This window comes from Apus apus, chromosome 1 (genome assembly GCF_020740795.1).
Source record: "Apus apus isolate bApuApu2 chromosome 1, bApuApu2.pri.cur, whole genome shotgun sequence".
NCBI lineage: Eukaryota > Metazoa > Chordata > Aves > Apodiformes > Apodidae > Apus > Apus apus.
The window spans coordinates 189,282,770-189,571,127 of NC_067282.1; the positions used below are offsets into that span (position 1 = coordinate 189,282,770).

The 288,358-nt window shown below is 37.0% G+C and overlaps 2 protein-coding genes across 6 annotated transcripts; one reads left to right on the forward strand and one right to left on the reverse strand.

The window, feature by feature from the left end:
• Positions 1-30,127: 30,127 nt before the first annotated feature.
• On the reverse strand, positions 30,128-195,394 carry TBC1D22A (TBC1 domain family member 22A). Of its 2 annotated transcripts, XM_051642042.1 has the most exons (13): positions 195,206-195,394; positions 192,932-192,988; positions 190,121-190,461; positions 189,224-189,400; positions 171,186-171,256; positions 167,019-167,147; positions 165,997-166,059; positions 159,855-159,969; positions 137,434-137,543; positions 121,140-121,215; positions 108,797-108,924; positions 65,865-65,960; positions 30,128-33,375 (listed from the first exon to the last, which is right to left on the reverse strand). In XM_051642042.1, the coding sequence occupies exons 1-13, from the start codon at positions 195,265-195,267 to the stop codon at positions 33,247-33,249; spliced, it is 1,554 nt and encodes a 517-aa protein (XP_051498002.1). In that variant the 5' UTR covers positions 195,268-195,394; the 3' UTR covers positions 30,128-33,246. The 2 variants fall into 2 exon arrangements, with proteins under 2 accessions (XP_051498002.1, XP_051498011.1); XM_051642051.1 differs by lacking the exon at positions 65,865-65,960 and having other exon boundaries at positions 195,206-195,375.
• A 33,687-nt stretch (positions 195,395-229,081) lies between these two features.
• CERK (ceramide kinase) lies at positions 229,082-269,432 on the forward strand. 4 transcript variants are annotated; one of them, XM_051642017.1, is made up of 14 exons: positions 229,291-229,373; positions 233,648-233,770; positions 238,545-238,658; positions 240,532-240,654; positions 243,361-243,486; positions 244,010-244,073; positions 247,690-247,835; positions 254,992-255,066; positions 256,762-256,914; positions 257,894-257,999; positions 259,338-259,408; positions 263,612-263,817; positions 265,698-265,906; positions 266,787-269,432. In XM_051642017.1, exons 2-14 carry the CDS (start codon positions 233,734-233,736, stop codon positions 266,884-266,886), a joined length of 1,530 nt encoding a protein of 509 aa, XP_051497977.1. In that variant the 5' UTR covers positions 229,291-229,373; positions 233,648-233,733; the 3' UTR covers positions 266,887-269,432. The 4 variants fall into 4 exon arrangements, with proteins under 4 accessions (XP_051497958.1, XP_051497977.1, XP_051497967.1 ...); XM_051642007.1 differs by lacking the exon at positions 229,291-229,373 and adding an exon at positions 229,722-230,053; XM_051641998.1 differs by lacking the exon at positions 233,648-233,770 and having other exon boundaries at positions 229,082-229,373.
• Positions 269,433-288,358: the final 18,926 nt, after the last annotated feature.

Genomic DNA, 288,358 nt, shown 5'->3' on the forward strand with positions numbered 1-288,358 from the left:
TTTGAAAAACAGCAGACTATCCATTCGAGCCTTGGAAATCCCCTTTCTGATCATACTGTTTCTGTCAGAATACCACCACTTTTATGCTGCACTTGAAAATAAAAGTCCTGCCTTCTTTCCTCACCTCTTCACATCTTCCATGACCTATTTCCTGCCAGAACTTTATTCTCTTCAGAATGATAACTAAGAAAAATTTGCAATTTTCCTTAATTTCCTTCTTTTTTCTTTCCCTTTTGATGCCATTGTGGTGACACTCTGAACTTAGGACTCAGTTCTTCGCGCTCCCTTCTTCCCTCCAGCTCGGTTCGTATCACCTCTCCCAACCTTCCTGCATTACCTCTTCTTTATGCTATTTGGTTTATGATATCAATGAATATAACTGTTCTGTTTAGGAAAAAAAAGATCACTTTTTCTTTTGATCCACTTTCAGTGCTCATTGTACTACCTGTTATTTCGTTCCTTCTACAAAATTCATTTTTAAGCCCTTTTTTTCCAAAGCATATGCTTTTTTTTTTATTCAAAAATCACTACTTCAGTGCTTTTTCTTGAGATTTCTTTTATCAGTGCTGGTACTTTTTGTCAACTCCCACTGCATTTTCAATCTCCGTTACCCTCAGTATGATCCCTGAAGAGGTATGTTTTATTTTTCTTACCTCTCTTCTCCTCGGTGCTCATTTCAACCCCATTCCCATGTTACAAAAAGTACAGTCACTGTAAACCTTCATATTTTTCGACAAACTACACATATTGCTTTCTGCCTTCGAATTAATACATTGTAATTTGCTTCATGTCTGCCATTCCATTTCATAAATGTCATTATTTTTCAGTCTACAGAAACAAGTGATCATGCAAGCAGCTCCATTCACTCTCCACTACTCTTTGGATGCAGTTTACAGTTTTCCCCTTTTAAAAAATGTCCATGTTGTGATTTTCCTCATATTTTCAAGGCATTTTTTCTCCATACTGAAGGTTCAGCATCTTTCTGACCCATAACTTATTTTTTTACCATTGAGCCAAATCCTTTAGAGCTCAGCTTTGCAGGATCCTAAACATAATGTTGCATCAGTCTTACCGACTTACTGTTCAGCACACGTGCAGTCCACTCCAGCTGTAAGCATCTGGTCACATATTTAATCTAACTGTGAAATTAAGTTCTCAGGTGAACCAGGGTTCATGGGCTCAGTTGCAGAGCTCAGCCTTATGTTTTCTGTAGCATTCAGAGGTGCTGCTTGGTGCAGAGCAGCGTCCACGTGGCATCAAGCTCTCCAGAGCCAAATCTGAATCACAATATTTTATGTAACATCAGTGTGTTGGGACTGCATGCCCTGACATTTAATTTCAGTAAAACTGAAGATAATACTGGCAGAAACACCCACGTGTCAGCACATTAAAAAGTAGCTGTCTGTAGATGTATGAAACCACGTTACTAGTCTTATGTTGAGTAATTCCCCCGTGCTATTCAACTACTAACCCAGATACTCCTCAAATTAAAGCAGATTTCTTACACTACTGTTGCAATAATTTTTCACCCAAATCCTAGATTGCTTTTCAGTACAATGGTCTGTTCCTTGTAACACAAGAGGAAATACAGTCTGAAATATAATTTTGGAAATGAATAGTCCAAGTAATTATAAAACCTGATATCAGAATATATTGTAGTTATGAAAAGCATACCAGAGAAATTGGAATAAATTGAAAACTGGAAGGAAAGAGGATATTAAAAGGACATAGAAAAGTACAGTACAGGGATCAAAGTTACTAATGTGAACATCAGAACAAACTCAAAAGCAATATTGCTATACATACTAAACGGTTAAGAGAATTTGATGAGGAAATAAAAATAACTGTGTATCTCCTACAAAACTCATTCATTTTCTGTCTATAAAAGTAGATGATTAGTGTACTTTGAATATCAACTTTTTTACTTACTAACTTGACAAGGAGTGATTGAGTTTGAGTAAGTTATGCCTAAACTAGGCTTTCTTGCACGTTTATCTAATTGCATTTGCTCTCTGGACTACTTCTACAAACTTCGTAACTTTATATTTTTACCCTGGGTCAAGATATTAATTTAAGCTTTCATATGTATGTTCCCTCACTGAAAATGTAAAATTAAAAAAAACCCACACAAATTCTAAAACCATTCATTCTATTTTTTAAATAACCCACTGTCTTGCAAACACTAAGTACCAAAAGTTAAATCTAATCTTCAGAAATATATGCCCAGTTTTACAACACTTCCAAAACACCAAAGCAACTGAAGAGTAAATAATATATTTAAATGAAGATTATATTCTGGTAGCTGATGGCTTAAGAGCAGGTTTTTCCTAGCATTATTTTTAATCCTTTACAAATTTCTAAAAGGAATGGAAGATGAAGCACGTATTGCATGTTTAAAGAATTAAGACACAGATAGACTAAGGGATAGGATCACTATCCTATTCAACCACTGATGGTTGAAATACCCAAGTTAAAAAGCAACCCCCACAGCCATGTACTGTTATGCCTGACACTGAAGTTACTGAAGTTCCCCCTAGTAAAATGTCCCAAATTCTTCGTGGTTTTGTACATCAGGAGTTTAGATGTCCAACATAAGCATCTGACTCCAGGAAAATAGGGAGGGGTTTTAGTATTGCAAAATTCTGCATTGGCTCCCTCCAGAGTCAGGTCCCAAGCAGCAGAAAAAGTGGCTGTGGCTGTGAGCTTCTTTAAAGTTTTCTTAAAATTATATTTAGAGTTTGGGCACAGAGCTCACAGCTGACTTAGAAGTGAAGAGCCTGAAAGTCTCCTTTGTAGATGTTTTGGACATGCTCCAAATGCACGTGGCTTCAGTAAGTTTCACGAATTTAAAGCTAAACAAATGATGAGAAATTCGTGGGCCCAGACCCTGCAACAATCTTTTGGAAAGAGCTGTGGATGTTCAATCAAATAGCAACAGTGGCCCAGCCCGCCCACTCGGCTGCAGAGATTGCGAGGCAAGCTGAAGAAGCTTGTTAAGAAATGCTTCAAGCAAAACTAAACAGAGAAAATCATTGTAAGGAGAAAAGGGGAAAACTTCAAACACAACCTAAAATGATTATTCTGCAAATAAGAGCTGCCTTCAATCTTAGTAAAAATACCTGTTTGCATAAAGCCAGATGCCGAAAAGAGCAGTGCATCTTTAACGTGTAAAGCAAGAAGAGAGACAACTTTGGAGTCTCGGGCCAGAGAAGCACCACCTGTGAGGAAACCGCTTCCCTGCTCCATTTCCCATGCGCTGTCCTTCCTCTGCAGCTTCAGGCAACAGCTCAGCCTCACCAGAATTAGTTTTGGAGAGAAGGGTGCCCAGCCTGCCCAGGGGGCTTTCCTTTGTCCTCAGCCCCAGGCTGCTGCCGGGGCTTGGAGCAGAACTGCTGGCTGGGCCTGCTGAGGTGGCCACCACCTCAGCCCCGGCAGCGTGTGGGCTGTGGGTGCACCAGCTCCTACCTCACTTTCCTCACTGCCACAGCTCCCGTCATCAGCCCCCAGCTTCAGCAGCAAAAAATGGGAACTCATTTGTTGACAATACAGATCAGTTTAGGGAATATTTTGCCAAGTTTCTTCAAAAACAAAACTTAGCTGAAACAAACATAGGGTAGCCAACCTGTATGACGGATTCCTTCTTCCCATATAGCCACTTGCATTCCTCAGTTTGGGCTGCAGCAGGGCTTGAAAACAGCAAGAGGTCCTCTGGAGGGACCAAAGCTTTGGGGTCTGCAGCATCTGTGAATACAGTGTTCTGTCCATCTCCTCCCTGCTTTCTGTTCTGGAAACCCAGGAGTGGAGGAGAAAGTGGTCCTTCCCTGGCATGTAGGCAATGCTACTTTGGACTGTGGGGCTGGAACCCCCCCAACCTTGACTCCATCACCCTGTCTAGTCCTGGGCAGCTGAAGGGGGCTCAGGCTTGACAGCCCTTTCCCAGGGGCTGTGGTTCTTCACCCCTGCCATCACAAAGCAGCTCTTTTTTTGAGTGTTGTCTAATACAGGAAGAGCTTTATCACATACTTACCGGCCTTTTAAGAGGCTGTAATTGCATTTATGTTGTATTTCCTCTCCTTAGATGGTTTCATTTGTGAAACTGCCAGGAATGGAGTCCCTAAACGATTAGGGACATAGTTTAGCTGTGGACTTGGCAGTGTGCTAGGTTAACAGTTGGACTTAATGATCTTAAAGGTTTTTTTCCAACCCAAATGTTTCTATGGTTCTATGAATCCTGTAGCCTGGTAGATGTGAGGCTGCCACCACTCCCTTTCTGAGGGCCACCCTAAAGGAACCAGGAAGTCCATGTTTCCTACTGGGAACTCATGGGGCTCCAGGGCACATTCACACCTGACCTCCTGGTCTCTCCAGTAGCCAGCTCTGAGACCCTCTGGCATCTGCAGTGCCCATCCCAGGCTGGAGAGGGGCTGTTTCGCTTACCAGGCTACTAGGTCTCTCCCTTCTGCCCCCGTGTTCTTAGATGCATGTGTAGAGATTCTCATAATTTAAAATCTCAATTTATCATCTGCATTTTATGCTGAAATTCTAATGTTGACAATGGAAACTGTAATGTTGGTGGGTATTTAAATTTTACTGATATTCATGTTATTGGAATGTCTTAATATTTTCACACCATAGTCATAACTTGATTCAGATGGGCTGAGATTTATCAGAAAGGATTAAGGAAAAGACTATGCTGTTTCTACAGCTGTTGCCTTATGTCTCTGTTTGCTTCTATGCATGACCATGTATCCCTCAAATTAGAAAGAGCTTCTCTTTTAGAGCAATTGAAAATCTTGGCAGTAAGATACATAAAGGCATTGTGTACCTAGTTTTATATTTGAGACATTTCCAGCTGGTTCTTCTATTTCCATTTAGTAGGTCATTTACAAATAAAAGAACATAAATTATTAATGGAAGACAACAGGTTTTCTGATAGATTTTTTTTTTAATCATTCCTACTGGGCTCTGATCAGTGGACTTACACCAGAGATGAACTGTACAGCCAACAGGTTTTTTACAGTCTACTTTGTACTAATCAAAATGTATAAGTAAAATGCTAACCAAATTATTTCAGAAGATGCATCCAAATATTCAATGGTTCCTCTAGCTCATTACTGAAAAGCCAGAATCAACTTTCAGGCTCTTGTCTTTCTTGCCAGTCTGAAAGTATATGTAATTCTATAATACAGAGGAAAAGAAAATGTTAATGTCTTCACTGTAGAGATTTTTTGTCATCAAATGTTATCTGTTCATGCTGCCATATGCTATTGTTCTTAGATAATCATACCTTCAACTTGTATCAGTAAAAGCTTTACCATGATTATTGGGGAAACATTTTTGGAGCTAAAAATCCACTCTGAAATACTGAACTATCTACTGTAGCTCCCAACTTACTGAACTCAATACCATTGAACATAGTTCCAGTAAAGCCAGCATCAAAATTTCTGGCAAAGGGGAAAGGGATCTGTTCCTTTGATACGACACACCTACTTTTCTTTCTCATCTATATAGCTGAAAATACTAAGGTTTTTTTCCAATTATATCTTATTAAGCTTATATAATAAATCCAGCTTTTTAATTACTGAAATAGAAATATGAAAAGCAATTTGAAGCACAGAATGATTCATTCTACCAACAGAGGTGGAAGATAATTGCTACTAGAGTAAAGTATTATCTGTAAAAGACACCAGGAGAGAAAGAGCTTTTCAGAAGCACAAGTGGCAATTACACACTAACCTCTCCAGGAACCTCCATGGCCACTGAACTCTATCAGTGCTTGTGTGAAAATCCCCTCATTAAGGTATTTCAACATCTCTTGTTAGCACTAAGATAGGTTATAAACTATTTTGCAAAATAAAACACTAGAACAACATTGGCAATCTTGCATATGCAAAGCTGGCATCTCTACATTTGTGAAAGTCTAATGGCTATAAAAATCCACCACTGTTGTTGCCAGGTGAGCAGTGAAGGAAGCATGGCTGTAAAAAGGTTTTGATTGAATGTTACGTGACCTTTTCAGTAGACTGTTGTGTGCAGAAGCAGATAACTGTACTTAATAATATTGTGTACTTGGAGCCATGTCTTACACTATTGCCTTTGATGGAAAAAGATGATACTGGTGATGGGAAGGATCAGTAAAAAAGACTCTTCTCTAGACACAAACTTAGATGTTACTCAGTGGGAAGCCATGTGTGGTTCAAAAGTGCACTGCTATATTAGATTGCAAGAATTAGTGGAGGCTAAGTAATGAAAAACATGCAGAAGCACATTCTGCAGTTATTAATCATTTTTCTATCAGAACAGTTATTTTTATTAGTTACAATACTAATGGAGTTTCTTTGCAGTTATTTCAGTTCACCTCATTATTAGCAGAAAATACATTAAATTTTAAATTAAAGCCTGTGGTGATCTCATGGAGGTAGGTTCATAAGGAAGGACTAAATGTGCCCATTTCTGCACCTATCTTTCATGGAGCTGCAAAAAGAATTAACTGGAGTCTTGATAGAGATCTTCAGCTACAGGTAAATATTTACATGCCACAGGAAAGTTGGTAAGGGTGAGAAGAAATATGATGTATAGGAACGAGTGATGGTTCCCATACTGCCATGAGCTTTTTAGACACTTCTTAGGTGTCAGCTACGGGACCTCAGGCAGGAGCAGTACCACAGCCAGCTCAGCTGCCTTTGGTGACTTTAGGCTGGTTGCATCCTCTGCCTCAGGGCTTAAGAGTAGAGCTGCATGCAAACCAGACACTACCCGAAAAAGATAGCTCAGATCCAGAGCTGAGTGAGTGTAACAGATCAGCAGTAGTTTTTCTTTTCCATGTAGCACAGGGAAATAGCTGTGCATGAATTCTGAGCAAAACTGTCTCCAAATTATTTTTTTTTCCACATGAAAACCAGGTGGGCAATGTGTCTTGTCCTATGTCACACAGCAAATTTATCAGCTTGCAAATCAATGTTTGCAAAGAACAACAAATCAGTTGCATCAAAATTCTGTAACAATGACTAGAATCTTTTTATTTTTACTGTAAAATATTTTGCATGTATTTGTATGTATTTGGTTATTATATTTCTAATTTTAAAAGTATATTAGGAAGTGCTGTTCATAACTGACTTTGGACCTAGAAAGTGGGGGGACATGTGAAATGTTAATAGTGGAATATCCTTTGCTATTTGAGACCCCACCTGGAATACTGTGTACAGTTCTGGGGCACTCGCACAAGATATAGACCTGTTGGAAAGGGTCCAGAGAAGGGCCACCAAGATGATCAAAGGCCTGGAGCACCTCTGCTATGAAGACAGGCTGAGAGAATTGAGAATGTTCAGCCTAGAGAAGAGAAGGCTCCAGGGAGACCTTATAGCACCTTCTAGTACTTGAAAAGGGCCTACAGAAAAGCTGGGGAGGGGCTTTTCATCAGAGAAGAGAGTGCTAGGACAAGAGGTAATAGTTTTGAACTGAGAGAGGGGAGATTTAGGTTAGATATTAGGAGGAAATTCTTCACTATAGGGGTGGAGAGAAACTGGAATGGGTTGCCCAAGGAGGTTGTTGATTCCCCATCCCTGGAGTTTTTTAAGGCCAGGTTGGATGAGGTTTTATATAACCTGATCTAGTGGTAAGGGTCCCTGCTCATGGCAGGGGGGTTGGAACTTGATGATCTTTGTGGTCCCTTCCAGCCTTAATGATTCTATGATTCTATGATCTGGAAGCACTCCACATGTAGGGAGATGCAGTCTTTGTCATGTCTGATCTCCAGCTTCAAGTTTGCCTTCTCTGAGGTCTGTTCTTGGTGGATACAGCCAGGGTGTTCATAAGCTTGGTTTTTGCAGGTGAGGAGAAGAAGGGATCATACTGGAACAGGCAGCCCAGGAAAATGGTCAAGTCACTATCCCTGTAGGTATTTAAAAGGTGCTCAGCGACATTCTTTAGTGGTGGACTTGGCAATATTAGGTTAACTGTTGGACTTGATGATTTTAAAGGTCTTTTCCAACCAAAACAATTCTATGATTCTATAGACTCCAGTAGCACAAAGTGGTGATGGGACCAAAAAAGGTGATTTAGAGCTGTCAGATGTCATTAGTGCCACCAGGTGGGCTAAACTACAGGGCTGCCAAGAGAGGCTTGGCACTAACAATTTTGTAAGCATCTGGTGAACAAGAGACTGGCAACAAGCTAGTTCAGGAACAGAATAGTCTGTACAGGTGAAGCAAACATCCAGAATCCATGGATCAAATATATTCAGAAGAGGAGGAGAAAGCCCATGTGGTCACCTGCAAGCCTTTGCTTTTTTTCTGTTTTTCTTCCTGCAGAGCCATATGTTCCATGTTTTGTCGTATATTCTTACACCTCCAATTTACAATAAATCTTACCTCTTTCAGTCTGTAAAATGTCACCTAGCAACCATTTCTGTGGAGCACAAACTGCTTCAGGCTAAAACTTTGTCTTCTAGGTAAGTATTAGGAGCTGAACCATTCAGCACCCTCTTTGATAGTTAGCTGTCAGAGGTCATCCCACTGTTGAAGATCCGACTTCTGTTTCTTGTCTGAACTACAGCTTTAGTTCAAGGCAGTGGTTGCTCACCATCTTCCTGTGCTACTTGAGAGAGCTCTTAGGTACCAAATATACTTTTACTGGGAGGTACTTATAAGCTGCGAGTGAGTCATCTCTCTGTCCTTTTTGATAAAACTAACCATAACAATCTCTTTAAACTTGATATTATTAGGCCTATTCTCCAGCCTTTAATAATATTAGAAGTTATTTTCAGCAGTCATCTCAATGTTTCACTGTTTGCTGTTTGTTCAGCATTTGCCCTAGGGCTATTCATGTGTATTTGATGAATTTACAGAAAGAAAACCCCTTCTCAGCCTCCTCTCTGCTAGGCTAAGGAAGCTGAGGTCCTGTCTTCTGGGGCACACTTTTCACTCCACCATCCTGCTAGCCTTTTCCAGCACACAGTCCACACCGAGATCTCCCTTCTTGAACAAGAGTGACTAGAAATACATACACACTTTTTATTCAGCATCTTTCCCTCCTGACAATCATTTTGCTCATGGCTGCCTCTTGTTTTTTTCAGGACCTGTTAAATACTAACAGTTGTACCATTATTTTCCCTAGCTTGAACTTTATAGTGCTCCCTTTCTCTTTGGCAGTAAATAAGTTATGGAATATTCAAGAAATGCCTTTTTCAGCCATTCCCCTGTTGTCCATATCTGCTACCTGGTATCAAGTGATAATCAGCTGTCCAAGCATGCTGCCTGTGCCAGCCAGCCCCACTGGCACATCAGACAGATGAGCTTGAGACTGAATGGAACAGAACAGGGTTCTGCAGGGACTTCAGAAACCCTCTTTCAACTGTCATTTGTAGTGAAATAGAAACATCCCTACTGCCGAAAAAAATACTTGATAGTCATATTTATTCTGTCTCTTAGAAACCATACACTAAATTCTTGCTGTTGAGCTTTGGTTATTCACTGAAAGAGGGATAATTTGCTGAAGGACTGAAAAACCTTGAGTGACCTCAGAATTCCAAAGGTCTGATGCTCATGCTCCTCAAAGACACAAAGAAAACTCTTTCTCAGGGATTCACAGCAGCACCTAATAGTCAAAAAGACTGAAAAACACACAGGAATTTTACTCCTTGCAGTAGCTTTTTTTCAGCCCTCTGCATTTGATGGTGCTCAACTTGGTATTCAAGGAATTAGTGCTGTGGGATGTGGCTGTCTGATAGTCAGGGTCATTTTGAAACGTGGGCACACTCAAGCATCTGTGGTGCAAAGTTGAAATCATTTAGCAACCTCCCAGAGCACACACACTAAAGAATCAATCTGGCTTTTGGCCTCCCTGTGTTTAACTGACTGGTAGCTACTTATGCAAACAACAAGAGCATTAGCAATCAAAAGGATTGCTGGGTTCAACTCTAGCAGTGCATTTCATTGGAGTGAAATTGAAACTCCTGCTAAAGAAAGGGGAGTGACAAGAAGATTTTGTTTTACCATTTTGGTCAGCTATCCTCTTCTAAACAAAGAGAATAAAATATAATTGATATAATAAATCCATTTTTCAAGTGAACAACTCTCTACGTATGAACAGTAAACTAACCTGTTCTAAAGGACTGTCAGATGAAAAAGATCTTATTAAAGAAGTAGAAAGATGAGATATTTTATGACTCCAAGTCTCAGACTCCTGTTGCAAATTAATGCCTAAAGTGTCATGCTCAGCACAGGTTCACTCTTGAGCTTGTATTTTCAAATATGCTAAAGTAAACTTTGAAAGAACCCCTGCTGTGTAACATCTAGACTCAGTGCAAGAGCAGGCACTGAGATCAATACAGACACTCAGAACCCTGCAATACTGATATGCCATTGCAGCAATTCTTAAGTCAATGGAGTGTTTAATTAAGGTGTTAATGTAACTCCATTGAGACAAAGATAGTGACCCTGTCCTGCATTACATGCTTATGACAGATTTTTTGCAGAAGTATTTTGAATTTCTGTGTAGTTTTGAAAAAACTAAGGTTGCTCCTAATAACTGATAGCAGTCTTCTTTGTGCATAGCATCCTAAATAATAAACCTCTCTCCCCCGCAGCCTGCCTCCACTATGCAGCTGGCATGGCAATAAACCAGAATCCAGCATTGCACTAGTGGTGTTGTTCTAGTATCAGCCCAACTGTCAAGGCAGCCCTGTCTACCAGCGGTTCAGCAAGGCAGTTCACTGTCTATCCCCAGAATCTAAAGCTGTTTTTCTAGTTCACTAACATCAGATGTACCATAGCTAAAGAAAGCAATGCTCAGAGCAATCTCTTCAGCCACAGCCAATTATCTAAACTCCTGTAGGCTGAGCTATATAGGATATTCCTTAAAGGTCACTTCTAATTTAATGTAGGCTAGTAGTACCCCCTCTTAAAATCCCATACACAGAGCAGATGCCACAGCAACAATATTGATGGAAAATTCTTTCTCCACATGGAAACACGTGACCTGAAACTGCTCCTTTTTGATCCCAAATTGGGAAAGGGGATAGAGGAACTCAAATGATGTTGCTGTAATCATCCATGGTCACCCAGGCTCAGGCAGCCACTAGATGCCAGTTCTCCATAACAAACACAGTATAGGAAGTTGACATCCCGTCCATCCTCCCCCACTGCAATTTCTTGCACCTGACAGTTGTGCAAGTATGTGGTGGGAAAATATTCTAAACTGGATCTGTAAAATGGCTGTGTTTTTAAAAACAAGAATTGGAACAACAAAAGCCCCACAACAATTAGCACTCAAAAGTTAATTATCTTGATCCTGTTGCATAGGTGGTTTAGGTCATGGTCAACAAGCAATTGCATTAGTGAGACTGAGGGGTCCTAAACTGCAGGCAGGGTGTGGAAAGTCTGGCACCCCAGGATAAGACCTTCATGGAAATATACCCAGGAAACACATGTGATGATCACTCTCTTGGCTTACAGAGCCCTCACTTCTGGATGGCTCAGTAATCTGTCCTTTCTTCCATCTGGGTGAGCTACATAAGAAGCTCTTGGAGGTTGTCACTACGGTACAAATTAAGATGAACTGGGGAAACCTTTGGCTGGCATGCAGGAAAAGCAGTATCTTTATTAAGTTGCCTAACCTATGGAAACCTGCTCCAAAGCGTTTCCATGATGTGGCATTTGTACACAGGAATTTAAGACTCCAGAGGGAAAGAGAGTTTATTTTTAAAAAAGCAAAATTAAGATGTTGCTCAAAAGGACAGAGGCAGCTTGCAGTAGTTACTTCATGCTTTTTATCTCAAAATCTGACAGTGAAGTATCCATGTAAAAGGATAAAGCACTTGAGCACCATATCCCCTTCCAATCAGCTGTGGAATTGCACACTATCCACTTATTCATCTTGCTTTCCTCCTTTCCTATCTCCCTGGTCCTAGTCACTTCTATCTCTGCAGTCTGCCAGCTTTCATTCCAGATGTTTAAAATACCCATATCCACTAATTTTTAAACTTTTTAGGGTTTAGTCTTTTCCCAGGCACGTCTAGTTGGATCACAGGGTGGTCTGATGGATCACAGGGTGGTCTGATGAATCACAGAATCACATATAATCACAGAATGTTAGGGGTTGGAAGGGACCTCTGGAGATTGTCTAGTCCAGCCCCGCTGCCAGAGCAGGTTCACCTGGAGTAGGTTGCACAGAATGTTGTCCAGGCAGGTTTTTTTTCCTTATGTTTAGGTTGAAGTTCTTGTGTTCCAACTTGTGCCCATTGCCCCTAGTCCTGTCACTGGACACCACTGAAAAGAGACTGGACCCATCATCCCAACACCCACCCTTTAGATATTTATAAGCATTTATGAGATCCTCCTTCAGTCCCCTATTTTTCAGGCTGAACAGACCCAGCTTTCAGCCTTTCCTCATACGGTAGATGCTCCAGTCCCCTAATCATCTTAGTGGCCCTGTGCTGGACTCTCTCCAGTAGTTCCTTGTCCTTCAAGAACTGGGGAGCACAGAATTGGACACAATATTCCAGATGGGATCTCACTAGGGCAAAGTAGAGGGGGAGGAAAACCTCCTAGATTCTATAAAAAGTACATGGTGCATGGCTCCAGGAACCACAGAAGACACAGTGGGAGATACCATCACAGGTATTTCTCATTCTTTGGCTCATGACACTGCATGAATCCATACACTGGGTACCTAAGCACATATTCTTTCTACTTGATGTCCTCAAGATTTTTTCAGTGGGATATGATGTTACAGGCTGTAGTCCTCCATTGAATGGTGGTCAGATTAATTTGTGTCTTTATTTCAAGAATCTGGACTTATCTACTGCCTGGCAATAATTAGAGACAGTCCTGAAAATCAAGTTTCTTTTGCTTGGCTGCTACTATTATAAAATATTATCATAGCCTTAAAGGTTGGCATAAAATATTTCTTTAAGACTGTTTTTAATAAAACATATCCATCTGCAATTACAAATCAAATAGCTTTATAATTAAAAGACATACTTGGCCTTTTTTATCCTGTGAAGGTTTGCATGAAATTGGAGGCTTGCTGGGTTGTTTTTTTTTACATAATTGAACTTTTCACAAATGACTTCTTCATAACTCTTAATTAAAATGTATAACAGCTTTTTATTTAAAGAGCACAAATTCATCAAAACAAGAAACAGTCAAAATTGTCACTGAATTATTGCATATGTTTTTTCTTGTCACTTAGTTAGGGATCGGGGAGGTAATGCTGAGGTGTGGATGGTATTTCATTCTTCTTCACTGGTGTCACAACAGACTCCCAGCACCCCAATTCTACTCCTGCAGGACAGCAGGAACAGCAATTCCTTTGGCACATTAGTACAGTTTTCAGCTCATTGACATTGGTTTTTACTAAACTATTGTTTTACCTGCTCTTCACCATTAAAATAATTCATGCCTACATTAATACATCCCTTCTCTTCCCCAGAGCCCTAAGAATCATCTGTCTAAGGAATTCTACTCAAATGGAAGTATACACAATCCTCTTCCTTGGACAATATGTTAGTTTGTTATCTTTATCTCTACTACCATAGTACTACTTAATTCCAAAGTAAATTAATATTTATTCTGTCTGTCATAGTCTCCAACCTTCTCATATTATTTCTGCATCATAGCATGGTACAGTAAGTCTATGACAAAACATGAATTAATTTTTTGTGGCTGCAGGAAAAATTGTGTGTTTTGTAGGCTGCAGTAATTGGGTGATCCTAGTGGGACACCCTCATTGTCACTGCTGGATTTGAAGTGGCAGGTGTTTAGCTGTGATGCAGATTCATCCTCTCATGCCTGCACTGCCTAACAGCATGAAGGCAAATCCAAAGCTTCCAAAAGCCTGTAAAACTCTGATAATCCTGCTAAGATTTACTGCAACCGTTCAAGAAAGAGATACAAGCAAGTCCTGAGATTAGATAAAAAGAAACTTTTTTTTCTTTTTAAATAAAGATAAGCAAGTCCACTCTGAAAGAAGAAAGTCTGTAATTCACCTTAAGTACTATCCAGGGAGAAACTAATTCCTTTCAGATGCAAGGTCGAGTTTTATGTGAAACCATCTTGACCTGTGATCAGTTTGGCTATTAATAAACATATGTGCTCTGAGGAGCATGGAGTGAAGGTAGAACACGGTCACAAACACATCCAGTCCAGCTCTCTTGGAAGTCTGTGGAAAGCCTACTGTTGATTTTGGTGGGATTTGGATGTAATTCTGTCGTGCAGCACAGGTGCTTTTATTCAGGACATTTCAGCTCTCTCTGTTAGAACAAATGCAGCCCACATTATCATCAGAAGAAACCAGCAAACTTCAGTACTTCTGAAAATTAAGCTGGCAAATTTCTTAGAAAGTTGATGTGCTACCTTCAATTAAGTCCTTCCCTGCTGGTGATGAACACCAGTTCAAGTGCCAGCTTAGAAGAGAAAAGGGTTTTCAGCACAGTTGGAAAAAGCAGGGAGAGATTTTGTGAAGCTGGAGGTTGCTACTTTTGTCCTTCCATGAGTGGCATTTCGTTTAACATAAAAAATTTGGTGGCACTCATTGATGACAGCCATCACTAACCCATGGATCTACTTTCCTAAAGTGAAGGGAATAAAAATATATAATTCTGATTTTCAATGGTCAGTGTGTTAAAAAAACAGTTCACTATTTCAGTGATTTCTGTAACTACCAACATAATATCACTAAGAGCTTTTTCTCTGACATATCAGCTGTAAAACTGAATTAATTTCACAGCGCTGGGATCCATGGGCTACGTTCTTCTCGGTGCGTAACAAACAGGGTAATAAAGAAGTTTAAATCATAATTCTGACTGCTATAGAACTGGAAAAGAGGAAAAGAAAAAAGACAAATACAATTTTCCATTACTTGAAGTATTTGAATTTCAACTTCTGGCTGGACCTTTGAGGCAAGGCTAGAAGCATCTATTTAAGGCAGATCAAGTAACACAGTCATACTGATCCACTCGAATAACATCCTTGGATGTTAGACCAACATCAACATCATTGAGCACAACTGTGGCACTCTGTATAGTCTGTTGATAATTTTGTGTTACAAAAAAAATCATCATGGAAACAAGTCAATATCAATGACTCAGGACAAGAAAAAATGGGCTCAAGTTGCACCAGGGGAGGTTTAGATTATATTTTAGAAGAAACTTCTTCACTGAAAGGGTAATTAAACACTGGATTAGGCTGCCCAGGGAGGTGATTGAATCATCATCCGTGGAGATGTTTAAAAGATATATAGATGTGGTGCTTAGGAGCATGGTTTAAGCAGTGGACTTAGTAGAGTTAGGTTAATGGTTGGTAGAATGAGGTTATGGTTAGACTCGATGATCTTAAAGGTCTTTTCCAACAAGAACAATTTTGTGATTCTTTTCACTGAGCGGAATCAAGGACCCTATAGACTCTTATCAGTCAGACTGGTTTCCACTGAAATACTCGTGGGTTTCAGCCAGCTTATCCTCAGTTTTCAGCAGGACAGAGTCCTTGGGGCTGTACTCCAGTCACCAGTCCCTACACACCATTTGAAATACATCACCTCAGTGGGTAGGAGTGATGGAGATCCCACTGCGAAGCATTCCGAGTATCAGGTTCCATCTGGGCCACCCAGGACAATCTGTAAGCACAGTGCAATGCCAATTCCTAGTGGAACCTACACTGTTCTTTCATCCTTCCCACTTTCCTTCTGCATGTCAGACCCTTTTTCTGACTAATGTAGGCTACCAAAGGACTCTTCTTTTTCTCAGACCACTGCACTTCACTGCTGGGAATAAGTGCAAGGGTTTAGGTCAGCTGAGGAGGAACCTGCTCTCTTCTCCTTAGGATCACCACCAAAAATGATGGAGTGCTGCAGTTTTGCAGTTTTGTCTGAAACTACTCTTAGCAAAGGGTAGGAAAAGCCAAAAGCAAATCCATATACCAAATTCAAGAAGAGGAATTCTGCTGTCTGCAGGAACAGTTGGACAGAAATGAAGGGAAACGAAGCATGCCTCACACGTGGCTGCTCCATCAGCGCAGTCCAGCTGAGAAGTTGCCAGCCACTCCCAGCCCTTCTGTTGAGGACACTTACATCCACTCTCATGTCCTCTGTATGTCCTCTTAGAAGAGGATGGGAATATAGGGAGTCCTGCTTTCTTTTACAGCACACCTTCACTTTTGACTGTAACTCAGATTCAGAATTCTCCCTCATTTATTGTTTATTGCCACAAGCAGAAATATCTCTGCCTTCCTTACACAAAATCATTGCTTGTTACAACAATTTGCAAAGGTAAAGCCTGGTGCAGCTGTCAACTGGCCACTGCTGATCAGAAACAATCATGACTGGCTAATCCTTAATAACACTTATTATTAAATGTTAACGTAAGGACTTTTCCAGAGGTGTTATGCAAAGGATGGAATAACTTTTTCTTATGTAAACTCCAAGCTTCATGGATGTGTTAATCATATTTCATAGGATGTCGCAACCAGACTAATACACGTAGCTTATTACCAACAGTCAGTTTAGATAGGATGGTAATCACCTGAACTGACCACGAATTTGAGGATCCTCATATTTTCTCTCCCACAACCGTGACTTTAAAGGCTGACTTTGAAAACAATCAAGTAAAGCTTTTGCAGGTGACTGGGAGTGCTCTGATTTAAAAGCCACATGCATTCACATTCCTGGAATGAAACACTGCAATATTGCAGTGGCAGATGTTTAGCCTTCTCACTTGAAGTTTTTGTCATAGTTTGGGGAACAATTTTTCAAAATACTAAAAATTATATCAGGATGGCAGTTAAATTTCCTGGACCCTGAAAGTAGACAGTCAAAGGTTGGATTTCCTAGGAAGTATCTTTCAAACCCCACAGGGATATAAGTGATGCAGCTAACTCAAGGCATGGAAGACAGCAAATCTGTAGCCAACCTGTCTGAAGTAGGAGAAAGAAGAAAAACTTTCAATCATCCTCACTGGGAAATTATAGTGCTTGATTTTCACAAGGTACAGAGATGCCTGCATTATCTGCTACTGAAAAATGGTACTTACAGTCTATTTACATTAAATTACGTACTTAAATTCATGAAATTTAGGAGAGCTGAAAGGTTACTTTTTCAATATCATTCTCTGTTGCCGGAAAGTTTTTACTGCAGAGCATAAGACACAGAAGTAAATGCAGTCTGTCTCCAGAGCCTGAAAGCTAAAGTGACAGTGCTGACATACAAAATAGTGAATAATACAATTAAAGTAGTCTGCTCTTCTTCTAATATGAGCTTGGAGATGTCAGTGTTGGTAGTCTTCAGAGTAATAACATTGTGCATTATTAAAAACAAGATCTCAACAGCTGCTTAATGTTAATATAAGACCCCTGAATATATTCTGAGAGGCTCCATGTTAGCCCAATACAGGCATTGCAATTTTATCCTACAGTAAAATTAACACCTTCTCTTATGCTTTGAGAATTCATTTCCTGTTTTGCCTATCATTAATCTCCTCTCTTTTTAAAAAAAAATAAAATTGGAATGTTCAGAAATTACTCCTGAAAGATACCCACAGTTCTCCATATCCTTATTGGAAGAAAAATAAATTATTTTAGAGTCAGTTGGATCTCTTTCCCTTTCCTAGAATGTTGGCATTCATGCCCCTTCTTCATTTTTTCTTCAGTAGAATTCCACTGCTCTTGTTTTCCAAGACTGAGCACTACTGACAGCAGCTGTGGGTAGCTTCATAAAGAAACTCATGGATCTGAGGATCTGAGCTTAAATTCTAGCTGTTCACACACTGTGTGCTAGCATACGCCATAAACAGCTATAAATTGTGTACAGATGTATGCTGGAATTCCAGTGTAGCCAAGCCAACAACATGAAGAACATCTTGTGTGTTTTGTAATTATATATAATGAATGTGCTGTCATATAACAGAATCCATGTTTGTGGCAGGATTTATCCACTGGCTTTGGATGCAAGGAGCAAGAATTATGGTGTCAATTTTTAAACAGGATTTTTAATACAACATACGCAAACGGAAGGGAGGAGACTGACTGCGGGGGAACATTTTATGGAAAAGGCTCAGTGTAATTGAGCATACAAGCCAGGACTTGAAAAAGATTTCTTTAGAGCAGGTTTTGAAAGTCTAAAGACAAAAACATTTACATATAAGTGAAAAGAGAACATATGCAAACACTGTCCTAGTTGGAAAAGTGAAGTGCCAACAAACAGCAAATAGAGGGAAGTACAGCGTAGGTGACGGGAGAAGCAGGCAGAGAAAAGTCACTCTGAAGACTAGGAAGAGCAAGGTAAGGAGAAACGAGCATCGCTGAAGTACCTTGGAAATAAACTGCTGTTCTTTTGTGTGAAATTGTTGATTTTCATCAAGTGAAGATTAGTATGTTGTTCTCTGTAAATTAGAATTTGAAGAATAAACCCTGGGAATATCGACCATCTTTGTTGTCTGCTGCATGGAGAGGGCAGACCCTCATTGCCCAGACATCAGCTGTGCCCTTTTCATGGGCCCAACAGAACAGCACCAGTGATTTTCTTCTCCTCTGACCAGCAGCAAACACTGAGCAGAGAAAGACAGTCTGCCTAAAAGAAACAACATGTTTCTTTAAGCTGTGTGAACAAAGCAGTAGAGGAAAAGCAAGCAAAGGCCTGAACACACTCTCAAAATGTGAGTATAGGTTAGCTAGTAGCTGGCAGAAGACCAGAGGTCTGTGGCCTATCCCAATCAGAGCCCTCAGGAGAGGGCTCTCAGCACGTGCTTAAGCTAATCTAAATCAAGGTTGCTCTGGTCCCACTATCCTGCCCCTTTCTAGCTTTTTACGCCCTTCTCCTCTGTGACTTCAGCAAAGCCACTCATTTGATTGTGTAGAGAAGTGGTTCAGGGAGCTGGAAAAACTGAAAACTTACCATGAAATAAAATAATTAGCTTTCAGCCAGGTCAGCTCCCTGAACAGGATCCGCATGAAGTCAAAGAGATTCCGGGGCTAATGTAGGAAAGGAGGTGGAGGTGTGCAGCCTTGGTCCACAGGGAAGGTACAGGTTACAGTCACCTGGTTGTAGATTGACTTAGCTGCCATGGAAGCACACCATGATGTCTCTCAGCAGGTTTCACAAGCTGTTTCTCAATCCCATAGATCCATGTTAGCCCCTTTGGGGCAAGAGAGAGAGACCTTTCCCTATAAGCTAAGATATTTTGTGTTTCCTCTTCCCCAGTTTGCCATCCTGACGAAAGAGGATTTGTAGATTTTATGAAAGTATCTTCAAATACAGAGTAGCAGCAAATCATTAGTGAACAGCATCAGCTCTGACAGAGCCACAGCTTTCATGATTTATCCTCCATTTGAAGGTGATTTGCCACATCAAAGATGAGAAAATATATTAATAAGAAAAAGAAAAAAAGTCCATTACAGATTTAATATATATTGCATTTTTGTTATTCAGCTTACCTTTTGGTATAGATCTTCTTTCTGCTTATATTACACACTCCAGTGCATTTCTCTATACACATAGTATTTGCATGATTTGGCAGAGAACATGAAAACCTAAATGATGATCAGACTCCCCAGACTGTGCTGGAAAGGGTCTGTTAACAGAAAACACATGCACTTAAATCACATCATATTAAATCAACAATATTCTAAACCCTGAGGAATAGCATCCTATTATTTATTGACTCTTTACTCTTGACTCTTTGGATGTCTCATATCTCATGAGCCTTATTTGCTACATATCTGATGGTTATGCATTCTCCTGTCTTAACTTCCTTGAATTAATCTGTGCAGGTCATTTTGCTTGACCCACTTTGTCCAAACTTGTGATACTGTTCAGTACCTCAAAGTCTACCTTACAACGTTGATACAGCCTGATGCTGGCTGGTCTCCAGCCTTTCTCTGCCTCAAACAAAAAGCTGAATACTCCCATCCCTTATCTGGGAGAGACAGCTGCAGCTGTACTTCCTAGCTCAATTTTAACTCTATATTCCTGAAAGATGAAGTGCTATATAGAAATTCAAAGTGAATCTTTTGAAAAAATATCTGTGGAAAACATGTAAAAGCACAGAATTAGCACTAGGAAAGGCTGTGGCTCAAAAAATCCCAGGCAGCATTATCTTGTCTGCCTGCAGCCTGTACCTGTCAGTGAGCAGCATATTTTTCTGATCATTTATTGTCCTACTGCATTTTTAAACATTGGATGCTATACTATTTCTTTGAGATTTCTCATAAGGCAGATTATACTTGACCACATTATGTAGCAATGTCTCCTGATTTTCTGGAAGAACTAGTCTGAATTGCATGACAATATGCTATATTATGATGGTAAGAGGTAGCAAACTCTGCTACCACTTAAGCAGTTTCTAGGTCAGGATAAACTGCAGCAAAAGAAGAGAGCTCAGTGACAAGATATGACTGGAGGAATTTTGTCTTTCATCTGAGTGTCTTAAATTTCATCTTGATAGAGTGTCGTGTTGGGCAGTTGACGAGTTCAATGACCATGTCCAGGAATTCACAAAAAGCTTGTAATCAGCTTTCAAACCAGCATCATTATGACAGAATGGGTATCAAGTACACAGTATGCAGGTAAGAAAGTATATTTGATAAGAAAGTACAATATGAAGGTAGTGTATCAGACATGCAGAATAATCCAAATCTTAGCAACAACAAAAACAACAACAAAAAAATAGCTATTGTTACTGGTTCTAGCCATTTTAATATTTTTAGAGGAAAACAACATAAGAGAAGTTGATCCATCCCAAAGGATGTGTGTTGGTACACCAAAGCATGACTAACTACATTTTTAAGAGATCAGCTGTAAGACTTAACATGCTCCACTGAGTTCCCAACCAGCATTCCCTACTTAAACGATAAGGAATGAGTTTGGTGATTAAATTATTTCCATCAAATGCTTTCCTCTTTCAGCTATGCTGGTTGTCCTTTTGTTGTTTTATTGACCTCCATTTTCCAGGCCATTGCATTTCCAAACAGCAGTCTTCAGAAGTATTATCCCATTAAAGAAACAATTAGTTTGCAGATTTTAACATATCTGGGGTCTTACTGGTATGTGGTTGCATTTCTTTGTCTGTTATTTTTTTTCAGGAGGTTTTGTGTACTTTTGCTGACATTTTAATTGACTGCTCTGGTTTATTAGGAGAAGCACTGCCACAGTTGCTAGGAGCAGTGCTCGACCACTAGGCCACAATGTACTGATAGGCAATAATGTAGCTCCAGAGCTCCCCTGATTTCAGAGGCTGAGAGAGAACTGCTTGCAAGTTTATGCTATGGGAGGTGAGTGTCTTGCCTAAGAACAAATGAGCTCAAACTCAAAAAGGTGACATAAGCACCTGAGTTGAACTTTCAGAGGTCAGTCTTGTCCTCTGTAAAGACTTCGACATGGTCTACTTACTGCAGTGGGGAGATAGTATTGCCTTGTGCAAAAAAGTGAGGCAGGAGCATGACTTTGCTTTTCTCCTTCCTGACACTATTGGTCAATAACTGTCTTTGTAACCAAGAAACCACAGAAACTTTAATTGGGATTTATCCCTACACTATGCATGTGCTCTTTGTGTCTCCTTCTATTTCAATATTGAATCCAGTTGCAGAGACGAAATCTGGCCCTGTGGGTATTACTCAAGGGGAACAGCTGAAGGATTCGGATAGTCACTCTCTGAATGAGCTTGCAGAGGCTAAGTAGCTGGATTAGGAGAGTAGAGGTGGGAAAGTGATAAATGCCACCATCAGAGGCATTTACAACAAGTGATGTGACTCTGCTTTGTGCTGGCTGTTGCTTTAGGCTGGAATTTTTAAATTGCAGTCTTTGTTGTTTTCCCAGCTTTGTTTGCTCAAGGCAAAGTGATTCTTGAACACCTCACACAGAGGCCCCTAATTCTGACTGGGACATCCATTAATATACAACTTAAATGAGATGCAGTACTAGCACACAGAATCATGTCATTCTGGTCTTACTGCTGCTGGGCTTTCACTAATTTTACCATCTGGTTGATATTTTCAGTATGCTGTTTTCCCATACAGAGTATCGGCTCATATACCAAAGCATAGCATGATGTACACTAAATGCCACATTCTGTCAGATTTGCTCCTCTGGACTTGTGTCCTTAAGATCTGACCAGTCCCCAAACAGCAACAGAAACGACATACTGGATTTTCCTGGTTCTGAGAACAGCATCATGGCAAGTTAAGCAAATTTGACTGACCCTGATACTGAAGGAAAGCGATTAATTTCTGAAGACTGGCTTGTAATTTAACTATTCCTGCACGGCATAAGCTTTTGGACTGTGGTTAGTTTTGCTACTCCCATGTTATACCTAGAAACTTGATTGCTAAAGTCTTCTTTTGTACGCTCAGAATGAAGGGTTACTGCTCAGGGGCTGATTGCTAAGACTGCGGCTTCTGGCTCTTCGCAATTGTAGGATAGATGCGCCCTCCCGTGTACACACTGAAGTATTTTTACAGCCGTAGCATTTGGGGAGCAGCGACACCCCTCTAGAAATTTGGAGGTTATTCTTTCTCCTTTTTTAACAGAATTTTGTTAAGCAGCAACTCTGCCAAAACTCTCTTTCAATCATCCAGAATTTACTGACAGATTTTTTATTTTGTAAGTAATGGAGAAGCTTAGGCTTGCAAAACACACAGCAATAGAAATAGTGGGGCTGGCTCCCCCCACCTGCCTTTTCTGCTTCTGCAGTGAACCCAGGTCTGAAGAAACAAATTAGTACATTCCCCTAGAGTTTTTGCTGCTCCCGAGGAAGGTCTGATATGATTTTGTACATCCACCTTTCAAAAAAGCAGTAAAATTCCTGTCAAATAGAGCAGGGTAAAGAGAGAAACATTTCAAGGTAACAGTCATTTTGCATAAACTTCTTTGAAGGAGTGTAGCACCAGATGTATATTTTAATTTCAGGAATCCCCTAGACTTTGGCTGGAACCACTGGAGTTTATCTAGAACCACTGTGAAATCTTTTTTAAATACTCTGATTGCGACACCATCATATCTGCATGAATTCATCACCAAATATTGAAACAATATAGTGGCCATCAGTACCAGGATGCAACATGGTGACTTAATGAATTTTTCAAGAGTATGTGTTTCTTTCTGAAACATTACTAGGAATATAATTATATAGTAATATCAGTAAATTGTAAGATACCTGCACTACAGAGCTATAATACAGGAATCTCTATTCAACCAAGACAGTGCCTTTGTTGACAAGGAAAAGCTCCTGGAGTTAATTCTCATTCAAATGGCTGAATAATGCCAGCTATTTCTTTATATTTTCCCACAGAAATGGCATGGAGGGGGAGACATTCCTGTTGCCATGTTCTTGTAGCTGACTAGTCCATCTCAGTTCTTCCCCAGAGTGACTGGGAGCAGGACACAGGTTAGAGGCTGTCAGCTGTCTCCATATTGTCTCTTCATATTTGTCTCTTCATAGTCTCTGGAAGCTGAGTAATGTAGGCAGCAAGCTAGCTGCTTAAAATTAGGTACTGTGAATAATACCTTTGTTGGGTGACAACATAGCTGCTTTAAAAAATGCTTTGCCTTCCCTCTTTCTTTAAACTGCTACCTGATGTGGTACGAATGATGTTGTCTTTACTTGGGTTAGACATGTATTGGACTGTTTTCCTGTCAATGGATTATCCAGTCAGACTAATTTTGGTCTTTTCTTCTTTTCTTTTTTATTTCTTCTTCAAAAAAAGGGTAGTATTTTTGTCTTTGGATGTTTTTTAGGCTATTTCTCTTCATCTCCTATTGTAGGTTAGGAAATTCCAGATACATTTTGCTTCCATTGATCTTTTTTGCCTAGTCACCATAAATTTCAATCTTCTGCTGCTGCATTTATTTCATCAGTTGTCTTAACTGGCAGTTTCTTTAATAGTCCTTGTTCACGTATGAGATTTTCATAGCTTTGAGCTACTTCATGTCTCTAGAGAGGAAATTAATTTGCACTTTAAACATAAGCAATACTAAGTCTCCATTCAGACACTGGCAGCTCCTGTGCTGTGGGCTGCCTCAGATCGATCAGTATTTTTTTTTTTACCCCAATTTGTTTTTTTCTTTTAATAAAAAAGAATCCCTGTACTGGAACCTGATTTCACATCCTGAAATGACACTTCCTTTCACTCAGACCAACCAAGAAAGAAATGTACCAATTACTTTTGACATTAAAATCACTTGCTTTTCAGTAAGACTGCTGTATCACTTCCTCATTCTGCATCTCCTGTTAGTATGCCTTAAAAGCCAGAAGGGAAAACAAAAAAAAGGTTCTGAAGAAAAGTCTATAAAAGTGGAGACTGTGCTATTACTAAGTACTCAAATATACTTACTGTATACAATATATAGTTACCACAAAATATTAAAGATGAGGAAGATGCTTTTACGGTTCTAAGACCTGAGTTCCAAAACTGAATTTGACAAAAACCCCAAAAGTACACAAAAAATACTTCCTATGAGTTTGTTGGGTTTTTTGGTTTGTTTATTCTTGTTTATTTGTTTTTTCTTGTTTGTTTGTTTGTTTTACCTGAGTTTAAAACATAGCTGTTAGTATTTCTTAGTCACTAAGTTATTGTCCAAGATGCATATTCTCATACATGGTGGGCTTCAGGATCCCAAAACTATGCTGTTTGAAACCAAACTTCTATTTATTGTAGCTGCGTTAATCCCTTGGATGAGTTCCATCCATGCCTGTCAGAAAGGAGTCTAAGAGGATCTACATAAAGGGCTCAGAGCAGCCTCATGGACTGAAAGCACTAATTCAGAATGAAAAGGTTGCATCTTCACAGTATTCCTGCTCAGTAAAACTTGTAGTTTCCCTTAGGTCTTCTTGAGAGTACAACTACTGTGTTACAGAAACTTTCTTCATCAATAGTTAGATTATTTGATACAGAGATAGGTCTAGCTGAAGAGAGAACAATGTGGAGACTTGGCTTTTCTGAAGCCAAAGCTTGCGTTTTCTCCTCTCATGGAAAAACAAGACCAACCCATTCATAAAGATGAATGCAAGGCTTAGAAAAGCTTTGAGAACTAGTCTAACATCTGACATGTAAGTTCTGTATTTCACCTTCTGTGGTATGCAAGTACTTTTCAGATAGCTGTTGGATTCATGCTAAACTTAAGGAAGAGCCTTCAATTTTTCAGTTGCTAATACTGTCTCTTGATATCGGTGTTCTTCAACAAAGAGTTTAGTTTCACAAAAAATATTTGGTTGATCCTGTGGATTGAAAATATATTACTGGAGGTTTACAAGTGGGTTTTTTTGGGGGGAGGGTGGTTCTTTTTTTTAAATGACACATTAGTTAAGGACACAGTCATTCAGGACACAGTCAAGCCATTTTTTTGCTGACACATTCCAGAGAAATATGGAGGCATAGGAGGCATAGAAGATCAACATGGTTTCATGCTAATTTGGGGTCTGGAAATCTGGTCAGCTACCAGGCTGTCACAGTTTGACTCAGGATTGGCAATTAAACCAGAAACAACAATGGTCTCGATTCCCTCCCTCCTCCCCCAGGTAGGGAAGGAGAGATAAAATTATGGTGAGACTTTTCCAGATTGAAAAATAAACTACACAGCTTTAATTAAACACTGATGATAAAATAAAATATGTACAATTATATACAAATGTGTTCGGGAGTGTGCAAAGCCCTACTGCCTCCTCCCACCCCCAGCAACTCCCGTGGCATCTCCTGAGCTGTGAACAGACTCAAAAAGCCCTGGAGCTGCTGGAGGGAGCGGCAGAACAGACAGGAGCTGAGGGGAGAGTCGTGAGGGTCAGCAACACACAGGCCTAGAGATCAATGGTGATGGATAGATGGACTCATTCCTGGGTGCCAGACATGGACAGAAGAGAAGGGAAGAAGAAGCAGGAAGGAAGCTGTTTTCTGTGATCTCTGACCTTCCTCTGAGCTTACGCAGATATATGAAATGGAATATTTTGGTCAATTTTGCTGCCTGTCTAGTCCAGCCTCCTGTGGGGGGGGTCATAGATACGACTCTCTTCCCGGTAGTGCCTGAGCCACCAGGGAAAAGATGTGACCTTGGAATCTTGGCAGTAACATAAACATTCCAGTGTTACCAGTCCACTAGCTGGAACACTTGCTGCTAGTTAAAAGAGAGCTTACTGAAGGAAAAAAAAACACATAAGTAAAAGGAAAATTGGCCTCATTCTGACTCAAATCAGGACACAGGCCTGGACACTGGACATTTCTCAAGTCCTCAAGCCCTGTCAGAGACCAGTGCCCCAGACAACACTTCTCTGTAGTGTTCAGCAGTTTTGCTCATGACACCAACCAATGCATGGTCCATTTTGTGAGGTAGGACCTTTACTTTCCTCACTGTCTGGAAAATAGATTATATAGTTTTGATGCTACTTAAAAAGGAAGAGTAAACCCTGCTGTTACTATTACTTTTGGTTAGGCAGAAAGGAAAATTGTGTCCTATACATTTTACTTAGCAGCCTATAATATTTATTTACATAACAAGTGATAGGAAGAAGATCCCAGCGCAAAGATCCAATTTTATAATGAAGTAATTTGTCAACATTTCTTTTCCCACTTATTTAAATTTGCATGCAAGGATACTAAGTCTTATCTCTGGCTGTGCTAGAGGGCTATAGTTTATTCACAGCAGGAAAGATAGCAAATATAAACAGCAAGCTAATGGCCTGAACCGCTATCTAGCTGGAGCTAAAGCATAGCTAAGTAAGGTTGATGTTACAGTACAGTAGCTGCAACAAACAAGTCACTGTGTACTTCAGATTATAGCTTATATGGGCCATGTGAACATAAAATTTGAACTTCAAGTGTGCATTTTAAAAATGTGTTTGAGAGAATTTATGAGTCTTTCTAATACACATACAGAAAAGCAGTTTAAAACAAAACTTCCAGCAGCCACTTCAAAATATGAAGATGACAACGCTGACATGTAGCTCCAGGCCTGTCCCCAGAGTCTTTCAGTGCCATTGGAGAGACAGAGAAACTCTTTGGGACTTTCTGAACTTGGCACAGTTCAGAAGTCTATTCAGAGGCAGGGTCGATGGCACCTGGAATGACCATCCCCATGGTTTCTCCCCATCGACTACAGAAGGAGTGCGTGCCAAGCTCAGACATAGATGTCTGCCTTTCTGGGGAGATAATAACTTGCATAAACGTAACAAAGCAGCTACGTAACCAACACTGACTCTTATGTTGTCCACAGACGTACATCCATCCCCCTCTCAGGGCAGCAATTCAGTGCTTAGTACTTTTCTTGGGGAGTGCTTGTTGGATTCAGGTATCCTTTGCTGACTACAATTGCTTTTAACTTGAATTGACCTGACAGCATATTCAGCATTATTTTTGGAGCATTTTAATAATGAATACAAGCTTCCACAAACAAACAGGTGCCCTTGGATGGGGAAAGATGGACTTTTTTCTTACTATGCCTTTGTGGATAACAGAAATAGTATTAGCCAGCATGATTTCAATTATCACAACTTTTACTGCACATTCAACTACAGGCTGGCTCTTACCATCAAAAGATTCACATCAAGTTTCTTGGGTAGCCTCTGTACTGAGAATGTAATGGATGCTTCACCTGAATGAGGAGATGTCTGCTGCCCATTGTAATGACAGAGATGAAGCAAAATATACTTCTTCAAACTTAAACAATTTTTTCCACTGATGCCATAATGGCAAAATATCTGGGGAAAAAAAAATTGTCAACAAAACCTTTTATTTACTGATATGTCAACTTTATTCACCCCTGCACTCATAAGCTGAATTATTTATTTGTGTGAGATAATATATTCTGTAAGGTTGCAGCAAATACCCATTGATGTCTTAGGATAGATTTGTACTTACTTGATCAGGTAGGACTAAATTTTTTTCTCCAGATATATCCTATTGTTAACTACAGTCCAAAAGTGTTTTTACAAGCACTGCTTTGAGCTGGAGTTACTGGCTTGTTTTTAGATCAGAAGCAATGAAAAATTGCCACGTCTGTTGAGTTGCCTTAGTTGTTAAAATGACATTTTATGAGTGAGATAGCCATCTAACTATTGATAAGCCTGGGCACCTTGTTACCTCCTGTGAGCTGTGATGACAGCTATGTATTTTGTATTTCTGCTGCTGCTAAAAGAGTGAACAGATCAAATGGGCTGGTAATAGGAACTGTTCATTGGAAATCTCAGTTCTTTCTGGAGAAAGACAGAAATACATGAAAATAACCTGAAGTTCAAAAAGCTCTGTGTCAGAGTCTGTGTCCTGAATTTGAGGATGAAGTTGCTTAAATACCCCAAGAGGTGTGTTTCCTCAACCTTCTTGGAAATCAGAAATTAATAATAAAAATCTTCTACTCTCCCAGTCTGGTTTTGGTTGGTTGGGGTTTTTTTGTGGCTTTTTTTTTTTTTTTTTTCCTTCTATTGCTGTGAAGTTCAGAATGGTTTTCTTCCCATGAGAGGGATCTCTGAGTAGTCATTGATTAATGATGGCTGGGTAAGAAATTTCTGGGGTAACGTGGATTTGGCCCCAAAATCCAGATCTCAAAGAAATGAAATCTCAGTTGTGAAGGATACATTACAGGAAAATCAAAGCAAATATGGACACTAAACCTCAGTTAATTTCATAGCAAAGGCAGCCCAACAGACACTGCAGTAGACTTCTGCTAGAAACTTTGGCCATTTCTGACTTACGTTTCTAGATAATTTTGTATTAGGAACAAAATTAATACAGGTATTGTAGATCAGACTTCCAAGCTTATGCTGTCTCTGAGAGGATTTCTGTAGTATCACAACTCTCTCAGCCTCTCATTTCTGGCATATGTCTTGACTCAAATGTAGGGTCTGTAGAGAAGACTTTGAAGTGTTGAAAGGTTCTTTGATCCAGAGCCATAGCAATTTAATTATTTACTCCAGTGCTGCTTCAGTTACACTAAGCTTAAGGAATTAGATGGGATGCAAGATTTTAGCTTTAACTTATAAAAATGCAAATGATCTGGAATTGAATTGCTCAGGAACTTCACTCTCCATCATACAGTGATTAGAAGCAGTTAAGCTGAGTTCTTCCCCATGGCACTGCATCCTGCCTGCCTGACTGCTGGACTGGGAGTTTTTCCACCTTGCCTCTTTTCCCCATCTCCAAAGAATTTAAAGCACTTACATTCTTCCCCACTCTGTTTTCAAGGAGGGAATGACCTGAAGTGCAGACCAGATTTCTGGAAAGCCCCTTCTCTTGCACTTCACATTTGTATCTGTGGGATACCTGCCCAGCACATAAGACAGATACTCAGGACTGCTTCTGTACCAGAAAACCAACATATAGGTATCAGCTATGTCTCCCAGCACATTCCTTGTGAGACCCCAGGACCTTTACTTCACCCTCTTGATCTCTTCTGCTTTTGAAAAAGCAATTTGAAAAATCTCCCCTTCCTGATTTTCTACAGGATCTTCAGAAGATTATTGCAGATGAAGAAACACAAATTTCATTCAACGTGAGAAACCAGCATGATTACAGTTCATCATCTCAAGCACATAATGGAAAGATTGCCCATTGCATCCCTGGGTCTCCTGTTCCCTGAATGCTGTGTGTTCTTCTAAACAGAGAAGTTATTAACTTTGCCTTCGATATAACCAGGACAGTGTATTTTCGCACCAGATTCATCTGGAGTATTGGAAGTCTCTCACTAGCTTCCTTGACATTAGGGACTTGAGCTTCCCATATGTACAGGACATCTCTCCTTGCTTCTTAGTCTACTTAAATCATCACTGACTTTCCAGATCTTATTGACTGTCCTTCCTTGCCTCCAGGGACATACAGAATTCCTGACCTCCTATGTTTGCTTTACCCTCATTTGCTCCATCTGCCCCCAGTTTAATTTTGCTGTGGTGTCAAATTTATCTTCTGATTTTTGCAGAAAATGCTCAGCCCATTCTACGTATATGCAGACACACCTTGGCAAGTTGTCTCTTCTATTAACTTGCAAAATCTACAAGAGACCAGAGCAGAGTTGCAAAAATGTAACTGAGAACAGGGGTTTTGCTACAAAACTTGCTCTTGTGATCCAGGGTTTTCAGACTTGTTGAACATAAGCACACCCAACCCATACTTTGATGCAGTATGCAATGCGCTCACTGAAAACAAGAAAAAAAGCTTTCCACTCTATATAGCACTTCATAAATATGCATTTATTTCCTCATCTTTCATCAGTTTTACAGGTTTAACCAGTGCCTCAGTGTTAATATTTGTCAGAAGCAGACAATGGAACTTCAGTTCTGAAGCTAAAAACAAACTAATGGGCCTTTCCATAAGGAACTGAGCCAAAAAAAAAAAAAATAATAAATGAAACTAACGTCTTGTAACATATTACAGACTTAGATAGGATTTCAATTTACATTTCTATCCTACTCTATGTACTGTATTTACACAGTTAACTAATTTGTTTATTTACATTTTTCAAATACTGTAGTAATAAATCTTTTTATAATGTACATTCTTGTTTAAATTTTTATTACAGAAATTCTTTAACACGCATTTTAGACATGACAATTTCAATATTTCACATAAGATCTAAGAAATTACTGCCTGGTCTCACTAGTGATGTGTCAAGATGCCTCATTCATAAGAAAATACATATTACAAAGGAATTTTATAGTATTCAGAAACTTGAATTTTGAAAAAAGGACATGGGATGCACTAATGATAACATTATTTCAGTTTCTATCTAATATTTTGTTTGGAGTGACATTTTACCTGAGATGTAGAACTGCTAAATGTAAGGTCTTTTATTTTTTTAATAAAATGGAATATTTTATGTAAATCTTAAAGTATTGAAAATTTAAAATTTTACATAAATGTTGGCCTTCTACTTACCGAAAACTATTCCTATTTGTATAGATCATATTTTCCAGAAAAGTCTATATCTACATAGTTAAGCATTGTTACTATATCAGGAAACTTCCCACTATCCTTAAAAAGCAATGTGCTCAAGTACAATATTCAACTTCTGACACAGACACAATAGTTAACGTGACCTCTAATGCTAATACTTTCTTCCAAGGGAAGTAAGAGGTACCTGTTGAATTTGGAAGACGTGGCAGACAACTGATGTGGACCCGAGGAAAGAAATTTTATATATCAAGTCCCATAAATGTTACACATTTGTTATGCATCTGACACAGCAGACAACTTTGGGTCAACTTTCCATGTTACATGTAACTACCTAAGTAACATCTTAATAGAAAAAAGGTTAACTATAGAAAACTCTTACAACATTGTACATTTAATGCTGTGTGTCTTCTCTCATTTCAATAATATGCATTTCTATTAACAAATGATTGCAGATGCTAAGTTTAAAGCAAATGGTCATAAACTTCAGGTTTCTTTAATCCATTATTGGTAGATATTCTGTTAGGCACAATATGACATTCTTTGTAAACATAAATTTCAATACATTAGACCACAAACTGAAGTTGCAGAAAACAGTACATGGACATTTAAGAAACACAAATCCACTACACACCTTAGGCACAAATGCAGCAATCAGGAGGCCTGAACTTGCATCCATTGGAACTGAAAACCCCAGCTGACACCAGTAGAATAGAAATGCATCCTATTTACCAAACACTCCTGCTTCTTAATTAATTTTTTGAATGAAATTTTTTCTCTCTTCTACCAAAGATTTAATATAATTTTAAAATACAGATCTCATAATCACATGTTGGTAAAAATGTATTTTATTCTATTTACCCTGAAACACCTAGTTACTATAAAGTCAGTGTCAAGAACTAAGGCCCCTAAACAAGTAATGTAACCAACACATCTAGAAAGCTCTCCTCAAAATATATATCTACTTATTTTTAAGAACTTGAAAATAATCTTCCAATAACAAGTCACAAGAAAAAGACCTCCTGAAGATCTTTTATTTCTCAAACTTAAAACTGCACTACACTTTTCATGCAACATTGTGCAATTTGAGAACTGAACAGAGAAATAACAATTTTGAGCTTCCAGTATATCTCTTATTGCAAATGTCACCCTTAATAACCTGTATATGTAGGGTAGGCACAAATTAATATCAGTTATTTACATCAAATAGAGCAACATCAGAATTCTTATCTGAAAAGATTTCTCAAAAATAAATAGTGCACTTAAATTATCTAAGTTTAAAAAATTAACCAGTATCCCATGATTACATAAGGAAACATTAATTTTATTCTATAAAGTCATGAGGATTTTTACTCTGCTAACGACACAAGACTGATCAGAGTATAATGTTACTGTTACTGGGAACTATCTTCTCACTTCCTCTGAATAATCAGGAAAAAAGTTATTAAATTATTTAACAAATAAGCTTTGGAAGGATACATTAATTTTCCTTTGCTAACATCCTAGAAATGGAGAATAAGGCAACAACTGAGATAAAAATATATCTTGCTTTGTAAACCAGGCTTCTTAATGCATTTCTTAAAAGTGAACTTTCATGCTGAGAAACTGAAAGGCCTCGAAAGAAAAGCTTTAATTACTTTTACAAAACCATGTCTTCAATTTCATTCAATATTTTATGAACAATTCAAAATATACAGAGAGGGATTTATTTTAGTCTTACAGATGAGTCTTTGGCTTTAAGTAATTCCTTTGTATGGCTAAAAAGCTTCTACAATACTCTGCAAGACTAAGTAATGTTCAGAAAATGCCACCAAATTTTATCACAACCCTCTATATTTGTATATTATTGAAGTATTCTCACCTAATTCCATGGAAAAACAACAGATGGTGTATGATTATCAGTGTCTTCTGAGGTACAACCAGACGTCAAAACACAGACCTTGCTGCCTCAAATGGTTCTTTTTCTTCCACTCAAAGTAAATAATATTTACTGACCAAAACCAGCAGATAAAATCATGGCAGATGACACTGAAGTAATGAAAAAATCATTTCATGAATAGGTTTAAGTCTTAGGTATATACAAAAATTGCTTGACATAAACTATTGCAATTTTAAATGACTGCAATTCTTATAACCAGAGAAAAGGAAAACTTCATTATAGACTTCTGAACTCATTTTTCATGCGGAGCAAAAAAGTTCACTTTTAAGTTCATTCAATTCTTGATATCCTGCTTTGTCCATTTCTTTGGTATTCTGTTCTCATTCTGCAAATTCTAACAGAATTTTAATGGTCATCTTATTTCAAATGAAAGAGTAATGAGCTGAAAGCACAATCAGAACAACAGATGCCATAATACTGCAGAAGATGTTGGTCTTAATGATTTGTGTCTCTTTTTATTCATTTCTTGTAATGATTGGGGGCATCTGCAAACGCAAACTTCAGTCTGTAGGCCTCTGCCAGGAGTACACTCATTTCTTCATTTCCCCAGTGTACAGTGGGCAAATTCTGTAAAAATATCAGCAATTCCTAGATGGAGAGAAAAAATAAGGAATAAATACACTTTTTTCAAATACCAGTGTAAGGGCAATGTTTTACTTACACAATGATTATTTTAGTTATTACTCATGTAGCACCTCATTATTCAAAACAATCCTAAGATCCCACAAGGTTTAGTAATTTTTATGTAACTTTTATAGAAATACTTGGTATTCAGTCTTTCATGGTTCAGAAACCAGCTATTAATTGTAGCTGAACTACAGTTATTTTCTAGTGTTGAGAAAATAAATTTTAAAAAGAAAAAAAAAAAGAAAAAAAAAAAAAAAAGGAGGGGATGTGAACTCAATTGCTCTGGAAATCCTGTGAGTGAAAGAAAGCAACACTGACACTGCCCAAGGGTGTAAATTCTATGTACCTGCATTGGCCCTTGTATGATGATACCACTACTGGTGCCCCTGATCATGGATGGAGACCCCTTGTCACTCTCCGACAGACAAGAACTCACACACAATGTATCAGAACCACTCCATCAGACTTCTAAGAGGTAATTAGCATGTGTATAGCCATTTTATAGCTAGTAATTGAGATACAATGCTCATGGGTATTGGAGTCACTAGAAACTACTAGAAATTTAATTCTGAGCTCTGTAAGACCAAAATGGTTTAACATGGGACCCAGTCTTCTTTTAGATTTGCCTATTTCCCACATTATTTTGGCATCTGACACATCAAACACTCTTGCCAATTCCAACCAAGCTCTAGAAGTTTTCACACATGGTTTTGCATATAGTTCTTTAAAAATCCCACCTGTATTTGTCACATTTTAGACCTTCAACATACTTTCGGTCTGTAACATCTGTTGCCCAGATCATGCCAATAACCCTCCGCTAGGTAATAACAAGAGGAACACCTACACTTCCTCATTAAGAACCTATAAAATATTAATTTAATTTTTAATACCTTAAATTATAACCTCTTTATCAGGTGGGTAACAGGCAGACAATTACAGCTAAACCAAAGTTGCTGATTACATTGCAGAAGTGCTAGAATTCTTTTCTCTAATTAGTCTTTCCACATTGAAACATGAAGAATATCTGACTTGTGGTGCTGCTGCTTTCTGGGTATACCTTGATTATAGTACAACAAACAACAGTTAAACTTCTTTCAACAATAATTACATAGCAATACGGATGAAATTAATAAAGAAAAGTAACTTCAAATGATAATTTGAATTTAATTTGAAAAGGTCCTGAAATGTGGTTTCCTGCTTTTGTAAAGCATATGTTTTATTGTAGCAACATGGCATCAGAAAATAAGCTAAATCTCCTGTTGAGTAACACCAGGTTCGTAGCTCTATCCTGAACTGTGACACACAGGATCAAATCCCACTGACTGCACTTGGAAGGATCCTTCCAAAGGGTTACTTGAAAAATCTTAGCTTCTTATCACAGAATCACAGAATGGTTAAGATTGGAAGGGATCTTAAAAGTCATCAGGTTCCAGCCTCCCTGCTGTAAGCAGGGACACCTCACACTAGACCAGGCTGCACAAGGCTTCAATCAACCTGGCCTTAAACACCTCCAGGGACGGGCTTCCATAACCTCCCTAGGCAACTATTACCAGCACCTTACTGCCCTCATGGCAAAGAATTTCTTCCTGATGTCTAACCTAAATCTCTCCTCTTTCAGTTTAAAACAATTACCGCTTGTCCTATCACTGCCCTCTCTGATGAAAAGCCCCTTCCCAGCTTTCCTGTAGCCCCTTCAGGTACTGCAAGGCTGCTATAAAGTGTCCCCAGAGCCTTCTCTTCTCCTGTCGTACCACTGAATGGTCAAGAGGGCATTACATCTGTATGTCTTGTTGCCTATCTAAAGTATTGTTTGGCTTCAGAGAATGGAGTTAAACAATTTCATAGAAAAACCTCCCAGATATTCTGGGGAGAAATCTCTGACACTAATGCAAACATAAGCTACCCAACACTCATCTCAATTCTTAGTCCCGGTTTCCCACTTTTTTTTAGCTTCTTGTCCCAGAATATTTTCCTACAGGTCAGTTTTTCCTCTTTTGTATTAGATTTAGGCAAAACTCACTTCCAAACTGCCAAAGAAGACAGGAAATTAGGAGCTCACTGGGACGATGCCTGTATGATCAGTTCTGATGATGGCACCAAAATCCACCATGACCTGCAGCAGCACAAAGCTTCAAATGCTCACCTGTCTGCTGAAACTTGCTAGCTGTGAGAGAAGGACTCTGGGCAATCAACTATTACAGATTCTCTCCTGAGTTCATGTAAATGACAACTTCACAAGGCTCGCAATTTGACAAAACAAGGCAAGTTAGTTTGTTTCTTTAAATAAATGGTGACCCAAAAGCTCACAAATCCTTCAACCTGATGCAAAGGTCTCCCTAGGCCACCTATTAAATTCCTGTTTCAAACTTCCAAACAAAAAATCACCTGGAGATCCCCTGTCTCATGCTTTTAATTGCTTTGACAAAAACGTTCCTTAAAATTTAAGCTGTAGCAAAACAGTAAAAGGGAAGGTTTTGGATGAGTTACATCACAACAAACAATATCAAATTTTATGATGGGAGTTATAAGGCAATCTTAGGAATAAATGCAGTTGTTAAGCCTGCTCTTATCTTCTAGGTGCTCTATTTTTGCAGAAAAAAGGCAGAGAATTTGTGCACATTTGTATATATGCCTATATTTGTGAGCATGCACAGATGTATACTTTCACATTAATATGTTTGTTATGATTTACTCTAAGGAACAGGAATAAGTACGTAGGAATGCAATTAAAAGCACAACCATTATCCTGCTTTAAATCAGGATCCCTCTTCTTCATAAGGGTCTTATTTTCTTTGCCCCCTCTTCTCCCTCCTCTGCACCTGCTTTCATGGAAGATGGCTGTAGGAGCCCTTAGCCAGGATTCTGTGATTTCAGGAAAAAGCAAGGAACAGAAGTTAACAGTAAGTGATTTTATTTTTTCTGTAAATAATTATTTTAGCTTCATCTGTTTCATGGTCTTGCTATATTGGTTCTTGTAATATGAAACAAAAAAAGACAGAAGTTGAGCAGTACTATATATTTAATTATGAATAGTAAGTAGTAATACAACAGAGTTAGCATGAGAATGTCTCTATTACACTTGAGAGAACACATTTTTAATAAAGTGTTATACAACTGCCAAAATCCCACTTTTTTTTTTCCTACTTATTTGACAGTTATGCTGATAACTGTAATTAATAAATTAGCAGTGCAGAGTAGGAAGGTTGTGTGGAGGGATGATAAATGTCTACTTCCATGAAAGTGGGTTTTTTTTCTTTTACAAAGTAACTTTCAACCAGCTCTAAGACACAGCAGTTAATACAATGAGCTTTGTGAAATTAGCTGTTTTACTGTTTGCAGTGCCAAGACTTCAGTGGGTCAGGCTTCTGGCACAAACAGGTACAGATTATTCACATTGCTTGAGCAGTTTTTGGTTTTCCTTTGGGCTGCTGTTCAAATACACACAGCCAGAAGTTAATTCCTCATCTTTGGAACAACTATGTTTAATTTAAAAACAAACAAACACAACAAATAAAAAAGCAGCCAATCAAAACACAAAACAAACAACACAGCAAATGCCCCCGACAAATTCTCTGTTTATTTTTACCATCACTTAAAATGTAAAGAAAAATAAGGGTATTTTCAAAATGGTAAAAATCTGAACATTGTAGGGAATGGAATGACAGATTCCTTTCTTTTTTCAGTCTTGACTGAGTCTGCTGGAGAAATCCCAAGTGCAGAAGCAACAGCTGGGAAAAGAGGTACTATCCATAGCAGAGGATCAAGGTACAGTTGATTTGCACTTTCCCTCCCTCCAAGCAAGAACAAGAAAAAGTGAAGAGATTTCAGCACAGGGCCACTAAATGGGTAAGGGGGCTACAACAGGGGTTCTACCAGGAGAGCGTGAGAGAACTGGGGATTTTTTAGTTATGAGAAGCGAAGGCTAAGGCAGGATCTAAGTGCTGTTTTCTACTACATACAGTGAGGGTTATGAAGAAGACAGGGGGGCCAAGAGGCAATAGTAACAAGTCAAAGCTAAGCTGTCATAAGAAGAAAGTCCTTCACAATGAGGGTGCTTGAGCAGCTTGCCAGGAATGCTGCAGGATCTGTCCACTTGGATTTTCACAACTCCCCTGGAGAAACCCCCGAAGAACCTGCCCTTGCTTGGACACTTAACCTGGCTTTCAGAAGTGGGTTGCACTACAGACCTGACTTCCACACTGACATCTTTCAGTATTTTAATATTTTAAAGGATATGGACTTAATCAGAAAAGAAATCCAAAAGCAGAACAAAAAGTTGCTTAACATTTACTCATTTGATCCACTTCAGGAAACAATAAAGGTGTGCTTCCTATAAGGTAGAAGGAGGATGTATTTTCTTTTATTTTTTATTTTGAATGAAAGGGGGCTGGTGTAGCAGTGTTGCTGGGTCATACTATGAGTAAATTAAAAATCTATATACCACACTAATTTCTTAGTATGCCAAAAGATTTAAGCATATTTAGCATTCTTTGTGTGAGATCTCTAGTTTATGTTCATGTATTTAAACCACATTTCTGAAATAATTCTTCAGCACATTTGAAATTCAACATATTTGCTACCAAACAAACAAAAAACCTCTTTTATACAATTTTACTCATTGTCTTTTCCACTACTTTGACTGCATTTGGATATACATGACAACCTACATAAGTGCTTTTGTAAGATATGCAAACATATGCTAAAACACTTTATATATCATGCTTAACTATATGACAATATATATAAAGTATATTAAAACACTTGCAAGCAGCCATATAGAATTAATTTTAAAGTACATATACTTTTATAATGTAATTTTCCTTAGATAAAGTAATACTTATTCCTATTCACCATATAATCAAGACAAGACAGTATTTAACTTGCTGCAAGTGTTGTGGTATAGAACTACCTTTAGAAGTAAGAAAAGTTAAAGTATGAGGTTAATGTTTTAAACATGACAGTAATAAAATCTGGGAGTGATATGCCCTGTTAAGCAATAGTAGTTGTCAGATATAAAATTATTCTTGAGGGAAAAAATCTTTATCATGCAATATCCAATACATGTATCTAGCAGAAAACACCAGACTTCAAGACAGACACCCCCAAAAGATTTCCAAAGCCCTTACTCCTCAGTTTTCTCTAAAAACAAAATGGTGAAGGCCTGATCCTCACAAACTAAATAAAATCTGAATACTAATACGGCTTCACAAAACACATTTTTAATAATTATTAGAAAGTCATTATTATATTTTTCTTAACTGAGATTGTAATCAAATGAAATCTCAACTCATTAAAACAATTAAAAAAAACCAAACCCAAACCCCAGAAGGCAAACAAACAAAATTTTACCATGTTCTGAAATCTGATTCATTAGTATATCCCCTTAGAGGGGGATCTTTTTAATCTTAAAGAACTTTTAATCTTTTTAATCCATACAATTTTTAGCATCAGATTTAGCAATAATACCGGTAATGGCTATCTATAGCTGGTGTGTTATTTATTGTAACCCCCACTCCATGTGTGAATCTTGAAGGAAGGAACATCAAAACCAAAGAACAAATAACATGTTGATAGTTAATAAAACAAAACAAAAATGTTATTCTAATGAGTAGAGCACAAAGGTTTCTTCTGTGATAATCAAAGGAATGTATTTACTATGAAAACTCCCTTCAGACTTTTTTGTCTGAGTTATTGACGGAGTTCAACTGTAGGTGTTTTTTAAAAGAAGGAACTTATCAGGACATAAAAACCACTAATAGAACAGTGTTTTTATTTCTAGCTAATAGAAAAATGGCAATAACTAAAGCTAAAATCAAACTTGAACATACTGAGGAAATTAATAGAGTTAGTTTTTAATGTCAAAATTGAGAACCGGTCTATTAATTTAACAACTAAAGGCAGCCCTAAAATACAGTATTTTTCTATGAGAGTTGTTAATCCTTCCTGCTGCTAACTGCAATGTAATTATGGTCTGAGTACTTCTGGTCTACCACAGCTCTATTTTGTACTGATAGACAGAACCTGCAATCTTATTATATTTTATGATCATGAACTTTTCAATATTATACTTTAGGACTGCATATAACTAAAGGAAAGGTAAATGAACTTTATATATAATCTTCCATTATTTAATAAGGAATTGCTAACAGCTATATTTTAGTATCTGTTACACATTATGAACACATAAAACACTGCAAAATTTATGCTGGCAATTTGATTAAACAGCCTCTTTGTCAGAGTTATTTGTACTTTCAGAAGTTGCACTTGAAATTTTAGAACACACCACTCACTTTTAAAGAACTAAGGCAATTCAGTACTACTAAAATTTATTTAGAGGAATTATTGAGACAAGCTAAGGAGGAAAACAATTATTGCCAGAAAAAAATACCCATCTATCTTTTCAGATAATATAACCAGAAATAAACCATACATGAAGATTCAGAGAATACTAAATGTTTCTATGATTTTATGGGAAATGGGTAAAACACAGTGTCAGAGACAGCCAGAACTGGAACACGATTCATTTTATTATTTTTTTCCAAGTAGATGTAACCATGATAAAGAAAAAAGAAATACTTAATATAGGAAAAATTTAATTTGTGTTTCCTTTACAGCATTATTTTTCACTTACTCGTATTTGGGATTGTTGAGTGTAAAGGAAAGGGTGGCATGGATGGCAAGTACCAAGTGGTCATCTGTGGAGTCGGTCCCTCCCCTGTGATGCAGTGAAGCAGACGGACAGATGTGCCAGAGCAACTGCCTGGCTAAGACCCTGTGATAGCTGCAATGGCCAGGCTGGTAATGAGCTGGGCAATGGTAACCTCTAATCCTATTCCCAGATAGTCAGGATGAAGGATACATGCTGCTTTGGGGCTCAGCCAACCTCAGTCCAAATCCTCCCCCTTCAGCCTGCTATCAAAGCAGTAACAAATGCCCTGGCTGGTAAGATGAAAGCACAGGTCCAGCGTGCACTGAAGACCCCAGCTGACCTTGTTCAGATGCCTTAGAGCTACTTTGCCTTTCTCTCTGCCCCTCGCTGTTGAGCCAAAGAAGTAAGGCTCTAGCTCCAAGACAGGTTATCTCTTCTGTCTTGAGTACTGTTTTTCCTCTTTCAATGCACTCAGCAATATTCCCTTTGCTGCTGTCACTTCTTATTTCTCCAGCTGTCCTAACCTGCTACATGGAGTTGCAAATAATGAGCTGTATTTCTGGAGTGCTGTGCATCTTATTAATTACCTATGTCTCAGAGTCAGAGAAAACATTTCTTTCCCATAGGGCACAGCTGGAATTGAGAAAACTAAGATTTCAAAATCTAATGTTAAAGAGACAGTAGGAATAGGTCATCAATTGCAGCTGAAGAAGTATTTGCTGCAAGATACCGGTTAACAGGAGTAAACGGACGTGGTTCCTTCAGTGGCACAGCTGACCTCCTGCTTTGCTTCCTGAGCATGGAAGGGTGCACACCATGTGCACACACACCGTGTAGGCAACAATGACTGAGTTGGTACAAAACAGTCCAGTTTGGATACTGGACGCAATAATGCCCTCCTTCTGATCTCCAAGCATATGTGTGAACCTAAACTTTGATAAGCAAAAGATGGGGAAACACTGGTTTATCTGTGCTAAGTGGCAGGAACATTTAAGCCTGCAATGGACAAAATCTGAAGGCTTTAGGAGAGTTATGTTCTTGGCAATTCATAAATCAGTGCTACTGAAGAACTCCCACCTTGAATGTGAAAATTCACATCCTGTCCTGACACAGGAGCAAAAAAACCTCAAACAAACAACCAAAACCAGTATTTCCCAAATAGTGAACATTCAACTTTGTAAATTGAATGCTACATTTGATTTTTTTTTTCCTGTACACTTCGTTATTGCTCATTACCTAATAATGCATCTAGGGTTTCTTGAAAGGGTTACAAATTCTTTCCAAAGCATTGCCTATTAAACAATAATTCTTACTTATATTTTGTCCTTACTTTCAAACACAATGACATCTTAACCAACAGAACACAGCATACAGAACTCAGAACAGTATGAAACTAACTACAGAAAAAAAAGGTTTCTCAGAGTTCTAGCTAGACTTGCTGCATCTTAAAATGGAAATGGACAAATTAAAAAAAAAATCTAAATAAGTTGAAGGTTAATTTTTCCAGCTATCAGCTTATGTTCAGCAACTCAAGTTCATAATGATTCTCAACAAGTATATAGTTTTTATTATTTGATTCAAATATATAACACATTATTTTATGCCAACATACATTTTTTTGTTCTTCACTTCAACTGAAGAATCTCCTGTTTAATCTTTTTAAAACACACATAAGTATGTTATTTTTATAATTTATTTCATATTCCTAATAAGAATTTCATAGAAACACACCTGAAGAATCTGAAAATGAAAGCTTATGAAAAGTTGATGGTCTTATCATTTCCCTTTCATGTTTTTCTTTTCATGACTACTGACAAAGATTCCTGGACTTGGCATATTAAAACCACTAAAAGAGCAATTAAAGTCCTGTTTCATCCGGTATGGATCTCTTATGCAAGTCATTAGCAACCTTAATTGCTAATCATAAAATATGTTGTTCTAAAGAACTATGCCAGAGAAGGTGCGCTCACTTAGCTGAAGAGAAGATTTACATCTTCATTTACATGGGTATGAAAATATATACATTAATACGTTGTCGGTAGCCTTATGTCCCTGCTCTCTGATGAAAACAAAACAAAAGACAAGTAATACCCATCCCTAAGTCTCAAAACAGGAAACATCTTCACATGTTACATCTTCTTAATGAAACTTACTATCTACAAGCTATTATCTATACATTTATAAGACAAGGCTAAGGACATAGACTTAAAGCAAGCATTGCCATAGAATCTGAAAGATGTTAAACTCCATCAAAAACCATCTTATTTATGTAATACCTTTTTATTCTGAACTATCTCAAAAGGCTCCAAAATTATATACACATGATTAAGAAGTAGTTAATGTAGTAATACAGAATATTCAATACTCAAGAAAGAAGAAGTTATCTTGTTTGAACACTGATGTAAATTCAGACTTAAATCCACCAGTCAAATAGAAACAGTCTTGGGTTCTTACTTACTTTTAAGCTAAGAAGACAGCTCTTCCATTTTAAAAATCCCGTATGAAAACTAAATATCACAGGAAATGCCCAGGAAAAATTCTCAGTACCCCAGTCGCTGGAGCAGAGCAGAATGGTCTTGAACCACTGTGATTATACTTTTTGCCATATTGTTTAATGAAATACTGCTATACTGCTAGTATTTTGAGATACTTCTGTGTACTTCTTAGCACTAAAATGTAAATCATAGCAAATAAATAATAATTTTTAAAAGCCCAACTCTTACCACTTTCACTAGCTCCAGACAAAAAAGCACTAAATAAAGGAAAACAGATGCAAATATTTAGAGTATACAAAGGCATGAAGACCAGAATTCATTCCATAAAAAAAAAAATCCAAACAAATCCCATCCAAATATAGGACCTGCTGTACCAATCAAGACTGCAGTAATTATAGCACAATTTCATTTCTGAAATTAATTGCCAATGAGTAAGTTACTACATTCTATCTTTATTTTTCTTTTTTTTTCTGCAGTCAAGCAAGATCAAAATATTTGTACAGCAAATTCCAACAGAAAATTTACAATTCTGCCTGTCCACAAAGTCCATATGCCACCCACTCTTCTTGGTTTGGTTTTCCTGACCATAATTAGGCAACGCATTTTAAGTACAACAGTTTCCACAGCTCCAAATTCATATTCCTTGTCTCTACAATGACTTTTAAATTTTAACACTGTAGTGTGAAATAGCTAAAAGCTCATCAAAAAAGAAGAAAGAAAATAATAAAATACCAATTGAATATAATGAACCATGGGGACTAGGGTGTATCAAAATTTTACATCTTTCTGATTTAAAGCAACTAGTATGTTTTGATGGAAAGGTATTTCACACTGTAAATTGTTCTGAGTAAAATCTCATCTTATTTTAAGAGAAAACATATATTAAGGATTGCTGATGCAAAATTGCCTGTACATACAACTGAGGTATTACTGTCTGAGATATCCAATTTTTACATCCAATAGACATGTCACAATGTATTTAACATATTTTTAGAACTAAAAAAATCCCTAAACATAGTTCAAATGGAATACTGTCAGTATCCTAGGAACACAAGTCTGAAAGATACCCTTTCTACTACCTTCTTCAATCACCCACACCACATGAAGCCATATACAGGGGCTTTGTTCTGCACAATAAATAATCATTCCCCACTTGCAAGTCAAAACCCACATAGCATTTGTGCACCTCCAGCAGACTTAAGGACATTAATACAGAGAACCAACTACTTGGCAGTGACACCACCTTCAGGAAAGTATCACCGTTAAAGGAAAGGATAAAGAACCTGCCCAAAGTTCTGTGTCTCTGCATTGGCAGGGAATCTGATAACTGAAAATCTCCAAAGGAACCTAAGAAGCTTCGTGGAATCAGTAACAACTAAACCAAAAGTGCCTTTAACTCTCAGAAGAACACCACTGTTCACGTAAAGAAATTGTTTTGGCTTTCTTGGTGAACAACGCATGCAGGCAGAGGAGGACATGACAAGGATCATCAAAGCTGCACAGGTTTTCTCTATGTACAACAACAAAACCCCCAAATCCCTGTCCATTCCTTGATGCTTTAAGAGACAAATACATGAAAATGCATTTCTGTCGTATCTCTTAGAAGAAACAATGCATCAGTTGGACAGAAGTTCCAAAAGGGCTTCCACCATCAGACTGAAGCATTAATTCCAATTAACACATTGTAATTCAATTGTACACTAGAAGTAAATTAATAAAAATATACTAAAACAGTATAAACACTATACAACAAACATGACTAACAACTGTGCTTAACACTTCTTTCAGTCTCTGTTTGGGGACAAGAAGGACAAGGGTTAATTCTACTATATCACTGTTCTTTACCTCCTGATATTTCACATAGAAGGTGCTTCACTTTATGTAATGGCTTATAAATCAAAGTGGAACAATTTATATCTTTTTGATCTTTCAGCAAAATTACATTATAATTTAAGCCTTTACCCCCATTACAAAGCAATCCAAATGCATTCTAGAAGGTAATCACACCCCCTCTCAAGCTTCATTTTATAAGGTTAAATAAGCCACATTCTTCTAATACAGGGCTAGTCCTGCATTTCCCAGTCTACTGATATTGTCAAGCAACATTCTGAGGAGATTCCATAAAAAACAAATGCAATTCCCAGAGACATGCAATTCTTCAAAAGCATACAAAGAATATATTACTGGGACCATGGAAAAATAATTTAAAATGGAGTACATGAAAGCACCACGTTAGTTACAAATATCCTAAGGCCGTAAGATTCTAAGACAATTAAAATATTAACACATTTATATAATAATTTGTTGCCTTTCTTATGTATCATTATATTAATAAAAACAGAAAAGTACAACTTCAGTTTTGGCCAACCAGAATTTGAATCAAATTTCTATATAAGATAATGAACGCCTCAACTTTCATGGAAAATACAAGTTTGCAAATGAACAGCTGAATGCAGGATTTTTTTCTTTGCTTATCTACAAAGGAACAGCCTCCAGACACAAACATGAGAAGAACTGAATGTTTTTCCAGTAGAGCGGGTGACAATGGCCTGGGTTAATCTTTTCCGACTGCTGGTTTTTAAGATTTCCAAGATTAAAGAAAGCGCTTAGGCCATGAGTACCTTTTCTTGGTAATTCTAGTCCATACATGTAAGGAAATAATCAAGTCTACAGTCTGAAACTTCACAAAAATGACACTGCTAAAAGTAGTGCCCCCTTGTCATGGTATCAATACCCAACTGAGTGGTTTGGCAAAGGAGCACCCTGACAATGGCAAAACAGCTTCAGACTGGTCATTGAATATCAAACAAGTCAAAATGCTTAATCTTCCACTATGTAAAGAAAAATCTTAGTAAAAACATGGAAAATCAACCCAGGTGTAAGGTTCTCATACTCACATGGCTAAAAACTTAAACTGCATTAAGAAAAGGTTTGTGGAATTGTAGCCTTCAGAGATTCAGAGAAAAGCCTCAAAAAATCTGAAGTGTTTATCGAAAGACTACAAAACTACATACAAACCAAACAGGGTTTAAGAAAAACATTATACCCAAATCTATTTTCTTTGGAGAACTGAGCTCTTGAAAAAAGAATTTATTTTATAAAACCGTATCTTGTGAACAAAATGCCATTTAGTTTAAATAAATGAACATGAGCAAAAGGTGTTTAAGGGTATGACCAAAACTGTAATAACATTTATAGTGGAAAAACACTTCAGCAGTGCATTACATGGTATAATTTAAGTGTTTGATGGGCTAGATTGCCCAGAGTGACCACATCTGTTCCTTAGCAGGCAAATAAGAGGAATTCCTGTATTTAGCATGATGATCTCCAAGAAAGGAAACTATAGCACAGCTTGGAAGATGTGGCCTTTTCTCACAGAAGAGACATCAGCTACAGGAAATATAACTTTCAGAGGTATATTACTGGCAGCAATATTTAATAGGCTTGCCTGTGAGCTGGCAATTCAGAGACAGTTCTGTGCTATTCTGTGCCATCTTTTCTTGGGGGTAGCAACTTTTAAGAAAGGATATGGCAGAGAACAGCAGCTATTAAGGATATCAGATGTCCCTGTTTGTCCTATGCAGATCAGCACCTGAAACTAAGCACACGTGTAAGAATTGTGATAAAAAAATCAATTAATGCAAAGCTTTGGTGAATCAGTTCCTGAGAATTGGATGCAACCACTGCTATTCACTCAGCTAACAGCAAGTAAATGCTACTGTGCAGAAAACAAATAAGGATGGGATAAACGGACACCCAGTTTATTTGCAAAGGGATGTCTAATGCAAAAAAAATACAGACTGCAAACAGGTTATCATGTGTAAAGATCTTGCTCTTTATGGCAGTTGAAAGAGCTAACTAGGACGTTATGATAGCAAGAGTAAATCTGCAATAATGGCACTTCTGGAAGAATTTTAAATCCAATTTGTTTACAAGTAGATGACAAAACAATAGGCATTTTAATTCTTGTTATTTTTACTGTCTTGCATTTGCAATGAGACAATTTTGTTGTAAGATAGCAAAATCTACATGCACCAGCGTTTAGGAAACCATAGGAGAGAAAAGAAGATTGAAAGAAAGAAAATTAATCCTCCTCCATCTGCTTGTCTCAAAGAAAGGCATATGTCACTTCATCCTATTATTCAGCTCATACTCCAAAAGCTTTTAGTTTCTCTTTGTTCTCTTATCAGTAGTTTTGATTGAGTTTGGTAGTCAAGTGTACAGGCTCCTGTGATTTTAGTCTTCTCCAGGGTTACACGCTGATAAGGCCAATAATTGATATTGTTATGCAGCAGTTTCTGCTGAAGAAATAAACATGGAAAGAAAACAGTTTTCTTTGTAGAGAGATGTCTCCAGTGACAGCTGTGAATTACTACCTAAATGGAAGCCCTGCCAGTGCATTTAGTTTAGCAGGTCACTTAAATTGCTCAGTAAGAACAACAGCTTTTTCTTTGTTCATGAAATTTCTTTTTATATTGAAATGGAGAAAACACAGAGATCCTTTTGTGGTATTTACTGAAAATAAATAAAAATACTGGCTGATGAGAGAAAAATACCTTATAGTAATCAGAAAGTGCTTTTTCTGGAAACATACAGGACAATAAAATAACTTTTTCATTGTGTGGAAGATTTGATTCAAACTTGAATAGCAACAGTGCCTCTGAAAAACGCAAGCAATAAAGCAAGGCTTAAAGGAAATCTCTCCAGATTATATACACCCTGCATCACATCCTTTACTTTAGCACGAGTCAGAACAGAAGGATCTCTTGACAACATGTGCAAACAAGAGGGGACCCCAATTTTGCAAGGTGTTCCTGCCAGACGCATTGCTGGACATGTGCGGAGTTTGGTCTCAGTATCCTTAGAGCTGTATGTTCTCTGTTACTTCACAAAGGCTTCCAAGATAAGGAAGGACACCACTTACTGGCAGAATAAAAAGAATTTGTTTCTGAAGTTCAAATATATTATTGGACATGATAACAAAAAAGAAATAATAATTTTTAAAAGGCAGCGATTACTCAACAGTTATTGAAGCCTTTTAAAACAAAATAGTGATTTTTCTCTGCAACTAGCCCTTAGAGAGATCCACATATTAAGACAGATTTTACAATGGCAATGTAGCCCTAACACTGTGTGCTTCTTAGTTGGTAAGAATAACTAAAAATTACTAGATATCATAATGTTTAAGAGGTCATTGTGTGAAGGTGAAAACATTATAAATGTTTTAGAAATGGCAACTGCCATGTTACAATTGTACTGCAAAGCCAAATAATTGTTGAATTGGTTCAACAGCTGTGAGAACTTCAGTTGTTTTCTGTATCTATACACGATAGCAGCCATATATCATATATGTTAAGGGGACTATTAGTTATCAGATACACAACACAAATTTTGGGCTGACTCCCACATTCATAGATGTTAAAGCCAGGACAGATCATTACTTATCTTGGTCTGACCTCTTGTGTAGATAATAGGAACTAAACCTAGACTTTTTTTTTTCCCTTTCAAGAAAACCACCTATTTGAAATCCTTAAGAGCTGCAGAAATTCATTACTTATTTTCTTACTGTCTTAGGACTTTTTTCCTATCAATTTTCTCATATGTTAATCAATTGACCTATTGGTTTTCTATTTGACAATTAAATATTTTGAGCACTTCAGTCATCCTCTTTGAGCCCTCTCTATTTCTTTGATTTCAGAACTGGATGCAAGAAGAAAAAAAAAAGAAAGAAAGAAAAAAAAACAACAAAAACCAAAAGGTAAAACAAGCTCTTATTCTCATTAATTTAAGGATCCAATTACTTTCATGTGCCACAACATGATTCTGGGAGCTTATATTGAGATAGCTGTTAGCAATGCCCCCTAAGATCCTTCAGAAGCCATGGATCCAAGGATTCAGTCTCCTGTGCCAGAGACATGACCTATTCTACTTATCCTGTATTTGTAAAACTTCTCATTTGACTGTAGGAAAATACAACTTGCCTGAAGAGGTCAACTGAACAAGTGATTCAAGACTGGTTTATGCAGCTGCTCTATTCTCCTCACTTTGTCAGAATGATAAATCTGTACCATCCACAGTTTTTTTATGATCTGCTAGTTTATTAGTGGAAATGCTGAACAGCATCATGCCAATTACTGTCTCCCACAGCTCACTAGAAAACAAATCTCTTGAACACAATTACCTAAAAATATTTTTTTAGTCCTCCTGGTGGGATCTCATGTTATGTTTTTATTGATACTGTTAAATGCTATTTAAATACTAAAACAAAACCAAAAACCAAACCGAAACAAACCAACAAACAAAAACCAAACAAAAAACCCTCACAATATGAATAATTGTCTTGCACATTTATATCTATCAACCAAATACATAATATCACCAAGGAATAAAATCCAGTTTCACTGTCTTGTCATCTAATGTGGATTCACTTTTCAGGAACAAAGATAGAAATTTAACTATTAGGAATGACACTGGGGAAGAAAGAAAAGGTTTTACATGTTCTACTTAACTGTAAGAAAACTGGATGTGTAACTAGACAAAGAATAATTATTAGAAAATTACTGGCCAAGATAAGCTGATAAAATTTAATACTTAGAACAAAAACTGTGTTATCTTCACGAACAAATTAATTTTTCTTCCCACAGAGTCTTCTGAGATAGACAAAAATCATCATAGAAATAGGAAGAATTTGCATGTGACAAGCCTGCCATTAAAATCAATAAAAGAAACAATTTTTGCAGACAATATTAATAATTCTTATTATTAGTTGGCCACATTGTGGACACTAGGAAACTGTAGTCTCTTCACAGGATTATTTTCTGTTACCCTGGAGCTTACCTATTTATAATCTTCCTGAAAATTAGGAAAAGCCTTTCAATAGCACTCCCAAGTGTACCATGAAATGAACAAACCCATGACTAAGAAAGAGTTCTGATCAGCTGTAAGTGGTAGAGACATTAACAAAGAGTAATTGAGTATTCAGAGTCTTAACGGAAGCAAAAATAAGTATCTAAGATTATTCAAATAACTAAAATACCCAAACCAATTTTAACTGGAATGTATTTCTTTCTGGAAAGTAAAGAAAACATCAATAAAGGTAATAAAATGCCAAATTCTTTCATTACAGTTACACATTCATGACCTACCCTGCATCACTTATCGGTAAGCAACCGTGCTGCCACAAGGGAAATGATCACACACTCAGCAAGACTGAAACGGGGCAAGACAGCAGCCCCAGAGAAGCATGAAGTCAGTCTACTTACAGCGACTGGAACCACTCCAGCCTTAATGCTACTTCATTTACTTCCTAAAATTCTGTTGAGACAGCGAAGCTGCCGTACCGATTTGGAAAGCCAAAGCAGTCCACTGCTGATTCATGCTGTTAAATCATGCTGTTATTACATTATATTTATGCTGCTATCACACTACTTTATGATGAGAGACTTCATAATGGTCAGAGCCAGAGCAGATGATGAACTACACATCAAGAAGAAACAATGCTTGCTTGCCTGCATTAAAATAAAGTCTGTACTTCAGTTGAAGTCAATTCTAGTGGTAAAGAAGCATTACAAGTTTCACATACAGTCACACAGAGCTCTATTTCAATGATTATACAAACATACAGGGATGTTTTGCCAAATGAAAAATTTAGCTGTTAATCACATGAGGACAGCAGCTGAGACTGTAACAGAGTTCTTATTCTCCTTTCATCCAAAGAAGCAATTTTTAGTTATTTCCTTTACATTTTCAGGAGTTCTCTGGTTTGGGTTTTTCTAGTACTTTTCATGGTACATCTTCAGTAACTCTTATTTAGCAATTGTAATCGAATTATTTGAAAAAGACTCCTAGAGACCTGAACAGCAAGAAAAGCTAATTAATTGTTCCCTTCTGTAATTTCACTCTCTGGACTACTGACAAGATTTTATCTAAAAGCCAAAACTTCTGTGCTTCTGGATTTTAATACCTGGTCTGATGTCAAATGAGTGGCTAAGAACATTTATCAAGAAAACAGTCACAGCTGTCATCTATTTAAGACAGATGATGCCTCAAATAACTTGAAAAATGAAAAGAAACTGTTAAAAGTATAAACATTGTGAAACCGGTACATCTTAGTCTAGTATCAAACTTGACTCCTAGCAAAGAAGGAAAATCCTTGCCTTGAGTAAGATTATGCTTTTAAATCAGAGTGAATTGGCCAAGAAAAAAGACACATTAAAGCTCATCAAAGCATTAGCTACAAACATGACCCATCTGCCGTTCAGACACATAGTGACAGCTACTTTTAGCTAGTCTTCTAGCTGCAGCTGCTCCTTCAATGATTTTGGCAATTACACTGCCTCTTCTCTGTACCCTCCTTGCATTTGGGGTAAAAATGCTCTTACCACACACTAGGAAAAATTACTATAAGCTTCCAGAAATATTTCCGATAGGGACAAGTGAATACGGCAATAATCTGGGACACTGCATGGTAGTGCCACAGCTTTTTTGCAAGACAGACTAAAACATGCATTCTTTAGGTAGGAATATGCGAGAATCATGCAAGGACTGTAAATTTAATTTGCACACTAAATTTTATAATTTCAGTTAACGGAAGTTAGTTAGCAGGAAACTCTCTCACATTCACAACATGAGCAAATTTTAGCAACCAACAGTAGATTAAAAAATAACCAAATGAAAGCAAGCCCAACCACTATGATCTGACTATTTAAAACTTTTCTTGTACTTTAGGTTTCACAGCTAATAGCCAGTTAAGAGACGGAAGACACATTGTTTTCAGTGAAGGGTCCTGCTAATATCTTTGGAATCCTTTACACTCTTAAGTAGGTTTTAACGAAGCAAGTGACACCAGTAATGAGAAAGCACAACATTCAACCAAGTTCTTAAATATTTTTAGTCAGAGATGAACTTTTTATCTTCTGTGAACATCATGTTTCACTATATCATTGAATCATAAAATGGTTTGGATTGGAATGGATCCTAAAGATTATCTAGTTCTAAGGGGCATCCACAACTTCCCTGGCTAACTTGTTCCAGTGTCTCACCACCCTCACACTAAATAATTACTTCCTAATGTCTAACTTAAATCTACACTCTTCCAGCTCAAAACCATCACCCCTTGTCCTAGCACTACAAACCCTTATAAAAAGTCACTCTCCAGCTTTCCTGTAGCCCCTTCAGGTACTGGAAGGCCACTGTAAGGTTTTCCCAGAGCCTTCTCTTCTCCAGGCTGAACAGTCCAAACTTTCTCAGCCTGTTTTCATGAGAGGTGCTTCAGCCCTCTGATCATCTTTGTGGCCCTTCTCTGAACTTTCTCCAACAGCTCCACGTCCTTCCTGTCTTGGAAGCCCATGCTGGAGCAGGACTTATAACCACACAGGGGACCCACACTGGAGCAGTTTGTTCCTGAAGGGCTGCACTCCATGGAAGGGACCCACGCTGGAGCAGTTTGTGAAGAACTCCATCCCATGGGAACGACTCATGGTGCGTAAGTTTGTGGAGGACTCTCTCCCATGGGAGGGACCCAAGGCTGAAGCAGGGCAAGAGTGTGAGGGGTCTTTGCCCTGAGGAGGGAGAAGTGGCAGAGACATGTGACAAACTGACCACAACCCCCATTCCCATCCTCCTGCACCGCTCAGAGGCAGGAGGCAGAGAAATTGGTACTGAAGTCGAACCCAGGAAGGAGGGACAGGTGGGAAAAGTTGTTTTAAAATTGGTTTTATTTCTCATTACCCTACATTGACTGGTAATCAAATTAATTTTCCCAAGTTGAGTCTGTTTTGCCTGTGACAGGAATTGCTGAGTGATCCCTCCCTGTCCTTATCTTGACCCACAAACTTTTTCTTATATCTCCTCTCCACTGTCCAGCAGAGAAAGTAAGTGGGCACCTGGCATCCAGCCAGGGTCAACCCACGAGAAGACTATAATTTTGGGCACTGAATTTCTTGTGCTGAACATCTGGACTTCAGTCACTCTGAAATAAACTGTGTTATCCTCCAATCTGTTAAATTTTGTAATATCCATTGAATTACGTAACATATTTTTAGATCATATCATTTTTCCTTAAGTTAAACTGATATTTATTCTGTGTCTAATTCTCCTCTCATTAAGTCTAGAAACAGGCATTACAAAATAAATGTTAAAACACCTTCCAAGTTAATGTTTCCAGCATTAGTAATTTTCTCTTGGTCAACTTTCTTGATTCTGTTGGTATTAATCACATCACTTTTACTTGAATTAGTTTCAGCATAATTTGTTGACACACTGATAGTCTGGCATTACTTTCCTACAGCACATGTGCTCTGTTATGTAGATATTTTTATCCTAAGGCTCAAATATTAAGACAGGCAACTTTGCTGGAGACAAAATATGGTAATTCTGCAATTAAGACAAACTCAATGTTTACCCTGAGAAAGAAGTAATTATGATTAAACCCTTCAAGATACAGCACAATTGTAATGTAGCAAAAACGAAACCTGGACCGATAACATCCAATGGAATGTGCAAGATTCAAAAATCCCCTCCAGTTCTAAGAAATGAGATGTTCTGTCAAACAGGTGATAATTAAAACATCGTGGAAAGTTACATGTCATGTACTGTTTCAGTGCACAAATCATAGCTGGACGGTATATAGATGAATACACTAAAAAGTATAGGGTTTGGGGTTTTTTTTACCAAACAGAAAGCACAACCAGCCTTTTCTGTTTCGTATGTTTTTGGTTGGTTTTTTGTTGTTTGTTGTTAGTTTTGTGGCTTTTTTTTTTTTAACGTGACGGGAGATTTGATACCTTTGAAGTTTTGCGAATCCCAAAATTTCTGGTTGTCATTTCGTCTTGGTAGAAAATTTTATCTGGTATTTGGTACTCACTTAAGATCAGCACATCCAGAATGAAACAGCATTAAAAACTTCTGCATACCAGAATATGGATGTAGAAACCTCAGCACAGCTTTTTAATCTCATTTTCTTTTGGCATCTTATTATGCATTATTAATAATGATGTGCTAGTCTCCACTATAAAATGGATAGAGTAAAACCTTCACATTGTGGTAAAACACTCTGCAAATTATATTTGAATTGCTCTGTGTATTTGCAAAACATTTTTGGTTTTGAAGCCTATTTATTGAACTTATATTTTATTGATTCTAAATGTGCCCAAGTGAATATGCTTTGAAAAGAAGTATGCTTGTATTTATGTAACAGCAGCATGTCTCTGGGTCCCCAAGGTCCTACTCAAAATATTCAAAAGATGATGCCTTTTTTTCCTCCGTGTACAATTTAACTCTTCAACTGTAGCACTTACTAAAAATGGTGAGTTGAATTTGTCAAAAAACTCCATTGAAGTAAAAACCGAATTATTATGATTATTATTCTGTTTCACTTAAATCCATCTAAAGACCCAGAGGATTATCAAGGAACTACTTTATGGATAAGTGAACAAAATTCAGTCCTTATTCTTGCATCTTTCCCAAAGACTTATTAGAGAAATTATATCCTTCAAACCCATTATATTTTATATATATTTTAATATCTTTCATTTTTCTAGAAAAAGTGAAGTAGTATTCTATTTCAATTACAAGATAAAATGCAATTCTTAGATGCAAGCAGAACTACTTAACCATTCCAGCTTCTCACTTAAATGGAATTACAAAACTGAGTCCCAAACCATAATTTAAAAAATTTAGCAAAGGTAATTTGAATAATCTTATTGATACAATGACTAGATTCATTGGAGATTGTCAAGAGTCCTCTGTCCCTAACCAGCTTTTTTATTTCCCTCTTCATGTGTGATCATCTCTTAAAGAGTGGGGGAAGTTTCCCATCAACTTCATTTGTCATTAAGCTACTGATATATGAATTCTAGGACAATATTACATTTTCTTAAACTTGGATTCATTGTGCTGTTTGCACACTAATAGTGTTAATGATGTGTTTTCCTGAACACTACAGATTTGCTAAATTATTTCACCCTGTATGTTCTGTAGTTGAACATAATTAAGTTGTGTATCCTCTGTATCTTGGGAAAACCTTTATTACGTTTGTGGGGTTTTTTTATTTGTTTGTTTTTAAAAAACCTATTGTCAAGCACTGGAACAGGCTGCCTAGAGAAGTGGTTGAGTCACCATCCCTGGAGGTATCTAAGAGATATGTACATGTGGTGCTTAGGGACATGGTTTAGTGGTGGACTGGGCAGTGCTGGGTTAATGGTTGGATTTGATGATCTTAAAGGTCTTTTTCAACCAAAACAATTTTATGATTCTGTAATTCTGTCACACCCTGTGTAATATCCTGGTAATGTCAGAAAAATAAAATACATATGGGTGCCATCAGCTGTAACAATACATCTGTAGTCCTATTTGAAAAATCATGCAACCGTCTTTAGAAACAGTACTGTAAAATTCAGGGAGACCTTATAGGAGCCTTCCAGTAACTGAAGGGCCTGCAGGAAAGCAAAGGAGGGGCTTTTCACCAGACAGGGTAGTGATAGAACAAGGGATAATGGTTTTAAACTGAAAGAGCAGAGATTTAGCTTAGACATCAGGAAGAAATTCTTTACCATGAGGGCAGCAAGGCACTGAAACAGATTGCCCAGGGAGGTTGTGGAAGCCCCCTTCCTGGAGGTGTTTAAGGCCAGGTTGGATGAGGCTTGTGCAGCCTGGTCTAGTGTGAGGTGTCCCTGTTCATAGCAGGGGCATTGGAACTAGATGATCTTTAAGGTCCCTTCCAGCCTTAACAATTCTGTGACTCTTTGATTCTATTATTATTTTCTTATCTCAGATATTTGGATGACAATAAGTTACTTGCAATGTTGTAAAATTAATACTGGATTTCCTCTTAATTTTTGTAATCACTTCTGAGACTTCTGTCAGCATAGATTAAAATTAGATAAAGTGACCAAGAGAGAAACTTACAGAGATTCTCACTATTAAACACTGATATTAAATACTGACTGGAGACATCACTTTATTTGATTGTTACAGGACCAGTGAGTAGCAGTTGCATAATTTCTGCCTTGTAAATTAACTCCGAGAACAACAGTACAATATGCTAGAAAATCCAGCATCAGTTAAACACTGCAACGTTTTTCCTTTCTAGATTTTCAGAATATGCAGACGTGGAGAAAAAAAAAAAAAAGTCTAAGTACTATACTTCAGAAAAATGTTTTCCATCATTAAATATCTTATGTGTGAATGTTTTAGGAACTTCATGAAAATATATGGACCCAAAACCTAGTTTCTATAACACTTCATAGAGAAACCTCCTTTAATGCAACAATAATTACATTATATTCAGTGCAGGTCAGTCTCACTCACTCCAAAAGTTACATTTTCTATTAATTTTTGGTTGGCACATCTGGGTCTATTTATTGGGTGTTATTTCATTCTGCAAGGACAACCTTCAACAAAACCAATCAAGTAAGGGACATGAAGTCACACTAAACATTTTACTGCAATTGAAACAAACACATCAATGAAAACAATAGAGAAAAAAAAAAATAAAGCACTTCATCTAGCCCAAGTTACACTAAACGATTTCCATTAAAAATTGAGAATTAACTCCTGGGGCAAACAGGAAAAGCTGACCAATGGCACTGAAAGTTTAATAGAATCAATCTAATCACATTCAAAATATGCAGTTTTCAGGGAGTCTAACGAAATGAAGATTTTGGTAAACTGCAGAACTTTGTACAAATGTAACATTAGGTAGCTTTACAAGATTTAAGTATTAGGATCCTACATTTTTAATGGTATACAGAGTTTGAGAAAGAAATTATTACCATGCCATTGTTACTGGAATTCTCTCTAAAGTTCTGCACTCAGGTAATTTTCCATGTTCTGTGTTTTTTGTAATTCTTCATATTTCCTTCTTCAAGAAACTGATTCTGAAGAGAATCAGTTAGCTAGTCAGGGACCATGTAATATATTCGTAATATTCTTTTTTAGGTTGCTCTGCTAACTAGTCACGACATCACTCGTGACTATGGATGGTAATAGGTTTAAAACAAATCAATAAAATACAACACATCAATTATTAGCAAGAGCATACAGAATACATAGTATGATTTTATAGAATTACTATAAATAAAATGAAATTCACTCTAGAGTTTGCTCAGTTACAGTCAAGGGATAAAATTAATCACTAAATGAGTTAAAATTAACATGTTCAGAAGTAGAAACTAGGTATCTTATAATCTGGTCACTTGAAAATCATCTTCCTATTAATACGACATGGATGTAAATTCCTCCCAAAACATACTGTATTCAAAGCTATAATACTAAATCCCTTAAACTCTTACAATAATAATAATAATAATAATTTTTAAAAGAGCTGCACACAAAGGGGGAAAGCTCTAGACACTCTTATAGTCAAGTAACTCTACCCCAAGGAATAAATGCAGTCTAGAGAAATGTATATCTCTTCTTTCCCATGAAAATGTTCACTATTTAAAGGTATCTTCCAAGCATCAGGAGCCATATAAATAGTTTTTCCCCACACAACAGCAAGTTTTACAAGTGGATTATGTTCACTGTTCCTTTCCCTCTACACAGGAGTCTCCACTGGATTTGCTACTAAGATGCTTAAGAGTTCCCCCTCCTCCTCCTGACTGAAAATGTCTCTGATCATAGTGCAGAAAATGGTAACTGCGCTTGCAGAGACATTTGAAACTTCAAGGAAGTCTTCAAAGATTCTTCAATATTCAGACCACTAAATGGAAGCATTTAAAATATTAATTCTAATTTCTGCCAATACCACAATCCTTTGTAATGAGTAGAGTGAAGTACATATTTGCAGAGGGTAGGGTGAGATCAGAAGTGACTGACTCACACTCATGTCTTTCCACTGACTTCACAAGTTAATTTGAAGTGACTTTATTTCTAATTTTGACCTGGCTTTATTTCATTAAACTTTAAGCCTAATTACATAATGTAACCCATTTTCAATCCAACTGGTCTCTGTAACATGAATCATACCTACATACAACCTACGGGGGTTCTCCTCCCCCTCTATTCTGCCTTGGTGAGGCCACATCTGGAATATTGTGTCCAGTTCTGGGCCCCTCAGTTCAAGAAGGACAGGGAACTGCTGGAAAGAGTCCAGCGCAGAGCTACAAAGATGATGAAGGGAGTGGAACATCTCCCTTATGAGGAAAGGCTGAGGGAGCTGGGCCTCTTTAGCTTGGAGGAGATTGAGGGGCGACCTCATCAATTTTTACAAATATGTTAAGGGGGGGTGTCAGGACAATGGAGCCAAGCTTTTTTCAGTGACATCCAGTGATAGGACAAGGGGTAATGGGTGCAAATTGGAGCATAGAAGGTTCCATATGAACACCAGAAAAAACTTCTTTACTGTGAGAGTGACAGAGCACCGGAACAGGCTGCCCAGAGAGGTTGTGGAGTCTCCTTCACTGGAGACATTCAAAACCCGCCTGGACGCATTCCTGTGTGATGTGCTCTGGGTGATCCTGCTCTGGCAGCGGGGTTGGAGTGGATGATCTTTCGAGGTCCCTGTCAACCCCTAAGATTCTGTGATTCTGAGATTCTGTGATACAATATTTGTACTGAACTTTCTTCTGTTACTTAAAAGAATAATATTTTAAAAACAAGGAAGACAAGTATTAGCTAATGTCATATATAATTGATATAGCAAATACAAATGACTGCTAATTTTGTCATCTAGTTGCTTTGTTCTTTTTGAAGAATAGAGAAAAACATTAGTATTACAACTCAGTCCTACTATTACATAATAATTACAACCTCAGCTGTAAAATGTACTAAATCTGTTGTCAAAGATTTTGTTCTGCATGAAAGAAAGGATAGAAGTTAATCCACTGGTGTATATTGCACATGAAATCCAAGTAAAAACCTGCACTGTCAGTGCTCACATTTCAACTTTTTAATTTAATGCATGATCTAAAATTGCAATATATTCCCTGACTATCACATACGTAAACTACTCAAATAGTATCTTAATTTGGAACTAACTGAAGAAAAATAGTGTCTAAATGCAGTTTTTTTAAATGGCATGGACATTTACATGGAGGAAAAAACAGAGTATTAAGTATTATAAATTACTATATCTCTTTCTGAAGATTATTTTTTTTTCTAGTAAACAAATGGAGAAGTACTGCATACTCACATTGTGCATAATGAGTCAAAATATGTCTCCAAATTGTTCTGATGAGTGACATAAGATTTCTTAAGACCCTTACTCTTCATCATACTCCCCATCTCCTTAATAGCAATAAAAAGTAGCTAGCAATCACTGGAAAACAATGCTTTTTATTCTTCTTATGTCTTACACATTTCCGCTAGGAACAGCCACTGCAGCCTTTACAGTGATGTACCTTGTTCCTTTTAGATACTCTCAAGTAATGAGCTGGGGAAGAAGGCACTTGTAACTATGTCCCAGTACCTTGATTCTCAAATTTGTCAAACTCCTGAGTAATACATGACTTGGTAAAAGCCATGTGCCTTGAAATCACACTTAAAGCTGGTTAGGATAAAAAATGAAAATAAATATATTAAATCTCAACATTTATAAGAAAGAATGCAGCTACAATATTTATAAAATATGAAAAAAATAGTAAAATATATTTAATCTACTTATATCAATATCAAAACTCAAAGACTCTCTTCCTGTTTCTTATCACCAAGGCTTCACCTTTCTACTTCTCATGCTGGATTCCCAAGACGTCCTACTGATACAGAATCCTGGCCCTGTAGAGCTAGTGTCCTTCAGCAGGGATTTTGAAAATTTCTTTCTGGTTGGCAATCTTATACCTGTATAAATTAGATTTTTTTAAAAAGAATATTCTCTAGAGTAGAAGATGGGTCTGTTAAAAACTAGGCAGATTTCCCAAGGTAAGTCATAGCTGCAGTAATTAGGTATTTACCTCTTCCCGTAAGCAGCTAAATTGACTACTCAAGGACTTCTATTTTTGCTCAATCACTTTGGAAAGAGCAAGACTTAGTTTTCCCTGACTCCTGCGGTTTATCTCATAATATTAGACTAGTTCATAGCATGGAGTAACTTCTGAGTTTCAGCAGCAAATATTCAAGCTACTTGCAATTCACTATCATTGTACTAGGACTTACAATTTTACTACATACAACTGTTCCAATAATTTAGAGGAGTATATGACTTCTGGAAGAGGGAGCTAGATCGAAAGAGGGCAACAGAAACAGATGTGCAGATTTCAAATTCAGATGCAGAACCCAGAATTTTTCAGTATTACTGGAGGCAAGTTAAATATTGTTTTTAAAATTCAGACATGAGCAATTTATTATTACTATGAATTCCTGACAAATAAACTCAAGTAAAAGAAAGAGAGGTGAAATTATGTATAAAAAATATGCACATTGCTAGCTGAATAAAATATAAATAAAACATGAGGCTTTTGCTTGTTTGTTGATGTTTTTTATGATTTCTATTCTCAGCTTTGCACACTTAAAGCCAAGATTTGACGAAAAACAATGTGTGAAATAGGAAAAATAGGCCTACAGTCTCATTAGAGGAAAAAGGATTACAGAAGCCACACTAAAACACCTAAGATAAGAAAGGGTATTGTTAGGCATTTTATTTCTTTTTTCATGCTTTTTAAACTATTTTTAGTGTACTATAGAAACTGGTCAGACTCTTCCAGTAACTTTCTAGTCAGTGGGCTTACTCCTCCTCCTGGCTCAAGGCAAGTACACAAGTTTATCAAAGTTAAAAGAAGGACAACTTACAGTCTATCCTTCACACTTCAGTTTAATATTCACATTTTGTGATAACAATTTCTGTAGGATCAAATTTGTATTTCTAAGGCTGTATGATAAAATGTCTCTGCCTTTATTTTACAATATATTCACATGTGCAGATCAATTCAAGATATTAGTGACAATCAGAAGATGCAGAAGCTTTGACTAAGTTGAGTAGGCTTGCTAACAGTGCAGGTGAATTGAGGCTGTAATGGCTGAAGTCAGGACCAATGGACACCTGATGATTCTTCCCCTATAAGACTGTATTTAGATACAACCTCCACCACTCACCACCCTTTGGTCATTAGGTCAATGACGCCTACTCCCTAGTATTTATATAAAACAATGATTAAAAAATCATTAAAGATTATATAAATCAGAATAAGGGACAGTCACTACCCTGAAGGTTTTATGAATCATGCATAAAACAAGAGATAATACATTGACAGAAAAGTAAACAGAAGCAACTAGTCAACGTGACTGTAAGTGCTACTAACAGGCTAAATCCTACCTGTCAAATCTATTCTGACTATTTCAGAAAAACAGAACTTACATAAAGATTTAGAAGAAAGTAACTAAGTATCTGCAATTGGTGCTTCATTTAAGCAAGACAGTCAACATGGGAGATAGCACATATACTTTCTTGAGAACCCAAGTGTGTGATGTGGCTGTCATCACTGGCTGATGAACTGGCAGTCAGCATCTTAACACTGAATATGAGATGACATGTAAGGTGTCGGTATTAGTCCATTAAAGGACTGGAGAAAGCATCTAAGTTTTCCTTGGTGCTATAAAGGAAAGGCAGCTAAAGGAGATGCAAAGCAAGAAAAAATGATGGACTGAAAAATGATCTTTACAGCTTCTTTGCAGTCTGGATGAATATAAATGAAGCAGAAATGCATTTGTCAAAGCCAAAGAAAAGGACACTGTAGTAATAAAGATGTGAGTTGATGACAGCATGGGTGAAAATGTCTGTTAGACAGATAGAAAAGCCTGTATCTTGGAATCATAAAATCTGCAAGACACTTTCCTTACTACAACATATAAAATATATGTTTATATCTTTTATATATTTTTATATCAGCTGTGTCAACAAAATGATAGCTTACTAAAACAAAAATTTGGGCTAAACAGTTAAACCAGAATCAGTCCATCATTACTATAAGCTTATATTCAGTTTGACAGCTGAATCTAGTCCCTGAAGTCCTGTTTCCTTACAAATCTTTCAGATATCCAATACAAAAAAAAACATTAAACTCAACAGACATATTTAAATTGATTTTTAAATTCTAAATATGCTCAAAATTATGCTTGAATATTTCACCACTCACATCTCTCAAGAATTCAGGAGAATTTACGAATTATGGCAGTGGTTAGGATAATTAATAACAAAAAGTCTAAGTCTAAGACATGCTGATGAATATAAAGGTCTCCTTTACTTGCATCTTTAAGTACTTAAGCTTAGATAGTAGAAATTAAATTAATTCACACTGTGCATTTACATCACAAGTAATAATTTTTCACATTAAAAAAAATATTTTCATCTATATTAAATTTATTACATTTCTTTGTTTTCTGATCTGAAACTAGAATTGAACCAGTGAATTAACACACAACATAGAAGAGCAACTAAGCTGATTAGGGGTCTTGAGAACTGGCCTTGAGAAGAGGCTGAGGGAGCTGAGGCTGTTCAGCCTGGAGAAGAGGAGGCTGAGGGGAGACCTCATTGCCCTCTACAACTACCTGGGAGGAGGCTGTAGTGAGGTGCATGTTGGCCTCTTCTCCCTGATGACCCACGATAGGACAAGGGGAAATGGGGTCAAGCTGTGCCATGAGAGGTTTACGCTGGATATTAGGAAAAATTTCTTCACAGAAAGAGTGGTGAGGCATTGGAACAGGCTGCCCAGGGAGGTGGAGGAGGCATCATCCCTGGAGATGCTAAAAAAATACAGGGTGTTTCATAAGATAGTTTAGTGTTTAGGTGTTGTAGGTGGATGGTTGGACTTGATGATCCTGAAGGTCTTTTCCAATCTTGACGATTCTATGATTCTAACATTTATACCATAAACAGAAATACCATAAACCAAGAATGACCCATTTGAGCCTATGAGAAAAAAATCATATCTGTTACAAAGGAAAATCCAAGCCAGGATTAAAAGGTCTTCCAATAACTGTCTGCCTACTGTGTACTCTATTCCCCCACATGTGAAGTAAAACCTGCTAATCTGAAGTATGAATACGGCTACAGAGCTACCCAAACCAGCTTCTGTACCCAAATTAGCTTTCTGTACCTGGGTTTGTGAAGCATCCTATGGAGGTAAAGTAGACTCTCTCTCTCTCTCTCTCTAGAAGTGAGTGCCATGAGAGAATAACAAGCTCTAACTATAATTAAAACACTGTAATTCTTTTCAACAATAACATAATTGCCAAATTGCATCACGATAATCTTTGCCCTAACTACATAGCATTGCATCACACAGCCCATTGCATTACACAGCAAGTTTCAAAATAGGACCAAAGCTTCCTCAAAAGCTTGCAGATACCTTTATTGAGCAGGACTCCGAGCAAAACAAAAAAGTTGTTGTTTTTTTTCCCTCTCCTCAGCATCTTGAAATAAAATGTTTTCTCTTGGGACACTACAGTTTGAAACAGTGTCATTCATACTCTATTTTACAGAACTCTGACAGGAACAATTTACAAGGACATGGACAAATGGCATTGAATAACCTGTGGAGTGTCAAGAGGTGCCAGTTTTCATAAAGCAGAGACATCAGTCAAATTCTAGAAAAAAAGCTGTAAATTGCTCTAGATTTAAGTATAAAGTATCACCTTTCTCCTCAGTTGTCTATTGTAAAAAACTATGCTATCCTGCAAATGTCATGTTTCAGAGGAGGTCTACATTGAGATCTTATCAAACAGGTGGCAGTAAGAACAATAACTTCTTCAAACAGATTACAATTAACACAACTTCTATCATAACTTTATCAGAGTGAGAAAATTATTCTGTTCTTTCAAACATAAAAAAAATGGGACTAGCAGGAACATCGTTTTATATGCTTCTTTTAGAAGCTTACACTATTATTTACATATATATCTAATATATATACAACATAGATATAATTTCAGTATCTGGAGGCCTAAATTGGTTTCTTCCTCTATTTCCTTCATCAAAATTTATTTCCTCTGATATAATAATGTTTAATTCCACAAATGTAAAACAAGTACTAACTAGTTTTCAGGTTTTATCACTTTGCAGTACTAGTCCAGTCAGCCTAACTCCTTGCATTGCAGAATTTCTGCTGCTGCTACAAAACAAATCGCCAAAAAAACCCAAAACCAAGAACCACACACATGCTGTCTGTAATAAAGAACTATTATCATGCACAGCTGAATATCTGGTATATAAGTATATTAATTTATCTATTCATATGAGGAGGAGGAAACAACACATAATTTTACTCAATGTTTAGGTTGCAACAAGACATAGTTAAGATAAGGAGAATAAATATTTCCTATAATCACCCAGTATGTAGTATTACTGATAATACACTTCAACAAATAATAAGAAAAAAATATTGAAAAATCAAGTAATTTAAAATCGGCCTTTGATAACCTACTCAGTGTCTCATCTGGCATATCACCACTTCTGATGTTTTGGGAAATTATTCTGTCTTAGAGTTCCTGTGAGGTTTTTAATCCTACTGAAAGACATGTAAAAGAAAAGAGAGAGCTTTCACAGGTGGTGGTAAAGAACCAGACACTCCAACTGACAATTAGGAGAGAGCTGCCTATGTCACGTGATTATACAACACACAATGCACAAATGAAATGATTGGATGCATATTTTGATTATTCTTGATGTAGTCTACACAACACAAAATTTCCAAACAAAATGCACTATAACTATCACTTCTCAATAACATGAATCCAACACAATCAGAGTATTCCAACAACATATACTAAACTTCCCAATTTTTGATGTAGTTCAAATGCCTGTTACTTGAGCTACTACTTTGAAGACTAGGCAATGGTCTCCAACTTTTATTAAGAAAGTCTAAGAATAATGGAGTTTATTCTTGCCTGTGGGAGAGAAATATTATTTGGAGAATTTATAACACTTTAGTCATTTTAAAAGGTCATGTTACACAATAAAGGTCAAGCCTTTTACTGATAACATATAATAGTGATAAAATTGCAATAGTCTAGAGAGCCACAAAACTACTAATTGCATTTCTATGTTGTAAGCAAGTTAAAGCAGTCTGATAAATGTGTTTCAGTGTGTTCCTGACTTACATACTTCATAGTCTAGCTTATATAGCCTATAAAGAATTAAACAATAAAGAAATACCTTAACTATTAAATAAGTAAACAAATCTGAATGTGTAAGGAGAAGAAAACAAATCTTCATGGTACTATACCTTGGAATTACTATTTACAGAGTTGTAATAAATCCAGTAGAGATGAGAAAAATTATGAACTTTAGTGCAGGAAGTCAACAAGAAAATTTTAATAGGAAGGATTAACAATGAACAATTGTAGTTGAGAGGCATGGCTGCCAACATTAAAGTTGTTTTTGACAAAATATCATAAATTGAGAAAATGTGGCATTGTTAGGGTAGTATAAATTAAAGTTGTTAAGTTGTGCCCCTAGGCGTTTTTTTATTGCAAAGATGGGCAATGACAGTTAAAGTGCTCTGAATAAATTGTTTTATGAAGTAAGATAAAATAGATTGAAGGGATACACAAATTTACACAACGGTTCATTTGTAAAGGGCAACAGAGTTCAGTAAGATTGAGAGAAAATAAGCTGGTAACGGGCCATTTCCCCGGGACAGGCAATAGTGGGGGCTTTGCAACACAGTTTGTTTACAGTCAGCCTGTAAACAGGACCTTAATGCCTTTCAGGCACTGCATGGGTATCACAGAGTAAAATTAAATTGGAAGTATTTCCATGAAAGTGAACTGTCACCGGTTCACAAACATAACTGAACTTCTATAGGGGTATGCAAATGACTTGCCTATTTACCATATTCAAATCCTATTCCACACAACTCCCTGATACACACTTTGCTGGGAAAATGTGAGGTTTTTAAATGTAGGGACCTGAAGTAAATACAGTATTTTTAGTTCATTTTGAAAAACAGGATCCTTTTTTCAAAAGACTGCTTGTCTAGCTTTTTTTAAAGCATGAACATCACCTTGTAAAAGTGTGCTGTTATACAGATGAGGTATTATAAATAACTCTAGCACTGCATTTAAGATTAAAAAAAAATAAATATCCAGTTACCTTTTCAGAAAACCTCTTTGTGAAATACTAAGGCTCTACTTTTAACAAGAAATCCTCTTTTCAAATCCTGTCTCAGTTAAGATAGGATTTTTTTGCAGAGTGGACAAAGAAAATACATCTCCTGCTGCTTATAGCCCATCACTTCAGGTCTAACAGTTTGGGAGCAACTCTAACAGTCAGACACTATCAGTCTTGCTACAACTGCTTCTACTCCCCAAGTAACACTGGGGAGCTAAATGTATTAAATACCACCCTGTGCTTGAAAAATATCCCCTTCACTTACTTGAAAATCTTTCTCTTCCAGGATCTCTTTCCTCCACCTGACAAGGAAGGCAGCACAGACATACAAGTGGAAGTGAGAAAAACCCTCTGGTTCAGACTAGAAAAAATAAAAATAAATCATCATTTCAATACACAAATAATATTTTTGATCACCATATACCCAAGTGTATTTTTATGACATTCACTACTAACTACAAATGTTAGCTAAATCTCTCTCTCTTCTCATCACAAATATGTATGCATTTCATCTATGCTAAACCTATTCACAGCTATTATCACTAATGGGAATTAAGGAGAGGTTTGCAGTTCTCATATTTAAATTCATTCTTTACAAATGTGTTTCTTCCATTTCTGATGTTATCCATTAGTTTATATGTCATGAAACACTGTACTGTCTCACTCAACTTTGTGGTGTGAATGTATATTTATCTCCATTATTAAGAGCAAAGTAGCACCTTTTTCATTAAAAATTCTGCTATAGGAAACTAATACGTATTTCAAAAACATACAACTTGGTCTACATTTTACTAAATTAGAGGTTTTTACTAAAGGAAAAAACTTACTCCTTGTAACACAAAACATTTACAACTCAGATTTGTATTCAAATCTGCACCTTTCTGTTCTGGTTCAAGTCAGCAGATTCAGTTACTTTATAAAACTCCCCCCAGAAATTATGATTTTATAATTATACCTAAGGGTTTCGAAAAATTTGTGATCCTACTTTTAAAAGACCAATTCTTCTTGTATTACCAAACTAATCTTAGATTTTATGTGCTATACCACTGAGAACTGAAAAAATAATTACACTTAATTATCAACGTGATGACTGCGAACTAATGCTATGTAAAATCTCATTAAAACAACATTTAAAAATAATAATCATAAAATTAAGCTACATAATCTGACAAATGTAGGGATACTTAAATGATGATATCTAAATAATTTATAAGATCTAATTGTAGTACTTTGTAGCAAATTTTGCAGAAGCCCACTCTGAAGTACGTGCTGTCACTGATGAAGACTTTCTGGCACAGTCAGAAGCAGCTCAGCTCACCACTACCTGGTGAAATATGATCTTTGTTTAGATCTACTTTTAAAAACAGGTAAATGACAAGCACAGCACCAACCTAAGCATTTGCACTCAAGCTGGAAAGCAGGGGAGCAGAAAAATGTTGGTTACAGGATAGATGCAGATAAAGCTGGTCTGAGACTGCTAAACAGAGAAAGTACAAAAATACTGCTGAGATGTGATTAACAAAGAGGAAGACTATTTTTGCAGATGAAGAAGTAGTGAGACTAAATAGTCTGTTGGCAGGAAAATCTCATTTAAGATAATAATTATTTTTCAGGATATTTTATGTATTGGATTGCTATCCTGCCTGAATATAGTAAAGGTTTGCATTTCTTTAATTAAGTAACAGGAGCAAGAAAGAGGGAAATGAAAAGAACTTGGTCTTTTATTAGTATATACGAATCCTCCTTTCTTGTCCTCACTCCTCCAACATTACATAAACTCTTAAAAAGACACAGGGGAGAATGGAACAGGATTAAAGAAATCTGTCTGAAAGCAGCATTTTAACTTATAAAGTGAATTTGGAATAACTGTTGGCAAATTTTTTTATTTTGTTCTCTCTGACATGGACTCACAAACAATATTACATAGCTAGTCAAATTAGATCATTACAGTATTCTTTTATCTGGAAATTACCTAAGATACTGATTTAAAGCCCAAAAATTCAGTCCATTATCATATAATAAAAAAAATTCCTCCATAGCCAGAAAGCCAAGAAAAGTGGCTTACAAAACAAATTAAAAGCGAATAAAACAGTAGAGCTGCAAAATGGAAATTGAAAATGTTTTTGAGGAATAGCAGAAAAAATATCTGGAGGTGCACAAGAACTTTTTCTTGAGATTTTTCTGTTCAACCTTTTTTTTCAATACAATTTTCTTCAGCTCTTTTAAATGAAACAAAATAGGTTTAAATATGCAATTCATTAGAGAAAAATGCATATCTCCCTATAGACTTAAAATTTCATCATACTTCAGAGTAAGTCTAAGCTACAAAGTATTTCCAGTGGATAGTTTTAGACAGTTTTGGAAATTGAGTAAAACAGCTAATGCATAATTGCCTTTTCTAACACCTGCTACCTATTATACTTTTCCATTTGTAGCTTTTGAAGTTACAAACAGTTTGATCTCTAGATGTACAGAAATGCAGACTACCAGCTAAAAGCTATTTAAAATAAAATATAAACAATGACCTTGATTTAAATATTTTAGCAAAAGATCTCAAGACAGATGTACAACCTTCCAGAAGACTTATTCTGAACATATTACAGATGACTCAGAGCACATTATCTAAGAACCATCTGTCATTATCAATAAAAGTCATTTAGATTGTTAACATCACAAATATCTCATTGCCCTGCAAATGCTGGATCTCCTCTGCAGCTGAAAAGAAAGGCATGCTTCACACTGCACTCCACAAACTTCTTGAATTAGACAGTCACTGAAAGAATGCAAATCTTGTTGTATGCCTCCCATACCCTAGATAATTCAGCATGTAGGGAGGATAATATCTCATGGTATTGTATTAATTGATAAACACAATATGTGATTATTTTTTAAGTACTCAGAATGATTAAAGCTTTGAAATTGTGCCAGGGTTAGGTATTAAACCACCACATTTCACACACATTAATGGCTCAGACACAAGGACATCAAAACACTTTTAAGATTTCAGATGAATACAGCAACTTTAAGCAACTCTGTTTTTTACACATTATAAAAAGCATTTAGTTTAGCTGTAAAGAGGTTTAAGTAATTTTTCCAAAATTATTCAAGCAAGCCATGGCAGAAAAAGAGAAAGATGCCAGTGCAGGATTATAATGGAAAGCGGAATGTGTTGGCTGCTCCTGTTGCCTTTTTCATCAGCCAGGAACTCTTGACTTCCTAAGCACAGACTCAATCCTCTGCCAAAATTGAGGCTCAGAGCTCCAGTCTAAGATGACACTTAGAACACTGTGGAGAGGTCCATCATAGTAACTATTCTGCCACCAGGAACGACCAACAGCAGATGACTAAGAGTATAAAAGTGCAAGCAGACAGCAGTACCTGTTCAGAATACTCATCCAACTTTCAATGCTTTCATGCTCAGAGATGTCTTTACACAAGCTGTAGAATATGCCCATTTGTTAGCTGATAATGGATTTGTCTTTAGTTAAATGGCTAAAGCTTTTGCAACTGTAAACTTTTTTGATAATCAAAGTTCTGTGACAAACAATTCCAAAACACAAATGCATACTATAGAGCATGTCTGCTTTAAACTCAGCACCTGCTTGTTATCGCACTGAAAGAGAACAGGAAAACTCATTTCCTGATCACTTTCTTCAGCCCATTCATCTTTACTTCTCTTTGCAGACTAGAATTTTTTTTGTCCCTCATATACTTGTTCCACCACCTTTGCTCAGCCTTCTTAAGCATACTTTTCTGTATTTTCTGATTTTGAAATAAGGCCCAACTGTACACAGCATGTAAGACACAGAAAGAATACAACTCTCATAAATGCATAATGATCTTTTTGTTTCCCTTTCCCAGCAATTCCAAGCCTTTATTTTTTTCCTTTTTCTTTCCTGACTCTTACTGAGCTCAGATTTGCCTCTTGTGCTTGAGTGTAGAAAACTAACTTGAAGCCCATAGTTAAACCAGTAAAATTATGATTGTTCCAAGCACACACACATTATCACTTTGTATTTGTCCATGCAGAATTTCACTTGTTATTTAGTGCCTGGTTGTAGCAACATGAAATCCTGCAACTCCTTGCTGCGTACCTCTTGCCTTTACCACTCTCAATAACGTGGAGTTGCCTGCAAACTTTGCTGTCTCCTGTATGCCTCCTCCAATCCCTTCAGCAGAAACAGCTAAAGCCACATCACAAACTGTAAAAGAATTACTTGCGATTTCCTTTAATTTTGAACCTGTCTGCTTATTCCTACCATTTGTTTCCTATCTTTCAGACAATTATTATATATACAAGAGCATTCCCTTTAATTCCACAGCCGTGTTTTTTCTTTAACAACCTTTAGGGAAAAAATCATCTTCACTGTTTTCAGCAATCTCAGTTGGCTATCTCAACTGGTTCATATGTTCACTGGCTCTTGAAGATTTGCAAGGTGTGATTTGTCACTACAAAAAACATGAAAACACTTTCTTAAAGTGTCGTATTTACTCATGGTAAAAGAATATTATTATTAAGTTTGGAGAGCACTGTACTGAAGTCACATAAATCCTGTATCTCTAATCTAATCCTGTATCTTTACTGGACTACTTCAAGGATTGCAACTGTTTTCATTGTACACAGCAGTTTACCAACTTACGTAGGATCATAACCTTCTCCTGCCTGACAGTTTTACAGGCAGCTATATAATGAAATTTTGATTATGCTGTGGTGCTAAAAATTTTAATTTTAGCCATGATAGACATTAAAAAGTATTTTTTTATATACATAAAATACGTATTAAAAACATTTACTGTTGTCAAGTTAGCACATTCTGGATTGTTTTCTATAATTGATTTTCTTTCACCATGACTGTTCCCAAGGGGATAATCTTAAAAACAGTAAATGACTAACAGCACTTTTCTAAGCTGACAATAAACACAGCAACAAAGTTGGATAATTTATGCTTAAGAAAAACAACAAACAAAACACACACAAAAAACCCCAACAAAAAACCCACAACAAAAAAACAATCAAAAAACAACCTTACTTATAGTTGGGCCTATAACAGCTGTTTCTAATCCATGAATTAATAAATTAAATATCCATCAATTAATATGAAAAATAATGGGTTAGTTTGATCTTTGCATTAAAAACAAACCTGATCCAAACACATTTCATAGTGCTTTAAAATCTGTAATGGAAACCTTTTCAGGTCATAACAGCAAGCTAGAAGTATTTGGAACAACCAAACACCATGCAAAAAATACTATCTCAGCCCTTAGTGATCACTCATAGAAAAGCTGTTTTTAAAACAACCTTTGTAACAACCGTGTTCACATCTCCTATTTCATAGACTTACCTAATGTTTTGGTTCAGAAGGACCCTAAAGATACCTATTTCCATCACCTCTTCATGGGCAGGGACACATCCCACTAGACCAGCTTGCACCAGGCCCCATCCAGCCTGTCCTTGAACACTTCCAGGGAGGGCCTGTTCCAGTGTCTCACCTCTCTCATATTGAATATCTTCCAAATATCTAATCTAAATCTACCCTCTTCCAGTTTAAAGCCCCCACCCCTTGTCCTATCGCTAGAGGCCCTTGTAAACAGTCCCCCCCAGCTTTTCTCTAAGCGCCCCTTCAGGCACTGCAAGGCTGCTAGATGATCTCCCTAGAGCTTCTCTTCTGTTAAAAAAAAAATTATCTTACAATATTCTATTAGATTTGGTAGATTTATGCTGAAAACTAGGTGAAGATTGGTTTTCATAACAATTTAGTTACTTGGAAAAGAACCTAGATATACACAGATGAAATACTGATAGTGAAACTATCAGGAAGCTTATTGATTTCTTTTCTGTAATTTCCCATGCTAATAAGCCTCTTCTCATCTGTAGTGAAGAGTGACCTGTTCTTTGTATTTACTGGATAAAATAATACTTAGTCTGCTGCTTTTAATTTCTACAAAGCAGAAGGTAAACAACATCCATTTTACCTACTAGTTATGCCTAGGCAGAACATGGCAAGCACAGGGACATGGCAATGTGAGCATGGATTCTACCAGTGATAATCACTGTGATTTTTGCTAACAACAAACAACAGAATGGTGAGGGAGGAGATATAAAACCCATATCTAATATGCATATTTATGGCTCCTAGAGAAGCAAAAAATACTACTTTCTGCAAGCTTTTCTTCCATGTAAGGATTTAAGATCAAAACTCCTGAATTGTTTGGAGATGAGAACATCAGAACCAGCAGCAAGAACTAATGGAACTACAGTGCATTAACAAATAACAGCCACATAACATTTTAAGTCTTCATCAGTAACAGTGGATAATTTACACTGTTTAGGTTTTAGAAAGTGGATGATTACTTACAGCTTTATTTTCTTTTGTTCACTATAATGAATGTATTGAAGAACAAAGTATTTTGGTTAGAGCCATTAATATGGTTCCTAATTATCTTACCAAGCCACGGAGCAGCATAATGACTTAAAGCAGAGAATCTCTGTGTAATTAACACTGAACATCACTATGTCCTTGACTTCCTCCAACAGCATGAAACAGAAGCATACAATGTATTTTGTTTCTTGCACGACTATAAACCTGAAGCATACACTTCCCTGCACTCCGTAGTCCTGAGTATTTTCCTCAGGAAAAGACTTAGGCAGTTAGATCACACAAGCTCTAAGAGGGTATAAGATGACACTACCAACAGTCTCTTCAAAAACATACACACACTTGAAAAGTCTACCCTCTAGCCATTTGTCAGAAAATTCACTTTGTATCTTTAATTTATTCAGATGTCCCCACCGTAAATTAAAATCCCTCTTGCGTGTGAGAAGTTACGGAAGTACTGACTGAGTTGTTAAGGAATGGCTTAGTAATAGTAAGAGGAGGATAAAACCAGAAGCAACAGACTAGTTGCCAGCCCACCCCCTCACTGCCTCTAGCACAGGTGTAGCTTAACAAAACACCGTCTAAAAGCTGCAAGCTGTTTATTTTTTAATAGGTTATATAACGGATTTGAGTGAAAACCTCCAGACAAGATATTTTCAAAGGCTTGCACCTTTGGGATACTAAATTCAAATCTCATCTTTTTTTTTAATCTGCATTCAATGACAGAAATGATAATTACTGCAAATACTTATTTTAAGTTAGGCTTACAGTTGGCCTTCAATTATTCAGACGTGATTGCCCAGCTGGAAATAAATTTGTTTTGAAGTTTCCTTCTAATTAAGACCCTATTCTTTCTACCTGAAATCACTAATTTAATTTGAACTTAAAGATTAAAATTCCTGTTACTTGAGAAAGTAATGACTTGACACCAATTAATTGGTCAAAATCGTGGTGGGGAAAAAGCAAAGCTGTGTCACAGCAAAAGCAAAACTGCTTTTATTCACAGAATTGTACTGGAAGATATGAGTTACCTTACAGACCACAAACTAAATCCAGATAATTAGTAAAAACACACTGCAACGAATTTAATTCTATAGAACTCTGCTGTAAGGCAAAATATTTTCTCACAAATGTTAACCTGCTTTAAGCAGACTACTGATTTGAAACAGGGACAGGAATCATTGATTAAAAGAGAATATGGCAACTTTTCCACCTGCAAGCAGAACTTCAGCAGAGCATGTGAATCAAAACAGGATCATACTCCCTAAACAACCTCTTTTTAAAAAGCAAATGAGCACAAATAAGTAGTATGACTAATATTTACTGAACTGATTTTCTATTTCACCTTTTGAATTTCTAAAACTATTTACCTCATGTATCTTTTTAATTATTTTTTGCAGTTCATTCCCAGAGAGCCTTGATGCTGGGAAATTAATTAATGGACAACAATAGAAGAACTGTCAGCATTGTTTAAACACAATCTCAGCACTGGCCTCATTTACATGTATCCCTTTATTCTAAACAATGGGACTGCTGAAATTGTTAGCTCATTAAAAAGAGCACAAGGATATCCTTTTCTGCAGATACTCATTAGTTATCACATTTTGCTGAAATACATGATGAAGACAACCACTAGAACTTTTAGCCTCCAGATTTCAAAGATACCGAAATAGTCGTATATTAGTTATACAACTGTTTTATTAATTTGCTTTAGCTTTACCATACCATTAGCTTTAATAAGTTAATAAATTAATTATTCAAAATAGACTTGTAAAAAATATAGTGTTAGCTTAACACTTCACAACTCAAAAAAATCATTCAAGTAAGTGTAGAAACACAAATCACATCTTTATAGTGAAAGACTAAAGTAACATCTAAACAATTTTATTAAAAACTGCTGCTTATTCCTACTTCTCAGCAAATAACAAGAATATGCTTACTGACTGACACACTGCCAACATGCAATTCAAAGATCTCCTCTCATTGAGTGTATTTTAGGTCACATTTGTCACTTCCAGATATGTAGGGTCACATGAGTGCCTTTCTGAACAAAAGTCAGTAGTTTGATTGCAATGAAAGCGATGTTAAGAATATTAAGTAATCCAATAAAGATACTACTGAATTCTTGTCCAGTGAACAGATACTCTATAATCTTCCAATTCCCACATCTGTAAATTGAAGGATTACATCAATGTAATATGTAAATGTTTTGTGAAGATTTCTTATTAGATACTGAACACAATTAGATTTACACCAATACTTTGTGTGTAAGAAAGACCTATTTTCTTCTTAATATTAACAACTAAGTTTTCAAGCAAGCTATTCCAATGACTTCTTTTTCAAGGAACACAACATAAGAACTGAGAATGAACAAATACCTGTATCACATTCAATAACACGTTTTCTAATAGGTGGGCTTGTTGACTAAGAAGGCAAGTGAACAGGATAAGTGGGAACAGAAATATCAACAGTATTTAGTAATAAACATGAGTTATAACCTACACATATCAAGCAGTGTCCAATGGCAAGACACGGAGCAACGGGTACAAGCTGGAGCATAGGAGGTCCAAGTTAAACGTAAGGGAGAACAACTTTACTGTGAGAGTAACAGAACTCTGGAACAGGCTGCCCAGAGAGGTTGTGGAGTCTCCTTCTCCAGAGACATTCAAAACACATCTGGACATGTCCCTTTGTGATCTACTGTAGATGATCCTGCTCTAGCAGAGGAGTTGGACTAGATGACTTTCAGAGGTCCCTTCCAACCCTGACCACTCTGTGAGCTACTGTCTTCCTTTCCTGTTTCCCCAGCTAATCTTTCTCAGTTTATTTACAACAGAGTCCAGTCATGACACAGAGTCAAGAACACTACCCAAGATTCTAGCACAGCAATTAAAAAGACACTCAAGATACATCACTAGCTTTTTTCATCCTCTTCTCTCACCACGAAGCACATAGCATTCTACAAGCTAGCAACACAATCTGCAATTTCTGATGACCAGTATTCCTCTAATAGACTAGGAAACTTTTGGAACTGTTATCTTCCTTGACTTGCTGGCCTGAAAAAAATGCAACTACTTCCTTCCATAGCAACATGATCAGAATCAGTCTCTACCTAGGGATTGCAGTTGGGCTGAATGTTCAATCTTGTCTCATCATGATGATCTAATTGCACCAAGCTTTTTGTGACCATATGATTGCTTAACAACATTCCTTGGCCTACATGCTTTACATTTCATTCAGCTTCTATTAAAACTAGCATACTAATAACTCCAGAGAAACTGAAGCAGGCAGCTGCTGAACACAGCAGCCTTTTTACTGATTAAAGAGAAGAAAAAGTGTAACGTCTGAAAACAGTCAGCTGCTCTTCATCTATGTCCAGCACACAAGCTCTATGGTCAGAACTCTGCAAAACTGTATAAAAGGACTTTTAAAAGGGCTGATGTCAAAAGTAACTGAAAAGCCAACACCATTACTCGTTCCAAGTATCTCAAAATTGCTACTCGCACAATACCACAGCTGGAAATTTTAATAATGCATGTATTTTAATTAAACTCATTAGATACCTGATAGCTATCATCAGGAGCCTTATCTTGTCTGGATTAATAAAATAACCTGCTTCTAGCTTTTAACAGTTCATATACAAGACTCACCAAGCTAATCCAAAAAATACTCTTCAGACTACTTCTATCCCTATCCACCAACCGGTGACAGTAACAGAATAATAACGATGATCAGGTGCAGCTTTGCTGAACTCTGATCAGAACGAGAAACTACATCCAATCAAATCAAAGTCTGTAGAAATAATTAGCCTTCACACTGGATCACTGATTGAAGACAGCAGCATGAAACTTACTTATCTGAAAACAGCAACACCTGTAGAGTTGTTGCAATCTGCTTTATCAAGATTCTCTGGAGGTTAATGCTGATGCTACCACTCTTATCTCTGAGAAGTGAAAGATCTGTCCTGACCCTGAAGAGTCCTGAGCAATTATGAGACAGTAACACTCTCATACTTCAGCTCAGATGTATCATACACTAGCCATCAATGCTTCCTCAAGGATATAAATTGCAACCACTTTGTTGAGAAAAGCCTCTACAAGAAAATCCTACTGCAACGTAAATGAAGAAAACAGTAGCAGAAAGTGAGGCAAATTTTAAGATATTACCACCTGCATACAACTTTATTAATTCTAATATTATCAATAACATGAGACTTTTATTTTCTGGGCAAGCTTACTCCATCCAAGAAAAAGCACAGTTGTGCAGTGGGTGTGGAACTGGATGACATGCCACACTCTGAAGGTGGTGGTAAACAGCTCTTTTTCAAACTGATAACCTGTCACCAGCAGGGTCCCTTGGGGACTGATACTGGGCCCAACACTGTTCAGTATCTCCCTAAGTGATCTGGATGGTGGGATCAAGTGCACCCTGAGGAATTTTGCAGATGATACCAAACTCAGTGGGGAAGTAAACTTTAGAAGGGAGAACTACCCTACAGGAAGACCTGGATAAGCTGAGTGGGCTAGGAAGAACCTTATGAAGTTCAACAGGGATGGGTATAAGGTCTTGCACTTCAGAACACGTAATCCAGGAGTGCAGCACTGGCTGGGATCTGCCTGGCTGGACAGCAACTTTGTGGAAAGGGACCTTGGTGTCTTGGTGGACAGCAAGCTCTATATGAGTGAACAGTGTGCTGCAGCAGTAAAGAAAGCGAACAGGATGCTGGTTGCACCAACAAAGGTATCAACCAGCAGAGATAAAGAATTCACCCCACCCTACTCAGGTCTTGTCAGGCCACACCTGGAACACAGTATTCAGTTTTGGTCCCTACTATACAAAAAAGATGTGGAGAGGCTGCAGAGAAGGTCACAAAGATGATCAAAGTAGTGGGAAGCCTGCTGTAAAAGGAAAGGCTGATAGAACTGGGTTTGTTCAGCCCTGAGAAAAGAAGGCTTAGGGGAGACCTCATCATCGTGTTCCAGTACTTGAAGGGCTGTAAGAAAGATGGAGATTCCTTTTTTCCAAGGAGACCCATGGAAAAGATGAGGGGGTAATAATGTCTTCAGGGAAATGGTGGGCTCCCCACCACCGGTCACTTCTGAGATTCAGCGGGACAGGGGGCTGAGCCATCTTGTACAGTTTGAAGTCCAAGAGATTAAAATTTCTACTTGCTTGCTCTTCTCTTTCCACCACATTCTGTAAGCATCTCTCCCCCAACCCATGTTGACATCTGAAGGGGTGAGTCTTCATTACCAGTACCTTCAGATGCTTCCAACAGATGACAAAGAGAGCAAGACCACCCTAAATCACTACCTCAACAGCCCTAAGCAGGTCAAAATGGGAGGACAGCTTTGATCCAAATAAAAGCTTTCTGGCTGAATTTTTTGGCTGAATGGAGAATCTTCAACTGAAATCCACAGTTAACATCTAGTACAGTACTTCTGTGAATTCCTTCATCAGAAACTATTGACCAAATAATTTAAAAACACAATACTAGTCCTACTGAAAAAACCTGGGCACTGCATACTGCATAGGATAAACATTGTCTCCAAATTTTCACTAGCTTTTTACTACTTATTTTATTCAAGCCTTCAAAAGAGTGCCTATTGAGGCTATAAATTACTCTTATGGGATTTGTTTGATGCTTTTTATAAAAGAAAAAAAAAAAATTACACTTCCATATAATTTACTTTAAATCTCTTTTATTAACTTGCAACAAGTAACAATAAGACAATCATAAAAAAATCACACTGCCAGGCTTCAGGAGAAATTTTATCAACAAAATGAATGTGAAAGGAACAAATACTTAGTAAAATTACAAGTCAGCCTCTAGAAAATTACAAAAAACAAAAAATATATTATCTACTCATGTTGTGAACTAAAATAGTAGTTATCTATTAATAACGTATCATCAAAATGTGGTTGTTTTGTTGTTTTGTTTTTTTTTTTAACTGCCTCTGTTCTTCAGTTTTGTGGTATTTTTCAAATGAACTAAACAGATTTTTCCCACATGGTTTTGCACTGCAATGAAGACTGAAGACTGAACTTTTCAGCTTTAAAATCTGAATAGAAAACAACCTGGAATGTTGGAAAAACGATTGTCAAGCTGTGTGTTCAAAGATAAATTTAAGTAAATGTCAATGTTTTAATATCTCAGGTGTCACTTAAGCTGCAAATACAGCTTTCATTTAGTATGTAGCTACAAGATTTTTGACACAGCTTACTCATTCCCGGTTCCTTTAAGTACATTGGTATTCCAACACCCTAAATCAGTATCAAAATAGTAAATGCAGATGTAGAAAATAAATAAATAATAAAAAAATATTTACTACAATTAGATTTTCTTTTGTCTTAAAGAAAATGCAAAGATACTATAGACTGGTCAGCCTCACCTCCATCCCTGGAAAGGTGAGGGAACAACTTGTTCTTGTCACTATCTCTAGGCATATCAAGGACATGGGGGTCATCAGGAGCAGTCAGCATGGTTTTACTAAGGGTAAATCATGTTTGACTAACCTCATAGCCTTCTATGAGGAAATTACTAGGTGGATGGATGATGGTAGAGCAGTAGATGTGGTATACCTTGATTTCAGTAAAGCATTTGACACTGTCTCCCACAGCATCCTTGTAGATAAGTTGATCAAGAATGGGTTTGGTGATCAGTCAGTGAGGTGGATCAAGAACTGGTTGAAAGGAAGGAGGCAGAGAGTTGTAGTCAATGGGGCGGAATCTGGTTGGAGGTGTGTGACTAGTGGAGTCCCTCAGGGGTCGGTACTGGGACCGGTGTTGTTCAACATCTTCATCAACGACCTGGATGAGGGTATAGAATGTACTCTCAGCAAGTTTGCTGATGACACAAAGCTGGGAGGAGTGGCTGACACACTGGAGGACTGTGCTGCCATTCAGAGGGACTTAGGCTGGAGAGTTGGGCGGGGAGAAATCTGATGAAGTTCAACAAGGGCAAGTGTAGAGTTTTGCATCTGGGGAAGAGAAACCCCATGTACCAGTACAGGTTGGGGGCTGACCTGCTGGAGAGCAGTGTAGGTGAAAGGGATCTGGGGGTCCTGGTAGACAGGAGGATGACCATGAGCCAGCAATGTGCCCTTGTGGCTAAGAAGGCCAATGGCATCCTGGGGTGTATTAGAAAGGGTGTGGTTAGTCGGTCAAGAGAGGTTCTTCTCCCCCTCTATTCTGCATTGGTGAGGCCACATCTGGAGTATTGTGTCCAGTTCTGGGCCCCTCAGTTCAAGAAGGACAGGGAACTGCTGGAAAGAGTCCAGCGCAGAGCCACAAAGATGATTAAGGGAGTAGAACATCTCCCTTATGAGGAAAGGCTGAGGGAGCTGGGTCTCTTTAGCTTGGAGAAAAGGAGACTGAGGGGTGACCTCATCAATGTTTACAAATATGTAAGGGGTGAGTGTCAGGGAGATGGAGTTAGGCTTTTCTCAGTGTTGACCAGTGATAGGACAAGGGGTAATGGGATCAAATTGGAGCATAGGAGGTTTAAGGTGAATATTCCAAAAAATTTTTTTACTGTGAGAGTGACAGAGCACTGGAACAGGCTGCCCAGAGAGGTTGTGGAGTCTTCTTCATTGGAGACATTCAAAACCCACCTGGATGCGTTCCTGTGGGATGTGCTCTAGATGATCCTGCTCTGGCAGGGGGGTTGGACTAGATGATCTTTTGAGGTCCCTTCCAACCCCTAGGATTCTATGATTCTATTATTTTTTAATGGCCAATACTGATGATCTAATACAATTTTCGAAAACTCTTTCCTGTACACTTTTATTTTCAGGGTAGTATGAAAAACTTACCAGCATAAAATCTCTGCTATCAGTGTATGGCTCTGTGGAAAGATGAAACTCGCCATATACTGACAATATCTGCAACTCATTCCAGTCAAAATAGAGGCAGTAGTGTGCTATTAGTCGGAAGAAACATGTTCTAACCAGTTAATGTGTCTTGCAAAGGGAGCTGCAAACCAAAGAAATCAGCTCATGTGGAGATCTTCTGAAAAGACTCCCAGAGCCATGCAGAAACTGCTTGTCCAGATGCAGGGACTGAAATAGTGGTGTCAAACAATTAAACGATTCCAGAAGTTTTACAATTTTCAGGACTAGCAATAAGCTACTGAAGAAGGATCCTGGACACCTTTCAAGAATCTCCATTTGCCACGTAACTTTCAGACAGCAAAGACAAAATCAGGAATATTTTGAGGGCTGTTTAGTTTTCATGCTACCTCAATAAAGCATGGCTTGTCTTAGAAGGCTGTGAAAAGCCATTGCATCCCTGTGGTCTTAAACTATAAACCAAATTAATACTCATTTCTGAACAACGACAAGGTGCTGCTACTATGGAAACAGGCGGGAAGCAAATGTTGTCACACTCTGCTCACTGAAAGCCTACAGGGATCCAGACTACAGAGTTCTGTTTCCATCCAGGGTACAGGATCAGAGACAAAGAGAATTTAAAACAAACAAGTTGTAGCCTATTTGCTCAATATCACACATGAAGGGAATCTATAAATCAGAAAAACAAAAGCCTTTGAAATCGTATCTTATTAAAATCTCAATGTAATAAAAGTTTTTCATTAAGAAAATGTTTTATTGAAAAGCAGGTGTTAGATTATTTAAAAATAAAACAACAGCACATCACCCCATAAAAGCAATTTTTCCAGAAATATTAAGTTAAAGCATACCTAAGAGATAACTTTCTTCTATCTGTAATCTGAGCTTTTAAAAAAAAAAATATCATTAATGAAAGTTGTTTATACCCTTCAGAAAGGACAGATTGATTTGTTTTCCCACTAACGCATTGCTTTTCCGCAGGTTTGATAAATTACTACAAACAAAGGAATAATCTAGTTAGCAAGAAGAAAAACTTCTTTATTAACAAACAGGAAGACTATTAGAACCTAAAGCTTCAATCCTGAAAATGCTACTGTTAATTTTGTGGAAAGGTATTTTGAGTACAACGTGTATGAATTTTTTTCAGCCCCAGGAGACTTCATTAAAGGATAATCAGAAGATACTAATTTTGTTGAGCTGGTTTGTATTTAATAATTTATACAAAACTTTCAAAAATCTGGTTTTGATTTATGGAAAGAAAACAGTAGACTGTTGACATTATCTGGAAATTTCCATACGTAACTTTTTACAAAAGTGAGCAAAAGAATAGACAGTATTTAAATGAAAAAGCAAGAAAGCACAGCCATTTCAACTGTTACCTCTATTGTCATATCTACTAGACCATGTTTCCCATCCAAAATAAACTATTTCTGCCTCAAATGCAAAAAATCTCCTGTATAGCTGTTTATATCTATTTAGCATATTCAAGGTATTATTCCTGTTTCCTAAGTCACAACGTAATCCTTGTATTTTCAATACTCTTCATTGTGTTTCATAAAAGTTCCATTAGAAACATGTTTAGAGCAAATATAAGTTGGAGGCATCATTTCCATTTATTATTTTTCATAATACCTTTTTCATTCAGAGGTATTAACACAATCTATGGAACTACTGCCATTGTTCTCAAAGAGAGATAAAGGACAAAAAAGCCCACAGCATAGTCTAATTAATGTAATCTATCAAAAACGATGGAATATATATTAAAAGTTATACAATACAGCATACAGTAATCACATGGATATTTATATTGAACCAGTTTAAGACTATTGTGAAAGACTGTCAATCTGAGACGTGTTTTCAGTTTATGTGCATTATATTCCTTTTCCAAAACAGACACCAGGAGGTCAGCGTGATGCCTCTAGAGGAAAAGTGAGATCTCTTAAGAGCTTCCCTTCAGAGTAACTGATGACACCCAGGAAGGAAAGTTCCACTGACCACAGTGAAGATCAGAAGGAAAATCACAGCAAAGAACTGGGGGTCCACACCAATCAGAGCCAGAAAAACTGATGAGAGGATCAGGAAGCAACCAGAGTTTGATGAAAGAAATCTTGTTGAGGCTAGAAAGGACTTTGAGCAGCTTGCTGGGATTCAGAAAGTCATTAAGGGCACAACTAATGCAGTGTTTTGATTTGTATTGCAAACATTCTTTTGAAATAAATTCTCATGTGCATTCATGTACTGAAACATGGCTTGTGTTGTAGAGTTTCTGTCCATGGACCCACTCCTATTGCACTGCATTATCTGTCAATGCAGATGTAAACCTGGAAGCAAACCTGCCCTACAGAGATGCAATGAACAGATGTAGAGCTGTCTACAAACTCCTTTTACTTCTGCTCTCTCATAAAGAATTTTGTGACTAGTAAAAAACCTAATTATTCTAATATCTACTTAATAAAATCTAGCCTTTAAACAATTTTAAAAGCCTTTTTGGAATGTTTTCATGTGAAAGAGGAGGAGCTGTTAACCCACCTCTAAGCTCAGGCCAATCTTCCTGTAAGAGGTAGTACAAGTAGTTAAGAACTATCTTCTTGCACATTAAAGATTTCCTGCAAAGTATTTGTGTCTTCTATTTCCATCATCACTTACAAGCTTAACAGAAAAAAAGGATAGTCAGATTGGGAATTTGATGTAATGTTTCCCTATATACTTTCTCTCTTTGCAGGAAAAGACACAGTATTTTAGTTTCAAAAATGTTCAGCCAAACTAAACCACAGAAGAGTCTACAATTTTATCTCAGCCATCTGCTTCATTTCTAAGCAAGGAATGTTCAATATACTGCAATAAATTCAAAGCCTTCAATCTGTCTCCTGTCACAAGAAAATGAAATTACTGCAGTGCTAAAGGTGGGGAAAACAGTGAATTTCCATTAATTCCTGAAGTGGCCAAATACCTGTTGACTCCAGACTAAAACAGAACATCATGCCCAATTTTCTTTGTTCTGATATTCAGAACTAGAGAAATCATACAGCCATAGGTCCAATTTCCACTTTAAAATGAAGACTTCTCAAAACTTAGTGAATATTCACCACACAATTCTTAGCTCTCTGAAGCCAAATGGACACCACTATCTTCCCTCTAGAAAAAGGAAGCGTAGCTAATTCATAATTATTAACACACGCTCTCTTTCATTATCCACTCTCTATAAGAAAGCCTGGACATGCACAATTGCTAGTCCAACCTCCAACAGTAACAGTATTCATCAGTAATCTTCTTGTGAGCCTTTACAATGGCCTTACTACTTGACTTCAATCAGCTGTAAAGCTCCTTTATTCTGTTATCACATCAGTGCAAGGGAATGAATGCCAAGGATTGAATGCCCTCCTAAAGGAGTGCAGTCATGCTATTAGAATAGCAATGAGCTTCATCTGACACTGCTTTCACAGTCCCTCACTCTGGTAGAGGAATGCAAGCATGCCAAAAATAAGTATCTGTTGAGTGCGAATACTAAGAAACATATCTACAGAATAACATACTAAATAGAGCATATCAAAGTTTAATAGAGCTGGAAGTTGATATAAAGGATGCAATTAATAGACTTAACTGGCAGCAGTTGTGTGCCGTTTGTCAGAAGAAAGGGATGCAAGGAATAATTATTCTATTTGTGAGAAAGATATGCAGAATTTCAATACAGAATGTCTCATCTATTAATACTCCATTCTTCTTAAGCTCTTTTCATTTTTGTTGATGCAACGACCTAAGCATAGTCTTGCTCTTGCTCATTTTGATAAAGAGAAGAAAACTAGAGATCTAGATTAAAAAAAATAGATGATTATTCATATTCTAAGTAGACTCTTTTGGTAGCTCAGGCTGTCTCCTCCCTGTACTGTTTACTGTTGTGCAGATTACTTCAGCCAAAATAAGGGATTTGGCCTAATAGGAAATCTCTACTAACATGCCTCCAGAATCCAGACTACCGTATTGACAAATATCAGACAACTGAGGCAGGAAACTGAATTGTCATTCGTAGTTTAATATTGCTTTTAGGATTGACTCAGAGTTACATCTGCTTTTATATTTGTAATTTCAAATACATGATCAGCACTGCACTATGACAGCAAGCTATGCTTTACCAGGAAGAACATGCAAAAGAGCATATTTCTAGTTCTACATTGGCAATTTAGTAATAAATATTTTATAAAATGCTTTACACAAATTTGTATTTCAACAGTTAGTTAGGATAAAGTCCACTTTCAGACCCGCTACAAAGAGTGTTTTTTCCTCTAAAAAGGTTATTTCAACTAAGAATTTTTAGAAGGTTTCACTCAAAATTTGCATTAATAATGATACTGAAAAATGTAAACGATCTTGCAAATATAAGATGTCTGAAAGGAGGAAAGACATCAGAAGGCTTGGCAAACAAAATGCAGCAGCTATCCTAACAAAACATTTTAATAGGACATTATCTTTTAAATCAACAGTAAACCTCAAGCCCATTCATTCTGTAAATCTTGTAATTCATAATCTCAAAACCATTGTGTTTATGCTTCTATTTCCTTACATGCACAAAGACAGACTGGTTTTGTCCCCTCAGTTAAAATTGTTTATATCTAAAATAAAAAAATAAAAAAATCTTCCTTGCATGTGAGCCTATTTAAATTCCTGTGCTGTTTTGTTAAGGATGAAGAGAAAGGATGTTACTGTAGACTGTGAAATGCCTTTGAGTTATTTGACCAGAAGCAGATTGTTTCAATCGTGCATTACACTCTACAGGCCATTTTAGAGCAAGCAGGAATAGTTAAATCTCTTTGCTGTGAAGTATCTGTCAGCATCAACTCCTACTTGGAGAAGCAGCAAACAACTTTTGTGCCTCTTCTCAGGAAGAAGGCATTGATGTGGCAAGTGAAAGGGGCTTCTGAACACTGTTTTGAGAACATGAACTGACATCTCAGCATACTGGAGAGGCATCAATACTTAATGAATGACGTTGACATTTTCTTGAATTTTCATCCAGTGATGTAAACAACAACTTCTCCAGTAAGAATGTTTTATATACTGTCTCCTGCAACTTTCCATCACATTTGTGAAAAGATCAAAACTCAGGATGGAGCTCTACAAAACACCTACCCCAGTGAAATTACACAGTTAAAAATGTATCTTCAGTGATGCTAGACTTCAGTATATAGTATTTTGGTAACACATTTGGTGATACATTTTCCCAATAATGTATGCAGAGAACTTTCTTTCAGTCAAGGAAGAAAAAGTATTGAGAGAAATCAATAAAGGGGCTTTTTTTTTGTATAGGTGAGCAGCAAAAATTATCATAACTGGTATACCAATTACATCCTAACAAATAGTTATCAGCACATGCAGGCAGTAAAACTGGATCACATCACATGTGGAAAGGGGCCAAAAATGATTGCTTCTAATTACTTTACATAATTTTCTGTTGATGACCTAGACTTCGCAGTATGATGGAAAACCTAAAAATGTGGCATTTAGTTCTTCCATAAAGGAAAAATTGGAAGAAAAACAAATGTAGAATAATTTTAAATTACTCATAACATGAAAGAATTTCCTTAGTTTCGCTAGATTTTACAATCAGGTCTTTAAGGGATCAAAGCATGTTAACACAACTGTTTTATTTAGCAATGTTAAATGCAAGACAATTCATTTCTACCACACTTTGTTCTCCCTGCTCCTCTGCTGAAGGAATAACATTCGTTTTCACTAATGCTGTTAAAACAATATGAACATCTTGTCCATTGTGTAAAGTCATAATGTTTAAAATTAAAGAAATATTTCTTTCCAAATATATATGCTCCTGGCATGCAAACCCATATAGGACTTATATTAATGTTTTGTAAAAATTAAACACTTCAAAGATCTATCATGCAAGAATGTGGAACTAAGTAAAATATATATAAGGAAAACTGGATTATTGGGAACACTGGAGGTCAAATCTGACCAGGAAAAGGAAGCAGTAAAGACAGAACAAAATATGAACAAAACCTAGGAGCCTTGTGTCTCTGAGCAATCCTAACACTGAAAGGAAACCATGTTGTACTTTGAATAAGAATTTATTCACGTGAAAAGATCTATCCATCATAATTCCATTTAAAAAAGCATACAGTTTTGATGAATAATGTTCAAGACTTTCTTGGCTTAACTGGAAAGCAAAGACATAATTTGCTTATAATATGAAACGTATTTTGCATAAAATACTTGTTTTCATTTTTTTCTTGACACCAGAAGTTGCTTATTTGTTAGCAAATCAAGCAACCTGCTGAATCAGTCTGAATGAAGAGGCCCCTTCTCACGTATCTGAAGATCTAACAAGGAAGTAAACTTTCCCTACTCAGTTACTTTGCTGGAATAGAATGTACATGGAAGAGCAGAAAAAACATACTTGAAAAACAAAAGATGGCACTTTTCAGAGTATTGTTTTTAAAGCAAACCAATATTTACATGGAAAATGTAAGTATCCGTATCTAGCAAACCAAAATTTTACATTTTTCTATTTAAATATGTAAATTACCAGAGATCTTAATTACAGGTATTGTGCAGTTAATAAATACTGTGAAGGAAAACACAATCCACAATTTTGCATGTCCACTTTGCATTTCTTGGTATAATTTTAGACACTAAATGTAATCAGAAACATTGCAACCATGATGTGGCTATGAAAAAACAGTGCTTTGTGGAAGACAGACACCCTTCTATCACATAGAGCTTGTAATAAATTGTAAAAAATAATATATTTTTCAACCTTTCTAATCTTTCTAGAGTTATCCTTCTGCTCTTCAGGACAATCTGTGAAACTCCTACATCTGAGAAACTTTAAAAGCGTCCAGTTAGCTTGGAAAAAAATAGCTAAACATCTTTTATTATGTGGAAAGCATCCAAATGTTATCCACATAGCCTCAGTACCCCAGTGTGGCTACCCTAAAAGTCTCTCTTAGATTGACTACCTTCTCTTTCACAGAGGTCAGCAGTAATGATAAATCCAAGGAAGTGTAAGCTTCAGGTAAATTTTTACCATCCTCCAGCATCTTGGCACAGAGATTTCTTGAGCCAGAGGTTGTAATCTATTTTATTACTGAATGACAGATTTTTATCTCACAAGTTTGCTCAGTTACATTTTGAATCCTTGTAAAACGCAGGACCCACAGGGTCTTGTAAAGTGTTCCACAAGTAAAACTGTACTGTGTAAAGAAGCATCTTCTCAGGTTTGAACCTGACACCTGTCTTTAAATATGACAAAGTTTTTCCTTGTACATCTGCACTATATTCTAATCTCAACCTTTTTTCTTTTTTTTTTTTTTTTCCTTTTTCCCCTGGCTAAGGAGCTCTCAGAAGAATAAATTCTTCATTTTTACTCACTCTTGACCTTTTTCAACCTCAACCCCTTTGCATAGAATCACCCTGGATTTATATAATGGCAAAGACAGGCTCTCTCTTATTCTCTATTTTAACATTTATATAGAAATATTATGACCTCAAGTTCTGGTTCTTAAGTCGCAACATACAGCTCCTGTTTGACTGTGTACAAAAATACAGCTTCTTTTTTCTCCCCAGATCTCTACATGTCATTTTACACTTTCATGAACGAGAATTTCAAGTGCTATTTTATTGCTGTGACTTTGCCTCAGAAGGTTTTACTTCTGTGCTTATCCTGAATGAGCCATTATCAGCTTCAGGCTTTTTTTATCCTGTTTTTAGCCTTTGCTTCTCAATCACTCATGGATACACTAAATAATGATGCATTCAAAGCTAAATATTTATCATTTAATGTAAAAGGATAGCACACAGAGAAAATACACAGATGTCTGCAGAACTTTCTGCTCAACTTAAAAATTGTATTATAATCTGAAAACTTTCTACTTGCTAGGCTATCAGATAATATTCTGTCATTGATATAAGAAATCAGGGAAAATGTTTTATCTCAACTTCATCTACTGTGCATTTGAAATAACTAAATTACTTCACTTACATTTATAGTCAACAGAACAAGCTCCTTCGCAGTGAAAAAAAGGAGAAATGTTGTTATATCTAAATGTGCCTTTCCACTAATACTTCCCATGAGATTGCACCGCCTTCTCTGAATCAATAGCTACTTAACAACTATATTATATCAATATTAATAACAAAAAAAGAGGTTCACCAAAGATACTTCAACTGCACACTATCCCGAAATGTGTTCGTTGTTGTGTGTGTAATTCTCACCCTAACAGTAATATTTCTGTCCAACTTTTCTACAATTTCACATATCAATAATAAATCCTGACAACTTCTAATGTTTCCTGTGCACTCACTGTCTCTGAAGGAACGTAATTCAACAGTACGGAATGACAAATATAGTTAAAGTAACTAAGTGTATCTAAAGTATACTAGGATAAAATGACACCTAAGACATGCCTTTTTCTTTTATCTCTTATTTCTCCTCCACTAAAATCCTCAGTCCAACTGAGAAGACACTTTTTCAATGTAAATAATTTACCAATTAAAAATAAATCTAATTGTTCAACTAATTTTTTTTATTTTTTTTTTTTAAATCTACTAAAAGATGACATCAGACCTCAGGACTTCCAAAGAAAAAAGGCTAAGAAAGACATTATCAAATGAATCGCATCATCTCCAACAATGCCATAGGTGCTGTTGTTATTTACTCTTTTTTCCTTCCAAATGCTATTTTTTTCTAGAATTCTTACCAAACTCCCTCCAAAAAAATCTCAGTTTTAGTCAGTAAGAAGAAAACCACAAACTCACACCAAAATTAGAAATAAATCTCTCATAATCAAATCTGTTTAAAATTTTATTTAACCTGGAAGGTGAAAATCTCTGCACCTGAATAAAATGGACTCTGTGTGAATCAATATAAATTACCTATCCTGAAAAGTATCTTTGATTGAAATGCTGTATTAAAAAGTCTGCAAAACATATACCTTAGCGGGTTTTAAAATATCATTTATAAGTTTATAACTATATTTTAATTACTATTGATGAGCAACTGGCATGATGTGGGTTTTCCTGTTCATTTCTCACAGCTACATATCAGCTTGCCAGTTCAATCTTTCTGAATATTCACACTTCTAAATCCTTTTCACTTTGTGATCCACGCTTACTTTCTGCTGAGGAAAAGGCATAAAAGGCTTACAAGTTCAAACACTTAATGAGTTTATGAAGAAGAATGCTGTAAGAAGGATTGCTTTAGCAGTTTGATTAGATTAACACAATCAATCAGTTTCAACAACATATGTCTCCCTTAGAAATACAAGTACTGCAACTTCCTTACTGGATGCTACTGCATTTAAATGGAAAAGCACCAATACTACATCTTTTCAATGCAGATTTCCACTGAAAACAAACTGACACACACTCCTCTCACCAAAATAATAAACTAGCAAAAATGAAGCATAACTACCTATATGCTTGTTTGTGACTTGTATTGTCACAAGATGAATTTGTATTTTTAAAATGTACATGGAATTTGTAACTACTCTACATGTATGGAAAACAACAACATTTTTTCTTAATTCTTGAGCAATACAAGAAAAAAATTACTAAGTCACAAATTTAAATATTTGCAGCGTAGTTTGTAAAATAAGTATATTCTGTATTTTTTTAGCCACATACCATGCTGTAAATAAGAATGTATAATGTTGCATTTTTATCTTCTACTAGAAATATCCAGTAAGACCAAAACTGACCAAGCATGTCTGGCAATTGTTAACAGACCTGATTCATGAATTGCAGATAAGGAAATGACCTATTATAATTTTGCCTTTGTTGTTCTGGCAGTCATAACATTATTTAAACATTGCTTTATTCCTCCTCCTACTGATTTTTACTAAATTTTGTATTTTGAAAGATGGTTCATACTCCATTTTTGAACAAATTTAGTGTGCAAGTTGGTACAGCTATAGAACAAACCTCACAGATTATAACCATCCTGTCATAACAAATCTCACCTTGGTATAGGGAAGATCAGAATATGAGGTTAGCAGCAGGACAGATATCTCCTATGGTACTTCGGTTGGAATAAGGATAGGTCCTTATTTTCAACTCTAGAGCTTCTGAAGGATATGTCCTCTTTGTTTTTAACTGTATTATCAACACAGCACAATATTCTGTGCTGTGACAAAACTTTACAATTTTTTGTGCAAACACTACTTTCTGTAGCAGTGAAAATGTACAATGGACTAAGCTCTGATTCATAGTTGCACAAATACAATTTGAATGTTATCTTGTATAATGATACAATGATCCTATCTTGATGCAACAATGAGAGCAAAACCAGACACATTTGAACTTTGGTTAACCAAGCAGAAACAGTCTGAAATGAACTCTCAAAAAATGTGTGCGAGTTTTAAGTCTTTTCAACAGATGTTGAAGCTATACTGAGTAATATCAGATACAGACTAAGAGCCATCTGATGGATTGCAGTGATCCCCATATAATAACAAAATGTATTGTTGGCCATGAGATAGTGCCTACTTAATCCAGACTACGTGAGATAGGGTTAACTGAAAATTCATGTCTGCATTTACACTGGCAAGTAACTCAGGGCAACAGGAGATTATGAGAAGATCAGAGCAGTTCAGGCTGAGTCTTCTACAGCTAGAGTAAACAATTTGGATCTGTGTCTGTGCTCACATTCAGTTTTGTCTTGGATTTTACTTCAGAACAGATTTAGCCTTGAGCCCCCAAATACAATGTTCCCTCTATTCACATAGTCCAGAGCTGTCAAAGTCATTGCTTTGAGACATGCATGTACCCATCAGGGGGCATTACTGTTGGATCCTCTTTGGTGTGTAGCTGAACAAGAGGTTACCATTAAATTTCCTCAGAAAGGAATTAACAACAAAAATAGTCCATTAACAAAACCAAGAAGGGTTTTGTACTCGAGAAGGGGAATTTGCTTCAGAACTGCACTACTATTGCAAACCAAAATGCAGACTTGCATTTGCTGTGTGCATACACAGACTTCCATCTCAATCTTGCTTCTCAGGAAAAGAATTTAGGGAAAAGTTGCTAATAAAAACATCATCTAAACAACCTACACGGTGTCAGTATCAAAATGGGACTTGAAGAATTAATGAGCTTTACATGCTAATTTATATAAACAAAGTCACCCCACCTGAATGCAGGGAACAGCCTTTAAGCACAAAGTTGCAAAACTAGCAGTATGCCTATTAACATCAGACTGTTTAACACAGTTTTAGCTTTTTTGAACTGATTTCCATGACTATAAAAAGGTATATCTTTTTTAACAACAGCTTAATGGTTTTAGAAAGAGAAAATATCTTCAATTTCAAGGGGAAGTGGAAAAAAAAAGAAGAAAAAGACTGCAATCAGAGCACTTTTAAGCAAAGACAAAGGTTGGTGAATTATCAGCACTGATTAAGATAGTGGAGAAATAAAAGCTAACCAAGGTGAAATTAAAGCATTGTGAGCCCCTGTACCTAGAATGAAAAGAAATCTCAGTCATCAATTAAATACAAGTGTACCTTACTAAAGTGGGCCAAAGTATCCTTAGTATAATATAATTCAACCATTGAAAAGAATAGATTTTAGCTACTAAGCTAAAATCAGCATATAGAACACTGCAAATGGAGGAGAAAAGGTTCTTGTTAAACTTCACGAATTACCAGTTTTGGAGTATTCAACCAGAGGCACTTAAAAAAAATTAAAAGTATTATTTTCTTAACTCATTTAATAAGCTTCCTTCAAATGAAGTTCCCAAAGGCATTTTTGGCAACCTCTGTCAGCACACATGAATTACAAACTCGTTCCATTGGCAATGCACAATTCAAATTCTCTCTGATTGCATGAACTCAGTATTTCTCAAACATCACGGTTAATAAGAACTGAGAAAGCTATATAAAGAACACTCTTCTTTCTTACAATAAACTTTTTTAGGAAATAAAGTCCTATTTTTCTCTCTCTACTGTGGAAAAATACAGTTCCAGTGTTTAACCCCAAGCACCTTCAGCTTGAAATGAAAATTATCTTCCTTCAATTATCAACACAGTCACGGCTTTCAAAAACTGCAACGGCAGATGTAGAGTCACCATCTCTGAAAGATGTTTTCCACAACAGCTATTTTATTTGCAAATTCTTTAATTGTTTACAAAGTCATGACAGTACCACAGCACAGTAATGATGCTTAAGTTGTGATTCAGACATTATACTTAGTCATGAGTGAGTGCTTTAGAGAGATTTATTTTGATTTTTAGCTTCACTGGAAGATATTCCTATGCCACAGAACACTGTTGAAGAAAACAGTTACCTGAAATGAATCTTACTCACTGAGTCCCATGTACAAGTTTGTTAAATGCTTTATAGAACACATAGTAAAAATGGCTTAGAGTGTAGCCAAAAAAGTTCAATATAGCAATGAATGTTACTTCATAAATAGAACTTTTCAAGTACATGAACAGACTCAGCAATTTAAAAAAAAAAATAATGGAAAGACAATTGTATCAATTAAATTCATTAATTAAAAATGTGCAAGTATTGTTAGTAATAACTGATTTGCATACTTAATCAGAATAACAACTGCAACAATCTAATATTTCACATATTGTCCTTTCTAGTGTACGTTCTATACCCTGTTAAGAGATCTGAATGATCAGGCTGACTTTCTGAACCAGTGTCAAACTGAAGATTCCCATGCTGAATTTTTTTGTTATTCTAAAATGAATCTTAACTGGTAAAGGCAGCAAAAATTTAGTGGAATAACAGTTACTAAACACAGTCCAGAGGACAGCCAAAATCAGATTTAATTTGAAAACCATTCTCCATAACTCATGCCACATTAGGCACACTTTAGAACCTCTCTGTATTCACCAACATACTGCAGCATATGTAGCATTCTTTCAGTTTCACGATATAAAAGCATTAATTCCAATTAAGCACAGAACAGTCAAAATTTAGCACAGATTTATATGCACTTTGAAACAGTTTGAGGTTTTTGATCAGTATTTCCTGAACTACTGCTGGGAGAAAAAAAATAAATTCAGATAAACCACAAAAATACTTACAGAGAAAAATAACAAGAAAATGAAGGAACTGAATGATGGGAGATCTGAGTAATGACAGAAGAAGCAAATTACATACTCTATCTGATTTAAAGAGATTTATATTAGACAAAAACTCCAAACAAAAATAAGAATTGGGCTTTTTGAAAATTCTGAAAGGGGAAAGTAGAGTATAGACAGTCTGGAAAATGTACGACAAAAACAGACTGAACAAAAAATCCTATGCAGGATGTACCAAAAAAAAAAATAATTTACAAAATAAGAGAAGCAAGAGCTTTCAGGAGGCAAAATAAGAATTCATGGTATCAGTTATTGTCATCAGCTATCTAGGGAGAACTGTCATACAGACACACTTAAACTTATATCTTAACTAAGGGAGTCAGGTCAGAAAAAAAAAAAAAAGAGAATATGCAAATCATTAGCATAAGCTGACAGTGAAGTTGCAGGAAAGCCTCAGATCAGGCAAGAACACAGTGAAGGAAAAGTAAAAAAAGACCAGAACCCCTGTGAGACTGGAAGAAAGGGCAGAATAGCTCTCAAAATAGACAGTCAAGGGCAGTGCAAGTGGCAGAGCAAAGCATGAGACTGACATGTATCCAGGAAACAGAGTATTAAGGAAGAAGTTAGCACTACCAGGAGCTAGAGCACTGAAGAGACAAAAGAAGATAAGGTTCTTAATATTTCATGTAGTTCTAACAATGTTGTGCATTCCAGAAATAAACAGTAATTACACTGATTTTGTAACCCCCCTACAAGTTTCTGTGCTACTGTGAAGAAGCTATTTTTCCTGGATTTGACTGGATTTGTTGAATACTAGTTTGTCTTTCTTTCCTGACAGTTGCATATGAATAAGGTACTATGTCTTACACAGTGGAAAAAAGTTAAAAATTATTTTGAAAGTTTAATAGATTTTCTGCCTAGTCTGCTTAAAAGCTTTGTCACTAAAATAGCCTGCTTCGAGGCAAATCAGGTTAATCTGCACACTTTAACCCACTAATCTTCGGTGTAGCAGAACATTCTGCAGTACATAGATGAATATTGTCATGAATATGCACTAATTATTTTACATATGATAGCAAGGCTGCCTGGTTCATGAAGTGGCATTAACTGTAGATTTCTGAATTTCAAGTATATTTAATGGTAATTTATTTTATTTCTTATCTGGATGGAGTTATGCTACTCAGATATTTCTTATGTACAATAATGTAAAACATATTGACTATTATTTCCAGTTTTGTTGTTGATTTACAGAAGTGACTAAATGCTTGCATTTTATTCCACTATTTATCTTACATCTACTATAAACATTCTGATTTTATTTTAATTTTTTACTGTTCAAAGTTGGAAACATGACACGTTCTCACATTAAGGGAATCTATATCCACTATGTGCCAGCTATGGATGTTTTAATTAATTTGAAACAGACAATATGTTAGGATTATGTTATCAACAATAAAATATCAGAAACAAAAGGAAGACAATCAAAAAGTGCTCATGGTTTAGTTGTTAGCATTCAGGTCTATGAACAGCAATAACCAGCTGAACTAACAACAGAAGCCTGAGAAAAGAGAACTAAGTAGATTCCAGTTTTTAACTACTACAATAAACAACCTGAACTTGTAGTGTAGTCTCTTAAGACATGCAAGTGAAGCTCGGTGAGGAAGGGCTCTGTGGGAAGAGCAGCTCTGTTCTGCATTGCAGGGGTGCCCTGCAAAGTTCCTGTTGTGCTTTGACTCCTTCCCCTAGGAACTGTGAATTACACACTCGGTCCACATCCCTACTCACAACCTATACAGAAGAGTCCCTGCATCCCTGACACAAACACAAGCACAAACAGAATGAAATAGTATTATGTCCACTAACTCTCATGTTTCAAGAATATTAGGGGTATAGGAGAAAATCCCAAATCAAACTCAAACCAAATCAAATCACATTCAGATAAGAATGTTTGTAATGGAGTATTTCCCTTGTTTGTTTCTGTTTTCTTGTATTTATTTTTAAATAGTACCTAAGGGCAGAAAAAGTGAAACATGCAAACAAACTACATTGAACCAATTTTAAATTAACATCCAAAGAGAGTGGTAATTATTTTGCTATATTGCATAAAATGATGCTTACAAGGGGGAACACTTTTTCAGAAGTGTTTAAGATCTAATAAAAACAATATATTTGTAAATAATGAAGCAAGATTATTCTTCTACTCTCTCTAGTGGTTGTGAAAACCACACAGCTGACAGCACTCAATAGCTTGGATCTTTGCTTCTTCATGCATCAAAGGTACTTTTCATCAACAGCAAACCAGTTTGTCATGCCCTGAAGACAAACTTAGGGTTATCTATTACTGCAGCTGCCATTTGGCTTACAGAATTTTCATTGTGTACCACTAAAATTAAGAAGTCTCTTCAACATTCACATACTAGTTTTAGATTGCTGTATTGGCAGTTATAAAATGAAATTTAGTAACTGAAAATAAACAGTATGTTACACATTGAAACAATTTCACTGAGATAAACCAGGAATAACTGAACTAAATCAGATTACAATATTTAACAACACTGTATGTAGAGAAAGACCTACATTTTTGGAAGCACTGATATTACTTATTTTAAGCATCTGGTTTACGTGAATCTGTGACTCAAACTATGAAAAAAACAATTAAATTCCAATAGTGTTATATCTGGTAGCAATACTTTGGGAGATGATGATTCAGAGGACTTAAGTTAGGTCTAAGTAAATTGAGAGAATACTTATTCAATCAACAGACACTGTGGAGTACCATTTTCAGAGGACAACCATACACTCAACAGCAGATGAAATAGTCAAAGGAGATTAAAATCTGACATGTATAACTAACCTAGCCTACTTTATAGAATATCTGGGATAACAATAACAAGATTGTAAGTATTTATTTCTTAAGCCAAAAATATTTCTCCCTTTATTCATGCCATTTTATTAACAAAACACCAAGAGCATAAAAATCAGTTAATCTAGAAACTGCTGGCCTATTCACATAAGTAGCACTAGCAAAGGAGTTTCCACATTTAGGCTCCTTAAATTTGTAAGTATAACCAAATGATGAGTTTAAGGAACACCTATAATAATTTATTTGCTGTGAAATGGGAAGTCATTTAAAGCCACACTGAACTTAATAAAATGTCTTATATTTGAATGATGCTTGATAATTCTTCACCTCTACACAAGCATCCTTCTCTGACAGTTATTTGTTCTGCCTATAGCATGAGGGAGATGGGCTAAATGGTTTGCTCACATCTCCACATGAAGAAGAGCTATGGCTATGTAAAATCCACCCCCACGCATGCAGACTTCCTATAGAGGGAAAAAACCTAATAATCCATGTACAAAGACAGCTTTATGAAAAACTTCACAACATGGAGTTCCACAGCTGCTTTAGGACAACCTAAGCATAGGCTGCTGATTAAAAGCTAGTTTGACCTAGCGTACTGCCTTGCACATCCCTATGCAACTTAATTTAAGCCAACATAAAGTGTTATGTAGTCATGCAAGGAGCCACATCATTGAACTCCTCTATGTGAAAACCTACCCTACAGAGAAAAGTTATATCATCTCAAATCAACACTTAAACCACAGCAAAGATGGATAGTCCAACACACCGGGAAATCTCTGATACTCACTTATCAGACAGACCTTTACCATTCTAGATGACTCAGCTCAATGTAGAGAAGTATGAGATTGAGTAAGTATGAATAGAAGTAAGGAAAGTTGCAACAATGGTCAATAGCATATGTGGAAATAAAGGCAGAAATATGCATTGGTTGCTTCAATTACATGTCTCAAGTAGCAAGTGTGGACTCATATCTTGAATCGGTTGCAAGAAAAACTCCTTTTGAAAAGCATGTGATAAATTCTCAGTTCCTGACTTCCCAATCTCCACAGGTATAACAGATGTGAAGCAGCTACACTTAATAAATACTCATTTGACTTATGCTTACTATAAATCACAGAATCAGTTAAACAGGAAAGGACCGTGTCCTGGGGTGCATGAAATAGAGTGTTGACAGCTGGTCAAGGGAGGTGATTGTCCCGCTCTACTTTGCACTGATGCAGCCTCACCTTGAGTACTGTGTGTAATTTTGGGCACCACAATATAAAAAGGACACGAAGATATTGGAGAGTGTCCAAAGGAGCGCCACGAAGATGGTGAAGGGTCTGGATGGGATGACCTATGGGGAGCAGCTGAGGTCACTTGGATTATTCAGCTTGGACAAAAGGAGGTTGAGGGGAGACCTCATTGCAGTCTATGGCTTCCTCAGGAGGGGAAGAGATGGGGCAGGTACTGATCACTTTACTCCCATGACCAATGACAGGACTCCAGGAAATGGCAGAAAGCTGAATCAGGGGAGAGTTAGGCTAAAAATCAGGAAAAGTTTTTTTCACCCAGAGGGTGGTTGAGCACTGGAACAAGCTCCCCAGGGAAGAGATCACAGTGCCAAGCCCGCCTGAGTTCAAGAAGCATTTGGATGATGCTCTCAGACACATGGTGTGATTCTTGGGGTGCCCTACACAGGGACAGGAATTGGACTTGATGATCCTGATGGGTCCCTTCCAACTCAGCATATTATATGATTCTATGATAATTCAGAGACTAAGAGAATACACAGGGATTAGATATACTAATTTTAAAACTACCTTTAAAATTAGTAAAAAATTAGTTTAAAAGTGTTATGTAAGTCTGATGTGCACAGAATCTAAACGATGCACAAAATTATAAAGCATATGATGTGAGAAAAGCAATTTTCCTTTCTTCTTGAATAGGAACATTATTCTCTTTCAGACTTTGGTCTTTGAGAACAAAATTAATAAAGTCTTCCTCTAGAAACACTGATTACTTCAAAGCAGCTAAGAAGCAAAATAATTTTCTAGACTTTATATAACATTCTGTTATCATCCTATAGAGTCATAATCAAGATCCTGATCAATAAAGCACTTTAGAATGCATGCTTAATTAACTTAATTCATGAGATGTTCAATTCAAGTCAATGAGCTTGCTCAAGATTCTTTAAGTTAAGCATAAGAGAAAGTACTTGATCTCATCTTCTCCACATTCACAATTAACTTCCACTTAGCCACAGAAAAATTTCCATCTATTTAGATAGCACTGGAAGCTGACTTAAGAACATCAACCTAGAAAAACATACAGGCTTCCCTATGGATATCATTGAGCTTTGATTTTGTAAATTTTTTGCATGTCTAAAAACCTTCCTCATAAACCAGCATGGTTACACATCTTTCTCCTTCTTTTATTTTTCACATTGAATTCCTCTTGCTGTCAATGAAAGCTACAAAAGAAACATGAACAAAAAAAGACAATACTTAAACAAATTTGAAATCCACACTTACATTAAAAAAAGTTGATCTACTGGCCCAGAACTTCACATATTCAAAAGGACTTTTTATTATTAGGAAGAGAATTTTAACTCACTTTTTGCAAAACTCAGAGAGCTTCCATGATTAAAATTTCTAAACTTAAGTGCCTACAATCATGCTGTGTACTTAGGCTACACTGGTAATGAACACTTAGTCAATATGTTCAATGAAGCCTAATAGGGGATTCAGCTGACCAGCCACTCTAAGCCATAACTAATCTCCCTCTAGGCTCCTCCGAGTTTATTTGCTACGTCTCCATCAGCTATTATGGAAGCTTAGATACCTGACAGAGCAATACCCACACACAAACTTATAATGAGACATATTTTTGCATTTGTATCTCAAACTGAACCTCACCTCTTACCCCACAGTAAGCCCACAGGCAGGAAGACCAGAGACCTCAGAGTTCCAGATCCAACAGACATCTCAACTCAACATTTGCCATGTACTGGCAAGTAATACACCAAGCCATCCAAAGGCATGCATTTGTGCTAGATGATAACTTCAGCTTTTATGGACAATCATGTTTAAACATGTCATACAGCCAGCTACTGTCATTTTTATAATTGCTAGTGTAAGTGCATACATCTTGGAGTTCAGGTAAACAACACTATGCAGGCACTTACTCCTAAGAAGTAACCTGATATGCATCTCTCATGGTCCGCAACCTGCTCTGCTGTCTCACAAAATCTGAACAGAGGTACAGAAAGTGCCAAGAAAGATTCTTCCTGTAAGGCCAATACAGAATGTAAAAATGAAGACAGGGCTAGGCAGATGAGATGTATTAAGTGATACAGCTAAGATCCGAATCAGGAGAGGTAAAGGGCTGGCACAGGTATAAAGTTGATTCTATTTGATGGATTAAATCCATGTAGAAGCAAAACATGGAACACAGAATGGGGAAAGTGAGGATTTGTAACAGTAGATCACAGTTTGGGACCTGAATGTTGAAGACTCTGGTCTAGCTTCTGCTATGAAGCCAGGCTGAGAAGGTTGGGGCTGTTCAGCCTGGAGAAGAGAAGGCTCTGGGGAGACCTTATAGTGACCTTCCAGTACCTGAAGGAGCTCCAGAAAAGCTGGGGCAGGGCTTTTCACCAGACAGGGCAGCAATAGGACAAAAGTTAATGGTTTTAAACTGAAATATGGTAATTTAGGTTAGATATCAGGAAGAAATTCTTCACCAGGATGGTTGTAAGGCAATGGAATAGGTTGCCCAGGGAGGCTGTGCATGCTCCCTTCTTGGAAGTGCTCAATGAAGCTTTTTGCAGCCTGGACTAGTGTGAGGTGTCCCTGCTCATAGTAGGGGGCTTGGAACTAGATGATCTTTAAGGTCCCTTCCAACCCAAACCATTCTGTGATTCTATGGTTCAATGAAAATCAGGACCTGCTTTGTCTGCTTTCATTGGGAATTTGGGAGCCCTGCCTCTCAATAATGAACTGCAAAATAAACAGGAACAAACTAGACTTTAATGATCAACACAACAGTACTGATTGTATATACACATTATTATTCTACAAATAGCATTTGGTTTTCCTCTTTTCCAGGAGAAAACCTAAGAGCTTATATAAATGTGAACGAGTATTTTAAGGTCACATTGAAAAGCTGAATTATTAAGAAACTTGGTTTTTCTTCACTGTGCACATAATCCTTTTGCATGTAAAAGACCATAGATAAAATTATACATACATAAAACTAAGCAGTTTTATTTATTTTTTTTTTTACTAACATTCTTACGTTCTTTTCTTAGAGTTTTATGTTATTTCAGATTGTGTTTTGCACAAAATAAACAATAAGAGGTCACTGACTTCAGTACTATACCACTGAAATATAATTGCCTGCCACAATAAAATCCTAATGAGCACAACTCTTGTCAATGGGAGGTTGCCTTGGCAACAAAGTTATTCCAGAAGATCACTGTCCCTGTGGTAGAAGGTGATGACCATCAGTTGTCTGACAAATATTCAGAAACAATAAAAATTTTTCATTTGCTCAAGCTGAAGTGAAACTTTATACCAGGAGCCTACTGACATAAAGGAAAATAGTGAATTGCTGAACACAAAAGGATCTAGAAACATCCAAAGAAATGTAGAGTTAGAATAAGGATGTTTTGTTTAAATGGGAACATGCTTATATTGCCAGCAAAAGTCCTTCTCTTATGTGTTCACATCTTACTATGGTGTCCAAGAACTCAATTTGATTTAAATCTCACTTTTAGATTTCGTTTGAAAGAAAACAATGTGAAAAGGTGCTCTTGAATCATGATAAATGTGGGTGAGATCAAGGCTGGGTTCAGTAGACAGCAGGACAATGAATTCCAGCCCTCAGTTTGGTAGCTAAAAAAAAATATCCCCAAGAAAAAACAAGAGATGGCAGAATCAAAGGGAGAGGCATGATATGCATACAGGCTCCAGAGACCACTGATGCTTTTTAATCCAGGAACTGATTTTTCTGACAGTATATGGCAGGTGGACAAGAAGAGTCACTACCAATTCACATAGTATTTTACCTTTATTTCCTAAGAAAATTAAACTTTCACACTCATGTTTTATGTTTGGGCAGGAAAGGTTCTATCCCACCACACCCGTCTCCCCTACTCTAGAAACATTTAAGCCACTGACCAGTTGCAATCAAAATAACAAATGCCTAGAAACCTTAAAAGACATGATTCTACCCACATGTTGGTAATTGGTTATTAAATAGTCAGACATCCAGAAACTTTTAACAAGGTCACCAAGCAAGACTAAAATTAAGTTGTTGTTGAACAAGACAGAAAGCATTCAAGAATTAAAAGGACAAAAATAACAGAATAGGGTCTGTGCTGCTCACTAAATTACAAAGCAGTCTTGAAAAAAAAATAGTTCGGTAGAGACACAACATTATTCAGGATAGCTTTTATTGGTCAAAAATAAAGCTGGCTGAAAAAAGTTGCAGAAAGCTTTTGTGTGACTGAATAAAAATAAAACAGCAAATGAAAATCAGTCTGGATATACACACAGAGGGAAAGACACTGCAGAGCATACACAGCTGATGCTGTCCTTGACATTAACCACTAAGACAGATAAGCTGGACTAACTATGAACAGATATCTGAAAGCACTCATTCAACAGGAGGAAAGGCAACATGTGCTCTTCTCTTGAAGTTTTCATTCAGTGTATGAGAGAAACAAAATTTATAGTACAAATATAAAGTGTACAGAGAAGAAAGATAAGCACAAAAAAAGCATGATGTAGCTTCTGTAAGTACAGGTATTTTCAGCTTGGAAAGGAGTGACTGCACACAGAGAAAACAGTTTTGAAACGGCTGATGATGAAAAAGCAAATAAAGAATGATTTGACAATTTCTCATTAGCAAAGAAATAAAGCAAATTCAAAAGAATATTTTGTTAAATCAAATGAAGAATTTATTTTCACACTGCATAAATAAATTGAAAAAATCACTATCACAGGATGCTTTAAACATATTTTAAAGCAATTAGATACACAGTGTTAGATACTAATACTCAATGGGCATTTTTTTAAAATGTGTAACAGAGAGATGTAACACAGCTTCTAAGTAGCACCAAATGGGAGGGCATATACCTTCCTCTCACTTTTGCTCTCAATCTAAATGTTGTCCACTTACCCTAACCCAGTTCAAGGATCTTTGTGGTCCTAAACCTTGCTTTGTATAAAAAAAAAAAAAAAAAAAAAAAAAAGATCAGATGACTGGGACAGTGCAAAGTCTTATGCTCCCACTGCATAAAGGATGAGAATAATTGTCTACTTAATAGCATGGACTCAATACAGAAAAGAGATGTTAGAACTGCCATGAAAAGAAAAATATTCCTGGCCATGCAAAATTAAATCTGCTGTCATGTATTTTGAGTCTCTTGTCTCAGATGGCTTAAGGCTTTGATTGAGAACAAAGACATAATAATATGTTTCTTGTAAAGATTCTTCTGTGTCTGTTGGGAAATGCACTCCTGTTTCAACTGTAATTGATTTTATTTTTCCTAAATAAATACTAATCATAAGACAACTCTACTGAAAAACAGAAATAATTCTCATGCTCAAGGAATCAAAATCTCTGATTGAGTCTATGTGAAAAATGGAAACACAGGAAAAAACTAACTCATTTTTTTGCATTTCTTAAATTTCAATTACTAATTGTCAAGCCTTTTTTATTTTGCAGGAGGTGGTGGTATTACTGTTTCTATAACCAAACTTCTTTCCATTTGGATAAAAAGAAAATCTGTGCTTCTGCAGTTTTTAATGAGCTTCAATAAGATTTCTGGGTCCTCAGCATTTCTGGAAAATCATATAAATGTTGTTTATTAAAATATAACTTTTTAAAAAACTCACTTTGAGCAAAAGCTAGCAATGAGCTACATAAATGATACCAACAAATAAACAGCTAAAAAAGATGTCTGTTACCATGTTGGTCAATACGAGGTCCAGCATGAGGTAGATGACAATAAAAATGAAGACTAAGGCAAAGAGAGGGAAAATAAACTTCATCCCTTCTTGAAGAAGGAAAGGATATACATGTGATAATACTTGGTTGAATGAAAACACACATATTTCCAGAAAGATGAAATAATTTTTATTTTAAGCAAAGCTAGCATCAGTCTCCTGGATGAAGCAGAAAGATTAAATTTCAAGGAGGAAGAAATTTTTCTAGACCCACTTGCAGGGCTTCAGAAAAAGTGAAGCCAGTAGGTTCCACCAGCAATGGGTGATGTCTATTGGATTTTGTCTAAGGGACGCAACCTGAGAAAAACACTATCTAACAAGAAAGACAATCTTCTTAGGAAAAGTCAGCAAACACGCTGGAAAAGGACAAGCAACCATCCTGATTAAACACTAGGGTTCAAATCAGAGGTCTGCTCTCTCACCCTCTCTTCCTTGCACTGGCTGTGGTACTCATCAGCCTCTTCACTGGGCTAAATCTGAAGAAAACTAATAGATACTGCCAAGGATCAGGGGTAACAGGAACTAGGAGAAAAACTTCTTTCAACAGTGAGACAGTAAATCCACTCACCCATACAGTCAAATTCTATTGGTGTTATTGGGTTTTTTTTTCATATACCTTTTGTAAATCTTTGTAACTACTTGGCATTTCACATGGTAGATTATATGCTTCATTTTACATTTATTTTCCATTTTAAGATACCTTGGTAACACTGAAGATTTCCTCACACTAGAACAAAACTGTAAAGCAGGACACCAGGGCTCTGTAAACAGTGCCTATCTCACCTGCCTGTCTTGCCCTGTATCCAATGAGCCCGAGTGTGTGACTCATTTCCACCACATCAGCACACTGGTGAGCTGGCAATACAGCAGTCAGCTAAGTGGAACTAAACAAAAAGTTGTTCTGGCAGGAGAAAATATTAGGCTGTACACTTGAACTGGAAAGATTCACACTTCACTTGTCACCATGCATTTAAAATTGAAAACTAATATACATACATGCTACAATTTTTTTCTTCCCCCCCTACAGAACTTGTCATTGTCTGTTCTGTAAATAACGTGCTACTACAGAGTTACTTACAGACAGAAATCACTGCACAAAGACAGCACAAAAAGGTATTTTATGTAAGAACATCAGATCACAAGAAGAATACTGTAATGAAAAATACATGTACTCCATTCTACATGAAAAGTAAATGAAATTAAGTTCTTAGATGCCAATGAACATTCTTATCCCATTTAAAACAGCAGCCAGTATAACACTATTAGGATTATTTGATAGCACTTGACTGTCTTCCAGCTACAAACTGGAGTAAAACTTTCTTTTGCCCAGAAATCAAACATAGTTTTGAACTCAATATTTAAGTAGCTTAAAAACACAGAAACTTAAAAGTAAACACTGTTCTGCCCTAAGTATCAGTATGCAACCACTGATATTAAAGACTAGTATTGCCATTTCTAGTCAAGAGATTATAACGAATGCCATCCCTGTAATAGCATTGCTTCCTTCCCCGTTAACAGAGAAGTATGCAGCTACATAAACACACCGGAACTTAAAACTGCCTCAAAAAGAACACACATAAGAAATAAAATAAACCTAAATAAAACCTTGATTCAAACTTGAGCAAACTTCAGATGCTTTCTGAGCTTTTGATGGTAAATGTTTAAAATAGTTATCTAGAGTAGAAGAGCACAGACACTGAGCATGGAGATATCCCCACCGTTTCTAATACAATATGTAGAGTAATTTTATTCAGTTAGAAGTTGCGAGGGACCAGCCCTCTTGACCTACTTTGGGAAATGATATCGAAACCCTATTGTAGCCCCTGCTCATATGCATCCCAGAGGGCCTGCCTGGGAGGATGGAGACTGCAGGAATGGCCTGCATACATCCCCAGGCCTGCATAGATGAGATAACTATGTGATCCAGGGGCGGAGGGGGCAGAGGTCCACTCCAGCTGCTCACACATGTATGGCTCAGTCACACATACTCCTTGTGAAATCAAGACTCTAGGCCTATAAAATAGGGGGCTGCAATGGTGGGCTTTGGGAGTTCCCTCAACACTGACCATCGACATCGACCCTCACCCATTTGCTGGACCAACAACGCTGGATCCAGGACTGGTGATTTTCCTGTCCTCTTTCTCTCTCTTTTCTCCCCCCCTCTCACCTTTTTCTTCTCATCTCCTTTTCCTTACTATATATATGTGCCGATGGTTTTGTTTAGGTTGCTCAATATTAACTCCTACTAGTGTTATAAATGTGTTATTTATTATAAACAGACCTTGTGTTTCGCTGCACCTTAAGCTGATCAAGGGGTATTGGACAGTCGAGCTTTTACTTGGACCATCAGATGTTTACTCTCTCTGGGAAAAGACCAGGCCTGAGAGAAGGATTTTGAGCCCAGCCACACCTAGGCTCCTCTCTGAAGGAAGTCTAGAAAGCAAGGGGGTTCAGTCCTAACCTCCCTGGGCTGCCCAGTCTGAGTTGTGACGTACACTACTGGATCCAGCTGCACCCAGGCTCCTCTATTGCAGTAGGAGCTTAGAAAGCAAGGGGGTCCAGTTCTAACCTTCCTGGATTATTAAATCCAGGCCATGTCAGAAGTCAAGAAAAGCCAGTTTCTAATACACACGGCAATCTTTAGTGTCAAAACACCCCTCTGACAAGGAACAAATATAAACCTAGCTTGCATTTCAGAAGTTCATAGAAATATGTTAAATGCACATATCCTAAATAATTCAGCAATCTTACTACATCATTTTACCAATTCTTTATTCCAAAATAGATGACCAAACATGAGATAAAAAAAGCAAGAGATTATATAAAACTGAGATCTTAAGTTACGTTGCTTTGATTTGTGGAATCTTTCACACTTGACAAAGTCTATGAATATTCATATGAGTCAGTTCTAAAAATATAAATGTTATGTGTCTTGACCATAACTTAACAAGTAATTTCTATTTTGAGAGAATTTACATGGTACTTGCAGCATTTATCTTGAAAAAAACCAAAACCACCAACCACACACAAAAACAAAACAAAACAAAAAACCCACAAAAACAAAAAACCCAACAATAGCAAAGCTCAAATCAAGTAAAAAAGCACAATGATCCACTCACATTAAAATTAAATTCCAGTTAAAGAATAAACCAAATTAAACATTTATGGCTAAGAAGCTCTCACAATATATCCTTTATAAGCAAGATGCATAGTGTCTTTAATTTTTCTACTTTACAAAGTTTTGCTACAGAAGACAGTGATGTATTTAGAGTGGATGTCATAGACAGAGCTACAGAATACCAGAGTATTTATTGAAGTAAGGATTTGGGAACCTTTCCAAATTTCTCTTCCCCTCCACTTAAACCAGCTTAGGTACTAGTATTTCAGATTGTATATTTAATTATTTACTTCACAGAGCCTAACAAATGACTGATGAATCCTAAATTAAACTAGACAGAAAATATGACACCAGCTGGAGTACCTTTGCTACCATACATACCAACACAGAGATGGACATCATTTAAGTGTCCACTCCACGCTGAAGTCAATGGAAGAACTGCAACACAGTTTTAGAGACAGAATGTGATTGTACCAACTCCAGGCAACAGCCATCATGCTGGGAAATACACAATAGCAGACTAAGCGTGCTGTGATTCCCCTGAAAAACCCCTATTAATGAGAAAATGGGGCCTGCTCTGAGGATGATCAACAAGAAATTTAAGCTGGAGACAGCACAATATTTATTTTTTCCATGTAAACAAAGGACAACATAGCTGAACAAGGCAAAGCGTTATTTCAGTTTTGATGGGGAGAGGGGAAGACAAAGAAAATAAAATGGGTTTGTTTTTTCCGTGAAAACAGCAGCAGCAGGATCCTGTCTTTCAAGAGAGGCTATTCTCTAATCCTTGGGTGGGAGGCCATCAACCATCACCTGGGATTTCTGCAAGAAATGTGGTACCCAGAACACACTCTTGGTGCAGACATGAAGGAACCTGAGAGACCCACCCATCTTTCCATTCTTTCCACATGAAGGAATATGACTGCTCCACCTAGCCTAACCCTCCTCTGGCATCACTCCTACACTGTTCCCAAGCCATGCCCTGCACTGGGACTAGAGCTGCGTTTAATCAATGTCTTTCAAAATGCCCCATCCTTTTCCAAGAGCCATAAGGAAGCTAGAGTCTGAACAAAAGCCTTCACACATCAGCATTGCAGGGATGCTGTGTCTGATCTTACATTGCAATATGATTAATTCACCTTCTCTTTGAACTGCAGTTAAAGGCATTTGTGTCTACAGTAATTCAAGGATATCAGGGGGAAAAGTCAGTACATGCACATCCTGAGTAGCCACTAAAATAGCAGAAGGCATAGGTGCAGAAATGTTTTCTTACTTTCCTCTTCTAGGACACATAAGGTAGCAAAAGCAAGCCTGATAACAGCAACATAAACTTCTGAGTACAATGAGAGAAGCACTTAACCATTTACCCAGGCTCTTAAAATTATTAATAGGATTGGTCCTTCCATCTGTAACTGCAAAGCTAAATTTCTTTCAAAAGTGAGATCCCCTATTATATTTCTGCCTTTAGTAATCCTACATCTCTCTTTCATACCAAACATCACAGATCCATCCATAGCTAGACTCTCTGAAAAGCTTCTTTGTCAACCCCTAAATGCAGCCTCTAGCAGGCTTTACAATTAAAAATATAAATGAGAAGACAAAAGTAACTGAACAAATTCCATCTCTAAAGTGTTTTCCATTTGCAAAGCAGAACTGCTGATACAGTTGTAAATTATTAAGTTAGAAATCATATGCAACTAAATGGCTTAGTGACAAGTTATTGGTATAAAAATCTATAATATTACTGCTTAACCTGTTAGCAAAAACTTTGCACAAATTTTACCATCTCTTGTAGATTCACTGCATTTATTATCCATATTTTCAGGTTGGTAAGATCCATATTATAAGGTTGATAATAACATTTTTATATGCACAACTGAAATCTAATAAGCAATTTGTGGAATTGCCATTTCAAAAAAGGTTTGGCAATACAGGTGACAGTCTACATTAAGATAGCCCTACTGCTTTTAATAAACCATTCACCAAGCAGTGCACATGGAATAGTCTGGTAAATCACCAAGCCCAGAACACAGTACAGATCTGCTGCACCTGCTGAGTCAAGTCACAGAATTACTCCTTAAGCATGTTTAGTATAAAAAAAATAATAATCCCACTTGGGTATAAGAATCCCATTTAGATATTTAGGTATAAGAAACTTTCACTTAAAAAGATACACTTGGAAATCCCAAGTATTAAGCTCTTAATTACTATAGAGGACTACTGTAATGCACCTGAATTTGCTCAAAATTGGAATTAAGTAATCAGAACCACTTATTATGGATAAAGATCCCATTGAATTGTTACCAGACAGGTACTTATGGACTAGCAATGAGAAATTCTGTCCTTTCAGCAAAGCAACAGTTACTTTGCAAAATAAACACACACTTGGTCCTCAAAAGAAATTTCTCAAAATAGATGAGTTCAAAGCAAAGTTTTGGCAAAAAAGGCTATTCCTTGGACACGCATAGGTGGTTAGCTAGATTAAGAAAGAGCTTTTACATTATTTTAGCACATTGATGAGACTAATCATCTAGTACCAGATGCAATGCTAGAGTTAGCATGGTAAAACTATTTTCAGGAGTTAGAAATGCTGCAGCAATAGCAACAAAATTATACAAAATTAGAAAAATTAGCTACAGTGCATCATTTAAATAACTCAACCTTTCAGTTTATCGTAAAGATCTTATAAAGAATAAACCTTTTCCACTGGAAAAAATACCAAGTAATAACAGATATTTAAATGAATAACAGATGTTACAGTGAGACAAAGGAGGTAAAAGGACACCAGATGGAAGACATTAAGTGTTTCTAAGTGGTAGTGAACACTGAAGGCTTTTTCTCCTGTTCTGACAATTCTGAGATGGCAATAAAACAAAAGGTTCAAGACAAAACATGCAAACATACTGGCATGTCCAAAATACACTATCAGAGTTATGAAGGTTTAAAACAGCACTTACTTGGTATGTGTCCCACAGCCTGATGGTACATCGTAAAGGGACTTCTCTCATCAGCAAGTTATTCATCCAACGGAAAGCAAACTGCAAGTATTTCACCTCATGCTGATCCAAGTGCCTGTGAACTTGTTCTGAAGACAGAACAAACAGACATTTTAACTGCAACTTTTCTGAAGACCATAAGTATCAAAAGCACTATTTGAAAAAACAAAACAATCCTCCAATCTCAAGCAAATAAAACACGGTCGTGCATGTAAACTCTTAGAACTGGATGAAAATCCCTAAAATAAAAACAACTATTTGAATGTTACACTGGAATTACTTTTCTGCCTCTAAGAGGCAGAAGCTAGATGGCTTAAATACCTCTTCTCCACTGTGCTATCTTAAGAAGTTTACAATTAGAGCTTTACAATATACCACAGAAAATATACAAAGTTCTAAAGTTAAATTATTAGATACATATATCCTCATTAATTTCTCAGGCTACAAATTATTTGGGGTGAGACTACAAGAAACAAGGTTTGCAAAGAACAATGGCTTACAAAGATAAAGTGTTGGTAATAAAAAGAAGACAATATTAAATTAACAAGGCAAATATAAGGAAATAGATGTAAAGGCTGCATTCACTCGAGAAAAAAGTGAGATTAATGTATATGAAACACTGAGAAAATGTAAATAATTTGCAGCTTAAATAATTTCTTAGCATAACAAATAAACACAAACAAGGATCAGCACAAAGCAGTGGTTTCTAAACCAGTACTCACATATACTATGTTTACTGTAGGACATTTACCACATGAAAGCTGAGATAATCACTTGCATTGGTTATTGCTGGAGCTAAAAGAACTAATCTACTATGTGGTTTTTGATATATTTGGCAGAATTTCCTCCAAAAAGAATCACAGACATTCTGTTAACAGGTTTTAGCTAACAGGCTCAAGTATGACATTGGCATGGTGTAAATGACAACTATTGCAGAAATGCTGATGTCTTATTTTGACAAAGTATGGCAAGAAGTCTTTGTTAAAGCCTCAATAAGCTGTTCCTACTGTTCATCTTTATACAAATACATTTTTGGGAGATATTGCCACCCAGATCATCCTTCACTCACGTTCACAAAGTTGTATTATCAGCTAAAACAATGAGTAGATGCTGATCTTCCAAATTTCATCGAAAGATCTAAAAAAGCACTGAAATGCTCAATGAACAAAGAAAAATAATTCCAAGGGTGTGGCAGCACTGTCACAGGAAACATTACTGAAAGATACAGGTAGCAGAAGTTAAATTATAAGATAAACAAGTTCTTAAAATATTTTTTTTTCCCCACTAAGCATTTTGTGGGTATATGAAAGTGTCAGCCAATATGGTACAGTTGTTTCAATACCAAAGCAAGAAGTAGACATTTTTTAGATTTTAAAACAATCAACAGTGAGCTTTTTTAGAAGCAAGACCAGTCACAACACTTTACATGAAAGGTCCATGTATCGCAACATTCTGTCTCCAATAGTGTTTAAAAACAAATACTCCTGGAAATGTATAAAGTACCAGTTTTTCTCCATGGCAGTTCTCAGCCTCTGTCTGTGGTTAATGAACTCTTAGGCAGACCTGGTATGTGTGTTCCTCAAGTCACATCCTTCTGTTATATAAATACAGACAAATATATCAAACAGTTTATGTACATCTTAAAACTATCTGCTACTTCTCCTAGGAACTTTTAAAGTCATAGCTATATATAAAGATGTGTGAATCTTTAAATGAATCTTTTTTATGTATAACTAACTAGGTAATTAGATGCCTCTGCTATACAATAGACTGAACTGCTACTATGAGGAGTGGAAAGGGAGAGAATGAGGGTGGAAAGGTAATGATCTTATGCCCTCTTAAGTGATCTCATATGGTCCTGAATAATCTGTCTCCGTCTCTGTCATTATATGTACAGCAAAAGCACTACAGCATTACTACTACATATTGTGCCTACATATTGTTGGTATTTCTAGAATTACATGAGAACTTTGTGATAGATTTTCTACTACCCATAATAGCCTGAGCCTTCCAGTCTCAAGAACCCTGTGATTAATCAGCTTCCTTCCTCTACAAATCTAAGATCCTCCCATGACCTTCACACTCTTCTTTCCCAGGCTTCCTGCAAGTCATCAGCTGCCCCAGCTGGGGGAGAGACAACAGCCAGTATCAAGGCTGCCAGGGGACACAGCTCAGCTTGCTGTCAACCAACCACCCCAGTTCCCTTTCTGCCAGGCTGCTCTCCAAACACTCCTCTCCCAATTTATGCTTGTACCCAGTGCTACTTCCTCCCAAGTGCAGAATCTGGCATTTGTTCTTCTTAATTTTTCAAATAATAAATATATCACTTATTTAAATTTATCACTTAATGATAAATCACCCAATGCTCCAATCTATCCAGATCCCTCTGCAAGTCCTCTTGTCCCTAAAGAGAGTCAACAGCCTCTCCTGGTATGGTATCATCAGCAAACTCACTAATGGTGCACTCAACTTCTGCATCCAGATCAGGATAAAAATATGTACAGAACTGGCCCTAGAATTGAACCTTGAAGGACACAGCCGGTGACCAGTTGCCAGACAGATGTAGCCCTGCTCACCACAACCCTTTGAGCCCTGCAGTTCAGCTGGTTCTTCACCCAGCACAATGTTATTAGCTTAGTTATTCAGGACAAGCTCAGAATTACTACTGTGTGTCTGCCTGTGCTCTAGGCAGATTTATCTACAAGTTAGATATACCTAAATGAGATATTATGTTAAATTTATTTTTTAAATGTCACATTTAGACACCTATATTGCAGATTACCATAATTAGATAATCCACTGCATCAAGCAGGATGCAAAAAGTCAGTTTTATTTCTAACTGGTTACTAACTCAAACATTCTTCACACAGCAGAAACAAATGTAATTTGGTTGCTTGTAGCCATTGAAAATAAGTAATGAAGAACAATAAATTGTGCCAGTTGTGACATTTCACCTACAGTTGTTAATAGGCCTAATTAATTTCTCAGAAGTTGCTTTCTAGTCTAAACAAGTTGAAAAATAGGCTACTAAGCTCTGTGCATTATATACAATTGATGCAAGACTAGAATAGAAGATGCTTTTACTAAAAAAGCTAATTCTTCCTACTTTGTAAGTAATCATGAGCAGAGGCTGTTTTGCTGATAAAGGTAATTTGGGCAGTCATAATCTAAACTTAGGTTTTCCATTTCAATGAAAATAAGTATGTGCATGCAATGAAGAAGGAAGATATATAATTACTGTCAGCCTTCAGGCTTCAACTATTTTATAGAAAATAGATCTACTATGGTTTCTGATAGCAAATTATTTTACAGTTTTTGCAAAAGACAGCTCTTTTATCAAAAGGACAGAAGAACTACAGTTAATAAGTCTCCCAATAATTTCAATAAATCTACATATAAAATTTTGGTATAGCAAGTCTTCTGATTAAAAATTAAAATACCTTACACAGATGCATTCCAAAGAAGCATGCCACCAAAATTAAGTATTTTGTACATAAAAAGCATTTACAACGGTGTGTAATTTAATAAATGCACTTATTGGATATATTAGTTTGAATGATCACATTTAGCCGCCTTAAACAGATGCTTCCTATGGTAGGAGGACCTATGCACGTAAAATATTTATTGCTAGTGTTTAATGACAGCTTCTCATGCTGTTTTACTGACTTCAGAATTAAAGCTGTAGATGAGTACAGAATCACAAAGTCACACATAAGGACAGAAATAACCTGCACTAAAGCACAACTTAACTCATGTCCTGACTAGGGGATATAATCAGAATGAGTGCCTAGGAAAGTTTACCTACAAGCAAAGAGGAACTGTAAAATAATTTTAAAATTATGCATGAATTTCCAAATTATAGTGGCACAGCATGGTGCCACTGCATCTGTGTAATTTATTACTTCACAATATTAGCCTTTTGGTTTTGACCTTTATTTAAAGATTCCTATCAACCCTAGCAATCTTTCCTGACATTTGACTTTACACCTACATTTTGACACTTTTGAATATTATTTAAAGTTCATTTTTCGCTCATATTTCATAACTTGGGCACTTGGTTTTTAACAATTCATGCTTTTTATATTTACAATTAAATACTTATGAAGTATTGATAAAATGGGAGTTAGAAATTATCTGGTGTGCAGTTAAGCTAAATATCTCCAATAACTAGGCCATTTAGTTCAACAAAAGAAAGAAAAGTGTATATATTTCTCATGAAGAGACACACAATTCTTGAAAAGCATACAGTAGCTACAAGAATAACTCCCCCGGGACCAGTAAAAATTGAACAGCAAAATAATGAGCCAACATTTGCCACAGAGGCTTATTGGCACTGCCATTTACATACAGAGTGATGTAATTGCTCGTTTAACACATGAGAATATGCTACAGAAATATGTTAGAGCTTCTGTATTCCAGCAGCAATCTAGCAGGATTTTCTTCTTTCTGGACCATGCCAGTGAAGGCAAGCATTATGGATTAATTATTCAGAGACTAACATAATGGAAGACAAGCGAAAGAAAGCAAAGAGCATGAGGCACTGACATGTTTCAGATAACCATCTCCACATCTACTACAGGTGAGAATCTCCACTACCTTAATTTTCTGTTTTTTAATTAGTCATCTTGTTAGTTTTAAAAATCACTGACATTTCAGAGATAATAACACTGGCACCTAATAAGAAAGCATGACACCTCAAGAACCATTGTTTCAAAACTTTAAACCCTTTCCTTTTTAAATGCATGAAGTCTGCAGAATTAACATAGAAGCTTGTCTTTAATTTTCTAATTACTCTTCTGGACTGTTCCCTGACAACACAAACCTGACAACGACATTTTTTAAAACAAAAAATATTTGGCAGGTAATAGACTTCTGGAGGAACCTAGGGGTCACTGAACTATTGCACATAACTAAGAATTACTTCATAGATACTCAAGGTCTTCAGGGAACTATTTTATTCAAATGTCCTGAAAAGAAGGGACTGCTTACGGTTCACCTCTGACTTAGCACAAACATTTTAACTTTTTCTTAAGTACAGCCTGCAAGCTTCCAGACGTTCTAAGGGAACAATCACCCTTTGACAGCATCAACCACTATATGGATACGGTCATCCATGCCTGTCTTCTGCCATTTTGCAGCCCATTTTGCAGCCCATTTTGCACAGCCTAGTCTCATAGACAGTCGATTAACATGAAACAGTTAGTGCCACTTCATTTATTCATGTTGGGACATCACAACCAACTTCACCACCACCAGCTCATGTGTACCATCCATTCAGTTAATATAGTAATAAAACATTGAGACCTTTTCTACTACACCTAGATTCTTTAAACATTGCCATTCCCTTTAAATTATAAATCCCACATACTGAACCTTGTCCAAAAGAAAGAACACTGATACCAAAGATTGCTTTCTTTTTAAGTATTCTACCTACTGAGAACAAATTTTGTATTTCATTCTCTCCCTTTCTGAATCACTTCTGCATTGCTAAAAGACGGTATGTTTATTGGAGCCAGATAAAGGCTTACAACTTCCTAACCTAACAAAAGCCTAAAGAAAAGTAATTCTGTCAAGACTACAGCTTGGCAATTATTTATTACTAGCTATGTGTATTTATTTTTATTAGTATAAAATTATAACAAAAGAAGTTACCAATGACTGAAAAAGACATTAAAAAGATCATAAACATGTATTTGAAGACAAGATCTCATTATGATACACAATTCTGCATCAAGTAATAGCAAGCATCCACGTAAAAGATTTACACGCTGATTATACCTTATTCCAGAATTACATTGCTTTTCATACCTGGCTAAAATCATCTATTGGAAGAATTTTAATAAAAACATTTTAAAAAACAAATTTAAGAGTCCTGTACAAAATGACAGGCATAAAACCAGAAATATTACCAAATTATATTCTCCTCATGGCCTGCAATCTAGATACAGGTCTATCTGAATTTAGCTCACTAAATGTACAGCTTGTGGCTATGACTGAAACTTCATCTTCATACACAAACAATACAGCTGATATTCCAATACTAAAGAGCCCAAGATGTCAATTCCAAAGCAAAAGAAGAAAATACTAGAGTTGGGAGGGAATCAGAGGGAAAGGAGGAGGGAAGGAAGAAAGAATCAAGGCAGGTAACAGTTCTGTGGTACTCAGTGCAAAATGGACAAAACGACTAGGAAAAACAGTAGCAATCAAAGAAGATCTACTATGCTAGCTAAAAGTTAAAAATACATCTTGTGTTTCCTGGTGGAACTCAATATTCAAAGTGCAACAAATTACAGTGAGAAATATGTTTGATGAGACACTTCTACTTCCAAATACCATTCCCTGGACTTCTGTAGCCTGTTTTCTAACTAATAACAATGCATATTCATAACTGGGGTTACGCCTAGCACTTCAAATTCCCTGCCACGTTAAAATTCTTTTTCCCTTTTGTTTAATTTGCCATGAGAATAGTAAGTTTGGGCTATTTAAAAGTTAAAGTGCTTACAAAGGTCAGGAATTTACAAATTATTTTACAGTCAGCCTCAGCTCTTGCTAAGATCTCTGAACTCTGTAATAGCATACGAATATAATCTCCATGTTAAAACTAAAATATTATTTAAGAGAGATATTAATTACAATGCCCAGTGAGCAGCACTTAAGAGTGGATTAAAGTATAATACAGTAATTACAACCATGAAATCAGATAAAAAATAGCTACTGGTGAGCTAAGTAAGATCACTTTGTTAAAAAGAAGAGCAGCACAAATTAATTAAAACAATTATGAAAATGCTTACAAGACTTTTAATCACTTCAGCACCAAGCTGACATATAGTCTTGAGAGAGAGGTCCTTATTAATCACTAATTTTCAACAGCAGCAGTAAATAAATTATATTTCCATTTCCAATTAAAAATTATTCCACATGGCTAAAGAATACCAGACTTTTCTAACTATTACAATTACAATTGTAATACTATTACAAGTATTTTTTCCAGATACTTCAACACAATCCTATTTCAAAATTATAGGTGTCAGTAAAATGCTTTACAATATAATTATAAATGAACACAATTTTGCACATACAATTAAGTATTCTTTAACCATAGTTTTAAAAAACCATCAGTATGACTGCATACGTAACAAAGATTGATCAAATGCCACGTACTACCACACTTTCATCATCAGCTCGTTGTATGAATACCCAAGATTCAAATTAAAACCCAAATTAGATAATCTATATCTATCATGGTATATTGAACAGATCACTTGTTCTGCAAGTTCTTATTAAACAGTAAGATTTTTAGTAATAAAATGAATTAGTAACTGTTGATATTTTGTCTTTCTGAGATTCAGATTTTCCTAATCAAAAAAGTTAAACAATTTCCCTCTGCAGTTTAAAAAGTTCAATCAGCACATAAATGTCTTTTAGAAACTACAGAAGTATCAAAACTACTCAAAAAATATCTCTAAGTACTTTTTGGGATTAACTAATCATATGAAACTAAGTTCTGAGCAGAATAGTGAAACATTTGTGTTTGAAGCATTGGACAGTACTATGGGAATAGGCATCTTTATCTCTTGGGACATGAAACTGCTGAATGCCAACACAAGGTTCTGAGGAGTAACTGGAGGAATCCCAAGTGAAGTCTGGACATTTGAAACTTTAGCAGCTCAGAAAGAACACACAGCTCTTAAATCATCTCAAATATTAGAAAGGATAATTCTATCATCACTAATCCTGTTCCAAAGAAGGATGTTTTATAAGCATCTCCAATCAAATAAAAAAACATAAAAAATACATTAATATTAAGAATTCTATCAACCAACCTTTCAGACACATCTACATCAAATATTTCAAAGCATGAGAAGTACACAGAATGACACAATTAAATAAGCTCTATCACTGTGGATAAACAAAAACATATAAAAAGAAAACATTTTCATTGACTGTGTTTCATGAAGAACTTTACGTGCTTATATACACATAACACAAATATATACAAGAGATTTAAACTGTAAATTTTTTGTGCATAAATTTCAAAAATACATGCAAACTATAAATTTAAGGCCATGATGTGAAAAAACTTTATTACAAATGTATGTCCTTAGATATTTTGCCATGACTTCTATTTTCAAAAGAAGGGTGGGGCAACAGTAAGAGCTTTTTCTTTCTTCTTTTTTCTTTCTTTTTTTTTTTAATAGTTTTCTGCAGTTTTCTTTTTCCATTTCTTGTTAATAAGATTCAAGGCCCAATTCTACAATATAATTGGTGATTACTAGTGCAATTTTCTTGAACACTAATAACACAAAACGTATTTAATTTTAAGAAAAGATAAGCACAGATCAGGGTGTGCAGAATACAGATGCAAACTCCAGGAGTTTTTCTACACAAGATGTTAAAAAACCAAACCCATCCCAAATTTACCCTCACAGAAGATATAGTATATTTATACTAAGTTCAGTTGTCAATATTGCTTTTTATAGTTTATCGTAATGCTAATTACAAAGCTGACATAAAATATACAATAGGCTATTTTTTTCTGGAACTGCTTTCTTGCTGATTTAGAGAGAATGTCACCCAACTTGTCAATGTTTATAGAAACCTAATACTACTTTTATTTACAAATGCTCAGCTTTCTCCAGCTTTCTCATGCTCTAATGTAATTAGCAGATGTATTACAGTAAACTGAGGAAGCTGAGACTCTCCCAAGCATGAAACCAGCCAAATGCTAAATATCTGAAAAATCTGGAAACACAAATCCTGAATTAATTTTGACAATCCTACACCACATTTCTTTGCATTCAAGCCGAAAAGAAGCAAAAGTGAAAGAAAGAATGCCACGTGAATGTGACCTTTAACAAACCATGAGAGATGGTTCTTGATGTAGAGAAGAAAAGGTCTACTGACATTACAGGAAACAAAAAAATATAATTAGTTACAAATAACCCTAACAGATTCTTGTATTATTAAGCTATTTCTTGATCTTCCCTCTCAATATTTTTATAATAAATCTTAGAACAATCTGAGTGATGATGACAAGGAGCTAAATGAAATTAAATAATGTTTCATATTCAGATTCCATCTGGTTTATAACAATATTCAAAATCAAACTCAAAAATTCCATTAAATACATGATTTATCACAATTATTTTATGGAGTTTAAGCAGATTGTGATTATGATGAAATAAATATAAAAGTTTAGCTGTTTGAAGCCTACTGCAATGTTCTGCAGTATATGCACAAGGACAGTTACTTTGAGAGGAGTTGTGATCCATAAGGCTGGGCTAATGAAGGTTGTCTGAATCACTAACATAACACATTAACACTTTCCAAAGGGCAAGCATCACTTTTCATACACTGGTAATCCATTTCCATTAGCAAACAAACTGTACAAGCTTCATCCACTCACACAGCTACTTATTATGTTAAGATTCTGTTCACCATGCAGTCACCCAGCATCATGAAAATAATGTGACATAGCAGCAATAGGAGTATTTTTTTTTTCCCCACAATAACCTTAATTAGCACTTAGGATATTTACAGTAAATACAAATAATGAGATTTCTTTTTTAAAAACAAAGTTACTGAATTCACATAAACCATAATTTTCCCTTTAGCTACAGACTCAGCATAAAGTTAAAAAGACAAAAGCAAAAATAAATGGAGAAGAGTAAAGCAAAACAACATATTTAATCAAACTATGTCATGATTCCACCGAAAAGCCAAAGAGGTCAGGATCTCTTACCCGAGGCATCCAAAAGTTTAAGAAATTACAGTAGTACAAATCCACAGTTAGCTACCCAACAATTACAATGACCATAGTCAAATCCTTAAACAGTTACTGAAAGAGGCTGCAGAGTCTCCATCCCTGGAGTTCCCACAGCCTGATCCCAGTTGCCTCTCTCCCCTTAGATAGAAAGGCAAGAGCAGTTGTTTGGAACGCTGACTTCCAGAGGCCCCATTCAAGCTAACTAGGTTCTAGGTTTCCATAAAGTCAATTCCACCCAAATCTTACTGATTCCTTTTCAAATAGCAATGACTAATTTTTAAAATACATCATAGTTTCTATAATGAAAAAACGTGTAATGAGATATCCCTGACTCTGAAGCATTTTAATTCACATTATTTTTAAAAACAGTTTTCATTAACCTATGTTACTTTGTAAATATTTAGACCAGTAAGAAAAATCAACATCAGCTAGCAAACACTTATGATACCTACAAAAAACTACCAGAAAAAAATTCTAGTGTAGAAAAAGTATTTTTCAGTACCCATCTTAATTTAAAAAAACAACTCTTGGTACTTATCTACAGTCACAGACACTGATACAAAATCTGCCATAATCACAGAATCATAAAATGGTTTGGGTTGGAAAGGACCTTAAAGACCACCTAGGTCTAAATCCTCTGCATGGTCAGGGACACCTCCCACTAGACCAGGTTTCTCAAAGCCCCATCCAACCTATCCTTGAACACTTCCAGGGATGGGGCATCCACAAATTTCCTGCAAGTTCCCTGGATTAGGCCAGGAAAAACAAGATAAGTTAAAATCTATAGCTCAAGGTAAAATCTAATTGTATTTATGACTCCTTTACTAAACACTATACAATTTAGATAAAAAAACATTGAAGAAAATACTGGACCTACATTTAGGAATACAAATAAACAATTAAAGTTCTGGTGTGGGACTACTTCAGCAATGTCTTATTACATACAGTCCTATAAAGACCCCACAAAATTACTTTAAATCAGAAAAGCACACTTCAACTTTCAGTTACAAAGCCTAGTAAAGTTTAGGAAAACATTTATTTGCTGTAATTGCATCTTTTTTTTTTTTTTTTTAAGTGTAAAGTCTTAAAAAAATGCTTCCTAAACCTAATCACTGAGAATAGGTATTTAACTATATCCCTAAAGCACTGAACGTACAAACAAGCCTTCAGCATTTCTTTCCTCCTTAGAAACTAAATATTATAATTTTTATTAAACAGAATCCTAAGGTTTATTATCAGAATGTTATTTCTCATTTTAAAAACTTGAATAAACAATTTGTTTAAAATTTTTCATTTATCAAGTTCAGGAAGCACTTTATTTATTATGTAATCAATTGCTAAAAAAGTTACACTGCAAGTGTGTTAGACTGTTTCTGAAGTAACAAAACACATTGCTTTAAAAATAATTTAATATAAATATTTTGCTACCTTATCTATAAAAGCATTCCCTTGTATTTTCCATATTTATTTACATTTTCAACAAGGAATACATCTACAACAAAAAATTTTAAATACATTTACAATGACAGTGTAACATTACATAATCATTGTTCTCCTGCCCTTAGTTTCGATCATTTAAAATAATGCTATACCCTAAAAAGAAACAAAGAACATTATCAAATATTCAGGATGCAAGTATGTGCAGGTCAAACCAAAATCTGCTAAGGTAAGCACTGGCACAAGAAAAACTCACAGTATGTGAAAAGATGGAATTAATCTTTCCAAGAGTTTATCAAATACTAAGCTGAGCAAGAAATATTTTTTCTATCTCATCACTTACAGGCTAGTGTTGCAAATATATGCCTGGTTCTGCTTGGCAACATTTTGTTAATACCCTATTCATTAATTTAACAAACTATCAAGAGAGTATGTTTAGAATGGGCAAGCATTATCTCTTGCATTTCATTTAATTAAACTCTGTTCGAGCAATATGACAGTCAGCATTTCATGAAGGGAATTATTTTAAGGATGAAGGTAGAAAATATTTCAAAGTGCCCTGCTAAAACATGAAAGCATAATCTAAAATTACCCCTGCATACACTGTAATTTATCTATAATATTAAAGATGTTATTTCCAGAGTTCATAATTAATTGGATTCCACAGAGAAATTATTCAGGCATTCCAGATAGCACCAAGGCACAAAACATAGTGCCGAAGGACAACCATAAACAACCACTGTGACTCGCCCGAATTACAACAATCATTGAGCTTAATGTGAAGTGAATACTGGCTGCCTTTTGTATGTGACCATTACTCTGCTGCAAAGAAATTGCAATTGAATTTTGATTATATTGCCTTAATAAAAAGTAATGAAAGTGGCTCATGCTCCAGTGGCTTTCTTTTAAATGATACATGACAGTGATCCTGCAAAGGCCAGAACGCCAAACTGACTGAGTATGACATCTCATCTGAGGAAGGCGACATTACCCCACCATTGCAGGCAACTGCAGGGATGTTGGCTTGACTTCCTGCAAACATTGTAACTGAGCACTTCAACGAAACACCAGTTAGAAATTAGGTAAGCTTTTAAGACTTACCATCAATCCGACTAACAAGTTCTTCCAGCATTTTCACTTTCTTTTGAATTCCTGGCTGTGCAAACGTGTAGTTATCCTGAAGAAGAGATCATATATAAGTTTAAGTTTGGGGGGGGGGGGAAGTTTCTTTTCTTTCAATTACTTACTCAATCCATGTATTTCTCTACGTTTTCTTAAGGTGTTCATGTTTTGTTTTTACATTTCCTAGGTCTGTTTCTAGAGATAAGTAGTAAGTTATCTGTATAGTCCTGCTTCAAGTCCCTGTCTCTAACAGCATGTCCTATAGCTATTACTGCACCAATTACTCTCCACTTGCTAATCCAGTGGCCCTGAAGTTACAGCTTTATTACCGAAGTCCAAGTAGCTCTAAAAGGCTATAATCTTAAATGCCAACATGTGCCATGTTACAGATTTTTATAAAGGTTTGGTTTTTTTCTCCATAAATTTACAGTTTTTTCACAAATAATGTAGGAAATATGAGAGTTTAAACCCTAATCAGTGATGGGGTAAGAATTTGATCTTCAGAAGCTCAGAACAGTACCTTCCAGCAACATAAGAAATCAAAAGTCTTATTTCAATAGAGTCATGACTGTTCTGAACCCAAGGTTACAGTTAATATCACAAATCAAAATCTAACACACAAGCTACACAGCAAAAATGGCAGGGTATTTGCATGTATTTCTTTGAATTTTTTAACTCTGGGGTTATTTTAATTTATTCTTGGATTGGAGCTCTATAATATAGACTACAGTTTGAGATACAGAGAAAGGTATCTCCACTTTAACCCTAAAGTGATCTATCTTTTAAAATAAAGACATTATGTAAACACACAGCAATGTTTCTAAATACTTGGTTGACAATCCCTTCACTTGATTCAATTTTTTCTGGTTTTCCATATAGAGAGATGCAAGAAAAGAAAATTACCAATATATATTTTAAAAGAAAGTTGCTATGTAAAGCTGTTTTGATGTAACAACTACATACACAGAAAAAACTGAGTAAAAGATTTATTTTATTTTCCAATTGCTACTGTGTGAATAATCCCTTCATGAACACCAAATGGAGAGCTGAGCAACTCTCCCCAAAATAATCCTAAAAAAAAAAAAAAATCACTAATGCTCAAATATTAACTTTTCCTGACTTGATTTCAGATTTTAACTTGGCCTTAAAGGGATGAATATTAGTTCGTTTTTATGTATCTTAAGACATTATTATTCTTATTTAAAAAAAAAAAAGTGATAAACTTGACTATATTTACACATGCGTTTTGTTTTGTTTTATGAAATTGAATTGTGGTTCAATCTTCAAGTTCTGTTAAACTGCCATTAAATATGAAACCTAACATTTCACAAAGGAAAATGTTATAGTACATCAGCAAACTATAGTGATTTACACTATCAAGAAAACTATTATGTGCTCTGATCACCTGTAACTGACCACAATATTAGTAATTTTTAAAAATCTAGCAGAGCTCTCTGCTGACCTAGCAGTAGCGCTTTCACAGTGACTGATATATTGATGTATAAATCAAGACAGGGTTGATGAGGAAGCAAGGATCATTCTTAGAATTTTGGAATTTTCCACAGGAATCACCAAATAAAAGAGGCAACCATTTCATCTTGTTGACTTTATCTTTGAAATAGAACATGAGCATCCTATTTTGGAGACAGCGAAACTATCCCATGCACTGGGACAATATCTTTGATATACATCTGACACACTCCTGTATTACTTAGGTATTATATGCAGGACACAGCATCTTTAGGAAATAGTATGTTATTTTTTCTTTACACAATTTAACTCTACCAATGAAACTTCTATTCAATTTTTTTTCCAAATGTTTGGAAACTGGCATTTCTAGAAGTAGTACTGTGCTCCAAGTATAGCAATACAATAATCAATTATTTAATCTATAACAGATCCTCTGGAAAAGTATCTTCATGTATTTAACACAAAGTCAAAACATAGAGATAAAACACTACTACTTTGATCATCAGTCTCTCCCCAGGCTGTGCATTTGCCAACTGTGACCTATGAATCCCAAACTGTTTTCTTTCACAAAGCATCACTTACTCCATGTACACCTGGAAATGCAATCCTAAACTGTCATCTTGGATTTGAAAACAGATAACTTCGCTCTTCGCTGTATTTGATATTTTGCCTATTCATTTATTTTTCTGTTAATTATTTCAGCTGGAAATGAACACAGCTGGGAGTCACTCTTCTACTTAGGCTGACTCATCTAACTGCAAAGATCTTTGCTGGCTCCCCCAGCCCTCTCTTCTAATTAAACTACACTATACATATTCCCTCCTATGACACTTGTAATTGACTTTCTGGAGTTTGTGAAAGTGTGAGAAGGACTCGGCAAACATAAAAAGTATTCTGTTATCTATTGTTCTTGTTCTTTTTGTGCTTACAGGTGAAGGAAAAAGCTAGTAACACACTTAAAGACAAAAAAATAACACTCTTGAAATTAATAAATTATTTATAAGGGCAACACAGAAGTATAGCTCTTAAGATTTTAATTCCTCTATCATACAATTTAATTGGTGATATTCACTGCAAAATCTGACTGAACTTTATCCCAACTCTTCTACCTCCTCTCCAGAAAGTGGTGCGGGAGAATGGGTCAGCTCTAAGCACTTCCTATCTGCCACTCCCCACGTGCCATATGTCCTGGCAGAAAGCCTGCTCCTGCACAGGCTCCTCTCTCCGTGGGGCCACAGGTCTTGCCAGGAGCCTGCTCCAGCATGGGCTCTCCACAGGCCGTAGTCTCCACCAAGGCATCTCTACCTGCTCTCATGTGGGGTCCTCCATGTGCTGTAGGTGGATACCTGCTCCACCACGGACCTCCATGGACTGTAGGGGTGCAACCTACTTCACCACGGTCTTCATTATAGGCTGCATGGGAATCTCTGCTACAGCACCTGGAGCACCTCCTCCCCCTCCTTCTTCACAGACCTTGGTGTCTGCAGGGTTGTTTCTCTCACTTTTTCTCACACATCTTACAGCTGCTGCACAGTATCTTTCCTCCTTTCTTAACTCTATTACCACAGAGGCACCGCAAGCATTACAGATGGCCTCAGCTTTGGCTAGTGACAGGTCCATGTTGGAGCTGGCTTGAACTGGCTCTGTCCAACATGGAGCTTCTTATGGAATTCAGCCCCGCAGCTCCCACACTACCAAAACTTTGCCTCATAAACCCAATACAAGTTGTCTACTAACTTTTTGGGGGAAAGTGTTCAGGTATTCAACTCTCCTGCTTATTCCCCCCTCAGAGATGTGGGTCCTCACAGGGATGTTTCATTACTCGTCCAGCTAATTCTTGTGATATTCCCTCATTCATCCCTTCTGTAACTTTGACCATTGATATTAAGCAAAACACAAACTCTGAAAATTTCATAAGAAACTGAGAATAGGATTGTCTTGCCTCAACAGAGATTCAGCCAACAGTTAACATAAAAAGCCTTTATTTCTAACCACTGTTCTTGACACTTCCTAATAAGAATTTACATATGACACACGGTTAGTTCCACCTTACAATACAGAAGGTTAAGAGCTCATAATGTCACAAGGGCTCAAAACTTCCTTCAGTCTCAAATCTTTGTGTTAATAGTCTGTACTTACTCTGTAGAGGTTAGTATAAGCACCCCACTGACCTGCAACTACAACTGGGTCTGGCAGGACTTCTAAAAAATAATGATAATTTAAAATAAATTATTTAAATTATTGATGGCACTAAACATGAAAATAGGTATTAGGTAATTCCTTACTTTAAGTTAGAGAACTTTTAAATGGAATAAGCTTGATTAGAAAGTGGAGAAAAAATGCACTGTACAAATTTAACTGGGACTCCTCTCATTCACAAAAAAAGTGTCGGGGGGAGGAAGAGAGATTAGTTTCTAAAAGCATGATTAATCACTGGACATCAAGTCTCATTCATTTTGTTTACTCTATTCTGAACGCTGACAGTAAGATAGAAAATTGAAAGGTGTTTATCTTGAAAAATAAGTCCTAAGGTAGCATTTCATGTGGATATACTGAGAAAGCAATATTGAGTGAAATTAGGATGGTACTGCTTGTGTTCTTAATATCCTTCAAATGTTGCAGTATTTGTACCACACACTGCTAGCATTTTTTATTTGTCTAAACAGGAGCAATATACCAAAGTAGATTCTAGTATTTTCAACCACATATATCAATGAGATTCTGTGTCACTCTGATGCACTTTGTAACAAATGTACTCATTTTTAATCACCACAGGCAGCCACGGTACTGCCAACTATCTGTTCAAAATCTTACTATCTTATGAAGTGATAAAAAGAACACATATGCTTTTTAAGTGCATGTTAAATGTATTACCAAAACAACTGGTCAGTAAGTTCAACATATCTCCATGTTATTTTGATTTTAAATCTCTTCCAAAATACTACAAGTACTTCATAACAATGAATCTGTAATAAAACTGAAAATCTTTCTTTGTGACTTCAATTATTTCAATTACACATGGAAAAAGGAATGCAAATAGCATTTGTGAATGCCATCTGGTGTATAAGGGCAAAGACAGCTGTAAGCATACACAGAAGGAATCAAATACATATTATTATATATAAATATAAGATGTGTATTCATAATAATACATACAATAAATTTGTAGGTATAAGTAATATATATCCTTTTGTGTGCATATATACAGATTTACTTGATATATTTACACAAATAAACACATGCTATATTGCTTTTTCTACTCATTCCTTAGGAAGTACTTTTGAGTTTCAAAATGCAACTCTTATCTACACATAAACAATTTTGACATTTTAGATCCTTTGCCTTTCCACACTGATTTATATTACTTTAAAACATACAGAAGGCATTTCAGAGTATTAAAAATTGTTTCCCAGGGTCACAAAATTAAACAAATTTGCAGCTCTCTAAGCCAAGAACCTTGGGGAAACAATGCCTTTTGAATGATGCAGAACCTTACTGCACTTCTTAATATAGTGCATGTATGATTTTTCCTAGAGTTAGCGTTATCAGGAATGCTTTCTATTTTGAAACCTCAGACTTTGCATGCTTTAGCTAAACAAAGTCTCCCACCTTTTTCTTTAAATAGATTATGATAGGATAATTTCAAGAGAGGAAGAAAGCTGAAGACGAAAGGAAAACAACCTTTAATGTCATCGTGGAAGGAGAAACAGAGACAGCCAAATTGAAAAGAAAAGACACTGTCAATAACTTGACAGTAATGACTGCAGCCAAGCACAAGTACAGGCACAGTGCTTCTTATCTTTTCTGGACACACAAGCTGTTCACCAAAACCAGTGATTAAAATATCAGAACCATTTATGGAAGCAAATGGAAAGCTTTGAGACAAAGCCTTCATGTGTTGTTCCGATCAGAGTTTTTAAATATAAAGGATACATTAAACAATCTGCATAGGCATACCTAGAGGTCTCTTTGCTCCAGTGATGTATATTTAAGTATTCCTATACATCAGTTCAGATATGTTCAAGCATATTATCACATGAACAGAAGATGACCCAAAAAAAAATAGGGGGGGGGGGACGGGGAACGGGGTTTCTCACTATGTCAGAAAGGTATCTTCTCAATTTCATTTTTTTAACTCATTTCAATATTTCATTTACATGTTAATTAAATTTACATGTTAATTAAATTCCATCTTAAATTTAGTTCAAAAGAGAGGGTGCATATGCACAAGAACACATACACAACTGTGTTGGAGCTTGCTGTTTGCACATATTCCATAGCACATTCCACAATTACTCCAAGATACTTCCTTTAAAAGAAAAGATCTTTCAACATTTTTCATTATTAACCCTGACTTCTGAAAATCTAAAATTTCCTAAGAAGAAAGAAAGAGAATTACAAAGCATTGCAGCCCAAAATTTTCTACATGGAAAAAAATATTCCTATATAATAGGATGGAAAATGTAACATGTTATTAAAAAGTAGGTACTGCTTCTCATGTTATAAGAGTATCTATAACCTAAGAAGGAAAGACTCAATCTTATGCTAGGCTGTGTAATCACATTTCCATTTTACACAACTGGATGTATTCCAAATTACAAAAGCTTTTAAAGTAGCAATGAAACAAGTGCTCCGCGTATATTTTTTGATTAAGCCAGATAACAGCTCAGATCTGGGTAAAATGTTAAAATCATGAATACGGACACTAAAAATCCCAAAAGTAAACACTGTAATTTTAAAGAAAAAATATTTTTTTATTCTGAAGCACACAGCACAGTATTTTTCATCTAAAATGCAGAAAACAATGTGTTTTGTAAGTATTCAGAACCAACTGCTAATGGGATTGGTTCTCTTACTGAAAATTTTATTCTTGGTGACAGTCTAGAAAACTGCATTTTTGGCTTCTAAAGTGTCAGAGGCTCCTTAAGAGCTTCTGAAGACACTTGTCCTGAAGAAAAACAACAGCCCTCAGGATAAAACCTACTGATAACCTCAATATTCTATTACCTGAAGTCTCAACAAAGGCGTACTGTTACAAACTTTAAATGGGCTACTGGGCCAAACAAAAGATTCACCTTGTTTTTTTCCCTTTTGAGAGCAACCAGCAGCAAATTACTACAGAGGACAATAAGAGCAAAATAAGGCCACAGTGACACACCTGCAGCATTCTTTCGGTTTCCAGTTTGCAGTACTGAGACCCTAACTCAAGATGGTATTTTGTTATTTTAAGTTGTTTAAAGACTTTTCTTCAATCTAACTTCAAACTGTACAGGTTCCAAACCAATGTAAAATACTTTTCACACTCTGACAAGCAGCTCTGCAGCTTAGTTAACCACTCTCCTCAGGCCTAACACACAGCAGCAGTATTACAAGTATTGCATCAAGAGATTACAGAATCATAGAATGGTTTGGGTTGGAAGGTACCTTAAAGATCATCTAGTTCTAACCCCCCCTGCATGGGAAAGGACACCACCCACTAGACCAGGTTGCTCAGAGCCCCATCCAACCTGGTCTTGAACACTTCCAGGGATGGAGCATCCACAGCTTCCCAGGGCAATCTGTTAGTGTGTCTCACCAACCTCACACTAAAGAATTCCTTCCTAATGTCTAACCTAAATCCATCCTCTTCCCTTAATGGTTTAAATCATTTAAACCCTTAATGGCTTAAAACCATTACTGCTCATCCTCTTGCTACATGCCCTTGTAAAAAGTCCCTCCCCAACTTTCTTGTATGCTCCTTCAGGTACTGGAAGGCCACTATATGATCTCCCAGGAGCCTCCTCTTCTCCAGGCTGAACAACCCCAACTCTCTCAGCCTGTCTTCATAGCAGAGGTGCTCCAGCCCTCTGATCATTGAAATGATGATGGAAAGCATCTGCTCCCTATTCACCTTAATCATGCAGCTCATCATTTTAAAGACTTACATTACATTCCTACACTTAGCTAAGTCATCCAAGCTGAAGATCTTAATCTGTCACCCATAAACCATTCCAGACCTTTCATCACATTTATGTTCCATCATTATTATTTTTAACTTTAATCCATCATGTCAAAATGGGATGGACAGAACAGATTCTAACAGCATACAACATACCAAGCACAAGCTCATTTTTTGTTTTAAAAGTAGCAACAGGATGTTTTCTCCTTTCAGGAGAGCCCAAAAAGATCTCTCATGGACAGGTGCTAGTACAAACTCAGAAATTTTTGTGTAAAGCTTTATTGCTGTAGCATACTCCTACTACATGGCTCTGTCATGTCACAAAAAATAGATTTAACAGTAATTCTTCTAAATCAATGTACATTTTATATGTTGCAAAGCAGACTGACGATATATGACTCAAACTCATTGTTAATTATAATCTCTGGGTAGATGAGTTTGAAGGATTGTTTATGCCTGTTGACATTTTTAATCTCAGTTTTTGGGTGTATCAAGAATTTCAAGATCTACTTTGAAACAATCTGTCTGAAGCCAGATCATCAACAACCATGAAACAGTCCTTAGATATTCAGTCTAAATCTACTCAGAGCCATACAGAAAGATGACAGCAGATGTGGGGATTTTTTACATTTTAACTATTCCAAGTTTAGAACAGACAACAGAAGACTTGCTTTAATTACCGTCACATCAAAAGAACAGGACTCATTTAACAATGGTGTTAATTACATTCCAACAGCTTGTAGTTACAACAACTCCTCTACCCACATTTATTAACTTCCTAATGCTGTTCAACATAATGTATTTTTTTTCTTCAGGTACTAACAGAGTCTTCAAAGAACTCTATGAAGAGGAACTTCAAACAAGACTTTGATGATCTGAAGGTCCTTTGGAAAAGTCACAGAGAATGACACAATACTGCATGTGTTTTGCCCTCAAAAAAGTCTGCCCTTAATAGTATTCATTCCTATTAGTAATTTATGTGTATTCTGTGTAAGAACATTCTCTTGAATTGAAAAAATAAAACCTGCTTACAGAAAAGTTTCTAGACTTTTGTTCTATTTTGAATCTTCTTTTCCTTCCTAAGTTTTAAACACCATAAACCATTTTTTGTTCCAACATATTATATAAGAGAAAAAGCAGTAGTCATGTGAGCATAAATACCAAAAGGATTCTGGATAGAAGTACCTGTTGTGGCTACTCTTATGTTTCTGAAGATTTAAGTCTCACATATGACATGAAGATACAGTAAAAGAGAAATACCACTTAGGCGCATAATTAGGTAAGTAATTACTAAAAACGTTGAAGTTGTCCCTTTGTCTTTAGAAGAAAAGCCATTCTAGAATCCTGAACAGGCACAAATGCCCATCCTAATTGAAGAACCTATTTCTCATTAAATTTCTCATGTTTATGACTCTCCAATACCTAAATTTGAAAAACTAGATATTTGAATTTAAAAGATTCATAGTTTAGAAACAGCCTTACAAAAGTCACTAGTGATGAAAAAAATAAGAGCAAAGGTAGTCCCAAGTTATTGTTTATTCATCAGAATAGAAATCTCCACTCAACAATAGACACTTTCGGCAAAGCAGAGCAATCTGTCTGCAATCATCAGGAGTCATCCCTGAAATTATACATCTTAGCATTCATAAAGTTTTACAACACATCTTGCATTTTAATTCTAAAACAAAAAGCTGTAACTTTCATAAGTGTTTTAAAACGTATTTATGATCAAGTAACCCATTGTTTTCCTTAGAATAGTCCTAGCTTCAAGAAAAAACAAAAAGATGCTTTGTCACCCTCAGGATCCAAATTGGGCAAGACACTAGCATAAAACAAACAATCCAGATTTCTGGAAATTCATAAATACTTATTAGCATATGGAAGTTCTATCTCACAGATGGAGTTACAGGGATAGTAGCTGCAGTAAAAGACACAGTATGAATATGCAACTCAAATGAGAACTACACGCATTCAGCATTTCTGACAGTTCCTGAGAGGACTTGCACATTTCTAAAACATACATTTCTGACTGGTGTTAGGACCTGTTTATACAGTAGTTGGAGCACGACTGCAGTACTGTCTTTCAGTATTATCTATAAGATGTTAGTGGAGATTCTGAAGACTGCTTCGGCAACAGTTACTTACCCCATTTTCCCTGAACACAACACATTTCTGGTACCACGTTCAGGTGAGGAAGGGTGAGGAAGACTACTTTCTCCCTGTAGCTAAGCTTACCAGAAGTGCTGGGCTGATGCATACCCAGAAGACCTAGACAAGCTATCACTGCATTTGCACAGGTAGACCCTGTGGTACCTGCGATACAAAAATTTGATCTGAGCACAAAAGCACATTGTAAGACACGTGCCAAGGGACAGTTAAGAGACAGATGCAGACACCTACAGTACAAACTCCTTACATCTATCTTGGCGAACGAACACATTCTCAGACAACAGACCTGTAATTTATCATAACCCTGAACTAGCTACTCAAATGAATTGCAGACATAACCAAGACAATTGTCAGACTTTAATGAAAAGGTACAAAGAAAACTACCTTCAACCTAGTTTTTCCTTAAAAATAAACCGTTGGAAGATCCTGTGAAGAATTTTCAAATAATTATATTAATACTTCATTGCCATTTTTAATAGATCTGGTTAGATCATTATGCAGTGTATATATTTCCACTTCGGTCATTTTATTACCATTATACTTACGAAGAGTTATATTCTACTTTATATATTACCATTACAATTTGAGGTGGCTCAGATCAGCATGAATTTTTACTTGAACGTTAACAGGACTCTGTTGAGGTGTTATAATGGATGATTTAGCAATTTAAAAAGCTAATTACAATGGATATATGGGAATGTATGTTTAATTAATTTTCCCATATGCACAGTCATTATTCCTACTGGTGAAAATGCAAAAATACTCATGCATCATCTGCGCTTCAGAAGTGTTCTAAAGATAACCAGCTTTATAATGAGCATGGTGGATTGACAACTGAAACATTTTATCTTTTGATTGCTCAACTTGAAATGCAAGACAAAATAGTTTTGGAAATTAACTAGCTATAAAAAAAACTAGGAATACATTATTCTTATTCACAATAGGAATGCACCAAAATACTGTTATCAACTGTGTTGAAAATAATCAAGAATGGTAGTTTTATTTAGACATATTTTTCACACAGCCACACCAGTCCTCAGAAATAGGTTTTTATAAATCAGCATTAAAGCACCTTGCAAGAATACAGGCTGGAGACAAACCTGCTAGGAAGGAGTTCTATTGAAAAGGACCTGGAAGTCTGAACAGACAGCAAGCTCAGACTGAGCAGGTGGTATGCCCTGGCAGTAAAGGCAGCCAAAGCAGCCTCCTCGGCCAGCAGATGAAGGAAAATTATTATCCCCACTCATAATCACTGAGGTTAGCAGGGACCTCTGGAGATCATTTGAGCCCAACTCCTGCCCAAAGCAGGGTCACCTGGAGCAAGCTTCTCAGTGCTTGTGTGCAGCATGCAGTCAGATTTTGAACTCCAGAGATGAAGACCGTACAACCCCTCTGACTAAACAGTTCCAGAGTTCAATCACCTTTACTGTAAAGTGCTCTTCTTTCTAATGTTTAAAAATAATTTATTTTATTTCAAGACCACATCTAGAGTACCACATCCAGTTTTAGGGACTCCAATACAAGAAAAATATTAATAGAATGGAGCAAGGGCAAAAGGTCAAAAAGATGCTCAGAGGTATGGAGCCCTATGAAAGACTAAGGGAACTGGGGGCCATTTAGCCTGCAGGAAAGAAGGCTTCAGAGGTACCTAAAAACAGTCTGCTGAATCCTATATTATCATGAAGACAGAACTCTATTTTAAGTAGCAGTGCATAGTGGAAGACTAAGACACAAGCAGCATAAACAAACAAGAAGTATTCCATCTGGCTATAGGAAGAAACCTTACCAACATGAGGAAAATCAAGCACTGGACCAGGTTAACCTCCAGGGATCATCCAGTTTCCATCCTTGGATGTTTTAAGACCAAACTAGACAAAGCCATGAGCAACTCGATCTCACATCAGAGCTAACCCTACTTTGAGTGAGAGGTTGGACTGGATGACCTGCAGAGGCCCCTTCCAACCAGAATTACTCTATGTTCCTACGATTTTAGAAGTTATCATTAGTTTTCCTGAAATAAAAAAAAAATCACAGTGAGGTATAGTCTTTCTGGGATAAAACTAAAGAAAAAATTTGCAGTGCATAGGCATAAGGCACTGAAAATTAAAACCATTACAGCATATCATCATCCAAAATTGACTGCTGTAAGTATGTATAATATGTAAGTATATATAGCTACAGATGACAAGATTAACTATCATATTAGAGAGAGATAAATTTATACTAAAAAATATCCTATTATTGCTATTTAAATCATTTTTTTAAATGTCAATTGAGTTATGATGAGATATATGTGTAGCCACTTAGGAGCCTATAACTAGAGAGCATAAACTGAGGAAAAAAAATTAAGTCATCTAAGAACACAAAATAGGTCAAATTATCATGCAATAAACATTAACTTCCGGAAAAGTTCTACAAAACTCTCTAACTGGAGCCAAAGACATACTTACATAGAAAATCCTAGATCACCAAAAAAAGCATAAGTGAATCTGCTAAAGCAACAGATGATTTGAACAAGTTTCTTTTTAATTCTCTAGGCTAAGAAACATAATGTGGCTCAAAGATGTGCTGTTATATTGAAAATACAGAGTCACAGTGGATAAGGAAGGGATGGGATAAAATGAGTGAGGAGAGGAAAAATGAGATACGATGTGTAGCAAAATACAACCAAGAAACACGTATTTCTTAACACCTTTGACAATTCTGGAATCAAGAAAATGAGATAATCAGGATGGGTTGGAAAAATAAATGAGTTTTCTGTTAAGAATAACAAAGGGATAAAAATACAATCACTTTTCCATTACACTCTTATGTATTGGAAGGACAATACATAGAAAAAAATGTATCTAGCTTGTATTAGATAAAAACTTCACAACAGGACCCTGACTATTACCTAGTACACCCTTTAAGTTTACCTAATACTGGTAGGCCAACATTAAATGGAAGCCTATATTGATGAATAAACCAATGGAAACATTCTGCAGAGATTCCTGGATGGCAGTTACCACCACATGTCACATATACCTCTTCTTTAATATCTTCGCACTGTTTATTCAGACATCTCACACAAAGTATCAGCAGTCACACATTAGTTTCTTATTACATATTTTCACAGAAAAAAGGAAACAAAATAGCACTAATCCTGTTTGGAATTCTCCTTTGGTTTTGTGATTTTATGTTGTGTAGCTTTGTGAGAGAGAAGCAGTTTTTCCTGATCAGCTGTAAAGACATTCTGTTATCTATAGCAGATCACACAGAAAAAAAATAAGGAAGCAGTAAGAACTAATTTAATTATTATTTCCAAGAAACAATCAGCAGTAACTTTCTTGAGAATCAGAGAGACTTAAACAGATCATCTGGAATAACACATAGTAGCAACAAGCTTGGTAAACTGAGAATACACAGCTGTTAAAGCAAATCTGTGTCTACACTGTCACAGCCCTGCCTTGGCCCTATTGGCTACAGCTTCTATTCAAGATGTTCACCCCTTAAATCAACCAGTGCTATTTGGGTTTGCCATCAGGCATTTCAGCTGTGTCAAACAGCTCACAACAGGTATCAGTCAGCAAGGGATAGGAATGAACATCCAGATGCAAGCAGGAGCACAGGATTATTACAATCTGATGTAAATCAGCTTATGCAATTTGGGACATGACTAATCTTAAACTGAATCATGTCAGGTCCTACCTCACCCATCCCCATCTAGTTCTTGCCCCCTGCCAGTGGATTTGGTGATCGTGTATCCAGAATACGAGTCGGTTATAATCACACAACTATAGGATGGGTTGAGATGGGAGGAGCCTGTGAAGATCATCTAGTCCAACAATCCCCCACGGGTAGGGACATCTCTCACTAAATCAGGTTGCTTAAAGTCACATCAAACCTGACCTTGCACAGTTCCAGGGATGAGGCATCTACAGTCCCTCCAGGCTCACTCATAGTAAGTAAATATATTCCTTATGTCCAGCCTAAATCTACCCTCTTCCAGTTTAAAACCCTTTGTCCTGTCACTACTGGCCTTAGCAAAAAGGGTCTTACCATCTTTCTTTTAAGTCCCCTTTAAGTGCTGAAAGGGTTCTGGGCTGCAAGCATACACTGCAGGCTCATACCCAAGTTTTGGTCCACCAGTATCCACAATTCCTTCTCCACAGGGCTGCTCTTAATCTGTTCACCCTCCAGTCTGTATGATATTGAGGACAGCCCTGATCAAGGTTCAAGACCTTGCATTTGGTCTTGTTGAATTTCATTAGGTTTGCATTCCTGAAGCCTGTCAAGGTCCCAACCAACTCAACCTGCAACTACATGACTGTTCCATCTGACAAGTAAAGTGGTATCAATGCTGAAGGGAACCGAGAGAAGACTGGTAGAAAAAAAACAAACAAGCAAGCAAATCCTCCCATCTCAGCAGCACCCCACAGTTGCAATGAATTAACTGTAGCATCAGCCACACAACTACAACACTTTTTCAAGCCTGCTTTTGATACATGGGTGCACCTTTCAATACACCAAATTGATAGCCATTCAATTTACATAAGAGTTTAAATTTTAAATCAGTGCTGTTTAATTCCATTACAATTAGTTTAAATATTTTGCTTATCAGTACCTGTTGGTTTTGTATGAAAACAGAATTTTAAGGAAAAATTATGTAATCTTTGAAATTCTTTCTAGAAGAAAAAAAAACAGAGCAGCAGGCCTGTGACAGAAGATGTTCCAGATACAGCCAAAAGAGTTGGAGTGGTTGCATTTCTTCATCTGGCTGTACTCCTTTCAATAGATTCCCATTTATTATTTTTTTTATAACTTACATATTTTTGATATGTGAATTATTTTTCATATGTGAAATATTTTTATTTTAAAATGTGGTAGATCTGAGACACTCAAATATACAAACCAGCGCTTTTCTTACAGGAATCAACGTAAGAGTATGCTTTTCAACAACGCTAGACAAAACATTGAGCTACTACTCATTTGACCTTTAACCAGGAGAAATACACCTAAAACACCTCCAAAGAAGTTAAAGACTTCTGTTTGTTGACTCAATTTTATAAAAATTTTCTTAAAAATTAACTTTGTTACAAGATCACAATATGCCTTAGCCAATAAAACATTAACATTAAAACTTACGGTACAGGCAAGAATATGTTAAAGCACTTTTAAACATACTAAGTACAATAACAAGTATCTGTATCAATAAAACAATCAAAATAAGGAATCTGGAAAACACTAGTTTAGATCACTAAAAAGTACAGGTTCAATTCATAGGAATTTTTATGGCTTTATCAATGATTTAGTGATTGGAGGATAGCCATTTTCCACACACAAATTCAATCTACAGGGTCTTTACTACATTAAAACCACTTGGACAAACAAAACCTCAATTTTTCAAGTATTTGTCCAAAGCATTTCAAAACAAATACAGCTACATGGGTCTTACCAACAGGTCTGAATCTAGTAAGTACAGCAGAAGCACTTACCCATCATATCTTTTAAGAGCACGTTAGGAATAAAGCAACCAAAGGTTTGCAATCCCTCTAACAATTTCTATTGTTACCAAAACAATACTGAAACAATTTTTCAAAAAAGATCCTCTACACTACACTAGTAAACGATTTGAAAGCAGGAAATAACCAGAAAGAGATAGAAAAGATGATGCAGCAATCTGCTAAATATTGGTCACCGTAATTTATTTTCTAATCAGCTCACTGAAAGAAGTAAACGAACCCTGACACAAACATCTGCCTACTAACCACCACTAAAAATAATTCTTTGTTGCCAGTCCAAAATAGGAAGCATCACCTTTCAGAAACTTTCACGTTTGTAGTAAAGGTCAATTTTGATCCCATTGTAACCAAGGAGTTCACAACTACTACTATTTTAGTGCATATATTCTGAGTTGACAAAATTAGATTACTTTTACTTTCTTGCAAAATTCAAAATGTTTAGCTTAAATGACACAGATCTGAAAAACAGGTATTAGACAGATATTACGTGGTGCCTATTGCAAAACAAAGTCTATAAAATCTAGTTCAGCTAAGTTCTTTGTAAGCTGAGAAGTCTAAAGTTTCTACTTTATAATGTGCCAGCATTAGAGCTTACAGTGTTTTAATATGCTAAATATCCAATACAGATGTTTGGACTCTTATGTAATCAATGGTAGATGATATCAATTCCTCCCTCACATTAATATAAGGTGTTTGGTTACATATTTACTATTTCTTGTAGATCTTTCTAATCTTCATAAATTTATATGCCAACAAATGCAGTCATGTGCACACAAAACCACCATTCTTAGTGTGTAACTGGCTGTATTTAGCACAAAATCGTGCTGGCACTTATAGCTTCTCCACACACAAAAAACTCTCACTCAGTGAAGTGGCCTAAGTATCAAGTTTTAAATGGCTGTTTTACAAATATGAAGATAATTTCAGGAACCATTAAGTCAGCATACGTTGCTACAGTACTGACTTGAAAATTAATAAATAAGCCAGCTTTCACCACCTCTGTGAGACCATTTTACTTTGAGACTTAAGCAAACATTCCCCACACTTGATGACAACCTTGCAGATTTCTCCAATGGGAAAATCTTTTTTCCCCTGTTCTTCATAGATTTATTCTTTCTCAACAACCTAAAGTAGTTCAAAGCCATAATATTAATCAGTTATCTCCACTACTTACAGACAAGAAAAACCAATTTACCTGAATGCCATCAAGTAACTTGCTCATGCACCAGTAACTGTCAGCTTCAATGTTCTGCAGCACTTCTTCAGGTAGATTGGAAACATCAAAATTTTCCACTTCTTCTTCTTCTGTTTTAGAAAAGACAGAGAAAGACAAGTCAATGAAGTGCACAGAATAAATAAAGCAAGGATGAGGAAAATAATTGGAAAAAAAAAAAGACAGCGACCACTTATCTAGAAAATAACTAGTCAGAAACTTCAACACACATTTACTTTAACAGGGACTTAAATGAGTAATTTATTGCTCAACTGTGTCATCTAATGGCTTTAAATGTTAATGAATACTTAATTTCTTGCAGACTGTGAAAATCTCAAATCATGCCTGGTTAACCAGAATTAATATATAATAAATTATTTCATTCTAAACATTCCACACCTGAAAGAAGACCATCAGAAGCACTTTGAGAGCCCTCAAAGTCTGCATGAACTATCTCTGCAAAACACCTCTGTGCTTGCATCGTACACAGCAAAATATATTGCTAGTCTTGACAGTGGAAAAAGTCCCAAAAAAATAGTTTTTAGAAAAACAGGGAAATTTATTTAGAAAGTTGACTACAGCTTTTCAAGGTGAATTTGTTTTTCAGGTAAGCATTTGAAATGAGAAGGAAATCAGACTACAGGAAAAAGATGATTCCCACTCCCCACCCCAAACACCTCCCCTGATATTCAATACACGCAAAGCAGCAAAGCCCAATGATGTTTAACTCAGAAACCAAATCTTTCTGTTGCCACAACACAACTGTGTTAGAAGAAATTCATATTTCACTACAAACTTAAATTTTACCACTTAAGCTACAGTGTTCTATTTTTAAAACATGGCATCTAAATGAATAAATTTTTAAAAGAACAGAGAACATACTGCCATGGCAGCTAACTCCCAAAGCTGCCATACAGCCCCAGAAGAGAATTTAACATGAGCTGGGAACACTCTAAGTTAATGCTGTATCTTCCCTCTTGCAGCAGCTCACAGAATCTTACTGTAACAAGATGAGAATCAAAGAAGCATCTTTCCCAGCCCTGGTGTCTTTCACAGAGGAGGCGGCACAGAGGAGAGAGGTGTTTGATTCTACTTCAACAGGACACGATATACCAAAGGAACTTCCTCCATTACAATTGCAAGGTAGCATAGAACAAACAGTAAGAGAAAACCAAGAATACATGGAATCTTAAAGCTCCTCTATTATCTGTCTCCTAGCTTTACAGTATGTCATTACAGAAGCCTAAGTACATCTTTAGGTTGTCACATTTGATTACACTACCTTAAAGCTCTTATTTGTCAGCTGGTAATAACCATGAACGTTACACGTTATAAAATAATTTTAACATAACAGTGATTTTACTACTACTAGTAAACACTGGTAGCAAGGTGCTATTGTTTGCACTGTTGTCTATATGTGAGTGTGCATCTTGCAAGGGATAATTTGTTTTGGATTGTAAAATAATAATAGCTGTACGACAAGGAGATTAGGTCATGCTAATAGATTATTAGTTAAGATACTGGGAAACATGGTAAGTAAACTTACTGGCTGTTAAAGGAATGCCACCTTGCCCTGGAGTACAGTTTTAAAAACTCAGTTTCTAAAAGATCAAACATGTATCAAATGTATTTTAAACACCCTATATAATAAGCTCAGATATAAGACTGCCTTGCAAAACAAGAAAGAAAGAGTGAATAGCAGATTGTAAAAACAGATTTTTTTAAAAAACAGATCCTTTTGAGAGCAAGAAAAAGCTCCTGTAACAAACTCAGCAGCATGTTCCTCCCAGCAAAAAGGAGGACAGACCCCCCAGAAATCAGTGTCATACTCCTCTCTCAGCAATGCACAGCAAATTCTCACAATGCTCCATGGAAAATGCAGGTAACCTAGGCAGTAACTGGGAGATAAAACTCCCCTCCAGCATATTTCTGTTAGGTTCCCATCTCTTTCTCTATTAGACTCCCCTCATTAAAGACAGCTTCTAGAGCAAACCTGGATTCATTTCACTTATTCAATCTAACCCCTTCAGAAAAAGTACGTTAAAAGAAAAGCTTAGCATAAAGCAAAAGTTTTTTGACAATAAAGATGGTTGAATACAATGGAGATAAGAAAGAATTAAAGGCAAACAGATCAAGACTAAGAAAAAAAGCCAAAACTTCTAGCAGTGAAGAAACCTAACTTAGATTAGACAAGTAGCTAAATTCACGTACATTTAGCGAAATTTACTCAAATCAAAATGCCAGTTCCACAGCTCAAAAAAAATGACAACAGAACGGTCCATCAAAAGTCCAGAAAAAAAAGTAATTGATAATATCAACATGTCCTTACTAAAATCACTAACAAAAAAATTACTAAGAGTACTCACAAAACTCAGCCAATGACTGAAAGCTATTAGACTTAATATGGAAAAAGGAAACTGAAGATAACAAGTTTCATATGAATCTGTGAAAAAAAAAAAAAATCAATATTAAGTATCTAGATCCAACCCAATGTATCTTGAGATTTTAAAACAAACAAGAAAACCCCACAATTTTCAGCAGAGAAGCCCTTTTTAGCAGTTCAGAAATCAAGAATGAATATTCCCACTAATTTAGAAGAGAAAGACTTTTCCAGACAGAAAAGAAGATGTATATCTTCTACAGCAGGAAAATTTTTTTTTGTATATCCTATACACATAAACTCTTAAAAATGTCCCACATTTATAAGGTTTATGTTTACCATATATTCATAAACTAATGCCCCAATGGAAAAAAAGTCTAGTTAATATTTCTAATTTTTGTTTTAATATTTTAAATAGTGAAAAAGGGAGTAACCCATTCTCTGTCTCAGTGTCTACAGAAAAAAAAATAAATGAACCAGTTATTCATACAACACAAACACATATTGAACTTAATTCCTCTTGAAAGCAGCAGTCCACACGCCTTGCTTCACTTAAGACATGCTGAAAGAATGAGAGCATGACGACTTTGCTAGTGCATTTCTTTGCAAATTTCCTGCTTCTGAACACCTTTTCTTTTCATGATATGCTATCGCAAAAAGGAAGTTATCAACCGTAGCACAACACAATAATTCTTCTACAGGTGGGCATGAAAAGCTAACAAATGAGACTTTATCTTCTCTATCTTTCTTATCTTACCCTTTCACACTATATTCTCATACCAAGATTTAAACCAACAAAAAGCTGAAAATACACCTAACCATCAAAGGTGGGTGTCTCCACCTCCCTTCACAGCCAACATAGCAAAACAAGTAGCAATGCAGTATTAAACATCTTGTTTCTAAGGTAGAAACCTAAAATAAATTTTAAAAATCACATCCAAAGAAAATTCTTTTTCTCAATACTAGCTCCAACCTGAATTCAAAAGGACTGTCTCAGAATGCAGACATCTAAACCGTGGAAGTCTAAACCTAGCAGAAATTAAACTTTAAATGCCCATCAAAAGACTTCTCGTTCTGTGACTGAACTACCTGCAACAAGCAAAAAAGACAGACTGTGAAAAAACAACAGCAGTTTGCGAAACAAGGCTGAAGCAACTCAGAAAGCAAAGACATCCCAGTATTACTGTTTTGGAAAAATGCAGATTCTAATTGTTCTAGTAAGGAAGGACTATTTTTTATTTCTTTTTCTCCCAGAAAAGAAGCAACTTCCAATGGTTTCAACTACTTTTCATCACAGGTATTGTCACCTAGCTCAAAAATGATGTTAGATCCTTCTGAAAAGAACACAGGTGTGACAAACTTGCCACTCTGAGTAGCACTCTTCTTACTCTAGAGAAAATAACCCCAAACAAACACACAAAAATTAAAAATATTAGAGATAGAAAAACAACTATCGTCAAGTTCTTTCTACTCTAGTTTGACTGATTGTATAAATCCAAATATGTGGATAGCATTTCAGCACTTTCACTTCAAGATTCTGTCACTTAATGTCACAGAGCTGCAAGCTCACCCATTACAGAAATAAATCTAGGACTTCTATGAAGCACTCATACAGCTTTTTTGTTCTCTCTCTCCCTTTGGGAGACATCTGAGAACATTGTGGCATATAGTGACTGTTCTCTAACATTTTTAAGCCTCTTAAATGCAAAATAAACACTCAGGATTTTTTATATGTTCTTTAAATACAGAAGCTACTTCCAGTCCAATTTTCATTCTCGTGCTTCTCATGAATCACTAAGTCATCTCTTCTAATGTCAGATAATCAAGTTGCGAAACACAAAAAAACCCAAATTAAATGTGCAAGACAACTCAATTGTTTCAGTTACACACTACACAATATATACCCTAATGTAAAACAACTGTCTCAAACTTTAGCTTAAAACTCTGCAACCACAGATTTCAAAGAATAAATCTAATTACTTAAAGATATATTAGATCAGCAAAGAAGTTTATTTCTGTATCTGCTATATTAGCTGGCATTTTTTTATTTAAATGTGGTGTACGCTGAACACAGGGCTACACTGTGGAAGCCATCAAGACAGTAAATCTAATAAAGAAGACACAACATCACAAGAGCCACCAAACAAGCAAGAGTTCAAGTAGTGCACAGTGGTTTCTGTTGCTTTATTTTACGATTACTTGTTGCACTTTATTGAGGAACTTCAAAACTGAATGTGAATGTCTGAATGACCCTTTTCCACATAGCTGAAATAAATTTTTAAAAAGCCACCCATTTTCAAGGCAAGCTCCAACTAAAGGAACATTTGATTGGGAGAACAACATGCAAAATAATAGCTGACATTTTTAACACTAATTTTTCTATTTTTGAAGGCACAGTGCAAAAAGATTCTTTTTCCGTGCAGTTTTAAGAAGTAATCAAACTGTGTATTACTCCTTTTTTGTTGTTGTTCTTTATTTGCATAAATAAACAAACACACTAGATATGTTGAGAAAAGAAAGAGGAAAGGATTTCAGGAAAAGCAAAAGAAGAAGCAAGAATAACCATCTCAAAAGTACATGAAATTATTTCAATTTAAGACTTGTGCTTGAAAACAAAATTACAAGTTCTGGTTTTAGATAACTTAAATTTATTTTCAATGAAGGAAATCTAAATGGGCAGTAATAAAAAGACTGGATAAGAATATGGGGGAAAGGCAGCAGGCCAACATGGACATGTATCAGTATCTGGGGAAAAAGAAATCACTGCATAGAATTTCCTGATTACAAAGTCTCACAGCACTGTTTCTCATTTTCTTCAGTTTCCTGGGGAGATATTCATACGACACCTACATTATTGTGGAAGATAGTAAAAGAGTTGCCTGAAGGAAACTGCTGCAGCATGGAGTCAATGACATGCTGATCTGAGTATGTGCACTGCTGTAAGCATGGTATTAGCTCTTCTTTGGTGATTTCCAGTGTATGCTTCTGAAACATCCCACAGTGCAAAAAGGATGAGTAAGTTTTTCTAAACAGCTGTAACTGGATCTGCTCCCAAAGGCACATATAAAATGAAAAATAAATCAAATTACTACTTACAACTACTTAGAGATTTCTTTTTGCAATGACAGCAGAAAATAAACATGCTAAAAAAATAACTGCTTGCCTCTATCTAAAATTAGCTTTAATACGAGATGAAGCCTAGTCAATGATTTTGGTGGAAGCTATTCAAAATGTTAAAATCAAATTAATGTCCAACCTGTCTTTTAGATGTATTTCATTTCTTCTAGAAAAATGCTTGAACCTTTTCAGTACAGATAATGAGCAAAAACATCTGCCATTAGAGACAGATGGAATCATACAATACAAATTTTTGCATTAAAGAACTTGGAAAACTTGAATTTCAGAGATAATTTTACTTATGAAAAAAACATGTTCTGAAAGAGAACAAACATTCAAAATATATGACATTTTAAAATGGGTTAATGATGCTGCTACAGCAGCCCTCTCAATACATCCAAACAGCCACTTGTGTCCAACTGTGTTCCAATGCAACCAACAAAAAGCCAACCTGCATTCAGAAGTTCTCTAGACCTGTTACTTATACCAACACTCAGTCTTTATAAAGTGGGAAATAAATTAATGTATCCTGATAGTTTTCATTACACTAAGCTAGTTCATACAAGAAAATCTCTATTAAATAAAGCATACATTCTTCCAAATGAAACAGATATTTAACTGGCTTAATCATGTTCTAATTTTAGATTTTAATCTTGAAATTATGTCTCACCATTCAGAATCAGGCAAAACTGATTAATTCACTGGAGTAGGATGTAGTGGATGAGATGGATGCTAGTACAAGAAAGATCCAGTGGTGGAGCCCAAAACAGACTGTAGGATCATCAGTTATGATTGTTCTTTACGTATACCCAATATACAAAATAATGCATTTAAACATTAGAAAAGTTTATTACCTGAACATCTTAAAATTGTTTTTAGCACTTATTTGTGTAAATTTATTTCTCATGTAATTTTTAAAAAGTACTACCATATACTTCAAGTTCAAATTATGTAACTCTTGCAGAGGTGCAAGGAAATCATTCTAGCTGTGCATGCACAAGTACTTGTCTCTAGTTTGTTGTCATTTAGATTACGTATGTTCAGATAGACATAACGTAAAAGTTACCAGCTAAGTACACAAACTACAAAACTATAAGCATATGAATGCATACAGAGGTGCATAGTAAAATTCCCACATCTAGAAAATCTTAAATATGTGCTTCAAACTCAGTTTTCAAAAAGCCTTATGAAACAGCTATTTAGTCACTTACTGCACTAAGGTAATGTTTTTCTAAGGAGAGTAGGACATAATAGAGCATTTAAATGTAAATTATTTCAGTAACAATTACCTAATTATGTACATAACCACATCAATATCTCTCATTGAAAAAATACTAATTACATATTTATCTGATAGAATGTGCTTTAGAGCTGTTAATCACCAAAGTAAAAACTTTCCTTTTTTTGTGATAATGCAGTCACAAAGCTAAAATTAAAAAAAAAAAAAATTAATTCAATCGTCTCATCAGTCTAGGTTTAGGTAAACACAACCATATTGCATTTCAAATATTGCCCTATTATCAGTCAAGCTCTCACATACCCAATGCATTCTTGACTCCAGCACGACCAGAAAGCAACCTTCCAGTACCTGAAGGTGGCCTAGAGAAAAGCTGGGGAGGGACTTTTTGCAAGACCTTTTAGTGAGAGGACAAGGGGTAATGGACTAAAACTGGAAGAGGTGAGATTTAGGTTAGACATGAGGAAGAAATTCTTTACTGTGAGGGTCATGAGACACTGGAACAGGTTGCCCTCAGAAGCTGTGGGTGCCCCACCCCTAGAACTGTTCATGGCCAGGTTGGATGGGGCCCTGAGGAACCTGATCTAGTGGGAGATGTCCCTGCCAGTGCAGCAGGGTTGGATATAGATGATCTTTAAGGTTCTCTCCAATCCAAACCATTTTATGATTCAATAATTCCATTGCTTGTCTGCCTACACTAGCTTTCAGTTGATCTGCCACAATTTCCTTAAGATATAAAAGGAAGAAACATAAATATCTTTACATATCAATATAAGAATGTTTTAAACATTAATCATTTTATTTTATTATTAATTCTCTAAAGAATTTTACAGCACCTGGGGAATGTTATAGTTTCCTTTGACCTGGAGAACAATGTAAATCACCATCTCCAAAAAACATTCCGTTTGGTTACTTTGATCTAATTTTTATGCTCATAAAAATTAATATATGACCTTGCAAATACTCTCAATTTCTTCTATCACAAAAGAGCAAATACTCCATATACTTAATATCTAATTCCAGATTATGTATAACAGTAATTAGTAAATAATTGAGACACTTCCTTTAGTGGGCCCACATACTTGCCATTAAGATTTTCTGCTCAAGTCTTTTTTTAGGCTAGATTTTGATGGCAATCTTCCCACCTGCCCCCCAGTTAAGTAGTCTACATCTTACCCTTAATTCCTCTTCATAACTCACCGTGCATATCTATACAGAAGTTGGCCTGTTTTTAAGAATGATGTTATTTGAAAAATACCAAAATTTTCAGCTTATGTTACAAATTAAACAAAAGACATGGGCTCCTCATAGACTGCAGACCAAGATTACCACTCAACAATTCAGATATCAGAAAACTGAAAAATATCCTCATTACTTCAACAACGCTACCACCAAAACAGGGTACAAAAGAGAACTAAGTAACTCAGATATCACCAGCAGGTCTTTAACTGACAGAACTTGCATAATGCCAAATAAAAGACTGGCAACCACTTACACAGGTGAGAAATCTGCTGAGTAAACACTGTTTACATTTAAAAAAAAAAGCTATAAGTCACTTTCTTGAGTATGACCTTATTGTGAAACAGAAGCCTAAAAGCTTATGACAGCTCTTCTTAAAGGTGTATTTTTACAACAATGAAGAACACAACATTCAGCACAAATTCTTCTCAGAGTAATCACTTCAATAGGTTTGCTGCTGTCAACCCAGTCTACTACCAGGGAAAAGTGGTGCATGTGATACCAAATTACGGGACTAGTAATTAGCATCCAATATGCATGATGAGCACAGGATGCTGATGAGCATGTTTTTAGAATGCCTGATAAGGAAGTTTCCTGAGAAATCCAAAAGGTGCTTGGAGAATAGGAAATGAAAGATTAAAGGTTGAACATGTGTCCCAAACCACATTTTTTAATTATCTAGTTTGTGTTTATCATTTAATGCTTTTAAGCATCAAGCCTGCATATGCCCACACACACAAACACGCAGAGCACAAAACAGGAAGAATGAGACAAGGGTAAATCATAACATGGTCAAAGAAGTTTAAGCCAACCCTCAGGAACACAGGTCTTGCCTGTTTTAAGGTACGGGATTGATTACAGGGCTATTTTAGAGACAGTAACTCTAACACCATGTTTTAAAATGGAACAGCCTTTCAAAAAGAATCCACAAGTGAATGCAGATTTTAAAAGGAATTATTTATTGGATAGGAAAAAAAAAACCACAACTGTAGTAAAGGCCAAGGCATATTTAAAAGATTTTAAAAAGCAGTCTGTATCTGCATATACAAGGTTGAATTTTCCAAGTGCTGAAAATTAATACTTATCTGAAACTATAAAAAAGAAATTATCTGATATCCAACTATTCACACTTTTTAGCACAAATTGCATGTACCAAGTTTAACAAAGCTTGTTTAAGAAGAATGAACTCTGACTGCACAGGCAACACTACTACCTGTTTGGCTTAATTGTTGAGTTTATTCCTTAGCTACCTTAATCTGCTGTGATTAACAATTTCCCATTGAAATGGCTACATATGCATCTGTAGCACAAAAAGCCACAAAGCTTGCTTTATTAATTAGTTTCAATAATATTTTTAAATTCTGTACAGATTTATTATTAAAATAAAGAAATAATCATACCAAATAATAAAACATCTAGGTCAAAACCTGCTCCATCAATTAAAAAAAAATAGCATTATTTTATTTTCCTTATCTTACTCTAAGAAAGGTATTGTCTTTAAATTGCAGTTACACTGTAATAAACTTTTACCTTATAATTAAAAATAGAATAAGCAAACCAGTTCAGAAATGTCTTTGATCAAAAACAATTCATAAGTAATTTTATTATTGTTTTTTATCAAAATTGATGTTTTATAAAAGCATGAAATAGTTTGTTTCTATAAAATAAGGCAGGTAAAACATGTAGAAGAAAGTATGTTTTGCAAAAAACTTTTTTTCCTTTACTGATTATTATGCTTAAGTACTTAGTTTTTCACTTCTGCTTTATTATTTTTTTTCCCCACAGCTTAAAGTAGAAATTAAAAATGTTAGATTTCCCAAAGTAAAAACAAGTAAAAGATCCTCATGCTGATGAAGAAGCCCAATTACCTTATTACTATTATTTAAAAAGGTTTGCATTTAAACTACAAGCAAAGCCTATTCAAATTAAAAAGTTTCAGCATACCAACTTCTGACAACTGTATTTGAATTTCTTTGAAATCTAGAACTAAACATACATCTCATCGTAAGCAAGACAAAAAAAGCTGTTTAGAACTATGTTTAAAGCACTGATCCACCTGATTTGAAAACTCTCACTTAGATCTGATCTCTACAGCAGGATTTGAACGCCACCCTCCTGATGTGGGTACAGCACACAAGCATTGCCTAAGTAATTCCTTCTCGTCTAGCTTTTCCTTCCTGCAAGTTACTTCATAATAAGCACACAAAGTTTTGATATTTGGATGCCAAAAGCCATTAAAGTAATTTCCCAAGCTGTTAGAAAGCATGCTTGAAAAGACTGAGACCTGAAAGTATAAGCACCTCTGTGCTGCTTCAGTATAGAAGGATGATCATTAATTTTAACTATATGGAAACCATGGGGGAGAGATAAAACAAATGCACAAGCCAGAACTAAAATATGCAGCTGCCTTTGGAATGCATGTCTCTCCCATAGTTACATTAATTGTAAATAACTTTCTCCTTCTTCACAATTCTATCAATATTCTAACCATACTCTTCCTTCATATGATATGGAAGAATGCAGAAAACTTTTTTTTTGCTTTAAAAAAAATAATAAAAATAAAACCAACCCAGCCCAAAACTCAAACCCTACTTGCAGATGCCATCACTCACAATGAGTAGAACTAAAGAACAAATAGCAGGAAGCTGTAATTTTAAGAAAGTACAATCCATTTATTTTTGTCCTAACAGCAATAAGAAATTTTTGTACTAGAACAAGGTATTATATTAGGAAGAGTAGGAAGACAAAGGTAATTTTACACCTACAGACATGTAAGATTAAAAAAAAAAAAAAGGCAATTGCCATTATTTTTAGCTACTATCTTATGCAAAAAAAGAAAAAGATAAAAAATTTTCATTTAATTCTCTGTTAAACAGGAAAGCTAGTCATGCACAGCAGTATCTTTATGATAAAACAATGAATTAAAATAGTGGCACCTGGAAGTAATTACTACCAGTCATCAGAAATCGTTAAGTCTGATAAATCCTCTGTCTGACATTTATTTTAATCTTTGATTTAGTAGGTGTTTGCTTCTTCAATAGTTGCTTTTACAGCTTTTCTCCATAGCCAATCTTTCTTAATCCTTTGAGACACTTTTTTTAAAGCTTGCCAGCCAAACAGATCAAAAATACAGCAACTGTTGCTTACTATACTTTCAAGGAAAATACTGCAGCATGATAATTAGATATATCACTGCTTTGAAATACTTATTTAGGTAGGTTAAAATGACAGCTTTGGGACTCAGAGCACAACAACTTAGTAGGCAGATGTAACTGAAAAAGGAAGAGCATTTTCTAACAGGACAAGTCTGAACAACTCAATTTTTCTTAAGTACGTAAGAGTTCTTCCCTTTTAGTCAAAGTCCTACAAAAACAATGCTGGCCTTACAAAAAAAAAAAAAAAAAGTAGTTTGGGAGAGGTTTGCTCTTTGGGGTTTTTTTAAGCACATTTTTTCCTTCTCTTCTTCAGAAAGGAAGATTTACTTCTCAATATAACAGTTATTCTGTGAAGGAACATTCATAAGAAATCATTTACACTCTTAAATTTGAAATGAGGACTAATGTAGTCTTGGTACAAATCCAACACTTCCAATTTTGTCTACCTTTTCTATTCCTCTTATTACCTTATTTAATTTGATTCATAATAACAAAGATACGAAGTTTTTTAAACAGGTGAAAGCATCTTTGCTTTTCCACTTTATTTATAAAATTGGATCAAATTGTATCAGATAATCAAATCAGGGAGATTACACTGAAGAACTGTTCCTAGACAAAGATAGCACTTGAGTTTGCTTTAGGACATTACAAAATTAGTTTAAGCACAAAGGAATAAACAAAAAAATATTGTTCCAAGTAAAAGAAACACAACTAATAAATACTTTTCTTATTTATCAAATAGAAACTCATGTAAAAAATTTTAAATCAGACCTGTCATCTTAAACTATATGCTGATAATTTGCCTCACAAGCATGTTGAATATGCAACATTACAGAACTGTAAAACTCTGACAGTATTATCTGAAAATTGTTTGAATACTACCATCTATATAGTACCCACACAGTATCTAGACTGTAAATAGTAACATTATAAAACATTTAATCCTATTAAAAATTAGTAAATTCAGTTAAAATTGATTATTTGAAAATAGAAAGCAAACTGTTTCAAGTTACATGCAAATAGTGACAGAAGGTTCATAAAACTCCAGGAGACAAATACAACTGTGACAGATTTTCTTTCTTCCTTGCCACCCAAACTTGACTTTATACTGGTAACTGTAGTATGAAAGAATAAATGCAACAGTTAATTTAAAAATAAAACTGAAGTATTACTACTTTATTTTGCAACATGTCATGGATTTGGAGTTTTTTTCCTTCTACATGCATAATGACTTAAAACACACTAATGTGTTTCGGTTTCACGAGCTGTACTCTTGACACCCCTGGTGACTCTACTAACAAAAAAATGGCACATAGTTTTACATCAATGTGACAATAGACTCCCTCTTACTTTTTTTTTCTTTGCAAAGGCATCTTTCATATGTACTTTATGCACTGTTTGTTGTGGTTTTTTTCCTATTTGGTATTAGCATTCAAGAATCTACACTTCAGTGAAGCAGATGGCCCTTTCTTTGAAAACAATTTCAAAGCTCAAAAGAAGTCTGAAATTCTAATATATCTTAAAGATTCAGGGGTTTGAGTTATGGTTTTGGTTTGCTTTGCTTTTTTCCCCCCGTGTGTGGGGTTTTTTTGTTGTTGGTTGTTTTGGGCTTTTTTAACTGAAATTCATATGGTATTACAAGCAATTAATACCATTACTCAAAATATTAATCTTATCTCAGATAGAGAACTAAAAATAACAGGCAATTAAACAATTGGATATACTTATGGGGATAATCTTCATGTCTCTTTTTCACTTCTGACTAAAATTGTTAACCACAGCCAGAGAAATCTAACTTTAATTAGGCTCATTCCACCTGAAATCGACAAGAAACTTCTAACAGTATCCACAAAAAATGAAACCAAGGGTACATCCTACATCCTCAACTAACATATTTGTGTATTTTACTTTTTTTTATTAATCTTGGAGTTGAAATTGGTAACTAGAAAACTTCTATTCTTTATATAAACTTGTATTGGTTATCATATTTATTGATTAAAAACTTGGTCAGTCAGTTTCAAATCTTTCTCCAAGAAGTCTACTGGATGCAACCATGCATCCAACATTTCAGATGAACTGTTATAATTAGCTGGGAAATTGGACAGTATATTGAAGAGAGTGAAATCAAAATTGAAACACAGAGTTAAAGAACAATTGATTTTGTAAAACAGTGTTGTCTATTATAATAAACCACAGCTATTGAAGACAGTACTAGAAAGTAAACACACTAGAAAAGCAGGTTGCCATACCCTACATCTATCTGTTGAGATGCTTTTGAGTGCTCCCTAACTTGCCAAGAAAAAATAAGGGGAATTTATGAAGACTTATGAGTGTGCAGTTTAGTAATACAGCTCAAGCAGCCCAAGAGCCACCTGGCACTAAACAAAGACCCCGCTTCTCCTTTCTTCTCTACCATGCTCCTATCCCCACAACAGCAGTATTGTTCACTATTGATCCTTCACCTGACAGAAGACAGTTATTCATTTTATTATGGGGCTAGTTTCCTGCCAGTTTAACTGAACAGATCCACTGTGGAAGACCAAAGAGAACACAGGAATGCATGTTCAAAAAGAGAAAGCAAACCTACCAATTTTGACAGCAGCAAGCCCTAAATTAGCAGCGTGATCTAATCACATGGCAAGCAAACCCTTTTCCATCCAACTAAACCTGATTTTGAAGTACTCAAATACACAGCTCCACTGTTAAGTTTAAAGAACAGTGAAATTAAGCTAGAAAAGGCAGGGTACGTTGACCTCTCAAAGTATCAAATGGCATCTGGAAGAAGATTAGTCTACAGAACATAAGAATCTAGTTCACATAGTTCCAAGCTCTTACTGGAAATCAAATACATTGAGTAAAATATACACAGCAATATACTATCACCCAACTAAATCACAGTTACTTGTAGATGTGTGCTGAGCTGCTCATTAGTAACACCTTCTCAAGGTTACTGTACTCCAAGAAATGCCAATAGCACTGTGTTGGTACAGTTAGCTAATTAATTGTTAACTAATTAGACAAAGAAATCACGTTATTTTGACTAAATCAGACTAAAAGAGAGCTTATGCAGACACATACATGCGTATATTTGATACCAAATGCCATCACTGACATCTAGCAGGTTAAAACAAATATGGAAAAACATTAGGGAATAAACTCTATCACTAGCAAGCCACACACAAAGTGCATACCTGGGTAAACTCAGTTACATTCTTAGGGCTTTTACTGTTATAAGTACATGAAAAATTGTCCTTAATTGAAATAGTTATATAACTCTAAGCCAGAAATAAGTGCTCACAACAGGATTACTCAAACTGCAACTAAAAAATTAATATTCCAACAAGTCATGCCAAATGATAAGTTTTTCCAAATAAATAATTAAAATAAATATCCAAACACAAAAGGATCAAAATATTAAAGGCAACTGATAGTTTGTTGGCCCCTATTAATCAATTCTCTCCAATCCTCAAGTCCTGCAAACATATTTACCCTCCTTCATGCTCTCTCACTCCCTAACGCTTCATAAACTAAGCATCAGCTGTCCTCTTTAATACTATCCACATTTTCCTTACAGTTGTCTACAATGCCTTCAAATATACTGCATTATTAACTGACCCTAGAAAAAGCAATACATCATAGCAAGAACTGCTAGCTGAAAAATAATACGAACAATTCACTGCTAGTTATTTTCACATGGATTCTCCTCCTTGATTTAAGTGAATAGAAGAACATAAAATAGTCAGATTTCTTTGCCCAATTAGGCCTGAAAACTATATTATATACTAATAGAGAAAATTGCTCAGACACTGTGAATAGTTCATTTTTCTTAAGTGAGAGATACATAAAAACAAATGAACAACTGAAAAAATATAACCTAGCCAAGTGTTTCAAGACAGTGCTAAGGGTTTTTTAACGCACTACATGTTAGGTCTACACTTTTACCATCTTTGATACAAAGTAATCCTTCTGGAGCAGCTTTGTTAATTACAACAACTCAAAAATATTTAAATGAAAGGAAAAAAAACAAACAACCACTTTGTGAATTACAAAAGGATATGCATGTATTATAAAGTGATTACAAATTATCAGAATATACTGCTTCTTCACAATGCTCAATTACAAAATTACTATAAACATGAAAGCCTAAAAATTGCAATGACTTAGTGCAATAATCAGTACTTTCTGCACTGAAAGAAGGTTTTGAAGCTAAGGAATGCGATAGGTAGAACAAAACAGAAGACATAAGGAGGAAAGGAGACAAAAAAAAAAAAAGGTCTTGGGCAGCTCCTAAGGAAAGTAGAAACAGGATAAAATATTATTTAGCTCCAAAAGGTCTAGTTAACAATGAGTTAGGAAACACCCTGTTAGGACTCTTTCAGCACACATTATTTCTAGTTGCTTTTCCACTGAAGTAAAAATCAGTGCTGCCACACAGCTAACCAAGTACCAAGTCCTCAGCACTGTGGACAAGCACAACACAGTTGTCTGCTTACTTGCAGACCTTCATCACCTTTTCCATGTGTAAAACCAAATTCAAATGTGGTTCATCTTACTCATTACAGTCCTGCCTCACTTCAGCTACTCCGCATCACTTTTAAAATACTGGCACTGGCCAACAGGTCGGGATGCCAACAAGGTGAGTGTGGGGGAAACTGAAAAAAGGAACAGCAGTTTTCTAAAAGCAAGCTAAGACAACGCCAAGCAATTTGTGTCATTTTATATTTACATAGATGTATGTTTGCATATAATAAGCACTTCATAATATGTGAAAGCAGAGTGCTTCAAAGAGAAGTGACAGATAACTCAAAAGTATCGGATGACTCAGTGGCTCCTGTATGTTGCAGATCTTTCACAGATAAGTCTTCAGGATTTATGTAGAATATGGAATTTGGTTTTTAGTATTTTTCAAGACTTTAATTCAAAAGAGCTCTGTGTAAACTTTCTTCATTCTTTGCCCATCCGTATCACACAGATAACAATATTCCATTCAACAGCCAAAGAATATTTCATAGACTATGGTTCATTTTTATGAAAGTTTCTATCAGCTTCACTGATGTCATGAGTATTATTATAAAAAGCCATGGAAATTTTTCAGCAGCAGCATTGAAATGTACCTTTGCATGTGGAAACTACGTTAAGGGTAATTTGCATTAAGGAGAGAAAATGCAATGTAATCCAATGGAACTCATGGCATTGAATTTTCATATGACAGAAGAATGATTTAACTCATTTTGAATGCAAGTTTTTAAATTGTTTTAAAAAATATAGAAATATTTTCTTATTACTTTTGCAACATGCAAGGAAGTGTTAAAATGTCAGCTACACTTCATGTCAGTGCTTTTATGCAAATTTGTGTAAGTTTAATAAATAATTTTAAACAAATATGTAAATAAAAACTTCAATACAGTATTGTTCAAAAACATGCATCTACTTAAACAAAGAAAAACACTGAAACAGTATGAGTTTGTTATGAAGTGCAATGCCAGAATTATCCAAAAAGTTCAAGAGCATATGCTAATTGTAAACAAAATCTTTTCATCTCTCATATTGAAGAAATCCATCATATTCCTGAGCACTCTGCCTTGGGAGGTTTTCCAGTATTTCTTTCCTGGCAAACCAGAAGAAAGCAAGGTTGATTCTATCAGTGTCCAAACACATAAAGGGCCTGAGAGTGGGAGAAGCATCCAGTTAATCCAGTTACAGGTCCTTGTTCAACTTCCATTTTATCAAAACAATTTGTCATTCCTTCAGTTTCATTCAGTCTCTTCTAAGTAGACTAACCACAAATGTGTTCCATCTTTCCCACTTTATCTCCTCAAAACCCTAACGCATTAGCCCTATTCATTATTCTCCAGGGACTAGTGAGTTGGTGGAATTGAAAGATCTAGGTGTTTAGATAGCAGGAATAATTATCTCAGATTACTTTACATGCTTCAGCAATCAAAGTTTCAGCTGGCTCTTGTAAAGTAAATAATGCATGTTAAATAAAATTTAACCTCTAACCCTTTAAGTACAAGAAGAATCTCCTAGCAGCTCTCCGGAGTCAGTCAGTTAATACTGTGCTCTGTCTCACTGCCTCATCATTCAGAAATTCAGTTATATGTACACTCTAAACAGATTCACTTATTGCATAAAGATTACAACTCTTTCCTGAAAAAAACCTACATAAAAAAACAACCATTGAAAGCAAATATGCTGAAAAGGAAAGAAAGAGGGCAATAACCAGTATGAAATCTCATTTTAAGGACGGAAAGACTTTCTGTAACACATTAGAGGGAATGGGAATAAAGGCAAGCAAGAAAGCTATAGACAGACAATTGCTTTTCCATAAAGAACCTTTATGTTCTCACAGTAATACTGGTCTGGAACTAAATCCCATCCCAATCCCATTAGAATTTGGGCCTGGAAGAATTATTGCATGCAGTCATGGCAGTACCAATTTAAAAAACACTAGGCAACAGAAGTTGCATGTAATGCCTTCTACAAAAGGATTCAGATCACAAGAAAAATACTTACAAAGGTAAGACCCTCTTTCCAAAGTTTTCAGTTCATAAATTCTTGTAAGCATCCTCAAATAGTCTCAAGTTCTTCTATTGCTAGAAGATTGCAGACAATATCTCAACCGCCATTCCAGTCTTCAGCAGCCTCATTTTTCTTGACAATCTTTATCCGACATGAAACGATGAAGTGCTATGACAGTGTTCATTTTCTGCCCTTGACTTCCTACCACCTCCTCATTTTCTCTTGATCCAATACTGCTAGCAGTCTCAAAGTGATTTCACACAGACATTCCACTTAGCAATGGCCTGACATGCATCCTTACTATGATGGTGTTTCTCTTGAGCTTTCATGTCTCTGGATGGTAAAAGAAATCCAGACGCTCTTTGTGGTTCCATATATACACATAAGGCCCAGTGAATTACTGAAATGCAGATGTAGTACTGAAATGTCAGATGTAGTGAAGTGTAGCTGACTCCAAGAACAAGAAACCACAAGTAATTGTGCAGCACAGCATAATATTCAGAAACAATGTAGATCAAGAAGTACCAATGTAAAAGGAAGAAGAAAGCATAAACATGTGCAACAACTTCAAATAGGACTTGTAATCCTGTGCAAAATTTCCTTGTTCGCATAGAATAAGTGAACAACATGCAGTCACATGGTATATCTTATCTCATAAGCAAAAACAGCTCTGGAATTGCATCCACATGGACAAGATTAATTCTACAGAAATTGTGTGACAGAGAGCTTTCAGGAAAACTGCCTTGACATAATTAGCATTGTTCTGACAACATACACTCAAACACTGTTATGTCATGTAAGAGGTTAGAAAGCAAGCACAAAATAGTTTTCCTGTACCACTACTGTTGAATTCCAAAGATGATCTTATATTATGGCAGAATAAACTTAGATAATTTTCATAGGGGAAAAATAAAAAAAATTGAGATTTATATACACATTCAGCTGGTATAAAAAAACCCTAATGTTTAATTTTCTCCTTCTCCTAATTTAGACTAGAAATCCTGTATTCCAGCAGGGACTGGTTCCTACCCCCTCTGAAATTTCTTTAATTGCCGTTGTGCCTCTCCTGGCTTGGTTTCACTACCAAGTTTTATCTTGCTGAAAATGTTACAGTACTCTGCTTTTATTGCAGAGTGGGGAACTAATGAGACATGACCAAATTACACTTTCATCATACTTACACTGCTGGAAAGGTTGAAAGAATGCTCTCAACATTTAACATATTCAATTCCTACATTCAGTTACTCAACCTATTTTAAATCTGTGAATCTTTGTGCTAAAATTAGGTACTTTAATCCATACGAAACATCAAAATATCTATGACTTCAGTCCTTATAAAAGGACTCAGAAAGCTTTTTTTTTGGCATTCAGATTTGAATGCAAGAAATGTTACCAGGCACATAAGTTATCCATACAGGTCACACATATCTTAAGAAGTTCTTTAACAACATTTCTCAAAATACTTTTTTGATGTCTTTAGCAGAGCAGAAACAGATGTCCAACACTACAATAAATGACACATACTTGATGTGCAAGTTTAAGGATTAAAGGCTCTCTCAATTGCCTTAAAACTAAAACAAACATGGCTTTCCTCACACCAAAATAATTGACAAAACTGCAACTGTGTGTAAACATGATCAGATATACCATCAGAAGAACTAATCATCACAGTCTTACTATTAATGGCATTGTTAATAATAATTTATTACGTAGTGAGGTGGGTGTAGGTCTCTTCTTCCAAATAACAAGTGACAAAACAACAGGAAATGACCACATGTTGTGCCAGGGGAGGTTTAAATTAGGTATTAGGAAAAATTTCTTCACTGAAAGGATTATCAGGCACTGGAACAGGCTGTCCAGGGAAGTGGTCGAGTCACCATCCCTGTAGGTATTTTAAAATACGTGCAGATGTGACACTTAGGAACGTGATTTAGTGGTAGACTTGGCACTGTGCTAAATAATGGCTTTAAACTGGAAGAGGGTAGATTGAGGTTAGACATTAGAAGGAAATTCCTCACTATGAGGGTGGTGAGACACTGAAACAGATTGTCCAGGGAAGCTGTGGATGAGCCCTCCCTGGAAGTGTCAAAGAGCAGGCTGGACAGGGCTTTGAGCAGCCTGGTCTAGTGGGAGGTGTCCCTTTCAGTGCAGAAGGGTTGGATACAGGTGATCTTTAAGGTCCCCTCCAACTCAGACCCTTCCGTGATTCTATGATTAACAGTTGGGCATGAAGGTCTTAAAGGCCTTTTCCAACCAAAATGATTCTATAAATCTAGGATTAATCTTCAATAATTCCTTAGCACCTCCTTATTGGTTTAGGTATAGAAAGAACTTAAAATACTTTCACTTTCATTGTCATGATTTAAGATTCAAGTGACTTAAAACTGCACACAAAGGTTTTAGTTTTGGAGAAAAATACAAAAAAAAACAATACTTAAAACAATAAATAAAGCAACTTAAGGTATAAACCAATGCTCACTTAAAATCAGAGCAAGAAATTAGAAAATCCAGAGCAGAAGATCTAAGGTAAGTATGTTACTAGAGTAAATATTAAATACATTAATAGCTTAAATATTTTTGCTAGGAAACATCTGCACTTAGTTCTATCTAAACCATCTGAGCATGACTCAGAGTCTTAGTTTTGAATCCTTAATATAATCTTCTTAAAAATCTCAGGATTTTTTTAGGTATTTCAAAAAATTTATGTTGCTGTTTCAAGTTTAAGTAAAATGAACACTCATTCATTCAAACTTGTATTCAAATTACACTAAGTGATGCATTCATTAGAAAAGTCAAATAAAAAAAAGCTATTTAAAGACAAAACTTGAGAAATTTTTATATGCCACTGAGGGAAAATAAACTGTTGTTAGCACTTAGCCAGGACCTTTCTATATTGAAAAAAAAAAAAATAGCTTCCTTTCAGTATTTTTCTTACTATATCAATATTTGCTTTTTAGTAGTCTTTTAGAACATAGTTTTCTGAGTCTCATACATTTTTATTGGCAAAATATCTTTTATGGTTGTTAGGTTTGAGTTTTGTCTTCCTTCACTGGACACTTATTGAAATAGCTATGCTCTCTGACACAAAAATACTGACAAACTGACAAATACATTAGCAATCACCAGGGTCTCCAAAAGTAAATTGGTGGTAGAGACAAACTTATTTACTATATTAATTAAATGGTCTATTTAACATGGAATATCAACTCTCTAATCACATCTCATTTAAACTTCTTACTTCAATTAACAACCCTAAAGTCTACTGGAGACCCTACTGTTCTAGGATCATTAAGAACATTTTCATTATCTGTCAAATGAGGGAGTAAAAGGCAGAAACTGCAAGTACTCTCAGGAGTGGGCCTCTACCCTACTTAAGAGATGATTAGGGAGAAAGCAGCAGTAGTTCTCATTAGTTGCTTAGCAATGAAATGTCCCCCTACCAAACAAGAAATGAACAAAGCAACAGAGGTGTTGCCATGCAAATGAGTAAATTGATAATCTATCATCCACTCAAGGATGATCTGTCCTTCATTAAATCTAATAAATCTGGATTACAACACCAATGGGTATATTGCATAAAGAAGGTAGGAACAAGCCAGACTCAAAGAAGCCAAAGTGTTGTTCAATTATAAATTTAAGCATTGTGTATTTTCATTGTATATGTGTACGACACACAGAAATATAAGGAAAACAGGTTAATTTAAGAGAGATTAACATTGCCCTTTCTACTGTTTAATCTTACCTTTTACATGCATAGTAATGTCCAAATTACTAATGAATTATAGTTAGCAATTAGCCATACTCTTAACATTTGTAAAGACTTATATACCGATCTATAAATTTAAAATATGAATAATGTTCCAGTAAGAGATGAGCATTTAATCAATATCAAAGTCTGCCAAATAAAGAAGTTTTCAAGAAGTATACTCACATACAGTGCCACAAACTCAGAAATGCAACTGTTTACACTGTGTTGTTACTAGCATTGTGAGCCCCAGAAAAGCAGAGATGTTAACTGGAGAAATTTAATTTCTGCTGCCTTAATTTTCAAATCCTAATTCCACGCTGCCATTCTTTCAGTCACAGATACAGTATAAGAAATTCCCTTTAATTTCCTCTCTATTTATTTAAAAGGTTGCCTTGTTTCCTGGGTTGGTTTTTGTTCTTGTTTTGGTGTGGGCTATTTTTGGTACTGTCTGGTTTTGTGTTGGTTTGGTTTGGTTTTTTAAATATCTGCTCACTTCATATGAACAAGTGAAAGTTTTCACCAAAAATAGTAAATTAGAAGAGAGTGAGAAAAGGAGAATAAAACCACCTATGCAGAAAAACGCATGAGGAGTGGTGAACACTTCTTAACTAGAAACCAAGATGAAAGTAAATGATAGATTGTGCTTCTTTTCCCTGCTTTCAGATCTGACAAATGAGAATAGTCTCCTACTTCCACAAAGTACTTCCACAGAGGACTTTTTTGTTGAGTTTTAGTGGGGGGTGGGGTAAAATTATTTGGTAGTTTCACGTAAAGTTTCATGTAAAAACCCAAAGGATTTCTAAACTTCACTGACTCCTACACAAAATCTGATTGCTTCTTAGTATATATTTGAGGATAACTACAGACTTATAATTACAAAAAATTATAAAATTAATTTATCAAATAAAGCTTTAATTAGCTACTGAAATTGTTATTCAGATTAAAATGAAAATGCTGTTCCAAACCCAGTACCAATTCATAATTCATTATTAAGACAAATCTTACCTATATATTCACAAATGAAGACTACAAAAAAAGGAGTGACAAGATCATTTATGCCCTGAACATATCCACTGGCTGGATGACGTATTGCCCAGATAAACAAAATTCTTTCAAAAATCTGAAAAAGAATTAAAGAAACTATTAGATAATTTTAAGTTACAAGCACATGTTAAACAAGGCACTTGAAAATTATACCAGAGCAAATGTATAATATCATACAGTTACTAGTATAAAAACATACATACAAAAGCATAAGTGAACACTGGTATTCATAATTAACTTCCAGTGCTAAGCAAGCTTCTCAGTTCTTTAAAAAGAAGCATTTTCAGGGTATTAGCACATGTTGAAAACAACCTGGTATATAATTCAGTTACAGTAGTTACAACACAGTAGCACTTATTCACTGGAGCATTTCCAATAATATAAAATTCCTCCTTCCTCAAGAGACAGAAATATAAATCATCTTCTCATGATTTTTCACCTCTTTGAAAGAAGCATTTTATCAATAGAGTATTTTATTCATTCCTAAATAACAGAAAGAAGTACTTCATATAGCTCAGAGTTTTTAATAGCATGCCCATAAAGAGATTCTATAATAGTTGGCTAATACTGCAGTGTAAAGTTTTATACTTCAGAAGCATGTATAATGGTTAATAAAAAAATAAAATTTAAAAAAAAAAATCAAGAAACCTAGAAATAAGGCAACTGCCTGCCATAGCACATAACCTCACCCCCTCAACTCCGTAAACCATACAACATATCTGATCAAGGGAAGGACAGTGAAAGAGTAGAACTGAGCAAGGAAATCACACAACTTATCTCTAACAATTTAGATCTGTGGCAATTTTTATTTCCTCTCAACTGCTTCTGAATGTGCTACTTGTCTTTAAAATGCTGCAAATGAGCAGCAGAGTGAGAGCTGCTATGTACTTTTCCCTAATTACATGCACTCAGTCACATATAATATTCTGAAGCAAAAGAACCCTTTGTTCCTTCCCTGGAAGGTGTGCCCAAGAAGCCAGAACGCAGAGGCAGGTAAGGAGAGGTGATAAAGGAGCGCTCAAACCAAAGGACTGTGTCACTCTTAAGATCAGGCCTCAAGACTACTAAAAAAGGGAGAGACTTTGGAAGGACCCAAGGAGATTGTGTAGTTTGCTGCAACTCCCAAACTCAATGAATGCTCAGGCTTCAAGAAAGCCCATAAAAGACCTGCCCTAAAAAGATACAATAGGGAGAGGAAGTTCAGTTTATGAAGCCTTTAATGTTTTTACTCAAACCCACTTGAAGTTTTTGCTAGATTAAGTTGACTATTCTAACTAATTTTCATATAAATTCTTTAGTTTGAGAGTCCTCTTGTAGCCATTTTCAAGGAAAGGTGTAGACATACACGACTTGCATCCAAGTGCTTGAGAATCCCATCACTGGCTTCCACAAGAGCTATCTGAAGCTGAAACACATTTGCACATTTTGCTTTGAAAACAAGTCTCAAATATCAACATCTACTCTTCTCCAAGGCTTTCTTTTGAGAGTCAGCTTCCCTTAATATCCAGGTTTTATGTATCCCTGGCATGCTAAAAATCCGCAGAACATAGAAGGCTGTAAACAACAATAAATACAGAAAGTTTTGGTGGACACTGAAACACAAGCCTTAACGCAGCCCATGTCTGAGCAATTAACAGCTACTATTAAAATTCAGTTTTTGCTCAGTGTGGTTTTAGTTTTGGAGCGAAGATTAGGCAAAAAGGGAGATATTCATTTAGCAAGTTCTCCATAAAAGCCTCTTGTTTTCACTAGCCAATGACTATAAATTCTTCTTGATGCCAGACCTGTCACTTCATGTTTTTTAATACCCACTGCTTGTTAAACTGAAAAAATACCAACCTCTGCCCATCAAGCAACAGCCAGTAGGGTTTCACTGTCTATCAACAACTGTATAAATATCTTAAGTCTCTCATTTACAGCTTGCTTTTACATTTTACATAATTATACCTGTAGGAAATTACAGTTATGTCCTTAGTATTACTGGAAAACTTATCCAGGTTAGTTAGCTCACAGCCATCCTTCCTCCTTCTGTCAGTTGCTACTTCTAGTTTCAGTAACAACAGTTGTGCACTAGTATCTTTCGGTGTTTCACACCAAAAAAATGACAGGTTTATTATACTAAAAATACAAATAACTTCATTGAAAACATATCAGACAGAGGTGACCAAAAAAGCCTATTTAAAAAGCAATTGCTGACTCTGGAATAGTGCTATGCACTAGGCTACACAAAAAGCTCCTTGTGTAATGTGGTTAAAAAAATATGTACACAGTGAGAAAAAAAATACAGTAATTCAAGAAGTAGCAACTATCAAAATACCCATTATAAAAACTGTAAAAAAGTGCTTTTCATGAAGGCATATCTCAAGTCAAATAACTCTTCATCCTACCAATCCTTCCCTTTCCTCACAACTGGAAAATATACGTATCTTGCTTTGCAAATTGAGATGCCTATGGATTTCAAATTACTTTTAAAATCCAGATTGAAAATCAAGATGAGGGATGTTTGACTGTGGTTTGAGGGGTTTGCAGGTCTTTTTAACATTAATGAGCAGCAAGGATCACTCAGCAATTGGCACACCAGCTTTAATTTCCCCAAATGCATCTAATCAGAGATTCAAAACTGACACTGACATAGTGTTTTCTATTTCCTACCCATTTTCATGAAGTTTCATTTACAGTTCTGAATTGAAAAAAATGAGCACTGAATACCTGAAAGACAGATTTATTTAAGTTCCTATGAAGATCTCATCACTGTGTTCAAATAGGACTCATTAAAAAGGACACTTCCCCAAATTGTTTCCTTCTTGATTTCTAAACCAGCAACAGAAACTGGAATTACTTTTCTACTATGAACCACTACATCTCATGAGACTTCATTACCAATCAATTATTTTCCTTTGAATCCAACTCTCATTCATGACAACAGTAAGAACTATATTCATATACATAATGAGAAGAATCCATTAGCTTAAAATGCAGATTTTGAATTTCTTGTGGGTTTTACCATCTCAGAGGAACTCCAAAACCCTCAAATCTTTAATCATGAGAACTTCTGAAACTTTGCTTTTTGTCTCTAACTGAAAAATAAAAGTGGGGACAATCATTTTTCTGTTCATTTCCTTACTACTCACTAAGGAAGAAAAAAAAGGGTTGGAGTAGGAAAGATGGATGGGACTGAGTACAGACAGGGAGTTTTTAATGGTTTTTGTTTGCTTCTTTTGGGGGTGAGGAGCACATTTTTGGTTATGCTGGTTTTGTGCTTTGTTTTGTGTTGTTGTTTTTTGTTTTTTTTAAAGAAAGTAGCAGCACTAACTGCTCAATGCCTTGACAACATTGAGAAGATGTCCATCGATTTATGTGGTTCCGTTACACTTGTTACATGGCTTAATTTACTGAACACTAAACTAAGGTTATATGAGTATGAGCAGGGGGGCAGGGATATTAGGCTGCATACAACAGACTAAATTAATTTAAGGAGTAACTGCTACTTGCAAGAGCAATTTCAGTTTCTAAAAAATGGAGATTTAAAATTGTTTATTTTGAGTGTTTAAGATGCACATATCCAATGAAGTATTAGAAAAATATACCTTTGGACAAGTTTAACAAATAACTATAAATAAAACAATTCTGTTTTTATAAAAAATACATTAGCAAATGAGATCTCAGAAAATCTCATTAAATGAATATGCTACCTGAGCAATATTGTTATCTGCAAAAACAGAATTAAAAGGGAAAAAAAACTAAATAATTTCACATGTAATGATCCCACAAAATTAACTGAAACTGCATTCCAGACTCAAACTTTATGGAATAATGTTTGCTACTGAATTTCTGTTGACATATCAGATTTTGCTTCTCAAGACATGACCTAGATACAGCGTTTGCTTTTTATTTGCTTGCAAGCAACAACAATGTGAGCTTTTCTTATGGGAGCATCTACCAGTTCTGAAGTTGACTGTCACCATTTTCATTAAACCAGTCTATTTTCAGATTAATAATAATACAACTATAAAGACACCACTTTCAACTGTGACTGCTTGTATAAAAGCTACTCTCCAAATTCCCAAAATAAACTCTTATGCTCTAAGTTAATCATTCAACCAAAAGGTGATTGTAACTGTCCTGTGACTCTAATTCTTTTTAATATCAACACACTAAATATTTAACAAAATGCACATTTCAAATGTTGGAAATCCTTGACCATATCTTCTTTAATTTTTAATTCAAGCTTACTCTAGCATTTCTAATTGTATTATGGAAAAAACAGGTATCAATGGTAAATACAAAGCTGTGTTTCTACAAAAAATTATCAAGTTAGCATCTAGTCTGAAGAAATGTATTATACAATTCTTAAGAGCAGTCACATAAATATATCTTGTCTCACGTATAATCAAATAAACAAAAGATAAAATTAGTCCAAGATCCTAAAGGTTTCTATTTCAATCTGACATTCTCATTATTTTACTAAACAACACTTAACTTCAAAATATTCTCCAAAGATAGTCTGTTTTGGTGTAATTTTATTAAGCTACTTGACTTATCACCCAAATAATTCAGTTAAAAAAAGAACACTAAATGTATTCTACAGAAGATGTTTACCCAGAATTTCTAGTTTAAAATTGTTTTTACAACTGTTCAAGTAATTTAGAAATAAATACACTGTCTAGCAGCCACTCTTGAATAAATGTTTTGGACTTTGCAATCTTCATTTAAAAACAAGAATATACACAGATTATTACACCAGACAAGTTAAAAAGCTTCCTATTTATCCTTTACTAAAATAGAGTGGGGAGGATCATCATTCTGAGGAATGTTCATCCAAGACAAAGAACCTCAAAAACACAATTACTGTACATTGGAACCCCAGTCATATTAATTTAAGACACAGGCAGTCTTCTCTGAAACCATTAGAACAATTTAGTCAAGCAATATAAGAAAGTAAAATCCCACCCCAAAATGTCACTTTTTGTTGAATGCAAATACATCTTTAGAGTAACTTAAGGCAGAACTGCTGATGCTGTTCAAGTATTCCTTTACTCTTAGAAGTACTTCAGAGTTGTTCTTTCTTCTCCAATTTCATTTACTGGCTCATTCCTAGCTACAACACTGATCTTACTAATTTCTTTAATAGTGTATCTCTTGCTTGTATTGTTTCCCTTCTTGTCCATTTACATCTCTTACTCTTCATCCTTAGAAAAGCCCAGATAAAACACCACTGTGCAGAAAGCAGTACTCTTAGACCACTTTCATCAGAAAACTGTAATAGGCTATTTCTTCAAAGAGATTTCTCCAAGAATCCTGGAGAAGCATTTACATTAAACAAATAACTGTAACAGAGGAAAAACAAATGAAAGCTAGTTCTGCATTTAACGTCTCATATCATCTAGTGAACTATCAGATGATGTTCCGTGTGGGTCTATAATCATACTGACAGAACAAACATGGAAGTATATTTGAAGGAGATGAAATTGAAAGAGGATTATTTACATCAGCTGTCTTACTTACGTACTCCACAAAGAAAAGGCCCCATGGGATTCAATTACCCAATACAGAGCAATTTGATTAACTATCATTAATTGTCATTAACTGATGCACCTCTACTATGGTTGAAAAAGAATTTCAATAGTGTCCTCAACATATAAAGCTCACAAAGATAAGAAACACAAACCAGTAATGCTACAAATTCACAAAAGAGACATAATTTGCAAAGTGGCAGACTACAAGAAGAATTTTCAGACCTTGAAGGATTTTGACAAACACATAGAACCATGGGAACTATGCCCTGGATTACTTCAAAAACACATTATTAAAAAAGTATATAAAAAGCAAAAAAGGAAAAAGACCCTCAAAGGTACAAGACCAAAGAAAAAAATGACAGATTCGATGCAGAAGATTAATGAGATGCCTTTCCTTGTACTACTCATATTTACACTGTTATTTTCAGCCTATACTTATACACTTTTGTTTTTTGGACTTTTTAAAGCAAGTTCTGAACTCAAAATAGCAAGTGTTATCAAAATAATTAATTTATGTTAAAATATCAGAGTCATTAATAAAATTATTTCTTAAGACATAAAAATAATTCTTTAGATATCATTCTTACCTCTGTTACTTTGGGCTGAAGTCTTAAAACTTCAGGACTCATGCGTGGGATATCTATATGGATCTGATTAGACAAAAAGAATAATACTGTAAAAGGAAGTAACTGCACACTTTTTAAACAGCACAACAATTAAAGTTATGGCTTTATAGCATTATTTATAATCCCATTGTATCACTATTTTTGGAATAACATTGATTTACTGTATTTCAATACATATGGTAAAATCTTTAAGTCATTAAACTATCAATGAGGTAAAATTAAAAACCACACACTTTGTTTTCATGCTTTAGGAAGCTTATATCACATTTTGGTTTTTTGCAAATTATAGCCATATTGGCACTACCCATTACCTTAAAGTAATTATTAGTAAATATATACTACTGTTTCTGTAAAGTTATATTCAATTTGTATATCATATAGAAGTGTATATCACATACACTTCCCGCTACTAAAGATCAGGCTTGAAAGCTGAAAGATCGATCTCAGCTTCTTTTGTATTAAGAAAGGCTAGGCTAGTAGGATTCAGTCTATACTTAGTGGCATAAACTATTAATTTTTATATAAAACTTTTTCTTCCAAGTTATCTACTTCTCTGGGTGAGCAAGGAAGTTCAGCACATCTATGTTTACTGCACGTCTTACACAGTATCAATTTGTTAAGCAGCAGTATGGACTCAGTAAGAAACAGTCACTCCTGTACCATCCTCAGTCATTTAGAGGAGGGGCTGAGTGAGGAAAGATTTGAAAACCCTACTGTTCTTTAACGGAAAACTATGGCACACCACATGGCACTGCCACATGGCATGACTAAAGCTGATATTAAAAGAAATCCACTATTTTGAATTTCAGACCAAAATACTTCACATTTTTGCTTCTCAAATATAGGAAAACAATTGATTACAGCGCTGTCTACCAAGTAATATTAAAGAAATAGTGAAAAACAGAAGAAAACTTAAAAAACTAATAGCTAGAGTTCTTAAGCATAAGTCCTGTTGGTAAAAGTCACTTTAAGAGGTGTTCTACCTGTCTATAGGTATCCTGGTGATTTTCATCATTTCTGGAATCATAATATTGTTCAACAAATGCAAAATATTCCTTGCGTTTTCTTTGTAAAGTGCTTTCTCTTCGGTCCACATTTGCAGGAAGATAGCCCTGAATAAAACAGTGAAGTGAAAAGATTAATATTACTCTTTGCCTTATAAAAAGAACCACTGCCATTTGATTACATGTGATAGGAAAGCTAAGAAAGCTGATGTAGTACCATGCAATCCTTCATGGATGCGAAAAGTCCTTTAATAATTCAGTTTTCTAATCATTCCAATCGCTACAAAAGTTGAGATACTTACTAAAATCAGGTTTTGTGTTTCAAGTTTTTCCACCTTTAAGAACCAATTTCTCATCAAGAATTCTAAAATTATGTTTACCTTTCAAAGAAAGTTCAAATAAATAAGCTGACTTAAATGCAATGCTAACTGACTTCATTAATTTCTGCATTCCTATTAGGCCGTTACTGAAGCCGTTTTATTAAAATTTTAAAAATGCATTATCTTCAAGTAGGAATGATATACATTAGCAAGTATGTTTAAATTATGGTTAAACTTATTATAAAATAGCATATTAATTCAAAACCTTTAAAAATGCTCTAGCTATTTTATTTCACTGTTTCAAACGAGAAAAAAAATTCTTCCAAGCTTTCATCTCAACAGGTTATTGAAAGTTTTTTCATAGAAAAAGACTCAAGAGCTCCAGTGACTGGGCTCTGAGATTTAGAAGTATTAGCTATACATTCCCTTGGCTGTTTCCCAAAAGCAGTTTATAAATATTACCTTATTTTCCATAAGGTATGAACATGCTAAGGAAGTCATGTCATATATGCAGACTTACACCTTGTTGCATTAAGTAGAGAATATATCTGAATAGTTCTTCATTTAACTTATATTAGTATCCCTCTGAACGTCCCAATCTTTCAAACAAAATAATCCGTTCTCATTTTCTTGCTTTGTCCAGTTTGATCCCCATTTCTGGTGTCTCAGCCTACTTTCATTTAAAAATGAAGCAACTCATGCTTCTATTTTAGCATCTTATGACAGGAAATATAATGAATGGTATTAAATGTTGAGTTTATATACAAGTACACTTCTTAGAAACATAATTATTCATGTTAACTGGCTATCAAAACATTTCCTGAGCATTCAGAAAAAGCTAATGATTTCTTCTAAGCAGCTTGATTTCAAACAACACCAATATCCCATAAAGCTGAAAAAAAAAAAGCTAGTACAGACTTTACATCCATAGCAGTTCTGAAAAAAAATAATTTATATATGAATCAATGTAAAGATAGGGGACTTTGAAAGAGATGTGGACATTTAAGACAATATACAAAATTCTAATAATCTTACTATTCACTACTCAAAATATTTCTTGCCAATATTACAAAAGCTCTTCTTCCACAATAACAGCCATCATCACACTAACAGTAATTAGAAAAACATATCAAGTTTACATCAGATTTAAGTTTCCTTAAAAATAATCATCCTTATCCTATCAAAAAATCCTATACTAGCAGTGCAATATATAATTTTACTTTTACAGTGAGCCATAGCCTAATAAAATTCAGTTCACTTAACCACAAAACTAACATTCTTATACAGTCCTCAAAAAAATTTGGGCAAAAACTGAAGGGGTAAACCTAACATGCTGAAATTGCTAACTGTACACACTAAGTATATAGGTTTCATCACTCTCCTGCAACAATCCAACACTGTAACCCATTTCTATAGCTTCCATTTCGCACAACACTGAGGGAAAAAATAAAAATACATCAAGAGGTTTTTGAAAATAAATCTATATGAAAACCATTTAAAATGTTATTCTATTTGTTTTCTTAGCTTAAGACAGCAAGAGAAAAAGAACAAACTGTATTGTATTATATTACATATACTTTAAGAGGCACTTGCTTTGACAAAACCCTATTGTTTAAGATGTACCGACTTGCATCTGGTTCCAGGTATTTTAAATCGCACCAGCTTAACTTTTGCCTCAAGATCCAGTCTGACATTTAATATCCTGTCCCAGTGTTTTCTATTAAGTTAAATATTGAATTCTGCCTCCCATTTATTCTCAACAGTTGGAAATTTTTTTCCTCTAGGATATCTTAGTTCCATTAGAAAAGAATTCATTTGCGAGATCAAATGTGATTGTTCGAAGGGTACCAATATTTTCTCAGCAAGTCTTTTTGCCATTATTCCATTTCAGAGACTGAAGTAATCTTTCAATTGGACATGTCTTGTTTCCTGTTCACTTTACAAATTGGGTTTTATTTTTAAGAGTTGGAAAGGCTTGCAACATATCATCAGGGAATAAATTGGTGGAGAATTTAATCCATTTATTCATTAATTCCCTCCAAAGGCTTTAGCAACCATATCTTCAGTTCTGTTATCCAAAAGAGAAGTAAGCCTAAATAGTTCTGCTTGTTGTTTAGTTACAGCATATCTAACATTTTTTGCTATATTTTACTCTTTTATATATATAGATAGATATAGATATATAGATATATTTAGTTACCAGTACACACACATGACATCAACATTCCTCAGCATTACATGGATTTTCTCATGCTTTCCCCCTGGAAATCTTTACTCAAACACATTAACATTATTACCCTTCAATTTTGAGTTACCCATCCCGGTTTTGGTTTTGTTTTGTTTTTTTTAACTTTTGAGTGTTTTGAAACAGGCATCTTAAACTTCAAGAGAGGGGGGAAAAGAATAAATCCTCTTTTCATTACCAAAATCTTAGAAAAAACACAACCCTGTGGAAACAGAACCAAAAGAAATTGTACACTGTACGTTTGATTTCCATTACAGTAGGATATTTTAACATCCTTCATTAAGAAGCTGCATTTGCATTTAGCATTAGAAGGAACTAAGCTGCAAATTTAGTAGAACTCATCAGCATGAGAGACTCAGTCAGTGGAAATCAGTCTCAATCTGAAGTAAATACTTCACATTCCCTACTGAAGTATTCTATAAAAAGCAAAGCTATTGAAGTCTACTCTCTGAAAAACTCAGTAGTGTTAAACAGTTGTGTGTATAACTCAGAATTTTAAACATTTCTTAAATGCATGAAGATTTGCTGATAAAGTGTCTTTCACAGCCACTGGAGAGTAGACAGCATGAAATGTTTGCTTCTTTTTAATACAAACATCTTCACAAGTTCTCCCAACCACATGCAGACAAGCAATAGCAAAATGCACAGCTGCCTGCCACAACAAGTATTATAGTTGAAAAGACTGACATGAAAAATACTTCTGTGAGGAATACCTCATATTTTTGCAGAAGAACCTTTTTAAATGTAGTGCAAACACCAAGATTTAAAAAACCCAATTCTATAACACCAAACCCAGTGATTCCCAGGTTTTTGCGAGCTTGTCTCTGATGCCTGACTGCAACACCTCCATGTGCTGTTCCACAGCATTTCAGTCAACCTACTCCTGAGCTACTGCTGTTGCAAAATCCTCTGACCACCAGGCAAAGTTCACAGAGCTTAGCCAGCCAAAAACCCACACTACAAAAAGTGATTAGCTTTTTAATTAGCTTTTCTCCCTGAGCTGACTCACAGATCTGACATCAGGAGAATCAATGCCAGAAGGTAACTTGACCACAACAGTTTGTATTTTTCTTAAACTGCAACAAGAAAATAGGCTAGAAAAGCCTTAAGATCCCATCACAGCTTTTCCTGAGTACAGTGTTGATCCCTTGTAGTTACTTGAATGTGAAGTCAGAATGAAGCCTTTGTAGGAGACTGAAAGATTGTTTCCTCTACTGTTTGCCTGTTTTCAAGAAAACTTACAGAATGTACTTGTCTTTGAACTCTCCACCATTACATCAAAATTGGTTGAAAGAGACCACTTATCACATAAGCCTTTCTCTCATAAGAAGCCAGGCTGAAAAATAGATATACACCTGACATGATCTACTACTACTACTTCTCATTCTCCTCCTTTCAGTTAGACAAATTAATCTTGAAATTGAGCTAAAAATCCCATAACTTTCATTACAATTCAGCAATATGACACAAGGTTTTCAAGTATCACAGATGGCTTACAACTCAAGCAAAACTGTTTGCAATGCTTGAAAAACTATTACTATTAAATGCAAAGGAACAAGGAAAAAAAAAAATACAACTTACTGAAAGAAGCTTCCATGCAATTGGACGAATCCGTTTGGGAATGCCAGACCAACTCAATTTCCGTAATTCTTCTATTAAAAGAGAAGTATTTAATGAGAAGTAAGAAAACTATGATCAGTTAATATGCACAGATATATTCAAATTTGCTCAACGTTGTTTACAACAATGATGATTTCTTATAAAGTCCAGTGAAATCAAAATTATATTGTAATTCTAAGGACTTAATAAAATACTGGATAGCTACTATCCATAGGGATACCTATGTTAATAGGTACCAAGTTTGACAAGGTACTTTCTGGAACACTCCCAGCATTACGTTACAGACTTAAAATAAGACGCAAGACATACTTATTGTATCACATGCCTACACAAATCCTAACTAAACATGAGATTCAGTTACAGAAACAGAATGATACTTCAAGTCTGAATGCTGGAATTTAATCCCATGCCATATTCTTCACATTGTACTCCTTTCTCTTAAAAGCTACTTCAGACACCACACATAGCTAAACCAGTATGTGGGACTTCACATTTTTTGGGGAAAACTGTTTATTATGTGAAAAAATATATAGAAAAATCATGGAAAATGTAAAAGACAAAAGATCATAGAAACAATCATTTTGGTTGGAAAAGGCCTTTAAGATCAGCAAGTCCAACTATTAACCTAACATGGCCATGTCCACCACTAAACCATGTCCTTAAGTACCACATCACCTGTCTTTTAAACACGTTCAGGGATAGTGACTCAACCACTTCCCTGGACAGCTTGTTCCAGTGCCCGACAACCCTTTCAGTGACAAGTTTCCTGAATTTCCAATCTAAACCTCCCCTGGAACAACTTGATACCATTTCCTCCTCTTGCTTGTTCCTTGCAGCAGAAGCCAACACCCACTTGCTATGACCTCCTTTCAGGTAGTTTTAGAGAGCATCTTCCCTCAGCCTCCTTTTCTCCAGACTAAAGAATCTCAATTCCTTCAGCTGCTCCTCATAAGACTTTTGACCTAGACCCTTAACCAGCTTCATTGCCTTTCTTTGGACACTCTGAAAGCTTAAGGGTCTCCCTAAGAGCTAGCATTTGTATAAGACATTTACTTTTCAATCTGAGTAGAAAAATGTCTTAAAACTGCAAAAATTTAAATTATCAACCTGCTAAAGAATACGAAACAACTGCATTCCACACTTTATTTTGTATTTAGTTATTCTAATTAAATATATAGATTTTTTTTACTAGCTATGTATATTGCAGAAAATCTGGTCTATATCATACGCACATATCTTCCAAACTCTATGCTTTGACAAAGACTTCAAAAATAATCTATCTACACATCCCAAGAAAATGAAGCAAAGAAGTAATTAGAATAAGAACTCTGAGTGGATACCACAACTGACTGACTTTGACCACTTACACATGTATATCCTCTTTATTTCTTGCTAAGACAAGGACGCCTTTTAGCAACATCTGTCTTCATCCTTCCACACCCACCCTCCTTCTACTAGTCTGAACTAAATTTGCACCTATAATATCAACAAATGCAAATTATCATGTTAGGTGTGGTTTGTTATCATAAAGCAAATTATTTCTCAATACATTTAAAACTATTTTCAACCAGGAATGAAAATATGGTCCACTGAAACCAATTTATTTTAAAATATATAATATATTCCATGCAAAAGTAATCTGATTTTTAAAGAGTTGTGACGCTAAATTGTTAAGCAATAAATAAATAAATAAAATTGTAACTAGCAAATGAAGTTTCTCAAAGAAGCATCAAATAAAGCAAAAAGAAAGATCTAGTAATCTGGAGTTTGCAGTATAAAGGTACCTGATCATTAAGATGCCCTATTTTTACTTCAGATACATGCTAGCAAAAATGATACTTGACAAATCTCTTTTGTCTTTAAATGAGACATCATTAATACGAATTTAAATAAATCACAGCAAAAAAAAAAAGCAGCTGGATGAATTCATACTTCTATCTTTTTCTTACAGAAAATACAGAGGAGAAAACTGGCAAGAGGCAGAAATGAAAGACTGTTATGGTCATAGGTAGATGAGTGGTGATCACTTCAATTGTGACTATTCCAAACAGACATACAGTACTGGTTATACACACTGAAAAAGTGATGCTTCCCCTCACACTCTGAACAACAGGCCAAGACAACAGCAGCTGCCTAAAGATCTCACTTAGATCAGTTAGGCTACACCACTAAAATCCAAGCAAAACAGTGACCAAATGCTGCATTAAGATCAAAACACAGCAGAAACTCAGAAAAGCTGAGAAAAAGAACCGATATTAAGAAACAAGACAGTAAAAGCTCATAATTATAAAAGTGAATGTGTCCATGAAGTCTTCAATCCAGTCTGAAGAAAAAGGATTACTTTCTTGATACCAATGAAACTTTCATTTATAAGATTAAAATAGTAATGAATGACAAAAAAAAGTTTGATTAATCAAAGTTTTTCTTTCCTACAGCATTTCAAACCCTTGACAAAAGCAAAAATACACTAATATAGAGGAGAAATAAGGGAAAAAGGTACACTAACATGTTTTTTACTTAAAGTCATGGATTGTTCTGTAGTTTTGTTTTTAAATTAACTAATTTATATCTTTCCAATAGAAGAAGAAATTCAAGGACATTAAGGTGACATCTTGTTAAAGTAAGAAAACACAATTTAGTCAAGGTTATTTTCTATCATTACAAATTGTACTTTGACATGTACTACTGTGCACATGTACGAAAACAGCAGAATATCTAGCCATTTAGGAATATCATACTGAGTGTGACCAAAGATAAATTCAGTCATATACCTTAGGCAATCCAAAGACTAGAATAACAAATACTAAAGGAAAAAAAAAAAAACCCCACACATAACAAATATGGACTGATTTATGTGATTTCCAGTGAACAAAAGATTCCTCAGCCTTGTATTTCCTTGTACTTGTAGCCTATCCATCATGTCTATGACAACAGTAAGATTAAATACACCACAGAGTTAATAACACTGCACCTGATTACATCTTATTTTCTTTCTTACTTACAATCCATCACTATCCAACACAGTGACCATTTACAGCAAGTATTCTTTGTGCAAAAATTGTAATGCCGGTTCTTCCCCTCACTTTTTATTAATTGGCATAGGCAGATTACTGCCTTGCCTGCTCTTTAGTCTGCTCTTTTAGTCTGGAAATAAAAACATACACTCTCAGGCAGAAACAAATTTCAGCTCATTTTACCAGTCCCAACTCCAAAACAAAAAACACAAGAGAACATCAGTCAGGGAAGCCCAAACTGGCAGACTGAGAGCCACTTTAGGTTCAGAGTAGATCCAGGTATGGCAAGGCATTGACCTCTTTTCATTTCCCCTTCTTTAAGCGCAGAAGCACCTACTGAGGTACATACAAAATAGAAACAAAGATGACCACTGTTAAAAGAAAACCTTTGTCCCTTCTAACACTAATTTCCTAACCTCTGTTTCCTATCCTGTGTCCCATTTATCCATTTTACCACCCTTTTCTCCACACTTCCTTTTTCCTTATTTTCTTCCTTTGTGGCCATCATCCCTATGTCCTTCAGCTGTATCTGTCCTCACATGAACTGAGATTCCACACCTGTCTTCACTGATAGGCAATAGAATCCACTGTATAGTTAAGAAAACCTTAAAATTACTAACTAAAAAGTCACACCATCTTTAAAACAGAACTGTAGCTTAAAAAATAATTTAAAATATTTTCAAAAGGCATGCGTTGTTCTTTATCTTAGAACAAGAAGAGATCAACACTCCCTTGCTTTCTTACTCATACCAAAGTGTAACAATGAATTGAACTACAAATTTTTGCATCAGATATTTTAAAGTTAACATGTAAGAATGTGCATTAGAAAGGGAAAAAAATTACATACAGTCTACATGTTCATTAACTTTCCATAACCTACAGCCCATAACAAGAACTCCCACCAGAAAAATAAAATTCTATTCAGTTTCAGAAAGACAAGCTACTGTGGAAGATCAGTATATGACCAAACTACATTTAGATACACTAGAATCATTAAATACAAAATATATGCTTTAATGCAGTTATCCTAGATGTCATGTTACCTCTCTACGGTTTGGGCTACTTTCTCTTGTTAGCTTGCAAACACCACACTGCAGATAGAGATTCTAAAAATGAAATATAGACAGCAAATTTTGCAGGTTTGTTTTCATATATCCTGCTGTAACAACTTCTAACAAAAAAGCTTATCTTGAAGTTTTTGTTGAAATAATACTTTTTACCTCTTAAGTATCAAGTAAATGCTAAATTAATTTTGTAACTTAGGCAACTTTGCTGTCATGAACTATAGTTATTCTGTTTACCCCATAACATAAAACTTCAAATTTGTTTGCATTTGTAAACATTATTATTCTTTTATCATATTCTATTTTTAAAATTTGTCCCAGTCTAGAAAAAAATTACCTTATAAAGCAAGCAGACATCACATGCTACGGTACTTGTCTCGTTCTGTAATATAAAATCTATCTAGTTTTAACCATTAGCTTGAAAGTTACTGAATAAAGCTGTTATTTTTATTACTTTGCTCCATATTGTAAAATTAAAAATACTTTTTTTTGTCTCACTTGGCAACTTACTATAGAAATATGTTATTTTTCCATAGCTTCTTGATACACATATGAAGAGTATGCAGTCTATTAACATTAGGAAAAGCAGTTGTACTACATTAGAGTCTAAGCAAAATATAAGCAGGAGCATCATATGCCTTCAAAAAACGTTAAGAAGCTCACAGTACTTCTGAACAGTAAATACACATGGGTGGAGGAAGCACAAAATCATTATTATATATATAACTCCACGGAGCTAAGTTTTATCCCAATAAATTCCTCGATTCTTCACCTCAAAGAGTTGGTAGGCACTGGAAGAATGTAAGATGAGCAAAAGACCAGTAAAATTTGAAAAAATACTATTAAGAGTTCACTGTGAACTGGAATCTCAAAGAAAATACGAAAGCAGAACTTCTACAAATTATAATCAATGATTAAGAGAGAGGGTGAAGTTCAAATTGAACTAGATATCACAGGCTGGCACAACAAATTTACACCATCATGAGCATGCTGTTACTACAAATATGAAGGATTAAATAGGAAAGAAATGTAATAAGCAACTTAAATTTTCTGACATTAAACAAATTACTCCTGAATGTCACCAATACTGAATAGGAAATGCCACCCAGGGTTGTTAATTCACAATAAAAACCTAAGCTTTGGCACAGAGATGCGTTAAGTGCAACAGGAGTGAGACTGGCTGCTGATAGACTGAGGACTGAAAACAAAAAGCAGTTCTGAAGTCAGAGAGCAATAGGATATCATGAACAATGAAAAAAAGCCAAAAATGGATCTTGAGGAAAACTCAAGAATATGCATTACACAAAAAAGCGTGCAAACAGCTCTGCCACGACACAGGAAAAGATGAAAATCAGCCTGCTACTTCAAAATTGAACAAAAGTCTGGGTCCATTACTACTTAGAATGGCCTTTTTAGCTCTCAAGGATTGGTTCTTTATGGAGATAACTTTGAGGGACTAGCTTTTCAGGATGGGGAAGAGGGTGAACAGCAGAATGAAGGACACAAAAATTCCCAAACAGAAAGTATTATGTTACCATGGTATTAAGTGATCATCTTTAGAAAATTTTGATATATGGCCTTAAATAGACATTTATCCAAGACATCCAAGTTAAAATAAAATCTCTTCATTCCAAAGAACAGAAACAGCCAGCTTCACAATAGATGGCAGAGATCAGGGACAGTGCTGAAATGCAAAGGTAAATTACAAAGGTAAATTTGTAAATTCATACGCTATAGTTTAAGGTCATAGCAACCTCATCTAAAGCAAGCAGAAGATGGTCCATTAATCTGATTTACACACAATTTCAATTCTCTGGTCTACAAAAACAGACAATATACAATTCTACTATTACAAGTTCTCAGTGATTGCCAAGATCAAGAACTACTACCCAGTCTAACAGTATTGCCAGTGAATGGCCAGAGGCCCCATAAATTAGGTACTTCAATACCCATCTAGCTATGGGGTAGAAGCTCCACAACAGATCTGGAAGAGGCACTAAACCAGTGATACCAGAATTCATGATCCACACACCCAGCCAAAAAAGCCCTTCTCTCCTCAGTCCTCCAGGCAGCTGAAGCAGGTTTGAGCTGTACAGTCTTAATAGGTTTAGTTTGTTAGACTCCAGCTGTAATAATTAAGCACAAGCTGCCCATTGGGTAGTCCCAGACAGCACCTGGTCAGATCTTTTTTTTCCTATAACTTGATCTTCTTTTCCACCACCTTTCTACCTCCTTTATTCTGCCCAAAATTAACAAACCACTCCACTTCTTTCATCAATGGCCCCAGTTTTGCTACAACTACCTCCAAATTCGATATTTCTGAAATTATTACCTAGGCACTGTTGGTCTTGTAACACTGCACCTTCCAAAGCAGTCCAAGTGCTCCACTCCATGCAATGGCACTGTTAGGACATTTCTCACCCAATTCCCCTTTTACTACTTGCAAAATCCAGACACACCATCAGGTACTATCTATAACTTGTGTCAGCTTCTGTTGTTTGCTCCATTCAGCAGTTTCTCACATTACCACCAGTAGCTCTCCACATCCTAAGGAGTTAAGCTCAGCCTCTGAGCAGGGCAGCCAGCAGCTTAGATATTTGCCTGCAGCCCTAACACATCTGAAGCATGTTTCAATTCCACCCCAGTGCCAGGTCAACTAAATCCCAAAGCTAGCAAGCACTTAGTCATAAGTAACAGTATCACTAGTTAAATTCTTCTAAAAGTCAAAAAAAGGCAGGAATTGGTGTGACCAAGTAAAGGCAAAGTAAGCATGTAATATGAACAATACTAGAGAAATAGTATTTTGTATAGTTTCTCAATAAAATAAAAAAGATATATCTGCTTTAACTAAATACATCTACAGATCATATATGTATTTCTCCTCCACTCCAGGACATGGTTACAAGCTCCAGTGTTGGATTAACAAAGGCCCCAAGCCTTCAAAAGCAAGGCAATTCCCATTGTGCATCATACTGCTCCCACCAGTCCTTGTGCAGTATTTATGAGCAAGCATGCTTTGCTGGGTCTGATCTATTGTGCCACTGGTAGTCGGGCTGAAAGGAAATGGATCTTACGCATTATTTTATTACTTCCTTACACAATAATTTCGCTTAAGCTTCAAGTTTTGGCAACTGTTACAAGCACACGATTTACAAACTATGCAATAAGCATAGTGTGCAGAAAATAGATGGAAAGTTGCAACTCTAAGGGTACTTTCATTACTTTCAAGTTACATCAATTGCTCATTCTCAACTCTATACCCCCTTGAACTCACTAATATTTCACTTAACCGATTTTTCTTTTTCTCCTCCCTTAACTCAATCCAAATAGCAATCCATGCACAAACATGAGTAACAATCTCTAAAAACAACCAATGGGAAAAAAAAAAAAAAAAAAGCATGAAAGAAGAAGGTAAAGTCTGCTGTCAGAATCAGAAAAGGGTGACAGGATTAAATCAGTGACAAATCATCCAGGACAAAAGTTCCATTCATTCTAAGTAGGAATTCCATTCATTCAAGGCCAAAGATAGGAACTATGCAAAAAAAAAAAAAAAGAAATATTGCTTATTCCAATTAAATTTTTCATCCTGTGATGCAGCTGAGCTTTCCTTCTATATTCAGGACCAAGTAAAAAAGGTTTTGGCAAAAAGAATTTAAATCATGGCACTATTTGAAATGAAATCTCCACTGCTAGGCTAAATATTAAAAACTACTACTTTTAGGACTCAGTGAGCTAAGGAGTCATTATTTGCAAATCAAAGACAAAGGAGGAATATTCTATTTCATCAAATTTAACCAAAAGATCTCAAAAGTCCTTTCCAACCATGGTAATTCTGTGATAATACCAAACAATAGTGTATACATACTACGGGACTGGGTTTCAAACGACTAGTCTTTCTGGAAGAAAACCTCAGCATTGGGCATGAAAGTAAAAACGTACACCAAGGACAACACATCTTCATTTTAGGACCAAACACTTACTTGAAACAGATCCTCTGTAGGAACAGATAATAATGTAGGATTTGGGAGTCAGTACTTCTCTATGTTCTCCTACGCTGAATCAAAGTTATTTATATTCCTCTGCCAGAGCTTCATCCTTTCTGGGTGCTCTTTTTATAACTGGATTGTCTGCTGGGCCTACAGAATCTTTGGCAATGCTTCTTCTCCCAATACATTTGAGAAAATGCATTTAATGCTAGTTTTTATACCTTTTTCAAATTGTTTCTCCAACTCTCTTTTAGAAGTGGTTCCATGCATGTATAGCCTGACAATTTATATTCTGTTCTACTCTACTTATTTAACACAGAAGTTTACCTTTTGGACTGTGTTTAATAATCTCCCCTACTCTGTTGTCATGTCATACAAGATCCTTCTAAGCTTTTTCAAGGCTTTTGTTTGGTTTTGCTTTCATAGGTGGTACAGTAATTACTTTCTGTGCAGAAACCATTAGATAAGACAGATGATTACACATCTGAGAGTTCAGTAATCTCCATCACAACTCAGTAGCCCTGGGTACGTGACGATTCCATTGCTGCACCAACACTGACTGCAGTCCTACATCACAGCCTCCCAAACTTCCAGGATCCCCGACTACTCTAAAATATCATATAAAATTCTGGGGCTGTGCACATATCAAAATGCTCCAACTATTACAGTCAGCCTCTGAACTTGGAGCTCTTTATTTCATTTTAGCATAAAGCTCAGAAGAACAGCCAAAAGAAGGGAAATTATACCATATATTATTGCATTTTTAATGAACCTGATACCTATTACTTGCTGTCAATACACAAGGTACAAGCTTTTTCTTTGACTTCCAACAAGTGAAACTATAACTAGGGTGTCGCTCACCAGTAACAGCGAAGCACTCTACTCTTATTCTAGGTCATCTTTAGTAAGGAAGATCAGTAGAATATAAAAGAACCATCAAAAAACTTTGTCTATACAACATCAAATGCAGAAGAAGCATCCAATGGTCAAGATGAAGAGTCTAGGTCCAGGTTTATTTAAGTTCTGAAACATTTTTACTCATTTATTATTGTTAATAATTAAGGCAAAGAACGAATACAAAATCCAATTTACTTGATACTACTTTGAAGGAAGCATTTCTAAAGCATCTATCCAAATGCAGCTATCATTGGGGGAAATAGAAGAATTTCTTAAGTACTGATTTCCTCTACACTGACTTCTGTAATTGTTCACACAGCAGTAAGAACAACTAATATTTTGTATGGAAAAAAAAGCTCAATTTGTTTTTCTTCAAAAAAAAATGCTCTTGTGACCTTCACAGCTTTCTTGTCCCTTGTTTTCAATCACAACAGTGTCTTGGCCAAGCTGATACCTCTTCATAATAGTTCTAACTTGCGTTATTGAAGTGCTGAGTTGGATTTTTTGTTTGTTTGTTTTATTGGGATTATTTTGCAGGGGGAGGTTGATTTTGTTTGGGGTTGGCTTGCTTTCGGTGTCTGTTTTGTCAATAGTCACAACACATCTATAACCCTGATGGCATGGACATACCTTTTTTCCTAAATTAGTCCTTGGCTATTCGAGATTTTGTTTTTAATAAAGCCAATCAAGTAAGAATGACATTTCTGCTGTGTAGGGTACAAACAGGGTAAGTTTATTAATTTTTACTGTATAGAATGTAGCAATGCAGAAGTTCAGGTGTGAAAGTTGTAAAAACCTATGTATCTGTCCCATAGTTTGCAACATTATAAATCAAGGTATCAGAAGAAATCCATTGTAAATCAAGACTTCAAGAATACTAGGGAAATGTACTTGCACTTATATTTGAAACTTGTCCTCTAGTTGTTATCTAATTAACCATTAAACTACTTGTCATTGGTTGAAACGTTACATTCTCCCTAGTCAAAGAATAATTTTAATTTATTGTCATTATACTAACTTTCCCCTGCTAGATTTCCCAAGGAATTAGATGTCCTAGTTATAAACTGGAGGACGTGTTCCCCAGCACAGGATTTCTACAAAGGAGTTTTAATGCCACCTACAAATCAGACACATTTTCAACAAATACAGTACTGCAAAAACATTCTTGTTTCAATATAATAATCATTTTCTTAAAATTACAGAACAATTATTTTGAAAACGGACAACTGTAAAACATTCTCATCATAGACATGATCACTTACTAAAATGCAAGGACAGAATTAAGTTTACCCTACTGATTCAGAGCTGAAATTAGCCAGATTCAAGAGCAGTATTTGTAAAACCGGGTCTATACACTGTTCAAGATTGAAAGGATACTTTCTGAAGTATTGTTCTTGGAACTAAAAACTTATTATGCTAACACTTGCAAATAAATAAAAAAATAAGTGAAGAAATATTAAAGTACCTCAAAGTTTCCCTTGTATGCATTATTCATCTTTCATACAGGTGTTATTTCCTTGAGCTTACTGTAAACGGCTACATGAAGTGATGGCCTGCACGAACAACTCCATGATAGATACAATAAACTAGATTTGCACATCTTATGTTCCTGTAACATAAATTCCTTGGGTATTTTACCTATACAAAGCTGGAAATTTCTTCCAAGAACATAGATTCATGGAACTGCAGCTCCCCCCACAGAATGTTATAATACAGCCAGTACATATAGAAAATAGCTTTAATAGAGGGCTTGTTATTACTATGGCAACCACAGCAACTGGTTTCCAAATGAATAATAGCTCTGTTAGGCACTTCATTACATTTTTTTTTTTTCAAGCAAACACTGCCCTTAATCTTCTCAATGGAACAATGAGTTACTCTGAATGCATGCAGAAAACAGAAGATGAAGCCAAATCCAATGCTGTAAATACAGGGCAAGACCCTTTTCAGGACCTTTGGTAGAAAAGGGCAAGATAGTACATCTTGCCTGCTATTTCATGTAGAAAGCTGGAGAAGCAGAATTAGACGATGCTGGTGTTAGAAGATATGAGAAAGCAAGTGAATAGAAAATCTGGAAAAGTAAAGCAAACAGAAGACAAATAAAACCATCAAAAAAGAACTGCAAAAAAGTAAAACCAACAATGTAAATTATGAAAATAAGTAACGAAAAACAACTATGATGGCAGAAGATTTTAAATGGTGTTACAGCTTTTCATAGTTCTCCTGCAATGTTCAATTTCTGTGCCTCATCAACTGTTTTTATTTTTACCTCAAAGCCATTCGATCTCCAACAAACTTACTACATAGAACTGAAGTATCTCTCTATGCAGAAATAGAGACAATAGGAAATACCACTCACAGTACCAGCTAATTAAAGGAGAGAATTTTCCTACGTTTTGGGGAGAAAAAGGAATTTTGAAGTCTGTTGACCAACCACAACAAAGATCCAGTTTTTAAGTGAATATCCCAGTAATAATTATTTCCTTTTGAACAATGTCAGCTGTGTTCCATCCCACATCCCTTAAAAAAACAGAATACATTCATATGCACTTGGAACATACAACCAAAGCATAAGTTTACTTATTATAATATTAAAACTTCATGCTATTCAGAGAAAACTCCTACAAAGCTAATTAAACAGACTAAAAAAACACTACTGCAGTATCTACAGTCAAAAACGCAATCTAACACTGGCCCTTCACAGTAAAAACTATGGCATAAGAAAGGCACAACTAAAATAATCAGGTTTAAGATACGTATCTAGATTACTGAAGCAAAAATTCATGCAATTTTTCACAACAGCTGGGACTAGAATGCTTCCTCCATTAACAAGTAAGTCAGTCCGCTTAAAATGCATGCTTATTTACCACATAAGAAAAACAAAGACTTCCTTTATTTTTATCATTTCCCTCATTATCTTTGGTTTAGGAGGAAAGCTGCTGATAAATTCCATGGCATACAGAATAAAGAGGAACTGGATCAGGCAAAGAATGTCACATGGAGTACACCTAATAAGCTACAGTTCTGCTCTTGGATCACTTCCTCCAAATATATTTAAAGTTGGTCTTGGGAAAGTCAAATAAAAAGACAGTATCTTCCAGTTCTGGACTGGAAGATAAATATCAAAGCAAGATTAAAATGAAGCACATTTTCATAGCTTAAATATGAGAAATATTTCCTTTCTTCCATGTACTGTTCAAACTGAAACCACTACAATTGTTTTACCTTTAATTTACACAAGCCTCTGCTCCAACTTGAGCTGGCAAACCAAACCATCTTAATAGGAATTAGTCCTTCATATTGAAAAAGTACTGCATATAGCAAAAATTTATAATGCAAGACTGATTGCAAGAAAATGTAAGTATTTTTTAAATTGAAATCTTGAGTTACATCTTGTGATCAGGAAAATTATTAACAATTCTGCCTTTCTTCTAGGTAATTTCTAAATCTGAACTATTAAGTTATAATTTCAAAGGATGATTCTTTAAAGCTATTTTGAAGCTGACACACTTTATAATAAAACAATTTCCAGCTATACTGGGTTAAAAAAATGATATTATGATCTGTTTCCATGTGTGAAAAATGCCATCCTGCAAAGGAGACTTATTTAAAAGACTGTACTGATGTTTCAGAAAGTATTTGCAAGATCAGGGAATCTTATGAAAATTTCACACTATAATTTAATTTGCGGTTCTTTTCACAATCAAAAGATTAAATCAAGAGGATAAAGCATCAACCCATTTTCTGGATATGACAGTTAACTCCTACAATATGGCAAAGCATTTGCAGAAAGATTAATATGCCAATTTTTAATGGATGCACAAATTCAAGTTGCTGCCAATGAAGCAACTAACTTCATTTTTTATTTAACAGTGGAAGACATGGTGGCAAGAAAACATACAGTATTAATTACATTTCTTTGAGACTTGATAACAAACAGACTTACAAGCAGGATGGGCCACTTGTTATAACATGCAAATTGTCAATCTTCATGTTCAAAAGCCTCAGGGCCCATAGAAAATTCAAAGTCCTTCGTAGCCTAGTTGGTGACATTCCTGTTAAGTTACTCCCCTTGTGTCATCTGCACAATGGTGTGGGAAGCAGGTGAGGCTGCTCCCTCAGAGGGCCCATGACTGTCACAGGGAACACTAAACTTCTCACCCCAATCTCTTTTACTAAGATAATGCAGATTTCACATAGTGTCTGTTTAACTTCAGCTTTCGTTATGCTATCAGGAAAGAAAGGGAGACAGCCCACTGAAGAAAAATTAATAAAAACAAAACACCCATCCTGCAAGAATAAGTCATGATATAGTACCACTCCTTCTCCCAGCTCATCCAGAGCAAAATATACCTCTGAATCATATTGCCCACCTCACAGCTCAGGCTTAAAGATGACATGTAAACAGCTGACCACAAATCAATAAGGGGTGTATGATCTCTTAAACTGTGCTACAGTTTTATCCAACATTTAAAAAAAATAGTTATTAATTTTGCAATTTGTAGGCGAATGCTGCCTCATTTTTTTAATGATCAATTCCTGGTAACTACCAAGGTAATTTTGCTTATAAAAAAAAGTTAGCACTGAATGCAAGATCCTGCTGAAAGGAACCTACTGTCATGAGTTTAACGTGGGAGTTTTAAAGACTGTACTAAGAGCACATTTCTTCTTAAGAAGTGTTCAGATCAACAGTTTTAACCTAGAATACTCACTGTGGACTTCAGCATAAATAAACATTTTTACTGCCTATGCATACTGCTGCAATTGATATTAACAAGAAACAGATAAGAGCTCTTATTTATAGGCAAGTAATTCCTGAAAGAATTCCAGGACCTCAGAACTAGGGCTCTTCTGTGTAGTTCAGTGTCCCATTTCTGTTCATTAATAGAGTCATACTTGAATACCAAAGCTCCTGAACAAAAAAAAAACAAACAAAAAAAAAGCAAAGATTTAAGGTACAGGCTCCTTTTTCAGAACAGAGAAAGATTATTTTGTGTGTTAATAGGATCTTAAACTCTTAAATCTTAGTCCTTTTTTTGCATTAAGAACTTAATTTAATGATAGGTGGTTGTTGGTACTTCAAACAGGAATCTTTGCTCAAGTCAGAATTAACAAATCCCTTGCTAAAAGAAAACACTGCAAATCTATATTTTTCACGACTTGAAGGTTTGATTTCAACTACAGTTCTTCTGTAAGGGCTTTGATACCGACCCCTACAACATTCTTGTCATTACACTGCAGATAAGGGTTTGATGGATGGACTGTTAGAGGGATAAGGAATTATCTGGATAGCCACTTCTGAAGAGTTAAAGCCAGTGGCTCAGTTCCCAGTGGAAACTAGTAACAAGTGGTGTCCCTCAAGGGTCCATAGTGGGACCAGTACTTTTTAATGTGTTCATCAATGGCATAGACAGAGGGATCGAGTGCACCCAGAGCAGGTCTGTAGATGACACCAAACTGAATGTAGCAGTGGGTTTGTTAGAGGGAAAGGATGTCATCCAGAGAACCACGATAAACTTGAGGAGCCAGCCCAGGAAAACCTCATGAAGTTCAACAAGGTGAAGTGCAAGGTCTTGCACCTGGGGTGGGGCAATCACCAGTAGCTGTATAGGTTAAGGGATGAAGGGATTAAAAGCAGTTCTGCAGAGAAGAGTTTGGGATTATTGTTGGATGAGAAATTGGACATGAGCTGGCAATGTACATTTGCAGCCCAGAAAGCCAACTGTATCCTGGGCTGCATAAAAAAAAAAAAAGTGTGGCCAGCTGATCGAGGGAGATGATTCTCCTCCTCTGCTGGGCTCTCATGAGACCCCACCTGGAATACTGTGTCCAGCTATACTTTTGGTCTTACTGTGAGAGAAAAAGAAAGTTTAACACCAAAGCCTTTCACTACAATTAAGAACTGTATCTATGTCAGGGCATCTAAAATTTTAGAACTGTGTATATGAGAGACACCAATAAGACTAATGCAAATATTTACTGGTGTTTTCAGATAAATCAAACAGAAAGGATACAAGGAGCACAGTTCTAAATGTTATAAGGTAGCTCCATTATCTACACCAGCATATCCTCAAGTGAAAATTATACTTGTTTTTTCTAGTTAGACACAAAGTGAGACTACAAGAGCGAGTGTATCAGTTCAGATCTACAAAAAGTTTAAAAAAATTAGATGCGTGTACTTTTGAGCCATGGAAATAGGCTCTCTATTAATAAGAATTAAGTAACCTAAAAATTCTTCTATATCCTGAAAAACCTGGGGTGGGTTTTTTTTTCTTGCTTTTCTATTTGTTTTCTCAGATCATGCCTTGCTCTAATAATTATTTGTATATGTAAGCATCTGCTGGATAAAACTGTACACAGAAACCTTGAGAATGGCTCTATCATGATGTATGTAATATTTACCAGTGGATTCATACCCCAATTACAGACTATACCTAGTATATTATTTTGCTCTATGTGTTATTTGATGGGGTCAATAGAACTTACCTGTTTGCACACCACTTCACAATATCCAACCTATAGACCAAACCTAATTCCAAACAGTGGACTTCAAAACTTCCAAATTCACATGCACAATATATCTTTTTGAGAATTTTCTTGTGAAAGAACACACTTTCACAACCTCTAGTTGACATACAAGACTAACGTTGTATTTTAAACTGTCTTTATAGAATAATCATTATTCAAGTGTGACTGAAAGGATTTCAAGATCATTTGTACTACTTTGTGTTCTTAATCTATGTTGATTTCTCATGTTAGAGAAAAGCCTTGAGTTTTAAGTATGCATGACATCGCTTCAGTTCCACAAATTAATTTTGTTATATAGTTTTGAAAAGACTGCTCTCAATCTCTTTCAACAACATGTAAAACTACTTACTTCTATTTCCAAGCAAAACACGTCACACATGTAGAAATTAACAGAAACACTTGCTAAAATGTCTTCAAGACTACTACCCACTAATTCAATTCATCATGACAGACAAAACACAATGTGGCTCTAACACAAAACAAAGAGCCACACATACCACAACATTACATGCACACAAAGAGAACCAGCCAGCTGCAACAGAAAAGCTACCCCTCCCTTCCTCACTCTCTACAAACCTTAGGTAGAGCTAAGTAGCAGGCTCCAGACCAAGTCCATTTTCAGTACTATTCTGAAGGAACAAAATACACATGCACACACACAAGATTCTGATGCTATATACATATACACACTTCCCAAATATATACATATAATATAGTCTAACCACTACCACCATATATAATACTAATAGTTTCAGAATCATCAAGAGTTACCATATCTTTAATAGAGTTGGTTGCTTTCACTAAGAAAAACATGAGTTATTTACAGCTACATTAGGAAACACTGCTGGATATACCCGGATACTAAAGTCAAAATATTTGTATCAAAAAAAAAATCAAAACTGGACTAATACAGACAACTTCAAAATATGTACTCATTACAGTTTGTACAACAAGAGAAGGAACAAGCTCCCTATAAAAATAGACACAAGAAGGCATTATTTAGTGATAGCTACATGAAATAATATTGAGAGCTTATTAGATGTAAGAACAACAAACTCAAATTTCATATTCCTATATATAGTTCTGTGCGAACTATAAAAAGATCCACAGGGGAAAAAAAAAAAACAATACAAAGTCAGTTTGTTTAAATAACACTGACTAAACTCTCACTACAGTCAAGGTGACTCCACTCCTAAGCAGAGTGGAAATTTTCTTTCACTGCCTTCCAAAATATTTTACTTTAATCCCTAAATATGATTTCCTAGGAAAATACTCCCATTTAATTAGACAGTAAAAATGAAATAGATAGGTTAAAATTAAACTTTTGTCTTCCCTCTGACTTTGTAACCTTACGTAACAAGGCTTTCTGCTGTTATAACATTTAAACAAACTACGAGTTTTCATGTCAGTCACAAACACATAGCTCATATCTGTTAGAACAGAATAGAAAGTGATACTTTATTATCATTTTCAAGCTAACATAAAATATGTGCTTTAAGACCTCAGAGTTGCATTTTATAAGAATGTCCTATAACTCACTAAAGTGCTAAGTCTCATCTAGTTAGTGTTATTTCCATAGTTCTATTTTGCTGTCATCAACCTCACAATAAGACAGCACAGAAATTTAAAAAAAAAAAAAAAAAAAAAAAAAAATCACAACTTGGACTATGTTATACTGAAGAAGTCTCATGACAACTACAGCTCAGGAAAGCACCAATTCAAGAACTGCAAAGTTGCAGTTTCTGCTTCCTTCCATAAGAGTTTCCTGTAGATATCTTCGAGAGTGGTCTAACACTAAGTCATTTTGTTTATCAATTATTTTGGCAAAAACTCCTACTGCTAAGTGACTGGTCAGCTCTCCAAATACAGTGTACTATTTCTACTTGCTCCAGATTTCCACTTGGCATACAAAGCTGTTCGATTCTGTGACATCCTCTCAGCACTTGTATTTACTATTCAGCAGTTAAAATCCAATACACAAAGGGAACAGTTAAATTGTCTGACAATACATTTGTTTTCACATTAACATGTCAGCATTGAGATGAGACACAGAACTACTGTATCAATCCATGAACGTGAACAAAGCTCACTGTGCAGATGAGCAGCAACACTTCCACGCCTCATTGTTTTTCATGTTCATATTTCTAAGCATGAGAATCATGCTTATACTGCATTCCATTATCAGGCACTAACACTGAATACAGCTGATTATACTTTTGTTTTTTTCTCCAGAGATTAGTCCAGTAGGAAGAAATAATGTAAGGGAAAAAAGAACAAGAAGTCATCTGACACTCTATGTATTAGTAGGATTTATGCAAATTGCGTATTACAAACATGAATACAAGCATTCAATTATATTCTCCCTCCCTCTCTTTTGCAATATCTATTCTAAATGTTGAAAGGATTAGATCCTAAACAAACCATCTGGCAGAACAGTTCATCAAACAGGAAAATTTTATAGTTAAAAAATAATTCAGATGTAATTCATGGCTCCTATAAAAGATACTTACCAAGATTTGTATTGGGGCCAGCAAGTAGCTGCCTAAATTTGTCTAACCGAGATGCTTCTCTTTCAGTTAATGCAGGAGTAACTGAGGTATTAGAGTCTGCCACTCCACTCAAAGGAGGTGACGAAGTTTGTGGAAGTGACTGCGACCTCTGCATGGAAGAACTTTCATTCGCATTATCTGAAGGAAAAAAGAAAAACATCAGTTGGCCTCAGCTAGTGAGAAGGCTACTAATAACTTAACTTGCTTTTTTCAGTTGTAAATTTAAAATAGAATTATGTTTTGGAGAAACGTAAGCTCAAGTATAGCACACGTTTGGATTTCAACATACTTGGATTTAGCAGGACAAGCACTCCTCCTCCAAGCAATATTACACAATTAAAACACATTAATTAGAGATCAAAGCTTAAAAAATAAGACTAGGAAGTAATTGCAACTTGTTACTTTAAATTGTATGCATAAAACACAGGCCAAATCACATGAGGATTAACTTCCCAGTCCACACACATTGTTTTCTCCAGTTTTTCAATATCTTCTATATATTAGCATTTTAATAATAATTTTTTACAATATTAGGAATACTACTAATTGCATACATTTTGGTGCAGTTAACTATAAAAATACATTCAGTAGCGCAACGTTATTCCCAAACTGAGGACAGATTAAAGCTAAAAACAAAAGTTTATTCTTCCCTCACTCGTTTATTTCTCACATGGGAAATACTCGTGTATTTCTTTACTGTTTACCATGGCATGCAGTATCCCCCTCAAATTAATTAATATTGATTAATAATAGCTTCCTGTGATATTAGGAAAAGTCTGGGAAGGAGCTAACATCCTAAGGGGCAAGTAAAGCTCTTCTCACTCAATATTTAACATCTTTTTTCATTTCTTAACATACCTGATGAACTCGGTGTATGACCTTCGCTGACTGATTTAACAAGCCTGTTATCACCAGAGGCAACTGAAGTCAGCTCTGCAAATTCTACTTGTTTTTCTTCCTGTAGATGTTCTTCCTGAAATTTATGCTGTTCTTGTAACTTGCTGTGATTCTGAATTACTTTGTGAGCTGTTTCCATGACCACTTCCGTATTTAGGTTTTCAGCCGCTATTGCCAAGAGCTCATCATCATCATCTCCAAGATCCCAAGCATCACTTGTGTTACTTTCAAATTCTTGGAAGGTGCTGACTTTCTTTAGTTTCACTGGAGTTGTGGGTGGCTTTGAACCTGGTTTTATCAAGCTGTTCAAAAACAAATAAATAATATTTAGAGAATGGGTAATGGAGTAAGCAAAGCACTATGGATAAGACCAAAAAAGATTTATCTTTCTCCACTCATGTTACTGCTACATCCCAAGATGACATGCAGCTGAATACGTCTGATAACAAGGGCAGGTAAAAACTTTGAATAGAGGCTGAACCACTGATTCCTTCCTTCATATTAACAAAAAACAAGAAACAGAAAAACCCCAAAAACAAATGAAAATAGACCAACACCCAAAGTCAAAGGAATACTACAGGACACACTGTACTTCTCTTGCTTCATGAATTTTTGTACGCAATTCAAGCCTTTTGATACAATTGCTGCACAACTATGCAGGAGCAGTAATCAGGTCATCAGATCTGCTCTGAAGTCTCATAAGCAATCAGGTAATGCAACCACCAGCATAAACGAATCAAGTCACACCTTAAAAGTTAGTTCTGTCATTCCTCCCCATCCAGTCACTTCAGCATTGATTTGCTTCAGAACTTTGCTCTTTTGATAGGCAGGATATTTCATCTAGTTACTAGTCTAAATGAACCTTGATCAGCTCCTAACCTTTTGTCACTGTCAACATGCAGCAGAGATAAACCAAGTATCTCTACCTAGGTTGGCACTTGCTCTAAAGTTACAGTAAAGCAGAGAAATCACATTTCTCTTCAGATTTCAGCTAAATAAGACATGAAGATGCATTTCCTAGTCTGCTATCAAAAAAGTTACTGCCGTTAACTTAATTGCCTTTTCTGATCATTCCTGTCTTTCCACCTGTAACAGTTTAATGTTTTGTGTTGAGACAAAGCAGTCAGAATTGCAAATCAGAAAGAGTTCTCACAGTCTTCACACAATGTCAGTAATGTTTATTATGTATGATAGGCATCACAGGGAATGTCTTCTGTAACACGTGCTACAACACTAACACTTTCATAGAACCATAAAATCCTTTGGGTTGGAAGGGACCTTAAAGACCATCTACTTGCTACGCTCCTGCATTGGCAGGGACACCTCCCACTAGACCAGGTTGCTCCAACCCCCACCCAGCCTGCCCTTGAACACTTCCAGGGATGGGACATCCACAACTTCCTTGGGCAACCTGTTAACAGTGCTTTACCACTCTCATAGTGAGAAATTTTCTCCAAATGTCTAATCTAAATGTCCCCCCTTCCAGTTTTAAACCATAACCCCTCACCCCATCACTACATGTCCTTGTAAAAAGTCCCTCCCCAGCTTTCCTGTAGACCACATTCATGTATTGGAAGGCCGCTAGCCTCCCTTCTCCAGGCTGAACAACTTGTCATCACTGTCTAAAACAGCAAAGAATTTCTCCTGACATGGTTTCAAGCAATAAGCTTCTAGTTTTGTTACTGGATCTGTCTTTATAACTCTGTATTTTGAACTTATTCATCCCGTTCCTTTTTCTTCAGTATTTGAGGTCATATGTTTCAACTGCTGTCAACTCTGTATCATCTAAAAATTTACTAGCACACGTTTATTTCTTGTGCCATTCAAATCAGCTTTTGAAAAACCCCACTAGAAGTAATACCTCCTTCCAAGCCAGTACTTTTCTTTCTAACTTTTTTTTTGTTCTTAGCACTTTGGGATGTTCGTTTCATTGGTCATATAATTTTCCCAGGATTCTCACACAGACCAACATTTCAACAGCAATGCTGGTTTCAAAAGAGCTGTGAAATCTAACAAACCAAAACCAACTCTGTTCCCAACAAAGCTTAAAACAAACTGTCTTTTTTTCTAGGAAAAAAAAAAAAAAAAACACACAAAACAATAAAGCAAAATATAAAAAGCAGAAGCCAACAGAATGCAGCATTTTGCTAAACACCTCAGGTATAAAGAAATGAAAATCATTCACTTGCATTAGTTTTGGATTATCACCATGAAAGCTATTTGGTTGCTAATAATGTTTAACATAATGTTGCCACTTTCATATACCTTCTTTTCTAACAACTAATAATCATAATCTAAGGCAATAAATGTTTAAATTAGTGTAAAATCTATTCTACCTACTGTTTTCCCACCTATCTTTGCCTCCAAATGCTCTACACCATGATGAACAGATTCTTTTTTAGATAGATAAATAAAGCCAGTACATCAACAGAAAGACACATGCAGGAAAGCCACTTATGCTTGAGTTGGCAGCTTCACCTGCTAAACTGAGGTTAGTATTTACTCCACAATTAACAATTTATAAGGCACTGTAGACAGATATTAAAAGTTGGCAATCTATGTCAGTTAAGAATTGAATAGCTGATTTGTTGTTCCAAATATGGTAAGCATCAAGAAGTCACAAAAGGAAGTTAGAACAGAGAAGTCGAGATCATGACAAAAATTGAAAAAGGAAGATTAACAATAAGCTTTAAGCCAAGAAGGAAGAAGAAGAGGAGAGAAGGCAGAGGAGACCCAAGTTATCTTGAATAATTAAATATTAGATTAACTTACGTTCCATGCAATAATGGATCAAAAGGTGGATGTTGAGCTCCATACACGTGTTGGATACTAAAGGAAAACAAAAAAGTTATCATAAAAAATAAGAAAACATTTGAGGGTTTGTTGTGTATTAAACAGTCCATACTAAATAACACTAAGATGTTCCAACAGTTTCCCATTTCAAAGAATCCCACATATCACTAAAAATAATAAAGATGAAATTGCAGTGTGTACAAAAAAGTAACTTAATAAAAATCACAGATTTGCCAAACAGATGCTCTTTTTTAAGGCCTAGGCTAACTTCAGGTGATTTATTTTTCTCACCAAGAACTAAAACAACAAAATAAATAGTTCACTCCACAATAAGAATCTACACTCCTTTTAAATTCTCTTTTCTGATTTATGATTTCTTCATTTATCTCTTGAACAACAAAAAAATTCTCAAAGAAACATCTGCAAAGATTGACTCTTCCATGTACCCTTGTCACCTAAAATCCAACCAGTCATTTCTTAACCATTACTAAATTATAAGACTGAGAAATGTAAAGAAAAATGCAAAAGATGGTGCCTTAAAGAATAAAAGCCATAGGAGTATTTAAAACAAGTTTTTAAAAAAGCAAGAATGTTACTGTGTGAATAATAAAATTCTCTACAGACTAAAAGTTAGTTTTATAACTGAAAGCTGGGAGGAAACAATCTCACAAGTAAAAAATCCCACAGAAAACACATCAGGATTTACAGGTGGCTTCATAATGGAAATTATTACTATAAAACTCCTGATTGCAAGGGGAGCAAATCATATGGAACATTAACATGTACTAAAAACCATGTAATAGAAGACAAACATGCCCTCCTCACAAAATCAAAATCCATGTCCAGAGCATAAACGTAACTAAATCCAACTTCAGTAAACCTGAGATATAATCCAAGCCAAGTGGACTGCAGTCATGAACTTTTAGAAGTTTAAACTTATACTACAGGGACAGTATTAACAGTAGTAAAATCAGCATTAGAGATGCCTGACTGTGGTGGCTCATAAGCTCCATCAGTTTTTATGTGATTCCATGAAAACCAAAAAGTAAGTCCACCACCGATCTTTCTATGTGACTGAACACCACATGCTCCAGTCAAGTCTCTGTGTTCTCCTACTCTACACTCACATGAGGCTCAGGCTATCACCACATTTTAGCACACAGTCAGAATCTGCCTTATCCTTCACGTACTCTATGAATGACCACAATGGGAACCCATACAAATTAAAGCAACAACAATCCTCTCCGTGCCATTAAAAAAGAAAAAAAAAGAAGAAAAAAAGAAAAAAAAAAGCACATTCTGTAAAGTTCCTCATTTTTCTACATGCCTGCAGTTGCCCACAAGTTAATTAACTACAACTATTCATGGACCCCGTGTTATTGAAAAGGTTCAAAAGTGGTTTACCCACCGACTAAGCAAAGTTACAAAATAAGTTCAGAGTGACAAGAAAAGTTCGACTGAAACAGTTACTTCCTAGAGATACAAAACCACTACCAGTTAGTGCTTATGGGTAACCGAGAATGGAAGAAGTTAAATTATGAGAAGGATTATTTTGCTAAATTTGGGTAGATGGCATGAAGAATAGAGTTACTGTTCTCTGAGAACCAAGAATACCCAGCATTCTCACAAAAAGAGCTTCAGAAATTAAACTACTCTGCTGTAGGAAACGGTTAGGGATAGGAGCTGAGAATATTTTTGTTCAATGATCATATGAACATGTATTCTCAACCTGATGCAACGGTCAAAAGAGTAAATATGACTTTAGAGAGAATGTGTTTGTAGCTCTTAGGAACGACACAATGACTGGGTTTGTTGTTCACACTGCAGGAAGAAAGAGAAGCATCATATAATCATTTGGATCGGAAAAAAACTTTAATATCATCAAGTCCAACTGCAAACCTAGCACTACCACCATTAAACTAAAGCAGAAACTGACATTTTGAAATATGAAGCAGAAACTAAAATACGGTTATACGTTTATCAAGTGCAGTTTCCCGCGCAGTTCTTAAGAACATCGTAACTTCTACCACAGCCCTACACCCACAAGCAGCGACGACCGGCCGGGCTACCCACGGAGGGCACAGGACCGACAGGGACCCGCTGAAGGCGGCGGCAGGAACACGACGTGGGGCAGACTCGGAAGCGGGGCTGGGCAGCACCGATGCCCGCGGCCCGGCACCAGCAGGCCGGAGCCTCGCCTCGCCACCCTGCGCTCCAGCCTGCGGGCCCCGACCTTCCCGCGGCCCCGCTCACCTGCCCGGCACCTTCGCGCCGCTCCGCTTCCAGAACTGCTTCCTGCCGCCGTCGCTCGCCATGGCGCCCGTCACCTCATCCCCCTCCCCGCGGCGCGGCTCGCGGCCCCGACCCGCTCCCTCAGGCTTCACTCCCCTCCATTCCCGTCCCCAGGAAACAGACAGAGCGCTGCCATCTTGGGAGCTGGAAACAACCTCGCTTTTCATTCGCCCCCTGAGGCCGCCCGGAGGTTCCAGCCAGCCAGAAGTGAGAATGCTGGCGAGTGGGTCAGCGTGGGCCAATCGCAGCGAGGGAGTGTTGGACGGCGGGCGGGCAGGGTCTCGGGGCGGAGAGCGCGGCGGTGCCGGTTCGGCCCGTCCGTCCGTCCGTCCGTCCGCCCGCCCGCCCGCAATGGAGGCGGCGCCGCGGGGGCGCGCGCGGTGTCACCTGCGTGGGCTGGTCGGCCTCGGGTGGGCGCGGAGGCGGCGAGGAAGCAGCTGGAAAGCAGGCAGGAGCAGCTGGGAGCCTTCGCCTGGCCCTGTGGCTGCTGTGTAAACTTAGGCTGGGGCCGGCGGCGCCGGCGAGCCTCTGTCCCTCCCTTCCCTGGCCTCGTGGCGTGTGAGGTACCAGCCCGTAATGGTACAGGGACCCACTGTATGTGATTAACTGAAGTGTTCTTATAAAGTCAGTTGTTTACTTCGTGTTACTCCTACCATGCCTTCAGGCTTTAATCCTTTCTGATTTAAGTATAAAGAGTGATTGAGAGTACTCTTCAGGAAGAAATGCAGAACTTGCCATGTCAGTGGAAGGAAACATAAATTGAAGAGGACAGATTTCATTCAAATTAAACCTAACACTGTTTTATATATATATATATACCTTTTTCCACTTTTTTTGTTGGTGTTTTGTTTTGTTGGAGTTTTTTTTGTTTGGTTTGGTTTTCATGGGTTCCCCACACCCACCGCCCAATTATTTACTCAGTAACCTTGGGGGGTGAGGCCAGGAACTTCAATTTTCTCAACTTTAAATTTCTCTTGAAGAATAGACTCATCTGATCTTTTTATCAACTATGTTTACTTATTTTGTGTGATACAAGATTTAAGGTCATTATATGTATATGCAGAGTTCTGAGCAATTTAATCTAAGGATGCATCAATTCTGGAAAAAAAAAATAGGTCTGGTTTTATGTTATTCTTCGGAGTATGGCTCCTGAGAAAACAATGCTGATTTAAGATTGAGTTTTTTGCTGCACCCTAATGCAAGACTGATTTAGTATCTCAGAGAACATTCTGGCATAATTAACTCAAAAACTGGCATGGTACAAGACCTGGCCTGCAAAGCAACATTCATTCTTCAGTATGTATTGAATGTGTTATTTCTTTATTAAGAATAAAAAATAATGAAGGTTTCTGCCTTGGTGACTTACTTTAGCAGTTACCTTCTAAGAACTCACAAAAATAAAATGTTTCACAGGTCTTGCTAGATCACTATTCACATGTGAAAGCTGCATGTCCCAGTAATTTCAATGCTACTTGTAGATAAATATAGATTCTGGACTTGAAATCTTTTTGTATTGCATTAGGACTTTGAGTATCAGAAGCCTTAATGGAATACACAAGAAGCATAATGTAATATGATCTACAAGCTAAAGTGAAAATGAAACCTGCAAGATCATCAGTGGAACTGCTTGATGTTAGCTATGTAAGCTGAAATTAGACCTGTTGCTGTTAGACTACAAACATGAGTGACAGTGAAATGTTGTGACAGTCAGAAAAGTGATAAACCTTTAAAAGATACATTCTATCATTAGCATTATTATAGATGTTGAAACTGTATTTGTATTCTTTTTTTTGTTCATTGTTGATATTTGTCAAAGGGAAACTTAATTAGATTCAGCCTAGATACCATAAGCCAGCTGTCATCCTCGTGTAAGTTGACCTGAATCCTGAAGTAATCCCATTTAACTTTTGTGTCAGCCTGGTGCAGCCATGTGTAACTTCTGTTTCATTTTAGAAGTGGAGGTTTTATTTAATTAGATAATAAAGTCAGTGCAAAGTTAACGGCATTGTTAAGTTTTCATTATATTTGGTGTATGTTACATTTGGCTTAAGTTTTTAGTGTGGTGTAGAATTTTATACCAGAAAGAAATAACTATTGCATTGATTTGTTCACATGAGTAAGTCTGACCTGCAAAGGGGCTAAATTTGTATCAAGAAGAACTGGAAGCACAGTCACAAAATCTGTCTGATACTGTGGAGACCGCTGTCCTGAAGTCATCCAGAGCTGGACAGGGACCTCTCTGTTGTTGACTTTCAAAAAGGTCACTGTTCTCATTCCCTTCCCATTCACTTTCATATATTTTTTTCCGTATTCTTTATCCCTGATACAAATCTGTGTTGCCAAGATTCTAAAGATGGAAAGGATTTGGAGGGAGGAACACTTCAAGTTCATACACCATCAGGTAATTTAGATAAAATTCTTTATGCTCATCAGTTTAGGTGATCTGACCACAACAAGTATAGCCTTGGAAAGGACTTAATGAAACAGTAGAGTATCATAAGCTAAGTTCACAACTGTATAGTACTTGGAAGGAGAAGTTGATCTGAAGATGTATTTTAGGAGTGTTCATGCTTAACTTTATTGGTTACAAAAAGGTAACGTGGGCAGCTGAGGACATGCATGATTCCACGGCCAACCTCTTTATTGTGTTTGGGAAGGAGATCTGCTGGTGTCCAGGTGCTGTCATTCCGGGAATCCAGCAACACTGCAGTCATCCCTGGGCCTCACCTACTGCAGCTGACTGGCATGGTCTTCAAACACTTCCAAGGATATAAACAAGCACTTACGCTGAGTTGTGCTTAACTGTAGTTACACTGCTTCACACATCCAAACTAGCAATCTCAAAGTCCACGCAGCTGCTTTAACTAAACTCTGCCCTCCTGGGATTGCAGTATAAACTTGCAGTCATATTTCACTAATGACTTGAATGGGAATTTTTGTTACTTCAGAGCAAGAACTATCAAAAGGCCTATCACAGTATTTGCTTTTTTTCATGCAAAGCTGTATGCAAGGATTTATAGTTAGGAAGAGGTCTGTTGCTGCCAGCATGGCCAACTAATGTATCAAGCAAACAATAGGTTTGTGGGCTAAGGACTTTTTTCTTGTCTGCTCTGCCCTTTTCTTCTTTCTCTTTTACCTTTTCTTGGTTTTTTGTTTGGGGTTTTTTTTTCATATTTCTTTTATTCTTCTTAGGCATTTTTCAGAATCAAGTCAGTGTGTGCAGTTGGTAAACATTATTGAGAATGTTCAGGAAGTTTCAGTTATACCAATTTGTTTTTAATCTCATCTGTTCTAGAGAGCTTCTGCTAATATAGCTGTGCTGGTATGGTTACACAGGTAGACTTTTTTGTGGAGGTGCAGTGTATTTTGGGAAAAGAAGCTTTTCTGATGATGCATGTGAAAGTATAAGTTAATGTTAAACATAATTAACTGAGCTGACAACAGCACTCCCCTGCTAACTTATCTAGGCTCACAGCAGAAGGATTTGCTGATTAAGTTGAGTAAGCCAGGGAGTGTGCTTATTTATGCTTATCCTTACATCGCTGTGTCAGCAGCATGCTGCAATGGAGAGGCAACTGTGAGGTGTGGTTTTACATTTCTCTATATGCATTTTCTTGGTTGTTTTCTTTAGTCAATAAGAAAGAAAAACACTTCAACTGAATTCAAATGAGGCACTTCCCCACTGAAGCATGAATTTCTGAACATGTTTTTGCTGCTTTAACAAACTGGTAGGAGTGTTTTTAAATGTAACACACAGGCTTTTGGTGGTGGCTGATCATGTTTCTGTTTGGTCTATGCACATGCCTTTCTACCAAGCCATTGTATCCATCTACTTTATTGTTAGTATCATTGAAGAAGCAGTTATTTAAAAATGCAATCAAGCAAAGGGAATTAAGCTGCCAAGCAAGCTAACCCAAAACCAGCATTCTGCACAAAAAGAAAAGGATAGTAGAAACACAGAGAGCCACTTGCACTAGGAAAATCAGCAGTCCCAGAGGACACAGTACTTGGTGACAGAAAGATACAGGGCAAGGTAAGATAAATGGGAAAAGTAGTCAAGTATAGCCATTGAAGGAAGAACAAAGGGATGTCAAACAAGAGGGATAGCCAATAGCTAGACTGAAAGAGGTCCATAGTCCAGCAAATTACATAGACACAAGAGCTTTTTCAGTGCAGTTCAAGTTTTCTCCAGAAAACTGGGGAGGAAAAAAGGGGGAAGAAATCAACATGAGAGAGTAACGGCCAGGAGGATTCATCATTGCAGATGAACAGTCATAGCATTTTGTAACATTTTCTGTGTAAGTGACCTTCCTTATTGTGCATGAATTGAACAAGATTTTGAAAATAAGAACAGATTTTCCAAGATACGCTTATGCTGATAGTGCACATGTATGGAATTGTGCAGGTTCACACTCTGTTCTCAGTAACAGTGAAAGAAGACTGAAACAGAAAAGAGCATAAATAAATTTGTGCTGCTTCTGGGTAAGTGTCTCGCCTCTTTGTTTCTCCTTCTAGAAGAGTGATCCATGTGGGTAGTTTTCAAAAGCTGTCATTCACTAAAATATTAGTAACAGTGGCCATGCTTACATTTCATGAATTTTTAAGTGAAGGCCTTTAGTTTTATTTTTTTCAGTTCACGGCATCAACTGATAATCTGACACCGTCTGTTGGAAGTAGCATGGAATAGCAAGCACTCTGTGTCCAAGGCATGCTGGTTCACCAGCAGTCCAGTAGATGAGGCTGCTTTCTTCTGAAGTGTGATGCAATATGCAGTTGACGTTTAAATGACTCAGAGGAGGAAAGGCACTCTGTAAGTGGAAGTCTTGTGTAGAAGACTGGGAAGTTGGCAAAGCAACAGGTCATCTTCCCAACAAATTTCTAGTTCCGTGAAATTCGAGTTTATTATGCCTCCAGTAAACACAGTCAAGGTTTAAACATAGCATAGCAGCATGACAGAACTTCAAAACAGAGAAATAAATCAATGCATATTTGGTTCTGAGCCATGATAGTTCACTTCTGATGTTCCATTGCTGAATGAAATTTGTGTTCTTTAAGTTACACAATTCAAATCAGTTTCTAATCTTCACATTCAACTCACTATCAGAACACAGTGAAAAGCAAATCTATTGGAGCATTAGCTGAATTTTCCTGAAGCTAAAAGATCTTCTAAAGTTATTAGGAAAGCTTTAGAGGTGCCACAAGACCTGATTAATACTGTGGCTTGATGAGGAAGTAAGCAATACCATTTCTTTAAAGTCAGGAGGGTAGGCAGTTCCTTGGAACTCACACAGAAACATTTTTTTATTATTATTATTTTTTCCAAAGGCATAAAAAGTAGCAAAACTTTAACTCCTCCCATATATGTAAGAAGAATGGTGACGTGATATTACACAGAAATTTTGATGGGTTATCTTCAGCAGATATTTTCAGGTGTTAGAGGGTGTCAATCCAGAGTTTATCTTAAGAGGATACATTTTCTCTCTGACAGTATTCGTGACAGACTGCAGCAGGGTTTTGGTCGGGTTTTGGGTTCTTTGGGAGGTTGGGTTTTTTGTTTGTTTGTTTTTGCTTTTTTCTGTTTGTTGTTGTTGGGTTTTTTTAGTCTTGTCTTTGACCATCCAACTCTGTCACCAGCATTTTTTGAAATTCCTTTTGTTTTCTCCATGGATCTCTGTATCTAATTTAAATCTACTGTTCTCATGCCTCAAAGCCACACTTAGTAACTTTTTCATGTCATTTGTGTCTGTGTGAAGGATTAGTTTTTGTTGGTGCTTCTTGAGGATAGCAAAGCCTTTACCATGCTATTCAACCCCATTTTTCTGTCAATTAAATTCTCTCTGAACAAATGTATATTAGAAGGTAATTAGGTTTCACTGTTTGCCTTTCAATCCATTTTTTAGTTTCTCTGCATAGCAGAAAGTAAAACAGCCTTCTTCCATTCTTTTTTAGTTTTTAGTATTTTCAGTATTGAAATCCTATTAATACAATTTCTGTAGAAAAGGATTTGTGGTGGAGTGAGTTAAGGTAGTGTAAGGTGAATGACAAATACAAGATAGAATATAAATTTGCAGTTGGCCTTGCAGTGTGTCATGTAGATATAATTTCAAAAAATATCTTCAATTTAATACATTATAGTTGTTCTTCAAGTCAATAGAGCTGTATTAAAATCATGTTTTCTTTTTATTAAAGAGGAATGGAATTTCTACTTTAGAGGTATGATTATATTAGGTCTCTTTAACTGTTCTTTATTACTTGAATCTTTTATTGCTGTTTCTGTTGTTTGTGTATGTTTTTTGAGATCAAATGTAAACCTGAGTGATGAGTATAAAGAAGATAATTGCAGTTGAAGTTCTGGTAACAGAATTCTTCCATCTTGACTTTCAGTAAGAAATAGTTACTGAGTAGTCCTGTGGTAATGCTGTTGGCTGAGCCACACATTTTAGTAGTGAGGGTGTTGGGAAGACTTATGGTTAGAAACAGAAGGGTTGAGAGCTTGGTGAAAGAGATATAAGCAAAATTTTATTGCAAAGAAAATGAGAGTACCTCCAGATATTTGAGTGAAAAGATATTATAAAGGTAACAAAGTCTTCTATACATTTGCTTTAAAGCATTGCTCCTTATGCAAGAGGTTTACTCTGTTAGTGAATTAGATTTATTTGCAAAGTACTCGTTAGCTGAAGATGATAAATATCTTTCCAAGTTCAAGAATGTTGGTGGAATTAAAAAAAATATCAAAGCCTGTGTAGTTTTTTTCTTTTTAGACCTTGTTATTGTTGAGAAAGGAGTAGGAAGAGCACAAGTTTTTCAGCTAAGAGGAAAAAAGGAAAACTCAGACAAAAAAGTGAGAGTGAAGTATTTTGCTATTCATATCACTTTTTTATGTAACACAGCGTGTAGCATCATGTTGTAAAGTAATAAAAGAAAGAACAGCTTAGATTCTAAGTACTGAAATTAAAAATTGCAATTTAGCCTGAATGGTCTAGACAGTTGTTTCAGGACTGGCAATCTTAGTGTAAGAAATGAACTAAGAATACTGACATAAAACCACCAGAGAGTCCTTGAGTTTTGAAGAGAAAATGATAAGGCAATCAGAGGCATCTCCTCAAATGTTAAAGCCATTTTTAATAGAAAGAGATCAAAGAATTAATCTCTTCTAGTGACATCCTGAAGTATAGTGGTAATAATTCTACTATGCATAGTCATTAAAACAAGATTTCACAAGTAGCCAGAGGAAATAAATATGTTTTTCATAATTTTTAAAAAAACTCACTGAAAATCAGCAATGGGCTGCAGAACAGGAACAATACTGAAATGCTAATGAAGCTTGAAAACTTCTGTAGTTTTTCCTTTCTGGCTTTGTCTTGTGAGAGTAAAGATTTTCTCAAGGAGATAGTATCTTATACTAGACTAACTAATGTAGCTGACAGAAGAACAGTTAGGTTTCTACCAGACAAATATTTGTCTATTTTTTTAAACACCCTTAAAAACAAAGAGCCAAGAATGTATTTGATACTGAAAAATTAAGTTTTATAAGTACCAAGTTATAAAAAGTTTAAACTCATAGAATAATCTAAAGGTCATCTAGTCCAGCCCCCCTACAATAAGCAGGGACATCTCCAACTAGAACAGATTGCTGAGAGCCCCATCAAGCCCGGCCTTGAATGTCTCCAGGAGTGGGGCCTCTACCAACTCTTTAGGCAACCTTTTCCAGTGATCCACCACCCTCATATTAAAGAACTTTTTCCTGATATCCAACCTAAATCCGCCCTTCTCTAGCTTGAAACCATTATCCCTTGTCCTGTTGTTACATGCCCTTGTGAAAAGGTCTTCCTCAGCCTTCTTACAGGCTCCTTTCAGGTATTGGAAAGTCGCTGTAAGGTCCCCCTGGAGTCTTCTCTTCTTCAGGCTGAACAACCCCAACTCCCTCAGCCTGTCTTCATAAGAGAGCTGCTCCAGCTCTTGGATCTTTTTTGTGGCCCTTCTCTGGACATGCTCCAACAGGTCCACATCCTTTTTGTGTCAGGGGCTTCAGAGCTGTTCTCAGTACTCCAGGTGAGGTCTCACCAGGACAGAGTAGAGGGGCAGAATCACCTCTCTTGATCTTCTGGTCACACTTTTTTTGATACAGCCCAGGATGCAGTTGGCCTTCTGGGCTTCAGTTGCACACTGGTGGCTCATATCCAGCTTTTGATCCACTAGTACCCCTAGGTCCTTTTCCACAGGTTTGCTCTCTAGCGTGTCTTCCCCCCAGCCTGTATCAATATCTCTGGTTGACCCAGCCCAGGTGCAGGACCCTTCATCTGGCCTTGTTGAACCTCATGAGGTTCACCTGGGCCCACTTCTCCAGCTTCTCCAGATCCCTCTGGATGGCCTCCTGTCCCTCTGGTGTATTGACCGCACCACCCAGCTTGGCGTCATTGGCAAGCATGCTGAGGCTGCTCTCAATGCCATTGTCAAGATCATTAATGAAGATATTAAACAACACTGGCCCCAGTACGGACCCCTGAGGGACACCACTTGTCACTGTTTTCCATCTGGACATTGAGCCACTGACCACTACCCTCTGGATGTGACTATGCAGCCAATTCCTTATCCACTGAACGGCCCACTCATCAAACCTACATCTCTTCAACTTAGAGAGGAGGATGCTGTGGGGGACCATGACAAATGCCTTCTAGAAATCCAGATAGATGACATCCATATGTCTTCCCTTGTGCACTGATGCAGTTACTCCATTGTAGAAAGCCAGTAAGTTGGTAAAGCAGGATTTGTCCCTAGTAAAGCCATGCTGGCTGTCCTGAATCACCTCCATGTCCTCCTCCATGTGCCTTAGCATATATTCTAGGAGGATCTGTTCCATAATCTTCCCAGGCACAGAGGTAAGGCTGACAGGTCGGTAGCTCCCAGAGTCTTCCTTTCTACCCTTTTTAATAGGCGTAATATTTCCTTTCTTCCAGTCACCAGGGACTTCTCCTGACTGCCATGACTTTTCAAATAGCATAGAGAGTGGTTTGGCAACTACATTAGCCAATTCCTTCAGGACTCTGGGATGCATCTCATCAGGTCCCATGGACTTTTGTATGTTCAGGTTCTTCAGATGGTCATGAACCTTGTCTTCACTTATAGTGGGAGGGACTTTGTCCCCCTGGTCTCCATCTTGTGGGCCGTCAACTTGAGAGCTGTGAGGAGAGAGGTTGCTAGTGAAGACAGAATCAAAAATGTTGTTGAGAAACTCAGCTTTCTCCTCATCTGTTGTTACCAGTTCACCACTGTTGCTCATCAGGGGGGATGCACTTTCCTTAACCTTCCTTTTCAGGTTTACATGCCTGTAGAAGTCTTTCTTGCCAAGTTCAGCTCCTGCTGCGCCTTGGTCTTCCTGACATTGCCCCTACACAACCAGGCAACGTCCCTATACTCTTCCCAGGACATCTGTCCCTGCTTCCACTGCCTGTGTAGGTCCATCTTGCCTTTTAGTTTGACCAGCAGGTCTCAACTCAGCCATGCTGGTCTCTTGCCTTCCTTGCCCAGTTTCTTACACCTGGGAATTGAGTTCTCTTGCGCCCTATGGAAAGCATCCTTAAAGATCTGCCATCTCTGTTCTGCTCCCTTGTCCCTGAGGGTCGATTCCCACTGGGTCCTATTTACTAACTCCTTGAAGAGCTGGAAGCTTGCTTCCCTAAAATTTAGAGTCCTGAGTATGCTTCTCATCTGCCTTATACCCCTTAGGACAGTGAACTGCACTAGTGCCTGATCACTGCAGCCCAGGCTCCCCTCAACTTTGACATCCCTGATGAGTTCACTTGCATTCGTGACCATCCGGTCCAGTGACTGGTTCATGTCACACTGTATTCTTATTCCCACATTAATAATACTATAATTATTAAGTTATTAATATCAAGTTGATCTCATACCATCTTTGTTGTCTATGCTTTATATTAATTTGTATATGGTACCCTTCTATTTGTACCAGTTTTGTAGATAATGCTAATCAACATTCTTACTAATGCTCTAAATACTCAAAATCACTGGTGCTGTACATTTGTAGGTGACAAAAATTAAGCCTTGCAAATAATGACAGTAGCTATGACTAATAAAGAACACAGCAGGACCATAACATGATTTAATGGCTAGAAATGAATACTAGAAGAAATTAAGGGAGAATACCATCTAAAAAGTGAAGATAAGCAATTGCATCATTGAGTAAGGGATATAGAACCTTTTCTATAAGTTTAGTTCTTTAAATTACGACAGGATGTCTTGCTGAAAAGTATGCTGTTCTTCAGCTACAATTCATTCATCTTCATTGAGGTTTTTACTGTGTGAAAAATCAGTGTTCTTTGTGCAGAAAATCAGAAATTATCCCAACAGTCCCTTGGGCTGTACAACCTATGAATTGCTCTCAAAGTTTTCTGTTTTGAATTTCTTATTATTATTAATCTCTCTTTTGGCTTGTATTACTTAAGAGGTCTACAACAGAGAAACAGTTACATTACATTATTTTAGCTATGGCGTATGTATATATGTCTATATATTAATGAACATTAGATATAGATGCTTAATCTTACATAGAATTAATATTAAAATGTGGTTTTGTTGGATTATCAACAAGAACAGTAGGCTTTTTTCTTTGTGGCAAGAGGAAATTTAATGGAACAAATTAATTTATTTATTGCTATGTCTAAAAATGAGCTTTCCTATATTTGTGTAGGTGAAGAAAGAGGGCCATCTCTGGGTGTTTAGTCCAGCTAAGATCTAAACTACTGTCTGGAAATGCACTTTGTCTTCTCCCTGAGAATTCAGGAGAATTGGCTCCTTCTGTAACATGGCTCATGAGAGGAGGTCTGTATCAGGGCCTTTTCCTTAGGAAAAACTAACTCAGCCAATTTCTTCATAGCTCTTAAATAATTAGCCAGTTGAAGTATGAACATATGGGAGCAGTGAAGGAATAAATCACCACAGCAGCAGCTATACGAGCTTTTTATAGTATTCCAACTTTCTGTCTGTTACAGGCTGTACAAAAGAAGAAAATGTCCACTTTATTTCAGTGCTAAGAGTTGGCAGTATGCTCAAACCCAGTAAAATTAATGAGGAAATTATTAAGGTAGAGAAATAGCAGTCAGTTTCTAGATAGTACTTAGAAATGATGGATCTAGGATAAAACTGCCTTCAGAAGGCTTTGGGTTTGGCCATGATGAGTTCTTCATAGCACTCTGTTGTTCAGTAACTTTTCAGTATCTGACTTAGCTTAGGAACTCTTCTGTTGTGTTTTATAAGCTGGTTTGAAGCTTGAAGCTTATGTGCTTTTGTTTTCACTCGTCTCAAAATGTGAAAGAAGCATTTATGTTAATAAACCATTTTTTGTATTCAAGTTCTCCTTTCTTGAAGGCAAAGAACTATCCATCAGCACTCTGCATCTCATTGCTCTTTTCAGTGTGCTCAAGCATGTCTGGAGAGGGGCTGAGATGCCCTTGTTCCACTGGAAACATTATGACATCATCTCAACAAGATGTTGTAGTGCCAGGAAAGGATCAGTATTTTGATGAGGAGCGGCTGGCTCAAACTCACGTTGTTATTTGATAAAGGACCTCTTGGAACACTTTCCAAAGCATTTCCCATGGTATGAAGCTCCAGGGACTTGATTTGTCTCTCTGCCTAGGAAACTGAGTTGATTCATCTGTAAATACATATCTGCCAACCACAGATAACAAGAAAAATTGCACCTTCTCTCCACATCATGCTTCAGCCTTTTCAATGGTATTACTGTCTTTGTGAAGGAAGTACTTCACATATCAATGGTTAATTCAGTGGGGAACGGAGGAAAAGGTTTTAGCCTTTTTCCTGCAGCCGACACCAGAAAAGTTTAGCATTTAGCTCATATGACTGTAAAGCCCTGAGAAGGCTGCATTGCACATGGTGCAACAACTGGCAGCCCCACTGGAGCTTGACTTTCCAAGGATATTGTGCTGCTTTCCTTCCACCCACCTCTAGCCAACTTCCCTGCCAGCTTGCTGTGTCCCAGTGCCCCAGTTAACTCTATCCACCTCGGGACCTCCAGCTGAGACAAACCAGGAGAGCTACATGCCTCTGTGTCAATGTGTTGTGAAAAGGCGAGTTGGACTAGATGATCTTTCAAGGTCCCTTTCAACACGTAAACTTATGTGATTCTGTGACTCAGTGACAGCTAAAGCTAAGAGGCTGTCTGTTGAAACAAACTCAGCTCTCCTTGACAAGCAGGTCTCAGAAGAGATTAGAGTTGTTGTAGCAGGACGCTCCATCTCTCAATATGCCTGCCAGTTTCCCTCTATGATTCAACTCGTTTTTGTCTCTCGGTTTTGCAGGCCCAGACCTGAAGTGGAAAGGTTCTCTTGAGAAGGGAAACGGCCTAGCAAACTCTGAGCTGGTAACGATCTTGAAAGGTATAAACAGAGGGCCAAGTGGATGTTCATAACACCAGCTGCTCTCCGGTGTTGAAGAACATGGAGCTCAGCCTAGGCACAACTAGGCCTGAAACGGAGATAAAGTAATAACAAACAGAAAAACAATAGAGTCTGCTTGGTGAGAACAAGGCCCTCATGTTTTTTTTCTACTGTTTTCCTTTTATTCTCCAATGAGAGATGTCGGTGGTATGGCTAATGGCTAAATGACAGCAGTCAATCCACTTTATTCTATAAAAGCCTAGTCCCACTTTTGATTGGGGGGGATTTCCATACACTTTCCCTGGAGGTTGCTGGACCTTCTCCCTCTGATGGGGACACCTGCCAGGGAGACCGATTCTCGAGAATTATAATTCACCCAAGGACACCCAGCTGTGGCCTGGCAAGGGTGACAAATATTACTCTTTCACTGTTTTATTTAGCAAACTTAGAGTTAAGCAATCTTCATTATTAAGTCTAAGACTGCAGAATCCTTTAAAGGTGATAATTAATATTGTAGGCCTAATATAGAATTTGATGATAAGTCAGTTGCCAGCATTTTAATGGTTAACCTGTGTTGGTTATATAGGTAGTTTGTTGGGTTTTATAAGTAGTAAAATTCACTGCTAATATACCCATTGCATCCAAACTGCACTTCTGTTCTTATCTCCCAATTCCCCTACACTTTTGCTGTTGTTGTGCTTCCTGTCCAATTGTTAAGACCTCAACATTATATGCAATAAATCTTGATTACTGCATATATACATCTTGTCTGTCATCCGTTCCACCCGGGACAGTTGTTCAGGGTGCTAAGCCAACAACATTGCTTCAGATAATATCACTAGTATACAAAGATGAAGGACTGTAAAATTGGTGAGTAGTGATTTTTCAAAAAGTGCTGGGCAAACCATTTAGACTTTTTGGATCCTCCTCATGCAGTCCAAGATGGCTTTAGCAGAAAGGCTGTATGGAATACCTGCAGCTCCATATGAACAGCCTGTCATCTGAAGGGAAAACACTATCTTGCTAGATATTGCAGCTTCATTAAACCCTCTTGTTGGCTCATTTAATCTTCCTGTTGGCTCAAGTCCTAAGTAACCCAATTTGAGGATTAATATGCCCAAAGACAAGGAATTGTTTTCTGAAGGCTTTTTTCTTTTTTCATTGAAGAAGAAAATACTGACTCCGATAACCTTAAGAAATACGGAAGAGGCAAAAGGACTCAGCAACTTTTAATTATATACATATAACTTTCTATGTTGTCTGTTTATACTATTGTTGATACAAACTCAGTACCTAGTGCAGTTCTGAATGAATTTGAATTGCTTTAATAGAGAGAAGTTCCTCATTGGTGTTATCACAGTAAACAGATATTTACCTTGACAGAAGGTAAGGTTAAATCACTCCTGTTATATTTATTCAGGTTTGGATTGTCAAAACTGCTCCTTGGTTCTTGTGTTCTGGGGCACTGAAAATCTTAAAGAATTCCTGTCTATTCCAGGTCAATTTAACTGTTATATACCACTATTGAAACATTGATTATAACATTTGGATTTTAAGAGCTTTAGAATTATTGGGATATATATTACTTCATCTTATTTTCTTCAAACCTAAGTAATACAGAACATGCTTTTCATACAGAAATGATAGGATGCACAGAATCACAGATTTGTCACAGTTGGAAAAGACCTCTAAGATCACCGAGTCCAACCATCCACCCAGGGAAACAAGAAAACAAACAAACAAAAACAAACAAACAAATCAAACAAACAAAAAAACCCCACAAACATGAAAGCAGAACAAAAAACACACACACAACCATAACCACATATCCCACAAAAAAAAACACCACGCCCACTAGTACATGCCTTGAAGTGCTACATCTACACGTTTTTTGAATACCTCCAGGGATGGTGATTCCATCACCTCCCTAGGCAGCCTGTTCCAGTGCCTTACTACTCCTTCACTAAAGAAATTCTTCCTAATATCTAGTCTAAACCTCCCCCGGTGCCACCTCAGGCCATTTCCTCTAGTTCTCTCATTGAGTTGTCCTGTCATTATTCATGGCTGGGGTATTTATAATTAATTTATCACAGTCATGGATTTTTTAATAATTATAATTAATTGATTCCCTACATCTGGAAGGCAAGTGCAGCCTGAATACTTATTTCACCTTAAAAGAACTGTTTACTGTTTGTTTGCTATTGTGTTTCTTTCAACAGTGAAACCGTATGATATTTTCCTCTGGCAGATGAAACAGGGAAGCAACTTTGTCAGTGCTGTTGTGAAAAAGCCTTTCATTGCATCTGTTAGCTCCTGCAAACTTGAGTGCAATTGTTCATCTCTGATACAAAGGAAAAAGGATCAGTATCTCAGATATCTTTTGTAGGTGTAGAGTCCTGGAGAAATCAGCGAGCAATAACAATCTGTGTTTCTCTGAATGCTTGTTCTTCTATGCAGCCTCTTTTTCTGTTGCCACCTGCTCATCTAACCTGCATTGCTATAGATTTTTCCCTGGCAGGTAGGCCTCAATACACACATATACAATGCCTGGGAGCAACTGAACCTAGGTAGTAAGGTTTCATGCTGCTCTGAGAAACACTGATTTTTTTTTTATAATGAGCCCAGATACAGATATTACGGATTCTAAGAACTGTAACCTTGAACAAAGACATTTTTTCTCTGAAATATTCTGAGAACTTTTATAGCAGCCACAAGAAATAATAGCCTTGTGTGCTGTTGAAAAAGGACTTGGTCCTTTTCTGTTACAATTAGTCTACTTTATTTGTCCTCTATTAGGCAATAAAATGAACTCATTGTAGCATCACTGTGTAAGTGGATCTCTGTATCATTTTATACCAGATCAATGATTTTTCTTATTTAAGCAGGCAAAAATTAAAATTCCTCTTAGTATTCCTCATATAAAAGTATCAAAGCCCACAGTATTGGTTTCAGCTTTCTGTTGACCAAGTACTGGACTTTCAAAGTATGATTTTACCTATGAAAGGAAGCACATAACTCTGGCAAGTCTTCGCCTTTGCAGAGAAGCATCCAAGGAATGCTTTTCCTGTCACCAGCATTTCCATTCAGTATGCTACAATGAACAGAGTTTTGCATTTACTGATAATTCCCCTTAAAGAAAGAGCAAGCAGTTTCCTCTGAGGTTGCTATTAATACCTCATTATGAGATCATGATAGGAGGCCTCCCTGGAGTCTGCCAGCAAAACAGCTGTTGCAGTAGATGTGTTGGTACTGCTCAGTGCTGTGATGATTTGGTAATCCCATAAATAAAGTCAATTATCATTTGCAACATGTCCAGGTGTCAGTCAGCTGAAAAACAAAGAGTTGTGGTGTGACATTTGAACCTGGCCTCCTTTTTCATGTCAGCATGATCCCTGGGCTGCTGTGAATCTGTACTTTTGGAACCTGCCTATTTCAATAGTAGCAGTAGTGTATTAAGAGACAGAGTCTGTTTATTGCAGTAACTGCAACACTGGCAGCATTAAGATTATAACTGAAAAATGATAATACGGGAAAGGAGACAAATAGTCTTCCAAGAGCTCATCCTACTCTATCCTACACACAGAAGTGCTGCCCTTATATTTAGATGGATGATTGGAGGGGAAATTTCAGCTTGAGATGAGTAAAAAATTCTGCATATTTGTTTACCTATTTTAAGGGAGGGTTTTTTTGTCAATTTTTATCTTCCCTATACATGCTTTCCAGAGAGTTAGCAAAAAATACTGACTTAAAAAGGATTTTTCCTAGTTCCAGTGCTGATGGCTGTGCCCATACAAACCCCTATGAAAGCTGCTTGAGCTACAGTAGTAAAACCTGTGCCAAATATATTCAGCTGTTTACTTTTGAGCTAAGCAGTGCTGCAGGGATCTTGGCGTATGGCCTCCACTGTTTGAAATTTGAGGAAATTCCCACTGGGCCTGAGACCAAACACTTTTTTGCAGCCATTTGGTGGGCTTTTACTACTGCAGTGTTTTAAAAGGCTGATGGTTAGCAGCCTCTCACTGCTTAGGAATCCAGCTGAGCTGCTTCACAGACTGCTGTTCAGCTTGCCTTGGTTGCAAACACAATTCAGGCACTCCCAGCTGTGTTCTGCCCACTTACAGCAATGATTAATTTCTTCTCAAGGCTTCAATATAAAAGTCATCTGCACTGAGTGATGTGCAGTTCTTCTGTTCTTCTTTGCTACATTTTTAATATCAAGGTGGTGAATTATTATTTTTTCTGATTTGAATTTTCAGAAATATAATCTCTTACATTTCTTATTTTTATTTTAGTGGCCCTAAGGTAGCAGGCTGAAAACAAATCTGTAAATGAAAGTCATATTCTTATGTAAGAGACAACTTTTAATCACTTTTAAACAGTGCATATGACATATTGATTAATACATAATAATGCATATTAATAAAAAGTGTTCATAAAATTTGAGTAATAACTGTTTTTCCTCCTGATTATTCTTTTTTTTACTAGTTTGGTGTTTCTAATACGTGTTTGTTCTAAGCAAGTGTCAGGGTATTAAAGAGGTTAGCATATGATAATGCCAGAAAAGGGCAAAAAAAGTTGATTGTAGACTGCAAAGTTGGTAGGCCCAGCACTTTCTACATTTGTTTAAAGTGATTATGGGTGCCAAAGATAGTATTCCCTTAACTTCTCATAGTAACTGCACTCCTGCAGTTCAGACTAGTGCCCAACCATACAGAGAGGTCAGCTGCACTTCAGCCCAAGAAATGTAGAAGCATAATGATTTTTAAAAAATCATATTGAATATCCTAGAATATTGTAATAAACAAAGGTTCTATAATTGAATCATGTTTCAACAAGCCACGAAAGCCATTCTTAAAGTTGCATCATTTTGCATCCAAGAGAAAAATCTTACAACCTGTTGAACATCCTTCAATTTGATGAAAGGTTTTAGCCACTCAGAAATGAGCTGGATTTTGAAGCCTGATGGAAGGGCCTGGCTGTCTCAGAGAGCTTCCCTCAGGTGCTGTAGGAGTCAATAGAATTCCAAGCCAACATTTCCAAGCAACAAATAGTTGCAAATGAGATTGCATCTCCAGGACTGCATTGTTTGTGATTGTGCGTTTGGACTAGACAGTGCCCTAAAACAATCAACAGTGTTCAGTCCTGAGCTATTCCAGGCTACAAAAACTCATGTAGGATTGAATCATTCACTAGTAGTCTGCTCTAAACAAGAGACTAACTTTGCAGGCTGATTCTCTGCTTCTACTTTCAGCTTTCAAATATGGATGACTCCAAGGAAAACTAAAGATTATGTGCTAAAGACGAAAACACATTATGCCCTCCAAATTCATTGGAAGAAATAAACTTGAAATTTGATGTGTGTATGCAGTTTAGCTATTCCATCAGCATGAAAGCTGCTTCTTCACCAAATTAAAGTGACACAGCACTTCTGTGTTTACCATGTTCCTGCATGAGTCAGAAATTTTGCATAGAAAACACACCTGTCTGTGGATTTCTGCTTGTGGAAAACTGCCATGAGAGGATTCTGTGTACCTGCTCATAGTGAAATAATATGACACCTTTTTGGTTTAGGTGGATTAACTGAATGCTTATTGAGTCATTAATAATGATGTCCCAGCAGCACTGGGTAGTAAGTGTGGTTTGGATAGACTATACAAAATTGACCAAGCAATTCCCATACAGTGGGCTGGAACACATGAAAGGGAGGATGGATGGTAAGGTAATACTTCAAAGATACCCCAGAAGCATATTTGAGTGAACACATCCTGCCAGCTAATGCTTTGGGATTCCTAAACCAAAAAGAGGCATCTTCTTCACAGAGTTACAAGCAGCAACTACAGGTGTTAACATGTTGACACATACCTCCTTACGGCAACAGCATCTTGGTCTCTAAGACCATGATGATAAACATGATTCTGACTTCCCAGAAGTGCCATTCCACTAGCCATTACATCTTTCAATTAAAAAAAATATATTAAAAGATCCTATACCAATTATATAAGGTGCAGTAGAAGATCATTTGTAGAAATGGACAAATAAGCAGTATGTTTTGTATTATTGGTGGACTGGGGAAGAGCAAATAATGAGATAAGTTACACAGACAGATACTGATGCTGTAGAGGGTGTCTCTGTAGATTCAATCCCAGACGGGTGAATACAAGATTTACTTAGGCCCAATAAGAGTGTCACTGTTGCAAAACTGTTAGAAACCAGGATATTTTAATTTGGCAGTTAACAAAAGTTCTCTACATTAGCTTCTGTCTCTTGAAGGTACTGAGAGATCAACTACCTTAAGGCCATTATAACTGAACCATCACTTTGTTTGAAACCTCGTTTTCTTAGATACTTATACTATAGCAGAAACTTGAAAAGCAATCAAGAAACTATAAAAGATCAGGTAGTAGCCATCATTGCACCACCTACATGTTGAAGAATTTTGACCAAGGAAACATCTATAGGAGGCTGAGCCTCCTGAGCCTCAAATCATGGAGATGTGAGAAGACTTAGCACAACTCACTTTGACCTGCTGATTGCACTTCTAGTAGGGGACAAAATGTGTCTAAAGGCTTGGAAGTTCCCTTGTCTAAGACGTTAATCCAGGAACTTAGATGACAAAACTCTTGCAGTCTCCCTGCCAGAGAGTGTTATCAGACACAAAGAGTGATATCCCATTGCCCAAACCTAGGAATTTAGTGCTATTCTAGATGTAGAGCAGCTCTAGTGTATCCACCCTAGCTACCAGCTGCTTCTTCAGAGCACATGGGCCTTTTTTGAGTGCTGTGTCACATCTGTCTGTCCCAGACAGACATCTTGGCTACCCAAAGGCCTCTAAAATGGCATTAGCCTCTTTGGTTTAGGCAGCTGCATGACAGCTGGGTTCAGCAACCAGGTGTGTGCTAAAAAAAGAAATCTGGAAAAAATCTAGTGCTTTGACTGATGAACTCCACACATCGGACCAGGTTAGAAATCAAATGGCTTCCATGGTTTAGGTCCAAACACGGCATTTTTATGCCACCCCAGGAAATGGGACTAGAATAGGAAGTGGTGGTGAGTACTTTCATTTTAAGTCTGCTTTACTCACAGGTGTTCTTACTTTTCCAAAGAGCAGGCTATTTATTCATACATTTGAAACTAATTTTAGGAGGCAGTACTCTAATACTCTTATTAGGCTGTATCTCACTTCCTGTGAAGCAAGCACTATCTATTATCATAGATCATGCTCTCTGTACAGCTAAATAGATGACCAGAGAGGAGAACACAGGAAGGATAAACTTTAAAGATTTTTAGGATTAGCAAATTAAGTTTCAAAGGTAAGGAGTTTATCCGCATTATACATCCATTACTATGAAGTGAGAAGTAGTGAGTGAGGTGTTAACATTGTTATTACCCAAGAAATCTGGAGATTGGGGTAAAAGTTTTTTTCACCTGGCTGTGCATGCACTCATACCCATATCCTTTGTGGTCATGGTGTCTTCAGAGACTGAAAGGAATTAACATCTTTCTTCAGTTTTATTTTGTTGTTGCTCATGTTGCTTTTTATCTGATAGTTTTCAAAAAGTCACTTTGCTGTTGGTTCAGCTAAACAGGAACAGTTTGTGTGTTTTGATTCAAGTTCAAGCTATGTTGCTGCCTGCTCTGTGTGTTTCTCCAATCAACTGCACACAACATTACTTGTCTTCTGAAACAGTGCATTGTGAGTATGGGGTTGTGTGCTGGTAAAAAAGGGAAGATGTAGGTCTTTATTCTCCTCCTACTGCTGTCACATTTGTAGGGAGGCACTTTCCCCTTATGTTGAGCCTATATTTATATTTCTTGTTTTTAATGAGACAGCCCATAGCACACTTCTCCATTTCTCTCTCCACATCATGTTCTACCCTACATTGTTTCAAAAAGCCTTCCTTTCAAAACCAGAATGATTTGTGATGTTGAGATTATCAAACATATGGTAGAATGACTAAGTCATACACGCTTTCTCAATAGCCAGTGGTTGCTGGCTGTGAAAGACACACCTAGCATTACATTGGCTTCTGTCCTAAGAATTCTAGTCATAGGCTCCAAATTTGCTAAAAAAAACCCCAAAAACCAAACCAAACCAAAAAAAACTCAAGAGGAATGAAATATTGTACAAGTCTGTTTTAGACTGAATATTTATTTCAAATTTATGCTACTTCTCTGGTTTCTATTATAGTTGATATTCTGGCCATTCATAGGTTTATTGTTCAGTCTTCCTACTGTGAGAGAGGAGGAAGTTTCTCACAGCTAAATCTAGTATGAATGTGTTATTAGTTCAAGTCTTATTATTGCATTTCCTCTTCTAATCAAGGCAAAGAATCTGCCATTGACAATGTAATCTCTTTTCCTGTTTACTTGCCCTTATAGATATAACTATAAAATCCATTGATGTGAATGGTTCCTTTGGACTAAGGTTCTTTTTCAAAACATTTATTACTCCTAATTACAATTTCTCAGCCATGGTGATTTAGAATTATACCTCTCAAAGTCATGAATTTCACAAAACTATTAGCATTAAACTGTCTGGAGATAGTTTTAAGGTGATTGATTTTTCAAAGCATTGCAGTGAAGTTTGATTCATGGTTCTGACTAAATGAGCTGGCTGACTAAAACCCTGTGCAATCTTTTGAAAATGTATCACTTTCATCAAAACCAACCATTTATATAAGCCGTATTTAGAATGACATGTAGACTAGTCAGCTCTAAATATGTTTCCGATAAAATGATGTGCTCTAAACTAGTCAGCCATTGCCACCTGGAAAGACAAACACACTACAAATGTTTATCAGGTTGTTCCTTAGCCTTTGAATATTCTTTTCAATATATTCAGAACTATCCCCAGGATGACCGGCATCCCTTTGAACAACTAGGAAATCAGGTCCAACAAAGTTCCTTAAATATATTTTTTTGCTAGAATTAAGTATTTTTCAATTTTTAATAGATCCCTTTGGATCACCATTGCCCTCTTTTTGGGGTAGCTGTGCCTGATTTTGTAATCTGATTTTAGCTTTCGATTTAATTTTGACACCAGAAAACTAAAAAGAGAGTACGTCAATTAAAGACAACGTGTGCTGAGATGTCAAAAGGCATAATGCAGAAATAGCTCTGCTTTGTGGATTTCATGCAAAGTACTGGCATCCATTTGCATTCTAGTATCATCCAGTATTCAGACAACTTCATCCCAGCTGTCATCATCTCTACTACAGCAGTCAGCTGAAAAACAATCAGGGTGAAAATTACTCTATTCAGGCAAACTGCTTCAATCCATCTTTGATCTGATCATTCAGAATCTCAGTCTTTGGAAGAGAATTTCATGTGCATTTATAAGCATTTACTTTAGGTTCATTATGCACTTGAAAAATATTTCACTAACCACAGAAATAACATTGTTAATTACATCTCATGAATTAATTAAAACATTTCCAAGGAGACAATTTACAGGCATTTGAAGACAAAAAACCCTTTCCTTCTCCTACCTTAAATCCACAAACACAATTTTAAGAGAAGAGACAACCATGATTTTTGTCTTCACAAAGGTAGATGTTATTAAAATATAAATTTATGCACCTGTGAACTTTCCAATGTTGTAATGAATCAATAACAAGACTGATGAGGCTGTGTCCAACAACTGATAAGACAGAGAAAACATACATATAAATGTATATGATATGTTGTAAATAGCTGAAGAGAACATCTCTTGCTCTTGTAAGAAGACAGGCCAAGAATCCACTTTAAGTGCAATTATTCATAGTCTTGTAGAGGTACTGAAAAAAAGCATGAGATTATGAATATCAGGTCAAAAGTAGGTGTTTTCCAAGAAGACTGGTGTGAATGTTTGCTTTTCAGGGCACATTTGCTAGGTGACAAGTTACCAAGAACAAAAATTGGCTAAAGTGTTGAAGAACCTTCCAAATGCCAAGAAAGGAGCAGGAAGACTATTGGTAAATGGTGATTAGACATTTCACTACTTTCTGAGTGAGCTAAATCTAGCAGATATCACAGGCATGATTAATTTTTTAGACAGAAATGGCACATCAGTGTAATTTCCTCAGTGATAGGAAAAAAAATTGAAAATTATTGAAAATAATTATAACTTAAATTTATGTTTCATCTAATTCAATGTATATTGGCTGGAGTTTTAATCCTGGCAGCTATACAGAGTCAAGCATTTTTTAAAAGAAGGAAAGTTCTTCACAGACACATTCTGATTTCTGTGTTGTTTATGGTTTTTCAAGTTATTAACATTGGCAGGCTACAGATACGTCAACTGGTTCTTGGAAATGAAGAAGTGATTTGAGTGTCTTAGATAACATAACTGTTCAAATTTTATTTTATTTTATTTTATTTTATTATTTTATTTTATTTTATTTTATTATTTTATTTTATTTTATTTTATTTTATTTTATTTTATTTTATTTTATGATGATAAAGACCATAGGTGGGGCTTGCAGAGATGCTTTCATGGTTGTTTAAGTACTAGATACTTTATTTGGTTTTATGTGCTGGGTTTAGTTTGACTAAGCACATCTTAAGTAATAGTTGATTTGAAGTGTCATGATAAATAAAGGGGCTGTGCTTCTCATAGGTGCTTATTTGCTCATGTTGACAATCTGATTATCTCTGTGTTTTTTCAGTTCCTGTGCTAAGGATATCCAGAACTGAAGGAAGTAAATAATGTTTTCCAGTGTAATGGTTCCTATATTAAATTTGTTTTATTTTCAAATAATTTCATTAGTCAACTATATTAAGTCTTATAAATATACTCTCCAGATTTTCCTCTTCTGTTTCAGAGAATCTTGCTTCTGGTTTGGTTTACATTCTCTTTGTAAAGGAACTGTTTCTGTTCACAAATTGTAGTTTGTGTGATTTTCCCCCCCATGCTTTCTTTTACCTGAACTGTTTATTAGTAGTTTAACAGTACATTATTCTAAAAGTAGCATAAAAATATATCTCTCAAGCCTAAATATAAGAATAATCTTACCTTATTCTTTAGTTTATGAAGGCCACACTGTCTGGTATAAGTTAGAAGAGCCCTGATATTAATTAGAGCCCTGCCTGCTGCAGCAGAGCACTTAGAGAAGCACTACGAGAATAAAAGGTCCAGTTAAAATGCTCCACTTAGAGGTCTAAAAATGAGTTAGGATAAAAAATGTTGCTTTGGTGATGGCAGGAATTTTTATGTTAACAGCTTTTTCATCCTGAAGCTCTTTTAGCTCTCATAGATTGAAGCTCACACTTGAAATTTGTCAATAGTGTCATGCTGGTAGCACTCACAAGACCCACAGTTGTGTAAAAAACCGTAGAGGCAGAGTTATAAACCTTCAAAAACTCTTACTGTTCTTACACTCCTTAAATGTAGGAGTTAATATATATGAATCATAGAATCACAGAACTATTCAGGTTGGAAAAGACCCTTGGAAGCACCGAGTCCATCATCCCTGCTCTACCAAGTTCTTCCCTAAACCATATCCACCAACACCACATCCAAATGACCCTTAAACACATCCAGGGATGGTGACTCAACCACCTCCCTGGGCAGCCTATTCCAGTGTCTAACCACTCTTTCTGGGAAAAAAAAAAATTTCCTAATGTCCAGTCTAAACCTCCCCTATTGCAGCTTGAAGCCATTCCCTCTTGTTCTGTCACTAATTACCTGTGAGAAGAGAGACCAGCACCAAACTCTCTACAATGACCTTTCAGGTAGTTGTAGAGACTGAGGAGGTCTCTCCTCAGCCTCCTCTTCCCCAAACTAAACATTCCCAGCTCCTTTAATCGTTCTTCACAAGATTTATTCTCTAGGCCCTTCCCCAGCTTCATTGCCCTCCTCTGTACTCGCTCCAGCACCTCAAAATCTCTCTTGAATTGAGGTGCCCAAAACTGGACACAACACTCCAGGTGTGGCCTCACCAGTGCTGAGTACAGGGAGACAATCACCTCTCTCCTTCTGCTGGTCACACTATTTCTAATACAAACCAGGATGCCACTGGCTTTCTTGGCCACCTGGGCACACTGCTGGCTCATATTCAGCTGTTTGTCAATGAGAACGCCCAGGTCCTTTTCTGCCAGACACTTTCCAGCCACGCTTCCCCAAGCCTGTAGTGTTGCCTGGTGTTGTTGTGGCCCAAGTGCAGGACCCAGCACTTGGCCTTGTTGAAGCCCAGACCATTAACATTAGCCCAATTATCCCATCTATCCAAGTCTCTCTGTAGAGCCTCCCTGTCCTCATGCAGATCAACACTCCTGCCTAGCTTGATGTCATCTGCAAACTTACTGATAATACACTATGTCCTTATCAAGATCATCAATGAAGATGCTAAACAGAAACGGTCCCAGCACGGAGCCCTGAGGAACACCACTTGTGACTGGCCTCAGCTGGATTTGACTCCACTGACCACCACTCTCTGGGCCCAACAGTCCAGCCAATGCTTGATCCAACAGATCATATGCTTATCCAGGCCACGAGCAGCCCGTTTTTTTTTTTATGAGAGTTCTATGGGGAACCGTGTCAAATGCTTTTTGGAGGTCCAGACAGACAATATCCACAGCCTTTCTCTTGTCCAATAGTCGGGTCATCAGGTTATGAAAGGAGATCAGGTTTTTCATAAACCCATGCTGACTGAGCCTGATCCCCTGGTTATCCTCTCTATGTCTTCTAATAACACTCAAGATGATCTGCTCCATGACCTTCCCTGGTACCGAGGTCAGACTGACAGGACTATAGTTTCCCAGAACCTCCTTTCTGCCTTTCTTATAGATGGGTGTTACATTTGCTACCCTCCAGTCCATTGGGACCTCCGCAGCTAGCCAGGACTTCAGGTAAATAATGGAAAGTGGCTTGGCCATCACATCTGCCAACTCTTTCAGCACCCTTGGATGTAGCCCATCCGGTCTCACAGACTTGTGTGTGTCTAAGTGGTGTAGGAGATCTCTGACCACTCCCTCTTTAATTGTGATTACCTCATTCTGCATCCCCTCCCTGTCTCCTAGCTAATGTAGCTGGGTATCCATGGAATGGAACAGCTAGTTCCACTCTAAAGACTGACGCAAAGCAGGTGTTGAGCATCTCAGCCTTTTCCTCATCCTTTGTTACTAAGATTCCCTTTGCATCCAATAAAGGACCAATTTTCCCTAATCCTCCTTTTGCTGTTAATGAACTTACAGAAACACTTTTATTATCCCTAACAGCTGTAGCTAGTTTGAGCTCTAGCTGCACTTTGGCTCTCCTAATTTTACACCCTGCATAGGTTCATTTCATCTGTATAGTCTTCATGAGTCCTGTCCCCTCTTCCAAAGGTCATAGACTCTCTTTTTGTTCTAAAGGTCCCTATTTAGCCAGGCTGGTCTCCTACCCCACTTACTTTTTTTTCAGCACACGGGGACAGCAGTTCCTGTGCCGTTAAGACTTCTTTCTTGAAGTATGTCTAGCCTTCCTGGACTCCTTTATCCTTCAAGGCAGCCTCACAAGGGACTTTGTCAATCAGTCAAATGATGGAGATTACTATTGAACATGATATGTAGTTTGATACTTGAACTATAAAAAATTGTCTGCCTGCCCAGAGTTACCACCCTTAGAGCTCTTCTTGAGAACTGGTCCATATGCATGGTTTTGCAAAAAAGCACCTGGGCATGCTTCAGGCAAGGTCTGCATAGGGCAGTTTTTCTGCAGCTTTGAGGGACTGGAAAGATCAGCAAAGCACAGCTTGCAGAGAACAATATATTCTTTTAATAGAACAACTGATAGTAGTTCAGAAGTGGAAAGAAGACAGAAACTTGTGGATGTTATGAGCATTTTCTCAGTTCTGCCTCTTCAGTTGTCCTTGCCTTCAAGCACCACAGGAAAGACCTACTTTATTTATTCAAGCATTCTTACCAGAGCACAATAAAAAATTCTTATACAACCCTCTATACACCCTGCACTGCACAAAGCCTCCAAGAAGAGAACAAATCTCAGATTCCTGTATTGGTCTCTTACGAAGAAAGATCAGTGGTTCTTATTTTTTTCAATAAATTACAACAATTTCTCAATGCAAGACAAAAGCTGCACACTGACAGGAAACTTCTAATTTCATTGTCTCTTAGAAGGATGCAGTTGGATGGGAGGGGGGGTCCTACATCTCCTCAGAGACTCCAGTTAAGGCTAGTAATAAAAATAGGAATAAGGATCTAAAAAAAGAAATATAAACCAATACTTCTGTGCATATGTGTAGTGGGAGCCACAGCTGTAACAGCTTACAACAAATAATATTTAGTATTTTTCACAGTGATAGGTAGCTTACACAGAGAATATGGAAATAGGTTGGAGCTTTGGAATTTAGGAAGGAGTCTGTAAACTTCTCTTGTTCAGGAACAGGATGCATCGTTTCCCTTTACAAGAAAACAAAGTACCTTAAGCTAGGCGATAGGGACCAGGAGCAGAGCAATCCTCCCACAATCCAGGAGGACATGGTTGGTGACCTGCTACACCATGTAGTCAGGCACAAATCTATTGGGCTGGATGGGATCCACCCAAGAGTGCTGAAAGAGCTAGCAGGGTGCTCACCAAGCCGCTTTCTATCATTTACCAGCACTCCTGACTGACTGGAAAGGTACCAGCAGATTGGAAATCAGCCAGTGTAACCCCCATATACAAGAAGGGATGGAAGGATGATCCAGGAAATTACAGGCCTGCTAGTATGACTTCAGTACCAGGGAAGCTGATGGAGCAGATCATCCTGAGTACAATTATGCAGTGCATGCAGAGCAACTAGGTGATCAGGCCCAGTCAGCATGGGTTCATGAAGTCCTGTTTGACTAACCTGATGTCCTTCTATGACAGGGTGACACACTTATTGGATGAGGAAAGGGCTGTGGATGTTGTCTACCTTGACCTTAGCAAGGTCTTTGACAAGATTTCCCACACAGCATTCTCCTAGAGAAGCTGGCTGCTCATGGCTTGCATGTGCACATGCTTTGCTGGATAAAAATCTGGTTGGACAGGCCAGGTCCAAAGAGTTGTGTTCAATGGAGTTAAACCCAGTTGGTGGCCAGTCACAAGTGGTGTTCCCCAGGGCTCAGTGCTGGGGCTGCTCATGTTCAACATCTTTATTGATGACTTGGATGAAGGGGTAGAGTGCGCCCTCAGTAAGTTTGCTGCATGGAAGTGTTGACCTGCTTGAGAGATCTAGACAAGCTTGACCGCTGGGCCGAGGCCAGTAGCATGAGTTTCAATAAGGCCAAATGTTGGGTCCTGCACTTTGGCCACAACAAACCCCAGCAGTGCTACAGGCTTGGGGAGGAATGGCTGGAGAGCTGCCCAGCAGAGAGGGATCTGGGGGGTGTTTATTGACAGCTGGCTGAACATGAGCCAGCAGTGTGCCCAGGTGGCCAAGAAGGCCAACAGAATCCTGGCCTGCACCAGGAGTAGTGTGACCAGCAGGACTAGGGAGGTCATCCTGTCCCTCGGTCTTGGTGAGGCTGCACCTCGAGCACTGGGTGCAGTTCTGGGCATCACAGTATAAGACGGACATTGAGGTGCTGGAGAGGGTGCAGAGAAAGGCAACTAAGCTGATTAGGGGTCTTGAGAACCAGCCCTAAGAGGAGAGGCTGAAGGAGCTGGGAATGTTCAGCCTGGAGAAGAGGAGGCTGAGGGGAGACCTCATTGTTGTCTACCAGTACCTGAGAGGAGGTTGTGGTGAGGTGGACGTTCTTCTCCCTGGTGACTAGCAATAGGACAAGAGGAAATGGGGTCAAGTTGCACATGGGGAGGTTCAGATTAGATATTAGGAAAACCTTCTTCACAGAAAGAGTGATGAGGCATTGGAACAGGCTGCCCAGGGAGGTGGTAGAAGCACCGTCCCTGAAGGTGTTAAAAAAACAGGTAGACGTGGTGTTTTGGGAGATGTTTTAGTGGTTAGGGGTTGTAGGATGGATGGTTGGACTTGATGATCTTGAAGGTCTTTTCCAACCTTGATAATTCTGTGATTATGTGATTCTATATCCATTTCCACACCCTCCAATATACCACCAACTTTCTCTCCATTTTGGCACAAGTGAATAAAGGGCTGCAATCTTCTGTTTTGAAAAGCCTTTAAAACTGCCTTTTTTTCCCAGGCAATTTACAATAATAACTGTAATTTAAACTTTTATGATAAAAGCATGGTAGTGCTTTAAGATAGCTCCAGTGTTTTTCTAGAGAAGGTGATGTCATTCTTTCCATCAGCAGCAAGAACATTCCACTCATGCTTCACTCTGTTTGCTGATAAGTAGAAAAGTAATTAGAACATTAGCCAGTATTTTGACATTTAAAATTAATTATTTTCTTCACTTCAATTAACTTTGTTGTTTAGTTTCCATTTTCTAGAAGTATTTCAATTGTCCAATTTGCCCTTTGGGTGTATTTACACTGTTTTAATGGGGACTTGTGTGTGTGTGCTTGAGAACAGAATTTGATTCATGGGTAAGTATTTCAATTTGCCTGAGATGCAGCGAGATAATTTTTTTTCTATAATTCCCAAGCTGCTGTCTAAAAACTTTCTTGGGGCATTTTATCTGTGGAAGAAAATAAATACTTTGTAGTTAACAACGGACAGTAAAAAATAGGAAAAAAAAAAAACCACTTTAAAAAGATATGTTTATTTTGGTTCCAGTTTTACATTCCTGAGCAATGAAATTAAAGGTTCGATTCTGCACTAGATGTCATTTGGACAAGACTATCCCTGGCTCTCACATATGTGTTCAAGGGACAAATTACGAACATCTTCACTGATCTTGAGATTTATTTTCTTCCCTCAGTGGGACTGAGCACCATTGCAGATATTCCCTGTGACATGGAGGAGTTTTTGAGCCTGAAGCCATCTCCCTGGGAGCGCAGGGCATAGAAACTGAAAGGCTTCATCACACATCTGTGGCAAACTGTGTTTTCCAGAGTTCTTGGTAAAAATCTATGATTCCCTCTTACTTCCAACACAGAACTGAGTAGAGTGGCAAAAATATGGTGGAATATGATGATTCTTTGATTTAAGTTGCATTTTTGAGTACTATCCAGCTTTCACTTTAGTTAAGATATTTTGCATCTTTTTGATTTAGACCTTGATTTGGCCTGTGACTAGCGGAGTCCCTCAGGGGTCGGTACTGGGACCGGTGTTGTTCAACATCTTCATCAACAACCTGGATGAGGGTACAGAATGTACCCTCAGCAAGTTTGCTGATGACACCAAGCTGGGAGGAGTGGCTGACACACCAGAAGGCTGTGCTGCCATTCAGAGAGACCTAGACAGGCTGGAGACTTGGGCGGGGAAAAACCTGATGAAGTTCAACAAGGGCAAGTGTAGAGTTCTGCATTTGGGGAAGAAAAATGCCATGCACCAGTACAGGTTGGGGCTGACCTGCTGGAGAGCAGTGTAGGTGAAAGGGACCTGGGGGTCCTAGTAGACAGGAGGATGACCATGAGCCAGCAGTGTGCCCTTGTGGCTAAGAAGGCCAATGGCATCCTGGGGTGCATTAGAAAGGGTGTGGTTAGTCGGTCAAGAGAGGTTCTTCTCCCCCTCTATTCTGCCTTGGTGAGGCCGCATCTGGAATTTTGTGTCCAGTTCTGGGCCCCTCAGTTCAAGAAGGACAGGGAACTGCTGGAAAGAGTCCAACGCACCAAGTCCACCAAGATGATTAAGGGAGTGGAACATCTCCCTTATGAGGAAAGGCTGAGAGAGCTGGGTCTCTTTAGTTTGGAGAAAAGGACACTGAGGGGTGACCTCATCAATGTTTACAAATATGTAAAGGGTGAGTGTCAAGAAGTTAAGCTTTTTTCAGTGATGACCAGTGATAGGACAAGGAGTAATGGATACAAATTGGAGCATAGGAGGTTTAAGGTGAATATTCCAAAAATTTTTTTTACTGTGAGAGTGACAGAGCACTGGAACAGGCTGCCCAGAGAGGTTGTGGAGTCTTCTTCACTGGAGACATTCAAGACCCACCTGGACGCCTTCCTGTGTGACGTACTCTAGGTGACCCTGCTCTGGCAGGGGGGTTGGACTAGATGATCTTTCGAGGTCCCTTCCAACCCCTAGGATTCTATGGTTCTATGATTCTATGATTCTTCCACGCTGTCAGATAAGGTTGGATACACAATACTTCCTACTTTTGCCAGGGTACTAGGAGGGCATGTTTGACTTTCACAGTGGAAAAAATAGTTACATAATAGAAAAGTACACCTCAAAAATATTTGGAAGAGAGACAGGTTATTATTTTGTGATTTAGCTCAAGTTTGTAATGATTTAAATAAATATTTTGGTAATGCAGGTAATTCTGGTCCTATAGATTAAAGACATACCTGCTTAGAAATCTTCCATAATTGATTGCCTACATTATCTTGTAATGATCCTGTTCAGTACCACATTAGATTGCTAGGACTATGTACTTATAATAGAATCATAGACCGGTTTGGGTTGGAAGGGACCTTTAATGATAATCTAGTCCAAACCCCAGCCATGGGCAGAGACACCTTCCACTCAATCAGTTTGCTTAAAGCCACATCCAACTTGACCTTGAACACTTCCAGGGATGGGACATCCATAGCTTCCCTGGGCAACGTGTTCCAGTGACTCACCACCTACACAGGAAAGAATTTATTCCTAATATTCAATCTAAATCTCCCCTCTTTCAGTTTGAAACCATTGTCCCTCATCCTATAACTCCATGCCCTTGCCAAAAGTCCCTTCCCAGCTTTCTTGTAGGTCCCTTTCAGATACTGGAAGGTGCCCTAAGGTCTCCCTAGAGCCTTCTTTTCTCCAGGCTGAACAACCCCAACTCTCAGTCTGTCTCCAGGGCAGGGCTGTTCCAGCCCTCTGATCATCTTCGTGGCCCTCCTCTCACCACCCTCATCATAAAACAATTATTTCTTATAGCTATTCTAAATCTACTGCATTTTATTTTTAAACCATTGTCTCCTGTCCTGTCACTACAGACCCTAGTAAAAAGTCTCTATCTGTCTTTCTTATAAACCCTCTTAAAGTATTGAATGTTGCCCCAAAGTGTCCCCGGGGCCTTCTCTTCTCCAAGTTGAACATGCCCAGCTCTCTCAGCCTTTCCTCATAGGAGAGGTTTTCCAGCCCCCTGGTCATTTTTTGTGGCTCTCCTCTGGACCTACTCTAACAGGCTCATATCTGTCTTGTCCTGGGGACCAGAGCTGGATACAGTACTATAGGTGAGGTGTCACCAGAGTGGAATAGAGGAGGAGAATCACCTCCCTTGACCTGCTGGCCACACATCTTTTGATGCACCCAAGATACAGTTTGCTTTCTGGGCTGCAAGTGCACATGACCAGCTTATGTCCCATTTTTCATCTACCAGAATCCCTGAGTAGTATCCTTCTCTACAGCTGCTCTCAATCCACTCATCCCTCAGCCTGTACTGATACTGGTGATTGTCTTGACGCAGATGCAAGACATTGCACTTGGCCTTCAAGAGGCTCACATGGGCCCATTCCTCAAACTTGTCAAGGTCTCTCCAGATGGCATCCCTTCCCTCAAGCATATCAACTGCACTGCTCAGCTTGGTGTCAACCAAGATGATAAAATAAGTCACTGAGGAGAGAAAGTTGGCTTTAAAAATTATGTTGTTTGCTAGGTGGGTAATGAATGGGCCATAGAGGTAAACACTGTAAGTTGTGTTACCTTCCTGCATTCTTCCCATTTGATACTGTGAATTGTACTTGTTAAGCAATGTATTATTGTTTCCAAGTTAACTACAAACTACCTTTCCTATGGCCTCTGTGGACCTGTGAACAAAGTGAGGTGCTTTTACAACCATGCTATTTCTCAGGGTGGAGCCCTGTGATCAGCCATCTATAGCACCAAGATTTTAGGCTATAAATCCTGCAGTTTACTGGCTTTGCTGCGTCTGCAGCTCTGCCCCTTCAGTGGTAATTACAGGTTTATGTAATAAGCAGTAGAACAATAATTAACATGTGTCCTTTAGACTTCCAAGTCAGTCATCCTTTAGAAATTCTTTTTCTGTTACTGTCAGGGAAGAAAATCATAAAGTACTAAAACTGATAGAAAAAAATTACTGTGTTGTGTCAAATTTGACCTTTTTTTTCCAGGAACAGAAGCACATGCTGATTTTCAGAGGACTACCAGACAGTGCCAGAGCAGACCAAACAGTGCTGGTAAGAATTCCTCAAGATATTCCTGGAGTAGCATGGAGGATCCCAAATTGTGGACCAAAACAATTGTTTTGCTAAAACAGTGAGAATCACAGAATATTAGGGGTTGGAATGGACCTCTGAAGAAATAAGGGGCTTCTTCTTATCTAAAAAACACTGAAGAGCTTTACAGGTGTTTGTGGAAGGAAGGATTAAAAAATGTAAAAGGCAATACAACAGACAGAAACAAAGTGTTCCTTGACATTGTGCAGGTGTGGCATACCTAGGTATTTTCAATAAAGGTGGCAACATCATGTCTTTCAAGGCCAAAGGAAAAGATGTTGCAACAATCAAGACAGAAGATGACAAGTATTCATGGCAAAGGAATACCATACTGGAGATGTAACTTGGATGACAGTGCCAAGCTCCTTTGTTTTCTGAAAATGAAATGTGAGTACATTGCAAGGTTCAGAGCAGAGCTCAAGCACAGAAGCTTTTTAGCCCTGCACTGACTCTGGGCAGAGCCTGCTGGAGCAGCTCTGTATCATCCTTATGAAGCAGAGAACTGGCCCCGGGCTGGACTCACCTAGAAACACACAAGTGGCGTTTTTCTCTAACCTCTGTAGAAAATTTTCAGAACCAGCAGGTTGGGAGCAAGGTCAGAGGAAGAGCAACTAATCACTCCGGCCTGTGTTTCAGGTAGGATATTGATGGTTATAGTGAGAAGGTTCAGGATCACCCTGAAGGACCTGAAAGGCAGCAAAGAATTAAAAGTTTAATGATAGTGAATTATTGCCTGTGTCTTTAAGGCAAACCCAAAATGTTTTCGTTTTTTTTTTTATGGAAAAGAAAGCAAGGTTAGATCGAGAGGTTTGTGGTGCTGGAAGTTTGTGGTAGATGTTGCATTTTCACTGTCTTGATACAGGAAGAGTTGGAGTGCTTGATCCCCCCCCAAAAGCAAACAAACCACCCGCACACGCCACGGCGTAACCCCCAGTTTCTCCGCACTCAGCCGTGCGCGGCTCTTCTCCCCCGGTTCCCGGGGGGTGGGAATTCCCCTGGTGCTGGGCAAGGCTCTGCCGCGGGGTGAGGAGGCGGAGCGAGGAGACAAAGCGGGTGGGCGCGGGTGGGACCTTCGCCTCTTCTGCCACCCGGAGCCCCGGGCACCCTGCCCGCCGGGCCCGCAAGTGCTGGGGCGACGCGGCCCCACAGCAAGGGCTGCCCCGGGGTGACCCAGGCTCCCCCGGGCGAGCCCCGCCCCGGCCCCGCAGGCTCCGCCCCGGCGGCGCTGGCGTAGGCGCTGACGCCGCAGCCGCCCCGGCCGGGGACAGGCCGGGTAGCGGCGGGTCGGGGGCACCCGTAGCTGCCAGGCTACCCCCGCCGCGGCCGCCCGCTCCTCTGGGCCATGCGGTAGCGAGCTGAGGCGGGCCCGGGCTCTTGGCGGCCATGGAGCAGCTCCTGGGCGGTTGGCGGCCCCGGCTGGTCTCCTCGCTGGGGCTGGGGCAGCGCTCCTGGGAGGTCACCTTAGACGAGGAGCGGGGGTGCCTGGCCTGGCGCGACCCGCGCCCGCCGCGCCGTGGCTGCGGTGAGTGGGGAGGCGGGGCGGGCGGCCGTGAGCGCACCTGCCGCGGTAGCGCGGCGGGCCGGGGCCGCCCCACCTCGGCGGCGGGGGAAGGGCGTTCGCAGCGTCCCTGGCGGCCTGGGGCAGGGAGGCTCCGGGCATGGGCGGCCTGCAGCCGTGTCGGCCCCCGCTGGGGCGCTGCTGGAGCCATTCTCAAGGCTCAGAGTACGTCGAGCGTTTGGAGTGTTCGTGGGCGCGGAGTATTTCCTGAACTTGGGCGCCTTTTCGTCTTACAAAGAAAGGGCGGCAGTCGGCGACACCCGTGTCCGCAGCAGCGGTCGTCTCTGGGGCTCAGAGTCTGAGGGTGGGAGACAGAGGGTGGTTAAATCACCGGCGGGCCCGGGCCGGGCCGTGCGGGAGAAGAGAAGCCGGGACGAAGCGGCGGCAGGGCTGCCGGCGGCAGACAGCCCGCTCTGCCGGACGTGTCGGCCGGTTTAATCGGCTTGAGCGTTTCGAAACCGCGCTGAAAGCCGCTCACGGGGAGCCGCAGGCACAGCGTGCGAGTGCAGCAAGTTCGGAGAAGACAGTTCAAAGCATCGGTTCTGAGAGTGCCCCTGGTCACAAAGCAGGAAACCTGTCCCTGCAGCTGGGTGAGGAGAGCACAGGTGTCTGCGGTTAGCTGAACCCCGCTGTTTCTTGGAACTGTGAGTAGGAAACAGCTTGTAGTTTGGAACGAGGTATTTAATTGTAACAGGACTTGCAGAACTTAAAAAGCAACTATTTTATTTTATTGCATGACTTAGTTTAAAAAGGGTGTTCAAAACCACCATGAAAGTGGCTAAAACCTTTTGCATACTGAGGCAGTGTTTCAGGTAATTATTAATTTTATCAAATGAGGTGTTTTTAAAGCTCTTTATTTTCTAAAGGAATGCATGGAAGTTTCCAAAGGAAGTTGAACTTCTGTGAGTTACTATTTTGGAAATACTTAGTACTAGCTAATTGTTGGTAATGGAGTAACAAAGCTGTTTGTTGTTCCCCTCGTGTATAATTAGAATAGTGCTGACTTACAAAACTGCAAGTGGAAGAGGTTACTGCAGAAAATACTTGACAAAACTTGAGGGTAACTGAGGAAATGGCTGTATGTACAGTTTTGTACTATGCTTTTGGTGGCATTTTATCAGTCTTTGACTTTGGAGTTTTTATGTAGTACTTATTCCCGTTATTAATAGAGACCTAGTAGCATGAAATGTAAACATCTGAAAATGTATAGTGTCCTTGATTTCACAGCAGCTGCTGTAGGCTGGAAAACTGCTGTCATCCTCATTTCAAAGGTTGGAGGAAATGAGACAGAGAAGGTAAAAATAGAAAGGTTGGCTGTAAGTTTATCTGAGAAAGATTCAAATAGAGATGTCTCCAGTCCCAGGCAGGTTCCCAAGCTTAAAATAGGTAAATAGGTTTCCCTTCTTACCATTACCTTTCTTAAATATTTTCTTGATTTTATCATACTATCTTATTAGCTTGAGATTTTTTGGAAAAAGGTGAGTAAAAAGGGGGAAGGAGAACTCAAAGATTTGGAAGAATTTGGTTTTGTAGTTTACATAACTGAGAGTTGGTCATGTTTTAAGTACATCTCTCCATATTCCTGATAACATCAAAGTTTGTTAACCATCCTCTTCTATTGTGTGCATACAACTTGGTATAATCTAGTTTTTATCAGCGGTACTGTTGAAATAAGTATTTTAAAATATTTTGAACTTCATATGTGCAGCTAAATGAACTTAATACTATGAAGACAAATTAATTCTTTAATTCTGCCAAGTTTAATATATTGGTGTGAAAAATAAGCTGTGTACTTGTCAAAATTAAATAAAAAGAGTCGAGAGAATGGTATTTGGATCTTAAAATACAAAGTTTCAAAACCTTCTGGAACAATAGTAGGTAAAATATCACCTACTTCAGAGATAATTTTATTGGTTTGAGTAAAATCCTTCTAAAAATGCCTTTTGCAATGTCATCAGTTGATTCATCTGTAGGCTAGAGCAAGTTCAAAGGGAGCTCCATCTTACGGTAGGGTAACTTCCCTTGGACCATGGGAAAGTGCCACAAAATCACACTAGCACTCTAAAGTTTACAAATGCTTACAGTTGTAAGTTTTTACAGCTTTTTAAGTTGTAAGTTTTCTCAGCTTGTTCCTGGTGAGTCAAACCAAGTATGAACCTGTCCTGAAGCCTCTTCCAAAGCGGATGTATGAATGGTGGAAGGAAAGTGGGACACAGTAAACTAGACTCTCTTTGTGGCGGTTTCCAAAGTACTATCCAGTTGGAGATTACTTAAGAGGCAAGTCTGGTTACTGAGGGTGCCTACTGTCCTGAAACAACTGTTTACAACATTTTGGAAAACAAGAGGTGGTTCTCCCCCATTCTCATGAGACCCCACCTGGAGTACTGTGTCCCATCTGGGGCCCCCAACACAAAAAGGATGTGGACCATAAGGGAGCCATAAAGATGATCTGAGGGCTGGAGCACCTTCCCTCAAAGAGGGGCTGAGATTGTTGGGGTTTTTCAGCCTGCAGAAGGGAACGCTCTGTGGAGACCTTATAGTGGCCTTCCAGTGCCTGAAGGGGCTGCAGGAAAGCTGGGGAAGGACTGTTCACAAGACAGCTTGGATAGGGCTCTGAGCCAACGTGGTCTAGTGGGAGATGTCCCTGCCTGTGGCAGGGGTGTTGGAACTAGCTGATCTTGAAGGTCCCTTCCGACCCAAACCATTCCATGACATAGAATCTGAAGAAAAAAATTAAGGTAGGAGAAGAAAAATGCCTAAATGTTTTGGAGGGGCAGGTAAATTTTATGTAGAGTGCAATACAATAGGTGATGTACCTTCTCTTCTTGACACCCTAATTAATTAATGTTTCCTGTACTTCTGCTTTAATACCATCACAGTTTCATATTACTGTTGCCCTCTTGTCTTTAAGCTCTTATAAGACCTGAGATGGCTGATGACATTCTCTACAATTATTTTGGAAAAATGAGCAGCATACATGAGAGTATATAAATATACTTTATAATATGGAAGATGGTTAGTTAGAAGCATGTAATTTCAGAGGAGTTGCTTGACCAAGATTAGTATCTTTCTGCCATTTAGCCTTTAACTACGTGACACTGTGTATTATGCCTAAATACAGACTTAATTATGCAGTATGAAAGTGCTGTATTTTTTTACAGTGAAACAGTTGTCTTTAAACTCAAAAAACTCAGGTCTGCTTATTTTCTGAGTATTTATTGCTATCATGGATTTAGCTACACAAGTAAAAATTGTTTGAAATACATTTTTTCAAGGTTTACAGACTTCGACAGGTAAAGAACTAGAGCTAACATTAATATCTTGTAGAAGTGTTGAAATACCCACCTCTCCCTATTGCATCCAAATTCAGGAACAGATAGGAAACAGCAGAGACTTTGTCCCGTTGTCCAGGCAAATACAGATTTACAGAATATTGGTAGATTCTTATGTTGTATAATGTTTGTACAATGATATAAAAATATGTACATAAATTTAAAACCCATTCTGTCAAAATGCATTTCGTGAATTAAGAAAATATTTAAGAGAATAATTTTTAGTGCTGTAATTGAGAAGATACTAACAAAAAGAAACCAGAACTTAAAATGTTTGTTCAAGTCATGGTATGTTTTTAAAACTTTAAATCCTAATTATTGTTTAGTTTCTACTGTTAGAACGTGCTTAACAGTGTAATATTTTCAAGTTCTATCTTGAGCATAATGAGGTTCCCATTTCCTGTTTTTTGGTTGGTTACATTTGTTTGAACATAGCAGAAGTTTTCTTCTGAAATTTTTCAAATGTTTCTCTCTTACTTTTAGCTGTGCACCTTTCTTTCCTAGACATGCCCTTATCTTCAAATATTCTGAAGAATGTGATTTTTTTCAACCATGTAACACTTTACCAGGAGATTTAGTTGATCAGCAAAACTGGGCAGATCAATTGTTTTATTATTGTCACATATTAATGGCACAGTCAGGTTTTTCTCAAGTAACACATGATCAAACTTTATATACCAAATTTCATAGCAGATATATTTTAGATATGTAATTACAGATGTCATATCTAGTACTAAGGAGTAATAAACACCAAATGAGATTCTCTTCACATTTTTCTGGGTGTTTTTAATTGTGAAGTACCAGTATGAAGGAGGTGATGAAACTAGACACTGAACTGTATGCCTTAACTTACTGTGTGCACTTTCTTTTAACTCTTCTGATTCTCCCGTGATGTGTCTTCTCCAGCTTTTCCCCCAAAACAACCACTTGAGGAAGCCTCAGTACTAGTGTTCACAAGACTGATGCCATTCTGATGTTGTGGATTCCAGGGAATGCTCAGTTTGAAAACACAGTACCGAGACACCAGAGGTGGGCCTGCTTGGAAATAAGTTCTGTCCAGCACCTGCGATGTGTTGACACATCCATAGTAATGTTTTTTTCATTTGTCATTTCCAGTTTTGCAATGTGTGTGTAGAAATCGGCCTAGAGAAAATCTAGGCAGTTCACTGGCTACATTGAGCTTGTAAGATATGGGGAATAACAGCTCTAGAAGGCATTGTTTCTTTGGAATGTGTCGTCTTCTGGAAGACACATTATCTAAATATAGATGCACGCCACGTTAAACAACACATGTTTTTCAGCATACACCTCTTTTATGTTGAGGGTTTTTTTTTTTCACTTAAGGTGAAGAAGGCTATCTTATTTTAGGCTTTACAATTGAAGTAATTATAGGTGAGGTGAAAACATTTAATTTGGAGATTATTAAAAAAGTGTGGGAAAACATTGAGTAGTACAGTTTAAATAGTCAAACTGATCCAAGTTCAAATTGCTGTGTTTTGATTCAAATTCAGATTTGTGATGTGAAATAGCAACTGTGATCATAGTAGGAACTGATCTGTTGTCTCTGGGCTTACGAATTACTTGATTTAGTTTTTAAAAAGAGCCAACTTTCCTATACATGACTGTTTATTTTGAGATTATGGCCTCCAGATGTTTCTGTGACTCTTCCACAGTTTTGAATTAAATCATTTAGTCATGACAACCTTTTTTCTTCCCCCTCCCCCTGGAATTGAATTCTCTGTAATTCTGCTCGGTATCCCTATCCACCATCTTTTCTTATTCTGGTCTTTATTAGACACAGCTTTCTGTAGGGTATGATCGATACAGTGCATTGTGCCTTCTGACAGAAAATGTTCTTATTTTCTTCCTTTTAGGTGAAGGCAGAGCTGAAACTTAGGGCAACTTACTGTTGGTGTGGTATAAAACAGTAAATTAATTTTCAAAGTGACTGAAAAAGTACTTGCATTAAATCTGCACCCCAGCTTTTTATTGATAGTATTTTTAAGACACAGGAGTATATTAATAATTTAAATTAATTTTGAATGGCACTGTGTCCATGGGCCTGAGCTGAATTTTAAGAATAACTCATATGCTGTGAGCAATGACCTTTTATGCTTTTGCACATCTGTCTTGCTTTGAGGTAACTCATTTTTGGGGGAGGAACTTGGCCAATAGGATGCATAGCTGGCAGTGATGAATGAATGCATCTTGACTGGGGTTTTGAGTGAGTTTGCTTATGAACTCAGGAATGTTTGCTTGTAAACTTCCTGAGGCAGTGGGAGGGACAGACAGTGATGACACCAAAAAGCCTTTCTTGACGCAGGAGAACACACTTCTCAACTGACAGCTGCATTATTCACAAAGATAGCCCTCTGTTAGTGTGCTTACCTGAGGTTTTTTTCTCCTCTCACTTAGTGTGGGGAAAAGTAGTGTGCATCTAACACAGTATTTTGCTCATTTGTCAGGCTGCACTTGAAGGAAGTGTCTGTTAAGGCTGTAAGAGCACTGTGACCCTGACTGGGTGATGACTGGCACAGTCGTGTACTGGGAAAACTGTCACCTGCCGATTAAGTGTTTTGTTTGTCCTTTTTTTTTTTTCTGTCCCATGCCACTTCATCCAGCTGCTCTGGTTAAGAAACTCATTGTCTTTAGTGTGTCATGTGTGCTTGACATTGAACAAGGTGAAACACGAAAACATACATGTTTGAAGATCTTTGAGATTAAGCTTAAGAAAATTGGTATGCCCTTTAGTATTTCTTAACTTGAAATTCAGTCTCTTGAATCCAGATGTGCATGTTGAAAAAGTCATGGTATTTTGCCTGGAATTTTGTTTAATAGCAGTTGTGTGCTACTTCTTTGAGTATATTGTACTCAAATGAAATTCTTTGGTATGGTCTGAGCCCACAGTTCAGTGTTTCTCAGTAATTTGGATCTAGTGGTACTGATGTAAGTACCTTCTGTTGTTGTGGCAATAATGTTTTCCATGTTTTTTTAAGAACTCATAAAGGTGAAAGGGCTTTATGAGTGAACACTGCTATGCTAAATCAGTGAAATAAATGGCTTGTGCTACTTGATAATAGGGTAAATGCTACAAAAGTAGGTGTGGGAAAGGACTATAATTACTACATATGTGAACCTTGTTGACCTTTCAAAACAGAACAGGATAGGCCTAATTATTTTTATGGGGCGGGTTTTGGTGATTAAATGGGAGATGAGGACATTGTGTTTGTAGGAGCAGGATGCTGCTTGTATTGAAGGCCTCTAATTGATTACTTTGCAATGGAAACTTCTCCCTCCTGGGGAAATGGGGTAGGGTGGGACTACTAGTTGATTTGCTTTCTGATTAAACAATATATTGTATAACACTAAGTTGAATAGTGATAGAGTAATTTTTGGACTGATAGAAGTTCTTGAGCTCTATTCAAACATGCCACTGCATTCAGATTTGTTTTTACAAGCTGTAGGGAATGTTCTGAATAACATGCTTGTATTTGAGACAGCTTTGCATTTTTCTGGCTGTCTGCAATTACTGTATTAGGTAATTTGTGGCTTTGACTGACTTAAGACTGGAGTGTACTTCTCAAGGCCATGGAGTTGCTTGTACAGTGCCAAGTGGTACTGAGGGCTGCAGTTGGCATAGCTGCTATTCCTAGCACAGAAGCTTCTCAGACTTTTACCAAACTTGAAGATTTACAGAGGGAGGGTGGGACCACTCTGTTTTTTGAGCTTTTGTTTCTTTTTTTCCCTTCTCCCCACTCTCTTGGAATCTTGTTTGTTTCAAATGTGTAACACTTGTGGCTTAAGACAAAAAAAGGCACCTATATCACTAAAACATTTACTCTTTGCTTTTTTGCTGCATCTGTGAAGAGATTTGCTGGAAAGGCAGAACTTCCAGTCATGTGACTGTTCGAGGGAGAACATATCTGAAGAATTAGGAGAGTTTAGTAGAAGTGGTTTCAAGGCCTAGGTTTGTTAATACAAGCTGTGTAATATGTGCTAAAATCTATACTCTAAGGATATGCTTTCAGTGATCGTTACCACTTAAGTGCAGTCTTTAAAAATGCAGCAGGCTTTTCTTTCACACTCTGACCTATGGACAGGTGGCATAGCCAGTAGAAAAATGAGAAGTAAAAAAAGTTCTGACAAAGGTTAAAGAACATGCTTCTTTCCCTTAATTTATTGGTCCATCTATGTTCTGTAATTTTTTGCTTGGATAAATAAATAGGTGGTTAATCATATTGCAATCTCATAGTAGATGTTTTCTCTGAATATTAGGATTACCAATTAACTATTAGTGTCCAATATTAAATACTTACGTGTATATGTGTATCTGTATGCAAGTCAAGTGTTTTTAGTGAGTTTGCCTCTGCTGTTGGATCTTTATAAAGACATTCTATGACTGCTGCATTTACCCATCATGCCTTTAAATATAGTAAATGCAATTATTTTAAGCCAAAATTTGTTTTTTGAGTAGTTAAAACATTCAAATATGGCCAGGTTCCTACAATACCTCAGTGTAAAGTTTGGAGGCTACGATTCTTTGTAATCAAAGCTAAAAACCTCTGGGAAGATAAAATCCCTGAAGTAGAATATTGAAAGACCTGTAAAAGAAAAAAACCCTTGTGTCAGTAGTCCAGGAGATAACAATAGGTAACAACTCTGTTGACTAAAATAAATAAGATGGGGAAAAATATAATTGAACCACTGGCAAATGAACTGTAGTCACCACTTTAAGGAGCTCAGGAAAATTCCATTGTACTTCTGCAAAGTAGTAAGGAAAATGAAATATAGGGTAAAACCCAGCAACACTATTAAAGTTGGTATGTAGTGTTTAATATCTCTCTTTAATATCTGTGTTATCTCTCTGTATCTCTCTATATATCTATCAATATATGAGACAAGCAAGTATATTAAAATTATATAATCTCTTATAAAATAACAAGTTTAATGATACGATCTTACGAAATGTTTTAAATGTGTGTATATAAACACAGAGCTCTTGCTTGTACATAATACAAAGTATGCATTTTCAGTCCACTTTTTCTTTTGAGATAAGGTAAAAGCAGAAAAATTTTGAAATTAGTAATGAATATGAGACCACATCCTCAATTTGAAAGGAGTTAAGAAGACTGAGTGTCTATAAAAGAAAAAAGAGTGAGGGTGAAGGAAATTCTTAATGTCAAGAGCAAGAGACCTTTAATTCTGAAAAACAATAGTTTTGGATTTGATACAAGAAGAGTATATTCAACAGTGCATAAACATAATGTCTAGAATTTTCTTCTTTGGAGATCCTGAAGTTTAAAAACTTAGTGGGATTTAAAGTCTTAAAAATTCATGTGAATGCCCTTCTTTTATAAGCCAGCTACTTACTTGAGAATAACAAACAGTCTCTGTAGTCTGTCTACATTAGATTTAGTTGCACATTCTTTGCCATAGCTTGTGCTATTCACTGTCTCAAATATCTGGACTAGGTATCATTGAAAGGGCAGTTTCATTACTCTGAAACCAATGTTGCTGGATTTTGGCTTCATGCAGAAATGTTTTTATACTCAGAATGCCTAATTTTCTGAGAAATTTTATACATTTAAAATATCATTTGGGGTCATTTGTAGGCGGTTATGCATTAGGTGCTTTGACTAAAGGCAAAAGGAAATTGAAAATATTCAGCAAATTTCTACTTATACTCTTGGTTTTGCTTTTTGAGCAGCTACTGTAATTGTACATCTATATTGTGTTATGTGTTCAAATAATCATTGTGGTGCTGTTTGAAGGTGTTTATATATAGGATCTTGTCTTTTTACAGAAAACTGCTTTGTACCAACCTCTGAGATCATTGCTGTAGAAGAAGCTGAACTGAACAAAAAACAGCGTAATATTGGGAAATGGCAAAAAATGGCAAAGCCACATGCTTTCACAGGTAAGGCAAATACAGTGTCAGGATGCCTGTGCTAGTTACTTTGCTGGAGGAAGCTTAGGGTAGACTCAGAAGGAATCTTCAGAAATTTTAAACAGAAACTATGCATTTTAAAAAAAGAAACTACCACATAAAAACAAAACAAAAACAAACAAAAAAACAACAACAACAAAAACAACCACCAAAAAACAACCAAAACAAACAAAACAAAAAAACCCCACCCCAACTAAAAAACCTACGAAAACAAACAAACCAGCCAACCCAGGAAAAGTCTGCTAGTTTACATGTAAAGATTCTTATTCTGGAAAATAAACCCCTTCCTTTAAGAACACATACTGTGTGCAGCTATTTCATGAAGTCCTAGCTATTGTCTTATGTTTCTGCTGCTGAATGACTGCTATAGGACACTTACTTTCTACTACTTGACAAGAAATTCAAAAGAGAGGCTGGGAAAATGGGTCCTAAACATTTGGGTTTTATAAGGTTATTGCTAGCCATCTGAATGTGTCCATGTAAAGGTTCTTTGTATTACTGACTGCATTCTTAAAGCAAAGTGTCATAAATAAATGTATTTGCTTTGAGGAACGACTGGTGGCTTCTCTGATGCAAAGCCTGGGGCAAATGTAGTTGTTTCCGTGACAAAAGTTTGTGTTGTGGACCAGAAACAGTCCGGAGGAGAAGGACTTTGGGGAGATGGTGGACGAGAAGCTCGACGTGAGCCAGCAACGTGCATTTGCAGCCCAGAAAACCAACAGTGTCCTGAGCTGCATCAAAACCAGTGTGGCCATCAGGTCAAGGGAGGTGATTCTCCCTCTTTACTCTGCTCTTGTGAGACCCCACCTGAAGTGCTATGTCCAGTTCTGGAGCCCCCAACATAAGAGGGACATGGAGCTCCTGGGGAAGGTCCAGAGAAGGGCACGAAGGTGATCAGAGGGCTGGAGCACCTCTCCTCTGAAGAAAGGCTGTGAGAGTTGGGGTTGTTCAGCCTGGAGAAAAGAAAGCTCCAGGGAGTTCTTATAACAGCCTTTCAGTATCTGAAGGGGGCTGACAAGATAGCTTGGGGAGGGACTTCTTACAAGGGCTTGTAGTGACAGGACAAGAAGTAATGGAACAAAACTGGAAGAGGGGAGATTTAGGTTAGACATTAGGAGGAAATTCTTTAGTGTGAAACACTGGAACAGGTTGCCCGGGAAAGTTGTTATAGCCCCATCCCTGGAAGTGTTCAAGACCAGGCTGGATGGAGCCTTGAGCAACCTGGTCTAGCAGGAGGTGTCCCTGCCCATGCAGAGGGATTGGAACTAGATGATCTTTAAGGTCCCAACCCAAACCATTTTATGACTTTCTTCACATTTAGTCCTTCGGTAACAATGATTAACGATAGTGCAGCTGTTAAGGTAAGGGTGCTTCTTGTCTCACCAGCCTAGTTCTTTATGCACAAGAAATTTTGTCAAATTTCAGCTTTATAAATTAAATTCACCCTTTTGGTTACATGGGAGCTGATGTGAGGGTTTGGTTTACCCTCTTAAGCTTATAGCATTTTGTATTATGTAGACATTTGCAAACTTTAATACGGATAAAATAAACAGAAGCTCAGTGAACTTTTTTATGTCTATAATCTGTTGATAGAAAATGGGTTGTGTTTGGTTTAAAGGTAAGTTTATGTTTTGGTATCTGCTATAAGGTAATGTTCCAGAGCAATGTTTTAATTTTGAATTTTACAGATGTTCTGTTCAGACTCTGAATGCTTCTGTCATTTGCAGATATAGGTAGTGGGGGTTAGCTACCACTTTTTTCTAAGTTCATGTTTTGGTGGTCTCTGCATTGTAATTTCACAGAATTGTCTCATTGTGCCTCTTTTTAAAATTTATTTCAATAGTGTATTACGTGAAGAAATCTCGAAATCACCGCTGGCGGTGCAGGGATGTGACGTTTTGGTGTGTTGATGAGCACTTGTGTAATCAGTGGATACAGGCGCTGAAAGAATTACTTGAAATGCAGAGTAAGTTTAACTAAACCCCAACGTTTGCAGCATGATTTTACAGGCCTGTACGTCAATCTATATTATTTTGATATATCTGCTTTTTTGAACTCTTAAAAGCAGCTTTTACGCAAAAGTTGAGAGAGTTGAGAGCTGAAGTGCCTCATTCTTCTTATCTCTGTTTTGGTATCTCACATATTTGCTGAATTGTACTGTTTTCCTCCAATCAGTAAGACTATAGGTGTCTTATAATTTTGCCCAGATGTAAATTTTTTTCAAAAGATGAGGACACATTAGAAGCTTAGCAGAGGCTTTAAATTATTGTAGCTTTGGAGAATGTAAAGGGCAGATGGAGGCTCAGGGATCTGAGATACTCTAGAGACCTGAGGACAAGGATTGTAGCAATTTTAAGATTTATGAGTGGCTTTTTGTGTGTCTTGTCTCACCGTTCCAGTCTCTGTCGTTAACAATGTGCCTTTTATAGTAAGAGTTCCCATTAATAATTTCTGGAGCTCTTGGACACCTACTTCTTGGAAGGCAGTTTTGCAGGAATTATTCCTGAAAGTGTCATGGTTTAAGGCTGGGCTGGCTGTTAAACAAATGACAGATGCTCTCTATTAATCCCTCTCACTTCCCAGAGGAGGAAAGGAAGAGAATAAGGGAGAGAAACTTGCGGGTTGGAAACTAAACAAAACAGTTTTAATGAAACAATAATGATTAAAAAGAGAATAATGAAACATACACAAATATATACAAAAACTCCACCCCTGATAACACGTCACCACTAAGGCTACAGGGCAGGCCCTGGGAAAATCCCAGGCTGGACTCCTGGAGTCAGGGACAGACAATAATTGTATTCAGGAGTGCATGCATCGGGATTGAAGGCAGAAGAATGGATGGAATCCTTTCAGGATGCTTGACCCTTGTCATCCCTCAGCTTTACACTGAGTATGACATGTATGGTATGCCATACTTTGGTCAGTGTTGGATCACCTGTTTGGTCCACTCCTCCCCACAGGAAGGTTACAAGTGTGGCCCCTTTTCCTCCCTTTCATTTCCATCATGTATTTTAGCAGACCCAAGCAGTGACTTTGGTTTCTATGGGAATAAGTATAAGCAAGAGCCTTTCTGCAAACCACTCATGCCGTTACCTCTGAATAACTATATACTGAACATTATCACTCCTAGCAGCAGAAGCTGTCTGGAAAACATGCTGTTAATTTCAGTAAGTGCAGTTGATGAGAAGAGACTGAACTGAAAAGTAAAATTACTAAAAAAAAAAAAATAATATCCTGACTCAAATCAGGATAAAGAGATACCTTGGTAGATGCTGTGGGTGGGAGGAGGAGAGCAGCTCCATGACAGAAGGGAGGTCAAGGCTGACCATAGCACAGGCAGTGCCCTCACCAACCAGGGTGCAGTCCTGCTGTATCTGAGCAGGGTGGGGACAGCAAGGATAGGGGTAGCAGCAGGTCCTGTTTAGAGTGCAGATGAGATAAAGTATTTAAGTCCATCCAGGAAGACCAGACAGGAGCAGCAGGAGATGAAGCTGGAGGCAGGACTGCAGATAAACTGTGTATAGTGAAGGTCTGAGGTCCATCTGAGAGACAGAGCTGGAGATGGGAATGCATACAAGTACACCTATGACACAACTCAAGCATGTACTTAAGACTCACAGAATAAAAATGGATATTTAACAAAATATCTTCTGAACAGGCATTGGATGCATGCATCTTAAAAATGTTCTTATTTTGTGTATGTGAGGTATCTGGCTTTGAATAACATATTTCAAAAAATATGGCTTGCCAACCTATTCAGTCTGAGAGATGTGGCCTGGGTAGTCGTCTCTGTTTGAGTGTATGTGTTCATTGTATCAGTCACAAACTATTTCAGAAAAGGTAACAGGTTCTTGGAGAAGGTGAATCGTGCTTTGGGTGTGTGGCAGCTTTAAATCATTAAAATGGTCTAGTGCTGATCTAATGACTCTGCTTACTCTCTCCATTTAAAATAATAACTTAGAATGCCACTAGAGGAAGGGCAAGTGCTTTAACGGGTCTTAGTGTGCTATACAAAAAAGGAAGGCCCTCTAGGTGCAGCTAGCATTACTGTTTTGTGTATCTGTTAGTACAGAGGTGTAATAATTGTCTTCATTGCTAACACAAATGTAAATCGGTAACTACTTGAACAAGCTTGAGATGGTAGCATCAAAGGTGTTTTCTCAGGGAGGGAGGGACTCTGCTATAGGGCAAGCACTTGCTGTGCAGCATGTACTTTTGTGAGGTATTCTTACTGTGTCTTTAGCACAGAAAGGAAATGCATTTTAACTGTGCTAACAAAGCAAGAACATTGCTTAAATAAATTAATGTAATAGTATTTCTACGTATGCATCACTTAAAAGTGTCTTTCCTGTTGCTGCCCTTGTTTTGTATTTTTTGTGTGCCTGTTAAACTAATGTCTTAGCAGGAAGGTTCTGCAAGAATAATACAAATGAGAGACATGGCATCAGATAAAATTATTCTGAATTTCACCTGCTATCATTACCAATTTAATACTGTCAGTATCCTCAGTATAATAAAGAGGATAGATGAAGCAAGTTTTTATAGCTCTTTGATAAAGAGTTGCAGTTAATGAAGAGTTTTGAAAGGCGTGTGCTGTTACTTCAGTGTTTACAGGTTTGTTTTGTTTTAGTACAAGAGCAGCATACTATAATATTTTTCCTTACTGCAGAGTCTAGACCAAAGCAGTTACTTGTGTATATTAATCCCTATGGAGGAAAACGACAAGGAAAGAGGATTTATGAGCAGAAAGTTGCTCCACTCTTCAGTCTGGCTTCTATCTCCACTGATGTTGTTAGTGAGTAATGAATATTTTAATTTCTTAATAAGTGCATTGTGAACTTGTTAAAACATCTCTGAGTCGCTTAGGTTCTTTCTGTTACTTACATTTTTTTATTAAGGAAATGAATCTTAAAGTGGTAGAGACAGAATGTTTTCTAATTAAAGCATATGTAGCCAGATAAATCATGACCTTATATCAGTTTTCTGCTTACTAAACTAAGACTTCTGGTATTTCTGAGCTGTTTGAGCTCTTCATTCATAAGATACTGTATTTCATTCTTCTCTCAGTTTTACTGTTAAAACCAATTGTTCATTTGTACAGTTCTTTAGTGAAATATTTTTCCATATATAATGCAGTGTGTGTCTTTTTCAGTTTATTCCTTGGCATAAAAACTTGTTATATGGGCAGGCTGTTTTATGTTTCACTGGTAATAGAATCATTATTAATTCATAATAACATGTTTTTAATTGTATATTATATACAATTTTGTAATAGTATTTTTATCATAGTAATTTTTAATGTGTTTATTTCTCCATAGTTACTGAACATGCTAACCATGCTAAGGACAATTTATTTGAAGTTAATATTAATAAATATGATGGGTAAGTAACTTCACTTGCTTTTTTTTTTTCTTTTCTAGCTGATAATACTCTATAATCTGTCTCGTATCTCTATTTTGAAATAGAAGACTTCATTGCTGATACAAGAATTGCAACAGCTGAAAATTCTGGCGCATATTCCTTTCCACAGGAGATACACATTTAGAATTATTTTTAGTAAAACTAAACTGTTTCAGTAAACCTGTTCAACACACAGTATATTAAAGTAGAGTTTAACAAAGTTTGTATGAGATTAGTGTTCAAAAGATAAATGTAATATTAATTTTGCCCACCCAGAGGCTGAGTGTTTTGTGATAGCTTGAAAGCTGCTTTGGAATGTTTTGCGATGTAGGTGATCTCCACGTATATGTGAGTCCAGAACACAGCATCAGTTCCCTTCAGCCTGTGTGTAAAAACCATGGACTGTTTAGAAATGTTTCAGATATGTAGGACTTTTCAAACAATGGCTACATTTGGTATTTCTTCTATTGTGGAATTACTGTTTTAAAAGAAAGCCTAACAATGGTGAAATTGCATTCTGTTATTAAATCTGCTGTACCTGCAGAATATTTTAATAACTAAGCCAGTCATTCTAGTTTCTGGTTCATGATATGAAACAAGTTACAGGACTGCAAAATCATTAAAATGTTTGCAGAACCGATGCAGATAAATTTTCATAACTACAGTATTTTAAAGCAGTATCTTTTTGTGCTTGTTGACGCGTACATTTTAAATGGTAAGTTGCAAAAATAAAATGGTTTCTATATTTTCAATTTACTTCTGCTAGGGGAGCAGATCTATATGCATTGTATACATTGAGGGCATAATGTTGACAAATTGCGGTAGAAAGAAACTACACTCACAGATTGAGTTCCTAGATTTCACCTGCTTTAAAGTGAGTTGACTTTAAATAAGCAGTTTGGACAATACTGGCTTTTTTTATTTCGCAGAAGTGCAAGGAAGGGAAACTGGAATCTTAGGAAAACCTAGTTAAAGATTTTTTTCCTTTTTCAGTGACTAAACTGATTTGAAATAGATAATACTGTATGTTGATGAAAGTCCAATACAAAGCAGAAAAGGGAAGCAAATTATCCCATGTTCACTCCTAGCAAATTGTTTTTTACAACAAGTGTAAGTGACCAATGGTAGTGGTACGTGAAGTGTTTTTGGCAGTTTCAAACAGTCTCTTATCATATAAATACTTTTTCTCCTGGTCTTCTCCTGGCCTTCTGGCCTTCTCCCCTCCCTTAGAATCCCATAGTTATTTTTGCCCCAGACTGGGCCTTAATGGCAGTTACCATGAGAACTGCAACCTGTCTTTCCAAGCTCCATGTACAAGTTTGTTTTCTGTGGTGAACAGTAATGTTAGGAAGGAGTTACTGTATTAACCCTACTTTTTAAATAACAGATTACATGGTTACATGGAAGATTTTAAAAATGGTTGAGCTGCATAAGTGTGTGTTTTTCTTCAAGTTTGATAGACTCTTCTTACGTACACAGGAAAAGCTTATTTGGGTTTCTAATTCTAATGGTTCACCTGTCCTCTTCAGTCAGTTCTCGAAAGTGGCTGTCCCTTCATTCAGTTATGAGATTCTTCTTTTAATTTCCAGGTCCCCTACTTGGCAAAGTCATGCCTGTAAATTTAGATCTAGATACAGGACTCTTAAGGATAACCATTCCACTGCTTTCCAGGTGTATTTACATGAGACAGTTTAAATAAACCTCTTGTTACTATTTGTTCTTCACGTTTCTCCTTATAAGAATTTCTTATGGTGAGTTTTCTAATCTAGTAGTTCAATGATAGAACAGCTTCTCTTTAGAGACAGTTACTGTATTCATTCAGTTACAGTGTGGCAGGTTTTTGCACACAATTGTGCAGAACAACCAGAGCGTGCTGTAGTATTGTTCAAGTAATTATCCTGGTTAGTATAAATCTAACGTGTGAATCCCTGTGCTTTCTTATCCATATGCTTGTTGCACATCTCTTGTAAAACAATTTCACGTTATTTTATTCTCCTAGTTCTTGATTTAGTTCACAGGATGGCTGAGATTAGAAGGGACTCTAGTCCTTTAGCAGGTGTAGTTTATTACTGTATTCCATCCAAAAAGTAAAATGCTATTTCATTAGAAAAATAAACCCAAATGTAAGAAATGCCCTAAGATCTCTTAAAGTAGTTCTTCATTCACTAAGGGCTTTACATGTGTGACTCACACATCTGACGTTTGCATTTAAGTGGATCGTGCTGATACTGTGTGTGTGAACTTCTTTATCTCTGTATTTGCCCTTGATACGTATAGACCTTCGTATCACTGTTACCTCTGAGCCCAGCTACAGTATTTTTATAAATAGAACACAACCGTGACAGCATTGACCTTGCGCCAATGTGGAAATTTTTGTCCACTTAACCTTTTCCTTTGTCTGCAGAGAAGGATGAAACAGGCTAAAATTGAGGAATAATGTAGTTAACCTATGAACAGATAAATATAAAAACTAAACATCCTGTTCTCCCTGCTTTCCCATTCTCTTTGCCCTGACTTAGAGAGGGACAGTGTATATTTTTAAGGCTGTCCTCTATATTCATAAAAAACTGACTGTTTATTCAAGCTTTCCTTCTGCTGAAAATACATTAATTAGTAAATTTAAATAATAAATACTTAAAAGTTAAATAAACTAACTTGGCCTATGAAATAAGTGCTCATTCTGCAATACCTGTTGTGGATTATGTGGAAGAATAAGTATAAGTTTATGAATTGGAAATGATTGCTAGACATAGCAATAAATATTCCTGAACATGTATTAGATACGTAACTTTGGATTTGTCATGTATTCCTTTAAAGTGTATTTGAATTAGCTTTTCAGTTAAAAGATGTTTATGCTTATAGAGTTTGGGGTGTGCATTTGATTAACGTGCATTAAATGTATACTGCTATAAAATAGTTTTTTACTTCCTAGTATCTGCTTGGCTGTGGATTCTCTGCTGAGCTTTAACATATTGAGAATCTGTGTAGCTGCTGTACCAGCTCTGACCTGAATTAAGTTTGCAAAACAAAGTTTTGCATCTGGTAACATTTAGAGCTCTATTTCATTATGAATGGTTATGTAGCTATACATGACTTCTGTCTTTGGGCTCTCAGCATGTTCAAATAGAGCGTGCAAATGTGTACTTTTCTATTGAATTAATAGTGTAAGGTATACTTCTGCCTGAAGCCACAAATATAAACTAACTTATCCCATTTTAGTAAAGGTAACTTATTTCCATTTTGTTGACTTAGAAAGCTATATGTACAGTCCTGTTCAGTGTTTTCCTTGTGTAGTGAAGTTCCACTGATACTTGTCTGTCTGCATATAGCAACAGAGGATAAACTTTTTTTCTAGGTTACATTGCAATATTTTTTCCTAACATTAAACATGTCTAGGTGCATTTGCAGTTGCATAGCTTGTATTTTTTTCTGCTTTTGCTTTTTTTCTGCCAGGTTGACCATGGGCTACAGTATTCTGTAAAAAGGAGAGGATAATAGAACAAATATTTTTGATGTGCCCAGTGCATGCCCTAAATAAAACACTTGCTGTGTTGTTTATTGACTGTTAGTGTGCATTCTAATTTGTGTTTCCTGGCAGTGTTGTTTGTGTTGGTGGGGACGGCATGTTCAGTGAAGTGATGCATGGTCTCATTGGAAGAATGCAGAAGGACTCTGGCGTAGACCAAAATAATCCCAAAGCACCATTAGTCCAGTGCAATATAAGGATTGGCATAATTCCTGCTGGTAAGAAAGGGTTAACTTTGGGTTTACTTTATTCATTTAGTCTTGAAATTTCTTAAAAATCTTCTTAAAAACTTCTTGAATTTAGGCTTAAGCGTAAGAAGACATGAACAATGATCTTCCATAAAGACACCTAGGTAAAGCTGTTTCTATCCTGGTATAATTATTGATCATACTATTTATTTGGAAAGGGTATTTTGTAAAGGAAATCAAATCTTAATGTGCAACCTTGGAATTTAATTACTACTTCTATGCCTGTGTCTGGTTTCTTTTCTGTTAATAGAAGATAAAATGTTGACAGTTACAACTTTATCCATCTGAACACATTAATGAATGAAATTTACTGAGCAGAGACTTACCTTATAAATATCTTTCCAGTTTCAGGAGTGCCACGAATTTAGAAAACCTCCCACTGGTCTGGCAAAGTCCAAATAAATGCTAAAACTTCTTTTTTTTTCTTTTTTTTTCTTTTTTTTCTTTTTCCCTTCCAGTTGTCATCACCAAAAGCATAAGGCAACTATATCTGAGGAGCAGTCCTCAGGTTCCAGACGAAGTTGCAGTTTCTGCCCATTTTTAGAGGTGCTATACCTTCAGAGTTCTCAGTGTTGCCTGCTTTTTCAGGCAATCCTGACTGCTGTCATTGAAAGGCATTTGAAAGAACTCATTCTTGGAATTAGATCTTCAGTGATAAACTTACTGTTTTATTGACCATAGGTGCTCCTTGGATCAATTCCACTGTTAAATCTTGTGTCCTAGGTGCTACCTCACCCTGTGAAGTTGGTGCTCAAGCTCCCTTAAAAAGTGAACTTACTCTCTCCTCCAGGTCTAGATTCAGTGTTCCAACTCTTTAATAGCATCTGCAGTTTTGAGGACTCTGTGGAAAGATGAATGTTCAGTGTCTTTTCTATGCTGTTCTCTTTTTTCTTGTCATAGAATCATAGAATCGTTTTGGTTGGAAAAGACCTTAAGATCGTCAAGTGCAACTATTAACATAACACTGCCAAGTTCCTCAGTAAACCATGTCCCTGAGCACTCTACCTACATGTATTGTAAATACCTCCAGTATTGTTAGATGCTTGAGATACGAATTGAAGAACTGGGATGAAATAAACATTGAGCTTCTGACTAGAACTAAAACACAGACTTTATGAGAAAATTTAGCACAAGTTATAAAAATACAGCAAGGGAAATAGTGTATTTGTACCTTCAGGTTTTAGGTGACTAATTTTATGCTTATCTTTGAAGAACGTGTCCAAACCCAAATGGTCTCAGTTTTTGCTTGGAAGACACTTAACCCTTTCTGCTTGCAGTACAATAAGCATTAAATATCTAAAAGTTGCAAAGTGAATATCCCCTTACGGTTTTTAATTTCTCTTGTTAGCTAGCACACTAAGGGTTCTGTATAACAAAATTAATAATTAAAGTCAGAATATACTTAAAAATATTAAAGCTTTGTATTAAAATAAGTTTGTATAATAAATTTAAGAACAGAATTTGAGGTGCTCTACCCTTCATTTCCCTTATTTGGGCAAATTTCTTAGAGGAAGGGTTCTTGCTTACATGGTTGATTTCAGAAGATTTTTCCTACTGGTAATACTTGTGACCAGAAGAAGATAAATTTTAAAAAGCAGAACCTCAATATTAAGAGCAATTTCCTTGTCCTTAGGAAATTAACTTATAAGCATGTTCAAATTGAAATATAATCTTATCTTTTCCCCAAGTTCTTAATGTGTTTTTCCAGTTGCAACCAAAAAGTATGATCTTCACTGATGTTTTAGTATTGCTAACCCGTATCAAGTCACTTTGTTCGCTTTATAAGTGTTTTGTTAGTTGTGTTTTGTCCATTGTAGCTGTTTGTTATTTGAATGTATGTTGCATGTTGTATTCCTTGAACTAACAAGAAGCAACCTTGTAATCAGGGCTACGATTAAAGTATTTTCTCCAATATTTCAGGTTCCTCCAAATTTTTTAGAGTTAAGTATAAGGAAACTGGCCTTGAAGTTCTGTTCAGTTTTTGGAAGGACGGAGGATAATACAGATCTATTTCTATGTTGTACAGTATTTTAAATTAGTCATTACTTTAAATATGTGGAAGTGTGTTTTACTGAAGAGGGAGTCAAATCACTGAACAAATCTTGACTCTTTCTTAACACATGTAACCGTCATAGGGACCTGAAATTTTGTATGCAATAGCATAACCAAGCTCATGTATTGCAGGTCGGTCTGGAAGGCAGCAAGAGGGTTTGTTGTGGTTTTTTTTGTTTTGTTTGTGGTTTGTTGCTTTTTTTTGTTTGTTTGTTTGTCTTTTTCCCCCAGCCCTTGATGTGGCTGTTCTCTGCTCAGTTTTGCTTGATTTAATGGAGCTCTGACCATATATTGACCCCAACAGATCTCCTAGTTCCTGGACTAGTGCAAGAACTCTGTTCCAAAATAACTGAGACCCTTAAAAAGACACTTTTTTTTTTTTTTTAAACTAAGCTGGCAGTCCTAAAATACAGCAAGTCAAAAGGAGTAATGAAATACAAATAATGCATTTCAGAAATCTTAATCCATCATGTTCTTTAGTTGTTTATAACCAACCTTTTTCTTAAAATCCTAAGAACTCATTAATAGATACTGAAGACAAACACTACTCATAATTTAAAGACTAAGTTCTAAAGCTCTGTGTGTCTTTTGATGCATGGAGACAGTCCTCAGGGAGGACAGGAGCCTGGGGTAAAGTGACAGTGAATCAGTGGTCTTGCCTTTTTTATCATGTAGTTTCTAATATCAGGCTGTGTTAACAGGAACATGGCAGGTTGTGGTTTGTAGTTGAGATTAAAGTATCTGTATTCAAGCAAACTCAATTCAGCAGACTTAATCTTTGCTCAGAAACTGTCAATTTCGTTATATAAAGTTCTGAAACTAAAAAGGAAAAAGATTTAATGCTAGAACAGTCTGATCTGTATGACTGGTTTTTAGCGGTTAGCTTTGTTTCATAGGCAGAATCACACTGTGCAGGCTCTGTTTTTTTAATACTGGATGCTACTTGCAAATCATAATTCTAGCTTTCTGAAGACAGCCTCTGCTCGGTCCTTTCTGTTGAACAGATGTGTTTGTTTCCAGACAGTTTGTTTTCTTAAAAGTGTCTTCTGGCTAAAAAAGGTAATCTATTCTTACACTTTATGATACATTTTTATGAACCATTTTTATGAAGTAAGATGTTTTTATTAAGATGAATAAAGGCTTCTACGCATAGCTGTTTTAACTTTTGAATTTCTCTTATTCAGTCTTCAAATCTTCTAGTGTAAATTGACTGATCTCTGCTTTGAACAGGTCTGCTTTTGAGTACTTAAAGGTTGTAACAACCTGACAAAGTTTGGCACTGTGATGTGGTAACTACAAGTCAGTGCAACTACAAAAACTTCTATTAAGTTCTTCCTCCTAGTTCCACCTTAAAGACACATTCAGCCATGGTTTCTTGCTGCGTTCAGAGTGATAGTATGTCTTTGTAGAACTTAAAAGAGAGAATTTCTCTTACGACATTTGGCACTGAGGTTTCATCCACGTGTTGTAGTATTAAAATTATATTCTCAGGAGTAAGCCAAAGCAATTAGGTCTTCTTACTAAACCTGGCTTAGAGCAGGTGGGCAAAGCTGCCAACTGCTGTCCAAGGACTTTTTAGTAAAAGAGAACAGGTTAGATTAAATACTCCTGTGATCTCAGCAGGTATACAAAGCAAATCCTGCTTCGCTCTGTGCTGTGGCATAATATTAATGCATTCATTATTCCAAAAACAAGTCTGCCAGTCTTCCCTTGGTGAAAATCTTCCAAGCACTTGGAAAGATTGAGTAAAGCATAGATACAAAGTGTTAATTGCAATAGTGATTTAGACTTCTAGTGTATCCAGATCATCTCACTTTTGGTATGGTCAAGGTATGAACTCTCTAATGTCTAGGACTGAAGTAGGCAGTACAATCGCATCTTGATGTGTAGCTGTAGACTTAAGGAAGGCTAAAGACAGCACAGGCTTCTTATATGAAGGTAGCGTAGAAAAATGGTGGATGATTCATTCACAAACTTAAAAACCAGACGCAAGTAAAATAATGAAGCGTGACTGGACTTTCATAGTACTGTCATATAGGCTGTAAAATTTATCTTTCAAAATATGCTAAAGCATAGCATAAGAAGCTATCAAATTATTTTTTAAAATTACTTGAGGTGATATTTCCACAGCCTTCTCGGTTATGATGTTTGTAATATTTAATGATAATTGCAGTTTAGTTAGCATCTGATTTCAAGGTTCAGTATGTCCAGTTTGAAATCTGAAGTGCAATGTTCAGTTTCCTCCTTCAGCATTTAAATCCATTATATTTCTGAAAATGAGAGTCTTAGAGCTAAATATACTGCATTGAATATGGTGAGGCTGCTATGAAAACAGTTAAGATTGCTTTTCCCCATGATGTTAATGTCATCTCTTAAATTTGCCATTATTGTGTTAATCCATTTTTATTGTACTGTGATAGTGAATGTCTGTTAAAGTGATTATCTACCAAAAATATTCACACCAAAGTCTTTTTTTAGCCAATCTGTCACTTTACAGACGTTAAACTTGATTTCTTGGTTTCTGGATGCAGAGAGGAAGGTGTAAAAAACTTGGGAGTAGAAATATGACTATGCCCAGGCCATTCATCTTGCCCTGGAACAGTAGCTTTTCCCCTTACTTTGACGTGTCAGATCCTTGTCATTTGAAAATCACTTTGCAGAAGTCCTGATGTTAACATGTACACATGTAGCTACTTCTAGGTGTCTTAACCTGAAACTTAATAATTCCCTTGCATGCCAATTTTCTTTTCTTGTAGCACACCACTGCAAAAATCAGTTTCCATGTTGAAGATCTCTCTGTTTTAATGAATTAGGGCTCAGTTATGAGCCCTAATTCCAACTGTTTTCTTCACATTTGCATGTAGCTCTGTGCAACCCATAGAAACCTCTTTTTATTTCCCTTCACTCAGACTGTTGCCCTTAAAAAGCCCCCCAGAAGATCTGTCAAGAGCATGTATATAATTTTTCTCTTGGTTTAACCAGAACAAGCAACATCTGTCACCTAACATAAGTCAAGAGCTATGAAATCTTCTTGTCCAAGTTGGGTGCTCTGGCAGTTGGTAAATATTTGCTATCTTCTCCAGCTTCCCATTTTGGAATCTTACGGTTAAATTCAGACTTCAGATCTAATTTTAGCCCTCCCTTGCTAGTTAACAAATAGAAATGAAAAGAAGTTCTTTGAAATTGCCCAACAGATAAATCAACTTTTAACTGACTACAAAAGAGTGTAGGGAGGTAACTGTCCAATGTTAAAATGTACTTTGTATAAATTCCCCTCTTCTCCTTCCACCTGGAGTGGAATACAATTTGGAAGCTCTGTTTATATCAAGAGAAATGTGACTGGGGTAGTTCTAGCAGCAGAATGCAACCAGATGAAACGTTAGCATCTCTTGAGCCCTTCACTTGTAAGGGGTGTCCATTTCCTGAGAGGAAGGTTGGAGCAGAAAGGTGTTTCTATGCTCCTATTCATAACTGTACATATTCTGACTGTTTTCAAAGTGAGAAAGGAGCAAAAGTAGATTTTAAATTGTGATTACTCACTTCTCCGTTTTCAGTTTTTTATTTCAAGTTGATTAGGCCTGAGAAATGCAATATTTATCTGAGCTGCTCTATATCTAGTGTATCAGTAGCAAATCTGAGAACTTACATGTGGACAAAATAAGTTTTTGTTTTCAGATATCCAGCCTTACTTCAATGGAATTCAATTTCAGGGAAGGGATGGGAGAAACTGCAAGATTAATTTGGAGTTAGATGCTGCAACAAAAATGCTTCAGTACATGTAGCCCTGACTTTCAAATCCCTACTGTAGAGTGGGATTTAGAACCCTACATTAGCTCTTAGATTGCTTTTTTTAGAGACTGGGGAAAAGTGCCTGTTTCTAAACAGCACCAAAAATAATTAATGGACATAGTAAGGAGTGGCCTAAACGTAGGTAGTAACAGAGACAGAATATAGGTGAAGCCTAAAGCTTCTCGCCTGAAGTAATACTGAAGTATTTACTGAAATAAAGTAATTACTGAAAGCAAGTATTCACTGATTTTCAAATAATAGAACTAAGCAGGAGTTTCTGGTGCAGCTGGAGGTGAAGGGGATGTTGACAGTCTGGAATTTATATCACTCCCCCAATAAACAGGAGATGGGCCACAGAATGATCAGAGGACTGGAGAACCTGCCATATGAGGAGGGGCTGAGAAAACTGGATTTGTTCAGCCTTGAGAAAAGAAGGCTTTGGGGAGACCTTATTGCCATGTTCCATTACTTAAAGGGTGGCTACTAAGAAGATGGAAACTCCCTATTTACAAGGAGTCACATGGAAAAGACAAGGGGTAGTGGGCACTAGTTGCTCCTGAAGATTCCGATTGGACACGAGGTAAATTTTTCACCATGAGGACAGTCAAACATTGGAACAGTCTCCCAAGGGAAGTGGTAGAATCCCTCACATTGAACAGTTTTAAGTCTCAGCTTGAGAGGGTGCTGAGCCATCTTGTATAAACTATAGTAGTACCTAGAAAGGTTGGACCGCCTGATCCTTGAGGTCCCTTCCAACCTGGCATTCTGTGATGATGAAGCAATTATTTTTATGAGATCTCAATGACTAAGAAAAGCTGTAATGCGATCCTGAAATTTTTCATAGATTACAATGTATTGGGTTGGAAGGAACGTCTAAAGGTCATCTAGTCCAACCCCCCTACAATAAGCAGGGACATCTCCAGCTGGAACAGATTGCTCCAACCTAAATCTGCCCTTCTCTAGCTTGAAACCATTACCCCTTGTCCTGTTGTTACATGCCCTTGTGAACAGAGTGAATTTTTGTGTGAATTAACTTATTTTCTTTCACTAACTGCTATGTATTTATTGCTTCTATAGTGAAAAACTTCACATGGAGAGAAATTCTACTCATTATCGGGGGTTGAAAAGTTACAATTCAAATTACAATATTTATGTCCTTACTTTTACTTTGTTCCATGAAATAAAGGGGCAGGCCAAAGGAACAGAATTCTTTTCTTGGGAGGACCATGCCAATACTACTTGTATTGAAAATATATTAATTAACCTCTGGCTTTTTATTTTTCAGGATCAACAGATTGTATATGCTATTCAACTGTTGGCATTTCTGATCCAGTAACATCAGCTCTTCATATTATTTTAGGTGAGTAGTCACAGTTCAGTTTTTGTAATGAAAATAATTAAAATAGCCAAAAATAGTTATTCCATTTAATTCTTTCTAGATACATGTGAAATATAATTTGAACATAATAACTGAGTTGGAACACAAAGGTTTTGTCTGGGATTTAATTCTAATTTGAAACTCAGCAAGTTAAAAAATAATTCATTTCTCTACTGTAATTAATTTTGTTTTCAAGGGATCATAACATTTTGAAAGGTCATATCTGGTGCTTAAGTTTTCATTCTGCCATGTTTCTGAAAGTAGTAAAATACAATAAGCAGTGTAACTTGTTGGACTATTTCTCTCTCTTCCTCTTAGATAAAGCTATGACAAGTGCATGTACACTTGAATAGTAGTATTTTGTACTAGATGTCCAGTTGTCCTGTGCAATGATTCCATGTCAAGTCAGAAGTATGGCTTCCACTTGACTGGAATTAGCTGATAATTCCCCATTCTTACCATCTGTAAGTCATAGAGTTGAGGAGGAACTAGTGAGAAAAACAACTGCTCTTAAGTAAATGCTCTTGATATGTTGTCATCAATAGAGATGCTGACATGGCCACTTCTCAAACTTGTTTAGTGATGGGGTCCCTGAACTGCATGGGAGCTGAAGGACACAACTTGGCTTATTCAGTGCATTGTGATTTGTGATGCCCATCTGATCTTAAACATACTGAAGGATCATAGTTTTTAATACTAAATTTGAAAAACTGTATAAGATAGTCTTTAGTTATAAAAATGTTGTGTAAGCATAAAAGACAGAATTTCCAAGTGACAATTATTTCATTATTATGGTTTTTTGATAAACAATTTCAGTTTTAGGAGCTGGTGTTGCAAAGGCTTTCACATGTGCTTCTCTGTCACTGGTCTATGGTTAAATCTGTTCAGCATATGTGGAGTTTAGGCCACTCGACTAGGGATACATGGATTTACTATATCATAGTATTTTAGATTAATTATTAAATGTGTGTGTATACACACATATTTAGATTTTTTAGAGTGTTTCTCACATAAAGGGTTCTTCACAGTAGTCCATGGTGGAAGGATGAGAGACAGTGGGTATATTGTGAAAGAGAAGAAAAAAGAAAAAAAGCCCAAACCAAGAAAAAAAACAAGGAAAGAAACAAAACAGTCCCCCAAAACCCACCACCACTCCAAAGCTTACACTATGAGGACATCAGAAAGGTGGTGTAGTCTGTGTTCTCGGGGGTTTTCAGGACTTCACTGTCTGAGCCCTGAATAACCTGATCTGACCTCAAAGCTGAACCTGCTTTTGATGAGAAACTTCCTAAAGGCTCCTTCCAGCTAGAATGAACCTCAGGATGTATGACATACAGGATTAAGTAGTATGCAATGAAGGTACAGATCTCTTCTATAACATCCCCTCCTACTGATGTATAGCAAATGAGTGTAAATTCTCCATGATAGATTTTTAGCCTTCCAACCTTTCTTCCTACTTAGTGCTCAATGTTTTTTAAAAACTAAATTAAATTATTATTAAAAATTATTTTCCCCTTTCTGCATGTATAAGAAATATATATGGAGATAGGACATAATGTTATGACATAAATACAACATATTTTTTATTTTTTAAAAAATCTGAATTGTTGAAGTTAATACAGTGTTTGCAGCTGCAAATAAAGTCTTAATAGAGCACTGCACTTCAAATTTTCATAGGTGACTGTCAGCCTCTGGATGTCTCTTCTGTACATCATAACAACACATTTTTGAAGTACTCTGTGTCATTGCTGGGTTACGGTTTTTATGGAGATATATTAAAAGATAGTGAAAAGAAGCGGTGGATGGGTCCAATGAGATACGACTACTCAGGTAACTTATGTAATCATTATACCATTTTGTCAGTATGTAAACATAGCAGTTGCTGTGCTCTCTCAACACCAAGTTTCTCTGAAGCTTTAAAACCTAAGAGGCAGACTAAACCTGGTTTTAAACTCCTTATGTTACCAGTTAGGTTGGATCATATTATGTAACGCTCCATAACTTGGGGGATAATAATAACGGTGTGCTTACTAAAGTTGTGTTGAATTTGACTACATAGCACAGTTAATAAATTAACTGGTAGTTAGTATTTTGAGGTTTTTATGAGCTTTTTATAAAGAACTGAAGTTTGTTGAACTGTTATAATAACTGATTTTGGAAGCAACCCTAATTCAAATTTTTTAACAAGATTTTATTTATTAATAAAGTTGCTAATGCTGTTCTGTGTTGTTATTAGAAAAGGTTTGCTATGTGTCACATAGTGTTACCTGCCTGGAAAAGTAATATATTTTCTGCACTAATAATTATTACTTTTTCAATCAGTTAGAAAGAGAGGCACTTCTCTGTCTTGGACATTTGGCTGATGAAATTGTTAATTTGTCCTTCCAGCACTTATTACAGAGAGAGCTGTCTGTTTGAGCCTAGTTAGGTAATATTTGGACAAATCCTATGCTACTGGAAGGCATTTTTTGCCTTCTGTGATTTGTTTTGTATTAGGGAAAGAATATACAAAAGCACAATTTTTAAGTAGTGTAGGCTAATTTTAAGAATCACTTTGAGGTACAGCTAAAATTTTAGTTGGCTCTTAAAGATGTCAAACAAAGCAATGGCACTATTGGGAAATATTAAAAAGTTCGGGGGGGGGGGTTTCCTTGTTCCTTAGTCTAAAACATAACCCAAAGAGCTATAAGCTTGAGGAAAGCAACTATTGTTGTGCAGTCCTTAGAGAAGGAAAGAGGAATGTATGTAGAGGTATTTGCAGTGTGGATTTATAATGATTTAATGCTGCTTAATTTTTTTTTTTATGTAGGCTTCAAGACTTTTCTTTCTCATCATTACTATGAAGGAACAATTTATTTTCAACCAGCAACACATGCACTTGGATCTCCACGAGATAAAGAAGGCTGCAGAGCAGGGTAGGTTAGTGTTTATCTCTAGATATTTGACATGAACTATTTGAAAAGACCTGTACATAAATAGAAGTGGCAGTAATGTTGCTTTTTAACATCAAAACACTTACTCTGGAAAAGACAAGCTTTTAAAAAAGTTTATTGACTTATTAAACAGAAGTCATTTTGTCAGGTCCGTGAATAAAAAAGCAGTAACATTTTGTTAGTATGTATCCCCCCCCACACACCTCCTCCCAATTTTAAACGAAGCAAAGTATAACAGCACAGTACCCAGTTACAAGAAAACAGAAGGTGGAAGTGGAATGGATTACTTTGGAGGAACACAAAGACATTGCCTAAACATGCCATGGAAGCAAGAAAGCCAAAGCTCAGGTAGAGTTGAAATCAGTGAGGAATGTGATCAGTGTTACTTCTTACAAAGGGATTATATGAGTATACCAATCATAACAAAAGGCTAAAGAACTGTAGGCCTGCTTCTTAGTGGTATGTGGGGGAGGAGGCGCTAGTGATAAAAGATACGAAAAAGGCTGGAAAATTCCTCTTTTTCCCCAGTTTTCACTGTTGTAGTCTGCTCCCAAGTCATATGAATGATACCAGGTTGTGAGGAATAGTTTACATGTTGAAAGTTCGGGCTGCTATTCAGCTGATGGGCTGAAGAAATGGCTGATATTAGCCTCCTGAAGTTCAGGAGGGGCAAAAGTAATTCACCTGGAGTGGAATAGTTCCATGCAACAGCACTGACTGGCTGGAAGGCAGCTCTGTTGGAAAAAAAAAAATTGTGTTCCTGGTGCAGCTTTACTTGAGTCAGCAGTGTGTCCTTGCAGCAAGGAAGGCCCTAACTCAATATTGGGCTTTCTAAGCAAAAGAGAAACCAACAGGTCAAGAAAAGTGATTCTTCCCCTGTACTTAGCACTTTGAGATAAAGGACTGGCTCCAGTTGTCGATGCCTTTCACTGTTACAGCAGTTAAATATTGGAACAGGTTGCCCAGAGGTATTGTGGACTCCATCCTTACAGATATTAAAAACTTGATGGAACAAGGCACTGTATATCCAAATCTTATAAGACCTGCTTTAAGCAGAGATTTGGACCACATCAGAGATCCCTTCCAACCAATGTGATCTTATGGCTCTGTGATGCAGTTATTTCTGACATCAGTAATCTTCAGCACTGTACCAAAGTAGCTATACTGCATGCAGGGCTGTCATGATTCATGCCACATCAGGGTGGTCAGTGACATGCTGCATCTTGTTGTGGGGGAAGGTCTTGTAATGATTGGGTAAAACAAAAAAGTTGAACTGAGTAAGTGTTTTTTTCAGGAGCTAAACAGTATTCTTGTTTTCAGATGTTACATTTGCAAGAAAAGTGAGCAGCGGCTGGCAGAACAGCAAAAGGATCATGGATTAAAACATGAAGGTAATTTGTCATAAAAAGTAAGATGGTGTAGTATTATAAAAAAAATATTTTTCAGAATACATCAGTTGGAGCATGTGTGTGTTTTGGTGGGGTCTTTTTTTAAACTTTGAGAGTCACTAGGTAATCTGTTGTTTCTTTAAGATTAAGGGAAATACATGTAAATATGTTAAAAATATATAAAGTGGCTCCTCTACTCAAACCCCACAGAATTCTGGTAAAATTATAATAATTACTTGTTTATTTAGATGTGTTGAGTTTCTTTTGTTTAGGAAAGATACGTTCTGTGAACTAGAATTCTATTCTTTTTGTGAGGACTCAACTGATAAGTTTAAGATAACTTTTAGACTAGATCAGGATTAAAAAAATTGTTTGTTAGCACAAAAGTAATCCTATGTAAAGCTGTGTATTAAATAAATATGAAGCAGTGAACTTGGATGTCTAATAACCAGGCTAGTGGACTTAAGTATTTCTGTACAATACCCCACCAATATTCAGTATAAATAATAAGTGATATTTTTCTCCTCATTCTCAAATTATGCTATCTTTACTCTCTCCACCCACCCCATTCCAACCCCTGTGCACGCTTCCATGGATTTTCTTCTGGGCATAACTTTTCCTTCCTTTTTTAAAAACAACAGTTAATATGCTGGTTTCTGTGCAGTCATCCTCCTAGTTGTACCCAAGTCTTACTCCTGCATCCTAATGGGGAATACTGGTTTTGATACAATAGTGGCCTTGCTGTAGTAAAGTATGCAGATGCACTTGGCCAAGTTTTGCCTCTGGTCTCAGTTCTTCATCTTGGATTTAACCCCTTTTGAACAGCAGGCAGCCTTCCCATGGGTGCTTGCTGCTGCTTTTACTCTTTTTTTTTTTTTTTGTAAATCCCAGCACCTAAAGTGGTAACATTCTTGACACAAACATTGGTCTTTATGACCTAGATTATCTTAGAGTTATTTTGTACAGTTTCTGTGCCATGTTCCAGACGTTTGTTAGTAAAAAGACTGTCATCATCATCCTACAGAGACTGATATGTAGCATAAAGGCTGTGTACAGATTTCTATGCCAATTTGAATTCCTGTTACACATGCTTATATATCGTGCTTTCATCCCAGCTACTGCTTTCAGATTATGGATCTAGTCAACAGATGGCCAGATTGGAGTATTTCTTGAATTGTTTTAATTTATGCCCAGATTCAGCTAAAGAAATTACTTCATATTTTTGAGACATATTTGAGAAATAACTCTAGTTAGAAATTGCCAATCATTTTTCTTTTGGTTATAGATTTGGGGTTTTTGTTTTGGGTTTTTTTCAGTTGGGGGCGATTTTAGTTTAATTTTGTTTTGTTTGTTTGTTTTTAAATCTAAAAACTAAATCTAAATTTTGTTAGCTTTGATTCGGCAAACAAGCAAAGGCAGAAGAAAGCTACAGGTTAGTGAGCAGTCAAGACTTCTTTAGCCAGCATTGCACAGGATATTAAGCAGCTAAATATGTAGAATATTGTTTACTTAAATGCATTTGACTTCTGGTATCTGGCTTGCTTTCCAGTCCAGTCTCTTCTCAGTGCAGTAGTGGTAAGCAAAAAATAACAATTGGCTACTCTTGATTAGCAATAAAAAGGATTTTAAATCACCACCTCAGATAAGATTTTTAGTCAGCAGGGTTTATTGGCTGACTCTTTCATTGTGCCTACTTGGTTTGTGTACCGATTCAGCTAAGTTTAGAAGGATGTTGCATTGGCTGTCACTGAAGGTATTTCTTTGTGTTGTGCATGGACTGAGAAAACTTTGAGTGTTTACTTCATGCTGGTTTCAGCAACTTGCAGTACATATACACAATAGACAGCTGAAATGAGTTTATGTTCTCCCTGCTGGTAATTGCTCCATTGTATGAAAGATATTTTCGGCAAATAGTTTGTGCTATTTCAGAGATGCAACCTGAAGAATGGTTATGAAAACAGTCTTTTAAAATGTGATAAATACCCTGGCTTTGTACTTACTTTGAAACTTTTTTTTAGTAGCATGCTGAAATTTATGCTGAATGGTACTTTTCCACCAGGTGAAAACAATCTATCAGAATAACATATGTAAACATTCTCCCTTAAGTAATTTGAAGCTTATTTCTTACAGTGATCATACTTTAAAAGTTAACACATGGTTTGACACACTATAAACAAAATTATTAATGCTTCTCAAATAAACAACAAAAGGATTTATCAGCAAGGGGTGTTGTTTTCATTTTATTGTTTGTGTATCAGAAAAAGCCTGGTTTTCTTGACAATAAGCATTTAGATACATCAGGGGGACAGATGTTTCCAGTTCCAGTAGTTTTTTTTATGTTGCATTCAGTTACCTTCATCTCAGAGCAGGACCTCATCATTTGCCTGCAGCATGAGCAGTCATTCTGTAGCTTGACATTCAAGTCTTTCTCATCTCTCTTAAGATACACATTTTGAATCTTATTTAAATTATTTCTGTCATGTTCTGTTTGAAAGCAACATAAAAAGATCAACAATGAAGCAAGGAATTTTAAAACCACTCTGGCAAGTGATGCAAAGATGTTGAATTTAAGAGCTGGATTTTTTCTTATTATTACTGATTTGTTTATGAGGAGATAGGGTAGTCTAGATGGAAAAGAAAGTTTCTAGTTTCCTTAATGTCTTTTGTCACATTACAATCCTACTCTATTTTTCTTGGAATTCTGTTTTTCTTGTTTCTGTTTCTAAAGAGTGGATAGTAAGAAGTTCCAATGAAAAAAAATCAAAGGAAACAGGAAAAGTTCAAAGAGCAAAGAAAAACTACAGAATACTTTACAAACATTTTTTCCTTTTTTTTCTTTTTCTGATTTATAAAGCTTGGAAGAGGTCAGTTCAAATGAATGCATCATAGGCTTTAGGTCCAAAAGTACTTAGACAATTATAACAGTGATTCTTTAAAGTGAATGTGAAGTTCCTAAAATTAAGACAGGAAAGAATATCAGAATTTCAGGATATCAGATATATAGCATAAATGTCATCTATAGTTCCATCAAAGAAGCACCTTGAAAATAACTAAATTAATCCAAAGGTGGGGAACTGAATAAAGTTAGCTTTCTAACTCCCTACTAGTTAATATGCTTTAGAACCTCTACCTTGCTGTGAGTTGATGATCGAACTTGAACACGCTTATATAAACAAATTGTTGGGTTTTGTTCATTCCTTAATGTTATCCCCATCACCAATAATGGCACTTCATTCCTGAACCTCCAGTCTTAGAGCATGTATGTGTATCTCCATAGACTATTCTGCAAATTTTACTTCTGTGGAGTTGTTAAGTATCTGAGCCACTTATATTGGGAGAAAAGGAGTGTTATGGCTGCTTTGTGGCTTTTTCTCTTTGTAGTGGGGAATGCAATTATGTGTAATCTAAAAGTGCAAAGGCATTTTTCTCATCTATCCATATTGATGGAAATACAGTTTAGATTACAACTCTGTACAGTGCTTGCCAGTGTTTCTTTGTTCCAGAAAATTCCTCTGCCAAGAAAGTATTGATGTCATCACACATTTAAGCTCAGTCTAGGCCTAATCTCTAACAGAATGATTTCACATTGTTGAAAACAGACTTTTGTATAGTTTTCCAGAAATCTCTGAAGATTTATGCACAGGCAAGTTCAGCTCTGTTAATAGTATTCATCTTCAGACATTTGGGGTCTATCTGCTGCTCCTTGCTGAATGCTGAGTCATCTCTTTTTTTTCTCTTTTTAAAATATAATTTGTGGCATTGAGGCAAAAGAGGAATATCGATTTAGAAACCAAATACTAAACCACTGTCTTTGGGTCTTTGTGTATTTAACATGTTGAAGAGCAAGAATAATATTTTAAAAAGTTAAAAAAACCCATGAACTTTCACACTACAAGGATTGTAACTTGCCTCGTGTCTTTTCTCTGCCTGAGGCTTTGTGGGTTTACCAAATAGTATTGATCCTGAATTTGATATGCATATATCAGAAATGATGAGCAGTTTTAGTAGATAATCAGTCTGTGGAGGGAAAAAGCAACTTTCGCTGTTAGTATATGAAAAACACATTTTTTTTTAATGCGGTTTATTTTAGATGTTAACAGTGCATTAATATGCCCACTAATAAGTTTCAAGTTGCCAAGAATGATTGTTTTTAGTTTTCTTATGAGTAGATCAAATAATAACTATGCCTATTCTGATGTGTTTCAGATGATGCAGAAGAATGGAAGGTTATTAAAGGGAAATTTTTAGCCATTAATGCAGTAAATATGAGCTGTGCCTGTCCACGAAGTCCAAAAGGTCTTTCACCAGCAGCTCATTTGGCAGATGGTTCAGCTGACCTCATTCTAGTTCGTAAATGCTCCAGATTTGATTTTTTACGGTATCTTGTCAGACATACAAACCAAGATGATCAGGTGTGTATTCCTATTGACAGTGAATTCTCCAGACTCAGTCTAAGTTGTAAATATTGATATTCTTACATGACAAAAACAACATCTACAAAACCAGAGTATATGCTGTTTGGATAGTATTTAAAATTATTTTTGTCACAACTGTGCTGCCATGTATTTGCCATGAAAAACTGTTCACAGTAGTATAACATAACTAAGGTAGAAGATGTAGTAACAAAAGATAAATCACTTTTTGTAAACTGTATAAAAAATGTGGTTAAAAGAAAGCTGCCAGAACTGCAGTTTGATTGTAAACTGCAGGCTTTTAGCAGAATTTTACTACATATATGTCAGCAGGCAATGAGCTTCATGCATTCAGCTTCAGAGTTGTTCCTTGCATATGTTGTAGCTGTCAGGATAAAGTACAAAGGAAAGATTCATCACTACTGTGGATTGTAGTATCTGTTGAAACCAGAGCTATGGCTGTGAATAAGCACATTTAGTACTTGTCACAACCTAATATTGTTAACATATTCTGGAAATTATCCCAACAACGGACTAATGTCATATCTAGTTATAAAAGCAATAATCTCACTTGTTTATGTTGCTATTCTTCCTCCTCTGTAAAAGAATTAGTATTGGTTCCCTTTCCTCTATTTCCTGATTGCCATTCCCTGGGACATTGCATGAGTCTGTATTCCTCCTTCCTGCTATTCCCAGTCTCCTCTTCTTCCCTTCACTCCTTCCCACTCACTCTCACTGTTGCCTTGATATTTTTTGTTATTGGAAGCATTTCCTAGCTACCTTTCAAATTGGCCTGAACATTCATCAAGAGATCACGTTCTGCTTAGACTTGAGACATGAGAGCATTCCTGGGTGGTTTTGTGCAGCTGTGGATGCCAGTTTTTGCTACTAAGATGCTTGGACTAGTACACTGCTTAGTAAGCCTCGTTGTATCCATGAGCCCCTGTTTCCAAGCATGGAGGTTGACAGCTTCACAGTTTGGTTATGGTTAAAAGCCAAAGGAACTCAAGACCTAGGAGGACCCTTCAACTCTGATCTCTTTTAGGATATGGTTTATGGATAAGCTGTTTCTTTGTTCACTTTTGTCTCCTTGTCATCCCCTTTCCATAGATGTGCCCAGACATATTGCATTGCCTTTGGTAAATGACTCATCTGTATCACAGCTTGCGAAGTGTTTAAGTCCTTTCAGTGCAGGTGGGGACACTCTAATATGATTGTCCCTTTAATTTACAAAGCCTCTTTAAAAGCATTTGTACAGTATTTTAGTGTAAATTTGCAACCTGTGTTACAGAAATTTCTTAATTGTCCTACTTTTTCTAGCTAAATTAACTAGTTAAAATTACTTTTATTTTGTTGGAACATAATAATGCTGCACTCTATTCTTATTTTGCGTACACCAACTCTGTAATGTGATCACACTGCCACGGAGCTCCCACCTTCAGGCTGTTGTAGAAGCAGAAGGGTTTCAGAAAAGCCTGTCTGTCTTAAGGATTGTACTTGAACAGTTCCTGAGGATGATACAAAGATCCACTGCAAACTTTTTTGCTTTGATTCCATGTTATAGTAGTTTTTATAGGGTATTTTTATGAGTAAGTGGGAATAAAAAATATTAATCACAGGACCTGTTACCTGATTATCTATAAAGTGGCAGTATTGAAGCTACTTGAAAAGGACCATTGAAAAGTAAGGTTCTGTTTGCTAAAGTCAGAAATAATAAAGCAAAGTTTTAAAAAACAAAAATCACTCCCTGCCTCAGGTAAGCTTCTCTAGAAAATGGGAACGTACATATTTTCTTGAACAGAAAATGCTACGTGCTGTGTTGCTTTACATATCAAATGTATTTAATTGTACTTGCCTGTTTGTTTTTTTTTTCTTTGTAGTTTGACTTCTCATTTGTAGATGTTTATCGGGTGAAGAGTTTTCAATTTACATCAAAGCTTTCAGAAGATAATGAAAGCAATGTCACAGACATAGGAAAGAAACATTTTGGCCAGTTCTGCAGAGATCATCCAGCCTGTTGCTGTCATGTTGCTAATAGCACCTGGAATTGTGATGGAGAAACTCTGGATAGTTCAGCAATTGAAGTGAGGTAAGCATTGATTTTTCTCTCCATGTACCAGAAAACATATTAAACCTTTTCACTGATTTTAAAGATACTCATAAAGATATCCCAACACAGTGCCCCAAAATAGCAAATTTGAGTTTTCTGGTAATAAACGTTTTTGTTTGTTACTCTTTTGAATCCTTTCCAGAGAATACTCCAACCATACATTGTAAACTATCACGAAGATAGATGGATAGCTCTACTTCTGAAGTCCTACTTGCTTCTTAGGAACTGATATGTGCTTGATGTGCTGAAGGAGGATTATTTTAATGAGTGGAGTATGTCATTACTCTAAGCACTACCTTTTCCTATTAAGCTTTAAGTAGGTATCTTTGTCATACAGAAACACTGAGTATGTCACTTTGTGTTTTTTGACACACAGCACAAAGTCGTATCTCCAGCCTTGGTGCATGGAGAAAGTTTGAAGTTTTGCAAATAATTGAATTAGAAGGGAATCAAGTTTTGTGAAATTTGAAGGGCTTTTTTCTTTTTTGTTTAGGGTTTTGGTTTTGTTATTTTATTTTTTTAAAAAAACAGAGGAAACAACACCACAATTCAAAAAGTATACATGCAGGTGTGTTCTGTGACCACATAATCACTTAGCAGAAGCAAGTGACTTTTGCAAATACTGTACATTGTTTGAGATCTGCTCATTGTCTATCAAACTTTTTGTGTGGAAAAGAGGAGTAACAGGAGTGATGGATACATGAAAGCATCCAGTCTTTTTTGCAGAGGAGGATTGTATAAGAGCACAGTTTCTGTAGTCTGTTGCAAGGAACAAGTGTCCAACTGCTTGAATTTAATGGTTTATTAGAATTAAATATGTAGTACCTGTTTATTTCCTATTAATTTCCATATTTTTCAGGGTTCACTGCCAGTTGATGAAGCTATTTGCAAGGGGAATCGAGGAAAACTGTAAAGACAAAGCTGCCTACAGCCAGAGTAGCATTGAACAATTACTATAGACATTGTTCCTCCAATGGGGAGAAGAAAAAATAAAAGCTCAAGGAAATTGAGTAAATATGCATTTTAGTCAAATTGACAAGGTTGTGCTTTTTTTTTTAAATATTAGTTTGAGTTGTGGGTTTTTTAATGGCTTCAGTATAATTTTAGATGTCTTATTGCATTTTGTCATTTTTTTTTTAAATGTTGTAATCATGAAAATATGTCTTGGAGCAATGTAATCTAAGTTATGTTAGAAAAGAGAGGATTGGTGTATATGTATGTATTCACAATGATAAGTTCTCTGTGCTTTTCTAGAGAGCTCATTTAGCTATTGTGTTGCAATTAATATGTAAATGTTATAAAACATTGGGCTTCCCATTGTCATCAAACAAAGATACCAAGACAAGGTATTTTCAGTGTCTGAGAAGATGTTTTCTGCTGGGATTGTTAAGTAGTGGCATGTGGCTTAAATGCTGGACAACAGTCTTGTCATTTGCATCTTTTTCTTAGTAAAATCTTTTGTTTTGAAATTCTGATTATACCTTGCAACTTATCAATGCAATTCAAACACACATTCCTGGCTTTAAATAATAACACTAAGAGTTTAGAAATACTCTGAAAAATAGAAGCACATCAGTATACAAATCATACCTTATCCTACATACTCTTTGTATAAAGGCTTCCTTGCATGATGCTTTTTGGGGTTATAAAAGGTTTTATGACTGGATGATACCAAATACCACACACTAACTGAAATGTGTTGCAAGCAACTTGCCGGGATATAATACCAGGCAGGCACAGGCAAAGGAAAACATAAGTACCTTCTGAAACACCAGCAAGTTTTTATTTTTTATTTTTAAATATCTAAAATTAAGAAATTAAAAGCTTCCCTCTTCAGTACACAATTCTTTGGAGATTCTACTACATACTTTAAAATGTCTTCACAAAATAAGATGCTGGAATGTTAAGTTTAAACATACGATTTGATGATGGGAAGTTTTTTTTTAAAATAATATATATTTAACTGAATATGAAACAAAATAATTTGGTTTTTGATGTCAAGGGAAGAAACTGGCATCTGTTAAATCATGAATTCACTGTGCTGATTTGTTTTTTATAGCAAAAACATTGGACTATCGTGTATAGCTATGAAGTGACTATTTAAGTTGTGTATGGATTTGTGCATTGTGACACATGTGTGTAGGCTTGGGACTAAATTTTGCTCTTCTTGGAAATATTTATTGCTATTTGAGGATCAGAAGTTAGCCTCTGCTCTCTTTTGTCTTAAGTGTGTAGTTCTCTTTAATGTTGTTTTATTTTTGTCTGAATAGCTAGTAATTCTCTATTCATGTATATTTATTGGCACTTCTGTCATACAGCCTGTGCTAGTTTCATGTCTCATGTATTTCTCTGTGTAAGCCATGATAATTTGTCATTTGTTACTGAAGCACTTGAAAATTGTTATAAATGACTGATTTTTTTTTCTATTGAAATTACATTCCAGTTTTGTGTAATATCAAAATGGTGTGCTGTATCTTTGCTACAAAGTACTGTTCACACAGTTCTATGTCACAGAAAGCACTGCAACTGGTATTTGCTCAAAGTACAGTCATACAAAGTTTACTATTTGTTTTTCATTAGATGGTATATCAGGGAAATACTTGAATACTTTTCCAAAAGTACTGCTGTTTACTTTCCTTATTAACACAGTGAGTCAAAATGTTGATTGAGCCAGTGTTTTTCAGACACTTGTAACATAAGTGTTATGTGTATTTCATTCTTCAAAGTGTCATTTGTTTAAAAAGTTATACAGTTATTTTTGTCTATCCATGAATATTGTGAGAGAACCCAGACTTCAAGTTACTGTAATTCTTGAGCAGGATATGGTGGTGCACACTCAGCTAACCAACGGATGAGGGCGTTTATGGGGCATTACAGCTGTCCAGATCATGTTCTCATTAATGAGAACAGGAGTAAATACCAACCAGCTCTTTCCATTAGTTTACTAGCAGGTCATGAGACTCTTACTTGGAAAATGGCGGCTTAATCTGATTGTGAATGTATATTGAAATGCTTAGAATATTTTTAATATCTGAAACTGCGTACTTGGTGCTTCCAAAGGAAGACACAGTGAGGGTTCTCATTCTGAGGAACAAGCCACCAGAAAAGGAGAAAAGATCGTTCTGTAGTAAGATAATGGAGTGTGAAGTAAATAACAACGGGGTTGCAACATAATAAAATGGAAAGGTCTTAGGTAATAGAAAAGCTGCATAGTTGCATTTGAGTAATTCCATTGTAGCATATTATACTAGCAAAGCACTGTATGAGTTGGATGACATGTCCAGTTTAATTTTAAGAAGAGAGATGCATAAGTAATGTCTGCGTACACTTTAATTCTAGGGTTTTTTTCTCTGAATGTATTCTCAGTATGGAAATTACATGTAGGAAAACCAGGTTCAATTTTTCTTTTTTTCCCAATCTTGCTGGCTTCAAGATTAGAAAATGTATTCTGTTTTATGACTCCAGGGCATTTCATTGAAAAAAATAAAAATACATCATGCAGCAATTTGGTGTTTTTTCTTTTTACAACTTGATTTAAAAAAAACATAAAAATCTGTTGCCAGATTTCTACCAGACAAAGGTAATGCACTTAGTGTAATCAACGTGCGCCGATTTAATCCAGTGAAGAAGTAATTGATAACCTTCCATTTGGGTTGACCACAACTTTGTAGCAAGTACAAATGTGGACAAACACTGAAAGTGAAGCAACAAGTTGAAGCTAAAACTAAGCAACTCTCCAAGGTAAACTAAAGATTGAAGAGGAGAGAGGAAACTTAATCTGTGTATTTAGAGTTCATGATTATGGAAAAATCTAAACTACACAAATTCAAATAAAACTAGTGTTCTAAGGAGCATGAAATGCATAATATACCCTAAGTAGTATATAGTAAATAGATGAGGCTTTTGAATGTCATTGCAATACTTACTGTGCATGCAGTACATGTTCTAACAAGAAATAGAACATGTTTGTTGTAGATGAACAGTAGTGAGCACAGTAGGAGATTAGGATTACTCTGACCCAAGTGCACTTTGTCCAAGTTGAGTCTGTTTTGTCTCTGACTGCAATTACTGAGTGACCTCCTTGTCCTTATCTTGAGGTTTTAATCATATTTTTTGTCCTGCTGAGGAGAAGAGATAGGCTGGGTGGGCATCTGGTGACTTCCTATAATAAATCAATGGTTATTCATAAAAGGAAGATTGCACATCAAATCAAATTTATTTGGACACCTCTGTCTTACAATTCAAGTACTATTTCTCTAGAACTCCTGCCTTAATCCCTAAGAAGTAAATGAGTAATAGGAATTAATTTCTATTCTCAGTCCCTTCGCTCTTTCTAATTTTCAACAGGATAGTTAAGTACATTTAATAAACTCTAACTGGTGTTTTAAGTTGCAATAAATTAATTCTGTCCATAATAAAGCAACAGTCTCCACAGACTTCTGTCTTACCCACTGACATGCACACAACATACATCTTGCAAAAGCTCATTCATGTTCTTAATTAATGTGTGACTAGTCCCATTAATTAAAAGGAGGTGGGGCAGTCGTCCTGCAATCAGTCATGCCTTTAAAATCCTCTGCAATGAGAAGATTAATTTTTTTTTTTAATTCAGTTTCCTTCTGTTTAGAAATAATTCCTGACACGTACCTACTGAAATTGCCAGCAAGAGGTTGTCTTCAAAAGATGTTTTCTCCTTTAAGACTCTTACATGTCTGAAAGGGTGACTTGCTCTTGTTGGTAGCTACTTCACCTAGAGTGTGGTTTTGTGCCTTCTTTCAGAAAAATCTTCAGCAATAAATAACAAAAATAGGTTTTGTTTTTGTTTTGTTTTTTTGTTTCGTGTTGTTTTTTTTTTAGGCAGAGACTTCAATTCTAGAGCAGGAAGATATAGAAGGGGAAAGATAATTATTCATAAAGGAAAAATACTGAAAGAATAACAGGAGTGATGCAAATTAAAAAAATCCATGGAGACAAAACCCTGTAAAGGATGAAAGAGATCAAGGGCAAAACACATTTTAAAAAGGGAGAAAAATAAAAGAAGAAATAGGAAAAAAAATTACAGATCTATTTATTTATTTTTAATCTATTTTACTGGAAGGCAGTGCCCAGTCATGTGTACTTTAATGGCACAGTAAAGCTGGCACTAAAGCTTTGGGTAGATTGCCAGCAGTTTGACTATTTACAAGTGGTAGAATAAAAAGCTTTATACTGCTGCAAATATTTATTTCTGAAAAAATGTTGGGTCATGTTCTATATTTCCACTCACAAACTTCAGCAAAATAGCAGTGTCACAAGAAGAGGTTAAAAGAGAATTATAAAAGCAACTTCCTGATGCACTGTGCAGCATTATGAGGGGGTGGGGGTAAAACGGCTTTCTAGAGAGGAGCTTGGGAGCAGCACACCAGTACCGGGGGGAGGGATCGAAAATTGCAGTGATCACACCACACACACCACTAAAACCTACTGGGGAATAAACAAGGCCAACCAGAGTAGTGTAAAACATGCCTCAGCTGTCTCCTTAAATGAGAACCAAAAGATCAGCCTCCTGGAGTGTATGTATACAAACACACACAATCTGGGAAATAAACAAGAGGAAATGGAACTCTGTGCCTAGTCAGATAATTACGATATCATACGAATAACTGAAACATGGTGGGACAATTTAGATGACTGGAGGATCATGATAGATGGCTATAGGCTGTTTAATAAAGACAGGCAGGGGAGAAGAGGTGGAGGAGTAGCACTGTAAATAGTTCTTCCTCAAGCTCGCAACCAGTCATAAGTGGGATGCTCCAGGAATTTGTATTGGGCCCAATGCTGTTTAACATCTTCATAAGTAACCTAGATGTTGGGATCAAGAGCACCCTGAAGAAGTTTGCTGACAACACCAAGATGAGTGGAGAGGCTGACACTCCAGAGGGAGAGCTACCCTCCAGGATGACCTGGACAGGCTGGAGGAGTGGGCTAGTGGGAACCTTGTGAAATTCAACAGGGAGAAGTGTAAAGTCTTGCACCTGGGAACACATAACCCAGCAGTGCAGTTCAGACTAGGATCCTCCTGGCTGGAGACCAGCTCTGTGGAAAGGGGCCTGGGGGTCTGGCTGGATAACAGGCTCAACATGAGTGAACAGTGTGCTGCAGTGGCAAAGAAAGCCAGCAGGATGCTGGGCTGCATCAACAAGGACATCACCAGCAGAGATAAAGAAGGCACCATCCCACTCTACTCAGCACTTGTCAGGCCACACCTGGAGTATTGCATTCAGTTTTGGTCCCTGCTCTACAAAACGGATGTTGACAGGCTGGAGAGGGTCCAGAGAAGGGCCACAAGGAGGATCAGAGGACTCTCCAGTCCTGCCATATGAGGAGGGGCTGAGAAAACTGGATTTGTTCAGCCTTGAGAAAAGGCGGCTTTGGGGAGATCTTATTACCATGTTCCAGTACTTAAAGGGTGGCTACCAAGAAAATGGAAACTCCCTATTTACAAGGAGTCACATGGAAAAGACAAGGGGTAATGGGCACTAGTTGCTCCTGAAGATTCCAATTGGACACGAGGTAAATTTTTCACCATGAGGACAGTCAAACATTGGAACAGTCTCCCAAGGGAAGTGGTAGAATCCCTCACATTGAACAGTTTTAAGTCTCAGCTTGAGAGGGTGCTGAGCCATCTCATATAAACTACAGTGGTACCTAGAAAGGTTGGACCGCATGATCCTTGAGGTCCCTTCCAACCTGGCATTCTGTGATGATTCTATGATTTTCATTTTAATATTTTGCAACCATAGTTGTGAAAAGAGGAGATTAAACAGCAAAAAGTAATGCTGAGGTTAGTACTTCAATGCTGTTGGGGTTAAGGTGGTGGGATGGTAATTCACACCAGCTATGGGTCTGCCCTATGGACCCTGTCATGTCAGGGAAAGTTCCCACAAGGAATGATTGCCCACAGAAATACCTCTGCAGTTCCTGATAGCTGTTTGTGTAACCTGTTCTTTTGAGCTTTCAGTGATGCATGTTCTGCAAAGCAGTTTAGCTGTCAGAAAATATTGATTGAAGATTTTTGTAGTGAGAAAACTTTGGTTCCTTGTTGAACTGATTCTCCCTTGCTGTATTTCAGCATGCTTGCTCTGTCCTTGGTTGGCAGAAAGAAGATCTTGTTCCCTCCAGGGAAATTCCCTACCTATGCTATTGTGTTCCTCTCAGTCTTCTGTTCTTTGCCTAAACATTATTAATATTCAACCAGAGAAGGAAAAAAACTCCAATGTTTGAGCACATATCAATATAAAGAAAACCTGCTCAAAGCTGATTTCTGTGTACCACCAAAGAAGGAACTTGATAATAAGAAAGCTGGTATTGACAAGTTGCTCAAAAAAAGGGATGTGTATCTGCATAAAGTCTTCAATCAAATCACATTCTGTTAGTTCTAAGGTATCATGTTGTCACAGGATGCTGTCTAAAACTCTGATAGATGTATTTAGAGGAGATATCCCCCCTCAGCAATACCTATCAGATGAATAACTACTCTGAGTGTTACCATGCTGATAGATTCTGCCCTGTCCCTAGCCCAAGAAAAAACAACTGAATAAAACAAGTAGCTTGCAGGTGACTGGAGCCTCCTATTTCCATTTTGTCTTATAATGCTGGAATTTTCTAGGGAAAACGAGCAAAACCTGAACACCATGGCATTGCTGTAGTTGTGATTCCCTAGTAAAGGCTTTGAGAAAAACCTTCAATGCACTGGTAGCAGGATGATGGAAGAGTAAACATAGGTGTACTCTCTCACCAGAGTGGCAGATTGTGGTGTTTGTTCTCTGTACGTAGGCAAAGCTTTGAGCTAACAAAAGAATTTGTACTTTTTCCTACGTAGGAGTTCACAGACTCAGAGGAGGGAGATGAGGTGGGGAGGAAGCAGAGTTCTGCTGCCATATGTGCTTACCCTGAGGCTGTTCCAATGGGAGCAGCAGTCAGTAATGCTTCCTCTGGAGGACCTAGTGCAGAAGGATGAGATGGGCAGGAATAGCAAAAGATCTCTGGCCATGCAGACTCATCAGTCCAAATCCAGTCTCCCAGTCAACAATACTGTTGTACTGCACCTGTGTAAATTGCTTCAGTTTTGGGACTGAAGGCCACTGCTGTCTGCCCTGCCTTCATTTGTTGGAGGAAATTTCACTGACCTGAGATGAATCTGTCCAGTAACACTACTGCGAAAGAGCACAGAAGGAATTTATTAGCAAAGAAGACCATGTTCAGTTTTTTCCTTGGAGCTAAAAGAGAGGAAAAAGGAGGTGAGGAAAGGTTTGCTGGTTCACCCTGTCTCTTAGTGAAAGAACCTGAAACAACGCATCTTACATTACAAGTGCAAGGGGAGTGGGAGACTACTGCTACTTGTACTCATTTCTGTGTAGGTTTCTGATTTCTACCCTCCAACAAATGCTGCTGAGATACCAAACCTCCTTCCTCCACTTGGCACAGATGAGGGCTAAGGAAGTGAATGCCATACCCTTTCAAAAGTACCAATGACTGTACTTGAATTCCCTTAGGTCCCAGGACACAACGTACATCTCTCAGAGGTGGCCACCAGAGCTTCCTGTGGAATGGGAAATGCCTTCCTATGCTGTTAGTGCACAGCAGCGGTGAGAAGAATGACAGTAATTCTTCTCCTAAAGCCACTTGGGTGGGAATACATCTCTGCTGTCTTCATAAAGACTGGAAAGCATGCATCAGGACCCCTGCAGTGCCATTTGCACTCACATTGACAGATATCTTAGTACCAAAGGCAGTGGGCCATTTGAAGGTGTAATCAGAAGACAACCATCAGGAAGTGAGGTTGCCGTTATCTTTAAGGCCACAGAAATTTTAGCAGAAGAGGTGTTGTTGATAATTGTGTTAGTTGTTCTTTCTCATACACGTTAAAATGTGTGATGAGAAACCCTGGCATGTACAAGGAGAAAGATGTGGGTATTCTTCATGCTGTGCAGCCAACACTGATGAGCAGGAGTGACCTGTAGTCATCCAGAGCACTGATATGGAATATGCCTCGCAAAGGACCTTAGATTAGAATGTGCATCTCTTTGATGGCTCTGACAGAAATCATGCTCTGCTTCCAGAACACAGAAGTGACACTGCAAGCAACAACCAACAGGGAGCAAACAAAACAGGTTATACAAAACAGTATAGAGATCACGTTACTGATGTTTGTAATGGGCTTGTTGACTGTGAACTGCTGTGCAACAGACTTGCAGGGACTGAGAACTGCTGGTGATTGTCCCACTCTACACTGGCGCAGCCCCAGTTGAAGCACTGTGTGTGGTTTTGGGCACCTCAGCATAAGAAGGACATCAAACTATTTGAGTGTATCCAAAGGAGTGTGACCAAGATGGTGAAAGGCCTCAGCTGAGGTCACTTGGCTTGTTTGGCTTGGAGAAGGGAAGGATGAGGAGTGACCTCATCACAGTCTACAACTTACTCATGGGGGACAGCGGAGGGGGAGGTGCTGATCTCCTCTCTCTGGGGACCAGTGATAGGACACAAAGAAATGGAATGAAGCTGCAGCAGGGAAAGTTCAGACTGGACATTAGAAAAAGGCTCTTCACTGAGAGGATGAGTCACTGGAACAGGCTTCTCAGAGAAATGGTCATGGCCCCAAGCCTGTCAGAGTCCAGGAAGAATATGGATGATACTCTTAGTCATATGGTTTAGTTTTAGGTAGTTCTGCAAGAAAAAGGGAGTTGGACTTGATGATCCTTATGGGTCTCTTCCAACTTGAGATACTCTATGGTATAATGAGCTCACAGAAGGCAATGCCCACTCGATTAGTTGAGGATGAGGGCCTAGAAAAAAGAGCCCTGTCACTCCAGATTTTGTGATAACTATTGGCCAGAGGTCTAAAATTAAGCACTTGTAGGTAGTTATGCTAAGCCAGGAAGGTTGAAAGGTCCTGATGCATATCCGAGATCTCTAAAACACAGCAGGACTGATCTCATGAGTAGTGGCCTTCAGTGACTCAGCCATCCTCCCTGGTTTAGAAAATCTCTAAGGCAGCATAACTCCTGAGATGCCCTGGGGCATATAGTGTGGTGGCACTCCTACCTAAAGCTGTTTGCAGCCTGCTGTTTGCTGTTTTGTCCTTCCCTTCTCTCATAAGTACTAACTAGCCTGCTACAGCCTACTGATGAGCAGGAAGAATATCAATGCTGAGAAGTTACCACATCAGGACCTTTCACATAGAGTAGCAGGGTCTGTGTGGTACAGAAGAGTCAAGGTAGAAGAGTCTTCTCCCTCAGGTCTGTGTCACATGCCTAGTGACATGGATGTGGCACAGAGAAGCCCATTGTTGGGAAGCAGCTGTCAGGACTCTGAGTGAAGAGTGACTCAACTGATGCTGCACCAGTGTGACAGCATATTTTATACTGAGTATTGGGGAATTATTTGAAATTCTTAAATAACTGTGACAAAGGTGTATATTCAGGGCATCTTCATGAGGGTCTGCTGGAGGAGATGCTCGACTGTAAATAAAATTCTCAGGCACATTCTTGGATGTATTCTGAGACCTGTAGATTATATATATATATTTGTAACCTTGTTTTCCTCCGTTGAGGCACCTCTCAGTGTCTTTTTTTCCGTCTTGGCTAACACTGCTAACTCAGTGGTGTCAGCACAGAGAAAGCTCACTACCTGAAGGTTACTCAACATCTGTAGAAGGCACAGCTTTTCAATTGTTGCTTTCAAATGTAGCCTACATTGGTAGAGCAACATCAAGAGAAAAAAGGCTCAGTGCATGTTGAGTCAAAGGGATAATGCTTGCAAATGACACATCTAGAGAAAATTGCACGTACACAAGATTTGCCTTTGGGCAGAAGCAGATTATTTTGCATACAGATACAACAGGATGGAGACAGCACAAATAACTGTACTATCACTCTCTGATGTGCACGTTGATTGAATCTCTAAAACTGCAGCCTACAGTTACCACATTGGAAAATTTGCCACTGACTTTCAATAAGGAAAGAAATACAGCTTCATTTTGGTTTTGGAGTCTTTGTATCACAAATCAGTGCCTATAATACACGAGAAGAGAAGATTATTTTTCAGTGAGACATCAAACAATGCATTTACATGCCATTATATACATGTCACTTGTTTTCTCCACACCCTAACCACTGCAATGGAGAGTTCTAAAGCTTAAATAATTTTATCATAATAAACTCTCTGGCACACTGTTTAATAATTCTGCATGTTAATATAAATAATGTTTTATCTGCTTTGCTGCAGTATTCAGTGTTTTAAGCCTGACTTGGTCCTGCAGCTCCCTCTACTGAAAATTATTTCCCTTGACAATAACTCCACATTTCTGAACACAGCATTCATTTTTAAGGTAGTCTGGTGAATCCCTTTCCTGATTCCCTTCTGATGAGATCTGCAGTAACATCCTCTAGCTCAAATTACAGGTTACTTCACACTGGTTATTTTTACATTTAATTTCCTTTTCAGGATTCAATGTGATCAAACAGTGATAGATGCTGCACAGTAGTTTTTTGTCTCAAACAGCTGAGCAATTTGAACAGTTTCTTACTTGAAAAAAGATGTAAACATAGGTCAAATAGGGGAAAAGTATATTTGTAAATTTTAACAGCTGAGACCCTAAGATTCCCGGTCATGTACAAACTTTCTCAGCTAATGAGAATTTGCCTGTGCTGCAAGTGTGTTGGACACACTAGTAAAGATGGCTTAAATATTAATTTCCAGCAGGTCTCAGGTAATTCTAGTCATCAGTGAATGAGCGTTCACTGTGCTGTGCCTTAAACAAGAGTGGAATAATGTAATAAATAAAGAAAATAAGCTTCCACACCTGTTAAGCTGGTAGTGTGCAAGGACAGACTGTATCATCCATCATTTCCAGTCAGTTCCATGTGGCTTATGGGATGCTGGGGCAAATCTGACTAGATCTGGTGCTGCTTTTCCTCTCCCTGCTTGTTTCTCGGTCTTTGGCTCAGCCCTTTTTGCTCCTTTTATGGCTGTGGCAGTATATCTGAGCATTACTCTTCTCCTCCAGCATTTCCCCTTGCTTAGCCACAATACTTTGGCACATGCTCTCAGCACTGCCCTTCTTCTTTTCTCCTCATTGCTATCCTGACCTTTTACTATTCCCATTGCTTTCTTTTACTGGCTCCTTCTGGAGTTCAAGTATGGTACCTGTAGTACTGGCCTGATGACATTTCTCTCTGTTGCTTTGATTTCCTTTGCTCCACCTTTGCTACTTCCTCAGTCTGGCTGCCTACTGCTCCAGCACATGGGTTATCAAGCTCTTCTCTATGTTACTTCTTGTCTGGAACTTTTCTGCTCTATTTTTGGGATGCAGACTCACATCTGAAACTAGGGATTGACTTATGTGTCTCTGAGAAGAGATGTTTGGCATCTGGACATGTCCTTGGGCACTCAAATGTTTTATGTAATAGTATATCCAAGATACTCTATCAGCACTGGATTTGTGGCTTTTCAAGTGTTTTCCCACCTGGGTGTTTGAAAATTCTCCAAAACTCCTTTTATCAAGGGGCAATATTGACATATAACAAGTGAATTAGAATAGAAATGGGAAATTAATATTTGTTACTTGGAATTCAATTACAAATAAATACATATTCTCCAAGGAAGTGTTTAAAAGTGAAGTATCCAATTGACATGAGGCAATGTAACACCACCATTAGGGTAACACACTGCCATATTCATAATTCTTTTCTGCCTGGGTTAAAAAAAAAAATGTAGCTGTGAACAGAGAGCTTTTCTTACTTATTTCAACTTTAAAAGGGATCTCCAAGGAAACAAGTACTGCTCAGATGTTTGTTCCCTCTGTTAACCTTCCAACAGACATCTTTATTGAAAGCCTTAAAAAAAATAATGATCTCTTTAGCATGTACAAGTATGGACAATATAAATGTCAATATTTATATTCTACATATTTTCTCCTGTATAGCAGAACAATGATATATGTGTAAAAGCAATTTTGCAGAAAATAGGATAGAGTGATTTCAGTGCATATGTTCCTACTATTTATTGCTATGGGCTGGCTTGTTTACAATGAGGTTCATAATCCATACAACACTTGATTGAAGTGCTTCCTAATGTTTGTAACTGGATTTCATCAGAAACCATAAGCTGTAAAAAGGAAAATGGCTGTTCCTGTGGCCAAAAGGGCTGTGTAGTCTGTGCTGCATGTGGATGTCTTTTAAATTCAGGAGTATTAAGATCCCTGGGGGCCTGCAGTAGAAAATGATGAGAGAGAACACAACGCTATCAAAAGGGTAGCAGGAGAAGTACCAATCCCTCTGCCCTGAGGGAAGCAGTAGGGGAATGATACATAGTAAAGCACAAACCAAAGCCAGACCTCTGTGTGTTTGTGTATTCCAGGTCATATTGAAGGCTCAGCCAGTGGCACATTGATTAAAAAAAATGCAAACTGACTGCCCTTTGGAGCCCTTGGCATGTCATCATTGCTCTTCAGCAACCCTACAGAAAGGTTTTGAAATTCAACTACTCCCCAACACAGCCTTTGGAGCTTAAGTATCATGCTGAAGACCAGAGGGTTTCTTCCTCTTCTGAAGGGCAAAGGGACAGCCAGGAGTAGCAGATCAGCTACATTCTTTGATTTTTAATAAAGCCACAACAGTTTACCATGGGTGAAGATCTGCTGCTCTGTGTAGCCAGTATGCTTGCTTAATCCCAGAACCCATCAGGGTGTATTTCATCAAGACTATGATCAGGCTTTGCATCCATGTTTTGACCTCTGGAATTGTTTTCTGTCAACTCTAGCAAAGAAGTAACTTTTTAATCTACTTCAGTATACTCTGAACCAAAGGAACTAGAGTAATAGGAGAGTTAGGTTCATTTATAGATAGGTCTTGAGTAAGGCAAATTTGCATTTTCTATTGAATACACAAGCCCATCTAAACAGAGGAGAGGAGAAGATGGTCTATTGACATTATGTAAAAGCGGTGTATCGGTTGAGAGGGCTCTGTTTGCTTAGAAGAGTGTGAAGGAGACTATTTAATTACCTGTCTAGGGTTGACAAAGATGAACACCTTGTTATTATTCTATGTATTTGCTTGTAACTCAATTAAGGATGTGTACTTAATTGTATCACCAATATGAAGAAATAAGTGTTTAGGTGTTTGAAAGCTGGAGGAAATGAGATGTCCCTCAAGAAACACAAAAGGTCAGGGAGTAAAGAAAGCAAGGGAGCACAAAATTATGGCATTGGTATTCAACTAGGATCAGAAGTGAAGGGCTGTGTTATCTGAATTCCCAATTGTAAGGTTGAATTCAGGAGTTAACAGAAAAAATGTGGACTTACAAAGCAGAGCAACACAGCACAGCAGCGGGGACTGAATCAAACACATCCAGCTATTCTGTCAATGGTGAAGGAGAGCTTATGTTCTCAAGTTATTTCAGTTACATTGAATCATCCCTGACATATCTACAATATTTGCTGTCTTCTGTGTGCAACACTCTTGAATGATAACATTTAATGCAAGGCACTAAATGATGACCCTATTTCATTTTTATGCTTCCCCATATTCATTTTGCCATTAGAAATACAAAAAACAACAAAGGAGAAGAGTTTGTTGTGTTTTTTTTTTAATTTAAGATTAATGCAAAGAGCTGTCTCTGTCTGATCTTTTCCCTACCTGCCCCTTGCAATGTGCTAAATCTTTATCATGGATTATGACTGCATGTATTATATAAGCTAAATTGGTTAACCCCTCCTTCACCTGATGCACATTAACCTTAACCTTCTGCATAGCAACCCAGAGGAAAGGATGTGTTTCCCTGCGTGGGTTCACTCTCCATAATCCTGCCTCTCAGATCCTGGCTGCTCCTGCCAGCATCAGGAGAGTGAGGTGACCCCAGCCCAGCAGCACCAAGGAAGGAGATAAGGAGTGAAACAACAACAAAGCACAGTTGTATGTTGACCCACAGCAGGACAGCCAGTACAGACCGATGTCCCATAATCACACCAGAGCTGCCGATTCAGGAGCAGGCTCAGAAGAGTCATTAGATGACTTCATACTTTTCTGCTTCCCCTTTTTCTGCAGAATCAAATGTTCCCATCGATGAACATCTAAATGGGTCAGCAGGCAGGCAAGGGACATCACTTGGCCACGTTGGGTGGGAGATGGTACTTCTAGGATGCTGTAACGGCAGAAAACTGAGGGAAAGGAGCTTCCCTTCTCCCCTACCATTACAATATTTCCATCTAATCTTCCTTTTGGCAGACTTGGCAATATAAACATGTTCTTTTCAAGTGCAGGAAGTTTCCCCAGCTGCAATTTATCATTGTAATAATAGTTTGATTAAATTTAATTTTGCTCCTTTTAACTTTTTTCTTAAATTACCTCTGCACTTTCAGAGGAAACTGGGCTTTTTCTTAAACACATCAGACAGCTTATTGTTTTGAGGGTTTTTTAAAGCATCTGACACAGCTGACACCACTGTTCTTATCATAAATATCTGACACGTTAGTTTAAAGCTGTGATTAGAGCTGTTCTGCATTCTGCTGGCAAGGCAGCTGGACCTGCACAAATTACAATAATAACCACAGACGCTCATTCCTGAGAAGAGTGCTGTTTCTGTAGCCGTGTCAGACAAGTGCTGCCTTTTAAGAATGATTGCTCAGCTCTAAATGACATTTTTTGCTTTCTTTTAGAAAAGTAAGTTATTTATTTTCCTGTGATTTTAACTAAAGAACACTATCATCCCTAGAGAACAATTTTGTTTTTCAGCTCCGGAGCAATCTTTCAGCTGTATCAAGCACCTGATATTTAAAACTAGGTGATTTAATGGGTTTGAAAAACACCTTCTCTTAAGGACTCCTACACCATTTTTTCCGTGGATCTCACTAGTCTCAAAGTCTCAGAAGTAGATAGCTGCCTAGCAGCTGGCCATCACCCCATTAAAATTCACCATCTGTGGGAAAACAGATATGTGACCAGGAGATGCTTAATCAAAGTTCAAGCAGGAGATGTGCATGGTTATGACATCATCATAAGACAGCAGAACTTTGTCTGGAAAAGCTGTTCTCATGCAGAACAGTAATCACAGAATCATAGAATAGCCCAGGTTAAAGGGACTTTGAAGGATCATCTGACCTAACCTTTTGTGGGAAAGGGAGACTAGATGACATTATCTATCATCCTCTCCAATCACATCCTGAAAATCTTCAATAATGAGGACTCAAACAACCCTTGGGAGGTTGTTCCAGTGAATTATTGTTCTCACTGTAAAAAATGTCTTTCTTATGTTGAGATGAAACCCCTCTCCTGGTGCAACTTGTACCTGTTGCCCCTTGTACCTGCTGTCTTCTCCATGTGTCTCCTCGTGAAGAGAGAGGAGAGCTTCTGTCCTCTTTGTAGCCACCCTTTAAGTACTAAAATAATGTGATGAGGTGCACCCTGAACCTTCTCTTCCATGGGGATAAAAAAAACCTGACTCCTTTAGCCCTCAAAGGGCAGGTTCTCCAGCCCTTTGATCATCTTCATGGCCCTCCTTGGGACCTACTCTTGAATTATGGGGACCAGAAGGGACTCAATACTCCAGGTGTGGCCTGACGAGTGGTGGGGGGAGTCACAGAGCCCACAGGAAGGCAGCAGTTGAGAAACTACAGTCTCAGCAGGAACTGAAGACTTTCTGCCTCACACAGTGGCAACATACCATTGACTGTCAGCAGCTTCTCTTTCAGAAGCATCTTCCATCTCCTGCCCCTGTCCGATTTCTACCAGCCAGCTTCCCCTGCACATAGGCAGGCAGCTAGGGGACCACTATGTTGGCAGAACTGGCATATCTGGGAGAGCCTCTGCACCTTCTGAGCAGAGAGTAATGGCTGCAGTTCCCCTCCCAGTAATTAGTGTAAAGCATGAGCTTTAGTGCTGCACAGCCCAAAGCAAGGATGGAAGCAATGAGAACTTTGGTGGCCATGTTGCATGTGGCCATGGCCACAGTGTAGGTAGCACATATATTCCTGAATAGGGCTCGTCCCTGATGCTGGAGCAAGGAGAGCAGGACCATGGAGCTGAAAGCAAGATGCTCTGTCACTGGCAGAACGTGCACCTGCACTGAGAGTTGATTGCTGACATGAATCAGGATCGCATCAACAAACCATCCCCTGAGGGAAAGTCTTAAAAGCACAACTCATAAAAACAAAACATGTATATATCCAGATCAATCTATAATTCATATTTACCAGAGGCATTTTAACACTCAATTCTTGCCACATTGAATAATTAATATATTCTTTGTGCTAGAAGTAAATAATGTACGTGAAACATATAATCCACAAAATGGTATTAAATGCATAAAACCGTGCTATTGCCATCTTCACATGCCAGCATCTAAATAAAAGAAACCAGAATGGTACACAATGAAAAAGCAAAAAATAATTATACTTGTAATTTCAGATTTTCAGACAAAACACCTGGTCATCAGCTAGAGCCATCGTTCATGTCCTATATTCTGCTGCAAATCACTCTGTTGCCATGCCTTCCCATCTATTAGTGGTATGGCCTTACAGTGTAAGCCCCCCAGTGCTACTGAGCCTGATCAGTCTGGCCCAGGTGGCTCCCCCATGTCTATGGCACTGGAGTCCACAATGCTGGAGTCCACAGCTCTTGCCATAGCAGCTGCTGTGTCTGGGTTCTGTGCTCAGTTAAAATCTCAGTTGTCACTGTCCTGGTCTGTTTAGATCACTTGGATTAGACAGTATTGCAGTAAAAAAATGACAATTTTTTTTAGCAAATAAAATAGATTAGATTGGTGTAAATAAGCTGGTTTATCACTAGGTACCACACAGAGTCTCTAAAGGAGCAGGCTTGGGCCTAGCAGGAGACTGTCTGGTTGATACATCCTCTGACTTTCATCTGTAATCCAGCTTTCAGGTTTTATGGACAAGGCCTGCATCAAAACCCTCAGGCCAAGCAGGGCATGTGCATTTTGTAGTGTCTTAGTAACGTCCCTTAGATGAGCTGTCAGTGAAATAGATGTCACCACCTCTCCCAAAATGTTAGTGAAACCTACCATAAGTATTCTGGCCACTGGCTCTTTTCTGTCTCTGCCCAGACTGATGACCAGCATTAGTTAGTGCGTGGCTTGCAGGGAAATTTGTGAACACACTCTGCAAGTACATCAAGCAATTTAATTTTTTCACTTTTTTACTTTCTAATAGAAGGCCAAAATTAGACTGTGAGTTCCTTCTTATCCAATTAACCTGAGGTTAAGGGATGGAAAGGACAGTGAGCCAGGCCCATGGTGCTGTTTCTACCTTTAGACGCTATGGCCAATGGCCAACTGCTGTGAGCAGCAGTACTACACACGTCCCCCAAATACTTGCTCGTTCCCTGATCTGCAGCTGTCAGTCCCAGCCCACAGTCATTGACTCATTCGCAGCAACAACCCTGACTTTTTCTCTTCTCCATTAGCTCCTTCCGCAGGTACTCTTTCCATCCTTGGTTCCTCGCCTCCACCAGGCTCTTTGACACGGCACTCATTGCATCCTGGGGACGTGGTTGGGTGGGCTTGTCTGTGGGTGTGTGTCTGAGCACAGGGTAAGCCAACATGACCATCTCCCATGGATTCTGGCCAGGAGGGATCCCCAGGCTGTGCAGGTTGTCCTTTTGTGTACCTGGGAAGTTGAATGTATGGGAGCTTCTGCCAAAAGGTGAAAAAGATGCAGTGTGGTCTGTGACAGCAGAATATTTATGACATGGCATGGATGGGGGAAGGCTTGCTAGACAAGAGCCTGGGTTTGAGTAAAAATCTTCTGTGGGACTCTGATGCATCTAGGGTGGCTGCTGAGGAGGACATCTGCCTCTCCTTGCTCTTTTGTGGGCAGTACCTGTGAGAAGTAGGTAGTTGAGTATAGGAAACTTTTTACTTACTCTGTAACTCCTTCTTACTTAATCCTGATTTACACCAGGAGAATTAAAGCCCATAGTCTGGGCACAATCCCACTTGTAACCTGAAAACATGGAAATTACAACACAGACAAAGCATGGGGTCCCAGTGACCTGGTCTGGCCACTGGGCACTGCAGGATGAAGGAGTCTGAGGGTCAAGCTGGGGAGAGGCAGGGGACGAGAGTGCTGGGTGACAGACTGCACATCTTGCAGTCACCTCTCAGGCACAAGTGTGCTAGCCAGCAAATGAACCTAAGTGGGGCTGAGCTGCGTAAATGAGCGCCTGCACATCTGAGGTAGTGTTAGCAATCCAGGGGAATTAGTGCTACAGTTTGGGGCAATTGCATCCTAACTAAATGTAGGCTTATACCCAGAGGGAGAAGTTTACTCTACTTTGGGAGCCTAAACTAGGAAGAATGAAACTCAGTCATTGGATCTGTATTCAATGAATAATACTCTCAATACATTTAGGCCATTTTTCTCTTTGTTTTTGTTGTGTTTTTTTGGTTTTGCTTTTATTATTACTATTACTACTACTACTACTATTATTACTACTATTACTACTATTATTTTATTCCAGAACACTCTTTACGATTGTGTTACTTCTCTTGTATTACTGTAAGAAGTAATTAATGTACAGAGTATATTGTATATGATGATTTTTCACTGCCAATATGGCTTGACAAGATGGCCATGAAAACACTCCCTTAACTGGAAGAGCAGCATGAGGTCGAATGGTTCAGCTCAGAGGTGCTGCCTGTCCCAGCCATACTGTGGGAAGAAGGCAGCATTCCCCTGCAGGTACCTAGGCTGGGGCCAAAGTCTGCCCTTAGCAGGAATACTGTCAGATTATATGCTCTCATAAATATTACAAAGGCCACAGGGTTTTATTGATTCTGCAAATTCTTATAAATAAAGCAAATAATTCTGTTTCTAATACAGTCTATGATGTGTTGAGGGGACTGGGGCACTTAAAAGTAGAAGGGTCAGGATTTTACTCCTTGTTTTATGGTACGTGACATCATTTCTGCTAATCAATTTTTACTACTTTGTTCTTAAAAATAATTTCATGTGGGTGTTTTGACCTCACAAACCAGATGTCAGTATTACTCCCTGCAGTTTCATGGGGAACGTGGAGGACTGCTATTTTCTGTTTTCTATTATGGGCTTTTATTACTTGAGTACAGTTTGTGTCTGCCTAATGCACATCTTCTCCACAGCCATCACTTCCAAAGCAGTTTTCTATTTTGTCCCCCTTCCTTAAACCCTGTGCTCAAATGTTTGTGGTTTTGCTTTTTGTCTCCCACTGGTTGTTCAGGGCACTTGTCAAAATGGAGACAAACACCTGACTGGACATAGACTGCACTGAGCATACAGGTGTCCAGCTGTGGGCTGTGTTGTGTAAGAACCACCAATGAAATTAGTGAAGAAAACAGGAAAATGTATCTTCAGTTGGTTGGTTTTTAGTTGTTTTGTTTTGTTCTTTCTGAATACTTTGTCATGGAACAAAAAAATAATCGTAAAGTGACGCTTTATTATAATAAGAAAAACTCCAAATATGTATTAATTCATTAAAGTAATGAAGGATTAGGGTATAGGAGTAGTCTAAAACAACAGCTGAGATACCATTTGCAGCAGGTGGATGTGGTGCAATGCTCCTTTCCCTGCATGAGAGCTTCAGAGGTGCCAGGATGGGGATTGCAAGGGCCCCTCTGTGCTGTGCTCTGGGAGGTGGAAATTAAATCTATCGCTAGACACTATTAAAAGCAACAAATGTTCATCATTCTTAATTAAACTGTAGAACACTTATTGCCAACCTCCCTCAATGCTTGCCATTGAAAACAAATCATTCTGAGAGCCCTTTTAATGTGACTTTTTTGCAACCTGTTGAAATCCTTAAAGCTTCTTTGGCAAGGCTGATGGCTTGAGAATGCAGCGATGGAAGAAGGCTCACATAGAGCCTAAAAAGTAGACAACTAGTGAAAGTATTTTAAAGAGGGCAATGATCTGGAGTTGGCTTCAACTCACACATTCCGTCTTGGAGACTGGGAATGTCCCCTGTTGTGACAGTAAGCATATCATAGAGGCTGGTAAAGGGAATCGCATTGGTATTGTGTTTGAACTATGCATTGCATTTGCTAGATTTTGCTAATTGTAACTTACATTTGTATTGGGTTTTCAGTATATTTTCTATCACTCTACTAAATCAGAAATCCTGTGTAAGAGCTTCAAATAAGTAACTTTGACATTAAACATGGCACCCTCCACCCATGACATATTGAAAAGAAGCTGGTCGGAGGCTACTGGACTCACATATGGCTGTTCAATAAGAAGACTATACAAGATATTTTGTAATTATGTTGTTCATAAGTTTACATAGCTTTGACTTTCATCAGATAGTTTCTCATCAGAGAAACTTACTTAACTAAATGCTAGCAGCAATGACAACTGGCAACTCTAATTACACTTGACAGAATACAAGACAGTGTTTTTTCTTCCTACCAGATGCTTCCACTGCTGCGGGCTCCCTCTTCCACTAATTCTTGCCCCCAGTAGAACTTATTAAGACACACACCTGTCATTTGAGACATTGCAAATATCTGGCAAGACATGTAAAGTGTAGCAACGTACAGGAGAAATGCCAGCGTAAACAGCCTCTCTCTGTCACAGAAGACTACCTTCAGAAGTGAGGAGCTACATGGGGTAGAAGCTTGTCACTAAGGTGACATGATGATTCTGCAGTGGGAGCAGTCAGTGTTGCTTCTGAAAAGGTATCAGGGTGCACCTCTGCCCAAGTGCTTTAGGGCTGATTGTGCTTCTCTGATCTTCACACAGCTAGTTCTGCACTTTAACTGGCTCAATATTCCAGATAAATCATAATATGTCAGAATGCACAGATATATTTTCCCCTATATACAGGAATTTTTGTTAATATCACATTTGTTTGCCTTCAGTGTATAGAAGGAACTGACCTAATTTTTGTTACTGGGCACAGGGAAGGCAGAGCAGTAAAGGTGTTCTGTGGGGGAAAGGAAACACACCATATTTCAAAGATCCCAGAACAATACTCCTGAAGTGGAGCAAGATCATAAGCACAAGAAATGGCCATACACTGATCAGGAGGTTATTAGTGAGACACTGGCAAATTAACCTGTCATGTTATTGGGAAACAAACAAATCAAAGCCAACAATGCCTCACCTGTTGATTGATTCATCTGTGGTTCTGACTAACACAGCATTGTGAAATATTTTCCACTGGTCCCAACTGCTGTCTACTGCTAGTGCTTCCTAATGAATTCTGGAAAGCACTGAGATATGAGGATCTTCAGAGCAAGTTTGCCCAGTTTTATGTGAGTACAAATCCACCGTGATCTAAGTGGGGAAGAGGCACAGGTGCTGGTGCTGATGGAGAGGCAATGCTCCCTTACCTTCATTAATACTTCCTAATAAACCTGTCCCAAACTGTGCTCACAATGCAAAATATGAAACTGGGTTTT

Excerpts from the sequence above, each read along its gene's own strand:
- TBC1D22A (XM_051642042.1), bottom strand. The coding sequence starts at position 195,267 with ATGGCGAGCGACGGCGGCAGGAAGCAGTTCTGGAAGCGGAGCGGCGCG. Across the intron at positions 171,257-189,223 it reads TGGCCCCAATACAAATCTTG|AAGAATTACGGAAATTGAGT; the intron begins GTAAGTATCTTT and ends CTCTTTTAATAG. Across the intron at positions 159,970-165,996 it reads TTCAGCCCAAAGTAACAGAG|ATTTTTGAAAGAATTTTGTT; the intron begins GTAAGAATGATA and ends ATTCTTTTTCAG.
- CERK (XM_051641998.1), top strand. The coding sequence starts at position 229,235 with ATGGAGCAGCTCCTGGGCGGTTGGCGGCCCCGGCTGGTCTCCTCGCTG. Across the intron at positions 247,836-254,991 it reads GATTGGCATAATTCCTGCTG|GATCAACAGATTGTATATGC; the intron begins GTAAGAAAGGGT and ends TTTATTTTTCAG. Across the intron at positions 265,907-266,786 it reads AGTTCAGCAATTGAAGTGAG|GGTTCACTGCCAGTTGATGA; the intron begins GTAAGCATTGAT and ends CATATTTTTCAG.